This window comes from Bos taurus, chromosome 21, assembly GCF_002263795.3.
Source record: "Bos taurus isolate L1 Dominette 01449 registration number 42190680 breed Hereford chromosome 21, ARS-UCD2.0, whole genome shotgun sequence".
NCBI lineage: Eukaryota > Metazoa > Chordata > Mammalia > Artiodactyla > Bovidae > Bos > Bos taurus.
Window position 1 is genome coordinate 69,540,160 of NC_037348.1, and position 271,598 is coordinate 69,811,757.

At 61.2% G+C, this 271,598-nt stretch overlaps 9 protein-coding genes, 1 long non-coding RNA gene, 1 other non-coding gene and 1 pseudogene across 33 annotated transcripts; 9 read left to right on the forward strand and 3 right to left on the reverse strand.

Moving 5' to 3' along the window:
- Positions 1 to 15,495: 15,495 nt before the first annotated feature.
- On the reverse strand, positions 15,496 to 68,048 carry BRF1 (BRF1 RNA polymerase III transcription initiation factor subunit). Of its 9 annotated transcripts, XM_024982223.2 has the most exons (20): positions 66,353 to 66,624; positions 65,289 to 66,210; positions 64,783 to 64,927; positions 62,910 to 62,990; positions 49,850 to 50,023; positions 39,613 to 39,644; positions 36,970 to 37,042; positions 28,876 to 29,025; positions 27,825 to 27,918; positions 26,923 to 27,049; positions 26,489 to 26,528; positions 26,309 to 26,401; positions 22,694 to 22,963; positions 21,572 to 21,633; positions 20,924 to 21,005; positions 20,795 to 20,850; positions 20,175 to 20,488; positions 18,948 to 18,999; positions 18,588 to 18,759; positions 15,496 to 18,437 (listed from the first exon to the last, which is right to left on the reverse strand). In XM_024982223.2, exons 3-20 carry the CDS (start codon positions 64,850 to 64,852, stop codon positions 18,400 to 18,402), a joined length of 1,980 nt encoding a protein of 659 aa, XP_024837991.1. In that variant the 5' UTR covers positions 64,853 to 64,927; positions 65,289 to 66,210; positions 66,353 to 66,624; the 3' UTR covers positions 15,496 to 18,399. The 9 variants fall into 9 exon arrangements, with proteins under 9 accessions (XP_024837991.1, XP_024837995.1, XP_024837993.1 ...); XM_024982227.2 differs by lacking the exons at positions 64,783 to 64,927; positions 65,289 to 66,210; positions 66,353 to 66,624 and adding exons at positions 60,594 to 60,605; positions 67,186 to 67,421 and having other exon boundaries at positions 49,875 to 50,012; positions 62,859 to 62,990; XM_024982225.2 differs by lacking the exons at positions 64,783 to 64,927; positions 65,289 to 66,210; positions 66,353 to 66,624 and adding an exon at positions 67,973 to 68,048.
- BTBD6 (BTB domain containing 6) lies at positions 33,926 to 36,073 on the forward strand. The gene is made up of 4 exons (NM_001105050.1): positions 33,926 to 33,971; positions 34,047 to 34,137; positions 34,280 to 34,398; positions 34,571 to 36,073. Exons 2-4 carry the CDS (start codon positions 34,057 to 34,059, stop codon positions 35,601 to 35,603), a joined length of 1,233 nt encoding a protein of 410 aa, NP_001098520.1. The 5' UTR covers positions 33,926 to 33,971; positions 34,047 to 34,056; the 3' UTR covers positions 35,604 to 36,073.
- A 13,416-nt stretch (positions 68,049 to 81,464) lies between the features above and the next one.
- PACS2 (phosphofurin acidic cluster sorting protein 2) lies at positions 81,465 to 145,366 on the forward strand. Of its 8 annotated transcripts, none has more exons than XM_024982228.2 (25): positions 81,465 to 81,768; positions 117,430 to 117,517; positions 120,202 to 120,291; positions 121,576 to 121,701; positions 122,663 to 122,825; positions 123,317 to 123,390; positions 123,743 to 123,823; positions 124,884 to 124,943; positions 128,039 to 128,196; positions 129,665 to 129,755; positions 130,043 to 130,117; positions 131,089 to 131,231; positions 132,410 to 132,542; positions 132,741 to 132,845; positions 132,971 to 133,077; positions 133,170 to 133,324; positions 133,570 to 133,680; positions 134,350 to 134,458; positions 135,062 to 135,094; positions 138,618 to 138,660; positions 140,021 to 140,063; positions 140,362 to 140,497; positions 141,093 to 141,319; positions 141,514 to 141,627; positions 142,308 to 145,366. In XM_024982228.2, the coding sequence occupies exons 1-25, from the start codon at positions 81,650 to 81,652 to the stop codon at positions 142,424 to 142,426; spliced, it is 2,703 nt and encodes a 900-aa protein (XP_024837996.1). In that variant the 5' UTR covers positions 81,465 to 81,649; the 3' UTR covers positions 142,427 to 145,366. The 8 variants fall into 8 exon arrangements, with proteins under 8 accessions (XP_024837996.1, XP_024837997.1, XP_024837998.1 ...); XM_024982229.2 differs by having other exon boundaries at positions 124,887 to 124,943; XM_024982230.2 differs by having other exon boundaries at positions 123,743 to 123,799.
- Positions 145,367 to 145,460: 94 nt separating this feature from the next.
- On the forward strand, positions 145,461 to 160,629 carry TEX22 (testis expressed 22). 3 transcript variants are annotated; one of them, XM_005222340.5, is made up of 4 exons: positions 145,461 to 146,296; positions 146,542 to 146,782; positions 160,219 to 160,350; positions 160,431 to 160,629. In XM_005222340.5, the coding sequence occupies exons 2-4, from the start codon at positions 146,597 to 146,599 to the stop codon at positions 160,608 to 160,610; spliced, it is 498 nt and encodes a 165-aa protein (XP_005222397.1). In that variant the 5' UTR covers positions 145,461 to 146,296; positions 146,542 to 146,596; the 3' UTR covers positions 160,611 to 160,629. The 3 variants fall into 3 exon arrangements, with proteins under 3 accessions (XP_005222397.1, XP_015314879.1, XP_059735398.1); XM_015459393.3 differs by having other exon boundaries at positions 145,461 to 146,170; XM_059879415.1 differs by having other exon boundaries at positions 145,461 to 146,124.
- Positions 160,630 to 163,746: 3,117 nt separating this feature from the next.
- Positions 163,747 to 165,927, reverse strand: LOC104972824 (uncharacterized). The gene is made up of 3 exons (XR_009492240.1): positions 165,722 to 165,927; positions 165,260 to 165,408; positions 163,747 to 164,519 (listed from the first exon to the last, which is right to left on the reverse strand). It is a non-coding gene; the product is annotated as an uncharacterized lncRNA (long non-coding RNA).
- On the forward strand, positions 165,725 to 200,286 carry MTA1 (metastasis associated 1). 4 transcript variants are annotated; one of them, XM_059879407.1, is made up of 21 exons: positions 165,738 to 166,898; positions 179,125 to 179,192; positions 182,578 to 182,671; positions 185,088 to 185,138; positions 185,540 to 185,666; positions 185,839 to 185,902; positions 187,709 to 187,826; positions 191,235 to 191,337; positions 191,985 to 192,084; positions 192,451 to 192,639; positions 193,698 to 193,772; positions 193,854 to 193,912; positions 194,298 to 194,413; positions 194,645 to 194,796; positions 194,901 to 195,090; positions 195,164 to 195,253; positions 195,956 to 196,108; positions 196,231 to 196,266; positions 199,138 to 199,169; positions 199,434 to 199,585; positions 199,672 to 200,286. In XM_059879407.1, exons 1-21 carry the CDS (start codon positions 165,812 to 165,814, stop codon positions 199,820 to 199,822), a joined length of 3,207 nt encoding a protein of 1,068 aa, XP_059735390.1. In that variant the 5' UTR covers positions 165,738 to 165,811; the 3' UTR covers positions 199,823 to 200,286. The 4 variants fall into 4 exon arrangements, with proteins under 4 accessions (XP_059735393.1, XP_059735392.1, XP_059735391.1 ...); XM_059879409.1 differs by lacking the exon at positions 185,088 to 185,138 and having other exon boundaries at positions 165,732 to 166,898; XM_059879408.1 differs by lacking the exon at positions 196,231 to 196,266 and having other exon boundaries at positions 165,734 to 166,898.
- Positions 200,287 to 203,795: 3,509 nt separating this feature from the next.
- On the forward strand, positions 203,796 to 208,810 carry CRIP2 (cysteine rich protein 2). 2 transcript variants are annotated; one of them, NM_001079649.1, is given in 8 exon segments: positions 203,828 to 203,879; positions 206,744 to 206,838; positions 206,916 to 206,973; positions 207,238 to 207,378; positions 207,450 to 207,518; positions 207,594 to 207,688; positions 208,146 to 208,203; positions 208,277 to 208,810. In NM_001079649.1, coding segments are annotated over 8 exon segments (627 nt in total). In that variant the 5' UTR covers positions 203,828 to 203,836; the 3' UTR covers positions 208,345 to 208,810.
- Positions 208,811 to 215,509: 6,699 nt separating this feature from the next.
- CRIP1 (cysteine rich protein 1) lies at positions 215,510 to 217,024 on the forward strand. Its single transcript, NM_001025349.2, has 5 exons — positions 215,510 to 215,604; positions 216,433 to 216,527; positions 216,618 to 216,675; positions 216,755 to 216,801; positions 216,893 to 217,024. The coding sequence occupies exons 1-4, from the start codon at positions 215,565 to 215,567 to the stop codon at positions 216,793 to 216,795; spliced, it is 234 nt and encodes a 77-aa protein (NP_001020520.1). The 5' UTR covers positions 215,510 to 215,564; the 3' UTR covers positions 216,796 to 216,801; positions 216,893 to 217,024.
- A 2,996-nt stretch (positions 217,025 to 220,020) lies between these two features.
- TEDC1 (tubulin epsilon and delta complex 1) lies at positions 220,021 to 235,219 on the forward strand. 2 transcript variants are annotated; one of them, XM_024982234.2, is made up of 8 exons: positions 220,021 to 220,193; positions 220,291 to 220,369; positions 220,743 to 220,945; positions 221,215 to 221,370; positions 222,254 to 222,352; positions 224,517 to 224,603; positions 225,092 to 225,259; positions 225,761 to 235,219. In XM_024982234.2, the coding sequence occupies exons 1-8, from the start codon at positions 220,050 to 220,052 to the stop codon at positions 226,082 to 226,084; spliced, it is 1,260 nt and encodes a 419-aa protein (XP_024838002.1). In that variant the 5' UTR covers positions 220,021 to 220,049; the 3' UTR covers positions 226,085 to 235,219. The 2 variants fall into 2 exon arrangements, with proteins under 2 accessions (XP_024838002.1, XP_024838003.1); XM_024982235.2 differs by having other exon boundaries at positions 222,254 to 222,372; positions 225,761 to 225,993.
- On the forward strand, positions 229,996 to 235,219 carry LOC104972821 (farnesyl pyrophosphate synthase-like; annotated as a pseudogene).
- Positions 229,996 to 244,775, forward strand: TMEM121 (transmembrane protein 121). Its single transcript, XM_024982236.2, has 2 exons — positions 229,996 to 241,220; positions 243,312 to 244,775. Exon 2 carries the CDS (start codon positions 243,469 to 243,471, stop codon positions 244,423 to 244,425), a length of 957 nt encoding a protein of 318 aa, XP_024838004.1. The 5' UTR covers positions 229,996 to 241,220; positions 243,312 to 243,468; the 3' UTR covers positions 244,426 to 244,775.
- A 14,096-nt stretch (positions 244,776 to 258,871) lies between these two features.
- On the reverse strand, positions 258,872 to 258,978 carry LOC112443366 (U6 spliceosomal RNA). The gene has a single exon (XR_003031698.1). It is a non-coding gene; the product is annotated as a U6 spliceosomal RNA (small nuclear RNA).
- Between the last annotated feature and the right edge of the window lie 12,620 nt (positions 258,979 to 271,598).

Here is a 271,598-nt window from a genome sequence, read left to right on the forward strand (position 1 = left end):
GTGCAACTCTTACACCCATACCTGACTACTGGAAAACCCATAGCTTTGACTAGACAGATGTTTGTTGGCAAAGTAATGTCTCTGCTTTTTATTTTTTATTTTTGTTTGTTTGTTTTTTAATTTTATTTTATTTTTAAACTTTACAATATTGTATTAGTTTTGCCAAATATCGAAATGAATCCGCCACAGGTATACCTGTGTTCCCCATCCTGAACCCTCCTCCCTCCTCCCTCCCCATACCCTCCCTCTGGGTCCGTCCCAGTGCACCAGCCCCAAGCATCCAGTATCGTGCATCGAACCTGGACTGGCATCTCGTTTCATACATGATATTATACATGTTTCAATGCCATTCTCCCAAATCTCCCCACCCTCTCCCTCTCCCACAGAGTCCATAAGACTGTTCTATACATCGGTGTCTCTTTTGCTGTCTCGTACACAGGGTTATTGTTACCATCTTTCTAAATTCCATATATATGCATTAGTATACTGTATTGGTGTTTTTCTTTCTGGCTTACTTCACTCTGTATAATAGGTTCCAGTTTCATCCATCTCATTAGAACTGATTCAAATGTATTCTTTTTAATGGCTGAGTAATACTCCATTGTGCATATGTACCAGAGCTTTCTTATCCATTCATCTGCTGATGGGCATCTAGGTTGCTTCCATGTCCTGGCTATTATAAACAGTGCTGCGATGAACATTGGGGTACACATGTCTCTTTCCCTTCTGGTTTCCTCAGTGTGTATGCCCAGCAGTGGGATTGCTGGATCATACTGTCTAGGTTGGTCATAACTTTTTTTCCCAAAAAGCAACTATATTTTTATTTCATGGATGCAGTCACCAACTGCAGTGATTTTGGAGCCCCCGCCCCCAAAAAAATAAAGTCTCACTGTTTCCACTGTTTCCATGAAGTGATGGGACCAGATGCCATGATCTTAGTTTTCTGAATGTTGAGCTTTAAACCAACTTTTTCACTGTCCTTTTTAATCAAGAGGCTCTTTAGTTCTTCTTCACTTTCTGCCATAAGGGTGGTGTCATCTGCATATCTGAGGTTATTGATATTTCTCCCAGCAATCTTCATTTCAGTTTGTGCTTTATCCAGCCCAGCACTTCTCATCATGATGTACTCTGCATATAAGTTAAATTAGCAGGATGACAATATACAGCCTTGATGTACTCCTTTCCCAATTTGGAACCAGTCTGTTGTTCCATGTCCAGTTGTAACTATTGCTTCCTGACTTGCATATAGGTTTCTCAAGAAAGAAAGTGGTCTGGTATTCCCTTCTCTTGAAGAATTTTCCACAGTTTGTTGTGGTCCACACAGTCAAAGGCTTTGCATAGTCAATAAAGCAGAAGTAGATATTTTTCTGGAACTCTTGCTTTGTCGATGATCCAACGGATGTTGGCAATTTGATCTCTGGTTCCTCTGCCTTCTCTAAATCCAGCTTGAACATCTGGAAGTTTGTGGTTCACATACTGTTGAAGCCTGGCTTAGAGGATTTTGAGCATTACTTTGCTGGTGTGAGATGAGTGCAATTGTGAGGTAGTTTGAGCATTCTTTGGCATTGCCTTTCTTTTGGATTGGAATGAAAACTGACCTTTTCCAGTGCTGTGGCCACTGCTGAGTTTTCCAAATTTGCTGGAGTATTGAGTGCAGCACTTTCATAGAATCATTTTTTAGGATTTGAAATAGCTCAATTGGAATTCCATCACCTCCACTAGCTTTGTTCGTAGTGATGCTTCCTAAGGCCCACTTGACTTCACATTCCAGGATGTGTGGCTCTAGGTTGGTGATTATACCATTGTGATTATCTGGGTCGTGAAGATCTTTTTTGTACAGTTCTTCTGTGTATTCTTGTCACCTCTTCTTAATATCTTCTGCTTCTGTTAGGTCCATTTCTGTCCTTTATTGAGCCCATCTTTGCATGAAAAGTCCCCTTGGTATCTCTAATTTTCTTGACGAGATCTTTAGTCTTTTCCATTCTGTCGTTTTCCTCTATTTCTTTGCATTGATCACTGAGGAAGCCTTTCTTATCTCTCCTTGCTCTTCTTTGGAACTCTGCATTCAGATGGGTATATCTTTCCTTCTCCTTTGCTTTTCACTTCTCTTCTATTCACAGCTATTTGTAAGGGCTCCTCAGACAACCATTTTCCTCTTTTGCATTTCTTTTCCTTGGGGATGGTCTTGATCCCTGCCTCCTGTACAATGTCACGAACCTCTGTCCATAGTTCTTCAGGCATTCTGTCTATCATATCTAATTCCTTGAATCTATTTGTCATTTCTACTGTATAATTGTAAGGGATTTGATTTAGGTCATACCTGAATGGTCTAGTGGTTTTCCCTACTTGCTTCAATTTAAGTCTGAATTTGGCAATAAGGAGTTCATGATCTGAGCCACAGTCAGCTCCCAGTCTTGTTTTTGCTGACTGTGTAGAGCTTCTCCATCTTTGGCTGCAAAGAATATAATCAATCTGATTTCGGTGTTGACCATCTGGTGATGTCCATGTGTAGAGTCTTTTTTTGTGTTGTTGGAAGAGGGTGTTTGCTATGAGCAGTGTATTCTCTTGGCAGAACTCTATTAGCCTTTTCCCTGCCTCATTCTGTACTCCAAGGCCAAATTTGCCTGTTACTCCAGGTGTTTCTTGATGGACTATTACACAGACATAAAAAAGGACAAAATATTGTCAAGTGCAGCAATGTAGACCTAGCAATCATCATACTAAGTGAAGTAAGCCAGACTGAGAAAGACAAATACCACATGATATCACTTATATGTGGGTTCTGAAATACGGTACAAGTACTGCTAAGTCGCTTCAGTCGTGTCTGACTCTGTGCAACCCCATAGACGGCAGCCCACCAGGCCCTGCCGTCCCTGGGATTCTCCAGGCAAGAACACTGGAGTGGGTTGCCATTTCCTCCTCCAGTGCATGAAAGTGAAAAGTGAAAGTGAAGTCACTCAGTCGTGTCCGACTCTTAGCGACCCCATGGCCTGCAGCCTACCAGGCTCCTCCATCCATGGGATTTTCCAGGCAAGAGTACTGGAATGGGTTGCCATTGCCTTCTCAGACTCAATACTCTACCATGGCCTATTCGGGAAAAGAGTCTAAAACAGAGTGGATATACGTATACATAGAACTGAGTCACTTTTCTGTACACCTGAAATTAACACAACATTGTAAATCGGCTATACTCCAAAAAAAATTTAAAAAAAAAGGAATGAAATTCTGACATGTGCTATCACACGGAACAGCCTTGAAGACGTTCTGCTGAGTGAAAAGGCAGACAGAAGGTCCCTTGTGATATGAAACAAATGCACAGGGACAGAAAGTAGATTGGGGTTGCCGGGGCTGGGGGAGGGGAGAACAGGGACAGTGTCCTTTCAGGGTGACAGAATGTTCTGGAAATTGGGAGACAACATTGAGAATGTGCTAAATGCCAGTGAAGTGCAAAAGTGAGATGGTTAACGTGATGTGGTTTTCAGTTCCGTTTTCTTAAGGAAAAATACATCAGAGACTTCCCTGGTGGTCTGGTGGTTAAGGATCCACCTTCCAGTTCAGCAGATGCAGGTTCGATCCCTGGTCAGGGAACTAACCCTAAGCCCCCACGTGCACAACTAGAGAGCCTGCACGCCACACTGAAGAGCCAGCACAGCTAAATAATCTTTTTTTTTAAAAAAAGAAAACCACGTCAGTGAGACTGGTCAGGAGCATTCCACCTGGCTGAAGCACCCTGGGGCCCATGATGGTGGGTCGGGATCAGGTCTCCGCAGGCTACTGTGGCCCTGGAGGCAGGAGAGGGGTCTGGAGCGAGACTAGATGTGCTTCTGGGGAACTGCTGTGCGCAGGCAGCTGGGAACTGGAGCTCAGGGTGCGCTGGGACACGAACACCGAGGGCAGCAGGGGCTGGACTAGGGGCCCTGGTGACGAGGCACTGTCTTCAGGGACCTGGAGGAGCAGGAGGAGGGGCGTGCCGCGGCTCCCAGGGGAGCCCACTGGGCCGGGCTGGGCCCTTCAGCAGCACCAGGAGCCCGGGAGGGGTCCAGGCAGGGGTGTCGGGGGGTTGCCATAGCCGCCTTCTGGGGAGGGCAGGAGACCAGTACGAGGGGCCTTGGCCGCTGTCCAGAGCAGAGGCCATGCAGGCCAGTGGCCTTGGGCCCTGTGGGAGTGGGTGCGGGAGGAGGAGGGAGTGGAGGATGGGGGGTGAAGGCCAGGGGACGCGGGCCATGCCCCGGGAAGCCCGCCGGAAAGTCCCCTGCGGGCCTGGGAGCCTCAGAGACCAGGCCCAGCCTCGCTCAGAGTGGACGTGGAGACCCCACACACACACACACATGCGGTGAGCGTGGGCTGAGCGGATGTGGAGACCACCCCACACACACACACACACACACAGACACACATGCAGTGAGTGTGGGCTGAGCGGACGTGGAGACCCCCCCCCACACACACACACACACATGCAGTGAGTGTGGGCTGAGCGGACGTGGAGACCCCCCCCACACAGACACACATGCGGTGAGCGTGGGCTGAGCGGACGTGGAGACCCCCCCACACACACACACACACATGCAGTGAGCGTGATCCTTGGTGGCCTCCGACGGCAGGGACTGGTTATGACGGCAGGGACTGGTTATGCCGAGCCATGAAGGCAGGCCTCCCTGCACTGAGGCGAGGGCAGGGCAGGCTGCCTCCTGGGCTCCAGGGGAGAACGGACGCTGGCCTCTCGCGGCTCCTAGAGGCTGCCGCACTGTTGGCTCCTGGCTGGTGCCTCCTCCCTCTTCACGGCCAGCGGCACAGCAGCCCTGTTCCCATCTGGACTCTGACCCGCTGGCTTCCCCTTGAGATGACCACGGCCCCCATGTGACAACCCCGGCCCACTCATATGACCCTGGCCCCCTCGTGACGACCCCGTCTCCCACGAGATGACCCTGGGCCCCTCGTGACAACCCTGGCCCCCTCATACGACCCCGGCCCCCTCGTGACGACCCCGTCCCCCAAGAGACAACCCCGGGCCCCTCATGACGATCCCAGCCCCCTCATATGACCCCAGTCCCCCTCGTGATGACCCGTCCCCCAAGAGATGACCCCGGGCCCCTCGTGATGACCCCGGCCCCCTCATACGACCCCCGCCCCCTCATGACGACCCCGGCCCCCTCGTGATGACCCCGGCCCCCACACGTGATGACCTCGGGCCCCTCGAGACGACCCCAGGCCCCTCGTGATGACCCTGGCCCCCTCATGATGACCCTGTCCCCCAAGAGACAACCCCCACCCCTCGTGACGATCCCGGCGCCCCTCGAGACCACCCCGGCCCCTTCGTGATGACCCCGGCACTCTTAGAGACGACCCTGGGCCCCTCCTTTGACCCCGGTCCCCTCATGACGACCCCGGGCCCCTCAAGACGACCCCAGGCCCCTCGTGATGACCCTGGCCCCCTCGTGATGACCCCTGCCCCTCATGACGACCCCGGCCACCTCTGGAGCCCAGGACAACCCCCAGGGTCCTCCACTTAACCATGTCTTTGCCATGTGAGGTTCCACACTGGCAGGTTCTGGGAATACCATGTGGACATGGGAGCCAGGGCAGGACCCCAGGTGAGGTTCAGCCTGCTAGGGCCCTGGCAGGACTTCGGGGGGCTCCTGCTGGCCACTGCCTCGTCTTTCTCTCTAAGAGGCGGGGGCAGGGTGGTCTGCCACGACTCGGGCAGGAAGAGAGGGTGGCTGCACATGATCCCACGTGACTGGGGGCCTGGAGTCCCCGTGGCCTGGTGAGGGGCTTCCTGGTGGCCCCAGCTTGGGGGATGCCCCAGGTGGCGCCCAGCAGTCTGGGCAGGTGGACAGGTGGATGTCGGTTTTCTCCAGGGCTCAGCCTTTCCCCAGAGTGGGTGACGGACAGCCCAGGGGTCCAGAGGTCAGTCTGCTGGTTGGGGGGGTTCTTGATGAGGGGGGCTCCTCCCAGAGGGGGCAGTGGGGGCTGGCAGGCCGCGGGAAGCCCGGGAGTTGGGGTGCGGTTTCAAAGCAGGTGCGGAGCTCAGGCCTGGACACTGGCGGAGCCAGACAGGTCGTGGAGGGCCAAGGGTGGGGACGTGGGGCTCCAGGGATGCCCGCCTCTGTCTTGTTCTCCCCCTAGGGAGCACGCCCCCACCCACCAGTATCTCCCCACCCGAGGACCGGCGGCCTCCCCGGGGCCTCTGCACTCTCACCCTGACCCCGCTCCGCTTGGAACCCATTCCCTCCCTCTGGTCTTGTCCCTCCTGCCCTGCCTGGCCTGGGTGCCCAGGCTCCACCGTGGGCTCATGGAGCTGGGGAAGACGTGCTCAGGCCCCGGCAGGGCCTCGGCTTGCAGCCCAGCCTTCCTGCTCGCCTCCACCCGCCCTGAGCCCCCAGTCCATGCCGTCCAGCCCCGGCCCTGCCTGTCCCCCACTAGTCCAGGTCGAATCTGGGGCCTGTGTCTCTGCTGGAGCAGCCCCCACATGCACCTCCAGGTGCCCAGCCCCTCCTCCCGGAGCCTCCCAGGATGTGAGGAGGGGGTGCTTGCTGTCCCCCGCCGTTTCTGGGGTCGCTCAGAGCGCTGGTGGCAGCCGACGGGCAGCTCTCATCCTCGAGGACAGCTGAGCTGGGGGTGGGTGACACAGTGCCCTTGACCACTTGGGCTCCTGGCTCGCAGGGAGACGCCGTGGGCCTGGCCGGGCGGGGGTCCCTGAGGGTGGCCTGTCCCCTCCCCCCGGCACGGCCTAGCTGGCTTCCGGGCCCCCAAGCCCTGCGGGATCTCCCAGGACAGAGTGGCCTGTGAGGGTAGTCAGACGGAGAGGAGGCAGCAGGACAGCACCTGGCCCACAGGCCAGAGTCCCTGGGCGGGTCTGGAGGACCACAGGGGTGCGGGGAGGGGCTGGGGGGCGTGTGTGCAGGCCCCGGCTCTGGCCTCACTCTCACCCCCCTCAGCGGGGGCTCCTGACGCATGTGCACAGGCTTGGACATGCGGGAGTCACCCTGGGCCGGGGGTGGGACGAGGCCCCGTGTTCCCAACCCCCAGGCGCCCCGGGGTCTCGAAGGGAAACAGGGCAGCCAGGAGCCCCAGGAACGCGCGCGCACCCCGCTGCAGCCAGGCCCGCCCGGAAGGCACGAGCCCGGGAACAATGCCCTTCGTGTGACAGACTTTCCCTCCGTGGGAGAAAATAGAGCTTGATAGAATGGCAATTTCCTGCATTTGTGCTATGGCAGAGAGTGGTTCACACAGGGACCTCCCACAAAGGGGAGCTCCTCGCCAAGTCGGCGGGGGCCCCAGGGCCGGGCAAGGGTCCTCCCTGTCCTCCAGGCCCCTGCCCGCCCCCCAAGCCTCAGCTCCAACTCAAGCAGCTTGTGGACGTGCAGAGGGGCTGGGAGGGGGCAGGGGGGCTTCCTGGAGGAGGGGACCTTGGACAGATTGGGCCATGAAGACAGCTTCTCAGGGGACAGAGGGCCCAGGGCAGAGCAGATGGGGTGCCACGGTGAGGGCAGGCCGGGGGCACTGCCATGGGTGGAGGGCAGAGGTTCCAGGGAGGCATACCAGCAGCAGAGCCTGGGCCTCCGTCTACGTTCTGAGTGAGGAAGCGGGCAGCCTGGAGGTGCCCCTGGATATGGCGATGCTGAGTGCTTGTGGCCCATGACGGCTGCCATGGGCTGAAGGTCCCAGTGCCTCCGCCCGCGGGGCCTGGCTGGCCCGGGTGGTCAGACCCAGAGCCCAGGGGACCGCTGACCTGCTGCGGCGGGGGCAGGATCCTGAGGACACCCCTGGGGTCTTTCCCCTCCCAGAAGAGGTTTGTGGCCAGGGCCTGGGAAGAGGGGGTTTGAGGCGGAGCAGGGCGCCTGTGGCCGGGACGGAGTGCCTGGCCCAGGCTCACACTGCGGGGTTCTTGGGCCATGTACTGAGGATGCCGTCTCTACCCACCTCTTCTCTGAGGACGGGCCGCTGGCCGGCCCTCCTGCCGGCCCTCCTGCCCAGTAATTCCAGCGCTGATGCGCTCTCCAGGGCACACAGCCTGGCAGGCTGTCCCGACCTCTGTGTTTCAACCTTTCTCTGTCCCTGGGCACAGGGACTCAAATGAGCTACGAGCTGCCCACCACACCCCAGCCCTGGGGGCCACCCTGTGGCCACTGGCCTCTTGGTCTCTCCTGGGGGAAGCCCTGGCTGACCCTCCTGCCTTCTCCTAAGGCTTCAGCAGCTCCCACACCCAAAGCCCACCACGGCCACACCTCTCCTTGGAGCTCAGGCCTCACCCGTTCACACCTCACCCCCATTCAGGGCCCAGAGCACAGAGGTGGTGGGACCCCTGCCTTGCCCTGGGGACACAAGGCCGTTCTCTGTAGGTGCTTCAGACAGCAGTGCAGGGCAGGGCCTCACGGCTGAGATGAGGCTTCTCTAGGACACCCTGCCTTTTCATACTGTTCATGGTGTTCTCAAGGAGAGAGTACTTAAGTTTCAAAAAACTAAGACCATGGCATCCAGTCCCATCACTTCATGGCAAATAGATGGGGAAACAATGGAAACAGTGTCAGACTTGATTTTCTTGGGCTCCAAAATCACTGCAGATGGTGACTGCAGCCATGAAATTAAAGGATGCTTGCTCCTAGGAAGAAAGGCTATGACAAATGTAGACAGTGTATTAAAAGGCAGACATCACTTTGCCTACAAAGGTCCATATAGTCAAAGCTATGGTTCTTCCAGTAGTCATGTATGGGTGCGAGAGTTGGACCATAACGAAGTGCTGAAGAATTGATGCTTTTGAACTGTGCTGTTGAAGACTCTTGGACTTGCAAGGAGATCAAACCAGTCCATCCTAAAGGAAATCAACCCTGAATATTCACTGGAAAGACTGATGGTGAGGCTTCAGTACTTTTGTACCTGATGTGAAGAAGTGACTCATTGGAAAAGACCCTGATGCTGGGAAAGATTGAAGGCAGGAGGCAAAGGGAACGACAGAGGATGAGATGGTTGTATGGCGTCACTGACTCAACGGGCATGAGTTTGAGCAAACTCCGGGAGACGGTGAAGGACAGGGAAGCCCGGCTGAACAACAGGACCTGCAGCTTCAAGGCTGGTGGACAGCGGTCCCACTGCTCCCCCCACCCCAGCCCCGATGCACCGGGCCACCTGCCCATGGCTGCTGCCGGCCTCTGGGGGTGCAGTGGAGCACCGCAGAGGTGGGAGGCCCCTTCTGCCCACTGTCCTGCTGCCCCTGCCTTCCCTGGGGCAGGCACCCTGCATGGGGTCTGGCCCCCACTCCTCGCCGTCCCCCAGTTATTCACAGGCGTTCCCCCCAAATCTCGTCCACATGAGCGCCCCACTTGGTCTTTCAGATGGGATCAAGTTCAAGCTGCCCGCCCCTCTCCTGGACCTTGAGGCCTCCGGGGTGGCGCGGTTCCCCTCTTGCTCTGATGGTGCCCTGGCTGCTTGCACGAGCTCACTGCCCTTTGTGAAGCACTGCTGCCATCCTGGGGCTTCCGGGTGTTCTCCGCCTGACACCTCGTGTCTCTGCACAAACCCTGGCGTTACAGCAGAGCTCAGAGCAGGTCAAGGCTGCAGAGGCCCAGCCCTGCGGGGGTGCACCCATGGTGGGGTCTGGTTGACAACTCTCCCTTGGGCTCCTCTGGCCTCAGGCAGTGGCGTCCAGCGCTCCTAAGACCTCTGGGACCAACTCCTCATATTAAATCCTGCCATTGGAAATAACCACAGTGATAGCCATGATGCTTTATTCTGGTTGAGTTGGGACTGAGTCAGGGAGGGCTTTGCAGGGTGGAACACGGTGTGTGTGGGGTAAGGGGGATACTCAGAGAAAGGCACTGAAATTCCAGGGCTCTAGGGAGGGAAGGCAGGCCAGGGCTGGCCCAGAGAGGTCTGTCCTGTGTGGTGGGAAGGGGGCAGAGGTTGGGTAAGGACAGGGGAGCTGTATCTCCCATCACCTCCTGCAGACCCCACTCTCAGTTGTGGGTGAGCACGTGACTGAGGCCGGGGCCTGGTGAGTGGGCAGCCTTGGAGCAGGGACGAATGAGGAGGCCTGCCGTGGCCCCAAGTTGACCACCTGTCCAGGATGGGCAGGACTGCTTAGCGGAACCCAGTGAAGGAGCAACAGGAGGTCTGGCCCAGGTGGGGAAGCACTGGGAACCCCGTCTCCCTCTTCCTCTGCCAGGCCACAGTCCTGCCCAGCCTGGAGCCCCAGTGGGCTCCTCCTTTTGCTGAAGCAGTGGGAGCTGGGTTCCACCCTCTGGGACTTGAGTTCTGCCTACTGCTGTTCTTAACCTCCTTGAGTCTGTCACCCCTGACAAGGATCAGAGGAGGAACACAGGCCTGTGAGGGGCACCCCTCTGCCCAAGGGTGGTCCTCCTCCCCCTCCCCCGCCCCTCCCGCAGCTCTATGGGATCTGATCTCATGAGCACAGCCCCCATCAGCCTTCCCTGGGAGTGGCTATTCTGACTCGACCGTCCACCCTGCAGACGGGCACACGGAGACCCAGAGGAAAGGGCTGAGCTGAGGCCAGCCTCGCCCCTGGTCTGGCTTGGAGCCCCCGGCCCAGGGCCCAGGGTGGCCCCGGGCAGGTGGCCGTCACCTCTGACCCCGGGCCAGGGTGGCCTCGGCGTCTGGGCCTCAGCTCGGAGCGTTTCCTGCCTGCCTGCCCCAGCCCAGCCCCGCAGGAAGTGGCCGCCTCCTGAACAAAGGGGCCGGCGGACAATGGCCATTGAATTGGGCCGGGGCGCTCGCGCACGGACAGACCACCAGCTGCCCGCGCTGATAAGACCGCTCCGCGGACTCCACGGGCCCCTGGACCCCAGGCGGGGGCTCGCGGCCGGCGCGGCCCGCGGCCGGGCGGCCAACTGGGAGTCGACCCGAGGCGGCCCCGCCCCCATAGGCTCCTCCCCATATGGCCCCGCCCCCCGTGCGGGCGGCCAATGAGGAGCCAACCCGGGGCGGGTCAGTCCCCAGCAGGCTCCTCCCCCACCTGGCCCCGCCCCGGCGGGCACGCCGGTTGGACCCGTAGAGGGCCGCAGAAACCGCGCTTGGGAAGTGTCCCCTCGGAAAGCGGAGGAAGTTAGCGCCTCGTGCGTTTCCTGCGCCTACTGGAAAAGTCGGGGAGGGCGGCCCTGGCTCTCTGCGAGGGTCACGTGCGGCTCGCTGTGCTCCAAGGGTGGAGCGGGCAGCTTGGTCCTCACGCCTGCCTGGGGCAGTCCTCCCGAGGCGCCTGGACACGTGGTGAACACGGTCAGCTCTGTGTACAGAGGCTCAGCGTCGAGAGCCAGCTCCAAGAGAGAGCAGTGGGGCTGAGGTCACGAGTCAGCCCTGAGCTGGTTCTGCAGGGCCCAGCTGACCCAGGCCATCACCCGTGATCTGGGAGGCTCTGAAGGTGGCAGGGGGTGTCCGTGTCCTGGAAGGCATCACCTGGAGCCCGTGGGGACGGGACTGAGAGGGGCAAGACCTAGAGGTCTGGGAGAACCGAGACAGGCTCTTCCTTCCTGGTGGGATGACATAGCCCACTTCCGGGCCTGGCATGCGCCAGGCAAGGCAGGGGTCTGGGGAGCTCAGGCCTACAGCAGCCCCGTTCTGTTTGTCCAGCTGTGATGGTGGCAGTGGCTGTGGATAAGGTGACCGTTGGAGTGTTTGCATGCTGACTCTGCCAAGGTCTCAGGGGTGCGGTTGGGTGGAGTTGGGTGGGGAGAGACGGTGATGGGGGTGGTGGTGGGCCAGCAGCTTGCGGCCATGGGCAGAGCCGCATGGCGGAGTGCTGGGGCTGCGGTCACTGGGGGTGGTGCTATAAGGTAGCTCACATAGCTCCAGGTGCCTCAGTGAGGCTGCCCAGACTGCCACTCAGTGGCCTGGGGTCATGCCCTCGAAGGAGCCAGATGATCCCTGCCAACTCCTCTAGCCCCTCTTGCTCACGTGCTGTGAGCACCCCATCTCCTGAGGAACCGAGGTAACCGTGGTCACTGGGCGGGTAGACACACCTGATCTTCAGGTGGATGCAGCCAGACCCTCTCGTGGACTCATGCCCACCCTGGCCTACGTGCCTTGTTGTCCTCCACCCCATGCTGGCCCTGGCTGTGTCCTGACCCGACCACCTTCTCCACTCCACCCTTTGATCCGAAGCCTCTGAACGGTGGCCACTCTCCAGCCAGAGGCCACATGGGACCCCATGCCCACCTTGATGCCCCACCGCGGTCTCTGCAAGCACGGCCAGGTTCTCATCGGTCACATGGTGTTCCAGGAGCCATCCAGGCTGGGCCACAGACCCACAGCCTGCGTGAGCAGCCGCCCGCCCAGCCTCTGCCCGGCACCAAGCCCGCTGCTCTGAATGCAGGAAGTGGGAGGCCCGGCGGCTTCTGACTCCCGCCCTTTATCAGCCCACGACGTTTCCTGCGGCCCGCGCAGCCTAGACCCGCGGCGCCGGGACCCCAGGTCATCAGTGACTCATCGAGAGCCCGCCCTGGGGACACCCGGGCCCATGCCCCGACTCCTGCAAACGTGAACTCCTGCCCTCAGCCCAGCCCACACCTGGCTGGCAGGGCCACTCTGAGCCCCCGTCCCTGGGCCACCCACTGGCGTCTCCCCATCTTTTAATCCGTCCCTCCCTCCCCCATCCACAACCAGAAGGGCTGAGGTGCCCCCACCTCTTTGTGCCCCCCAGTTCCCAGTGCCTGTAGCCAGTAAGGTGGGCAGCCAGGGCTGCAGGGCCCACGGGGCTGACCACGAGCTCCTGCTCTGAGCACAAGACCCTCTGTGGCCACCCGCTTGCTCCCTCCCGCGGGCCCTGCTGTCCCCCAACCCCAAGGAGCACCAACACCACCACCTCTGGGGACCCCCAGTTCTCACCACCTCTCCCGGTGCAATCACCCAATCCCAGGTTGGCGGCCCACCTTCCTCTTCTGGTCTGTGTGGACCCCTCTTCCTCCAGGAAGTCTTCTGGACCAACCCCTACACCTCTCCTATCCTGGGGCCTCCCAGGGGATGCCTCCACTCCACAAAACTTGTCTCTGACCTTTACTGGGCCCCCAGACCCCCCCGCCACGGGAACCCAGACTCCGTCGCTCACGGGCAGACCCCTCCTCCCTCACCCCAGGGCACCCCTTGCCCAGTGCTCCTGGGGACACCGTGCGGGTCAGGATGGGAACTGAAGTGGGGGTGGGATGGGGCAGAGAGAGCACCGGGAGGTTCATCTTGGCCTGCACTCGCAGACCACCCGCTGGGCCCGATGTAAATGCTAAAGGAACCACCAGCTGTTGGGGTGGGCCCTTCCCAAACAAGTGCAGACCCCTCCCTGGAGCCAGGTCCTTGTGGCACTGACCCTCACACAGGCACAAGTGTGCACATGCAGGCTCACACCCTGCAGGAGGGTCCTCATGGCGCACACCAGCCATCCCACTCAGGCCCACCCTGCAGGGACGCCTGCAGGGTGACCAAGCAAAGACCCCTGCCACGTGCCACGCATTGCGGGGCTACAAGTGGGAGCTCTGCTCAGGGTGTGCCCACGTGTGCACGGCGCTCCTTTGCATGCTGTGGCCTGGCCCGTGACCACCATGCCACCTCCCCAAGATTCACATTCCCAGGCTGGGTCAGTGACCATCGTTGGGAAAGTCTGTCTCTGCCCAGGGCCAGGCTGGGGTCCACCAACCGGGGGGAGGGGTTGAGTGCCATCCACAGGCTGGTGAGCTCGGCGCCCAGCCCTCAAGCTGCCTCTCCATCACTGCAGGCCCTTCCGCCTGCTCCCCGGTGACAGCCACAGGGCCCTCCTGCTCAGCCCTGCCCGGTGCCCCGTCCCCCCGTGGCTCCCTCGCCTCTGCCCTGCACAGCAGCTCTGCTCATGCCCACCCCTGCTGCCGCACTTGCCCGCAGCATGGGGGCCGTTCCTCCCAGGGATTGTCCCCATCCCCATGGCCAACTGCAGACCCTCAGAGCTTCCGCGAGGTCTGCTGAGTAAGTAAACCCATGAACCGATGAACGGGGACTGTGTTTTCCAGAGCCCTGTGTGGCTGGAAGGGACACCCAGTAGGGGCTTGTGGGGAGAGAAAGCCAGAGGTGCAAGCCCCCCGGGAGGTCTGTCTGGGACCCCAGCCGCCTGCCTTCAGGTCCTGCCAGTGTGGCCCCCACTGACCCAAGCCCTCCCGCCCCGGGGCGTCCCCCCAGCCACTGGCTTAGCTCCGCAGCGGCTGAGGCTGGCAGCAGGGCCCACGGCAGCCAGGCCCCTGCTGAGTCCTGCACGGGCGTTTTCCCAGGCCCCACCAAGGCGGGCACCTGGCAGACGATGTCCTTATTCACTGCGGCCTCTGGGTGGGGGAGCAATTACTCAGTCTGCCTGGGGTGAAGGGCCCTGGTTGCCAAGGAAAGGACGGTCCCCACGCTGTCTAGCATGGCAGCACTGCCTCCAGCCATCCAGGCCTCCGGGGCTCAACTGAGTGCTTGGCCTCTGCAGTTGCCCCTGTGACGTGTGGCAGCCCACCTGCCTGCCACAAGCCTGCCCAGCACCTACCCCACCGCAGCCTTCCACTGGCCTCGCCAGGGCTGAGGCAGCAGTGACGGCTGGGTCCCACCATCCTGGCCCCCTGCCCTCCCAGGACCCAGGTGGACCATTGTGTGATGGCTTCCTGAGCCAGGCTCCTCTAGAGGCAGGAAGGTCAGACCGCCTCGCCTCTGCCTCCGCCCACAGCCCCTGGGAAGGGCCCTGGCGGTCAGGGCCTGAGGCCCGCAGCCTTGGAGCCCGACTCTCGGACCCCACCCCTTGCCAGCCTGGCTGGGGCCAAGGCCTCCCCAGGGACTAGCCGGCCCTCCAGGCACGTAGGCCAGGACGACGCGGGTAGGCGCCAACCAGCCGGGGCAGCTGCCGCCTGCCTGCGAGCGACCCTGACTCGGGAGCCCCTGCCCCCAGGAGATAATGCCGTCGGTGCCCCCAGCCAGCCGGTGTGCACGTGCAGGGAGCCGGCTGTCCTGTGGATGTGGCCACAGGGAGCTGGGAGAGTGTCGGGAGGACCCCTGGGCGGGGCCGGGGGCCGAAAACCCAAGGCCGTGAGGCAGACAGCCACCCCCGCCCCCCTCCCAGGGACGGACAGGCAGGAGCCGCCCCGGAGCCCTGCTGGCCCTGCTGGTCCTGGGGCGCCCCCTGCTGCCCGGGGCTGGCCCTGCACTGTGGCAGCGGCGGGGGCTCCCTGGAGGCACAGGTGGCTGGGCGGAGGGTCCGGATTCAGGGGGTTCACTGGGCCCCGAGGCTGAGACGAGCGGTGGCCGGAGCCTGGCAGCGGAGCCTGGGGTGACATGCAGGCCCACGGCCGGGCACGGGCCGCTTTCTGTCCACACTGATCCCCACGGTCTTGCGGGGCAAGGGGGTCTTCAGCCCAGGAGAACAGGGTGGGTGTGTGGAAGACGGCGAGCCTGGGGCACCCACGCCGGTGGGGGTGGCACCGAGACGGGGTGCCGGGGGCAGAGCCGTCCTGGCCCAGCAGCCACTGGACGGTGTCAGAGAACAAAGACACTGAACGGGGCTTGCGACTCCAAAGGCAGCCTTTATTGCGCAGGGAGCAGCGTCCCCAGGGTCTGTGCTGGGCCCCACCTGGGGCCTGGGAGGCGGAAGCAGGACACTGGCCTGGCAGCCTGAGGGTGCCCGGGCGGAGGTGGCCATGGGGCTGGGCCCCTTGAGGCAGGGTGGGTAAGTCCGCCCCCCGGTGACCTGGGGCCTTCAGGGCAGCCCCAGCCTGGGGACGGGGAACTTCCTTGCCCTCCCGGGGCCCCCTCAGCCCAGAAGGGACAGGAGTCCCTCTCCCGGTCCCAGACTCGTGGCCCTCACTTGGCCAGCGCTCCAGCCCGCCAAGGAACAGATGGAGGACCAGGGTGTGGAGACAGCAGAGGGGTTCAGGGAGGGCGAGCGCTGAACAGAAGGAGGGCATCGGCCTGGGGCGGGAAGACAGGGAGGGTTGGTCTGCACCTCGCCCAGTGCTGAGCCGTGGGAGCAGCATTTGTGGGGCTGCCAGTGGGCAGGGCACAGTGGGCGCTCAGGCTGGGCTCTACCAGAGAGGGTGTCAGGGACCCTGGTTCTCAGGGGCCCCCCAGAAGCCGCCCCTCCTTCAGAGAGACCCCCCAGCGCCAGCAGGGGCCATGGTGGCAGAAGGCAGCCACCAGCCCTACTGCCCGTCTGGAGGCCTGGCCCAGCTGGACATGACTGTGGGAGCCAGGAGAGCGTGGGGAGCCACTGGGAGAGGGGCAGGAATGCAGGCCGGGGCCCGGACAAGCTGGCTCAGGATGGGGCTCCTTGCCACCTGCAGGCACTGGGGGCGTCTCAGGCCTTTTCCCCCTTCTTGGGGGGCCTGAGGCAGCGAGTGGCATGACGCCATGGCCCATCCAGTCCCGCCAGGAAGGGCGCCCATGGTCCCGACTCCGTGGACCAGAGGGGCGGGAAGGGTACGAGGTCCCGGAGCACGGCGTGGGCTGGGTGCCACATCCTCTGTGGACACCCCGCGGCACCTCCAGGCCTCGGGCCCCTGAGCTCAGCCCCGCTGGGGGCAGACCTGGGTCTCGTCAGAGCCCGGGATCCGGTGCCCTGATGGTGCCCCAGGGACCCGGGTGGAGCAGCGTGAGCAGCAGTGGCGTGTCCGTGCACAGGTGTGCACTGTGGGTGTGCAGGCCCTGCAGGCCTCTCCCGGCAGGCCCTCCCACCCCCAGGCTGCTGGGGGACAAGCTGGGAAAGAGACTGACGGGGAGAGCAGGATCCCCGGAGGAGGGGCAGGCAGGGGGCCTGGAGACCCTGGCCTCACGCTGGAGGACGGGCAGGGCATGTGGCGGGGACAGGCCGCCCTGGCCCCAGTGGACATAGGCTGCCTCCCCTAGCTGCTCCCGGCACCGTGCAGAGCCTGGTGGCCAGTCGCGTGCCCTGCTCGGGCGAGCGCCCACAAACGACTCTGCTGACGTCAACCTGAGTGGGCGCAGCTGGGGACCCAGCCTCCACACCCCGTGCCTCGCCCGCAGCCGCCCTGCGCATTCTCCTCCCTGGATGTGCTCGGCCGCTCCCCTGCCCCTGGCTCAGCAGCCTCTCCTCTGCAGGCAGGCCTGTCCACCCATCCCCTGGCCCACAAGGCCATCAGCCCCTCCTCTGTGAAGGAAGCTCCAGCGAGGGTGGCCTGCAGGCTGGCCTCCTGCCCACCTCCCAGGGAAACGCCCAGCCAGACCTGTGTCTAGAGCACAGCATGCACGGCCTGGGCGCCCCCGACAGCCGCCAGCTCCCCCCTCCACCCGGAGTCTCCCGGGCTCCGGCCCAGCGCAGCACCTGCTCCCTGTGCAGTGCAGGGCCCCCTGTCCACGAGGCCCTCTAAGAGCCTCTGCAGGGGCCCAGGGCCTTCCTGTGAGGGTGGGTGTGTCACTGGTTCCCCAGCTGACAACCGGGTGCCTGTGGAGCCTGTAGACCCAGCACCCCGCCTAACCTCGCTCCTCCAGGGAGCCAGACAGAGCTGCAGACCACACACTCGGCGAGTTTCGGCTCAAGCAACGATCTTTGTGTTTCACCAGCCCACCTTCCACTCCCGCCAGCCAGGTGCCCTGGGGTCCTGGCCGAGGGGCACGGCGAGGGCCTCGAAATCCCCCAGTGAGCCGTGATGCCCTCTGGGGTGGACGCCATGAGGTCTGCCCACCCAGGGTGGGGCCTGAGCCCTGGGGGCAGGCTGCTGTGGCTCTGCCACTGTGAGGGCAGGTGGCCGAGGCCAGCCTGGAGAGGCGGAAGCCCCCGTGGACCCCTTGTGGACGCCCCCGCGCAGCCACGCCCGAGGCCAGGGCAAGGGCTCTGGGCCTTCCAGCAGCAAGGCTGGCCCAGGTTCCAAGTGCCGCCAACAGAGGGCCTCTGCCGGCCACGCCTCTGAGGACAGGGACCCAGGTGCAGCTCGGGTGGGAGGTGCCCAGACAGCTGCGCATGCGCCTGACAAGCGGGGCTGGGCAGACTGTGGGCTCTTCGGTGCACGTCTGTGGGGTCCCCAGTCCCGGGCACAACGGGGAGGGCCTGGCTGGGCATCAGCTGGACACAAAGTGCTTCTCTCAGACGCGGCAAAGAGATGAGGGGCGCAGGCTCCCAGCCCCCGGGGCAGAGCAGGGTCCAGACCCCGCTGGGCCTCCACGAGCCTGGACACGTGGCTGGGCCTCCCTGGGCCGCAGTTTCTCTCCACAGGATGCGGCAGAGCAAGGGTTCCTGGGCCACAAGACCCAGCTGTGCCGAGAAACACACACGCTCCTCACGTTGCTCAGATCAGGATCCCAACAGCGAGGGCCATGAGGTCGCCGGCGGCTGTGCGTGAAGGCCGCTGGGCAGCAGGGCGCCCGTCTCATCACCGAGTCTTGCTGCTCACCGGGGGCTCACCCTCAGGAGCCAGTGGCGGGGCCACCAGCGGACGTGCCGGACGTGAGATCACCTCAGTAGCCATCATCATCATCCCCGTCACAGCCGTAATCTGCAGAGTGCAAGGCAGTAACCACGGGGGATGAGGCCCGCCACCCCAGGAGTGAGCGGGACCCCCGAAGCGCCCCCCATGGCCCCACCGCCAGCCCTGCGGGCCCTGCCCCCAGCGATGTGGCCTCGCCGAGCGCCCGCCTGCACACACCGTTGCCGCCCATCATCTGCAGGGCGCTGACGCAGGGCTCTCCGTCCTCCTCCTCTGCGTCCTCCTCCTCCGCGTCCTCCTCCGCGTGGTAGGACACAGGCCCGCTCTCCACCACGACCACTGTGGGCCTGACACGCTCGGCCTCCAAGGAGTGGGCGCTCGGGAGTGAAGCCTGCAGGTGAGGCGAGGGGCTGGGCAGGTGCGGGCAGGCTCCGGGCCGCTGGGGCAGGGCCGCCCAGCTGCAGGGCCTCGGCTCCCAGGGCCCGGCCCCTCTGCCTGGGTGGGCGCACCCTCCAGACACCGTGTGGGCACCCTCTTCCCCAAGGACCCCAGCCCTGGCCCCACCCCCCGTCAACACACCTCTCCAAGTGCCACCTTCTTCGCCGGCTGCGTGGACACCAACGGCCGCAACCTGGAACAGCGCACAGCGAGGCAGCCTCAGCTCAGGGCGCGCCTCCACCCGGGAGGACACGGCCCAGAGAGGCCTGCCTCTGACTGCACCTGGCCGGGCGCAGAGGCCAGGGACGCTGGCCCTGTCCCCAGGGCCCTCAAGCGCTGGCCCCTCACCCCCGGAGCATCCCACAGCCGCCTCCTGCACCCAGGCCTGGCCACCCTCCACTCACCCCGACCCCGCGGGCTGAGCAGGTCGCCGGACAGGCGGGCCGCCCTCTTGGCCTGCTCGCGTCCACGCAGGGCACAGCGGGGAGCGGCTGAGACCCTCAGGCCGCAGCCACCGTCGTCCTGCCTGCACTGCGCTGGACACACCCACAACGGACCCCAGAAGAGCTTCCAGCGGTGGACACCCTTCAGTGGGGGTCTCTGGCTAGGCCGCGGGCAGCCTTCCCCGTCAGCAGCAGGGGCTCAGGGCTCTCACGGGGGCCCTGGCTCCCCGCGGTCCTGGCCAGCGGCCTGGAGGGGAGGGCGGCAGGCGAAGGTACGGCTGTGCCCAGGCTCCTTGGCAAGGGCTGCCCCATAGGCCGGGTGCATCAGCGGAGCAGGAGGAAGGCCAGAGGGGCAGGTCTACATCTCGGGCACCCCTCTCAACGCACCCTACAGCCATTCGCATGCCGCCCCGAGGGTGGCCAGGCCTCTAAGAGGGCCCGCAGGCACCAGGGATGCTGACGGAGGAGGGGGAGGGTGGGGTCAGCCCCACAGAGCCCAGCACCACCTGCCCCCTGGGAGTGGCCGGGTTGGGGCACGCCGACCAGTCTCGGGCCTGATGGGAGCCCAGGGGGCGGGCACGCGGAGCTGCCTGGACCTGTCCACGCAGGGCGGCCCACGGGCCCCAACGAGGAGGGCCCCATGGCCGCGCTGCTGTCTTCCCCCAGCCCCGCCGGCCTCGTCAGTGGTCTCCTCTCCCAGGGTGGGGTACTGCGGGGGCTTCCAGGAGCCCCTGGGTGGGGAACAGGCCCGGCGCCCCCCGTTTCTTCAGTCAGGACTGTCTCTGATGCTGTGGGCCCCGTCCAAAGCTGGACCCCCACTCAGCTCCCCACCAGGGTGGCAGGAGCTCCGGACACCAACACTGGTTTCTGGCACACGGGTGGTGAGCGACCTCAGCCTGCCCCCCAGGCCCATCCGGTACGGTACCTTTTGCCCGCGCTGGTCGAGGGGTCAGGCCGGCTTCTCCTGGAAGACGTCTTCCGCCGCGACAGCCTCCGGGCACTGGTCCACTCCGGGGGCCGGGCAGCCTCCCCCTGGGGGCCCGTGTCCTCCCCAGGCGGGGGGCCGTGCTCCCGGGGCGGGGGGCCGTCCTCCCCGGGCGGGCCGCCCCCCGCGTCCAGGCCTCGCAGCACGCTGTAGTTGATCTTGCTGGAGATCTTCTTCTGCTCCAGCATCTTCTCAATGGCCTCCCCGGCCGTGCTGGCCTGGATCGGCTCCCGGCGCTTGCAGGACTTCTTGGGCTTGAGGGAAACACAGAAGTTACGCTTCCTGTGGGCCTTGGTTCTATGAACCAGACAGGTGCCAGTCAGGACGTAGGGGGCATCAGCTGGACTCCTGGGAAGGAGACTCACGCCGTCAGGGCTGGCTGGGGCCTCTCACCCTCCCCAGAGAGACGGGCCCCTGGGTGGCCGGCACTGCCCTCTGCCCACCGAGCAGCCCCCAGCCGTCCTGCACCTCAAGCGGGACCGCTCAGCAAGAGGCTGACAGCACAGCCCAGAGGCGAGGCACGGCTGGGGCCCCTGTGTGCAGGGTGGGGGGGCGCTCACCTTGTGCTCCTTGTAGATACCCAGCTCTCTCTCCTTTGCAATTCTCGCTTCTTTCTCTGAAAGACCAAGGAGTGGGGTCAGCGACGCCCGCGTCCCAGGCACCTGGGCGGGCACTGGGCGGGCACTCACCCTTCTGCTCCCGCAGGTACTCGGCATTCTCCCGCATCCACAGCTCAGCCTTCACGCGGGCTTCTGCCTCGTTCAGGATGTACTGGGGCAGAGCACAGGGTCACTCAGAGGGCACGCCCAGAGCTCAGCCTCAAGCGTGCCCGCTTCGCGCATGCCAGTCAGGAAGCAGGCCTCCGATCCGAGAAGGAACGTGTGCAGAGTCCGGGCTGACGGCTCGCCATACCCTGCCCTCCCTAGGCCAGCCTGGGGGCTGCACCCTCCCCAGCAGCTCGCAGGCCCCAGGCACAGGAGCCAGGGCAGCCAGACTACAGGCTCGAGGGTCCCAGAGAAGGAGCTGCGCTGACGGCCACGACACCAGTTGAAGAACCGGCGGCGGCCGCAGGCCCGAGGCAACTGGTGACAAATCAGGGGAAGGCTTCCCGCTGCCCGTGGGTGAGCACCGCCGGGCAGCCTCCTCAGAGCCCACCTGGCTTCCCGCTGCCCGTGGGTGAGCACTGCCGGCCAGCCTCCTCAGAGCCCACCTGCACAGCGGGCCTTGGACTTGGGACGTGGAGGTGCAGCCCCAGCCCACGGGCCCCCATGGGTGCAGCCCCGGCCCCCGCCCCAGCCAGCCCGGCCCGGGAGGCCCCACGAGCAGGCAGCACCTACCCGGTCGATTTCGAGGTCGTCGATGCCGCTCAGGTCCAGCTCCCCGTCCCCGCAGGCGTCCTCTGGAGGGAAGCACAGGCTGGACTCAGGCTCGGCCTCCCGTGGAAAGGCGCACAGCTCACCCAGGGCGGCTTGGGGCCTGGGGCAAGGCCAGGGCGGCTCCAAGTCGCGCCCACCGTGCTGCTCCCAGGGCCTCATGGAGGAAGCAGCTCTGACCCGGAGCAGACCCTGTCCTCACGCTCCTTAAGGAGGAGCTTCTCAACAACGTTTCTGGGTGGGGGCCCCAGGGAGCCTCCATGACCATGCTGAGGACCCCCCACACCTGTGGGCCGCCGCCCGCCTGCCCCTGCAGGGCCAACGGTGCCCTCCGTGCGGCCCAGAAACAGGGGCGCCCCCCGTCAGTGCCCGCCCCTCGCTGCCCGCAGTGGGGCCCTGCTCTCAGCTCCAGCCAGGACGGCCTCGCTCTGCCCCCGGGCCCCCATGTGAGCCCGCTGCCCGGTGCCCTCGCACAGCAGCCCTGGGGGGTGCGGCCTGCTAGTGCCCAGCAGGCGGGCCAGGTCTGCGTCAGGCCCCCATCCACTCCCAGGGCAGGGGCACCCACAGGGCACAACGGGGGCATCGGGCAGCGTCCCGCTCGTGAGGTCTCCTCACACAGAGGCTGAGCCCTCGGTGCCCAGGGAGAGGAGGTCATGCCTGCATGAGACACAAGGGACCCAGGCCTGCCTTCCTCACGGGGAGGGCCCCGCGGGCACCAGAGCCCAGCAAGCAGTACCCATCTGTCCAGTGGAGAGGCTGCCCTCGACCGACACCTCCCCACCAGGCCGACGCAGGGGACAGGCAGGGGTGCCAGTCTGCCCCAGTGGGCCCCCTGTGACACATGGCTTTGGCTTCCTGCACTGAGGGGCAGGAAGGAGACTGGCCACAGCCCACCACGCTGCGGGCCCAGGCCGGTGCAGGAGGGCCGCGGAGACCCTGCAAGTGCTCCGGGCACCCAGCTGTCAGCACAGCCCCTCCCGAACCCGCCCTCACACAAGGCTGCCCCTCAGCAGCTCCCACGGCGGGGGGCGGGGCCATGACCCAGATGGGAACGCCCTTGCCCGCCCCCCAACCCCCAGCACTCACTGGGCTCGTGGCTCGGGGAGGAGATGCACTCTCGGATGGAGTCCGAGATGCCCAGGCTGGCCGCTGTGGGCAGAGGTCCGAGCAGGGACTCCAGCGCCGGGGGCCTCCTGCCCTCCTCGGGGACCCCTGCCGCCTCTGAGCTACCGGGGACACTGCCTCCGAGCAGCTCCTGGTAGAAGTCCTTGTTCAGGTGGCTGGCCGCGGCCTCCAGCTCCTCGTCCTCGGTGTCCTCCTCCCCGCACAAGCTAGACGTGGAGTCCTCAACGGAGCCTAGGACACAAGTGCACATGCCCCCCGTCAACCAGGCAGGAGGCCAGAGTGCCGCCCGGGGAAGACTGTTTCCACACAGCCGCACACATTCCCAACGGCGGGCCTGGCCCCAGGGCGCCCACACCACACACGCAACGCCAAAGCCAACTTACATCAGACACGAACCTAACAGCTGCGAGTATAAATGTTTCTGAGAAAAGATGGGAGATAGGAAGAAATGCTGACTCCAGCATCGATAAATCAGATTTCATCAAAGATGGGAACTCTACTTTGAAAGACACTGTTTAGGAAGACAAAAAGACAAGCTGCAGACTCATCTGCAAATCACATGTTTGACTTGCCTCTGGAATGTGTGAACACCTCTGAAAACACAGCCCCGTCACAGCTGGGCGAACGATGCAAGCAGAGACCAGCAGAGGCGTCGCGGGCGGTCACAGGCACGTCACCATCACGACAGGCGCCTGCGGCCACGGCCACAGCACAAGGGCCGACGCCACGCACCTGGGGCTGTGCGTCGGGAAGCAGCTTCTGAACCACCCGACCACGTCTCCCTGACCCAGCAACGCCACTCCCCCACATTTACCCTCGAGAAAAGCAAGCAAAGACTGACGTGAGTGTTCACAGCGGTTTACACGCAACTGTCCAAGACTGCAAATGACCCGGATCCTTTGTGTGGATCACAACAGACTGCGGAAAACTCTTAAAGAGACGGGGTACCAGACCACCTGACCTGCCTCCTGAGAAATCTGAATGCAGGTCAAGAAACAACAGTTAGAACTGGACATGGAACAACAGACTGCTTCCAAATAGGTGAAGGAGTACATCAAGGCTGTATATTGTCACCCTGCTTATTTAGCTCATGCGCACAGTACATCATGAGAAACGCTGGGCTGGATGAAGCGCAAACTGGAATCAAGACTGCCGGGAGAAATATCAATAACCTCAGATACGCAAATGACACCACCTTTATGGCAGAAAGCGAAGAGGAACTAAAGAGCCTCCTGATGAAAGTGAAAGAGGAGAATGAAAATGTTGGCTTAAAACTCAACATTCAGACAACTTAAGATCATGGCATCTGGTCCCATCACTTCATGGCAAACAGATGGGGAAACAATGGAAACAGAGGCTTCATTTTTGGGGGGCTCCAAAATCACTGCAGATAGTGACTGCAGCCATGAAATTAAAAGATGCTTGCTCCTTGGAAGAAAAGCTATGACCAACCTAGACAGCATATTAAAAAAGCAGAGACATTAGTTTGCCAACAGAGGTCTGCCTAGTCAAGGCTATGGTTTTTCCAGGAGTCATGTATGGATGTGAGAGCTGGACCATAAAGAAAGCTAAGAGCTGAACAATTGATGCTTTTGAACTGTGGTGTTGGAGAAGACTCTTGAGAGTCCCTTGGACTTGAAGGAGATCCAACCAGTCCATCCTAAAGGAAATCAGTCCTGAATATTCATTGGAAGGACTGATGCTGAAGATGAAACTCCAATTCTTTGGCCCCTTGTTGCAAAGAACCAACTCTTTTGAAAAGACCCTGATGCTGGGAAAGATTGAAGGCAGGAGAAGGAGACGACAGATGAGATGGCTGGATGGCATCCCCGACTCAATGCACGTGAGTTTGGGCAGGCTCTGGGAGTAGTTGGTGACGGACAGGGAGGCCTGGCGTGCTGCAATCCACAGCGTCACAAAGAGCTGGGCAGGATTGAGAGACTGAACTGACTTCCACTCAGGACCGGACGCTTGGGACCCCTGCCCCAGCAAGGACTGACAGGCGATGGACCTCTCAGAGTAACAGCACTGAGTGAAAAAGCCAGAGAAGAAACGATCCCGCTCACAGAAAATTCTAGACACGACTAACTTCCAGCCGCGGGAGGCAGCTGCACGCTGGCCTGGGCGCCCTTGCGGCCCCTTGCCTGGAAGCCCGACCTGCCACCGCCTGTATCGTCAGCAGCCCGTGGGGCGGCCGGCAGAGCTGGGACACTGGCCACCCACTCGGCCACCTCGGGGCCTTCAGAGCTCAGGGCCCGGCACACACGTAGTGTGGCCTCTGGAGGGATGGACTCGACGGTGTATGCGGCCCTTCCTCCCCCACCGGTCCCCCAGCACCCGGCCTCCTCTCCTCGCTGCGGAGCTGCGGTTCCCCCCAGGCCGGCCATCCTGCAACAGGGCGGAGCCGCTTGGAAGCCAGGGGTCAGAGGAACGAGTCCACACCCAGGAAGGCAGACCAGGAGCAAGGGTGGGGTGGGATGTGGAGACAGTCCCAGTAACCAGCGGCGGGCACGGAGGAGGACATGTCCCCGATGCTCTGGTCAGGAGCAGCCATGAGAAGCTGGACCTGGGGCAGACCGGCGGTCCCTCAACAGCACTTGGTAAGCGCAAGCAGGGAGAGCGAGCCCAGCCCTGTGGCTGCGTGGCTGCAAGCAGGTGCTGGCCCAGAATCAGAGGCCTCCAGAGACCACGTGAAGAAAACCCGCGGACAGAACACACGCTTCCCGAGGCCCAGGGAGCGCCTTGTGAAAGGCGCGTGAGCAGACACAGGGGAGCCGGGCCCTCGTGGGGAGAGAGGTCCAGGCTGGGCCGGAGAGCAGAGCCCCACTGTGTCCAGAGGGGGACACGGGCTGGGGGCGGGGAGGCAGGGTGCCAGGGCAGAGACCACCAGGCGTGCACGCAGGCCCATGGGGGCGCCCAGCACCGAAAACCAGCCAGCCTCGGCCGAGACCACCTCTGCCTGTGGGAGGGTCACACAGCTGACAGCGTGGACGGGGGGACACCCCATAGGACGCGGAGCCCAGCCCTGGTGGATGGAGCCCAGGGGGCCTGTTCCCCAAGCACCGCAGGCATCTCCAACCAACGGACCTGTGGCCACAACACGGTGGTGCCAAGGAGGGACAGAGCCAGCAAAGCACCCCGGCCCCAGGCGGCACGAGTGTGGGGCCCACCCCCACCGCTGGAGGAAAGCGGCAGGCTGGCAACCTCAGGGGGAGACGCTGCAGAGGTCAGAACCGAGGGCGGCAGTCGCCGGCACAGAGCAGAGAGGTTGCAGGGTGCACGAATCAGCGCAAGAGCTGCCTCAGTGGGAAATCGGTAACGAGCCCGGAAAACGAGGACAAGGCACAGCAGACACAAGCAGACAGCACAGGAAACCGCCAGAGAGACAGCACCATCGGAAGCGGCACGAGGCGCGCGGTGTTCACGCCGCGGACAGGGTGGCCCAGGCGTCCTGGGGGCACTGAGGCTGGCTGCAGGGCACCCAGGCCAGCGTGACCCCGGGCTGGGGGGAGGCTGGCAGTGGGAGGGGCCGGGCGCAGGCAGACTGAGGGCAGCTGCAGACGCGGCGGGACTCACCGTCTTTCGTCAGGCTGGCGAGCGCTCCCTTGGCCTTGGGCCGACTGTTCTCTAGCTCGATCTCAATGGCATCCTGGTAGGTGGTTATTTCACCTGAAGCAATAAGTTAAAAGCAAAAAGTGATCATGAACTCCGTCCTGTAAGGCCCTGCAGCCTCTGTTCAGGGAGACGGGCGGTTACCTTCCACGGCCTCCAGCTGTTTCGACAGGACTTGTTCAAGCTGGAAAGGAAGGGCACGAGTTTAGTGACGGGTTAGACCAGGCCGCAGGCACCGCAGGCCTCTCGGCCCCGGGCAGGGCCCCACCCCGACAGGAGGGATGCAGCTTCAGGCCAGACACACGCTGGGCCCTGCAGGAAGGAAGCTTCCTGAGAACCCGTGCTGGAGCACCTGGGTGGCCTGGGGAGACCCCACGCACAGATGAGCGGACCTGGGGCCCAGGAGGAGTTGTGCCCGGTGCAGCCCACCCCGCCACCACCCCTCGACTGGTTTCAGCGCCCCATCCGCCTCTCCCGGGGCTCTGCACAGACGCACGCCCTCGTCAGTCTTCGTAACGAAGCCACTGTCTCAAAGGAAGAGCGGAGCGGCGAGGACAGAGGCCGTGCGCAGGGCCCACCTGCTTCAGCCGCAGCTTCCTCTGCCCAGCTGTGTAGGACGGGGGGTCACACTCCTCCTCCAAGTCAATCTTCATAAACTCGTCCACGGTCAGCTGACTGGTGGGCGTGTCTTCAAACTCCGTGAGCCTGAAGCACAGGGAAGAAAGGGAATCTGGCACCCCCGAGCAGCGTATTAACCAGCACCCAGTTAATGAAACACCCCTCGGGGGTCATGGGCCCCCAGCCCGGCGCCTGCACACACGCAGCTGTGCAGACGGGGCCCAGCAGCCTCTCGGTCCTGCTGACTGTGAAGGCTGGCTTCCCTGGGAGCCAAGGGCAGGGCCCCCAGGGAGACCCCGGGAAGGAGGCCCCCAGTCCCAGGCCGTCACTGCACACAGGGCTCCTGCGTGGCAGTGAGTCCAACCATGATCAATTCTTGCCCGTTTCCCATGTCCAAGTGTTTAATAGGAGAATCTATAAAGAGAACTAGAGGTCAAATAAGCAAACCGAACTCCCTCTGCTTTGAAAGCGGCCGTAGGACACCGTCTCAGCTGAAGCACAGCCATTGGGGCTCCCAACTCGGGGCGAGCGGGCTGCAGTGATGAGCGTGCCAGCGACTCGCTCACCCCAGGCTGCGTGGCGCTCCGGCCGGAGCAGCCGCAATGACCCTGGGAACTCACTGCCCAAGAAGCAGCTCCCTGGCTGCTCCAGGAAGGGACAGCGGCCGCCTCTGCAGGTCACGCTGGCTGCGCTGGCCAGGAGACGGGCACGGCCGCTCTCAGCACCAATTCCTGACCTGTGAGTCGGCGACCTCACAAGCCACTGGCCCCCTCAACCCCAGGTGGAAGAAAGGGGCTGCCACGTGGACAGAGACGCTGCCAAGGGGGCTGCCAGGACCCCAGGTGGGCCCAGAACCACCCACCTCTTGCGCAGAGTGGACTCGCACACCTTGACCACGCTGATGACCTCCTTGACGGTTCTCCGGAAATCATGCATTCTGGCTGCAACCAGAAGCGCTGGGGAGAAACACAGAATTCAGAAAGGGGACAACCCAGTGACCCCAGGAGCGTCCCTGGGCAGACGGCCGTGACCCACCGCAGGGGCTCCACCGACACCAGGAGCGTCCCTGGGCAGTCCCCACTATGGGGGCTCCGGGAGCCGGGGTGGCACCAACTTGCTCTCCTCCTGCGGGAGGTGCTGCAGGCCCGTGCCTGTGAGAACGCCCAGGAGGGCTCGATGAGCTGCAGGCGACTACACAACAGTCTTAAAAACACAGAAGATGCTGCATCACAGTCTCCTTTCTTAAACGTAACAATTAAAATACACTTTGAGGATTTTGTGTAACCTCTCAAAGCAAACGTGTGCGCTGAGCTGACTTGCATGGGAACCTCGAGGAGAGACAGAGTGGGCGCCGGTGTGCTGCACATGGTGACCACAACCGGCTCCCCCGAGGAAAGACCTGGCTCTGGGCTGCAGGCTCGGAACCGGACATGCCCCTGAGCAACACTGACCCTGTGGGGCTGGGAGGGAGAGTGAGGGCCGGTGGGTGGCTCCAGGTCCCAGGGTGTCGGGAACAGCAGGAGGGTCGTCTGTGGGCACCTGCCAACCAGAGCGGAGCCCAGACCACAGTCCTGAGGGGAACAGGGAGCGCCCGGAAGGGAGCGGGGCGCTGCAGCAACGACTCAGCACGGCTGCGCCTCCAGTCAGGCCTCGGGTCAAGGCTGGGAAGCCTGGAGTCCCCTTGGCTTGAGGGTCCTGCCCGCTCCCCAAGGCCGAGGAGGCCAACAGGGAGCAGACAGAGCCCTTGAGGGCTGGGTTAGGACCAGGCAGTGGTAGCTGCGAGGCAGCTCTGGGGAGAATCCACCTGCAGCAGCCCGGCCCGCTGAAGGGTGAGCACAGACCACACTCGCACACAGCCGTGGGGCCCAGCCAGCCCAACCCCGCACGCCCATCCCCACCCCGCACGCCGATACCTGCCCCGCAGAGCCCCGAGGGGCGGCGGCCCGTGTGCATCCAGTCCCTCTTCATCCTCTGCAGCAGCCTCAGGGCCGTCATGGACACCTCATGGTTCTTTTCGCCGAACTCCAGCAGATGGGCAAAGCGTGGGATGTACAGGCAGGGGTCTGCGGAAGACACGCACCTCAGCGTGGCCCTGGGGAGACGCGCCCCTCTGCCCCCCAGATGGGGCCTCTCTCGCCCGTCTGCCGCACAAGCTCCCGGGGCCCCTTTTCCCTGACATGAGCCCCCGGGACAGGCAGCCTCAGGAGCAGCTGAGGACACTGCAGCTGGTGGGCAGGACGGGCGTACCCTGCCACGTGAGGTGGGGCCAGGCCTGCGTGCTCGCTGCTCAAGCCCCGGCAGAAGCGCACAGGCCCGTGGGCTGCTTTGTGGGCATTCTGCAGATTTCCAGGGAGGCTGAGCAAATTCTTACACATTCATTTTCTGCATTTGCTCTTGTGGAGCAGCAGCTTAGGCCTTCTGCCTTCTCGTCTGTAAGAGTGTGTGTGCACCTCTTCAGTGAATGTCTCCCTCTTGCTAAGGGAGGCCAGCCTGGCTGGGCGGGATGGGAGCCACCGTACGCGCGCCCTCTCTGTGCTTACCAGCACCTTCCCCGCGCCGCTCTGGGCTCCAAGCGTCACAGAGCGAACAGAACCAGCTGAGCAACAAACCTGGCTAGCTGTCAGGCCTGCCACAGATAATGAGGAAACCATCCGGGGTTCTGTGACCGAGTCCTGGGCTGAGACCTCCTTTGGACACAATCATCAAGCAAGGCTGTGCTTCTCGGGGCATGGTGGAGGCCTGAGGAGCAGGCTCCAGGAGGGAGGCCCAGCAGAGAAGGGGCTGATCGGCTCCCCTCACGTGTCCGACAGCAGCGCAAGCAGCGGCGGCAGAGACCCCGGCCCTGACCAGCACCCAGCACCGTCCTCCTGGGCTCGGCTGCGTCTGTGAGGGCCCTGGGGGCGGCTCTGGCCCCGGGTGGCCCCGAGATCCTACAGGCAGCTCTTCCACCCTGTCAGCCTTGGCTCGCGGAAAGGACCGGGGAAGGCTTCTGAGGACGCAGACTGGCCGCCTGGAAGCAGCCCGGGTCCCGTAAGGCCCACGGGATCCAGGCAGGCCCTCCCTGCTCTGACGCCAAGACTGGCAGGAGCGGCACCTCCAGCCGATCCCGACAGCCAACAGTGCAGCCAGCAGCGCAGCCGAGCGAGCAAACAAGCAGGGGAGCCGCAGGGGACAAGGCGGAGCCCCGCAGGGGCGCTCTTCCGCACATGCCTCCCCCATGCTTGCTGTACACCCGGGGCAGGGAGGCGCTGTCCCTGCGACGAGGAAGGGAGCCCGGCCAAGGGGAAGCAGCCGCCCCCCGGCCCTCGCCGTCCTCAACAGACCCTCAAAGCGCCCAACCTCCTCCTCCTGTCTGCCCAGTGAGGTTCCCCTCCACTGCCTGTAGGACCCACCCACGGCCAGCTGGCCACAGCTTGTCCTCTGCCACTCCCAAGTACACTTCCTTTGCTGATGAGAGAGCTGGCTGGTTTAGGCTGACAGCAGGCAGCTACGACCACTTAACCCCTTCAAAAGGCACTGTGCAAGCAGCATGGCAGAGTCACGGGGTCTAGGCAGTCTGGAGCTTCACCCACTTCCACTGTGGGTATGTTGGTTTGGAGTTTTGGGGGTGATTTGATTATGGGAAAAAAACATATATCTTAGAAGTATAACTACTAACATTTGTAAATATTTTTTAATAAAACAAAACATATCAGAACTGAGGATTAAATTACATGCATATTAAAAGATCTTATCTTGATTTGAGTATAACTTTGACACTGATTATTCCTAAAATAGAAAACCGTAAGCCTAAAAGTACTGGGAAAATTCAAGACAAATATGCCAGCAGCCTGGGGTAGGTGTGAAGTGGCTGGGGCATTTAATGTAGGGAAAAGAAGAAAAGCTGGGAGAAAATGAGAAGCCTCAAGTATAGATCACATGACAGAAGCTAAATTCCCTAGTGCTCAGACGCTCGGTCGTGTCCGGCTTTCTGTGGCTCCTCTGTCCATGGGATTTTCCAAGCAATAATACTGGAGTGGGTTGCCATTTCCTACTCCAGAAATTCCCTAGTGGGCTTGGACAAAAACGCTAAATCCAGGATGCAGTGTTCATAAGAGGCAGCTACAAGTAATGCAAAAGGTCAAGATCAAAAGGCCATTCTGGGCCCCTGAAGCAGGGTCACCAGGAGGAGAAGGGCAGCTGTGAAGGGCACAGCAACACAGGACCCAAGGCAAGGGAGGTGCGCGGGCCAGGGCGGGGGTGTTATGAGGGAAAGGACCCAACATCTTAAAGGACACAGGACAGTCACACACCTGTAAGACACACGGACTCAGAAAGTACTAAATAAAGCAAAAACTGCTAGAAACAGACATTTCCACGCTTGATGTAAGATTTTAACATAACCACAGTGATGTAGGATTTTTAACACAAGTCTCTCATTCGACAGCATGGCTAGTGGGGGAAACACCAAACGGGAGACCGGAGCCACCACAGGCTCAGCGCAACCGCTGACTCCTAAAGGCAACGCCGATAAAGAGCGACCATCCTTTCCCACAGTCTGCAAAAGCTAGTGGGGGAAACACCAAACGGGAAACCGGAGCCACCACAGGCTCAGCGCAACAGCTGACTCCTAAAGTCAACGCCGATAAAGAGCGATCATCCTTTCCCAAAGTCTGCAGAAAAGTTTTAAAAACTGACCGTGTAGTAAAGAAACTCCCTGCTGCTGCTGCTGCTAAGTCGCTTCAGTTGTGTCCGACTCTGTGCGACCCCATAGACGGCAGCCCAGCAGGCTCCGCCGTCCCTGGGATTCTCCAGGCAAGAACACTGGAGTGGGTTGCCATTTCCTTCTCCAGTGCGTGAAAGTGAAGTCGCTCAGTCGTGTCCGACTCCTAGCGACCCCATGTACTGCAGCCTAACAGGCTCCTCCGTCCGTGGGATTTGCCAGACAAGAGTACTGGAGTGGGTATATACATAGATAAAACTGACTCATGCAGCTGTATACCCGAGTCACACAATACTGTAAATTAATGACACTTTGTCCCTTAACAGTATTAAATTTAAAAGAAAGTTAATTTAACCCCCCAGACTTCCTTGGTGCTCCAGTTGTTAAGACTACGTACTTCCAACCCAGGGGGATGCAGGTTCAATCCCTGGTTGGGAAACTAAGCTCCCTTCTGCCACCTGGTGTGGAAAAACAGCAACAACAGACCATATAAATGCTGCAAAGAGGACTAAAAAATGGGAAATGGAAATACTTCTTCTAAATAAAAAATATAGGTAAAAAGCAGTAATAAAGTAATGAAAAAACAAATGTTACCTTCACCAGGAAAGAATTTCAGAAGATAAAACGGAAAACAGTATGGTGCTGGTACAAAGACAGATACACAGGAGCAGTGCCACAGAGCCTCTGATGAGGATGTCAAGACTGCACAATGGGGGCAGGGTCATGTCTTCAACGAATGGTGCTGGGAAAATCAGATACCCATAAACAACAGAAAAAAGGTGGACCTCCACCTCACACATCACATACAAGTATCAGCTCCAAACGGATTAAAGATCTAACCGTAGGACATGAAACCGTCAGTCTCCTGGAAGAAAAGAGAGGACGAGCATGATGTTGGAATGCAGACGACTTCCTGACCATGACAGCAAAAGGGAAAACAGACAGAAACAGGACTGGGACAAACCTAAGACCCTCCGTGAAGCAACGGAAACCCTTAAAAGAGTGAAAAATGCAACGTACAAAACGAGAGAACGTATCTGCAAATCACGGACTTCTCTTGTGGCTCCGAGGTCAAAGAGTCCGTCTGCAATGCAGGAGACGTGGGTTCGATCCCTGGGTCGGGAAGATCCCCTTGAGGAGGGTATGTCAACCCGCTCCAGGGCTCTTTCCTGGAGAATCCCATGACAGAAGAGCCTGGGGCGCTGCAGTCCGTGGGGTCGCAACGAGTAGGACACGACTGAGCAAGTAAAGAGCAACAACAAGCCCGCATATCTCCAGAACAGGCAGAGAACGGGCAAGTCTAAGGAATGACAAAACCACCCGATTCAGAAACGGACAAAGCAGCCGGAGAGACTTTTCTGCAGAGGCCCAGAGAGAACCCAGCGCAGCTGACGGGCTGCACCACATCACCGACCACCAGGGGCTGGAGGCCCCCCGGGAGGCAGCGCCTCACTGCACGGTCAGGACGGCGGCCCGTGGGGTCGTCGCGGGGCCCCTCTCGACCCTCCCGCACCTGCCCCTGCCCAGGACCGCCCGGCGGTCCAGCGGACGGCACAGGCGCCGAGGCTGTGCGCGCGGCGGGCCTGATAGGGGCACGGCCCCAACTCCTGGGTCTTGCGCAGAGACTGGCCGCGCTCAGACCAGCGGCGCCCCGGCCCGCGCCCTCATCCCCAACCCCGACCGCAAGGCCCGGTTCCAGCAAGTGCCCGCGCGGGGCGGGGCCAGAGGCACGTCGGCCGCGCGGGGCGGGGAGGGGCGGGGCCGCAGGCACGTCGGCCGCGCGGGGCGGGGCCGTGGCGCGACGTGACGCGCGGTGGCCGCGGCGGTGCGGGCTGAAGGCTCCGGCCGGCGGGCGGGGCGGCCCGAGGGAGCAGGTCCCGCCGCCCCGGGCAGGCCGGGACCCCGCGCGCGCGGCCGCCGCGGCCCCATGCTGCTGCCCCTGGCCTGCCTGCACGGCCGAGTGGCGCAGTGCCTCACCGCGCTCCTGGTGCTCGCAGAGCCGCCCCCGAGGCCCCGGCGCGGCGCGAGGGCTCACGGCGCGCCGCTCCCGCGTGCGGAGGCCGCCCTGCCCGCGAAGATGGCCGCGGAGCTCTACGCGCCCGCCAGCGCCGCGGCCGCGGCCGCCGCCACCGCCACAGACATCGCCAACAGCAATGCCGCCGCCGCCGCCGCCGCCGCGGGCAGGAAGGGCCGGCCCAGCGCCCCGCTGCCCGCGCCGCCGCCGCCCGCGCCCGCGCCGCCGCCGCCCGACAACAACAACCCGGAGAGCCCCAACTGGCAGTCCTTCCACCCGACCTTGCGCGAGAGGTGAGCCCGGGCCCACCCGCCCCGCCCCGCCCGCGCGGCCCGAGCCCGAGTGTCCTGTGCCTCTGCCCTTTGCAGGAACGCGCTGATGTTCAACAACGAGCTCATGGCCGACGTGCACTTCGTCGTGGGGCCCCCGGGCGCGGCCCGGAGGGTGCCTGCCCACAAGGTTGGTAGAGGTTCGGCCCTGTGCGCTCCCAAAGGCGACCGGCCGCCGCCGGAGGATGGACGGTCGTCTTCTGGGTGTGGCAGCCGCTGGGGGCAGGGAGGGCCCAGGGCTCAGGGCCGCGCTCTGCCTCTCTCGTCCACAGTATGTCTTGGCCGTGGGTAGCTCTGTCTTCTATGCCATGTTTTACGGCGACCTGGCAGAAGTCAAGTCAGAAATCCACATCCCCGACGTGGAACCTGCAGCTTTTCTCATCTTGTTGAAGTAAGTCTACCGCATGAGGGTGGGAGGATGGGGCGGTTCCTTGCTGTCTGGTTCTTCCAGCCAGCTGCCTGGAGCTTCCTGAAAGTCCACAAGGACAGATGGGCTCCTCTGCTGGGCCCTCGGTGCCCAGAGTGCCCGGTGCTGCCCATGACTCTGCCCCCATCCTGCCTAGGTACATGTACAGTGACGAGATTGACCTGGAAGCTGACACGGTGCTGGCTACCCTCTACGCTGCCAAGAAGTACATTGTCCCCGCCTTAGCAAAAGCTTGTGTCAACTTTCTGGAGACGAGTCTGGAAGCCAAAAATGCCTGTGTCCTGCTATCGCAGAGCCGACTGTTTGAGGAGCCCGAGCTGACCCAGCGCTGCTGGGAGGTCATCGACGCGCAGGCTGAGATGGCCCTGAGGTCCGAAGGCTTCTGTGAGATTGACTGGCAGACGCTGGAGATCATCGTCACACGGGAGGCCCTCAACACCAAGGAGGCCGTGGTTTTCGAAGCGGTCCTGAGCTGGGCGGAGGCCGAGTGCAAGAGGCAGGGCCTGCCCGCCACCCCTCGCAACAAGAGGCATGTGCTGGGGCCCGCCCTCTACCTGGTCCGTATTCCGACCATGACCCTGGAGGAGTTTGCTAATGGCGCCGCCCAGTCAGACATCCTGACACTGGAAGAGACCCACAACATCTTCCTGTGGTACACAGCAGCCAACAAGCCCCTCCTCGAGTTCCCCCTGACCAAGAGGAAGGGCCTCGCGCCCCAGAGGTGCCACCGCTTCCAGTCCTCTGCCTACCGCAGCAACCAGTGGCGCTACCGCGGGCGCTGCGACAGCATCCAGTTTGCCGTGGACAGGAGAGTCTTTGTCGCTGGGCTGGGCTTATACGGCTCTAGCTCTGGGAAAGCCGAGTACAGCGTGAAGATCGAACTCAAGCGGCTGGGGGTGGTCCTAGCGCAGAACCTGACCAAGTTTGTCTCTGACGGCTCCAGCAACACCTTCTCAGTCTGGTTTGAACACCCCGTGCAGGTGGAGCAGGACACGTTCTACACGGCCAGCGCTGTCCTGGATGGCAGCGAGCTCAGCTACTTTGGGCAGGAGGGCATGACGGAGGTACAGTGCGGCAAGGTGACCTTCCAGTTCCAGTGCTCCTCCGACAGCACCAATGGGACTGGGGTCCAGGGCGGGCAGATCCCCGAGCTCATCTTCTACGCCTGAGGCGCCCGGGGGCCAGCCACGCTGTGAGGGGTGAGCCCTGTCTCTGCAGCCAGCAAGGGACCGAGAGTGCAGGGAAGCAGGGGGCACTCTGCTCTGGCCGGGCCGCCCTTGCGGCCTGTCTCCTGTGTGTGGTTAGCCAGAGCCTGGGGTGTGACGCGGACGCCCCCCTCCCCAGCCAGAGCCTTGGTCCCTGAGCCGTGGCTGTCGGGCCGGCCTCACAGGCACCTCCTGTACAGTGGGGTGTGCATCTCAGGTGGAGGGCGGGTTTGGGGGTGCAAGGCAGGCCCCAGGTTCCCCTCAGTGTCGCCTCCCACCTGCTGTGAGGGCTCTGCCTTCTCTCTTGTCCTCTTGGATTCTATTCTAAGTGGTTCTGAGCTTAAGACCTTATCTTCAAATCCAAAACGGGAAAAGTCACTTCCAGTAGTTCACCTATTTAAGTGGATTTTCATAATAAAGTTTTAACAAAACAAGAACCACACACACGTGAATGACTGCAGGTCTCACGGGCCTGATGGCACAAACAGGTCAGCAAGCAGTCCCACGGACCCACCTGCCCGGGGTGTGCCCTCTGCTGGCAGCTGGGCCTCCACCCAGGAGGGTTTGCTTTCTGGACTGCAGCCAGACTACCCTGGAGAAAGGCATCAAGTCGTGTCTGCCTTCCAAACTGTCACTCGCCGCTCAAAGTCATCCCGTCTGGCTCTGATGTGGGGGCGGAAGCGGGGTTGGTTCTCTGCAGGGCTCGGGGCTCCAGCCCCCAAGAGCAGACCTGCCACCTCAGGGTCACGGGCAGCCTGTGGGCTCAGGCAGGCCCCTCGGGCCTCTTGCCTCTGTGCTCCTGCGCCACAAACTCCAGGCCATTTACTCTGTCCTTGGAAAACCTCAGCTTGATCCCAGAGGGATGCGCCGTGTCCCTCAGCACAAGCATAGAGCCCCGTCAGAGGAGGATGCCCGACCTAGTGGATCTCCGCCCCGGCCCCAGGGGACATCCTGGGCGGGAGGGGGGGTGGGGGGGGGAGGGAGGCAGAACTACAGCGTCTGCCCACCCCCCAGGGCTCTGCATGCTACATCCTTAGTACAAGAAAATGTGCTTCTAGACACCCGTGGGCAACGGAGCAGTCCCTCCAGCCGACGGTAAAAGCGGTCCCCGTGGTGAAGCTCCCGTATAGGCCCACCCTGACGGAAAGGCTGGCTCGGTCCGCGGGGGCCTTGCCGTCCACGAGGCCCTTGTTACAGGGGTCCCACTCGCACCTGCCGGGGACTGACCGCGGCATTCTGCTTTCATGGGAGGCGGGTTCCAGGCACCAGTGGCCCCCCTGCGGGTCCTCATCCCGCGTACCGCCCTCCCGCCCCACGGGCCCCACGGTACCTATGGCGGGCGCGTTGATGCAGAGCTCTCTCGCCAGGAGGAGGAATGTCTTGCCCAGCACGTAAACGTTCACCTGTCATAAAGAAATGCGGCTCAGGACAGCCCTCGGCAGCGGGAGCGCGTGTGCGCCTCCATCAGCAGCGAGCGGCCCTGCTGGCCCCACGGCAGCCTGGGGCGCCCCCACCCCTCGTCCAGGTAATTCTTTAAGACTCACGGTCTCAGTGGCAGCTGACTTTGCTGAGAAGGAAAGCTGCCTGCAGGACAGCTGACTCAGCAGAATTCTCCAGAGCCCAAGGCGCCGGGACAGTGGGGCCCAGGCCACCCCTCCACCCACTCCCCAGGGCATCCTTGTCGCGTCCCCACAGGGCGTGGCGGTGGGTCTGCAGACCTGAGTGCCCTGCCTGCTCACCCCTCAAGGGCCAAGCCCTGCCCAGGCCCATGCCGGGTGTCTCACCATCCCAGCTTGAGGGGACAGAGCCCCCCCGTCTCCCACCTGTCCACCCCAGTCCCCTACAAGACCTGGGCCTCGCGGAGCGCTGGCTCCGACCCTCCGCTCTGACTCCCTAGAGGGCCCCCTCCCCCGATCAAGTCTAGCCTGTGGGCCCCTTGGCCAGCCCCCAGGAGGATGCCAGGCACAGTGCTGAGGTGGCCGAATGAGGGCCTGGCGGGCCTCCCGTCACAGGGCCTGCGGACAGCACACACGGGCGCCTGGAGTGGGGCACTGAGCCCTCTTAGGAGAGGCGATCGGGGTCCCTGTGGGCACCAGTCGGGCCCAGACCACCCTGCTCACCCCACTGGCAGCTACTCTCTGCCCTCGTCTGACCCCACCCAAAGGGCTGTGGCTCCCAGAGGGGCCTCCTGAGGGCACCCTGCCCAGGCCGGACTCCAGCGTGTTGGTGCATCCCTCTGCCGGGTCCCTGCCTTGCTGACCGCCGCCTCCCCTCGGGCTGGGACGGGGCTGACCAGCCAGTGTCCGTCCCCACGCTCCCTGCAGCACGTCCCTGACACTGCCCGCCCGTCACAGCCCTGCACCCGGTCCCACGACCCAGGCAGATGAAGCCTGAGTGCTGTAGGAAAGGGTGCCCTGAACAGTGCACCCTTCAAGTGGAAGATCAAGTTTTTAAAAGGACATGCGTGTAAAACGTGTGGTTATTGTCAGAGATGCTCACTGCCATCAGTATTCTTTAGAAGTCAAGACACTGACACTTTGAGTGTAACTTCTGAGTCTGCAGCTGGCTGTGGGTGGCCCCAGGTCCGTCTCACTATGAGGGGGTGGGGAGGGACAAAGAGACCTCCTCTCAGGATCCTCAGGGCACAGCAGTTGCCCCCGGCTCCTGCCAGCGGCCGTCAGCTGTGAGCTCAGCCCGGGAGGTGCTCGCCTGGGCATGTATGAGAGTGTGGATGACCGAGTCCTGAGCCTTCCCGCACATCCACTGAGCGGTCAGCCCTGGGCAGTGGCAGCCCTCTGGGCAGGACCTCCCTCGACGTGTGCGCATGACGCCCACAGTTAAGTGCAGACACGTCCCGAGCATGCTGAGCCTGTCCCGGCCTCACACCCTGGAAGGGCCGGGCTCACGGCTGCCAGATCCCTCCTACCTTCCTGATGCTCAGTCTGGGTTCCGCTCAGGACAAAGGGCCCAAGGCCCACCCTCCCCCTGAGGTGTGCGAACTGTGTGGGTGCAGCCTGCACGCACGGGGTCCCGCTGGCCCTGACCCAGCCCAGGGGAGGGGAGCTCTGCTCCGTCACCTCCAACCCCAGCTCTGACTGTCCCGCTCCCCAAGGTGTGAAGCAGGAAGCACCGGGATACCTCCCTCTACCTTCCAAGTGGCGCCCAAGTGCTTCCGGAGTGCTGTCCTGAGGCATCGCCAGGAAGGAAACCTGGCCACGTGGACTTGCCCTGACCACAGTACGTGGAGAACTGGATTTTCATGGTTCCAGGGATTCTTTCCAGGGTGACCCCAGAACGTTTCAGCAGGGCTGCTGAGAAATGCCGTTTATACAGGTAGTCTCTGAGGTCAGTGCAGGTCTGCCTGCCTGCCCTGGGACTGCTGAAGGCCCAGCCCTGGACCAGCTTCCTTTGGGAGCGGGGGGATCCCTGGGCACTTTGCGTGCATCCTCACACCGGTCATATCTGCTTTCCCTGACATAGTAAGGAAAAGTTAGTTTCTTTCCAAGTCCTCAGTGGCGAGACCCACCGAGCCCAAGCTCACCCAGCGCCATAACCAGGGCACGTGCAGACCACAGTGGCCCCAACCTGGAGGTGGCCCCTCCCCATGAGCATCCCATCCACACGGGTATCCCCGTTGGTGGTCTTGCTGTTACCATCAGTCATTTGGAAATGAGGAACCCAGAAAGCAAGTTTCTCTAAATAGACTGCAAGTATTAACATAAGCTGTTACACTGTTTAAATGTACACGTATGAGTCCATTTTGTTCTTTGAAGAACGTCCCTCGCCTTGGACAGAGGTCACCTGGGCCTCTCCTGTGGTTCTACAACCAGCCCCTGGGACGCCACCACCCCCTACCCATTCCGTTTGCCAGTTTCCAAACTGAGACCCAGGCCCTCCGCGTCCTTCGCCTGTGGACCCTCCCAGCCGGGGCGGGCGGGGCCTGAGCAGGGCTGGGGCGGGGGGGTTCATCTACCTGGAGCAGGTCGCTGAGGTCGAGGAGCATGTCTGCGTGGGAGTCAAGGAGAAACCAGCAGGCCCACGGGCGCCGGCCGCCGCACGGTCCCCGGGAGGCAGACCCTGGCTGTAGATCCAGGCTCCACACGGGACGGCGATCCAGAGTGGGCAGCCACGCTGCGGGCAGCAGTGAGTCTCCACCAGGACGGGGGCGGGGCTGGGGCAGGCGGGGGGCACAACGTGGCCCCCGGAGCACAACCGCCTGTGCGGGCCAGCCTCCGCATCTGCACGGGCCCTGCCCTGCCTGCCCCACGAGCACGGCCACACTCGCGACTGTGCCCCGCGAGCACCCACCGAGCGCCTGCTGGGCACCAGGCAGGGGGGCAGACACACACACACTCGGGACCCCCGGGTGGCCGGCAGGCACTGCCACGGTCCTGGTCCCCAGGGGACAGCTGTGGGGACTCTGGCATAGGCCCAGTCCTCACTGTCAGTACATGAGCAAGGAGTAATCAGAATATGCCCTAAGTGAGTCAAAACCTAGCCAGCCACACACACAGAACTATATACAAGACATGAGCCCCTGAGAAAAGCAGCTCGTCGAATAAAGTGAATTTAGTGTTGTTCATGCTGAGGCTTTGAGAAGTAACTGAGAAAGGATCTGGTGACGCTGAACCAGAGCCCGGAGCGGGCGTCCAGAGGGAAAGAGGGACGGAAGCCCCGAAGCCACAGCCTCATTCCAACAGGCGGCAAGCTCTGAGCATGACCGCCAAGGTCCTTGAATAAAAGGCACCTTGTTCCTCAGTCTCTGAAGACAGGCCCTTCATCGGGGAGCACAGCGAGACAAGCAAGACTGCAGTGCAGACCAACGCTGGTGAGAACTTTGAGAACAAAACAAGTGAAATCACAAGAAACGAAAGGAAGGCCACAGAAGCACACGAGCAGGAATCAGCGGCCACAGAAGCAGCTGACTCAGCCGAGAGACCAGGCGCTGTCAGGCCCCAACAACATCACAGCGAAGGAAGGACAGCAGACGCCCGCGGCCGCCAAGGGCTGGGCGGTGGGCGGGTGGGGAGCGGGGTCCTCAGGGGAGGGGAGCGGCTACATGCCTCCACCGTGGGGGACACACGGCCTCTCTCACTGGTCACGCCCAGGAGTGTGGCCACCAAGAGTGAGCCCTCAGGGCGGCTGTGGACATCGGCCAACAGAAACGACCAACGTGTGTCCGCCAAACACAGAGCTCTCTGTGCGAGCGGGTAACAGGGAAGCTCTGCGTGGGGTGGGGAACGTGGCGCTCAGCACAACTTCATAGACCCAACGCTGCTCTTAAAATGAAGTCTGTTTTTGAAATGATACAGATAAAGTGAATGCCCCAAAAATGGGCAAAAAAAGTTTTGAACAGGTATGTCACGAAGAGAAGCAAAGAGCCCCCACAGGAGCTCAAAGTGGCCCCCACACCGACGGCAGGGACAGCGGCTCTGCGGGAGGGCCTTCCGGCTCTCAGGACAACGAGCAGTGGAGCCCACGCCCGACCACGCACATGCCCCAAGAAGGGTGAAGTCACAGGACTTCAAGCACGAGAGCAAAGACGGGAGCAGCAGGGACCACCTGTCACACACTCCAGAGATGGGCGCACACGTGCTTCCCGGGCAGGGCATTCCAGAACAAGCCAAATGAACCCATGGGGCTCCAGGAGCGTGGGTGCCTCGGGGTGGGCTGCCGGCAGCGCCCTGCTCCCTGGAGGAGGAGCTGGTCACACAGACCCGAGTGCTCATCAGAACGCATCCGAGGGCACGACCAAGGCTTGTGCGTTTCATTTCATGCCAGTTTTGCCTTAAAAGGAAAGAAGAACCATAAACAAACACTGGGATCTAGTCAGGTAATAACCCGCCTGCTGAAGGGCTTGGGGACAGCAGGCGGATGTCTGCACCTTACTTTGAAAAATGCCAAGAAGACAGGCCGAGACCAGCGGGCGGGAGCAGGGGAGCGCAGGCGGGGTGCGCGCGGCGTGTGTGCGAGGTGGGGTCGGGGCTTCCCACTGTATCATCAACCGTCTCAACTTCCCATGTGTTTGAGAGTTTTCATAATAAAATGATGGGGGGGGGAATGTGTGTATTTTAAAAAGGAAATTGGGATTCAACCTTTAATCAAGTTAAAACGAAACGGCATTTGCGGCCCTTGAGCAGCAACGCCATCAAAGGGTGACTGTCCGGTGCCCACCCGGCCCCCTCTGCCCGCCTCTGCCACCACGGGGCTCCCTGCTCGGTGAGCCCAACCTCAGGCGGCTGGCACCGGCGGGCAGTCACTCACAAGCCAGCGCTCAGCTCTGTTGACAGCAGCAGCTCACAGCCACGCCCTGCCAAGGACAGAGGCCGCCGGACACCGCACCCTGGCATCCTGCCGTACCAGTTCTACCTGGCGGTGACGCCCGGCTCTACTGGAAGTCCAGAAGTCATTCGGGAGAGTGCAGCAAGGGCCAACGGCGCCCAGACACCAGCTGGCAGTGGGGGAGTGGGAAGCAGCAGTCTGCTTTGGCAACTTCACTTCCAGCCACAATGAAACAGGAGAGTGGCCGTGCTGTGAAGAGCAGGCTTAAAAGCCAGATAAAGCGCAAGCAGCTCTTGGAAAGCACAGGGAAGCAACCAGGAGCCGCACCCAAGGGCACCCAAGGGCACGAGCCTAGAAACCTGGAAAGGCCAGGGCCTGCTGGCGGCTCCGGCTCCGGTCGCCCCGAGGGCAGGAGGCCAAGGCCCAGGCCACATCCTGGAGCTCACACAGTCTCACCAGGAATTCCAAGGCAGCCAGCCTTGAGGGGCCCAACTGTTAAGCAGTGGGCCCAACGCCACGCACACAGCTCCCCCAAGCCTGGTCAGCTCCTGCTCCGCATGGGCACGAGGGTGCACAGGCTCCATGCCACGGCCAGCAGCAGTCAGCTCCCAGGGGCAAAAGCGGGCAGAGACCCCTGCGATGGCCCCAGCGGGTCCTGCCCAGGTCCTGCACCAAGCACCCGGAGACACACAGTGAGGCCCAGACAGGCGGCCCTGGCTCTCTGCCTGCCAGAGCAAACGACAGCCCTTCTGGGCGAGAAATACCCATAGCTGCCACAAGTTTTCAAATACTATATCCAGCAACTCTATAAAAACTTTTTCCCTGGTGACTCAGACGGTACAGAATCCACCTGCAATGCAGGAGACCTGCATTTGATCCCTGGGTTGGGAAGATCCCCAGGAGAAGGGAATGGCTACCCACTCCAGTATTCTTGCCTGGAGGATTCCATGGACAGAGGAGCCTGGTGGGCTACAGTCCATGGGGTCACAAAGAGTCAGACAGTACTCAGCAAGTAACGCACACATAAGTGTGATAACAGACAGAAGCAGAGCTCCAAAACCAGAAGAAAACTCAGACAACAGAAGCAGATCCCTCAGTGATTCCCCTGTTGGAGTCACTATTAAAGACTTTCGTGTAACTCCAGAGATGGAAGACCTTACCAAAGAACTGGAATCTAATAAAAGAATCTAATGAGAAACAATCCCTGAAGTTAGGAAGTTAACAGACTGGTCTAACATCCAGTGACACACAGCGAAAGAAAGGATGGACGAACTCAAGGTACGCGCGGGACAACATTCAGGGAGAGGAAAGAGAGAGAAAGCACGGAAAACAAAGCGCAGCCCGAGGCGCGAGGAGAGGGTCTAACGGTGCATGGAACTGGAGTCCTTGCTCCTTGGAAGAGAAGCTACGACAAAACCTAGACAGCATACTAAAAAGCAGAGACGTTGGTTTGCCAACAAGGTCTGTACAGTCAAAGCTACAGTTTTTCCAGTAGTCATGTATGGATGTGAGAGTTGGACTACACAGAAAGCTGAGCGAAGAATTGCTGCTTTCAAACTGTGGGGCTGGAGAAGATTCTTGAGAGTCTCTTGGACTGCAAAGAGTTCACACCAGTCAGTCCTAGAGGAAATCAGTCCTGAATGTTCATTGGAAGGACTGATATTGATACCGAAGCTCCAATGCGTTTGCCACCTGATGCGAAGAGACGACTCACTGGAAAAGACCCTGATGCTGGGAAAGATTGAGGGCAGGAGGAGAAGGGGGCAACAGAGGATGAGATGGTTGGATGGCATCACCGACTCGATGGACATGAGTTTGAGCAAACTCTGGGAGACAGGGAAGGACAGGGAAGCCTGGCCTGCCATACTCCATGGGGTCACAAAGAGCGACTGAACCACAACCCCCGGAGTCCTGAAAGGGAACAGGGTAAGAAGGGGGAGAAACCGTGCTTAAAAAGATACCTCCCAAGATCCTCCCCAAACAGACAAAAGTCTCAAATTCCAGGAGCTAGTCAAGTACCAAAGAAACCACATCTAAGTACATCAGACTCAAACTGAAACAAAGACAGAAGCTCAGTGATACGGGACGATACCCATCACCACCGACAGGAGGCCGCGAAGCCCGCCCGCTGCCCTTCCTTCCCCTGGCTGTGGGGGGCTTTACCGCGCGCAGGCAGGGGGCCTGAGTCCACTTCAGTACAGGCAGTCACATGCTGCTTGTAACCGACAGGCCTTAGACACAGCGAGGACCGAATGTTAAAATATGGAAAAAGGCAGACTGTGTGCGTCCTCAGCACAGGAAAGGGGTCTTGCTGCACCAACGCCGACACAGGAGCGCCTAAGGGGAAGCGTGGAGACAGGGACCCACGCTTCACAGCAGCCGGCGTCACTCCCAGCAGGAAGACACAGGACCCTGAATCTGTACCCTCTAAAACACAGCATCAGAATACCACGCGGACCCAACGAGATAAAAGGAAAAGCGTGTCAGTCCTCATCGGCAGCAGGAGTTTCAAACTCTTCCTTCAGAACAAGGGGACAGAAGCACCAGCGAGGCTGATCTGAGCGCAGCTAACCAGCCTGACCGCACGGACGAGGCTGATCTGAGCGCAGCTAACCAGCCTGACCGCACGGACGTTCACACACCGCTCCGCCCGACAGCTGCAGACACCCGTCCGTTCCTTTGAAGTGCCCGTGGCACGGCCACCAAAACAGATGGCACGCTGAGCCGGAAGTCAGGTCCCAGGCCCGGGGAAAGGCGACGCGTCAGTGTCTGCCGTCTGGCCACACGGGAACCACACGAGACAGCGATGACACAGAGAGCTCCAGAACCCGCAACTGGCTCCAAAGCAGGCGGCACACTCGTAAATACGACTCAATGTCTCCTTAAAGAAATGAAGACGGGAATCAGAAAACACTGTGAACTGGCCACAAAACACATCAGAATAGTGCGATGCCACCTAACTGCCCAGAGAGAAGCTTATAGTCTCAAATGCTTACAGTAGGAAAAGCAGAAAAATGAAAATTAAGAACCTAAGGAAGCTGGAAAACAGCAAATTAAATCTAAAGAAATTAGAAGGAAAGAAGTAATAAGCAGAAATCAATGAAATAAAAAATAAACGTATCCTACAGATAAACAAAGCCAAAGTGTGGTTCTTTTGCGAAGACTGAGAGCGCACTGGTGAGGCTGGTGTGGGCGCAACACAGTCCAGCACCGGAAAGCAGGCTGGCAGTGCCTCTCGAGCTAAACGCAGAGCTCCAGGGCGGCTCACAGGGTCCCACTTGCGTGAAAGTCGACAGGCAAACGGAGAGCAACAGGAAGCAGGCTGCTGCTTGCCGAGGCCCGAGTGCTGTCGGAGGCACGGCGGCGGTCTAGCACTGATGTGGTGACGGCTGCATGCTGCGTGAGTGTGACCGAATACCACCGACTCACACAACTCACCGTGTGGACTGCATCTCAACAAAGCCGTTACCAAGAAAAAGACTAAGAAAACTGGCGAGCCCCTAGCAACATAGATCAAAGAAGAAAAACGGCAAAATCACAAACCGAGACGCGACAGAGGAGCCGCCACCACAAGGCCACAGACGGAGGGAAACGGGGCTTCAAGGGTGACCCGGCTCCGGTGCTCTGGTCTCGGAAGTAACAACCGGACAAAGGCCTTGCAAAGCACAACCAAGCAAAGCTGCGAGGGAGCTAAGATCCCGAACGCTGCGAAGCACGGCCGAAAAGTAAAAATCAGTGTACTTCACCTCAGTGCAGATTGAGGGGAAAGATTACGGCACGTGATGCGCACACCAATGAATACATAGACGAGCCAGCGCCCTTCACAATAAGAGCTCTCGGTGACCAGGAAAAAGGAGACGCCCAGCCTGGCATCTGATAAAGCCATCGACAGGAAGCCCAGCAGGCGTGTGCAGCAAAGCGCTGGAAACGGCTCCGGAGGCGGGGACGCCCCTCACGCCTTACACCACGGGGCACCGAGGCGGGCCTCAGACAGCTGAGTGACCGGCGGGGACCGCGGCAGCGGCAGACACAGCTGAGCACGCTCCCCAAGTTCAACGCCAAGATTCGTCACTGAATTCTGTATTTTCAACATACCGCTATACTTCTGTACACCGGGAGCAAAAGATAGTGTTTACCTTAGCTCAACACACAAATACCGAGAAATAACTCTAACGAACAAAGGTTAAGGCCTCCTCCTCAAGAATGACAGAGCAGAGAACGCCCGCAGGAGACGAGGGGCGTTCACTGGAAGAGTCGCTGTCGTCCGTGAATGTCAGCGCCACCCAAGTTGATTCACAAACCCCAATCGGAATCCCAGAAGTTGTTTTCTTTTCTTTTTTCCCCACAGAAATGTACGATTTGATTCAAAAACGTGTACAGAGAAACCACCGTGCACAGCCAGATGCCTCCAAGGCAGGACAGCAGCTGGGCTTCAAGGTCTCACACTGCAGGTTCTGAGACGGGTCATAAACCTGCCATGGAAAGTCTTGGCACCAACAGACCCACACAAGGGGTCCGAGAGGTCAGCGACAGACCCCACATGAGCTGGAAATGGTGCCAGCACTGTATGCGGGGAGGGCCGGCCTACAGCAGATGGCACTCTGACTGGACGCCCGGGGAAGCAGCAAACTCTGACCCTCTCCTCACAGCAAACATGGGACCAGAGGTCCTCAACTCCAGCAGGAAATGCAAAACCAAGAGCTTCCAGAAGGGAGTACTTCCAGGACTGGGACAAAGCTCTCTTCAATGGAACACAAACCATTCATCAAGGAGAGGATGGACAGATGGTACATCATTGGAATCAAGAGGTCTGTTTACAAAAGATGAAGCCCAGGGAGCTCCCTGCGAGCTCAGCGGTCAGGACTCCACGCGGTCACTGCCACGGCCCAGGGTCAGTCCCTGCTCGGGAACTGAAAAAGACGCTGCCAGGAGGCAGAAAGCAGCAGGATGGGAGGCTTTTTTCCAGCTGACACAGCCCAGGGCGTGCCTGCTGGACCCCAGGGAGCGGCCCCACTCGGCATCATTGGACGTGGGCAGGCAGGACACGCTGAGCGGCAGGTCTGAGTGCCAAGGCCCTGGGGCGGCGAGCACGGGGCTGTGCCCTCCTCTCAGCTCAACCTGCAGCTCCGCATGCCGAGCGCCTCCTGACAAATGCTCGCCAGCCACTGTGGCCTTGTCTTGACCGCCCTCTCTCTGTGTGACGCCAGGATGAGACACACAAGCCACTGTGTGTCTGCCGAATCCACAGGACATGAGCGCCGGCGGAGACCACGCAGCCTGCGGGGCAGTGAGGTGTCACGATGGGCTCAGCACTGGGGGCAAACGACCGACTCGGTGGGGGCCGTCCACACCGGGGAGGCGGTGCACGTGTGTGACAGGGGCTTGGCAAGTCTACACACTCTCCTCTCAGTCTTGCTGCTGCCCTAAAACTCAAGTTATTTAAAATCTTTTAAATTCTCTGGTTGTCCTTGGGGAGGCAAGTGGTTGAGGGGTGGGGGGCCGGCAGAGGGAAGCAGGCAGTGGTGGGCTGGGGAGAACCGGGTCTTCACGGGACTGTCCTCCGAGACAGAGGATCCCAGGGAGCCTGGGGAGGGCAGAGGCTCAGCGTGGAAGAACCCCACCCCAGGTCTGCAGATTGGAAGCCCCCTGAGCAAGACCCAGGGTCAGAAGCCTGGGGGAGAAGGTCTAAAGGCCAAGGTGGGGGGACAGGGTCAGCAGCCTCGGGACTGAGGGCACTGGGCTCACCTGCTCACACACAGGCCTGCTGGCCACTCAGCTGAAGCCCAGTAAACACCAAGGACTACACATCTCCTGTGGACGTGCGTCACAAAAGCCGCACTAGCGTCGGACATGCAGCTGCGGGAGACAGTGGCTGGGTCACCTGGGCCGGGGACGTGGTGTCCGCTCACAGCCTGGACGGGAGAGCGAGTGAAAGTCGCCCAGTCACGTCTGACTCTTTGCGACCCCACGGACGACACCGTAACACGGCATTCTCCAGGCCAGAACACTGGAGTGGGCAGCCTATCCCGTCTCCAGGGGATCGTCCTGACTCAGGAATCAAACTGGGGTCTCCTGCATTGCAGGCGGATTCTTTACCAGCTAAGCTACCAGCGAAGCCCCTTAGAGCCTGAAGTTTCTGCCAAACATGCCCACCCAAGGACAGATGGTCTAGAAAGCAGGTCAGAGAGAGGGAGTGAGGGGAGCGTGGAGGGCAGTCTGGGGCGAGGAGAGGAGAGGGAAGCCTTCGAATACGTTCTAGGGGCTTGGAATTCGCCTGCAAGACAAGGCGGCCGTGCCAGGCAGGGCAGAGCAGGCGGCTGCAGGGCGGGGGGCCGCAGGGGCAGGGAGCCGAGGCCTGTCCAGGGCGCCAGGACACCGGCCGGAGGATGGGGCCCGGAGTGCCAGCCACAGGGAAGCTCAGGGGGCTGGCCACACCTGTGCCCTCCGGCGGCCCCCAAAACGGCCCTCCCGAGGGGACCAAGGGCCGGCAGAGGGGCTGAAGCGTTGCCCCACACAGTGCAGTCCACCGTGCTAACAGCTTTTCAAGGCCAAGGGTAGGGCCAAAAATGCACATGTGCAAGGCTCTCAGTCTATTTACAGAGCTGCAAACCATCACCCCTCCCCAACCTCGGTCAGCATCCCCGGCCCTGGCGGCCGCGCTCAGCTCTCAGCCTCTGGTTGGCCCGTCTGCACGGCATGGGCTCAGCGCGGCCCCTCCGCCCGGCAGCGCTCCCAGGTGCAGGGGCCTCTGATCCATCCTCTGCGGGCCGCCAGGCTCCGCTCCTGGGCCAGGGTACTGGGCAGGAGGCGGGCGGCTGGGGTGCTCGCGCTCCCCGACCCCCACAACCCGGGGACCGGGACCGGGATTGCCGCTCCTCCAGCCGTGGCGCCTGCTCCGCCCCCACCGGGGCGGAGGGCGGGGCGCGCTCAGGAGGCGGGTCGGGCCGACTGTGCTGGTGACCTCGGCCAGAGCTCCACTGCGCCACCTCGTGGGCCTCTGGGCGCAGAGCTTCATCCTTTCATGCAACAAGGGTTCTTTGAAGCTGAAGTGACAAACCCCCAAGATTCAAAGACATTCTAAGGAGAGGCTCTGATCCTGAGGGTCGCCCCCCCATGCAGTGTCCAGGGCCCCGCGCGCATTCCCGGCTCAGGGCCGGGCCGCAGCCAGGCCACCTACCCGCAGGGAAGGCTCCTCTGCGAGGAGGGGCAGAGAGGCCACAGCTCCCACAGGCGACTCGGGGAGCCGCACCCCAGGAAGGGCCCCGGGACACACCGCTGCCCCAGCTCCCACCAGGAAAGCAGAGGCGGAGGCCCGGCTGGGAGATAAACTCTCCCAGAGAAAAAGGTAAGTAAGTGGACAACAGGAAAGAAGAGACCAGAAGACAGATCAGCGGGGCAGCAGGTGAGCAGAGAGGAGGCCAACGTGCCCCCCGGAATCCTGCCAGGCTGTCCCCAACACGCAGAAGAAAGACCGCAAGCGGTCAGATGCTCACGGCACCCGCTCTCAGGAGCCGTGGGAGGACACGGGGCCAGCAGTACGATCCACGCGGGAGAGGCGAGGGGCCCAGCGGGACAGGAAAGGAGACACGAGACACGGGAGCACACGGGCACCCAGCCCCCGAGGACGTCCTCACGGAGACGTGACGGGCAGGCCCGCGCCCACGACGAGCCTGCCATCCAGGCACAGGGAGGCCGCACAGCGTCCCCTCCGAGAAGCCACGAGCCGGCCCGTGCAGGGAGACGCTGCAGGGCCCTCGGGGCGGTGGGCCGAGGCACCCAGCGGCCCCACCCCTCAGCCTGTGCGCCTCACCTAACCCTCCAGCCGGTTCCTCCCGAGGCGTCCCAGCAAACACAGGCACTGAGCACGGGGGAGCCCACGAGCAGAGGGAGGCCCAGCAGGCGCCGGGAGGCTGGGCAGCGAAGGATACGCGGGGTGCCCTCTGTGCGGCACACCAGGTAGAGGCAGGCGGCCACCACGTGTGCCGTCCTCCGGCCCCGGGTCAGGTGCTTGCTCACGGCCATCTTGAAGAAGTTGAACGCGGTGTCCAGGCAGTGCTGGTTCAGCTGCAGCTGGTTCCCCAGGTGGTGGATCTGACGCCTCCCTAGGACACAACACGACACGTTACCGCGGATCCCAACAGGCGAGCCGGCGGCTCGTTAACACTGTCAGCGTCGGTGACTGCCTCGGCAACCTAAGGCAGAAGAGTCGAGGTCTACCCGTTTCCTTTCACGCTCTGCAAAACGTCCCGTTTTCACAGGGGTTCCAGTAAAATCACACGTGTGGGCGCGCAGTGCGAGTTCCCTGCAGCGCCACGTGCCCCGAGGCGCCCTCCTCCAGGGTGGAGTGGGTCAGGTCAGCCCGGGAGCAGAGCCCTTCCCAAGGCCCCTCGCTCAGTGAGTCTGGGAAGGGCTGCGGGTAAGCCGGCCGCCTGGCGCTGAACACTGACCGTGGGCCCCGAGTGCACGCGCTGCACCGCAAAGGCCCCTCCCGTGCCTGAGCGCCCAGGCCCCGCCCGCGCCCACCCAGCCTTCCCCCCGGGCTCCACACCAGCCTCCTCGCAGGCTGGTGTGCACAGGCCGGTCAAGGACCAAGTCTGCACGCACACCTCTGCCCGGAACACGGCCCTCCTGGGAGCCACAGGAGCACCGAGGGGGAGGCGGACATGGCCTGTGCAACCGGCGAGCCTCACAGGAGCCAGGGGCTGGGGCACATGCAGCCCGCCCAGCGTCCTCCCGCCCCCAGGCCCTCTCTCCTCTAGCAAAAACCACTCTACACTGCGCCAGTGGCCTGTGCTTCCCCCACAAAGAGCTAGGAGCCAATGCCGCTGCCCCTGTGCCAAGGACTGTGGGCTCAGATTGACCCCTGGCCAAAGGGAGGTACCCAGTGAGCTAGCGCCCAGGGGAACAGGCATGAGGGCTGGTACCCAGCAGTTGGCATGTCCCGTGAGTGCCCTGGCCCCTGTGGCCCTGCCCCCTCGACCTCCAACACAGCCTGCCCGGAGCCACGCAGCTCCGAGGCCTCTGGTCAGGCTGAACTGAGGCAGGATCATGGTCACGGTCCCAGAGCCGAGGCCAGGGCACAGCCAACATCCTGACCATCTGCAGAGAGAGGAGGGCGGGTCGCTGCTGCCCATCACAGCGCGTGCGCCAGGATGTCAGGTGTATAGGCACAGTCTGCCCCGCAGCCCAGCCAGCCTCGGGGCAGACAGAGTGGTTGATGAGAGACCTTCAGGCCGGAGGCTCGCGCCACCCAGCTCCTCGGTGTTCACAGGGGCTCCGCTAACACGGAGAGGAAGGTCCTTTCCAGAGGGTGCTCACAGAGCCCGGGACCCAGCTTAGCCCCACATACCACGGGCCAGGGTCCCCCAGAAGTTGGGTGGGGGGCTTGAAATTATAGCAGCAAGTCACCTTATCACGTCTTCCTTGCTCTATAGCTCACATACTGTAAACTTCACCCACTTAAGTTGTCCCACGGAGTGGTTAGTACATTCACAAAAGTTGTTCGACCATTACCGCTTTGGTACATTCCATCACCCAAAAAAGAAGCCCTGTAGCCATGAGAAGTTACTCCCAGCCCCCCAAGTTGAGTTTTTAATTCACGCACATCGGGCAAGCACAATCGGCATTCTGAACAAATCACACGACACAGGCGTGTGTGCAACCTTTAAAAGCACAAAGGTATCAGTAAATGCAAACACGCAAAACAGACTCCCAATTAACCAACCTCAGCTTACTCTCCTAAGAATAATACAGGAATGCAAAAAGTCAACTCACTAGTACATCGATGTCTTCAAACTTTTGACATTTTGTGAAACTAAGTCCTGCGTCTCCCTTCAAGACGGCACCCAAGCAGCATCCTCCCAGAAGCATGGAGACGGCAGAGAGCACAAACGTGGACACAGCGCGAGGACCGGCCAGCGCCCCGGGGGCACGCGGCGGGAGGGTCTGACCTGGCGGCTTAAGAAGCGGAGCCCTGATGCTACAGGGCTCGGCCCAGAAGCCTCCACTCACCCGGAGGACCTTCGCAGTGCCAGCCGGGCCTGTGCAGCACCCAAGTCAGGGTGCACAAGCACGTCACACCCATCCCATGTGGCAACACACGAGAAACCACGCCTGTGATCAGAACCAGGGGCACCAAGAAGCCAATGGGCGCCCTGGGTGGGCTACAGGCGTGAACAGGTCAGTTTAAGACCCACATTCATATAAACATGGGCCAGCAACGGACAGTCACCCACCCTGTGTAGAAAACGCCAATGTGGAGAGAGAGGAAGAAGCACCAGGCTCCACAGGCAGACTGCTCAGAGAGGAGAGCGTCCCAGGTCCATGATAATCTCAAAGTACTGGAAAGACGCCAGCACACAGGAGAGTAGGGACAGGCTGCGATCAAAGACAGTCCTTGAAAAGTTAAAAATGTGGTCACTGAACATTTTGTAAAAACTCAGAAATAACCAAACCACAGAGTGGGCACAGGTGAAGATTTAAAAAGAGAGCTAGGAGCTGGAGGAAGGGCCGCCCCCAGAGGAGAAGGGCGGCTTCCAGGGGGCAGGCCCCAGAGGGAGGCATGCAGCTGGCCAGACAGGCAGACGTCCAGGCACGAAGGATCACCCAGATGAAGAGGGCCTGTGATTAGGACAGACGACACCACAGAAAGAGCTAACAGTCCCACCAAGCGTGCAAATGAGCAGGGGAGCCGCGGGGGATGAGGCAGAGATCCGCAGGGGCGCTCTCCCGCACACGCCTCACACACACTCACTTTACACCCCGGGCAAGAAGGCACTGGCTGCACGAGGAAGGGAGCCCGGCCAAGGGGAAGCAGCCGCCACACAACCCTCGCTGTCCTCAAAGGCCCCCAAAGCGCCCAACCTCCTCCTCCTGTCTGCCCGGTGAGGCGCCTCTCTGCTGCCTGCAGGACCCGCCCACGGCCAGCCGGCCACAGCGCGTCCTCTGCCGCTCCCGAGTATACCTGCTTTGCTGATGAGAGAGCTGGCTGGTTTACTTGAAGATTGACAACAGTATGGACTTAATACCATAGATTCAGATCATACCAAATACAACCGGACGGAACCGGCAGGACAGGGACAGCGCTGCCTGGCAGGTTCCGGAGGCTGGAGCCACGCGGACACGCAAGTCGGGTTTAGAAAAGGCAGAGGAGCCAGAGGTCAAACCGCCAACATCTGCTGGATCACAGAAGAAGCAAGGGGCTTCCAGAAAAACATCTGCTTCTGCTTCACTGACTATGCTAGAGCCTTTGTGTGGATCACAACACACTGTGGAAAATTCTTCACGAGATGGGAACACCAGACCACCTGACCTGCCTCCTGAGAAGCCTGTATGCAAGTCAAGAAGCAACAGTTAGAGCCAGACACTGAACAAGGGACTAGTTCAAAAGTGAGAAAGGAGTGTGACAAGGCTGCATATTGTCACCCTGCTTATTTATCTTATATGCAGAGCACATCATGGGAAATGCCAGGCTGGATGACTCACAAACTGGAATCAAGATTGCCAGGAGAAATATTAACCTCAGATATGCAGATGATACCACTCTAAATGGCAAAAAGTGAAGCAGAACTAAAGAGCCTCTTTATGAAAGTGAAAGAAGAAAGTGAAAAAGCTGGCTTAAAACTCAGTATTCGAAAAACTAAGATCATGGCATCCAGTCCCATCACTTCACGGCAAACAGAAGCTGAGGATGTGGAACGGTGACAGGTTTATTTTCTTGGGCTCCAAAATCGCCGTGGACGGTGACTGTACCCGTGGAATTACGACACCTGCTCCTCGGAAGGAAAGCTATGGCAAACGTGGGCAACGTATTAAAAGGCAGAGGTACCATATCGCTTTGCTGACAGAGATCTGTATAGTTAAAGCTGTGGCTTTTCCAGTAGTCATGTGCAGAAGTAAGAGTTGGGCCATAAAGAAGACTAAGCACCAAAGAATTGACGCTTTCAAATTGTGGTTCTAGAGGAGATTCTTGACAGTCCCTTGGACTGCAAAGAGAGTAATTAAACCAGTCAATCCTAAAGGAAAGCAGTCCTGAATATTCATTGGAAGGACTGATGCTGAAGCTGAAGCTCCAGTACTGTGGGCACTTGATGCAAAGAGCTGACTCACTGGAAAAGACCCCAATGCTGGGAAAGACTGAGGGCAGGAGGAGAAGGGGGCGGCAAAGGGTAAGATGGGATGGTTAGACAGAATCACCGACTCAATGGACATGAGTTTGAGTAAACTCCCGGAGCTGGTGATGGACAGGGAGGCCTGGCATGCTGCAGTCCATGGGGTCGCAGAGTCACACATGACTGATTGACTGAACTGAACAGATGTAAAGGAGCAACTGAGGGGAACACAACAGTAGTCGACTTTAACACTCCACTGACACCAGTGGACGGACCCTCCAGAGAAGCAGTGAAGCCACAGAGACCCCGAGTGATACCACACAACAGTGAGCCTTGGTATGAATCAGTAAAGTAACAGAGACCCCGAGCGATACCACGCAACAGTGAGGCTTGATATGAATCAGTAAAGCCACAGAGACCCCGAGTGATACCACGCAACAGTGAGGCTTGGTATGAATCAGTGAAGCAACAGAGACCCCGAGTGATACCACGCAACAGTGAGGCTTGGTATGTTCCTGACGTTGCATCCGAAAGAAAACACCACAATACACATTCTTTTCAAGCACGCAAAGAACATTCTCCCGGACTAACCGCGTACTAGGGCACAAAGCCAACCTCTACAAACGTAGGGTGTGGAGACTGTTTCCAGCATCTTCTCTGAGCACAATGGCATGGAACTGGGACTCAATCACAAGAAAAGAAACGAGAGAACGAACCACACGGAGACTGAACGGCTGCAAACGCCGTGAGACGCACAGACCGCAAAATCTGCTCGTTGAGGAGTCGCGCCGGACTCTCTGTGACCTCACGGCCAGCAGCCTGCCGAGCTCCTATGTCCATGGGATTTCCCGGGTAAGAATACCGGAGTGGGTTGCCATTTTGTTCTCCAGGGGATCTTCCTGGTCCAGGGATCGAACACAAAACCTATGGGATGCAGCGAAAGCAACTCTAAGAGGCAAGTTCATAGGGATGGAGGCCTTCATTAAAAACAAGAAAAATCCCGAGTAAACAACCTATCTCACTACCTAGAACAGAAAAAGAACAATAAAACCTGAAGGAAGAAGAAAGGAAATAAATAAAATAGTCATTTTTAAAAAATAGAAAAAACAAAATCAATAAAACCAGGAGATGATTCTTGGTTTCAAAGAGTAAACAAAACTGGCAAACCATCGGCTGGGCTCACCAAGAGGAAAAGAGAAGCCGGACAGATGAAATAAGGAATGAAACAGGAGCACCCTCACCTGACACCGCAGAAGCCCAGGGAGCGGGAGCGCGCCACACGCAAGCGGACACCGGCAGAGCCGGCAGCCGAGGAGAGGAGCCCCTGTCCAGAAACACACAGCCCGCCAAAACTGAATCAAGAAACAGACGATGTGAACAGACTCCATCAAGGGAAGTGAAACAAAATCTGTAAAACAAACAAACAAACCCTCCCTACAAACACGAGTCCAGGACCAGATGGCTGCACAGGTGAATTCTACCAAACATACAAAAAAGAACTCACTATACTGACTTGTCTCAAACTCATCCAAAGACTGAAGAGTGGGGAACACTCCCAGGGACGTTCTGTGCAGCCGGCATCACCCTGACACCAAACAAGAAAACCACAGGCTGGCCTCTGTGAACACAGATGCAAAAATTCTCAACAAAGTATTAGCAAACCCAATTCAACCACACAGATAAGAGATCACACAGCACAATCGAGTAGGGTCCATCCCAGCTTCATGAGGATGGCTCAACGCCTGCAGACCCATTGATGCAATAAACCACATTAACAAAAGAAAAGTCAAAACCACATGATTATCTCAGTAGATGCAGAAAAAGCATTTGACAAAAGTCAATATTCATTCACGATAAAAAACTGTTACCAAAGGGGGAACAGCGGGAACATATCCCAACATAATAAAGGCCATTTATGAAAACCCACAGCCTATATAATACTCAGTGGTGAAAAGCTAAGAGCCTTCCTACTAAAATCTCGAACAAGACAAGGATGCCCACTCCCACCACGTCTATCATCATAGTATTTAAGTTTTAGCCACAGCAATCAGACAAGAAAAAGAAGTAAAAGTATTCAAATTGGAAGGTAAAAGGTAAAACTCACTATATGCAGATGACATGATACAAATATTCTAACAGAAAACCCTAAGGGCTCCACACAAAAGCTACTAGATCTAAATGAATTTAGTAAAGTAGCAGGATACAATATTAACATTCAAATATCAGTTGCATTTCTTTACACTAACAATGAAATATCAGAAAGGGAATGTAAAAAATACCAATATCTTTTAAAATAGCACCAAATACATATACCTGTGAATAAACCTGGCTAAGGGGGTGAAAGACTTACATGTTCGGAATTATAAACCATTAATAAAGCAAATTAAAGACGATTCAAAGAAATGGGAAGATATGCTTCTGGATTGGAAGAATATTGTTAAAATGGCAACATCTAAAGCAATCCGCAGATTCAATGCAATCTCTATGAAAATACCCATGACATTTTTCACAGAACTAGAACAAATAATACGAAATTTTATAAGGAATCATAAAAGACCCAATCCCGAGGCGTGGCGGGGGGGCAGTGCCGGAGGCGTGACTCTCTCACCAGACTTCAGACAATATGACGAAGCTACAGTAACTGAAACGGGGTGGTGCTGCCGCAAAAACGGACGCACAGATCAACAGGACAGAACGGAGGGCCCAGAAATAAACCCACACACTCATGGGCACTTAGTCTTCAAGTAAGGAGGCAAGAATATAAAATGCGAAAAAGACAGTCTCTTCTGCAAGTGGTGCTGGGAAAGCTGGACACTCACATGTCAATCAATGACGTCAGAACACATCCTCACGTCCTGCAAAAAACCACAATCTTACCAATGTTCTCTTAGGTCAGTCTCCCAAGGCAATAGAAATAAAAATACACAGATGGGACCTAATCAAAGTTAAAAGCTTTTGCACAGCAAAGGAAACCATAAAAAAAAAAGCAACCTACAGAACAGAATATGTTGAATCACATGCTATAGAGCAGAGATTGGCAAAACACTTAAATCGACTACACTCCAACAAAGAAATAATAAAAGGAAAAACGCAAACCTCAACCTCTGCTTCATACCACATATAAAAAATTGATTTGAGGCAGATCACAAACTTAAATGCAAAATGTACGACAATAAAGCTCCTAAGTGAAAACACAGAAGAGTATCTTCAGACCCTAGGATAGACAAGAATTAAGGTCTTTTTAAATTTTATCATTTTTTATTTGGCTGCATCCAATCTTAGTAGCAGCACGTGGGATCTTAGTTCTGTGACGAAGGATCAAACCCAGGTCCCCTGCACTGGGAGCCTGGAGACTTAGCCGTTGGGCCATCAGGGAAGTCCCAAGAATTAAGATCTTAGGTCACAAAAACCCCTAACTATAAAGATGGATGTATTGGGACTCTGTTAAAATTAAGAAATTTCTGTTCATCAGAAGACATTAAGAAAGTGAAAAGCCATCTACTGGGAGAAAGACTCAAAATACGTATATGCATCAGGAGACTTGAATTCCAAATTTATAATGAAGTTTACAAATCAGTAAGAAAACGATAACTCAGTCAAAAAAAAAAAAAAAAAACGTGTACAAAAGATGCAACAGGCAGCTCAGAGAGGACCAAGCAAAAGCAGCCAATCTCACTGCTCACCAGGGAGAGCACAGCAAGGTCCCTGAGTGCTGTGCGCCACCCAGGAAGACCAGTAAGTGCAGGGGCCGACACGTCCACTGCAGACCAACACGCACGCCATATGCTCCAGGACCCCACCTGCAGCGCCGTCCCGAGAGACGAGCCCACCGGAATATACACGGCAGCCGCAAGGACTGCCAAGTGTCCGTGGCAGGAAGAGGACGCGGCACATTCACAGATGAAACCCTGCGAGCAGACAGACCTCTGAGACACACACGAAGGACGCTGTGCGATGCCAACTGTCTGAGCAGAAAAACCAGGGAAACTGATCGACAGGAGGGAGCCTTCTGGGGCCCAAGAAACACGCTGGCCCATGCTGTGTGCTCAGACCTTAGGTCACCCGCGCTGACCCGGCGTCCTCCAGGTTGGTACAGTCATGCGTTTTACATACTTTATGCCAAGAAAAACAGACAAACAGAAAGAACACAGTAAAACTTCCCCTGAGAAATGTCTCCCACGTGAAAGGGTTCATCAGGTCAGTAACAAAAGCTCCAGCCTAGAGGCATCTGAGAATTCCAAGGAGAGAGAGAAAACCCAAAGGTCCAAGTTAAGAAACAAACAGTGAGATGGTGACTCAGACGGGACTGCATCCCCGTGCTGGCCGCGAGCACACCTTGGCCCACCCTCCGTGGGCACCCACCCCAGCCCTGCCAGGCTCCCGGAGGGAAGGCGGGGGTGCAGGGCTTCTCTCCCGCTGAGCCGCACCTTTCCAGCGAAGCCAGAGGCGAGCCCACGAGAGGGGCCTGGGGCACCGGCCTCCGGGGCGGAGGCGGGAGGCTGGGCCCCGAGGGAGCTGGACCACAACACAGACAGCCTGTTTATCCTCCACTTCTCTCTCGTTTTCTAAGAAAGGCACACGAAACTGAACATAAATAGTAACAACTGAAGGTAAATCCACAGATTCCAACTCAACCCACTAGGCTGGGGGCAGGTGGCAGGAAGCGAGTGCAGGACACCCCCATGGGAGGACAGAGCAGCTGCGGCGGAGAGAAGGGGGTAACCAGCCACGAGGGGACCGTGGGGTTAAGACCTGGGCCCGGAGGAGGTGCCCAACAGACCGAGAAAGAGACGCACGATTAAGTCAGCAAACAGCCGTAAACGCTGTTTAAACAGATGAACACACAGCATGAAATAAGAGTAAAGCTAACCGACAGCAGGGAGCTCCCTGCGGTGCACGTAGCGCGCTCCACCCGATCGGTGCACAGGCCTGCAGTCACACACGCGGCCCCGACTCATCACCCGATTGGTGCGCAGGCCTGCAGTCACACACGCGGCCCCGACTCATCACCCCGATCGGTGCGCAGGCCTGCAGTCACACACGTGGCCCCGACTCATCACCCCGATCGGTGCGCAGGCCTGCAGTCACACACGCGGCCCCGACTCATCACCCGATTGGTGCGCAGGCCTGCAGTCACACACGCGGCCCCGACTCATCACCCCGATCGGTGCGCAGGCCTGCAGTTACACACCACGCGGCCCCGACTCATCACCCGATCGGTGTGCAGGCCTGCAGTCACACACGCGGCCCCGACTCATCTATGTTTCTTAGAGAAGGTCCGGGAGACACACAGAATCTGCCTGTATCTCTCCTCCAAAAGCGACAGAAGATGACAGCAAGGACATACAATCAGCATGAACTCACCAGGACAAAGGAAAAAGCACCGGAAGTCTCTGGGGACAGGTAAGGCCAGCACATGGCGGGCGCGCTGAGGGGCCGCCGGGGAGAAGCCAGTCTGGACAAGAGCAGCAGAGTCGGGGCTGGAGCTCATGGCCACCCTCGGCCCCCACAGCCCCGTCCAGCAGGGACAGGATGCTGACGCCAGAGGGGGACGGGCCGGGCGGAGGCAGAGCCCGCCCCTCCCCGGGTGCTGGGCACTGACCTGGGCAGGAGCCCTGGGGAAGGGGCGAGGGCGACCACCAAGCAGGCTTGCGCAGCCTCAGACTGTGCTGACCCCGTTCCCAGCAGCCCGAAAGCTCCGCTTTGACTTCGTAAACGAAGCCGTGTTTAAAGTCGGATGGGGCATTTCTCTCTGTGTCGCTGGCTTACATCACACTTCCATGAATACGTCTGCACGAACGCTACTCTTTACAACTGATTTGGGTCCGAGGGACAACCTGTTTTGGGCTTTTGGAAATAGATCCATTCTCTACCGGGAATAAAGTTCTTCACATGCAGACGATCTTAAAGGTGGGCGCAGAGAAGAAGAAAGATTACAGGACAGTACCACCTAGAGGACAGCGGCGGGGCTGGGAGGAGGCCCGAGTGCTGCCCCGGCGCAGGCGCGGGCCACCCGCAGAAGAACTCTGCTCTGGAAGCACCAGGGAGCCCCCTAAAGACACAGGACTGCAGGCTCCCAACACCGTGCGTGCTAACTCAGTCCAACGCTGTGTCGCCCCACGGACTGCAGCCCGCCAGGCTCCTCTGTCCATGCCATCCCCCAGGCAAGGATACTGGAGTGGGTTGCCATGCCCTCCTCCAGGGGATCTTCCCGACCCAGAGCTCGGGCCCGTGTCTCGCGTCTCCTGAATCGGCAGGTGGGTTCTTCACTAGCACCGCCTGGGAAGTCCTCCGACACCAGGGCCGGGTTCAATCCCTGGTCAGAGGACTGAGACCCTTTAAGCCGCGCGATGTGGCCTACATAAATAAAAAACTGTGCGTGCCCTAAATTTGTATACACATAGTCTACGCAGGCAAAGTAAAAGACCAACAAAACCATGGGGAGAAAGGGGCAAACCCACAGCCGCCATGGAGACGTTAATACGCTCCTGCAGCGACAGGCAGACAGGCGAGCCAGGAGCAGTGAGCCCTGGGGGAAGCCTGGCCCCAGTGGTGTGCACACGCACCGCAGCCCCTGCAGAGACACGTTCTTTTCACGTGTCCAAACTGACTGTAACTGACCAGACAGATGTCGGGCCATGAAGTCAAAGCATTCAGAAGACCGAAATCCTGCAGAATATTGTCTCTAAACACAGAAGAATCAAGCTGGCTATAAGAAAAGACCCAACAACACTAACAATCCATGGGGTCAGAGGGAAAAGCTCACCGGAGAAACCTAACACATTCTGATGTGAGTCATAATTAGAAGCCCACCACCTGCCCTCTCAGTAGTCAACAGCACAGTTGTCAAGCCCTGCTGGACTGGGGAGCAGCTGGCTGAGGGTGTGCTGGCCGCCGCCATTCACAGCAGCAGTGGGCAGCCAGGCGGGTCCTTGAGAGCCACGGACAAGGAGACCAGGCTGCAAGGAAGGATGCTCCACCTCACCCAGCATGCAGGTGAGGGCTGCGAAGCCTGGCAACACGTCCCGTTGGGAGGCACTCGGGTGCCAGCACGTCCCTGAAAGGGTGCTCACAGAGGCCTGAGGCGCCCCAGCAGGGTGCCCTGCCTGAGAGACAACAGCCAACATCGTGCCCGGCTGTGAGAGCATGGTGCATCCTCTCAAATCAGCAACCAGACACCTGGACACGGTGTGGTGCTGGAGGTTCTAGACAGCACTGTCAGGGAAGAAATTTAACCGGTGCCTAGACTAGACAGTAAAGCAAGGCTACATCGATTTTCAGATGACATGATCTCATATATAGAAGATTCTCAGAAATCCATTAAAAAACTATTAAATGGGATTTTCAAGGGTTGCAGGATACAAGATCAATACACAAGTATCTATCATATTCTATACACTGGCAACAAACAATCAAAAAATGAAATAAAGAAAGCAATTTCATTTATAATAGCATCAAAAGGATGAAATATTTAAAATAAATTAGCAAAGATGAAAAATTTATACTTTGAAAACCACAAAAATTGTTTGAACAAGTTAAGGAAGACCTAAACCAATGCAAAGGCACTCTGCACCAGGGGTGAGGAGACTCCGCCTTGTTAAAAGAGCACCATCCCTGTCCCCAGACTCATCTTCAGACGCCACTGGTCCCCGTCCCCAGACTCACTGACAGAGGCCACTGGTCCCCGTCCCCAGACTCACTGACAGAGCCCACTGGTCCCCGTCCCCAGACTCATCAACAGAGGCCACTGCTCCCCGTCCCCAGACTCATCTTCAGACCCCACTGGTCCCCGTCCCCAGACTCATCTTCAGAGCCCACTGCTCCCCGTCCCCAGACTCATCAGCAGAGCCCACTGGTCTCTGTCCAGTTCTCAGTGGGCTCTTTGCAGAAACTGACAAATGCAACCTAAAACTTGTCTGTAAATTCAAGGGACTCAGAACAGGCAACAAAACAGTGTTAAAAATGAAGAACAAACGGGGAGGAGTCAAACTTCCTGACTTCAGAACGTGCTACTAAGATGCAACCAGCAAAACGCTGACATGAGCCTGCAGGGCGGAGGCGAGAGCCCAAACCCCTGCCGGTCGCCGCCTCCCGACAAGGGCGCCACGGAGGAGTAGCCTCCTCAGCAGTGGTGCTGGGAAAATGGGTACCCACGTGCAGAAGAGTACAGGTGGGCACTTACCTGAACACCAGACGCAAACACGAACTCAAGGTGCCCGAAACATCAGCCTGAGAACTAAGACCACAAAACTCGGACGGAAACACCACTTTATAAACCTCTGCTACTTGGACGGAATCAGGCAATCTTTCTTACTAACGACACAAACGCACAGGCGACAGAGGAGTGAACAGACCGCACGTCTTCAAAATTAAACCCTCTGTGCTTCACAGTTCGCCGTCAACCCACAGAATGGGTGAACGCTTTTTGCAAATCATAGAACTGATGAAAGACTTACGTATGGAGCACATAAAGAACTTTTACCACTTAATAAGAAGACAAATAACCCAATTAAAAACAGGCCAAGCTTAGAACAGACACTTCTCCCATCTGTTGTGGGCTGGCACTCTCACAAAACACAACGAAAGTGGTCACACTGCAGGTCAAACTGCTGTCCCCACGTCATTTCTGTGCTCACTGAGACGGACTGGCTTCAGAAGGCGCGGGCCCACTGGGTCCCGAGGGCGCATGGAGCAGCCCCACAATGACTGCAGCAAGCCCAGGGTGCCCAGCAGGGGCCCAACGGCTGGGGTGGGGCCGCCTCGAACAGTTCCTCCCGGCAGGCGTGCTGGTCGCTGCAGGCCGCCACGCTCGCCCTCCGCCCCGCACCCCATCCCGCCTGGGAGCCCACCCGCCCCTGCAGCCCCCGCAGGGAAATACCGTTCTGCAGGGTCTGTGCTCGCGACTCCTTTCCCAGGCTCACGTGGAAGCCGCCGCCCAGCGTTGGGGCTTTGCCAGCACCTAGAAACACAGATCAGACGGGTGAGCCAAAGCCCAGCAGAGATCCGTGGCAACAGTTTTTCGTTGCCTCTGGTGTTTCCAGAGCAAGAACTCAGAGGGGTCAGCACGCAGACCAGGAGTCTGCAGTGAGTGACCCCCACCCTACCGCCTCCTCTGCCCTGCCCTGGAGCCCAGAGGAGACCGTCACACAGCGCCCGCCTCCCCAGGCTGCAGCGCAGGTCCGGCCCCTCACTTGGCCCTGCAGCCCTGGGCCGGCTCCTCTCATGTTACCACAGCCATCTTGGGGGGAGGGGGCTGCGGGCTCCTGGAGGGGAGCCTTGTCCGTGGGGCTGGAGGTCTGCAAGAGGCACCTGTGCGTGCCCACCCGCCCACCTGCAGCAGTAATCTAAGGATCCTGCTCCCAGAGCGTAGCCGCGGCTGCACTCAAGAGCACTCCGCCTTGAATCTCCCACCAACTCCAAGCCACCCCAGGAAGTCTCAGATACTCTGCTCCACAGGGCTTCAGGGCTGGACTTCTGCCCTGATAGCCTCCTCTGGAGACAGCCAGGTGGACATCCGAAGGTTCACTAGACTTAACAAGCCCCAGCCCTGAAGCGTGATCATCAAATGAGCCCCACGCCAAAGGGAGGGCCTGGACGCCAGAGCACAGCAGTGGGGCGGGAGGAGCTGCCCGACCGGAGTCCAGCATTCCTGTCACAAAGCACAGGCCACAGCACTAGACGCTCAAGTCAGGGGGCAGGACCGCACACAGTCAGCCACGGGGCCTGCGGGAGGACCACGTGGAGGCTCACGTGTCAGGAAGCGGAAGAGCCAGATCTCTGAGATCTGAGAGGAGGCCCCCAGGAAAACGCATGGCCCAAGTCCTGGGGCCGTGAGGCTCGCCTGGGTCATCCCTGAGCGGCCACAAATGCAGACAGCAGGAGAACAAGCTGGCCTTCGGCTTATCTGTGGCTGTGGCATCTGTGATCTTTTGGACACAGGAGCCACCACAGCAGCCGCCTGCCCAGGAACACCACATTGAGACCTGCGTGCGGTGTCCCAGTGCTGCCCAACTTTTATTTCAGAAGAAGGGAAAAAATATCACCGTTTTATTTTAACTGAAATGAGTCTGTGTCTTAAATAAAACTGTTACAAGAATTCTGCATTAGAGGACAGACAGGGAAGCAGTCTAAACCCGCTGAAGCCCCGGGTTCCAGGAGCACGACTCTGGGGCCTCCCTCCCAGCCACCTCCCCCGGCCTGCCTGCCCGGACAGACTCGGCGACCAGCACGGACCACACAGAGATACCGCCGGATCAGTGTGGAAGTGGTTTGGGTGAGTGTTCAATGCCCGGCAAGGCCTGAAGGCCGCCCCGCCCTCCCCTCCCCTCCCATCCAGCTCTCCCCTGACCCTGTCTCCAGCAGGCTGTCCTCCCCAGCCCCGCCGTCTCTCCCATGCCCCCAGCACCTGTCCTGGGGCTGCCCAGCCGCATCTGCTCCGGAAGCTGGCTCCTGACTCACTCTCCCCAGGCGCACTCGCACATACTCACTCACACTCGCACACACTCACTCACACTCGCACACACACCACTGGTGCTCTCCAAGGTGCCTGTGTATAGCCTCCGTCCCCCACATGCAGAGGAGGCACAGGGCCTGAGTTCTGGCAAGGAAGGAGCCTCCCTGGGCCGGGCAGGCAGGGGAGGGGAGGGGTGGGGACAGACACCAGCCCCGGGACGTGGTCACAGCAGACACACATGGAGAGCAGTGGTGGAAGGTGTGAAAAGTGCTTGTTCAGCAAGTCTCAGACCACTCACCACCGGCTGGGCTCCGCTGAAGCCTGGAGGAAAGTTTGAGCTCCACCTCTGGCCAAAACCACCAGTGCATGCTGTGCTAGTCCTTCAGAGGCCCTTCACACTGTTCCCTCCACTAAAAACATCTGATATTTTCTATAACAAGATCCTGTAACAAACAAGATACAACCAGCTAAAGCTATCAAGTAGAAGGCGGTGCAGTTTCCACCACCCGAGGTGGGCCAAGAGCGCCCCCGTGTGGACAGCATGGGTGTGGCCAGTATCTGCACCCAGGGCACCGCCTCGGGCTGGGGTCTGCAAAGGCCAGAAGGTCCAAGACCCAACGCTTGCGACTCCGCAGGGGCGGAGGGGAGACTGGGGCCCTGCTCAGCCACTCTGAGCGTGGAGGACCAGCGGAAACAACAACACCCCGAGAGCAGACAGAGAAAAGAGCACGCTGCCCCTCCTCCAGTTCACTCCCAGGCCCGTCCAACACGGATCGGCCAAGCCCTTCCTAGGCCTGTACTCACTATTCAAAGTGCGGGGCCTCTGTTGCTGCTGTGAAAGTCCTTTTAAGGGAGGACGACCGCACGAGGTCCAGCTGGGCAATTCCAGGACAGAAGGGAAATCCAGTGGCCCCTCGGCCTGAGCTCAGACGTGGGGATAACGCTTCTAGAGCACCCGAAAGGTCCTGGGAAGTCCACACTGAGCCCACGCATGGGCTTGTGGATGGACACAGACCTCGGACGCTGGTGAAGAAACAGCTAACCCGGGCGGCTGCCTAAACGTCTTTCAACCGAAGAGCTTCTCATCACAGATGCAGGTCTGAGTGTGGAAACCACCCAGCACAGAGCACACGAGGTGACCCAGCAGCAGCAGACGTTTTAGGACCAAGGTCCTCTCACCCAGCTGCCTCCAGGACAGAACTCAGCCACTTCCTGGGAGCAGGTCCCTTCCGCCTGGACCTCAGGGGGGCCACAGGATAGAAACAGCCTTTCGAAAAACGGTGCTGATGGAGTTCCCTGGTGGCCTGGTGGTTAGGATTCTGGGCTTTCACTGCCAAGGCCCAGGTTCAGTGCCTGGCCAGGTGGCGCGTGGCCAAAAAGAAAAACAACACAGTGCTGGGGAACCGGACATCCACTGCAAAAAGCAAACCTCAGCCGCACACCACACCCGATATGAGGCTTAAACGCAAAATGGTCATGAGTCTAAACATAAAATATGAAAAAGTAAAACTTAGAAGAACAGTGTGTCTCGGGCTTAGGGAGTTTCTTAGAACGACAGAAAAAGTACAATTTGGAGGAGAACGGGACGACAGAGGGTGAGCTGGTTGGATGGCATCACCGACTCAATGGACATGAGTTTGAGCAAATTCCGGGAGATAGTGAAGGACAGGAAAGCCTGGAATGCTGGAGTCCATGGGGTCCCAGAGAGTAGGACACAGCTTAGCAACTAAACAACAATAAAAAAAAAAAAAATCAATAAAGGGGACCACACCTAATTTAAGCTTTTAATCACAATTTAAAACTTTTGCAAATAACCTGTCTAGCAAAGGACTTGTAACTACAATATTTAAAGAGCGCTCAAAACTCACCCTGTATAAAAACAGCAAGAAAACAACCTGCATAAAAACTATGCACAAAACTACCGGAGCAGACATTTCAGCAAGGGGGATTCACAGCTGTTCAGCATCACTGTGCCCTAGGGGAGAGCATCAGCATGAGAGGAGACACCACAACACACTAGGAACACACGGAAAACACGTGTAACCGTACAGGCAGCACCAAGTCCTGGGTAAGCAGCTTATGAGAATGCAAAATGGTGTTGCCACATTGGAAAGTCAGTTTGGCGGCTTGTTACCCCGTTAAACACACAGCTACCATCCGGTCCTGGGTGACCCGCGTCCGTGGCAGGAGCCACCCCCAAGTTCCCGCAGCTCTCTCCGGATCGCCTCGGACTCGCCTTGGAAGGGGCCCCGCTGCTTGCAGCGCCCCGGGCGAGTCGCCGGGGTCCCGGGCTGAGGGACGGAAGCGGGTCCCCAAGGGTGGCTCCGGGCCCTGGAGAACCAGCCGCGGGCGCCGGGGGTCGGGGAGCTCCGTCCTCAGGGCGCAGCGACTGAGTCCCGAGGCGCGAAGATCCCTACCCCGGAGCCGCGGGGCTGAGCCGACCACCGCGCGGGGTGCGGGAGGCTGACGTCCTCGACCCCCGACAACCGGCCCCGAGGGGCCAGGCAACTGCGGGCGGACCACAACTGGAGCCCGGGCCGCCCTCCGTTACCGAGCCGCTCCCGCCCGACCCGGCCCCCGGGGCCAGCCCCCGCCCCCGGCCCCCTGCACACCGCCCCCCGGCCCCCGGCCCCCGCCGCCCCCGGTCCCCGGTCCCAGGCCCCCGGCTCCCCGGGACCCCCCGCCGCCCACCGGGACGCACCGTCCAGGGACACGAACTGCCCCACGGCCGACGAGCCGCCGCCGCTGTTCTCCACGAACTGCACCTCGGACACGATGATGTTGTCCTCGAGCACCGAGCCGCAACCGGTGCACACGGCATCGCCGCGCGCCGCGTCCAGCTCGATGTCGGTGCCGCCGCACCCGCGGCACACGCGGCCCGTCATGCCGGCGGCTCCGGGGGCCCGGCCCGCGCTCCAGGCCGCCCGCCGCCGCCGCCGCCGCGCCGCTCAGACTCTCGCGAGGCCGCCGCCGCCGCCGCGCCGGCCGATTCGTAGCGGCAGATTCGCCGCGCGCGCACTGGGACGGCGACGCCCGCCGCGGCCGTGCCCGGCGGGACGGCCGCGGACTCCTGGGCCGAGGACTCGAAACTGCCGCCCCGCGCCGGGAACGCAGCCACCGGGCCCGGGACTCGGACCCACAGGCCGCAACGGCGGGCGCCGGGCTGGAGGGGGGCGGGGCGGGGCGGGGCGGGGCCACTGCTCATAGGCGGGGCCTGGGCCGGCGCCTGTCGCGGTGGGCGGGGCATGGTGGGCTGGCGGGCGAATCCCAGGCCGTGGGCGTGGCTAGAGGTGGGCGGGGCCTGGAAAGGGGCGCTCAAGACTGGTCGGCTCAGGTCAAGGGTGGAGACCCGGCGGCGGGCCCGGCTCGCTGCCTACAGGCCGGGCCTCCGCTTGTGGGTGCTCCGGACCCCCAGTGCCTGCAGGCCCGGCCTCCGCCTGCCGGTGCCCCCCCACCCCGCGCCCGCGCGCTCTGCCGGCAGGCCTTACCCCGTAACAGTCGCTCGTGCCGCCCTTGTTCACCCACGGCAGGCACGTTTCTGTTGTTACATCGTCTCCAGATGCCGTTGGGTCCCCGGAAATGGGCCTGAAAAGAAATGCGCAAGACCGTATTTTCTCCTCTCAGCCGCGTGACCTGATCTGAGTTTCCCAACCAGGGATTGAACCCGGCCTGCCACAGCGAAAGTCCAGAGCCTTAACCACTAAGCCAGCAGGGAACTTCCAAGACCGTTTCTTAAAAAACTTAAACCTTGACTATGGGAGCTCTAACTAAATCCGAAAATGTCCCGTTCCCACTTGAAAGCAGTGTTGTAAATACTTAAACTCTTCATGAGTCAGTGTGTAAATTCGATTTAATCCCAGCCATAATGTCAACAGGATTTTCACATAACTCAATAAGCCGATCCTAAAGTCATATGAATGACATACTCCACAAGAACAGTCAAGAAAATTCTAAAAAAAAAAAAAAAAAGAAAATTCTAAAAGAAAGCTTAAGAAGAGGGAAATTGCCCTTCTGTATATGAAAATATTATATCCGGTTATATCCATTAAGCCACATGGTATTTGTACAGGGACAAATGGACTAAAACCCAGAGTACAGACACAACCCCAGCTGTGTGTGGAAATTTAGGGGTCTCGAACCATTGTGGAAAAGACAGACCGTTCAATGGTGTTGGAATTCCCGTTGAGAGGAGGGGAGGGATGAATCGAAGCCCAGCCTCACACTGTTCTAAAACTAAATCCCAAGTGTCACGGAATGGTGAAAGTAGAAACAGGCTCCCACAGTCTGTACAGGAGGGCTGAGCAGCCTCCAGGAGATGGTGCAGGACAGGGGAGCCATGCAGCGGTACAGGAGCGCTGAGCAACCTCCAGGAGATGGTGCAGGACAGGGGAGCCATGCAGCAGTACAGGAGCGCTGAGCAACCTCCAGGAGACAGTGCAGGACCGGGAAGCCACACAGCAGTGCATGGGGTCGCCAAGAGCTGGACGCGACTGGCAGTGTACAGAGCAGGCGGGAACTGCAGTGGGTCTCAGTCTGGAGGAGGGTGGTCTGAGCGTGTCTCGCCCTCCAGGGCATCCTCGCCACAGGGCGTGGAGGCCTAGCCGGTTAAGCTTGATGACGGGCGGGACAGCTAGTCTTTCGTCGGGAAGAGCAGTTTCTGTCTCCCATCTCGTGCTGAGGAAACAGGTTGCTGCCGTGACAAGACATGTCTTCGTGCACGTGTACTTGTTCCTCAGGGAGGACCCCAGAGTATTTCTCCCTTCAACAGACTTCACACAGGCACCTTGATCCCCAGAATTGCCCTATGAAATTACCGCCTCATGGCCCGATATTTCACTGGCCAAATTTCAGTATGTTAGTCATCAATTGTTGCCTTACAAATAACCACAAAAGTTAGCAGTTTAAAATGACAAGCCTTTATCATCTCACAGATTCTGTGGGTCTGGGGTCTGGGAGGGGCTTCACAGGACAGTTCTGGCCTGGGGTCTTCAGAGGCTGTGATCACAGTTTTGGCCAGGGCTTGTCCTCTGAAGACTGGACTGGACTGGGGAGGGCGGTCTGCCTCCAAGCTCCCTCACATGATTCTTGGTGGGGCCTGAGCCTCTCCCAGGGGTCCCTGCAGTGTCCTCACCAGGGGGCGGTGGGCTTCCCCACTGCCAGGGGCCGGGAACCGCAGGACAGAAGCTGTGAGGTTTTGATGACTCACTGTCACTGCACCAGCTCCACCTGGGCGTCAAGCCCACACCCGAGGACAGAGGACCTGGGACATATTTGAAAGCACCCCAAGCTGCCCCCATGCCCCTCCCTGACACATGCATGGGGCCCAGAGGCCCGGGCTGGCCCCGAACTCCAAGCCTGCTGCGGGCTTCTGAGGGCACCAGCGTGGGAACCCCGAGGGAGCCGATGAGAGAGAGACCTGGGGTCTGGGGCGCTGAGAGCGCCTCCCGCCCCACGCAGCAGAGAAAAGGGTCCCAAGACAGAGAGCCAGGCCAGCCCCAGAGCAGCAGCTGCGCAGGACGCTGGACACTGGACGGCTGTCTCCCTCCTGCACCTGTCACTGGGTAGAGCGGAGGACGAGAGGCCGCCCGGGCACGGGGTGGAGCCCCCCGCCCAGCTGGGCCCTGGAGTCAGAGCAGAGGTCTCCCATCCCCCACCCAGAGCCAGGCTGGACCGGCCCCTCTCTCCTGCAGCCGAGACCATGGGTGCAGATGTACTCTGGGGGTTGGGGTAGAGGGGACGGGGTCTGAAGAGACACCTGCCTTCCTGCAGGGAGTCCCGGGGGGCAGGAGGCCTCTCTCCTCCCCATCCAGTGGGGAGAGGGGCAGGAGTCGTCCCTGGACCTCACGAGGGGGGATGGGGGGCCTGAGGAGGGAGCCCGCCCCTCCCCCTGGCTGGAGGCCTGCCCAGCTGCAGGACTCCACGTGTCTTGTGTGGACCCGGAGGTGGGGACCTGGGCGGGGCTTGATGAGTGTCTGAGAACATGGGGCGTTTGAGGGACCTTGTGGCTTGGCCACTGCCCTGCGTCAGGGACACAAATAGGAACAGCCAGGCGGCTGGAGAGGGGACAGGGCCTGCAGGAGGGGCTGCTCACGTCCAGGGCACAGCTTGAAGCCATCAGTCACTGCCCTGCAGCACTTTCAAGGCACGTCCCATGCATGGTCTTCTTTGCTTGCATCATTTCTGTTGAAAAATTCTGGGTTTTTGTATTTTGTTGCACTTCAAAGCAAGGTAGAGTTTTTTTCCTAAATGCTTTAAAAATTTTTAAATCTCTTTCTAGGAGTCCAATTACACCCATGTTGGATTTTTACTGTGTCCTCTATGCCTGTGTGTTTTTAGACTTGTTTTTCTCTCCTTGTTCCCATCTGGGTATTTTCTACTTACATAATTTCCATTTCACTAATCCTCTCTTCTGCTGTGTGTGATCTGCTTTTAAAACCATCTATTCAGTTGTTCACAGGTCTTATTCTATGTATTTTTACCTCTTTTTTCCCCCTTCCTGTTTCCAACTGAGTATTTTCTACTTACATAATTTCCATTTCACTAATCCTCTCTTCTGCTGTGTGTGATCTGCTTTTAAAACCATCTATTCTGTTATTCATTTCAGCTATTTTATATTTCAGTTCTACAATTTCCAAATGATTCTTTTACTTTAGATTTCAGTTCTGTGATGAAATTCTCCATTTGTTTCCATTGATTTTCTCAAACATATTAATCAGATTTTAAGGTTCATTCTAATCATTCCAATATTGGTGACCTATGGATTTACATCTGTGATTTTTCTTGGCTTGTGTGAAACTGTTTTCTGGTGCACCTGATAATTTTGGAATAAATGATGACCACTATGAAGAAAAACTGTGAGGTTCTGGGAGATGCTTTTGTTATTTAGAGAGATTTTCCTTATGTCAGTCACACAGGTGGGGGCCCATACTTGATAGAACTCCAAGCTTTACTCCAGGCTTTGTAGGGCTCTCTGTCTTCCTGCTTCTCGGGCACCTTCGGGCAAAGGCGGTTGCGTCAGCGCATCATCTCACCACACTGCACGCAAACAAATCTCGAGTATTTGACAGCAGGTGGCCCGGGGACACTTTGCTGCAGGGCTTGCACCTGGACAGACATCTCCTCCAGCAACAAAACACAAAGTAACTATAAGGGACTGAAAATAACTGCCTGCAGGCACAGTTAAGCCAAATTAGGGACAACAAGATACAAAAAGACCAAAAAGCCCAAGCCTTCTGAAGAGCCAGCAGTAAAAGCAGGGCGTCAGGAGCACGGGCTGGGAACTGCACACACCCCCTGCACGGGCGCGCGTGCTCAGCAGCTCACGGGGGCGCGTGCTCAGCGGCTCAGGGGTGTCCGCCTCCTTGCGACCCCAAGGACTACAGCCCGCCAGGCTCCTCTGTCCATGGGATTCTCCAGGCAAGAACACTGGAATGGGTTGCCATGCCGTCCTCCAGGGGATCTTCCTGACCCAGGGATCAAACCTGTGTCTCCTGTGGCTCCTGCATGGCAGGCAGATTCTTTACCGCTGAGTCACTGGGGAAGCCCCAAGCTCCCTAACCAGGGATCAAATCCAAACCCAGGCCCACCACAGTGAAAGCGCCAAGTCCTGGACTGGACCCTCAGGGACTTCCCCCCGCTTCTAAGTGAACACATGTGTTAGGGCTGACTGTAACCCTGTCCAGAGGCCTGGGAGGCGGGCGCTGCCTCTGTGCTCTCCCTCAGGCTCCCTCCAGGCAGCCCGCATCTCCCGCACTGGGGCTTGTGCACACGTTCCTGACCTGAATTTCTTGTCTGGCCTCTAGTACTTTCTATTGATTAAGGAGGCCAAGAGCCTGGGTGGGTCACACCCAGGTCACACTTGCCCACGTGCGGCAGTCAGCACAGGTAAGAGACCGGGCTGGGCCCCAGGCTTTCGTCCCCTGAACATCACCAGCGCTGTGCCGGCGGGCAGGGCCTCCTCTGAACATCACCAGCGCTGTGCCCGCGGGCAGGGCCTCCCCTGAACATCACCAGCGCTGTGCCCGCGGGCAGGGCCTCCCCTGAACATCACCAGCGCTGTGCCCGCGGGCAGGGCCTCCCCTGAACATCACCAGCTCGGTGCCCGCGGGTAGGGCCTCCAAGTCTTGGTCTCGTCCTCTGCATACCAGAGGCGATGGGGCCTCCATCCCAGCACCGCGCCAGGCAGGCAGTGATGACGGCAGACCCCTGCGCTGCCTGTCCCGCCCACCCCCATCAGGTCCACTGGGGGTGGGGCAGTCCGCCGTCCGCCGCAGAAGCCACGGGCCAGCACCCGCATGTCCCACCTCCTGGGTTCCACCCCACCCCACCACGGGCAGAAGGGGGTTCCTTATGTGGCAGGTCAGCTGATCAGCAGTCACCTGCCCACCCTGGATCTCTCTGGTCCCTCCCGGGGATGGGGTGGACAGCAGCCTGACCTCTTTCTACAGCTCCTTCCAGGCCTGAGCTCTGCAGCATGCCAGTCAGCTCCAGAGCCGCAGGCACCTGGGATGGCCTCAGATATGGCGAGCATCAGCAGGAGCAGGAGCGAGGCCGTGGCTGCTGTCTTTGGGGATAGAAACTTTCCAGGTACCGTCTGCTCCACTGTCAGCAGAATCTTCACGAGGGGCGTGCTGAGGGGCCAGGGAGAGGAACGGCCAGTAGCTCAGCAACCTAGGAGTCACCTGGCCTCACCAGGGAAAGCAGTCAACACGACACGGTTCCTCTGCCGGCCTGGAGGGGCTGGACTTGGCACAGGGAGTCTAAGAGCACCGGGGCTGCTGCACGCTTTGGCCTCGAGACTGCCTTCAGCCAAGGCGTTGCCTCCGCTGAGCACCCCGAGACGCCCCTGAAGGCCTGGTCAAGTGTCACACTCAGGGTCCAGAGCGTCCGAGAGAGGAGCACAGGCTGCCCCGTGTGGCCCCCTGGATGTCCTCACGTCTTGAAGCCTCGGTTGTTCCCCACGACCCCAATATGTGTCTCAAGAAGGAAAGGGCCTGGGGCAGGGACCGTCGTCCCGGGTAAGAGCAATCAACATGCAATGTGATTAGAATAGCTGGACCTTTTTTTTTTTTTTAGATGAACCTGTTTTCCAAACCCCTAGTCCACTGCAAACCTTAGTATTATGTATAAACACATAATCTTCCCCAAAGGGGAAGATGCCAACTAGTTACGATCACAGAAAAGCCCAGCACGGCCAAAAAATCAAATAAATAAATAGAATTTTTAAAAATGAAACAATAAAGCGACTCCCTCCATGGCCTGTCGGGGGCTCTCACTGGCCTGCAGCGCCTGGAGTTTTGTTGGCGTCCAGACGCTCTCCCGCTTTTCCTCTGTGTTTGTTTTGCTTTCTGTCCTGCGTCTCCCCCTCAGGAGTTTTGTCCTTTCTCCCGGGAGACCGTCGGTTTCCACGCCTGAGCTGGTGTTCCCTCCTCTCTTCCCATCCACCCCAAACCCGAGGGGTCACCAGGTCACTCTGGGCATCCTCCTGCGGCTGGCCGCCCCCCCGCCCCGGGGCAGCAGCAGCACACTCCTGGTGCCCTAGACGTCCCTCCGCCACTGACACCAACCTCAGAAAAAGCGGTGTCCCTCAGGTGTCTTCTTGCTCAAAACTGCACAAAGCCTGGCATTTGGGGCCTGCCTCCACCGCCTGGACTTTATTTCTTCTGCTTGAAAAATAATATTGCTTTTCAGTACCAAAATCATGTTTACTAACTGTGAAACATTATAAAAACAAAAATAAATAAAATGCTAAGGAAACCCAGAAGTCATTCCCAGGTTAGTCCGGACAGCTCTGAGGTGGAAGCGCACTCGCGGGCACGGCCACTGCTGCGTCCCACGCTCCGCGAATTATCCGGGAACGCCCACTGTTGGCTTCTCCGTTAGGGCCTTGCTATTTACTTTCCTTTTCCAACGTTTAACTCTTTTTTTTCCTTTTAATTTTTGGTTGTGCTGGGTCTTCACTGCTGGGCACAGGTTTTCTCCACTTGAGGAGAGCAGGGACTTCTCTCTGTCACACTGCGCTGACTTCTCACTGCGGCGGCGGCCCTTGTTACAGAGCACCGGTCCAGGACACACAGGCTTCAGCAGCCGTGGCACACAGACTTAACTGCCCCATAGCACGTGAAGTATTCCCAGACCAGGAATCAAATCTGTGTCCCCTGCACTGACAGGCGGATTCTCAACCACTGGACCGCCGGCGAAGTCCGGCCAACATGGAAGTCTTGTACTGGCTGATTGTGACACAGTTTCCATTGTGGGAACACAGGGAAGTATCAAAATTTAACTGCAGAGGTGCCCCTTATTCTCGGGGCCCAGAACAACCCCTGGTAAGCAGGGGAGGGCTCCTAGGCGTTATCCTGACCCCAGGTGAGCTGTCCATTCAGCTGCACGGCCTGGGTTTCGAGCGTCATACGTGTACGCTTTCCCCATGCTGATATGGGTGCGCAGTCACCGGTTTCACTGGGGCCTTTATGTTCCACGGGCTGCAAATACCATGTGAACCACAGACGCTGCCATTATTTTCCTTTATTTTCCTTGCACAATTAATACACATTCACCATAAAGAAAATATGAGATAAAGAGAAGCAAAAAAGCAAAGCTCAATCAACTGAACTCTCTCCAAAGAGATAATTTCTTAACACTTCGGATTCACTTCTAACCTTCTGTGTTTCCCTCGTACATTGAGAGGTCCTTTACATGTATAATCACTTATGTGTAAATATATATTTTACATGTACATGCATTTGCACACATGTTTTGTTAACCAAATAGGATTGTATTATGCATTCTCTTTTAAGCCATGTTTTAACTGACCGTTTCGCACAGCTGTATGTTCCAAGGGGTAGCTGCGCGGCGGCTGACCTGACCTCGCCTGGCTCTGCCACCCTGGACTCGACTCCAGGCTTCACTCTTAGAAGTCTCGCTGGCTGGGCGCCCAGCATTCAGACTCCACAGGTCAGAGGTGACCCATGAACCGCTCACCTAGGTGGCCGCAGGGCAGTGCCACTCGCAGCGTCCTGGGCTCCTGCTCCCTCCCCCGAGGTCCCCCCAGAGCTGGCCTGATGCAGCCCCTCTGGGGCAGGGCACCCACTTCCTGCCCGCACCAACACAGGGTCCCGAGGTCCGCTCCTTTAACTCTCAGCACAGAGTAGGCGTCTCTGTACGGGAACTTCAATTCCAGGGATGCCAGCCAACCTGCCCCCATCTTCTGGAACACCTTCTCTGTCTGCATGGCGATTTGTAGCTGTAGGTGGCGATTATGCACCCAGGGTCCCACCCTGGGCCTACCCTATACACGACAGACGTTCTTCTCCCATTTGCCTTTTGACTGTGCTGACAGCGGAATTTTGGCGTTGGAGACAGTGCGCATCTCCAGGTCCACAAACAAGCACTGCCCAGCTGCCAGCGAGCGACCTCCTCGAGTCTGTGCTCAGAGAGTCCCCTCGAGTTTAGAGGCTGCTGTGCCGTATTCGAGGCTCTTTACTTTGTCGTCCACCTGGGTTTCACGTTGACGCTGTATGTATATACGTTTATTTGTTTGTTTGGCTGCACCAGATCTTATTGCAGCTTCACTGTGGCATAGGAGCTCTTAGTTGCTGTGTGTGAGATCTCGTTCCCTGACCAGGGATCGAACCCCCACAGTGGGGCGCGGTGCCTTAGCCACTGGCCCACCAGGGAAGTCCCCACTTTGGTGCTTTGCGCAGGGGAGGCTCACACCTGATGCTCTAGCAAACAGCCTGGAGAAGAGCCATCCTCCCGCCTGCTCTGGGCTACCGGCTGCCTCTTGGACCCTTGCCGTGACAGGCGTGCTCTGACCACGGCCACCACACGAGACCCTGAAATACTGGCTAGGACAGCACCCACCCCCTCAAAAGCCTGGTGTTCGTGGTGCCCGCAGCCTTGCCCTCCTCTCCTGGGCCTTCTGGGCAGCAGCCCCCAGGTTTACATTTGCCCCTGCAGCTGACCCGCGACAGGGTGGAGCAGCCACCGTAGTCACCCCGACTCCCGCGTGAGAAGGCCCAGGACTGTGTCTCAGGCACAGGCTCGTGTTTGTTCTTCCAGCTGAAGTTCAGTGTCGGTGTTTTAACCTCTGTAGCAGTCAGAGGTCTCCAGAGGCACGGACGAGGGGCATGTGTGCCCCCAGGGAGGTTTATTATGAGGACTTGGCTCCTGTGATGACGGAGGCTGAGAAGTCCCATGAGCTGCTGTTTGCAGGCTGGGGACCAGTAAGCAGGTGGTGTCACCCCAAGTCCGGAGGCCTGAGGACCCGGGGACTGGAGATGGGATGACACCAACTTAACGCTGAGGCAGGTGCAGAAGGGCAAATCCCACCTTCCTCCACCTTCTGTTCTATCCAGACCCTCAGCGGATGGATGAGCCCCATCCGCCCTGGGGAGGCACCTGCCATGGGGAAGCCCACCCACCCTGGGGGGCTGGAGCCCCACCCACCCTGGGGAGGCCCTCCTGCACTGGGGGTGCACCTGTGTTACTGAGACCACCCGTTCCACTGCTGAGCTCACCAAAACCCCCTCACACACACCCAGAAACTGCTTCACCTGGGCACCTGTGGCCAGTCGGGTGGACACAAAATTACCCGTAGGTCCCTGCAGTGACCGTCTGGGGCCTGTCCATTTGTGGGGACCACTTGATGAGCCCCTCCCAAAGAAGACTTCCCCCCAGCATCGTGGTCCACACACGTAGATACGCCTTTACATATGGGAAGCAATTTTTCCATAGACCAGGAGGAGCAGGGATGGTTTCGGGACGACTCAAACACATCATGCACTTATCACGCTCTTTGTTTCTAATCTAATGTCGCCGCTGATCTGACAGGAGGCACTGGCCCGCGTCCTGGAGGTCCACAATCAAGCGCACGCTCCGAGCTTCTGCTGGAAGGCAGGGAAATGGGGTCTCTCCTCTCGGGGCCCTGTGTTCAGTCACAGACTGAGAGCTCTGTCCCTCTGGAAGAGGAAAGGAGAGATTCACGTTGTTTTATTGTCTGCTGTTTCTGGGGATGAACAACAAACACCTCTACATCCTATAGCCTGTAACAGTCTCAGTTCTGCTGAGTTATAGCACTTTTCCCGGCTCTTCTCTCACATTTTCTCAGGATATAACCAAATTCTATTAATACTGATGGCATAACTTCTTCCTCCCTTCCTCTAAAACATGAGCTCTTATGAACGTCTTAAGGACTAATCTGACCACTTTAATGGGTTGCCACATACATGCTTTCCCACATACATGATGTTGGCCTAAACCCCCACCCTAAATGGACACCTATGTAAACAGGTTGTACTATATCCAAATCACAGAATGCTATGCATGCTCAGTTGCCCAGTCGTGTCCGACTCTTTGTGACCCCACGGATGTAGCCCAGCAGGGTCCTCCGTCCATTGGATTTTCCAGGCAAGAATACTGGAGTGGATTGCCATTCCCTTCTCCAGGGGATCTTCCCAACCCAGGGATCAAACTCAGGTCTCCTGCATTGCATCTATAACCATCTGTCCCAACAGTTAGATAGCATCACAGACTCAATGAACATGAGTTATGAGCAAACTCTGGGAGATGGTGAAGGATAGGGAAGCCTGGCAGGCTGCAGTTCACGGGGTCGCAAAGAGTCAGACACGACTGAGTGACTGAAAAACAACAACTCAGGAGATGGATGCTGGGCGCCACCCTGGCCACGAAGCTCAGCCAGGGTGTACATCTTGTGTCTGAATCTCTACCCCTATGTTGAATACCAATGGCTGGAGGGCCAGGGCTGCCCTCGAGCTGAGTCCATCGTCCCTGTGGCTCTTGGGCCAGGTAAGGGCCGTCCCACCTGCCTGGAGCGCCTCAGACAGGCTTCCCCTTCAGGGTTCCCAGCACCACAGCCCTGAGGGGTGAGGGCGCATCTCCCTGGCCATCCTGTCCTCTGCCCAGCCCGCTGTCATTTCCTGTCTTATCCCAGTGATGGTGCCTCTGCCCCACCACAACCTCCACCCACAGGCCTGGATGGGACACAGGTCACGTCAAGGGGGCTCTGCGGGGAGCTTGGGCCGGCCAGGGTCTTGTTCCCCCTCCGTGAGCGGCTTCCCAGCACCGCCCAGGGGAGAGGAGATGCCGCCAAGCTGCGGATTGGAGCGGGAGGGAGCCGTCCAGCTGAGCAGGTGCCTGGGTCCTGCAGGAGGCGCTGGCTGCTCACCTGACCGGCTGGAGCCGCTCCAAAGACCACTAGGCCGAGGAGCACGCCCGCCTCCTCCGAGTCTGCGCTCCCGGGTTTGCGGCGCTCTGGGCGCAAGAAGACGCGCCGCGGGGTCCGCACCCAGAGGGGAGCTTCTTGCCGGCAGGGGCCGCGAGGCCTCCCACGCCTGGGGCGATTCATTTTAAGTCAGAGTGAACTGACGGATGAGTTTCCAAGAGCCAGCGGCCCAGAGGGCCCCATAGAAAAGCGAAAGCCGGGGCTGGCCGGCGCAGGGCCCCCCAGCGGGTGGGATCGCACCAAGGCGGTTGCCAGCTGCTACGTGGTCCTGTCTTCCTGCATCGGGGCTTCCAGCCTGTGGGCGTCCTAGCACGCCCTTTGGAAAGCCGAGGCCTTAAGGCATTTGAGAACCTTGGCAGGCAGGTGGCGCACTGTCAGAGTCTCAGCACAGGGGTTCAGGGTGCCCTCCTGGGACCTCAGTGCTCTGGACAACCGCGTCCTCCAGCTGCCTCCTGAGCAATGCCACCCCAGTCGTCCAGAGAGGTTCCTCTTTAGCCAAGTTCCTGTTTTACAGAAACAGCCATCCGAAAGGAGAGTGGCGCTCCCAACATTAGTGTGTGTGTCAGGGGCGGGGAGTATGAGGCTGCGCCACCCCGAGGGGCGTCCTCCCAGCCTTTGGGGCACTCACCCTACGGCACACAGTCTAGTCATTTTCGGATACAGGGAATGATGATGCATGGGACGGGTTCTGATGAGGAAGTGACTCTGACCCCAAAGTGAGATGTCCACTTCTCTGCAACACCACCACCACCATTTTGGTGTCCATATGGTCCCACCATTTATAAACAGAAAATGTAAACAGAGCCACAGATAGAGGGCACACAGCACCCTTCTAGTCTCCCTCCCCACCTCGCAGGAGGAGTTAAGCGTTTCCCTGTCATGGTTATCAGGGCAGCTCCGGACCAGACTGTGTGAGCCCACACCCTGGCTCCTCCCACCAGGGACTGCATAACTGCCTGTGCCTCAGTGTCCCCATCTGTAAAATGGGGATGGGACAGAGCTGTTTGGTCCACGAAGAGCTCACAGTGGTGCTCGGTGCAGACGCAGGGCACGGCTGGTATTGAGCCCCCTCATCTATGGTTTAGTCACCCCAAATTTCCTCACTCGACCCCCAGGTACAGTCCTCTCCTGGGTGAGATGTCAGTGCACACAGACACGACGTGTCAGGTGGCCCCTTCATCTCAGGCCACTGCACCTCTCACTGCCTGGCACCACCACAGGCTGAACACTGAGGTCAGCGGGCCGTGTCCTCACAGGGGGCTGCGGCGCGGTCTCTGGACGTCCCCTCCCCCACCTCGGAGGTATGAGACCCGCGGGCACTCTCTGCCTGGCAGGAGCCACAATGTAAGACAATACCCAGTCAGCTGGCCGGGGACAGCCAGCCCCGCGTGGCTCTCAGCTGCACCCCACCAAAGGCGCAGGAACATGTGGGGAACACAGGTTCTCTTGTTCTCTCTGAAGTGCCACCCCGGCTTTAAGCAGCCACAGCTGTTTGCAGCTCCAGAGAGGGAGTCAGAGCTGGAGGCGAGCTCTTACAAAGTGGGGGAGCCAGCGTGGGGCCCGCTGCAGGAGAAAAGAGCTGACAGGGGCGCTGGAGGGTAAACCCCAAGGGCGAGTCGGTTTGCTGGGGCTGGGCTTGTTTCAGCAGACAACGAGACACAGACAGGAGCAGGGAGGAAAGCAGCTGTGCATACTGTGACTACAAAGAAGCAGAACAGATGCCAGAACAGCTTTTCCTAAATCTCAGCAGCAGGATCTGGTGACTGACCAGAACCGCAGCCAAGAGGAGGGGGGAGGGGACCCCTCCTTGGGCCCCCAAAACGAGATGCTCTTTTCGAGGACCTTTCCTGACCTCCGCTGCCCCGTTGGCCCAGTGGGCAGCTCTGGTCACTGCCTCCTTGTCTGGGTCCCTGAGTTCACTGGGAGCCCCACACCAAGGGCCGCCTCTGCTCCGACATTTGTTCTCCAGTGTCATCTGTAAAAACCGCAGAAAGGGCACTGCTGGATAATAAGGAGGGTGAGGCAGAAAGAGGACACTCCAGAGGGGATTTGTGGAGGAGCACATCGAGCCCCTGGGCGCCCCAGTGCTCCCGCGGGCAGCAGCTCGGGGTGGAGGAGGGAGATGCGGCTGGCCCCCGCAACCCCGGTGTTCCGGGTCCACGTCCCGCCCAGGCGATCCGCGGGGGCAGTCAGGGCGGGGGTGGGCGCGAGGGGACGCCGGGGGCACAAGGCGGGTTCGCGGGGTGGGCGAGCCTCCGGAGGACTCCAGGGGGGCCTGGCGGGTGGTCCACGCAGTCGGGGCCGAGGACACGGGGCACGGCAGGGAAAGGGGGGTCGTCAGGGGACGCGGGGAGAGCGTGGGAGCGGGCAGACTCAGGGATGCGTAGCTCTGGGGGTCGGGGACTCGCGGAGGCCGGGCCGGGGGCTGTGGGGCTCAGGGTCGCGGGCGGATCCTGGGGTCTCTCCAGACCCTCCCTGCCGCTCCCGGGGGGCGGGGCGCGGCGCTCTGGGCGGGGCCTGTGCGCAGGCGCGGGGGCGCGCTCCCGCGGGCCGCGGGCAGGGGGTGGGCGCCTTCTGGGTCGCCGGCGGGAGGGGGCGCGCGAACCTCACTTCCGGTGAGCCCTCCGCGCGCCGTGATTGGGCACGAGTCGGCGAGAGCGCGCGCGCCCAGCCAATGGGCGGCGGCGGCGCGGGCGGGGGCGGGCGCGCGCGGCGGGCGCGCGCGCGGGCGGGGCGGGGCGGGGCGGCCGCAGCCTGGTCGCCGCCCGCGGGCCTGTCCGACGCCCGCCCGGCCGGCCCCACCGCCCGGCAGCCATGTGACCGCGCCGCCGCCCTCCGCGCGCCCGGCCCGCCCGCCCGCCCGCCGCGCGTCCGCGGCCCGGCCGCAGCCCAGGCCGCCGAGGGAGCGGCGGGGGCCGGCGCCATGGCCGAGCGGGGCCGCCTTGGCCTGGCCGGCGCGCCCGCCGCGCTCAACACGCCGGTGCCCATGAACCTGTTCGCCACCTGGGAGGTGGACGGCTCCAGCCCCAGCTGCGTGCCCAGGTACGCCGCCCGCCCGCCGCTTTGTTCCCGCGCGCACCTGCCGGCCCCTGGGACCGGCCCCCGGGGACCTCGCGCCCGGGCCCCCGCCCGGGCCTGCACCCTCGCCCGGCCTCCCGGGACCTGCACACCGGGCCCGCCCAGCGGGCCGTGCACCGGGACCGTACACCCTGGGGTCCCCGCTTGGGACCGACCACCCTGGGACTCCCACCGGCGGCCTGCCCCGGGGGCCGTCCGCTCCGGGATCCCCACCCCGGGCCGTGGCCTTGGCGCCCCACGTCGGGCGCGCGCTTTCTTTGCGCGCGAACCCGGACGCGTGGATGGTCCCTGAGGTCTCGGTCCAGTGCAGCCGAGGAAGCGGCGCCGGCTTTCTCAGGCCCCGCGCGGTCCCCCGGGCTCTCGCGGGCGCTCACCTGGCTCGCGCACGTCCGGCATCCTTGCACCTGCCTACCCGTGCGGTGCCGGTGGAGTTGACTTAGGGTGTGGTGTCCCCTCTCTCCACCGGGTACCATAGATTTCCTTTTGCGTCCGGCCACACTGTCACGCCTGAGTGGCCTGGGAGTCACTCTCGGGTGCGCAGTGTCCAGAGGACACGCATATCTCGAACCACAGCTGTACTGCTTCGTCCTTCGTCCTTCTGAGGGTCTGGCCCTACCCCTCTATCCTGCTGGCCGGAGTGTCCGCCCTTTCTCTGTTTGCTCTGTGCTTTGTAATTTGGGGACTTTCCTGGACATAAACACTGCTCCTTGCATCATGCCATCGCCAGAGACGCTGCCCTCTTTACTTGGTGGGGAAGCGTCCTGTCCCCAGCAGTACAGCTGGAGGAGGCTCACCCACGGGGCAGCGCTGTGGCCAGCCCCTGCTTCTCCTGCCAGCTGGAAGCTCTGTGGGTTTTTTCCCAATCAGTGGTCCTTCCTGAGGAAGCTCCCAGGCTGACGGGGAGAGAGACAAGAGTCATGCCAGGGCCTGGTTCTGCAGTGGACACCAGGCCACGAGGGCTGCGGGCGGGCAGCCAGGAAGAGCTCTCCCTGGGGAGACCTTCCAGCAGGACTGGAGGACGTGGCCGTGTGTGTGGAGGGGTGCGCTCTGCCGCGGTGCCTTCAACAGGTGTGCAGGGCAGGTGCTGGGCACGCAGAGGTGCCGGGGTGCCCTCCAAGCGCGGGGCCCGCAGCTCAGGGTGTGGCTGTGCCCAGTGGAAGACTGGGTGCTTCCCGGCCTCTGTGGGCCTCTGGGAGGGTGGGGTGTTCACAGGACGTCTGCCTGCTTGCCTCCTCTCTGGGAGGTCTCACCTGCCCAGGCCTGGTCTCCACCCTCCTCTCTCCCATCTTGGCTTTGGGCCCAGTGTCGGGTCATGCTGGACCCCTCCCCCCCACAGTGCTGCTTCTCTCTGCTGTCACCGTCAGCACCCCCCCCACCAGACCTCTTGCTCTCCCTGGGGGCACAGATGCCCCCCTCCTGGCATGTACATACACCCTTCCTCCCCCCAGAGCTAGGAGTGCAGCCTGCCTTTCCTGCACCTTTCAGCAGCCTCCTGGGGCTCTGAAAAGACCACTGAGGTTTTAACCAGAGTGAGGAGGGGGAGGCGGCGGGGGTCTGGGGCATGGAGCTGGTCTAGGACGCCCACCCTGCTGTGTGTGGGGGGGGAGGGGCGGGATAGGGGGTGGGGCTAGGCAGCGCCAGGGGTCGGGGTTCCACAGCTCTGCGGGGGCTGGGGGGGGCAGGGCAGGCAGGGTTGTTCTGTGGGCGTGGGGCCCAGCGGCCGTAGGGTGGGCAGGCACAGAGCACCCCTGCCCGTCCCAGCGCAGCCCTCCCCACGGGTGCTGCTGGCCCCACTGCCCTCCGGAGCCGGCAGGCTGTCCACCCTGCCTGTTTGGAGACTGGGCGCAGAGGTGCTGCTCTGACCGTGTGCTCGGCGCACGCCCGGTTCTGACCGCTGGAGCTGCCGGCTGTGGGTGCTTGCTGGTCCCCGTGAGACAGCGGTGCGTCTTCGCTCTGTCTGGGCACTGTGGCTGGCCCCCCGTTTGGACTAGTGATGCTCCCACCCTGGGCCTTCTCGCACTGGCAGTAGCGTTTGGGGGGGGGGGCGTGTGCTTGGTGTTACTACCAGGAGGCTTCCCGGAGCGGCTGTGCCAGCTCACCCCCACTGGCGTCCCCGCTGCTCTGCATTCTTGCCAGCACTGCCTGACTTTTAATCACTGCCAATCTGGTGGGTGTGAAATGGTATTGTGGTTTTAATTTGAATTTCTCTGATTACTGATGTAGGCCACTTGTACTTCCCCGTCAGCGAAATTCTTGTTCATTTCTCTTGCCAGTTTTTTCCTCCTGCTTTATCCCCCGACTTGAGCCTCAGTGGGTTTTTAAGGGCTAGTAATTCCTTTTCAGCGCTGTGTTGAAAGCACCCTCTTCTCTGCAAGGCCATGCTGCCACCCAACAAGGTGCGCCTGGTGTTGGCCTTGGTCTAGTCCTGTGGTCTGTCCTCCCCAGGGCTGTTGGGAGAGCTCTCTGCTCTCCCTGGGAGCTGGTGCTTGGTTTCCTGGATTTCCTTGGGGGCACAGACCACACCCCCTGCAGTGACCTTCAGCCCTGGTGTCCCGCTGCCCCTGCCCCTGCGGGGATTCCCTGAGCAGCCTCCTGCCGCACCCCCCACCCACCCCTCCACCCGCTTCAGTGGGGTCTCGGGCATTTTGAACCCTTGTACTCATCCCCTAATTTTCTGTCCCGTTGAGGTTTGTGAGTTGACGTCACAGGGTCAGATCTCTGCAAGCTTACTGAGTGCTCACGTTCCTGTGCACCCTCCTGTCGGCCTCCTCTGCCTGGCTCACCCTCCGGAAGGGGCTGCAGCTGGAGTCTAAGCTTTGGCGTCTGCGTGCTGGGTCCGCTGCAGCCCACGGCAGGGCGAGTGCCGATTGCCCGGGCCGTGGCCGCCCTGTGGGCCACGTGCCCCAGGCGTCGCCCGCCTGCCATTCTGTGCGGGTCCTGTGTTAGCCCGTCTTTTCACCTTCAGCCACTTTGGAGGCTGCACTGGGTTTCTCCGTGGGGGCGCGCCGGGCGCTTGTAGTGTGCGGGCGCTGGGTGTGATCAAACACGCAGAGCCGGATGTCATCCTGCTCCTTTCCCTGCTGATGTGGCTCTTCCAGCATTAAACCTGCCTCTCCCTCTTGGAAACATAGCGGTGTGCCAGCGTGCTGGTGCCCTGGTCCCCTTCCTGCAGGCAGGCAGATGGCATCAGACTTTGCTCAGGACTTCGCATCTCTGCCTGGGGTGTGTAATCTGCTCATCCGCTGCCCTTATCCGATTTTGATGCCAAGACACCTGCAAAGTGAGCTGCCCCACGCGTGTCTGTGCGAAGCAGGAGTTGTTTGTTCCCTGAACGTCCAGGCGATGGTGAGATTGCCGGTCAGGGGACCTGACTCCAGGTTCCTTTGGGCCAGGGGTAACTCCTGACTTGACCGCTTTAATGGTTGTAGGACCCCCATCCCTGCCTTTCAGTTAGCTTTAGAAATACATTTTTCTGTGAATTTGTCCATTTTTTCCTGATTTTCAACTTGATTGGCAAAAAGTTGTCCCTAATGTTCTTTTTCTAAAAAAGTGCCTGCAGGACTTGTAGAGCTGTCCCCTGTGATCCCTCCCATTGACCGAGTGGGTGGGCGTCCACGCGCTGATCCATCTCACCAAGGGTCCATCAGGTTCCTTTTTAATGAACATTCACATCTTCCTTCCTGTTTACGCTCTTTGTTTTCGTTTCGTGTCCGTGTTCTCATCTCTTAGGATGGATATGCAGCTCCTCCTTTTCCCTCCTTTCCTTCTGTGCTCAGTTTTCTAATCACTCGTGTTTTCATTTGCCTTTGGCCTCGCTGGGCCCTCGTTGCCGTGGGGGCTTCCCTGGTTGGGGTGTGCGGGGCTCCTCTGCACCACGGCGCGCGGGCCCCTCTCTGCAGTGGCCTCTTCTGGCGCCCAGTGCGGGCTTAGTCGCTGAGGTGCTCAGGCTTAGTTGGCCCGCAGCAGGTGACATCCTCCCAGACCAGAGATCAAACCTGTGTCCCCTGCATTGGTAGGTGGATTCTTAACCACATAACCAGGGAAGTCCCTTTTGTAAGATTTTAAAGCTGCAAAATAAGTAATGTTTTGACTGCATTTCACAAGCTTTTATGTGTAGAGTTGTTGAGTTTAAAATCTTCAAAAGATGTTCCATTTTTCCTTCTTTAACGTGGTGGGATGGATATCTGAGTTTCTTCACATCCAGACTTCTTCTCTTATTTTTCCATTGGTGAGTTCATTTCTTCTCCTTTGATTGTTTCTAACTTACTTGTGTTGTGGTCACAGAGGGTGGTCGGTGTGACACCAGGTCCTCAGAATGTTAGGACTTCCTCTGGGGCTCCGTTTGAAGCCAGCGTCCATGCATGCTCTGCTCGTCCTGAAAAGGGCCTTGTGTTTGGCACTTGGTGGTGCCACGTCTGATGCCTGTCCCTGTGGGTCACGCTTGGCTTATAGTGTCTTCAGGTGTTTTACCTTTCTTGTCTACTTGGAAAGCACAGAAGAGTCTCCGAGCCTGGAGGGTTGTCTGTTTCCCCCGGAGCTCTGTCTTTAGATCACACGGCTGCGGAATCACAGGCCCTGAGTGGTCAGGGCTGCCCGGCACCCAGCGGGGCTTTTCCTCCAGACAGACTTGGTGACAGTGTAGCGCTCCGCTGTCTGTTGGAAACACCTGCCTGCTATATCTTTCCCCACCTTGTTGCTTTAAACTTTCCTGTGTCCTCACAGGTTGGCTGTGTGTTTTTTATTTGGCACCATCTAGATTTCGCTTTCATTTAATCTGACAGTCTTTATTTTTTAACCAGGACGTTCAGTCCATTGTTATTTGTCTAAGTTACTGATAGTTGGGTTCGTGTCTGCCACTTTATTTTTGTCCTCATCATCCTTTTATTTTCTAAGTTTCGCTTTTTCATTGTGCCTTACTGTGCATGGGTTTTCCCTTCTTCCATTTCTTATTAGTTTGAAACTCGTCACTATTCCTAGTCCTTACGTGGTTACCGTGTAAATTGCACGCTTGCTGTTGTGGTTTGGACTTAACCGTACATTCTTTTCCTGAACAACAGGGACCTTAGACCACGTGAGTCCGACCTGTCCCTCCACGTCTGCGTGCTTTCGTGTGGAGCATTTTAACGTCTTTTTAAGCCCGTATGAGATTATTGTTATTACTTTCTATTGTTAATAGTTGATTAATGTCAAAACTCACCACTTTTTTATTCTTTTTGCATCTCAGAAGTGTGAAGTGAAAGTCGCTCAGTTGTGTGTGACTCTTTGCAACCTCATGGACTACAGTCCATGGAATTCTCCAGGCCAGAATACTGGAGTGGGTAGCCTTTCCCTTCTCCAGGGGATCTTCCCAACCCAGGGATTGAACCCAGGTCTCCCGCATTGCAGGCAGATTCTTTACCAGCTTGCCACAAGGGAAGCCCAAAAACACTGAGGTGGGTAGCCTATCCTTTCTCCAGTGGGTCTCCTGCATTGTAGGCCAATTCTTTACCAGTTGAGCTACTAGAGAAGCCCCATCTTCCCTCCTCCTTCTGTCTGAAAGTACATCTTTAGGCTTCTCTTCAGTGAGGGTCTGCAGATAACTCACATTCTTTCAGGGTGTCTGAGATGCTTTCCACTGTCCCAGAGGGTGTCCTGCCGGTTGTGGGGTCCCAGGTGGCGTCTCCCCAGCGTGGCTCTCAGTTTGGCTCTTGTGAGGTCAGCATCAGTCGGGTGTGACTGGCTTGAAGGTCTGTCCTTTCTCCCCGGTGGCTCTGTGGTCATCTCTTTGGTGTCCAGGGGAGGTTTCTCTTGTGTGCCTGAGTTGGGGTCACTGGGCTCTGGGGTGGGTGGTTCTCCTGAGTTGGGGTCACTGGGCTCTGGGCGAGTGGTTCTCCTGAGTTGGGGTCACTGGGCTTTGGGCTCTGGGGTGGGTGGTTCTCCTGAGTTGGTCTCGCTGGGCTCTGGGGTGGGTGGTTCTCCTGAGTTGGGCTCACTGGGCTCTGGGCTCTGGGCTCTGGGGTGGGTAGTTTTCCTGAGTTGGGGTCACTGGGCTCTGGGGTGGGAGGTTCTCCTGAGTTGGGGTCACTGGGCTCTGGGGTGGGTGGTTCTCCTGAGTTGGGGTCACTGGGCTCTGGGTGGTGGTTCTCCTGAGTTGGTCTCGCTGGGCTCTGGGCTCTGGGCGGTGGTTTTCCTGAGTTGGGCTCACTGGGCTCTGGGCTCTGGGAGGGAGGTTCTCATGACTCCTGGGAAGTCCTCAGGCACTCTCCTCTTCCCAGCTCTCCCCTTGCCTCTGGACTCGGTGGGCGTGCGGTTGCCCTCTCCTCTGGCATCACAGACTGGCCGCCGGGCAGGCTCTGCTCCTCCCTGTTTCAGCGGCCAGTCCTCAGTCCTCCTCCCTGCGGAAACGTGCCCGTGCGGCTTGGCACCCCAGCCTGCAGGAGGGCCTGCAAGCGGGTGAGATGGGCCATCCCCTCCGCTGGCAGAGCCGTGATGGAGCGGTGCTGGGCAGGTGCCTGTGGCTGAGCATGAGGCCGAGTTTGGAGTTCCTGGGAGGCCGTGGATCTGTTTGGTGGGCATGGATTTAGCTGGAGGCTGAGGTGGGTTGGATGTGGGTGGGGTCGGGAGGGCAGGTCGGGGTTGAGAGTGGGCTGGGCTTTTGGGGCTCTTAAGAGGCGAGAGCTGCGCTGAGGGAGAGACCGGGGCTTGTGACCTCAGCCGTCTGAGCCTGTGGACTGTGGTCTCAGGGGGAGGCCTGGCCCCTTGCTGCGGTCACCACCTTTCCTGCCCCCACGATGGCAGTGTCAGGCCCCGTGCACACCTGGGCGGTGGGCTGCTCCCCCAGCAGGTGGCAAGGTGGGCTCAGCGCCGAGAAGTGCTGCCTTTGAGGGTGAGTGTGGACGGAGGCAGCTGCTTGGGGCAGGTGGTGCCTCCCCTGACGCTTTGTTCCGGGCAGTCAGCTGCATGGGCCCCGCTCACGGGCACACTGCCCTTCCTGTCTTCCCAGTATCCAGGCACCAGCCCTGGCTCCCCCTCCCCACAGCGAGGTGGGTGAGGGGGGCCTCGGTGCGGGTGGACGGGGCCAGGGTCTGCCCCAGAGAGCAGTCTGGAGAGTTGGGGGCTCTGCACGTGGAGACTCCAGTTCGGGTCTTGGGGATCCCTTGGGAGCCTGAGCGTCACTTGCTGTGGCCAGAGTGACCCATGGCCACCAAGGTAGGGGTGCTCGGGCAGGTGGGTGGCAGGATGGGACCCTCTGAGGCCGTGTCCTGGCACCGCTGCCCAGCCAGACCCCACCGGCCCGGCGTGGCCCCTGCGGGCACGGCCTGGGCCCGTCGGACATTGCAGTCCGGCCCCTGGGCTTCCGGCCTCAGTGGGAATTGGCTCACAGCTGTTCCTGCCGGTGCTGGGTATTTTGGGCTCCAGGATACGGAGGGCGGTGAGTGCGTGAGCTGCTGGCTCCTCCCAGCACCTGTGCCTGGTGCCCGACAGTGACCGAGAGTGGACCCAGAATAGCGTGGGCATCTGTGGAAGCTGAGTCCCGTTCTGCCCCCACGCGGCCTCGGCTGGGGGGCTTTGCGGAGGCCCAGGACGCGTCGCGAGGACCTCCCTGCCTGTGAAACGGGGTTTCTAGTGAAGCTCTGTGTACTCCACGTGGCCCCCGCCCGCTGCTGTGCCCCCGGGGTGAGAGGTTCGTGTCCTCTGGGAGCCCCTCAGTGCGGTGGGCACGCAGCAGCCACTCTGCTGGGCTGGTCTTTCTCCCCCTTGGAGGTCAAGCCGAGGTCTAGGGTCTCCTGCGTGGTCAGGCCAGCCTGGGTCCTGACAGCACCTGGAGCTGCGCGGTGACGGGGACGCTGTGCACGGGTCTGCCCTTCTTCCCGTTGGGCCCGCGGCAGCTGGCCGGTCCCCACTGCCCCACTGGCCTTCCGTCCTCTCCCCAGCCAGGCCACGGCGCCTCCCTGCTGCGGGGCCGCCCCCAGCTCCGTTCTCAGGAGGCTGCTCCTGGTGGCCTGCACCTTTGTCCCACTGGTGGGGCGTGGGGAGGCAGCGGAGGGGCTGGGACAGGTGAGGTCTGCAGGAGGGGCTCCTGTCTCCAGCAGCGAGGGCCCCCAGTGCAGAGTGGGGCGCCCTGGCCTGGCCTTTTCTGCTCAGGCAGACATGCCGGTCTCTCAGCCTAGTGGCCGCACGTGTCCAGTCTCCCATCCCGGCTCTGTTTTCAGCATTCATGGGGTGATTCCTGCCCAGCACGGGCAGCCCTGTACGCGCTCGAGGCCTGAGCAGAATCGTGTGGGCTTGGGCGTTGCTGCCCTCGAAGGCAGAGCACTGTAGGCGGGGGTGCCCCTCGGAGGCACTGCCCTTTGCCCAGACGTGGCTGTGACCTTTGGTGGCCTGGGTTCCGGCTGCCTCTGCCCCAGGCCACTTGAACAGGCCGCGTGCCACCTCCTGTTGGCACTGGGCTCCTTTGTCCCCGCCTGCTTTGTCTGTGGGGCACGCGTCCCCATCCGAACAGTGGTGACGCCCCCACAGGGAGGCCCTTAGTGAGGAGCCGTGGACCCACAGCAGCTGGGACCTCGGGCCCGTCTCTTCCCAGAGCCTCGCTGCCCAGCCCTGCAGCCACCCTCGAGGCGATGGTGCCATATCTTCTGTTGGGTGGTGGCCAGTCCAGACCTTTCTGCCTTTGCATGCAAAGGGATGGGATGGGATGGGCTCTTCCGTCACAGTTTGCATTCCGGGGCCTTAGCTTGGGTTCCAGATGTTCTGCTCCATCTGGTCGCGACGTGGTTTAAGTGCTGTCACGCTCTGGCAGGTGAGTGGACCACAGTCACCACCTTGAACCGTGTGCCCTCCTGCCAGCCCAGCTCTGGTGGGAGACGAGCTGTTTGTGGAGCGTGTTCACAAATACCGTTGCTGTCCATGCGGTGCTGGGGTGCACACCAGCCGGCCCCCCCAGAGGAGTGTGGGTGGGACGGGGCCCATCTGGCAGCTGGTGAGGGGGCTCCACTTGGCATGAGCCCCCAGGAGGCTTTCCGGGGTGGGGCTCGGGAAAGGCTGAGTGTCCGGCGCTGATGCCTGAGACGGTGGAGGTCGTCTGGGCCCGTTACTGCCAGCCGAGGCCTGCCCAGGGTGGGGCTGTCATGGAAGGCTTCAGGGGTCTGTTAGTGAGTGACTGAGTTGGGGGGGGCTGCTGCACCCTCGGGGCCATGCTGGGGTCACCACAGCCACAGTGTCATGCTGGCTTTGGGGTGATGGTGGAGGTTGTTCAGGGGAGCGCTGGCACAGAGAGGGGACCCCCCCTCCCCCGCCTCTGTGGGCAGAGGAGCAAGTCTGTAGGGAACCCACGGTGAGCCCGGCTTTCCTGACCTTGGTCCCCTTTCACAGCCTCCTCCTGGGCACCAGCTCCCCGGAGAGAAAGCTGGCCGCCCTCCCCAGGGCCTTGGGCTTGGCTCAGCCAACGGCCAGCGCTCCATCTGCAGAGGCCACACCAGCCGCTGCTTGGGACGGTCATCGGGGGCTGGGGCGCCCTGTCCTGCACGTGCTCTGGGCCCGATGGGAGCCCAGAGCTGCCGTCCACACGTGGAGGAGGCTCTGGGGCCGCCCACGGGCAGGGGGCCAGCTGCGTAGGCCCCACTGGGCCCTCCTGCTGGAGACGGCTCCTTGGGGGGCCCAGTGGGGTTTCCCGTTAGGTTATTTGCAACAGGAGTAAAGAGGAGACGGGAATAAAGAGGAGACGTGTTGGTCAGACCTTTGAGGAGAGCACTTTCGAGTTCCCTTTTGGAGAAGAGCAAACGCAGTCTTCCTCAGGGCCCGCGACACAGCCCCGGTGACTCGGATCAGTGAGGCTCGGTACAGCGGGCTCCTCTGGGGCTTGACTGGGGGTCTGCAGGCTGACCTTGCCCCCACCCCCGTCAGGTGGCCTGGCGCTGGGCCTGTGCGTGCTGCAGAGCAGCGGCGTGCCGGCCAGGCCTCTGGGAGGCGCTGTGGGTCGTGGGGGGCCCAGCGCGGCTGCGGGCTGCACCCCCCCCCCCGCCCCCCGCCCAGCCGGCCCCTGGCTCTGACGCGCCCCTCCCCCCACCTCCACACCCCTGTGGCTGGCGCGCAACTCCATTGACGTTGGGGGATTGCCTGCGGTGTCTGCACGTCCTGGGACTGGGTTGGCTGGTGGCCCAGGAGGGACACTGGGCGTCCAGGGGTGTCCAGGGTGTGCGGACCCCCCGCTCACCTGACCCTGGGGCTCTGGGGCCTGGGCACCTCCTCGGGACTGCTGCAGGGCAGACGAGCAGAGACAGAGCCTGCGCTCGCTCCGGGGGCTTCTCTGTGGCTGCGTGAGGTCTAGGTGGGCCAGGGGACACCTGCAGCGCCTTCCCACAGATGCGGACCAGCTGAGCAGCAAGGCCTGGCGTGCCTCGCTGAGAACGAGCCTGCGGGTCCATGGTGCGTTCTCTGGGTTCATTCCCCAGGAGCAGGCGCACCTGGCACCCCGTCTCAGGGGGAGACGCAGGCTCACGGAGCAGGGCAGGGGCCCTGCGGTGGGAAAAGGGAACTTGTCGTGAAGCACCCCAGGGTCCCGGGGCCCCTCTGTGGAGGACAGGCCGTGAGGTGGGGCCCGTGAGCAGATAACAGTGGTGGCTTCACGCCAGGCGAGCGGGGGCCCCGGGCTGACCCTGGGTCTGTGGTGAGAAGCGGCCGAGCCCGGGGCCCCCGCTCAGTGACCCTGCTCTCCCCTGGCTTCAGCCCCGACAGGCCGTCCCCCTCCCAGATGGAAGGCAGTGGTGTGGCTGAGAAGGGGGATGGACCCGGGGTGCCAGGACACAGAGCAGCGGGCAGTCATGCCGCACGGCAGGGCCGAGTGGTTCCAGGAGGGCCGGTGCGGCGGACTGCAGAGGGGACGGGGCCGGGGGGAGTGCCCTTGGCGGGGGCGCGGTGGGGGACCTGGTGCCGTGATGGAGGGGCTGGGGGGCAGTGGGGGGGTGCCATGATGGGGGCCCTGAGGGGGAATTTGGGGGGTGTGCGTGATGGGGGCCCTGGGAGGGCAGTGGGGGGCCAGGGTGCTGTGATGGGGGGCCAGGAGAGAGCAATGGGGGGTGCCGTGATGGGGGCCCTGGGAGGGCAGGAGGGAGCAATGGGGGGTGCTGTGATAGGAGCCCTGGGAGGGCAGTCGGGGGATGGGGTGCATGATGAGGGGCCAGGAGGGAGCAATGGGGGGGTGCCGTGATGGGGGCCGTGGGGGGAGTAAAGGGGGGTGCCGTGATGGGGGCCCTGGGGGGAGCAATGGGGGTGTGCCGTGATGGGGGCCCTGGGAGGGCAGTGGGGGGACGGGGTGCTGTGATGGGGGACAAGAGGGAGCAATGGGGGGTGCCGTGATGGGAACCCTGGCGGGGCAGTTGGGGGGGATGTGCCGTGATGGGGGTGCTGGGAACCTCTTGTGAGAAGCTGCTCTTCTCGGGTGGCCCTGCTTCCCAGCAGTGATGGAGTGAGTGAGGCTGGGGCTGTGAGCTATCGGTCCAGGGAGGAGGGGGTCCCCGGGAAACCGGGGGGCTGGACGTCTGTGTCTCAGACCTGCATGGCCATTTGGTGCCAGGGGTTCTCTGGGGCCGTGCCCCGTGTCTCTGGTGCAGAGTCTGGGTGAGTGGGAGCCCCAGGAGGGGCCTGAGGAGGGCACACGGGCTGACGATGGGTCCAGTGTGGGGGTCTGAGCGGAGGTGGAGGCACGGCACCTCCTGGGGCTGGGCGGTGCAGGGCGCTCGTGGGCATCTGTGGGACCCTGGGCGCACTGCGTGGGCGTCACTCCAGCTCAGGTCACGGCGGGGACAGGCTGCCCCCCCCCCCGCCTCTGACTCCCCGTTGGGTGCTGGGCTCAGGTCACGGCGGGGACGGGCTGCCCCCCTGCCTCCGACTCCCCGTTGGGTGCTGGGTGGGACGGGCTGCCCCCCTGCCTCCGACTCCCCGTTGGGTGCTGGGGGGAAGGGCTGCCCCCCCGCCTCCGACTCCCCGTTGGGTGCTGGGTGGGGGCCCGCAGCACCCCTGCTCTCCCACTGGCCCCTCCTGAGCATGTGGGGACCTTACAGTGTGGGGCCCTGTCCCCCTGGCCTGGTCCCAGACCCCTCCTCACAAGGGATCAGCCTCCACACGCCCGCCCCCCCAGCTGACGTGCTCTGGCCCTGCACCCGGGGACGGGGGACCCTGGGGGCGGCTCTGACCTGCTTGTGATAAGCCGCCCGCCAGTGGCTCCCCGCGGGGCGTGTGTGCTCTAGCTGCTGGGAAGCACGTCCGGAGTCTGGCTGCCTGGGGTCTGCTGCCACCTGGTTGCTTCCTCCTCCCTGGGACCCCGTGTCTGCCCGGCTCTTGGAGGAACTCTCGTCTGAGGGCCACTTGGACGCCCTGCTTCCTCCCGTCTCTAGTTCCCTTCCTGGACAGGGCCGCGCCCTGCAGTGTCCAGTGCCGGCCCCGAGTGCAAGGGCCAGGCGGGCACTCCCAGGGCCCAGGGGCACCCCTGAGCGGAAGCCCTGCCTTTGCTGAGCCCCCTGGGCGGCTGTGGGGGGCCCAGTGGACGCCGCACCCAGCCCTTGGTGGGGGCCTACTGGGCTCCCTGGGGGAGGCTTCTCAGCAGGAGCCTCAGGGCACAGGCGGGAGGAGGTGTGGGTAGAGGAGCCCTGGGTATGGGTTCCGGGCTCAGCGTCCTGCTGGACCACAGCCCGGTGACACCCCCTGCCCCCGCCCCCACCAAGCTGGGGCCATGATTCCTGAGTGAGTTCAGTCCTGGGCACACCTGCCTGCTTGGGGCAGAGGGGAAGTCCTCCTAGGAGACTCGCACCCCATGTCCACCATAAGCTCAGCGAAGCACCCCGATGTGCGGCTTGGACCCCAGGCCCCTAGTTCTCAGGACGCTGGGGTTTGGACCCCAGGCCCCTAGTTCTCAGGCTCTGGGGCTTGGACCCCAGGCCCCTAGTTCTCAGGCTCTGGGGCTTGGACCCCAGGCCCCTAGTTCTCAGGCTCTGGGGCTTGGACCCCAGGCCCCTAGTTCTCAGGCTCTGGGGCTTGGACCCCAGGCCCCTAGTTCTCAGGCTCTGGGGCTTGGACCCCAGGCCCCTAGTTCTCAGGTTTTGGGGCTTGGACCCCAGGCCCCTAGTTCTCAGGCTTGGACTTCAGGCCCCTAGTTCTCAGGCTTTCGAGGCTGGAGGCCCAAGGCCACGGCGCCCGCAGGTTGGTTCAGTGTGTCTCTCTGTTGTGTCCTCACAGAGGAGTCTCGAAGGAGCCCCCTGCAGTCCCTCCACAAGGGCGATGACCCCCTTCACCAGGGCCCCACCCTCCGCCCTCATCATCCCCAGAAGTCCCTTCTGACAGCATCATGTAGTCTCACGTGGATTTAGGGGGAACCAGAGTTGGAGAAGGCAATGGCACCCCACTCCAGTACTCTTGCCTGGAAAATCCCATGGACGGAGGAGCCTGGTAGGCTCCAGTCCGTGGGGTCGCTAAGAGTCAGGTGCGACTGAGTGACTTCACTTTCACTTTTCACTTTCATGCATTGGAGAAGGAAATGGCAACCCACTCCAGTATTCTTGCCTGGAGAATCCCAGGCACAGAGGAGCCTGGTGGGCTTCCGTCTATGGGGTCGCACAGAGTCGGACACGACTGAAGCGACTTAGCAGCAGCAGCAGAGTCTGCAGCCCCTCTGTGCCCCAGAGTCCTTGCGGCGCTGGAGCCTCCGGGCAGGGGGCCGCAGCGGTGTGTGCTGGGAGAGGCTGGGTGTGCCCCCAGCCTGGACCCGCGCCTGTCGGGTGTGAGGACCAGCTGCTGTGAGACGTCAGAGAGGCCTGGGCCCCCGCCCTGCCCTCTGGCTCCCGGACCCCTTCTCATCTGACCTGGAGCCCCCTGACCACCCCAGACAGCCATGTCCCACAGCTGGCAGGGCAGGGTCTCTCCTCCCGGGAGCCGGCCTGAGGCGGGGGCGGGGCCTGAGGTGGGAGCTGAAAGTGGGGCGGGGCCTGAGGGCGGGGCGGGGCGGGGCCTGGGCGGGGCCCACAGCTGCCGTTCTGGGGGAGCCTGTCACCGAGGACCGTGCTGCCTGGCCTCGGGGTCCCCAGAGCCGGCTGTGGGTCCTCGCTGGGGAGGCCTGGGTCGTGCCTGGACTGTGGGGAAGCCCAGGGTCGTCGCTCTGAGCCCTGGGGAAGCCGGATGCTAAAGGGGCTGGGACGCGGACCCCTCCTCACCGCCCCCATGGGAGGTCCCGCCGGGGTACGGTACAGGCCGGTTCTGAGTACGTGGCTGGAGGCGGCCGTGGGCTTCAGCCGGTGCAGGCAGCGCTCCCGGCCCGCTGGGCTCGCGGTCCCCACGTGAGTCTTGCTACCTGGAGGTGGCCTCCTGCGCCACTGATCTGGCCCTGAGGTGCCTGAGGTGCCCAGCTCGCCTCCACGCCCCACGTCCCTTGCTGACCCTGCCGTCCCCCCAAGTAATGCTGCTTGCCTATAGGGACGTGCTGGGCTCGGGCTCTTCCTGACAGAGCCCCTTTGCCCTCACGCCCGGGGTCTCTGGTCGTCACGGCCCACGGATGGGTCCCGATGGCCTTGTTGCTCGCTGGGCACAGGCCCCATGCTGAGATGGCGCTCCGGTGTCTGCCCAGCCCCTTGGGGGCCTCCCGGCTTCGGACATGGGTGCTCTCTCTGGATGGCTGGGCCTATGCGGCTTCTGCGCGGCCCCCATGCCTGTCCGGGCCATCCTGCCACAGCCGGCTCCTCCTGTGCGTGGCTCCTCTGACTTTACACCCACCGCCTGGTGCCCCGGCCCCCATGGGGGCAGCCTGTGCTGCGGCAGGAAATGGGGCTCATGGTGGCCCCTGCCAGGGCCCCGGCCTTGGTGCTGAGGTGCCTGCCTGCCCCTCGCTTCCTGCAAGGCCATCCCAGCCCCACGACAGCAGGCAGGGAAGCGGAGAAGGCACCTCTGACCTTCTCTCCTGATTAGCAGGAAGCAGCCGCGTCCTGAGGCCTGGGCACCGGAGACAGCCGACCTGGGCCAGCTAGAACTGGCAGTTGCCTCCGGCTGGAGCAGGCGACCAGCACTCGGGTGCAGAGGGAGCTGGACACTGCCTGAGGCTCCTGGCCCCGGCCCCGCCCTGGACTGTCCTGAAAGTAAGCGCCTCGGGGCACCCACGCTGCCCGTGTGCACCTGCAGCCTGAGCCCCCAGGGCGCTGCCTGTGGGCCTGTCCTGCCCCCGGGCTGGCCAGTCCCCGGGGTTCAGGCCGGGCCTGGGGTTGCCGGCCACTGCAGGGCCCCAGCCCCCACTGGGGCAGACAGTGACCGTGCAAAGAGGCTCAGCCCCTGGGGACAAAAGGCCCCCTCGTTTTCCCTCCCACTTACGCACAGTCAGTCCATTTGGGGCCACAGAGGTAGCCCCCCAGGTGGCCGCGGCTTGACTGCTGTGGTCTGAGTGCCGGAGGCGAGTCCTCCTGGGAGGCCAGCCCGGCACTGGTGTTTCTTGGAAGCCTAGGGAGCACTGTCCTTGTCCTTCGTGGGCTGCACGCTGTGGGGGCTGGACTCACCAGCCCTGGGGACCCACATGGTCTGCCCTGTGCCAAAGCCTAGCGCTGCTGGTAGGACACGGTGGGGCAGCCTTTCAGAAGCCCGGTGCAGGGTCCAGTGGTTAAGAATCCACCTTCCAGGGCACGAGTCACAGCTTTGATCCCTGTTCAGAGAACTAAGGTCCTACAGGCCCTGGGGCATGAGAAGACTCCTGAGAGTCCCGTGGACTTGCAAGGAGATCAAACCAGTCCATTCTAAAGGAAACCAACCCTGAATATTCACCGGAAGGACTGATGCTTAAGCTCTAATATTTTGGCCACCTGATGCAAAGGGCTGACTCACTGGAAAAAACCCTGGTGGTGAGAAAGATTGAAGGTAGGAGGAGAAGGGGGCGACAGAGGATGAGATGGTTGGACGGCATCACAGACTCAGTGGACATGGGTTTGAGGAAACTCTGGGAGATGATGAAGGACAGGGAAGCCTGGTGTGCTGCAATCCGTGGGATCACAACAGTCAGACCCCAGTGAGCGACTGAATAGCCAGATGCCACAGGACAAATAAGCCTGCCTTCTGTGACTACTGAACCCACATACCGCAGTGAGGACCCAGCTCAGCCAAAAACTGTAAAGTAAAAAGGCCTGATGCAGCGTCCCCACGTGGGCAGCAGACCCCTGTTTGAGAGGAGGAACTGGGCTGGAGCCACACTTGCACACATGTGTTCATGGCGGCTGCCCAGACTGCCAAGTGTGTCCTGACTCCTGCCAGGTGGGTGAACGCAGGGCACGCTGCCCGGCAGAGGAGCTGGCCCCCAAGGCCATGTGTGTGATCCCAGTATAGATCGTCAGACCACGCCCACCAGGAGAGCCCTGCTGCCACTGCGCGGTCAGGGTGGTGGGGAAGGGCAGGGACCCCGGGCTGGTGAAGCGGTCCTGGACTTAGAGGCGATGGTCGCTCAGCACCGGGAGCGTGCTGAGTGCCAGTGGCTTGTGCCCTTGGGCGTGGTTAGGCTGGCTGATTGCACGTTGTATGTGTCTGAGTGCAGCAGGGAGTATAACGAGGGTACCGGGACGGTTCTGGACCCAAGGAGACCACGCAGGCAGGCGGGCAGGGTGCCGGGCTCAGGTGTGGAGCGGCGCCTTGGGAGACAGCCCCTCGCCAGCAGGCAGCGCCCCCTTACTTGGTCTCCTGACGCCCCGGGTTGCCCCCAGATGCCACTGGGAGGGTCCCTGGTGGCTGATGGGGGGTGTCTGCTGAGGTCGCGTTGCTTTCTGTGGGGCTGCAGCTTTTCCACTTGAACACCGGGGCGACGGGTAGGGTGGTCAGCGTGAGCCCTGCTGGCCCTGGAGGCGGGGTGCCACGGCGGGGGCCCTGCCCCCCTGGAGCCGCCTGGGTGCCGTCGCCTGCCTCTGTGGGCCGATTGTCTCCCGGCGGCTCCTCTGAGGGCGCCTTTGTGCCGGGACATCAGTCCTTTGTCTGCCGTCGGCACCGCGACGCATCTCACAGCCGTGTCTGTCTCTGCTCACAGTAATGTCCGTGTTTCCGATTTCAGGAAGGGTTAGAGTCCTGAGGAGCAGGGCAGCCCCTGGGTTGGGTGCCTGGCCCCGTCCTCCAGGGACCTGGGCGCGCCCGGAGCTTTCCTCGGCCCGGGCCCAGTGCGTCTCCTGTGGAAATCAGCAGGCAGAATGGCCCCCAGCCCCACTGTCCCACGTTGGGTGAAGGTTCTGAGGGATTGAAAACAGCGTGTTCTCCAGTGTTCCCTCCCTGGGCTCCTTGAGGCACAGGTCACAGGAGCTGAGAGTGGACAGCCACCCAGGCTGTGTTGCTGTGTGAAGGGAAGGGCAAAGACACCAAGACCACACGGGGACGCCGACCCGGCCACGCGCTCGGTCCACACGGGGACGCCGACCCGGCCACGCGCTCGGTCCACAGGCGAACACTGACCCGGCCACGCGCTCGGTCCACACGGGGAACACTGACCCGGCCACGCGCTCGGTCCACACGGGGAACACTGATCCGGCCACATGCTCGGGCCACACGGGGACGCTGACCCGGCCACGCGCTCGGTCCACAGGGGAACACTGACCCAGCCACGCGCTCGGGCCACACGGGGAGAGTGACCCAGCCACGTGCTCGGACCACACGGGGACGCTGACCCGGCCACGCGCTCGGTCCACAGGCGAACACTGACCCGGCCACGTGCTCGGGCCACACGGGGACGCCGACCCGGCCACGCGCTCGGTCCACAGGCGAACACTGACCCGGCCACGCGCTCGGTCCACACGGGGAACACTGATCCTGCCACGCGCTCGGTCCACACGGGGAGAGTGACCCGGCCACACGCTCGGGCCACACGGGGACACCGACCCGGCTACGTGCTCAGTCCACACAGGGACAATGACCTGGCCACGCGCTCAGTCCACACAGGGAGAGTGACCTGGACACGTGCTCAGTCCACACGGGGACGCCGATCCAGCCACATGTTCGGTCCACACGGGGAGAGTGACCCGGCCACACGCTCGGGCCACACGGGGACACCGACCCGGCTACGTGCTCAGTCCACACAGGGACAATGACCTGGCCACGCGCTCAGTCCACACAGGGAGAGTGACCTGGACACGTGCTCAGTCCACACGGGGACGCCGATCCAGCCACGTGTTCGGTCCACACGGGGAGAGTGACCCGGCCACGTGCTCGGTCCACACGGGGAGAGTGACCCGGCCACGCGCTTGGTCACATGGGGACGCTGACCCAGCCACGTGCTCGGTCCACACAGGGACAATGACCCGGCCACGCGCTCGGTCCACACGGGGAGAGTGGCCCGGCCATGTGCTTGGGCCACATGGGGATGCCGACCCGGCCTTGAAAAGGAAGGCAGAGCTGATAGAGCCCACAGCGCGGGTGGACGTGCTGAGTGATGTGGCTAGTCGTGGAGGCCGGTTGTGTGCGATCCTCTTTCAAGGTCCTTGGCACGGTTGGATTAGTAGACCAGAAGCAGAATGGGGGGTCAGGGAGCTGGGCGACAGGGTTCCAGTTTCACAAAGGGAAAGAGGCACAGGTGGTGATGGGGCGTCACAGTGCCAGTGTGCCTGAAGCCACGGGGCCGGCTGCTTGAAGATTGTAAACTTCACGTTACATGTATTTTACCACAGTAGAGAGAGAGGTGGACGTTGGCAGACTTCTTCCCCACAGCTGCAGCAGTTACAGCCTCCAGGGGTGAGGAAGCGTTGAAAGCAGATGCCTGGGGTCTCACCAGCGTGGATCCTTACCGCTGCCCGGCTGGACTCCCAGTGGGGACCCTGGGCGGGGCTTGGGCAGGTCTGCCTGGGGTCCTGCTCAGGGTAGAAGCAGCCTCCAGACCCCCAGGCCTGCCGAGCCCCTTGGAGAAGTTTCCTTGTTCCGTCCCTCACCCCCCTGGGCCCGTGGACCCTGCGGAGCTCCGTCCAGACCCTGCCCCACCTAGTCTCACTCAGCCGAATGCAGCCCAGGCTCAGGGAACTTGGTCTAAAGGAGGTGCCCACCCTGCTCTGTGGGCACGCTCGTGCCCCTGGGCGGCTGGGCCATAGGCTCCTGTGTCTGCTTGGTGCCCACACGCAGAATGAGGGGCAGTTGGTCTTCTATGGAGAACTGGCTTTGTGCCCTCTGCGGCGCCCACTGCCCCAGCATCAGAGCGCTGGCTGTGAAGCAGCTGGGACTCTGCGCTGGGAGTGGGCGCAGGTGCTGGCCAGGTTTGGGGGGCCTCGGGGGGACCCTCAGCCTCCTCCCTGCGGCGGGTGACTTGGGGAGGGCTGGACAGACTGCCTTACCCTCGCCCCTGGCGGGGGTTCTCCGCTCCCATTCTCATCCGTGGAAGCGTCCCATGGGCCTGTGTATAACAACGTCTGCGAAGCCAGGTCCCCTGAATTCTCTGAGACATCACTGGTTTTGTAACTCACAGAAACTGAGGGCGTCCGGACACGGGGCCCTCTCCTCACCCCTCCCCGACATTCCTTCCCTGACCTCGGGGACCTGCATAGCCTGAACCCCTGGGCAGAGCCCTGTCCCTGGCGGTCGTGCTCTGCTCTGCGTGGGCCTTGTCGGGTGATCCAAGGTCCCTCTGTCCTGCTTTCCCATCCCAGGGCACTCTGATCACCTTCTGCCGCTGGCCTGCCTGCTTTCTGTTCCAGGGCCTGGTGTCCATCCACCCTGGCCCTGACCCCGACCCCGAGCTCAGTGACACCCCCCGCCCCGGCCAGGCCCGGCACCCTGTGTGCCAGGCCCCATGTGAGTCCTCCTCGAGTCAGCTCCAGAGAGGACGCGCCTGACCCTCCCCCAGGGTGCTCCCTCCCCTTTCTCTCCTCTCCCTCCACTCCCCCTCCACTGGCACCTCTCTCTTCCTCCGGACTCTGTCCAGAGCCCAGACAGGCCCTTGTCCTGGGCACGGGCGGCTCCATCTGGAAAGGGGCCACATGAGGGCCAACCCCAGGAGGCCTGCCTGCCCTCCAGCTGGGTGGGCACCGAGCAGCAGCCTGGGAGCCCCATTCTGTGAGAATGCACTCTGCGGGGCCCACTGACCTGAGGGCACACGGAAACCTGAGCCCCAAGCGTTGCCTTGAGAGACAGAGGCCCCCAGAGTCAGGGGCTTGGCACTGCCTCCTGGGACCCATCTGGTGGCGAGAGGTGCTCTGAGGGGATCACACTGCCTTTGGCCCAGTTGGAGCCCAGCCTGTCCAGGTGTCCTGGGCTGTGGGCAGTGCTGCAGCTCTGCTGACTCTCACAGCTGACTCCTGCATGCACTCCTTGGTTTCTGCTTTGCCAGTGCCCAGAGACATGTGTCGTCCCCTGGGTGTCTCCATGCTGGCAGTGGTCACGCAGGCTCAGCTCTGCCTGCACAGCTGGAAATAAAGACCCTGGGATTGGAGTGTGTGTCTGGGGCCGTTTCATGCTCATCATGGGCATCCCCTTCTCGTGGGCAGAGATGTCTTCCACACCTGTGTTGAAGGTGGTCCCTGCTGGTGAAGAATCTGCCTGCAATGCCAGATACCTGGGTTTGTTCCTTGGGTTGGGACGATCCCCTGGAGGAGGGCATGACAACCCACTCTAGTGTTCTTGCCTGGAGAATCCCATGGACAGAGGAGCTTGGCGGGCTACAGTCCATGGGGTCAGAATGAGTCAGACACGACTGTGTGACGAAGCACCCCAGACATAGCGGCTCCCCCAACACCGAGCAAAGCCTGTCGGCTGGACAGCCTAATGAGATGCTGCAGGAAGGGGTGAGTGTGCTGTCCATCAACCAGCTGTGAGTCCACCAAATGCAGAAAGACGGAGCGGAAACAGTTGTTCTTCTGTGCGTCCACACTCGGACAGAAGAAGGGGCAGTCCTTCTTGGGACCCTCTGGATGAGGAGGGGCCTGGGCCAGACGGGCCAGGGAGAGACCGGGGGTGGGTAGGCTCAGAGCACGTCTGTGGTGGGGGCTTGTGAAATCAGAGTGCTGGGTGGGTGTTGGGGACCGCCCTTCCTGGGGTTAGGGAACCCTGGCATGGCAGTGCGGCTGCCCTGTGTGGAGGATGGTGGGTGGCCCTGTGCTGTCGAAACCTGAGTTGGTGTCGTGTGGGTTTGACGCTGAACACTGAGATGCCTCATTTTAAATGCAGATGTTAGAGAGTGAGAGACTAAGCCTTCTGCCGTGGGAGCGCCCAGCTCAAGCTGTATAGAGATCAGGGAGAAGCTTAGGATAAAAACAGAGGAATGGAGATCGCAAGGACCAAAATTTAATGAAATAAAAACAGTATTAAATATTAACAAAAGCCTGAAGTCGACTGCTTGGGGAGACCAATAATATACCAAACTGGCAAAAGTAACGACAGGCAGAAGCACACGTGCTGGGAGGAGCGCGCGGAGGCAGGGCCGAAGCCACCGAGAGTGCTGTCAGTAAACACAGAAAGTAAGGAGGAGGTTTTTCTAGAAATAATATGAATTACTTAGTAACTGGCTTAGTAAAGTAGAAAATGTGGAGAGACCAGTTATATTAAAATCCCTTTTCTTCTCCAGAGAACACCAGATGGTTTTATTTGTAAATTTTACCAGGTCTTCCAAGAATTAAGTTCTGTCTCATATGAAATATTCCAGAGATTGAAAAGATTTTTTAAAAGTGACACTCTCCGTTTTATGAGGACAATAGAATCATGGAAACACCCAGGGGAAGCGCAACAGTGGGGACCTCATGGACATAGATGTGAAAACCCTGAAGAAAATGACAGGAAAAAAATATCCCTACAAGATAATAAAAGGCAAAAGTATCTCATGACAGAAATTATCTCAGGAGTATGTGAATGATTTATTTAACCTTAGAGTACTAATTATTTTTATCACATTCAGAGTGAAGAGAAAACTCATATGCTGTATCCAGAAAAAGCATTTGATGGAATTTAAGAGACAGTACTGGGGATATGGGCTGCCCAGGTGGTGCTAGTGGTAAAGAATCCACCTGCCGATGCAGGAGACGCAAGGGACGCGGGTTTGATCCCTGGATCGGGAAGATCTTCTGGAAGAGGAAAGAGCAACCCACTCCAGTATTTTCGCCTGGAGAATCCCGTGGATAGAGGAGCCTGGCAGGCTCACATACAGTCCATGGGGTTGCAAAGAGTCAGTCACGAAAGAGCGTGTGTGCACACACACACACACACACACACACACACACACACACACATATGTTAGGAATATAGAAATAGATAGGAAGTTTAACTTGTCCATAGGCTTCCCTGGTAGCTCAGATGGTAAAGAATCTGCCTGCAAGGTGGGAGACCCAGGTTCGATCCCTGAGTTGGGAAGATCCCCTGGAGAAGGGAATGGCAACCCACAGTATTCTTGCCTAGAGAATTCCATGGACTAAGGGGCCTGGAGGGCTACAGTCCATGGGGTCACAGAGAGTCAGACACGACTGAGTGGCTAACACTTGTAGGTTACCTACTAAAAATCTGCAGACCTGCACGAATTTTAATATATTCACTTACATTTGGCTGTTGATTAATCCATGCACCCACATTAAGGTGTATAATTCAATTCTGTACTTGGCCAGCGTATTTCAAGTGGTAATTACTGACTACCGCATTAAACAGTGCAGTCATAGAACATTTCCATCATTGCAGAAAGATAATGACTTCACTGCTGTACACTTACCATCCTTAAACACTAGAAATATTATCTCTAAAACCAAGAAGAAAGGTGACTGTTATCCTTGAGGAGCTGGACAATGCAACAGGACGTGAAAAGCAGATCAGATGGACAATGCAACAGGACGTGAAAAGCAGATCAGATGGACAATGCAACAGGACGTGAAAAGCAGATCAGATGGACAGTGCAACAGGACGTGAAAAGTAGATCAGATTGGGTCGAAAGAAACAACATTGCCATTTGCGATGGCATCGTCGTTCTAATGGACAATGTAAGAGCCTGTAGAAGATGTCTGAACCAGTGACAGTTCCGGAAGGCCGGCTGACAGAAGATGCCACGCAGGACCAGCAGTGCTGAGACATGCACTTCGCTTCCCCTGGGGGCTTCCATGGTTCTCTTCCCCTTGTAAAATGGGCAGTGTCACGGTTTAGAAAACATCTTTTCAGTCTCTGGAACACTTTATATGAGGTCTGACTTAATTCTTGCAAGACCTGGTAAAATTTACAAACATTTGAAACGAAGAAAAACAGCATAAAAGCAGCTGGTAGCTTATCCATGGATAAGTTGGACAAAGGGCATGACTTTCACCAGAGAAAGGGCTGCCCACTTACTCAAGGACACAAAGCACCTGAGTAAGGAGGCACCAAGGCTCTGTGATGACCTGATGTTACCAGTTCCCCCTAAATGTAATTCAGTTTTATAAAATTCCACAATGGAATTGAACTTGGCAAGTTATGAAGTTTATATGAAGCAGACAAACAATTTTAAAGACAAAGGAGATGTGTTTGTGTTTAGGAAGTGTTTTGCTTAGCAGATGTTTAAGTAAGCTGTGCTCATTAAAACAATAGGCAGTTGGCAGAAATATAGACAGATTGACCCCTGGGACACAGGAAGACACAGAAACACACGCATCTTCAGAGACAGCCTTTAATCTGTAAGGAAGGAGTTTGCTCTTGCAGAACTGGTTGGGGGATAGGTGGGCATCCATAGAGAAAATAATAAAGTCAGGTCCCTACCTCACACCATACACAGAACAGCTCCATGTAGATTAATGACCTCAGTGAAAAGAGTAAAAAAAAAACAAAACTTTGGGAGGAACGGTGTGAAATTGAAGAATATGATATCCAAGAACCATAAATCATAAGACATGTAAATAAACACTTCCTAGAAACCCCGCGTCCGAGGTCAGGGGCGGCGGCCAGGAGGAGATACCCCACGCCCCAAGCCCGAGGCCAGGGGTGGTGGCTGGGAGGACAAACCCCACATCCAAGGAGCCGTGGCTGTGTGGGCACAGGAGGGCCTAGAGAAGCTATCCCACGTTGAAGGCAGGAAGGGTGGCGGTGAGGAGATACCCCTCGTCCAAGGTAAGGAGCAATGGCTGCGCTTTGCTGGAGCAGCCATGAAGAGATACCCCATGCCCAAGGTAAGAGAAACCCAAGTAAGACGGTAGGTGTTGCAAGAGGGCATCAGAGGGCAAACACACTGAAACCATACTCACAGAAAACTAGTCAATCTAATCACACTAGGACCACAGCCTTGTCTAACTCAATGAAACTAAGCCATGCCCCTGGGGCAACCCAAGACGGGCGGGTCATGGTGGGGAGATCTGACAGAATGTGGTCCACTGGAGAAGGGAATGGCAAACCACTCCAGTATTCTCGCCTTGAGAACCCCATGAACAGTAAGAAAAGGCAAAATGATAGGATACTGAAAGAGGAACTCCTCAGGTCAGTAGGTGTCCAATATGCTACTGGAGATCAGTGGAGAAATAACTCCAGAAAGAATGAAGGGATGGAGCCAAAGCAAAAAGAATACCCAGCTGTGGATGTGACTGGTGATAGAAGCAAGGTCCGATGCTGTAAAGAGCAATATTGCATAGGAACCTGGAAGGTCAGGTCCATGAATCAAGGCAAATTGGAAGTGGTCAAACGAGAGATGGCAAGAGTGAATGTTGACATTCTAGGAATCAGCAAACTGAAATGGACTGGAATGGGTGAATTTAACTCAGACGACCTTTATATCTACTACTGCAGGCAGGAATCCCTCAGAAGAAATGGAGTGGCCATCATGGTCAACAAAAGAGTCCGAAATGCAGTACTTGGATGCAATCTCAAAAATGACAGAATGATCTCTGTTCGTTTCCAAGGCAAACTGTTCAATATCACAGTAATCCAAGTCTATGCCCCAACCAGTAACGCTGAAGAAGCTGAAGTTGAACGGTTCTATGAAGACCTACAAGACCTTTTAGAACTAACACCCAAAAAAGATGTCCTTTTCATTATAGGGGACTGGAATGCAAAAGTAGGAAGTCAAGAAACACCTGGAGTAACAGGCAAATTTGGCCTTGGAATACAGAATGAAGCAGGGCAAAGACTAATAGAATTTTGCCAAGAAAATGCACTGGTCATAACAAACATCCTCTTCCAACAACACAAGAGAAGACTCTACACATGGACATCACCAGATGGTCAACACCAAAATCAGACTGATTATATTCTTTGCAGCCAAAGATGGAGAAGCTCTATACTGTCAGCAAAAACAAGACCAGGAGCTGACTGTGGCTCAGACCATGAACTCCTTATTGCCAAATTCAGACTTAAATTGAAGAAAGTGGGGAAAACCACTAGACCATTCAGGTATGACCTAAATCAAATCCCTTATGATTATACAGTGGAAGTAAGAAATAGATTTAAGGGCCTAGATCTGATAGATAGAGTGCCTGATGAATGATGGAATGAGGTTCTTGACATTGTACAGGAGACAGGGATCAAGACCATCCCCATGGAAAAGAAATGCAAAAAAGCAAAATGGCTGTTTGGGGAGGCCTTACAAATAGCTGTGAAAAGAAGAGACGTGAAAATCAAAGGAGAAACAGAAAGATATAAATAACTGAATGCAGAGTTCCAAAGAATAGCAAGAAGAGATAAGAAAGCCTTCTTCAGCAATCAATGCAAAGAAATAGAGGGAAACAACAGAATGGGAAAGACTAGGGATCTCTTCAAGAAAATCAGATACCAAAGGAACATTTCATGCAAAGATGAGCTTGATAAAGGACAGAAATGGTATGGACCTAACAGAAGCAGAAGATATTAAGAAGAGATGGCAAGAATACACAGAAGAACTGTACAAAAAAGAGCTTCACGACCCAGATAATCACGATGGTGTGATCACTGACCTAGACCACACATCCTGGAATGTGAAGTCAAGTGGGCCTTAGAAAGCATCACTACGAACAAAGCTAGTGGAGGTGATAGAATTCCAGTTGAGCTATTTCAAATCCTGAAAGCTGATGCTGTGAAAGTGCTGCACTCAATATGCCAGCAAATTTGGAAAACTCAGCAGTGGCCACAGGACTGGAAAAGGTCAGTTTTCATTCCAATCCCAAAGAAAGGCAATGCCAAAGAATGCTCAAACTACCGCACAATTGCACTCATCTCACACGCTAGTAAAGTAATGCTCAAAATTCTCCAAGCCAGGCTTCAGCAATATGTGAACCGTGAACTTTCTGATGTTCAAGCTGGTTTTAGAAAAGGCAGAGGAACCAGAGATCAAATTGCCAACATCTGCTGGATCATGGAAAAAGCAAGAGAGTTCCAGAAAAACATCTATTTCAGCTTTATTGACTATGCCAAAGCCTTTGACTGTGTGGATCACAATAAACTGTGGAAAATTCTGAAAGAGATGGGAATACCAGAACACGTGATCTGCTTCTTGAGAAATCTGTATGCAGGTCAGGAAGCATCAGTTAGAACTGGACATGGAACAACAGACTGGTTCCAAATAGGAAAAGGAGTTCGTCAAGGCTGTATATTGTCACCCTGCTTATTTAACTTCTATGCAGAGTACATCATGAGAAACGCTGGACTGGAAGAAGCACAACCTGAATCAAGATTGCCGGGAGAAATATCAGTAACCTCAGATATGCAGATGACACCACCCTTATGGCAGAAAGTGAAGAGGAACTAAAAGCCTCTTGATGAAAGTGAAAGCGGAGACTGAAAAAGTTGGCTTAAAGCTCAACATTCAGAAAACGAAGATCATGGCATCTGGTCCCACCGCTTCATGGGAAATAGATGGGGAACAGTGGAAACAGTGTCAGACTTTATTTTTCTGGGCTCCAAAATCACTACAGATGGTGACTGCAGCCATGAAATTAAAAGACGCTTACTCCTTGGAAGGAAAGTTATGACCAACCTAGATAGCATATTCAAAAGCAGAGACGTTACTTTGCCAACAAAGGTCCGGCTAGTCAAGGCTATGGTTTTTCCTGTGGTCATGTATGAATGTGAGAGTTGGACTGTGAAGAAGGCTGAGTGCCGAAGAATTGATGCTTTTGAAGTGTGGTGTTGGAGAAGACTCTTGAGAGTCTCTTGGACTGCAAGGAGATCAGCCCTGGGATTTCTTTGGAAGGAATGATGCTAAAGCTGAAACTCCAGTCCTTTGGCCACCTCATGCAAAGAGTTGACTCATTAGAAAAGACTCTGATGCTGGGAGGGATTGGGGGCAGGAGGAGAAGGGGACGACAGAGGATGAGATGGCTGGATGGCATCGCTGACTCGACGGACGTGAGTCTCAGTGAACTCCGGGAGTTGGTGATGGACAGGGAGGCCTGGCGTGCTGCAATTCATGGGGTGGCAAAGAGTCGGACATGACTGAGCGACTGATCGGATCTGATCTGAGAAACCCACTCGAATGATGGCCTCCTCCTGGGAGATGACAGGCGTGATGCACGCAGGCCCATGATTGCGCCTGGAATAAATGAGGCGCAGTAAGAAGCTGGCAGCAGCCCCCCAGGTTCCGAGTGCCCGGAGTGGACCCGGCAGCCCTTTGCAGGCTGAAGGTGCCGTGTGGCAGGTGAAGGCATGGCCAGGGCGGGTAGTGTCTGCTCACTGCAGCAGCCCGAACGGCCATCACGGGCTTGGGGGGTCAAGACACCGTGTGCCCCTACAGTGAGCAAGTCCACAGCAGGCGTGGGAGGTGCACACGAGTCATGTGAGCACGGCTCTTGAGAGTTGAGGAGGGAGGTCAAGATGCAAGGGCACACTCAGGGCAGTCAGTGTGACTTGAGAAATGTGAATGGGGGTCGCCTCGTCTGTGCAGATGGCGTGAGACTGGGACCTGCCAGTCAGGGCACAGCTGACATCTCTGACGGAGAGACGTCCCCATCTATTTCCCAGGCTGACGGCTGGTCCAGGGCTGGCTGCCCCTCTGCGTCCTTGGCGTGTGGTTGCCTGGGTCCTGCACCTAGTGGGAGACAGCGAGCAAGGGGCCTGCCACCCGGAAAGAGATCCCTGCGGCTCCAGGGCCTGGCCCACCCGCCCGGGGCAGGACAAGGTCGCTGGCCAGGAGGTCCGCACCCAGCTGGCATGGGGGCGGGGTCTGTTATCAAGGGGCAGCTGGCAGCCTCCTGGAAGGAGAGCCTTCCTCCAGGCGGTGGGTGGGCAGGGAGAGCACACTGGATTTCCGTGGTGACGGGCGCCTCGTCAGTGCTCCTCTAAGGACGTCTGCAGCTACCGTGGAGAGCGCTGCTTCGTCTTTGTCGGTGTGGGTTTTGTGGCTTCACTCTAGCTTTTCTCTGATTTAGAAGACAGACCAGACCCTTGCTTCCCTGGGTCAGGTGTGGAGCTTGGCTGTGCACACACAGGCAGAGCAGAGGGAACTCTGGCTGTGAGCAAGGCCCCCCTCACGTGGAAGGAGCAGGTTTTCACGTTTTGCAGCAGGAGTCCCAGCCTCCGGGATCTCATGCCTGGTGATGCGCAATGGAGTTGATGTTATAATAGAGAGTGCGTGATAAATACAAAGCTCTTGAATCAGGCTGAAACCACCCCCAACTCTAGTCCGTGAAAAAAAATGGTCTTCCAGGAAACCGGTGCCTCGTGCCAAAAAGCCTGGGGACTGCTGTCTACAGGGAGGGCGAGACCCGCTGGGCTGCCTTTAGGGTCCTTGTGAACCTGCCGTTTACAATGCAGAGTGCTTTACGGAATAGCGGTCCTAGGTCGTGGTGAGTCACTGTTTGTGGGGATTTCGCAGTGTGTGTGTTCATGATTTCCTTGAGGGCCAAGCCTTATGCAATAAATCTCGTCCTGGGCTGCCTGTAATCCAGCCCTCAGGCCCGTCTCTCAAAGCCAACCTCGGATGAAACACAAGCAGCGTTTGTTCTGTTGGTCTGGCTCTGTCTCCGTGCAGGTCACCCTTTGATCCTTTTAATGCTGTTTGCACGGATCCCATCAGCTTGGAGGTGCCTTGGAACACACATGTGCACACACACAATCCCAAGTGGCTGCAGGTGTCACAGGCACCTGGGAGCCTCACAGGAAGTGAGTCCATCCTGGGTTGAGACGGGCTCCCTGCAGGCCACCGTGCTTGAGCCCCGTGAGCCCTTTCTGTGAGGGGCAGACGGCCTTGTGGGTGCCCGGCTCTGCTTTCTGGAGGGTGACCTCCACTCTGCGGTCTCTGAACACGGGATTCACCCCTCCCCAGCCACACATGGCATGAGGGATGTCGGCTTCTAGAAAGCCCTGAAACGAGATTGAGACCCTGAGGCCCCCACCCCCAGATAAGGGCTAGGAAGTGTTTTGTTTTATTTTTTATTTTTTTAGTTTTCTGAATGTTGAGTTTTTTTTTATTATTTTATTTTTAAACTTTACATAATTGTATTAGTTTTGCCAAATATCAAAATGAATCCACCACAGGTATACATGTGTTCCCCATCCTGAACCCTCCTCCCTCCTTTTTAATGATTAATTTATTGAAAGCAGGATCCGAATAAGGTGCTTGGTTTGCAACTGCACGCTACATGCTTTAGGTCTGGGTTTTTCTAACTCTTGAAAAGGTACTTTAAGGAGCATACCTGCAGGATAATTCAACCCCTGCCTCCTCTTCTGTCCAAACTCTGACTCCCGTCACCGTCTCAGGCAGGTCAGGACAGCCCAGCTGAGCCTCGCGACGCCCCTGCTGCTCTTTGCCCTGCACCCTCCGCCTGCCCCCCGTGAAGGCACACACGTGGGCAGATGCAGGGCGGGCCCTCTGCGCGCTGCCGCCTCTGGCTTCCCTCCCACACCGTGCGTGTGTGTGTTTCCCTGAACTCGAGTGCCCTTGGCGGTGCCTGGGCTCCGGTTCCCCAGGGGCACTCCCCGGTGTGGATGGCCCAGTGGCTTTGAGGGATGTCTCGGTTTCCAGTCTGGGGTGATGGTGAACTCAGCTGCTGTGGATGTTCATGTCTGAGTCCGTGGGTGGATTCCCAGCAGTGGGGTTGGGGGTCGATGGCCCCAGGCCCTCCACCTGCAGGGTCACGGCCCCGCCTCTCCACCCACTCCCCAGCAGCGGGCCTTTGGATCTTGTTTCCCTGCTGTAACGGGTGTGTGGCGTCTCACTCTGGCTTTAATTTGCATCTCCCTGATAACTAATAGGGACTTCCCGGGTGGCCAGGGGTAAAGAATCCACTTGCCACGCAGGAGACGTGAGTTCAACTCCTGGGTTGGGAAGATCCCCTGGAGAAGGAAATGGCAACCCACTCCATTCTTTACAAGCCAAGTACTCTTGCGTGGAGAATTCCACAGCAGAGGAGGCTGGAGGGCTCTAGTCCATGGGGTTGCAGAAGAGTCAGACACAACTTAGCGAGTAAACAGCAACAGCTAATAAGGTAGAGCATGTTCTAATGTGCTTGTTTATTAGCCACATGGCTTTTTTGGTGAAGAGTCTGTTAAAATGTTTTGCCCATTTTCACTGGACTATTTTCACATTACTGAGATTTGAGCATTCTTCACACATTCCAGATAAAACCCTTTGTCGAAAATGTGATTTGCAGGTATTTTCTCCGACTCTTATCTTGTCTTCTTGTGCCCTTGAGAGGGCTTTTCGCAGAGCAGAGGTCTGCGTGCTGACGCCGTCCGTTCACTGGGCTTGCTCTGCCGCTCCACGCGCCCGCCCTTGGCCACCAGCATGCTGTGTTAAGCTGTCGGTTTAGAGCAAGTCTCCGTGTCGGGGTGAGACGTGCCCGACTACGCTGTTTTTCTTTTTCAAAGTCACTGTGTTTTCTACTGAAGTGCAGTTGACTTACATTATCATATTAGTTTCAGCATAGCGATTCAATAGTGTCACAGATTAAACTCCGTTTAAAGTTGCTGTAAGGTGCTGGCTCTGCCCCGCCCTGTACAGCGCATCCTTCTCACTTGTCTCCTTTATGCCTGCCGGTTTGTGCCTCCGAGTGCCCTCCTGTCTCAGCCCTCCCCCTGCCGCTGCCCCACTGGTAACCACTGGTGTGTTCTAGCTGAATGTGTTTCTGTTCTGCTCTGTACATTCATTTATGTTATTTTTTAGATTTCACATATACGTGATACCTGGAGTATTTTGTTTTTCTCTGTCCGACTTATTTCTAGGTCCCCCAGAGTTGTAAGTGGCAGAATTTCATTCCTTTTTATGGCCTGGTAATGTTGCGCTTTACGCGCGCGCGCGCGCACACACGAACACACACACACACACACACACACACACACGCGCGCGCGCGCGCGCCAGGCCCTCTTTATCCACGCGTCTGCTGATGGCCTCCTTCATTGCTTTCATGCCTTGGCAGTTGTCAAGAATGCTGCTGTGAAAACTGGGATACATGTATCGTTTCAAGTTAGTAGTTTTGTCTCCAGCCAGTACGTGCCCGGGAGTGGGTTCCATGCTCACACGATAGCTCTGTTTTTGGTTTTTGAGGAACCTCCGTTCCATTTTCCTTGCTAACTTCAGCGGCTTTCCTTCCCGCCTCCAGTGCAGGCAGGCTCCCTTTCTCCACGTGCTCTTCAGCGTGTCTGATGTAGACGTTCTGACGGTGGCCTTTCAGACGGTGGGAGGCGGCGCCTCCTCCAGGCTTAGACTCGCGTTTCCCTGACGGTCGGGGCCGCTGAGTCTCCTCACGGCTGTCGTCCGTCTGGATGTCTTTGGAGAAATGTCTGTTGAGGTCTTCTGCTCATTTTTAATCGGATTGGTGGTTTGCTCAGTGCTGAGGTGTCTGAGCTGTTTGTGTATTTTGGAAGTTAAGCCCTCTTGGTTGCATCGTTTGTAAGTATTTTCTGCCACTCCACAGGTTGTCGCTTGTTTCGTCGGTGGTTTCCTCTGCAAAAGCTTTTAAGTTTAATCAGGCCCCATTTGTTTGTTTCTGCTTTCCTTTTTCAAAATTATTTCGATCGTTTTAGTTCCTTCACCTTTCCATATACATTGAAAAGTTACTTAACTAGTAATTATAAAAAAGCCTCACGGGGACTTCACTGGAACTGCACCTGGGGCCACATCTGCGGTCTCGTTTGGGGAGAACGAATGTCCTGAGCCCGGCAGGGGCCCTGACAGCAGTCGTGTCCGTGAGCCCGGCAGGAGCCCTGACAGCTGTTGGGAGTGCCTAACATGCAGACCCAGCGTTTACTGTATTAGATTTAGGTATTTCTTTTTTTGTAAATGCAAGGTTTTTTACACACTGACTCCGTTGCTCGTTGCTCGTTGCTCGTATATGGAACTGCGCTGCTTTCCATGTTGGTAACCTCAGTAGTTCCTGGACCTTGTTGCCACATTGTCCCACATTCCTTGGGACATTCTACACAACGACCCTACCCTCCGCCTCGCCTCCCTCGCCCTGGGCAGGCCTTCGGTGCTGTGTGGAGTGGCAGTGCTGCGAGGACGCGCTTGGCCTCGCTCCCAGCCTTAGGGGAGAATATGCCGTCTGCTCCCAGCCTTAGGGGAGAATATGCCGTCTCTCACCGTCCAGCATGATGTTTGCTGGAGGCCTTTGGACATGCTCTTTATCACGTGGAAGGGGTTCTCATCTATTCCTGCTTCACAGATTCAGCTCAGTCATGTCCGACTCTTTGCGACGCCATGGACTGCAGCACGCCAGGCCTCCCTGTCCATCACCAACTCCCAGAGCTTGCTCAAACTCATGTCCATCGAGTCGGTGATGCCATCCAACCATCTCATCCTCTGTCGTCCCCTTCTCCTCCTGCCTTCAATCTTTCCCAGCATCAGGGTTTTTTCCAATGAGTCAGTTCTTCACATGAGGTGGCCAAAGTATTGGAGTTTTCAGCTTTAGCATCAGTCCTTCCAAAGAACACCCAGGACTGATCTCCTTTAGAATGGACTGGTTGGACTTTCTTGCAGTCCAAGGGACTCTCAAGAGTCTTCTCCAACACCACAGTTCAAAAGCATCAATTCTTCGGTGCTCAGCTTTCTTTATAGTCTAACTCTAACATCCATAAACGACTATTGGAAAAACCATAGTTTTGACTGGACGGACCTTTGTTGGCAAAATAATGTCTCTGCTTTTTAATATGCTGTCTAGATTGGTCATAGCTTTTCTTCCAAGGAGACAGCATCTTTTAATTTCATAGCTGCAGTTACCATCTGCAGTGATTTTGGAGCCCAAAAATAAAGTCTGTGACTGTTTCCACTATTTCCCTGTCTATTTGCCATGAAATGATGGGACCAGATGCTATGATCTTAGTTTTCTGAATGTTGAGATTTAAGCCACTTTTTCACTCTCCTCTTTCACTTTCATCAAGAGGCTCATTAGTTCTTCGCTTTCTGCCATTAGGGTGGTGTCATCTGCATATCTGAGGTTATTGAAATTTCTCCCCGCAGTCTTGATTCCAGCTTGTGATTCATCTAGCCGAGCGTTTCTTATGATGTACTCTGCATATAAGTTAAATAAGCAGGGTGACAATATACAGCCTTGATGTACTCCTTTCCCGATTTGGAACCAGTCTAGTGTTTCATGTCCACGTCTAACTGTTGCTTCTTGACCTGCATACAGATTTCTCAGGAGGCAGGTCAGGTTGTCTCGTATTCCCATCTCTTGAAGAATTTTCCAGAGTTTGTTGTGATCCACACAGTCAAAGGCTTTGGTGTTAGTCAATAAAGCAGAAGTAGATGTTTTTATGGAACTCTCTTGCTTTTCTATGATCCAGCAGATGTTGGCAGTTTGATCTCTGGTTCCTCTGTCTTTTCTAAATCCAGCTTAAACATCTGGAAGTTCACGGTTCATGTACTGTTGAAGCCTGGCGTGGAGGATTTTTGAGCATTACTTTGCTAGTGTGTGAGATGAGTGCAATTGTGCGGTAGTTTGAGCATTCTTTAGTATTGCTTTTCTTTGGGATTGGAATGAAAACTGACCTTTTCCAGTGCTGTGGCCACTGCTGAGTTTTTAAAATTTTCTGGCATATTGAGTGCAGCACTTTCACAACATCATCTTTTAGGGTTTGAAATAGGTAAACTGGAATCCCATCACCTCCAGTAGCTTTGTTTGTGGTGATACTTCCTAAGGCCCACTTGACTTCGCATTCCAGGATATCTGGCTCTAGGTGAGTGATCACACCATTGTGGTTATCTGGGTCATGAAGCTCTTTTTTGTACAGTTCTTCTGTGTATTCTTGCCATCTCTTCTTGATATCTTCTGCTTCTATTAGGTCCGTACCATTTCTGTCCTTTATCAAGCCCATCTTTGCATGAAATAGTCCCCTGGTATCTCTAATTTTCTTGGAGACCTCTAGTCTTTGCCATTCTGTTGTTTTCCTCTGTTTCTTTGCATTGATCACGGAGGAAGGTTTTCTTATCTCTCCTTGCCTGCAATGCAGGAGACCCGGGTTCGATCCCTGGGTCGGGAAGATCCCCTGGAGAAGGAAATGGCAGCCCACTCCAGTGTTCTTGCCTGGAGAATTCCATGGACTGAGGAGCCTGGTGGGCTGCCGTCCAAGGGGCCACAAAGAGTCGGACACAACTGAGCGACTTCACTTTTATTTCTTTTGTGTTCCTAGAGTTTTTAATCAAGTCTATTGCTCTTTCCAAAGACCCAGATGTGGGTTTATCTTTTTCTAATTGTGTCTTTGTTTTCAGTTTCGTTGTTCTGCTTTTATTCTCCTCATTTCCTGCCTTCTCACTTTGGGCTAATTTGCTCTTTTCCTAGTGTTGTAAGGTGAAGCTTGGATCGTGCCCTGGAGAGTGTCTTTCTTTCCTCCTGTAAGCACTGAACGCTGTGAGCTCTCCTCTCGGCACCGCGTTAGCCGCGTCCCACAGTCCCTGACACTGTGTTTGTGCCTTTCATCCACACAAAATGTGTCCAATGTCCTTCCAGCCTCCTTTGTGTCCTGCTGGTGATTTAGCAGTGTGTGGTCGTTTCCCAAGTAGCTGATGGGTTCCAGTCGTCTTCCCATAGCTGATTTCTAGCTAACTCCATTCTTGTCAGAGAACATAGAGTATGTGATTCTGGTTCTTTAACGTGTGTGTGGAGCGTTGCTTCATTGCCCAGGATGTGGTCTGTTGTGGTGAACATTAACTCCTTTCGTGAGTCTCCTTCTCTAGCTTTTTCCCTGGCCCTGCCCAGTCAGAGCAGCCCCCGTGGGTGGAGGGGCTGGGCTGGGGGCTGCGAGGGGGGCCCTGCCACGTGCGGGGTCCTGCTGGGGTCCCCACCTCACTGCGGAGCGGCAGGGACTGTGGGGCGCGCTGTGTCTCCATGCTGGGGCGCGCAGTTGGAGAATTTGCTGCCGGGGGAGGCCTCGTGTCTGCCCCTTGGCGCCTGTGCACCGGGTGGAGGGCGGATGCATCTCCGTGCAGACAGCTGGGGCGGGCGGGACCCTACAGAGGAGAGGGCGGGGCCCAGGTGAACCCTGAGAGCAGGGTCCCCGGAATCCTGCAGCTGGGAGTGCATCCCTGGGGGCTCCCCGGTCTGTGTCTTTGCCGGCTCTCTGCCCTGCCCGTCTGTGGACCCTCTGCAGGGGGGGGCTTGGTCCAACAGCCTCCGCGGCCTGGCGGGGCCTGGGCAGAGCCCCGGGAGGCGCGAGGCCCGTCTCCATGAATGACCAGGGTGTGGGGGCCCGCGGGGTGGGCGCAGGGGCGTCCGCATGCACGGCCGCCGCTCTCCTCGAGTGACCGGGGTGCTGGGGGCCCGCGGGGTGGGACCAGAGTGTGGGGGCCCGCGGGGCGTCCGCGCGCGGCCGCCGCTGAGCCTGCCTGTGCTCTGGCAGGTTGTGCAGCCTGACCTTGAAGAAGCTGGTGGTCTTCAAGGAGCTGGAGAAGGAGCTCATCTCCGTGGTGATTGCCGTCAAGATGCAGGTGAGGGTTCCCTCTGGCGCCGCCCCGGGGCACTGCGGGTGTGCTTGCTGCCTGGGGACCAGACGGGGCCCTCCCCTGTGCAGACCCCCACCTGGCCGCCCTGGAGGAGGGGTCCTGTTAGCCCCGTGGGGCCCCTGGCCCTCTGAGGGGGCCGGGTCCCGCGTCCACTCTCAGGGCGGCTCTCGGCCCTTTGCAGACCCTGCGGCGGGGGCTGTGCTGGGCCCACCACCACGGCCCCTCCTGCCCCAGCGTGGCTCATGGGTGCCCACGGGCAGCTCCTTGAAAGGGGCACATACCCGGTGTGGCCTGTCCTCTGAGGACCTCGGAGGGTTAGCCCCTCAGGGTGGAGTCCGGCCTCACCCCCCGACCCCGGGCTGCTGGTGCCCGTGTTTGCAGCCGACCTGAGCACTCTGACCTTGAGGGTCTGCAGGGCCTCCCGACGGGACCACCGGGAGCACCTCGGGGGCTCGGGGCCAGGCCGCCCTCCAGACTGGAGGTCAGTGTGGAGCCCAGGGCCTGGGGAGGAGAGCCTGGCATCCAAGGAAAGGCTCCTGGCCTGAGGGGCAGTGGCACTCCCAGCTCAGGGGGCAATGCCCACGCAGGAACCGGCCCCGCCAGCCCACGGGTGGCCCGGTCTGCTCGGGGCCCCCTGGCCCGGGAACCTCTCTGGGTCAGAGCAAGGGGATGGACCCTTCCTGGCCCCCGATACCCGCGCCATTGACCTCTGACACAGCCAACCCCCCCCCCCCCGCTGGGGCCCCGTCCCTCCAGCTGCCCTCCCCGTGGTCCCGCCTGGACCCTGTCCCTACGGAACACTTGGCCCCTGGCAGGCCCAGGCCCCCTCGCAGCCGCCTCGCCCGTCCTGCCAGCTCACCTCGGCGCCCGCATTGCCGGCCTGACCCCACGCGGCGTCCTCCCTGGCTTATCCTCGGGCCTCCCATCCCGCTGGGTCGCCTGCCTTTCAGTCTGCTCCCGGCTCGTCTGCCACCCCCAGGCCCTCAGGGCACATGAGCTGCCCCACCGGCTGACCACTGTGGTCACTGCTGCCCCTGCCCGCGTCCTTGCTGGGACTCCTCTTCACCTGGCACAGGCCTGTCAGTTGAGGGCCTGACCCAGACGGGCTCAGGAGTACAGGGAGCTTGGGGGCATGGCTGTGATGGGCACAGGGGCGAGGCCAGGGGTGGGGAGTGCCAGGCCACGGGGGTGTCCTCCCTGTGAGCCTGGCACGGTGCCCTCCCGCTGCGGCTCTGTCAGCATCTTCTCCGGGGCCAGCACCTGCTCCCGCCCTCACCCGTCTCTGCACCCCTTGTCCCGGTTGCACGCTGGGGAGCCGATGTCAGCCACGGGGTGACCTCTGCTCGCCCGCCCAGCCCTGTGAGCCTGTGTCCTCGCGGTGCTCCCCGGACGCGGGGCTGAGCTAGTCCCGCTGTGTCTGCTTCCTGCACTCAGTGGAGCAAGCTCCCGAGGCTGTCTGCATTGGGACAGCTGTTTTTAAGATGATCCTATGGTGAACATCTTTAATCCATTTGGAACTTCATCTGGGCCAAGGTTTGAGGTCGGGACTGGGTGTTCTCTGCGGACCATCTGTCCACGTTATTATGGCCATTTAGTGAATAGCTTTTCCTGTCAGGGGCCTCCCTGATGGCTCAGCCAGTAAAGAAATCCGCCTACAATGCAGGAGACCTGGGTTCGATCCCTCGGTCGGGAAGATCCCCTGAAGAAGGGAAAGGCTACCCACACCAGTGTTCTGGCCTGGAGAATTCCATGGACTGTAGGGTCTGTGGGCTCGCAAGGAGTAGGACATGACTGAGTGACTTTCACTCTCACCTTCCCGGCCAGCCTGCAGGCTCCCTAGTGTGCTACCCACCGGGTCTGTCTCTGCCTCCATCCCTGGGTCCCCGGGTCTGGTTCCGGGGGGTGCTGCCCTCCCCGTCCTGCGGATGTGCTGCTGGGCTTCAGTCATTGACCACCTCACCCATTCTGCTGTGGGAGTCGGGGGAGGACACCCATCATGGTTCTGCCTTCCTGGGGACACGTGGCCTCTCGCACATCTGCTCATCCACCTTCATGTTCATCCCGCGAGTGCAGGGAGCTTGGCCGTGACCCATCTCAGTCTCGTCTCCTCAGGCTCTGGGACAAACCTGTAGAGGAGGTTGTCCAGTTGCTCAGTCGTGTCCAACTCTTTGTGACCCGATGGGCTGCAGCACGCCAGGCTTCCCTGTCCCTCACTCTCTCCCAGAGCTTGCTCAAACTCAAATCCATCAAGTCAGTGATGCCATCCAACCATCTCATCCTCTGGCGTCCGCTTCTCGTCCTGCCTTCAGTCTTTCCCAGCACCAGGGTCTTTTCTAATGAGTCAGTTCTTTGCATCAGGTGGCCAAAGTATTGGAGCTTCAGCATCAGTCCTTCAATGAATATTCAGGGTTGATTTCCTTTAAGATTGACTGGTTTGATCTCCTTGATGTCCAAGGGACTCTCCAGAGTCTTCTCCAGGACAGGATGCGGGCTGTTTTAAGGCTGGGGATAAACCCCCGGTGGTGCCTTTGGGAGTCACATGCTCAGGCCTCCCGCCCCCTCCCCGTCGGCAGCTCTTCCGCTGACACTTTGAAATGAACTGACTCTGGCCTTTGCCGTTTCGCTGCAACGTGCCCTCTTCTGAGTCCGGCTTCCTTGTTCTGTGCCAGGGCTCCAAGCGGATCCTGCGGTCCCACGAGATCGTGCTGCCCCCTAGCGGACAAGTGGAGACCGACCTGGCGCTGACCTTCTCTCTGCAGGTGGGCCGCGCCCTCGCCCTGTGCCGGCACTGACCGCCCCTCTCCCACGAGGCGGGCTCTCCAGGGTTAGAAACGTGCTTGGGGTGTTAGGTCGAGTCTTTCCTCACATTCCCAAGATGAAGAGAGGGTGGTGAGGCCAAAATTCAGGTGCTCAGGTTCGGTCATCTCATCCGTGTTTAGAAGAGATGCGGGTTGGGGAGGGGCAGAAAGCAACTCGACATCTCAGACAAAAGGAGGCGGAGAGGGGGTGGGGCCGTGGACAGCCCGCGCTGTAAGTTCAAACCCCTCGGGTGTTCCGGGCTGCGCTGCTGGTGGGCTTTAGACCGGGACCCCCCAACCCTGTGTGAAACAGGGGTCTCCCAGGGGGGCGGGTGCTGGGCAGGCCAGCATTCCCCAGGCTCCTCCTCCCCCCACTTCTCTTTGCATAATTAAGACCCGAGTTGTTTCCATTCAGCCGGTGCAGTTCTGGCTGAGCACACCTGCTGCATTAGCATCAGTGGCTCCAAATCCCAGAAACCCCTGTCGCTGTGAGCCGTAAGATGGGGCTGTGCTGCAGCCAGTCTGCGAGAGCCCTGCCAGCCCGGCTACTGCCCGAGCCCCATGGCGCCTTCTGGGTTTTGTGTTGACTTTTCTTCGTGGGGGTGGTGGTGAGGAGAGTCAGGTTCTATTCTTATTTTATTTATTTATTTGGCCATGTCAAGTGGCTTCTGGGATCTCAGCTCCCCAACCAGGGACTGACACAGGCCCTCGGCAGTGAGAGCCAGAGTCCCGACCGCCAGGGAATGCCGCAGGAATCAGGCCTGTCGAGTGTAACTTCCAAAGCGTGCAGTCCGCTGTCTTCGGGCCTGTGGCTCCCCGGGCGTGGACGCGGCTGTGTCCCCTCCACCTCTGCCCCGGCGGAGCGCAGCCCGTGGCCCCCCGGCTTTTACAGTAGGCTGTTAGTTGGGACCCTTGAGGAAACGTGCACGTCTGCCCTGTGCACACGCACGCACCAGTGTGCACAAGCGCCCCGGTCCTGGGAGCGGGCGTGGCCGCCTGGGCCCGGAGTGCTGGGTGGGCACGGCGCCCTGGACCGCCAGGCAGGTGTCCCGCTGAGCAGTTACCCCAGATGCATGGGCCCCTCCTGAGAGCCTGACCATGTGGCACATGTCTGCCACCAGTGGCCGTTCTTGTGACCACGGCCTGCGATGACCAGCGGGCCGGGAGCCCCCGGGCTCAGGTGCGTGATCTGTGGGTGTCGAGGGGCGTGGCCGTCTGTGTCACCGTAGCCCCCCTCCCCCGCAGTACCCCCACTTCCTGAAAAGAGAAGGCAACAAGCTTCAGATCATGCTGCAGCGAAGAAAGAGGTACAAGAACCGAACCATCCTGGGCTACAAGACGCTGGCGGCTGGCTCCATCAACATGGCTGAGGTGAGGGCGGTGGCCAGATGGCCTCCTGTGCCTCCTGGTGGGCAGGGCAGGTGGGGGCGCGTCCCTGCAGGCACCCCGCCCTCACTGCCCCCCTGAGCCTCCTGCCCAGCGGGAAGGAGGCTGCCCGGGTGGGTGGTGGGCCAGGGGCGTTGACAGCCCCCTTTGTTAACATGGCTTCTTTGGTGACGGTGATAGGAGGCGCTGCTTTTCTCAAAAGCCTCATTTTCTTCCTTGACGAAAGAGCTGGCCGCCCCAGCTGAGTCCCCCAAATTAAAAAATAATCTGGTCCCTAAAACTCCAGCATTAGGCTGGATTTGATCAAATGACCGCAAAAACAGCTTCTAAAATGTGGAGGCATTCATTCGCTGGCTTGTCCTGACAAGGCCCGTCCAGTGAACTGCTTGGGCACCTGGGGTCCTGGTGGGGGGCATAGGCCGGTGCCAGGCGGGGGTGGGGGGCTCTGCTGCCCAGAGAGAGGTCTGCTTGATTCTCTCGTGATCAGAGCGGCCCCAGGGCTTCCCCGTCCTGTTGGGCCAAACCCAGGGGGTATCTGCTCTGTGGCACCAGAGCTCCGGCTCACACAGGGGCCTGTCCTCCTTGGCCCCCCGGGGCCTGGTCCCTGGCATTGAGTCCTGAGGCTCGGGCCCCATCTGGGCTGGCCCTGGGGCTTCACACGCTGCCTGCTGCCACGCCGCTTCTCCTCGACGGCCTTCGGCGCTGGGGGGCCTTCGGCGCTCGGGGACTGGGCCTGGCACCGACTGCCCCACTTGATGTGACAGCTCCCTCGTGGCCCGGCCACTGGCTCCGTGCCCTCTCGTCCTCCTGCCCTGTGCGCCCCCTGCCCCCATGCTTGCCTGGCTGACCACGGCCCCTCTGGTCGCTGCCGAGAGGAAGGCCTGGCGGAGCCCCGCGTGTGCCCCCGGCGTGGGCCAGCAGGGTCTCCAGAGCCGCGCCCCCGCAGGTGCTGCAACAGCCGGCGGAGGGCGGGCAGGTGCTGAGCCTCTGCAGCAACATCAAGGAGGCCGCGGTCAAGGTGGCTGAGATCTGGATCTTCTCGCTGTCCAGCCAGCCCATCGACCACGAGGACAGCGCCATGCAGGCCGGCCCCAAGGCCAAGTCCACCGGTGAGTGCCACCTTGGGCCGCCTCTCTGCCATGGACGCCACCTCCCGGCTATGAGCCTGCAGGCGTGGGGAGCTGGGGAGGTGATGCGAGGGTCTGCAGGCGGCCCTTGGGCGGTGGGCGTCCCAGCCCCGCCCCCACACTGGGACCTAGCCACTGAGCGAGTCTCGGGAAGCTGTGGTTCCTTCTCGGGTCTGGCACCATACTGGGCCGTCTTCTATCACAGCTGGGGTCACTGTCTCCCCTGAGGCGGGGGTGGACAGGCAGGGACCGGTGCAGCGGAAGATCCAGGACCCTGTGGTGGTCAGGAAGGGCCAGACCATGGCGGGGGGGCACGTGGGGGTGAACCCTGTGAGGGGCAGGAAGACCACCGAGGGGGCACGTGGGGGCTGTCCACCTGCCGTGCCGGCTGTGGGGGCCGTGTCCTCGCGGCTCCCTGCCCTCTGGGGGTCGGAATGTCAGGGTGCCCTCCCTTCTGTGTGCTCATTCCGCAGAGAACTACTCGGAGGAGGAGTATGAGAGCTTCTCCTCTGAGCAGGAGGCCAGTGACGACGCCGTGCAGGGGCAGGTAGGGGGCCGCGGGGGTAACGGGGTGGGGGCAGGGGCAGGTAGGGGGCCGCGGGGGTAATGGGGGAGTCCCAGGGGGCAGGTAGGGGGCTGAGAGGGTAACGGGGGGGACAGGGGCGGATGGGGCCGAGTGGTAATGGGGGGGCAGGTAGGGGGCTGAGGAGGTACCGGGGGCAGTAGGGGGCCGGGGTCACTGGAGCCACGTGGGGCCCCTGAGGGGATGCCAGGACCCCCAGAGCCGCCAGCACGGTGTCCTGAGGCTTGGGTGCTGCCAGCAGGCGCTCTGACACCCGAAGTCCACGTGGGGGGTCCCTGGGCCCCGTGTAGGGCTCAGGAGCGGCCTGTCTTTGCAGGATTTGGATGAGGATGACTTTGATGTGGGGAAGCCCAAGAAGCAGCGGCGATCGATAGTAAGAACGCCGTCCATGACCAGGGTCGGTGGAGACTGGTTTTACTAACCTGGGGAAGTGGGGGGCGGGGGCCTGGGGTGGGGGCCGAGGGGGCGGGCAGGGTGTGGGGCGGCCGGTCCGATCGCATGCTGCCCCGGAAGCCCGGCTCTGTGGCTTCTCCTGAGGTCCAGCCTCTTCCCCGCAAACAGCGTGAAGGTGGGCGCGGCTCCACGCCATGGCCTCGCCTTGGGAGGAGGGCATCAGCGTGCCAACCCCAGGCTGCGGGCCACAGGCCCAGAGGCAGTGGGCGAGGCCAGTCCCTGAGCAGAGGCCAGTCCCCTAGCAAGCCTGCTGCTTGGCCCGGACACGCCCAGTGTGAGGCCGGCCCCTGTCTTGGCTCTAGGCAGGCGGTCGGGGGCTCGGAAGGGCTGGAGGCCCTTCCTCCAGCAGGGAGGTTCTGGCGGAGCGGAGGCCCGTCCCAGAGTGTCCACCCCTGGTGCCCGCGCTCTCAGGCCAGGCTGTGGCCCCAGGCCAGGCCAGCATGGAGGGCGGCCCAGGAAGCCCCAGTGCTGACCCCTGCCCCAGAGCCTGCCACCTGGCCAGGCTGGGCGGCCACGGGCTGGTTCCCGAACACTGAGTGAACCAGCTGTCTGGACCACAGTGCGTCTGGAACTGCTGGGACAGCATCTGTGTGAGCCTCGGGCCCAGGGCCCGACACCCGGCTTTTGTCGATGGAGCTGGGGCTCCTCCTATAGGGTCGGTGCCCAGAGCTGAGCCCTGTGGCCACGGCTGTACTGGGAGTAGATGGGCCCTCGCACCCTGGCCACCACCGCGGTCCACGGAGGCAGGGTGGGGCCTCACGCATGGAGGCTTCTGAAAGAGCCGTAGATCCCTCTCCATCCCCGTGTTTGGTCCAGACCACCAGCCTGTCGGTGGGCCCGTTTCCAGGTCTGAGCACAAGTGTGGTTTCATGCTTTGAAAACGCCTGCCGCTGCTGAAGTGCGGGCGGCTGGAGGTCACGGGTCTCTGCTGTCTGAGCCGCCCCTGCCCGCCGTCGCTGGGGAGCAGCCCCGCGTGCTCTGACCGCGCCCCGCTTCTCTTGCAGCAGCAAAACTTCAAGCAGAAAGTGGTGGCCCTGCTGCGGAGGTTTAAAGTCTCCGACGAGGTGAGGGGGCGGCCCCCCGCAGCCAGGGCCCTGGTGGGAAGAGGGCCCAGAGGCCAGCTCTGGGCGGGTCTCCAGACGGTGATGTCTTCATCCGGGAGTGTGCACGGTGGGGCCACCCCCAGGGCCGCTCGGGGGTGGGCAGAGGCCCGGGCAGTGCCCATGGTGCTTCCTGAACGATCGCTGGACAGACTTGGAGGAAAGCGGGGTGTTGTATTTGGGGGGGATGACCACAGGCTTTATTTTTTAGGGTAGTTTTAGGTTCACAGAAAAACAGTACAGTTTCCATGTGCCCCGTCACCCCACACGGCCTCCCTGGCTATCAACCGTGTGCTTTAAAATTTCTTCTTTTCGCTTTTTTCTAATCTCCAAATGATGAGTTTGTAGAACTTTGATAACCAGAAGAAAAATGCCTGGTTTTTCTTTAAATGTGATCAGAGGACAGTTCGTCCCCAGGCTCTGGACCCACCCAGGGCATGTGGCATGTAAGTGTCTGAGCCCCAAGGCCTTGTCACCACGTGGGTCCCAGCAGTGAGAGGTTGCTGCTGAGCCGTGAACGATGCTGGGATTCTTGGCCTCCTGAGGACAGGAATTCAATGCGGGGCCAGTGACGAGGCTTGATCGTTCACAGCTTTTGTGTGATAAAGATTTATTAAAGTATAAAAGAGAGAGAGACAGCTTCTGACATAGACATCAGAAGAGGGTAGAAAGAGGGCCCCCCTACTAATCTTTAGGAATAAGTTACATGCCAATCAGGAGGCTGTTAATTAGAGAAAGGAAATGTCTCAATACTCAGAGACTGGCACCAGGTCTCTCACCCACAACATGCATTTTCAGATAACATTGACACAAAGTGAGTTATCCCGGGCCGTAAAATGATTGACGTGAATCTTGAAGAAAGGCAGGTTTCCAAGCAGATACATGGTCTGGATAACACAGCTTAAGAGAACACCTGCGTGGGTAAAACATACTGGCTTGTCAAGTCTGTTCTGAATCTTTGGTGGAACCGACTTGAAGACAGAACCTAGAGTAAATACATCGTTCATTAACACAGCTTAAGAAAAACGTTTCCATAAGAAGAATGCATTGGTTAGCTCAAGGCATGAGAAAAGTTCAGGTGGAAGCAGGTGTCGTCATGGCGACACAGAATTTTAAAAGAAGCTTTTAAATTTGTACAGAGAAGGGAAAAAAGTCTGACGCTTGTAATCTGCTGCCTCCTGCCGCTTAAGAGAGAGCAAAAACGTCTGACCCTCGCAGCCTGTTTGCCCGTGTGGAGGCCCCTGGCCTTCCTGCCTGTCGCCCTCCCGACGGCATGCGTGATGCCCGGAAGCGGCAGCCGTGTGTCTGCACGCAGGGTGGCGCCGTCCCCTTGCGGCAGCTCCTCACGTGAGCCGAGGTCCTCCCCACACTGGCCTCCAGGTTCACGCGATTCCTGGCAGACCTCCAGCTACCCTTCTGCAGAAACCAACCACCGAGTGCTGGAACTTAGACGTAAATGCAAGGGACCCAGAATCAAGAAGACAGTCGTTGAGGAGGAGCAGACGTGGAGGACTCACGCTGTCTGTCTTCAGAACTTAGCAAAAGCTACCATCCTCAGCAGATCAGTGAAGTGAGGTTAAGTCGTTCTATTAATGATCAGTTGATTTCCAGGCAGACCGTTCAGTGGGGGAAAATAGCCTTTTCAGCAGGTAGTGCTGGAGCAGTGGGATGCCTGGGCACAGAAGAGGCGCCTCCTCACAGTGCACACAAACACCAACCCCAGGCGACTCAGAGCCCTAAGTGTGTGGGCCCAAACTGTAGACCTCTTAGAAGAAAACAGGAGTATTTGTGAGCTCAGATCAGGCAGTGGCTTTTCAGATATGACACCAAAAGCACGCGCAAACAAAAAACAAGAAGGTGGACTCCATCAAAATGTAGGGTCTGTGCTCCAAACAGTACCAGCAAGAAAAGGAAGCAGCAGCTCACAGGGTAAAATACTGTGCAAATCACGTATCTGATAAGAGACCTGTAATCCAGAGCATAGAAAGAACACTTACAACTCAGAACAGCACAGTGAAAAAACCGCCCGCTTTAAAAACTGGGCACAGGATCTGAGGAGATACTCCTCCAAAGAAGAGATACAAAGAAGCCAGCAGGCGCACGAGGAGATGCTTGACGTCGCTAGTCATCAGGGAGTGCAGATCACAACCGCAGACCCCTCTCGATTGCCACTGGGCTGGCCGTCCCCAGGGACACGGAAGATACGTGTTGATGGGGATATGTGACCGTTGGAAGCCTCGCATGCTGGAGGGAACATCCATAGTGCCACCACTGCGGAAAAGAGGCTGAACGGGTTAGACACCCTTGCTAGGCACGCAGCAGTGCCCCGTGATTCCCCGTGAGGAGGAGACTCGTCCACACAGGCCGATGGTGTTACAGGAGCTTCCCTGTAGCCACAGAACCTGGGAGCATCGCCCCGTCCCCACCGGCCGACGGCAGACACGCTGTGACCCATTGTGAAGACACACTGGCAGGGAGGAGCTGGCTGTGGGCGTACACACAGAGGCTCACACTCTGATACACACACCGCTGGGCTAAGGAGGGGACACTGCATGTCAAGTGGTTGCAGCGCGTGCGCCCTCCTGGGAAAGGGCCAGTGTGCGGGCCTGGGGGGCTGGCGGGGGCAGGGGCGCCAGGGAGGGCAGCCTCTTGCATCCGGGCCCTGGGGGGCTGGCGGGGGCAGGGGCGCCCAGGGAGGGCAGCCTCTCGCATCTGGATCCTGGGGGGCTGGCGGGGGCAGGGGCGCCCAGGGAGGGCAGCCTCTCGCATCCGGGTCCTGGGGGGCTGGTGGGGGCAGGGGCGCCCAGGGAGGGCAGCCTCTCGCATCCGGGTCCTGGGGGTGCCGTGGCACAGCTTCTGTTGTGGGTGCGCTGTCGAGTGCTCTGAAGGCCGTGCTTGTGGCGCAGGCTTCCCAGGCTGGGGAGAGAGCCGAGCCAAGCGCCCGGGTGACCGGAGGCCTCTGTGCGATGCCCGCAGGGACCGGCTGGAGGAAGGGTGCCGGGTGGCCGAGCAGTCTCCTCCCGTCTGTCCCGCAGCCTCACACCTCTGGCCTCACGTAGGTCCTGGACTCGGAGCAGGACCCCGCAGAGCATGTCCCTGAGGTCGAGGAAGACCTGGACCTCCTGTACGACACGCTGGACATGGAGAACCCCAGCGACAGCGGCCCCGACATGGAGGATGACGACAGCGTCCTCAGCACCCCCAAGCCGAAGCTCAGGTGGGTCCAGCTGCGCCAGCATCCCGGACGCGGGCACAGCCACCTGCCTTCAGAGCCAGCGGCCGGTAGGGGCGAGCCGCGAGGCGGCCCATCAGGTGGTCCTCGGGGCCGGAAGGGAAGGCGATGTGTGGGGCAGCAGGCCCTCTGGGGTGTGGGCTCTGGGGAGGGGGTGGACAGGAGGCACAGATCCCGAGGGGGCCCTGGGTCTGCGGGGCTTCCAGAGGTGGGGTGTGGCGAAGGGAGAGTCCAGTCTGGAGCCAGCCGGGGTCAGCCCCGCAGGAGGCCGTGTCCGGGAAGGAGGGGCGGGTGGGACGTGGACCTGGGAGGGACCAGTGGTGCCCTGGGGCTGTCCATCCTGTGGGGAGCCGGGGGGGGGGCACTGGGGGCCCCCCAGGGGCAGGGGTGTGGGACAGCGCTGATGGCAGGGGGCCGGGGGCAGGTGGGGGGCTGCAGCCTGGCCTGGAGCCGGGGGAGCCTAAGTCAGAGGCAGGAAGGTCTGTGGCCTGGCTGATCATTAGACGTTAAACAAGCACAAGTCAGAGCCCGGGGAGCACCCAGGAGGGGGCTGGCATGCTGTCAACTGCCCCTCGTAGCCTCACAGACCTCTCATGGCAGGATCCCCCCGACGGCAGACCCCTCACAGTGGGACCCCCCTATGGCAGAATCCCCCTCATGGTGGGATCCCTCCACGGCAGCCCCCCCACGGTGTAACCCCCCCACAGCAGGACTCCCCCCACAGTGGGACCCTCCACCGTGTAACCCCCACCACGGCAGCCCCCGCCACCATGGCGGGACCGTGCCCCCACAGCGGGCCCGAGTCCTGACCAGCCAGTGACTGCTGACTTGGTCCCCAGCCTCCTTTTCCTGGAGGAGCTACTGCAGGCTCAGGTTAGGGGTCCCTCTTCCTTTCTGCCCATGCCGCCTCCACTTTCAAGGCCAGCACAGTGGACCCCCGACCCCTCTCTGCCTTCAGGGGGGCAGGTCTCTGCTTCTGTCAGCCACCGAGGTTACCTCCATGGCCCAGCTGACCCGCGCTGTCCCCACTGGAATCTGCTGCAGGGCGAGCCCCCAGCCAGCCCCCGTCCCAGTCCCGGGACACAGGTGTGGCATCTCGGGCCTCACACACTGGGATCCGGCCTCACGTTTCACGCCCGTGTGGCTTCATCAGCAGACGCTGCAGGGGTCCTGGCCCTCCTTACCTTGACCTTCAGCTCCTGCAGTCTGGCCTGGGGGGCCCAGGCCCCCCCACCCACCAGGCCTCCAAGTGTCAGATGCAGCTGTCGCGGGTGCCCCGGGCGCCCCCCGGGGTTGGGGGGCTTCGGGGCACAGGTGTGCTGGGCGGTTCTCAGGCCCGCGGTGTCCCCGCCTGTGCTGTGGTCCTTGAGGGTGGGGCCTGCTCTGTGCTTAACCCTGCTGGGCCCTGGGGGGTTGTGTGGAGGACAACACACTCTCTGTCCCCATTTCCCAGGCCATACTTCGAAGGCCTGTCCCACTCCAGCTCACAGACGGAGATCGGGAGTGTCCACAGCGCCCGCAGCCAGAGGGAGCCTCCCAGCCCGGTGAGCAGCCCCCGCTGGGGTCCTCGGGCGGGCAGGGGCCACCCTGATCCTCCCATCTGAGTCACTGGAGGCTCCGACAAGCCCAAGGCTCAGTGCCTCCCGGTTTGCGGTCTGATCTGAGTATCCTGCCCAGTGACTGTTGTGGGGTGGCCCTGAGCCCACAGTCCAGGAAACGCTGGCCAGTCTCCCCAGGCTGCCTCCAAGGCCAGAGTCCCCTGCCCAGAGGTGAGCCAGCCTAGGTACCATTGCCGGACACCTCCTGATTCCCTCCCGACTCATCCACACAGGCCGACGTGCCCGAGAAGACGCGGGTCCTCGGAGGCAAGCAGCCCAGTGACAGCGTGTCCGATTCGGTGGCCCACGTAAGCAGGCGTGGGGCCACCTTCACAGAGCCCACTTACATGTTGCCTTATCGGGGTCTGACCTGTGCCCTGGAGGTCCTCTTCCTCCCGACATCCAGAACCTGCACAGAGATATGATGAGGTTCCCCTGGACTCTCCCCACCCCGAGGGATGGTCAGGGTCCCCGCTGGATTCACCTCACCCCTGGGGGATGGTGAGGGCCCCTGGATTTACCCCACCCCTGGGGGATGGTCAGGGCCCCTGGATTCACCCCACCCCCGGGGGATGGTCAGGGCCCCCCTGGACTCACCCCAACCCCGGAGGACGGTCAGGGTACTCCTGGACTCTCCCCACCCCCAGGGGATGGTCAGGGCCCCTGGATTCACCCTAATCCCAAGGGGCAGTCAGGGTCCCCTGGACTCACCCCGCCCCTGGTGGATGGTCAGGGTCCCCCTGGACTCACCCCACCCCCAGGGGACAGTCAGGGTCCTTCAGGACTCACCACACCCCCAGGGGATGGTCAGGGTCCTTCAGGACTCACCACACCCCCAGGGGATGGTCAGGGCCCCTGGAGTCACCCTATCCCCAAGGGGCAGTCAGGGTCCCCTTGGATTCACCCCACCCCCAGGGGATGGTCAGGTCCCCCTGGATTCCCCTTACCCCAGGGGATGGTCAGGGCCCCCCTGCTTTCCTGTCAGGCACAGACCACCACGGCTGCTTCCTGCTGCTCTCGTGCAGGTTCTCAAAGAAGGGGAGGGCAGGGGTGGTGCGGGTCTCCCCACGGCAGGCAGGACTGGGAGCTCTGTGGTTGGAGGTAGAGGTCAGCTGGCTTCGCAGGGCAGCATGTGACCATGTCCACATGCATGGAGTCACCAGCCCAGGAGAGGCCTGAGCACCCTCACCCAAACCAAGGCAGCTTGGGCATGGGAGCACAGCGCCGGGAGGGGGCCCCGGGGGTGTGCGTTCCCGACCACTCCATCCTCTGCCTACAGAGCACGCCCGCTCCCGGGGAGCCGCCAGCACCGCCTGAGGAAAGCCCCGAGGTGGAGACCTCTGCCCTGGACCTGTTCGCCGAGAAGCTGCCGCCCAGCGGGCGGATCACCAAGACGGAATCCCTGGTTATCCCCTCCACCAGGTGACCGGCCGCCCCAGGGAGGCCATGGCCCAGGCAGTGCCCCTGTGGGCCAGTGTGGAGTATGTGTGGGCGCCCCGTGTTGGGGGGCCTGTCTGGCTGCATGATGAGCATCACTCGGGGGGCCCACCTGGGACCCTCACTCACCCCCATCTGGAGCTGGCTGCCGGCTCCAAGGGCAGGGAAGGCCCGCCATCCCCTGTCCCCTGTCCTGGACCCTGTGGTGCCGTCTGGGCTGGGGCAGGCTTGTGCTCGGTGCCCATGATTCCATGGCGCCTGGTGTCAGCGTGGGCGGGGTGTGCCCGCTGGGCGCGGGCCATGCAGACACGCAGAGCGACTCTCACACAGTGCGCAGTCCAGTGCAGGGCCTCTGCGTGGCCGGGGGCAGCAGGCCGGGGTCCCGTGGACGCGGGAGCAGCCTCAAATGGCAGAGCCAGGTGCCCTCCTGGCAGAGGACAAGCCCTCTGTGTCCTCCACACACCCTCCCCCCCGCCCCCTCCACGCACCCTCTCCCCTGCCCCCTCCACGGTCAGACTCCCGGCTGTGCCGCAGCTCCCTAAGCACTGACCGGCCCAGTGCTCTCAGCCTTCTGCATGGTCCCTCCGCGAGGTCGGCCCCGGGCCCCCCACTGCTGCAGGGCCTCAGAGCCCACCCCTCGGCTCACTGTGCCCCGAGGGCCCCCTCCACCCTCTCCCAGCCTCCGGCCCCGTATGGCGGACACTGAATGCGCTGCTCCCCGATTTTCATCCTGCGGTCAGCCCGCACTGCCTCCCTGTACACGCCTCCTCCCAGAAACGGGAAGGGAGGCGACATGCACACGGCCTTTGGAACCGAACCTCCCGACCCAGGCCGCGCCTGGCGGGAGCCAGCAGACAGGCATGTCAGCCGCTGGCCTCCGTGAGGCCTTGGCTTTGTTTGTTTCTGGGACAGGAGTCTTCCAGGAGCAGGGCTCTGGTGCTGGCACTACCTGGGGGGGCACAGGGGCCTGTGTCAGGACTGGGAGGGGCACCCTGAGCTCCAGGACGTGGGCATGGTCTGCGCCAGGCGCACCTGGCAGGGGAGGGGCTGGGGTCTCCGTCCTCGTGGCCTGTGGCCCAGCTGCCCGACCACCCCCAGCGCAGCCGTCTCACCGCAGAGAGGTTGGGCCCCCAGGGCAGTGAGTGCCCGCGGCTGCCCCACAGGTCCGAGGGGAAGCAGGCGGGCCGCCGGGGCCGGAGTACGTCCCTGAAGGAACGGCAGCCGGCACGCCCGCAGAACGAGCGGGCCAACAGCCTGGACAACGAGCGCTGCCCCGACACGCGGAGCCAGCTGCAGGTGCCTGCGGGCGGGGGGCTGAGGGGAGGGCCCGGCAGGAGCCCATGCTCCTGCCGCCCGGCCCCGTGGCCTCTGTCCACACGGGGGCTGTATGTCTGCGTGCACCAGGGGTTGGGCTCTCCCGCCTGTCAGCTGGGCAGGCGAGGGGCTGGGCACAGCTTGCCTCAGGGCAGCTGCAGATGAGCCCCGTCTCTCCAGATCCCCAGGAAGACTGTGTACGACCAGTTAAACCACATCCTCATCTCTGACGACCAGCTCCCGGAAAACATCATTCTTGTGAACACCTCGGACTGGCAGGGGCAGGTGGGGAGGGGCCGGGCAGGGCAGGGTGGGGAGGGGGCAGTGTTTCCTCGGTGGGGCCCTGGCCAGCCCTGCCCACCGTGGACGCGAGCGGGGCGCGCGGCTGAGGGTCACCCCCGCCCCCCCAGTTCCTCTCAGAGGTGCTGCAGCGGCACACGCTCCCGGTGGTCTGCACCTGCTCTGCGGCCGACGTCCAGGCGGCCTTCAGCACCATCGTGTCTCGGATTCAGAGATAGTGAGTCCCGGGCGTGAGGGTCTCTGCTCCGCAGCGTCGCGGGATGGGGTGAGGGCCGCTCTCCTGAAGCTCTGCCCCTCGCCCGCCCGCAGCTGCAACTGCAATTCGCAGCCGCCGACGCCCGTGAAGATCGCGGTGGCGGGCGCGCAGCACTACCTCAGCGCCGTGCTGCGGCTCTTCGTGGAGCAGCTGTCGCACAAGACCCCCGACTGGCTGGGCTATATGCGCTTCCTCGTCATCCCGCTGGGTGAGGGGGTCCCCCGCCCTGGGGCCGCGCGGCTGCCCAGGGACGCCGAGGGCGCTGGCGGGGGCTTGCTTGTTTATTAACCTTTCAAAGTTCTCAAGACCAAAACCCCCGTGTTTTGGCTTGGCTGAATGTCTGCGCTGGAAGGGGCGGAGTCCTCAGGGAGACCCCCGCCCCGGGGCGAGGCGGGGGGCGGAGAAGCGGGGGCCACGGGCGGGGCCGCGCCTGATGCCCCTCTCGGCCCCCAGGCTCCCACCCCGTGGCCCGGTACCTGGGCTCCGTGGACTACAGGTATAACAACTTCTTCCAGGACCTGGCTTGGAGGGACCTGTTCAACAAGCTGGAGGCGCAGAGCGCCGGTGAGGCCCCGGGCGCACGCGCGCCCACCTCTCCCGTCCCCCGCCCCTCCGGTTCCCGCCTAGGCCGCGGCGCCCCCCCCCCCCCGCCCCCACGACCCCCAGCCCCCCACTCCGCCCCCGCGACCCCGCCCCTTGCGCCCTTCCTCTCCTCCCCTCTTGTCCGCCCGCCCCGCCCCGCCCCCACCCCCACCAGCCCTCCCGCCCTCGCGCCCACACCCCCCCTGCAACCTGCAGCCGCCCCTGCCCGCTCTGTGCCCCCTTCTCCGCAGGCCCGGTCTGCCCTCCCGCCCACTCCCGCCCCGCGCCCCTCACCCTCGCGCCCCTGCCCTGCTGCCCAGCCCATCACACCTCGTTTTGAAAGTCAGTGGTTTGCTTTGCTCTGAGACACACTTTATGTATCGGGCCTGAGCGCCGGGCAGGTAGCTGGGGTCAGCAGGCATGGTTAGTGGGGGATGGGCCAGGATGTTTCTCTTTGCCTGTGAGCCGCAAAGCTCTTTGGTGACCGGCAGGGGAGGGCTTTTCAGGATTTGGAGAGGCCTCACTGCCTTCCCCAGGATCCCATGAGGGCAGCAGCCAGAGGAGCCTCTCAGCCGTGCCCAGCCTGGCTGCCTGGACCCTGGGTGCTGGGGTGCGCCATGCCCACGGATCCCTTCTGGTCTTCTTCTGCAGTGCAGGACACGCCGGACATCGTGTCAAGAATCACCCAGTACATTTCGGGGGCCAACTGCGCCCACCAGCTGCCCATCGCGGAGGCCATGCTGACCTACAAGCAGAAGAGGTACCTCCTGGGGCCCGGGCAGGCGTGGGGTGGAGACCGCCATACTTCTGCAGTCTTGGCCAGGCGGCCTGCGTCCTCACTGTCCCAGCTCCTCGGGTCACTGACGGGCCAACGGGATGGAAAGAGACCTGGGATGAGGGAAGCCCCCAGCTCTCCTGACCACTGCACCTTTTCCCGACACAAATCAGAGTTAGGATTAGCTGGTCGATCTTTCTTTATCTTTGTACGCGCTGGGATTTTCTGTAACTGGAGTCACAAGAGCAGCAGCCCCGGTGCTGGCCCAGCAGGGACCTGCCTCCTCCAGCAGCCAGTCTCCAGCGGGAGGCCTGGTCCTCACCCTGCCCCGTGCAGGACGATGGCCAGGGGCTGGGCTGATGCCCGTTGGCATGGGGTGGGGCCTTGTGCAGTCTGAGGGGGTTGAGCGGTCCCCTCGCCCGTCTGTGAACAGAGGTGCGGTCAGGGGGTGGCAGGAAGAGGCAGACCGCAGCGGTCTGAGAAGCTCAGCTGCCTTGCCCCCGGCTCTGTGAGGGACCCCCAGTGGGTGCCTCACCGCCCGAGCGCCTAACAGCGTCCTGTCTCTCTCTTTGGCGGCTCTCTGAAAAGGAGAAAGAACTTTCACTTTGACTTTACCCTCAGGTACCGCTGCCCTTGGGTCTGGCCCCCCCCGCCCGCTGGCTGGTCTTTAGGGCTGTTTGGCAGCCTTGGGTCTGGCCCCTGCTGCCCGCTGGCTGGTCTTTAGGGCTGTTTGGCAGTGTCGGCAGGTGGGGTGGCTCTCAGGTCTCCGTATGGGGGTCAGGAGGCACAGCCTCCATCAGGCAGGCTCCTGGCGCTGCCCGGTCCCTCTCGGGCGCCCACCCAGCCTCAGGGACAAAGTCTGCTGCCTGGCAGCGTGTCAGAGTGCGGGTTGGGAAGTGGCCGGCGGAACTCCTCTCTGAGTTGCTGCGTCTCTGAAGCCTGGCATTGCCACCGCTGTTAGCCACAGGGACTGGTTCCACCCCGTGAGCCACCAAGCAAGCACTGGCACCGCTCGGCATGGGCTTTGCTCCCAGTGCCCGCTGCCAGCAGCCAGGGAGAGTGGCTTGGGGCAGCTTCGCAGCTCAGTTTTGGGGTTTACCTGGATGGTGGCCAGACCACTGGGACCTCTGCATACAGCGAGGCTCTTTTTTTTGCCCCCAAGGCGGCGTCTCCTCCGTTTGACCGTTTGTCGGAGCCTAGACCCATGGCCCTGCCTGATAGGTGTCTGGCACTGGGCCCCACGGGGCGTTGCTCTGCCTGAGCCTCAGGGCATTTGCTCTGGAAAAGCCCCAGGGCGAGTCCTTGGGTCCCAGGCCGCCTCTGTGCTGGGCCCCGGGATGGATCAGGAGGAGGGGTGTGAGCCTGTTCAGTTGTCCTGCTAAACAAGCCTCAGGGTCTAGAGAAAGACCAGCCGTGGTGTGCCTCGCTGACCCCGAGCTGTCCTGGGGGCCTGCGCTCGCTCCCCACCCTGCCCACCCCCGTTAGCTGCGCCCCGCTGACCCCGAGCTGTCCTGTGGGCCTGCGCTCGCTCCCCACCCTGCCCACCCCTGTTAGCTGCGCCCTGCTGACCCCGAGCTGTCCTGGGGGCCTGCGCTCGCTCCCCACCCTGCCCACCCCCGTTAGCTGCGCCCCGCTGACCCCGAGCTGTCCTGTGGGCCTGCGCTCGCTCCCCACCCTGCCCACCCCCGTTATCTGCGCCGGGAGCGCAGCCTGCTTTGCTGCCTGGGCCGCAGCGTCTGTCTGTGCCAGGGTGGGCTCCCTTGAGCCACGCCTGTGGCCGGGGCTTGGGAGACCCCGAGCCGCCTCCGTGCTCAGCCCCCAGCCCCGCGTTGCAGTGGTAACACCGGCCCCGGGGTGGGGCTGGTCCCAATGTCCCTGCGCCCCGGCTGGAGCACCGTGAAAGCCAGTGTGCCATCCAGGCTCAGAGCCCAGGGCCGGAAGGGCAGCGGGCTAGCCTTTGTCTGCAGTGACACAGAACAGGCTGCTGTCCACCCGGAGGGGTCAGGAGACCCAGGAGAGGGTGGGCAGCGGGCACAGCCGTCCCAGGCCTCCTCCAGCTCCAGCCCCACGAGGGCGTCAGCAGGGAGGCTCCCATCTGCTCAGCACCAGCTCCTGGCCTGAGGTCAGACCCACTGGTGGTCCTCCCAGGCAACTGTGCGGGCTGCCCAGCACCCCCACCCTGGCCTCTTGGCTAGTGTGGGCTCCCCTCAGCTTCTGTGCCGCCGATGCCACATGGAGGCACCTCCCCCACACACAGGTCTCATGAGCCATGCCCAGGGGCCTTGGCACGGAGCCGTGGGCTCAGGCCTTAGGAGTCCTGATCTCTGTCCCTGCCAGGAGCACGCATGCCCTCCGCATGCAGGGTCCAGGGTGAGGGGTCTCGATGGAAGCCGGTGTTACCCCGTCTTGTGGGCATGTGCGTGTGGGTGTTGTCTGCATGTCCCAGGAGCACAGCTTGGCTTTGATGCTTGTGTTGTGGAGTCTCCAAGTCCCCTCTCCTTGGGGTTCTCCCCTGTCTGCCTCCCTGCGTGCCGATCATGGAGGGGTGGGCGTGCTAGCGGGCAGTGGCTCGCTGAGGTGGGGGCCCTGTGGGTCGAAGGCCCCCGTGCACTGAGCCAGGGGCGCCGCACACGTCCTGCCTCCGCACGCAGGAGGCCCCTGTGCCCTGAGCCAGGGGCCCCCACATGTCCTGCCTCCGCACACGCAGGAGGAGGTCCAGGCACAAGGTCTGGGTTGTACCGTTAACGAGAACTGGAATGAAGGGAAGTTTTCTTTCTCAACCGTTTGCTTCTTACGATGGGAAGAAAGCCTGGGAATTTGGTAGGCTCCGTTGGAGGGACTGAACCTGGAGGTTCTTTCATCCAGTCGTTTGCCAGGTCTTTTGCAGAGATGGGGGTGGTGCTGGGTGGGTGGGTGGTTCATGGGTGCCCACGTCCACGGGTGCCCAGGGGAGGGTGTCTCCTGCCAACTGCTGTTCCCTCACATGGGTGGCGTGCTGGGCACGGGGCAGCACCTCCTGCCAAGACTGGGACCTGCATTCTGTACTGACCCCTGGGCCAGGGGCGCTTGTCCAGCTGGTGATCACACTTCACGGGAGCACCCCCAGCCCCAGGCCTCCATCTGCCACAGGGACAGGGAGGGGAGAGCCTCCTGCCAAGCTCTGGTACCCTGGGGCTCCTGGTCCTGAGAGCTGGTGCCCAGCGAGCTGGCTGAGCTGGGCCTGGGTCCCCACCGGCAGACCTGCCTGGTGCAGAGGCTTCTCCCTGGGTGGCACCCCCAGGCCGCTGCCCTGCTGGGTGTGCGTGTGTGGACTGCTCTGCAGAAGAGTCGCTCTGTGACTTCAAGCTCAGGTTTGGGAGGATGGCTTGGAGAGGGTGCCTGCCCAGGAAGCAGGGCAGGGGGCACCTGTCTGCCCTGTGGCTGGGGGAGGGACCACACAAGGCCCAGGACCAGTTCTGCCCGTGGGATCCAGGTGGAGGTGAGAAGGGGGTGCTCTCCCAGCCGCCAGTGGAGCACAGACCAGGGTGGATACCAGGGGGCAGAGCGGCACCAGCTGAGCTGCAGGACCAGCCCTGGCCCGGGAGGAGTGGGTAGCTCTCCCCTACCCAGGCCCGGGGACTCTGGCTGCCTTCTCCACCAGCGGTCAGGACAGGTGATCCTGGAGAGGCTGGGCTCTGCCAGAAGCTGTGCAGGGCCTGTGGGCGCAGTACAGCAGCATGCACACAGAGCCTCCCCCCGCCCCCGCAGTGGGCACCAACTTCAGACTGTTGAAGGGAAGTCTCAGCCTGATGGGACGGTCACCCCCACCCCCTGGCGGTGGCCCGGGCTGCTCCTGGGGCATCCTGGGGGCACAGGCAGCCCACCCTCTCCTGGGGCCCCGGGGGGCCAGCAGAGTGGCTCCAGGATGGGCCAGCTGCCTGCGCGCCAGGCAGCCCAGAGGGAGGAGCGGATGGCCTCAGGCCGCCCCTCGGGGCTCTGGACCTCATGCGGAGACGCATTCAGGCTTCCTGCAGGTCGGCGGGCCCTGCGGTCAGAGGTCCAGGCCGGCACCCGCAGGAGGGCGGGCACGAGTCCGGGTGGGCCGGGCGCTGCAGAGGGCAGCCCCGCCCCTCAGGGAGGCTGACTGTGTGTTTCCCTGTCTCAGCCCCGATGAGGAGTCTTCCCAGAAGTTCATTCCCTTCGTCGGGGTGAGTACCGCCCAGGCAGCCGTCGCCTTGCCCGCCGTCCTGCTGCCCAGCTGCTGTGCTGCAGGGCGGCCGCGATCCGCCAACGTGATCAGCGTGTCGTCGTCTTCATGCGACACGGTCCAGAACCTTCTTCAGTTGGAGCAGACGACTTGCCTTCGCATCCCTCCCGCCCTAAAGTCTCTCCTGCTTCGAGTGGGGAGTGAGCCCAGGCGCTGCTAGGACTGGACTTGTGGAAGCAGGCGGCCTGCCTGAGGGCGCGGGGCCGGTCCTCAGCTCTGTCCTGGGCAGCGGGGATCAGTGTCAGGCTCGGCTCTTCAGGGGCCACCCAGGGCCGGCCGTCCTCAGGACAGGCCTCTCCTGGGGTCTGGGGCAGAGGACTGCCTCTGTCCTCTGGGAGCCTCAGGGCAGGCTTGCTTGGCTGGAGCGTGGCCTGTAAGTTGGAAGGTTTTACTTTGTCCCTTGGCCAAAGAGCCAGGGCTGCCGCCTGACGGCCGGCTGTGTGTCCACGGCCTGTGGCCCCACTGGGGTCTCCAGCCAGGGCATCTGCTGGGAGAGGCACGCGGCAGCCAGGCAGGTGGCAGGGCCTCTAGGCCGCTCGCTGTGCTCAGGCTAGGGGTGGCTGCTGGCTGTGCTGGGAGGGAGCGCGTCCGGGGCTGTCCTGCGGAAGCTACTGTGGTGACCGCCGGGCCTGTCCTGCTGGCTGCACGTGAGCCGCCGCCGTGTGACCAAGGCCGTGGTCGTCGTCGCGATCTCTTTCACTTGACACAGCTCCCACCCGGTCGGCGTGGGCCGGGACCCCTGGCAGCCCATGGGGAAATGGAGCAGGCCCTGCAGCCACCTTGGTGCCCTGCTGGGCTAGGTGCCCTCGCTCCAGCACCTGACTCGCCACTGCCTGTGCCTGGCCAGTCACACGCACATGTATTTTGCTGAGGCCAGGGTGTGAGACCTGAGAGGTTCACTCAAGGGGAGAGGGTTCCTCTCCTGCCGGAGGCCATATGCATCCTGAACGCTGGTCACAGGTCAGGGCCAGGCCAGTGGCCAGCTGGCCGGCAGCCTAGGGCCTCTGGGGCCTGTGCCTTCATCCCGGGACTGCAGGATGGCCAAAGCAGGCTGCATCTCGAGGGCGTCTCCCAAACACACCATCTGCAGAGGGCGGGTCCTTCACCAGGGCCTGTGGCACAGCTGACCACATGGACGGTGGCTCCCGTGAGCCCAGCTCTGCCCCTCGCACTGAGGAGCTCGGCCCCGGCTCGGCCCCAGAAGTTCCGCGGGGCAGGGGGATGTGGCAAGTGGGCAGCGGCGGGGAGCAGGTCCCTACCAGGGTCTGGAGCCCCGCTCAGAAGCTCCTGTTGCCTCCTAGGTGGTGAAAGTGGGGATAGTGGAGCCGTCTTCGGCCGCGTCAGGTGACTGCGTTCTCCAGGCCCCGGGCTGGGGTGGGGTGGCGGCGGTGGGGGTGTGGCGGGTGGCAGCCCCGGTGCCTGTCTCCTGCAGGGCTTGTGTTCACCAGGAGTGGCCTCCCTTGTCCCTGAGGCCTGACAGCTCCTGCTCAGCTTTGGGGGAGGGGGTCCTCCGGCTTCCCACACGTGCTCCCCCAGCCCATAGCTGCCTGGCCTCCCTGCCATGTTTGGGTGCAGAGGGCCGTGAGCTGCCCAAGCAGAGCCGTGGGGGAAGCTCAGCACCGCCCCCAACTCCTCCCCTAAGGTGACTCAGATGACGCGGCCCCCTCGGGCTCCAGCGTGCTCTCATCCACCCCGCCGTCCACGTCTCCTGCGGCCAAGGAGGCCTCGCCCACCCCGCCCTCCTCCCCGTCGGTGAGCGGAGGCCTGTCCTCCCCCAGGTAAACGCAGCCACGCAGAAGTGCTGCCCCGAGCACAGTAGGGATGGGGCTGAGAACCAGATGGTTCCTTGGGGTCCCTGACCGCACCCCAGGCTGCCTGGAAGCAGAGGGTCAGGGTAGCCTTGCAGGGGACACAGTGGTGTCGACAAGGGCTCACTCAGACAAGTGAACAGGGGTGCCCTACTGTTCAGTCCTGGCCTGATGTCTCCCCACCTGGCCCCCTGCATTCCTGGGGCCGGAACTACAGAGTCTATAAATATAGGGTGCTCTGGACACAGGGAGTTTTGGAAACTCGGATGTGAGTAGCAGACCTGGGATACAGTGGGTGTGGTTATTGGCAGCCCCTCTCGGGTGTCCTCAGGGCTCTCCTGAGCAGAACCCACCCAGACAGGACTGCCACAGGGTCGGGGAGGCCCACCATAGGACCCCCTGGGGCCTGCACCTATGAGGGGCAGCTGGCCTGGGCCCTCCAAACAGAGATGGTCCCCGACGTCGGGCAGCACAGGCACCAGAGGGCACCCGTTTGCCATGCCAGCCCGGGGTGCTGCCGTCCCCTCCTGAGGACGGAGGGGTGAGCCTCCCTCGTCTTTCACAGCCAGGGCGTCGGCGCTGAGCTCATGGGGCTGCAGGTGGATTACTGGACGGCAGCTCAGCCTGCAGACAGGAAGAGAGACGCGGAGAAGAAGGACTCGCCCACCACCAAAAACACACTCAAGTGCACCTTCCGGTCTCTCCAGGTCAGCAGGCTGCCCAGCAGCGGCGAGGCCGTGGCCACGCCCACCATGTCCATGACCGTGGTCACCAAGGAGAAGAACAAGAAGGGTGAGGAGGGGAGGCGGGCTGACCGTCGGGCCTGGGGGCCGCTTCGTTCCCACACCCCTGGGCAAGGGCCCGCTGGCGGGCGGGTGGTGGCGGTCAGGGTTAGCGTGGAAGGAGGGCCAGAGGAGCGTACAGCCTGCGCTGCCCCCAGCCCTGAAGGAGCAGCAGGAGCACAGCACGGCCCCCTTTCCTCCTAGTGATGTTTTTGCCCAAGAAAACCAAGGACAAGGACGTGGAGTCCAAAAGCCAGTGCATCGAGGGCATCAGCCGCCTGATCTGCACGGCCAAGCACCAGCAGAACATGCTGCGGGGTGAGCCGAGGCGCCCCCGCGGGCGGGGGCGGGGCCTGTGATCAGTGGGCGCGGCTTGGGGCGGGGCCTGTGTCCAACAGGAAACGGAAGTAAACCGGGGCGGGGCGGGGCCGCTTGTGGAAGTTCCCCTCCGGAAATGCTTATTTGGCTGTGATGTCATGTTACGTAGTCTGCGCTCAGAGCACACTGGGGCCAGCCCACCTGTGTGTGTGGAGTGGCTTTTCAAATTCTGAGAAATAATTTCTCAGTCCTTTCTGCTTTATGTCAGAATTTTTATAGAAGATATTCTGCGACTGAGTGGTTGAGAACACGGAGCTCTCGAGTTCTCTCTTTTCCGTGGGCTTGGGTTTGACTACAGTGGCCCAGAGCCAGCCTTTCTCTTGATTTTCTGGCTTAAGTGGAGGGTGTTTCAAACCCTCCGAGGCAGACAGGCTGTGGACACCAGCTCCCCTGAGGTGGCTGGGGAGAGGCTCTCGGGCCATGGGGATGGGGTGGGAGCAGGCGGCAGGAAGGCCAGGAGGGGAGCTGGGGGTCCGCGACCTCCTCCCGCAGGGCCGGTGAGAACCAGCGAGTGTCTCCCGGGAGCCTGGGGGTTCCCACGGGTGTCAGCACCCCCCACCTTGTTCTCGGCCGCGGCCTGCAGCTAGGGGCAGGCGGGTCAGGCGGTCTTGTCCCCACAGTCCTCATCGACGGCGTGGAGTGGAACGACGTCAAGTTCTTCCAGCTGGCGGCCCAGTGGTCCTCCCACGTCAAGCACTTCCCCATCTGCATCTTCGGACACTCCAAGTCCACCTTCTAGCCCCGCCTGCCGGGGGGCCGTGCCAGTTTCTGCTCTGCAGCCCCACGATGGCCGCGGCCGGGAGGGCCCAGCTGCTTTTCTGTTCACACTTCAGTTTACCACAGAGACAGACCCTTAAAACCCCAGAGAGAAACAGTCTTAAGTATGAACGCGCTCACAACCTGGAGACTAACGGGGCGGCCCCCACCGGGAGCCCATAACTGCTCTGCTTATTAACCAGAATGTCCTGGCGGGGGTGGGAGGGCAGGCGGGATCACGGAAGGTGTGTTTTGGCCTCAGGACTACCCCCCCACCCCCACCCAGTCCCCCCAGCAAGAAGGGTTCTTGCCTTCGTGTCCTGTCCTTTCTGAAAGCCAGGACTACTCTGCTTCTTCAGGGAGCGGGGGTCCTGCGGGTGGCCCCGTGGACCCCAGGCTGCCTGTGCGCAGGCAGCGAGCTGGGGGGCCAGCCTTCTGTCAGGGACGTCCTGAGCGGAACACAGAGGCCAGTCAGCCCCGCCCTGGGCCCCCCGCCCACCAGCCGAGAGGGCCCCAGCGCCGCCGCCCACTCTGGATCCCAATGAACTCCAGCCGCCAGGGGCAGTGGAGGTTTTATAGTAGCGGATATTTTTAATGCTTTTAAATACATGTTATAATGTAGCTGCCAAACAGACGTTGCTCTTCTGAAATCCCAGCAGCCCCTGAGGACTGAGGCAGAGCCAGCCGTGCCGCCCCGGTCCCACCCCCGCTCCCCGCGCCCTTCGCTGCCCCCGAGGCACCGCTTTGCTTCTGCGAGGTCATCCTGCCCCGAACAAAGTTGCCGCCTCAGCTCCACCGCCTGCCCCAACACCGGCCCCGCCTGCTGACTGGGGGTGTCTGGGCCAGGCAGTCAGGTGTCTGTCACCTGCACCACTAATGTGGCCGGTGAGGCTCAGGCAAGTGGCCAAACCGTAGGGGCTCAAGCCCCGTTGGAGCCATGGGTGCAGCCGGGGCCCCGCCTGTCTAGGCTAGGCTCCTCAGAGCAAGGGATTTGGGGTTTGGGTCCCCAGGGCGCAGGGAGTGGGGGGTGAGTGGAGCACCCTGCCATCCCCCTCCCTGTGCAGTTAGGCAGTGGCTGTCCTGACCCGAGGCCCGGGTCCCTTCCAGTCCTCCTGCTCAGCCCCAGCCCTGCCCCCAGGACTCCCCAGGAAGAGCCCACCCTCTCCACCTGGCCACTGTGGCTGCAGGCCCGGGGTGCCCACCCAGGGGCTCTGAGCCCAGTTTTCTAGGGCTGAGAAACACACGGGCTGCGCTCAGAAAAACAGTGCCAAACGCAGCCAGGCTGCAGGTCTTCCCCGCTCTGTTGGAGGACAGGACTTCCAACAGCCCGTGGCAAGGAAGGGTCCCCCTTGGGGGTGGAAGACAGTCCATTTTTCTTACCTGTGACCTACCTGCTTACCTCCTCCCCCAGGTGGCTGTTCAGGGTGTGAGTGTCCATGGCCAAGAGCCCTGGGTCTAGCAGGTGGACAGATCTGAGCATGCCCTTGGACCAGGGTCCTTGGATGGGAAGGACCTGGGGGAGAGTGTAGGCCACTGAGCGGAGGAACCCTTGGACAGCTTGTGCAGTGTCCACCTGTGTCTACACCCAGCAGCTGCCTGGGACCCGTGAGTTTCCCCGCCCTCGTTGCCACCACTGGCTTCAGGGCCCTGAGTACTGCTCCTTGAGTTTCCTTTTCAGAGGTCACACTCAAAAGGAGGCGTGGCTGACATGCCCTTGACGTGGCTTTCCCCTGCAGAGCTAGTTTTAGAGGAAGGGGCCGAGAGGGGCTGTCCCGTCCCATCCAGCTGTGAGCTGTCTTCATACCAAGCAGGAGACACCCAGCACCTCCACCCTGGGCAGGCCACACTGTTCCTGGGCCCCGGAGGTCATACAGACAGCCCCAGCCACCATGACTCACTTAGAGACCTGGGCTCCGGTGCCTTGGTTTCCCCATCATCTAATCGGGGATGTAAACACTTCCTCTGCCTACCTCATGGAGCTGTTTTGAGGACACAGATAAAAGCACTTTGTCCCTCAAAGGAAGATGACTCAGAAGCCAAAGCTGCCTGTGACTGAGGCGCAGCCCTGAGTGCACGGAGGGCAGTGTTGGGGCAGCTTGTGAGGAGTGCAGGGCCCAGACCGTGACCCCCAGGACAGGAGCAGCCCCTGCAGAGCAGGAGTTCTCCGCCCACTGGGTGACCAGAGGTCACTGGGACTCAAATGCTAAGCCACTCGTCTCGTTCAGGCAAGGCCAGGCTCCTCACGGGCCTGTGGCACAGTATGGGCAGGCTCCACCCTCACTCAGGCCAGATGGGAGGTCAGCTCCAGCCCTGTATCCAGGCCACTGCTTTCTCCCTCTTTGTGTCAAGTCCCTAGGGTCACCGTCTCCTCAGGGCACGCAGGCCAGTGTCCCGAGTGTCATGGCCGCAGCTCAGGGAGGAGAGGGGCGGCAGGATTAGAGCGGCCAGGGCCAGCTAGGCTGCGCTGTCCTCGCTGGCAGATACCAAGACCTGCCTGGCCTTCGTCCCAGGACGCGTTCCTCATGACAGGACTGCGCCGCTTGCTCCCAGAGGCCAGTTGCCTGACCCCTACATGTGTGCTTTGATCCCCTTCTAGAGACCCCTCCTATCCTGTGGCGGAGAGGAAGCTGAGTTCCTGGGGGAGGCCTCAGGGGCCGGGCTTAGGGGCCCCTTCCCTGGGTCTGGCGCTGCAGGCCAAGGGGCACCGCTGCGTTCCTGCAGACCCCGTCCAGTTTTTGTGCGTTGTTTGGTTTCTAGGATGTACGTGTTGCTAGCTTTTTTTTTTTTTTTTTAATGGAAAACAGGATTAATGTAAATAGCGTTTTTGGGAAACAGATTATAATCTGTCACGTATGTGACCACGTGGACTATTTTAAGGTGCTGATGCGACACTAATAAACCCGGGGAGCACTCCCAGGCCCTCCCTCGCCTGCTGTGTGATTCCTCTCGAGCAGCCTCGCCCCTCCATCCGTCCAGGCGCGGGCGCCGCCCGGTGTCCAGGCACCGCAGGCCGACCTTCCGAGGCCCCCACACGCCGCGTGGACCCAAGGGGACCGGGGGGTCGGGGCGCGGACAGCTGGGGGCATCCCCGAGGAGTGCCTCTCCAGGCAACGCGGGGCCGGGACTCCTCGCGGCCCCGAGATGAAGCTCCGGGTCATGGACGCCGGGGCGGGACAGCGTCCGCGTGGACAGCGGAAGCCCGGCCGGCCCCTGAGGAGTGAGGCCAGAGCGCAGGCGCGCCCCGAGCCGGAAGCGGAAGCGGCCGGGCGGAAGCTGTCGAGCGGAAGTTTCCTTAGGCTCGGCTCCGCCTTCTCGGGCCTTCTGGAACCGCTGTGGGCCCCACCCTCTGACCCGCCCGCCACAATGGGCCCGCCCCGCTCCGCCCCCAGTGTGCCCGCCCCCTCCTCTCATCCCCTCCCCCGGGTACCCCTACAGAAGCCCCCGGACCCACCCATCCCCCGCCCCTCCCTACAGCGTGTGTACCCCGCCATGTGTGTACCCCACTTCTCCCTGTCTTCGTGCCCCCGATGTGTCCCGCGCCTCCCCGACGGTCGCTGCACCCCATGACTCCCTCCCCTTGACCCTCTCTCCTGTTCCCTGACCCCTGCCCTGCCATCCCTCCGCGGAGTGGAGACGGGCGGGCTGCCGTCCGCTGCGGCCCCTTCACGCGTAGTCGTGCAGGTGAAGGGCACGGATCCTGGGCCCTGGGGTGTGGCCTGGCGTCGAGGTGAGGTCACAGGGGTCCGAAAGAACAAGGCGGGGAGAGCTGCGGGGGGCCCCTCCTTTCTCCCCTGGTCGTTCTGCCCGCAGGCAGAGTCCCCAGAAGCTGCCCATCCGAGGAGCTGGAGCCACGGTAGGAGAGGGGACGTTCCTGGGGGAGCCTGAGCGGGGGCAGGAGCAGGACGATGGCTGCAGCTGCCCTGGCCTGGGGTGACCATGTGGAGAAAAATGGATGCAGGAGCAGGGGGACCGAGGACACCCTAGGGGATGGACCCTTTGGGGGCTCACTGGCTGAGGTCACCCAGCACTGTCTGGCCAATGGCTGGAAGCTGAGCTCAGCAGACCCTAATGTGACCTTCCTCTGCCTGAGGAGCCCAGGTAGCTGTGGGGACTTCGCCCCAGAGGTGCAGGCCAGCCACCCAGGGGGCTGCAGATGGACAGCAGGGAGTGTTCGCTTAAGGTTCTCTTGAGGAAGAAGGCAGAGTTGCAGCCTTCCCAGGAGAAGGAGCAGCCTTCCCAGGAGAAGGGGCAGCCCTCGGGGCCACCAAGCCCAGCGATGGCCTGGGGCCCACCAGGTGCCCAGAGCAGCAGTCAGCAGGAGCCGCAGACTGAGGACTGGGTAAGCTAGAGGGGGCTCCTCTCTGTAAACCTGGGTCCTGGCGGGCGAGTGTGGGTGGAGAGAGGGCCTCTGGAGCCCGGGGAGGGCCAGAGGGCATCTGATAACAAGCAGGTGCTGGACTGGGGGCCACGCAGAGTGTCAGCATTCTCTCCCCCAGAACCCTGGGTGGGCACCAAGGTGGGCGCGCCCCTTCCAGCCTCCCACAGCTGTGGGCGGTCCACCTCTGCGGGCCACCCCAACCCCGGCTGCCGCCACGTGGAGGGCGCCTGGTCGGGGGAGGCTCTGTGCACAGCCGGGACAGTGTCCTACTGACCAGGTAGGCGGGCAGTCAGCAGGAGACCTGTCAACCAAAGTCATGACTGAAACGTTCCTGGAGGCCCTGCTTGGTGCTGGCCCCAATGTGGAGGAACCCGTCTCACCCCAGCCGGCCAGGTGGGCCGCTGTCCGGTCACCGTGCAGCCCCGCGTGCACAGGCCGCTGCTCCCCTGGCCCCGGGCAGCTTCCCAAGCAAAGGAAGCCAGGCCCCAGAAGTTCCGCACAGCTCCCTGTGCTCCAGGGTCAGAGCCAGGCCTGATGGGTCCAGGCTGAGGCAGGCCAGGCCCAGTGGAGCTCGTGCAGCCGTGTGTTTGGACCCGTCTGTGGGGGTGTCTGCAAGGTCCCGGGTTTCTGTGGAAAGGCCGTAGAGGAGGGAAGCGGGCTCTAGGTGCCGTACCAGCTGCGCCCCCGCCCGAAGCCAGCCACTGCTTGGTTTCTATGTTGGCTTCTATGAGGCCAGCTTCTTAGGACAGGCCATCTAAGACATAAACACACAAGCGTGTTGCCTGTCAGGGGCGAGGACTTCTTGGGAGGGGCCCTGCGGACGGAGGGGCTGGACGACGCCTGGACAGGGGTGACCTCCTGCGTTTGCAGTTCCAAGAGGTGGAGGTGGCTGTGGGGGAGGGGTGCATGGGGACGAGGCCGGGAGGCAGCACAGCGGAGGGGGTTCTGGGGGAGGCAGAGAAGCGGTGCAGACCCCTCTCCACAGACTGCCAGGTTTCTGACTTGGGGGCAGGGAGTCCCACAGGGTCCCCCAGCCTTGGCCGCCCTGTTGTGCTCTCCTGCCTCATCTCTCTACTGCTCCCCGGCCGCGGGCAGCGTCAGCCGTTGGCTGTGGCCTCGAGGGTGCGCTTGCTCACTCTGACTGTCCTGCTGCGTCCGTCCTCTCTGTCCCTCCCTGCTGTGCCGTCAGCAGGGAAGCTCCTCCTCCAGTCTCCCCACATCGGGACGTCATCGTCTTTCAGGGACGAGCCTGGCTGACAGAGGTCAGCCTCCCAGTCCCTTCTTCTCCAGCCTTCCCGGCCCAAGCCCATGCTGGGGGACACATGCTCACAGGGCGGTCTCCTCAGGCTGAGGCCCGGGTCTGAGGAGACAGTCCCCCCCAGCGAGGGTCCCCAGACAGAGGGCCTCGCACAGAGGGCCAGGCACGCCTGTGCCCGTTCGCCTCCCAGCAGGCCCACCAACATGGCTGCAGAGGACCCTGAGAAAGGCAAGAACCCGCGGCACCCGATTGGGTTGGATGACCGGCCCAGAGGAGATGGTGACCCCTGTCCAGTGTGGCCATGGGGCGGGCAGAACAGAGGGGTCAGCTCCCAGCTGCGCGGTAGGGGGCGGCTGAAACAGGAAGCTGCCCTTGCGGCCAGGCCCCAGCCCGCCAATGTTGCTATCAACTTAGTCCCTGGGGTAAACGTGAGGAACAGCTGAGGGCACCAGACATTCTGAGAAGATCTCTATCGTGAAAGAGAGCAAGACACCTGGAACAAAAAAAAAGAGAAGAGCCACAGTGCCAGGCGGGTCAGAGCAAAGCTGGAGGTGGGTCACCGTCCCCAGCGTGGCCTGCACCTTCTCAGAAGTGTTGGCCCAGCAGCCGAGCAGTGGGGACGGAGCCGGCACCGTGGGAGACGCGCCTGCGCCCCGTTGGTGCGGGGGGTGCACTGGAGCCCGTCCACAGCAGACGGTCCAGGAAGGGGGTGCAAGCGACCGCTTGGAAATAAGCAGCCCTCGCAGACAGATGCTGGGAGACAAACGAGTGAAAAAGGCACGTTTGACAACCGGAATAGACTTAACAGGAGATAACGCAGACCTGTTTGAAACTTTAAAACACCACAGAGCGTTACCAAGAGACTTGGTAATGGGAAGACACCATGTTCTTGGAGAGCACAACTCATTGGCACAGAGGGTTCTCCCCGGCATTTCACAGCCCACTCTCAGTAACGGTACAAACTGGTAAACCTACATCGTCCCTTTCTTCTTGGGCAAACTGGTCACGTGGAAGAATAAGCGTAGGTGTAGCTCTAACAGGTGTGAATTCATATCATAAAACTTCAGTTATCAAACTATAGTGTCCTGTCGTGTCATGAGTAACAACAGAGCTGAATAGGAGATCTAGAAACTTACTCCAGTGGGTGCAGACACTTAGTGTAAACTGAAGATGGCATCTCAAACCCATGGAGGGGGGCGTGGGGGTGCAGGATCTTAGTCCCCTGACCTGGGGTGGGACTGGTGCCCCTGCAGTGGAACCATGGTGTGTTAACTACTGGACCACTGGGGAAGGCCCATAGATGTTTTGGTGAATGCTGAGACGGTGTGTAGCTGTCTAGAAGAAGAACTTGTAGGCATACCTCTCACTGAGTACCAGGATGGAGGTGTCAAAGTTTTAAATGTACAAAAAATAAAACCATAAAAATGCTAGAGACTTCCCTGCTGGTCCAGGGGCTAAGACTGTGCTCCCAATGCACGGGGCCCAGGTTTGATCCCTGGTCAGGGAACTAGATCCCACATGATGCAACTAAGACCCAATGCAGCCAAATAAATAAAAAAAATAATAATTTTTTTTAAAGTGGTAGAAGAAACCCTGGACACATCCCTCTGGCCGTGGAGTGTTAGTCGCCTAGCCATGTCTGGCTCTTTGCGACCCCATGGACTGTAGCCCTCCGGACTCATCTGTCCATGCAATTCTCCTAGCAAGAATACTGGAGTGGGTAGCCATTCTCTTCCCCAGGGTATCAGACCTCATCCAGAGATCGAACTTGATTATCCTACATTGCAGGCAGATTCTTTACCATCTGAGCCACCAGGGAGACCTATGACCATGGAAGTAGAGGTGACCTTTCCAGTCAAGCCTTTGCGACCCCATGGACTGCAGCACACCAGGCTCCTCTGTCCTCTATTAGCTCTCCCGGAGTTTGCTCAGGTTCACGTCCACTGAGTCGATGATGCCATCCAACCATCTCATCCTCTGTTGCCCTCTTCTCCTCGTGCCTTCAGTCTTTCCCAGCATCAGGGGACTTGCAGTCTTCTCCAGCGCCATAGTTGGAAAGCGTCAGTTCTTCGACGTTCAGCTTTCTTTATGGACCAGCTCTTAAATCCATGCATGACTACTGGAAAAACCATAGCTTTGACTATGTGGATCTTTGTTAGCATAGTGATGTCTCTGCTTTGTAATACACTGTCTAAGTTTGTCATAGATTTCCTTCCAAGGAGCAGGCAGCTTTGAATTTCCTGCCTGGGGTCAGCATCCACACTGATTTTGGAGCCTAAGAAAATAAAATCTGTCCCTGCTTCCACTTTTTCCCCTTCTCTTTGTCATGAAGTGATGGGATCAGATGCCATGATCTTAGTTTTTTGAATGTTGAGTTTCAGGCCAGCTTTTTAACTCCTCTTTCACGCTCATCAAGAGACTTTTTAGTTTCTCTTCACTTTCTGCCATTAGAGTGGTATCATCTGCATATCTGAGGTTAATACTTTTCCTGGCAATCTTGACTCCAGCTTGTGATTCACCTAGCCTGGCATTTTGCATGATGTACTCTGCATATAAGTTAAAGAACCCTTAAAACCCAACTACAACAAAAAACCAAGAATTTGACTCAAAAATGGCCAAAGGGCTTGAATAGACACTTCTCCAAGGATGCACAAATGGTCAGCGAACACACGAAAAAAAGGCTCAGCGGCCTTAGTCCCAGGCCCAGGGCCAGGGCAGTGCAAATCAGAACGCAGTGGACACCACCTGAGTCTTGTTAGGATGGCTGTAACGATTTTTAAAAAGGACAAGTGCTGGCAAGAGTGTGGAGAAACTGGAACCTCGTGCTCTGGAGGGAGTGTGAAATGATGCAGCCGACGGAGTTTCCTCAGAAAGTGGAGCACAGAAGTATGGTGTGATCCAGCAATTCCAATTCCGGGTAAATAGCTGAAAAAAATCCAAGGCAGAGAAACAAACAGATACTTGTATATCCACGTTCCCGGGGGGATGCAGTGGAGAGTAACCAAAACCTAGAAGCAACCCAAGTGTCCTTGGACAGATGAAGGCGGTGAAAACAGAGCAGAGCATAACTCAGCCCTCAGAAGGAAGCACACTGTGACACACGGCACAACGTGGGTGGGCCTTGAGGACACAATGCTGAGCGAGATTTCGCAGAACACAGGAGGACAGACACGGGCCCACGCACAGGGTCCCTCGGGTCAGCTTCAGAGAGAGAAAGTAGAGGAGTGGGGTAGGGGCTGGGGGAGGAGTGGGAGCGAGTGTTTCGTGGGGACAGAGTCTCGGTTTGGGGAAATGGCAAGTCCTGGACATCTTGTTGGTGACGGTTGCACAACAGTTTGGATGTGCTTATGCCAGTGAGCTGTACACTTAAAGATGGTCAAAGTGGTCGATTTTACGTTACGCGCATTTTATCACAGTAAAAAAAACCAAAAACAAAACATAAAGGGAGGGAAAGAAAAGGAACAAGAGGTCATCTGATGGTGCATCATGTAGTCTAGCTGTCTGCAGGGAGCAGGGGGAAGCCAAAGAAGCTCCCCCAGGCCCAGAGGTGGAGCTTCCTGGAGTCTGTCCCCGCCCAGGAGGAAGGGCTGGTAAATGGGGTGGCCCCGGGGAGTTAACTGAGGACACAGCCCAGCGGCTCGGATGAATGGTGGGCGGGGAATTAGGGCTGGAGGCCGAGGTGAACTTGAGCGCGAGTTCCAGGACAGGAGAGAGGCTGAGTGAGGCCGAGCTGGCCCTGCAGGGCTCGGGGCCAGTCTGGGCTGGATGGATGCCCTGGGCAGCCGGGGCCAGCAGGTTGCAGAGGAAACAGCATGACCGCGAGGAAGCCCGAAGTCCATCCCTGCCCCAGCACCACCCCCAGACAAAGGACCCGCGTGAGGCTCAGAGGGGCACCTGACACAGCGGACAGCAAGCGGACCGTGGGCACACACGCGCACACATCACGCATGCGCACACCACACGCGCACCCATCACGCATGCGCACACCACACGCGCACACATGCCTGCAAGAGAGGCAGATGGTCCCCAGGATGCACAGGCTTTTCACAGAAAGGGAGCCAGAAAGAAAACGAAAAGATATTTGATATCAGGGAAATAAATTGATGAAGATGCGAGAGGCCAGAGTGTTGGACAAGACGCGCGGGGAGCCGGCGCCCCTCGGACGAGAGAGCCCTGGGGCGGCCCAGGCCGGGCCTGAAGAAGGCCAGACTCCAGCCGCCCCGCAGGAGCGCGCACGCGGCCCAGACCCGCCTGTGTCCCTCCCCAGAGCGGGGGTGGTTCGGGTGAGGGCTCCCGCGGCTCCTGTGCTGCAAGCACAGCAGTGCCACTCGCGGGACGAGCCCCGGGAGCCCACGTGGAGATGTCTCGAAAGCAGGTTGCGGGAGCATCGCGGGGGAGCACTCTGTGCCCTGAGGCTCTGGTCACACAGCCCGGCCCTGCGTGGTGTGTGGGCTCGTCGAGGAGCCTGCCCGGGACCAGATCAACGCGGTTTCTTGGGGGAAAGACTGGGAGCAAGTATGGCACTGCTCATTTTGGATCATAGATTCCCAGGTTTTAAAATACACTTTCCTGTGCATGTTCTCACGTGGTTACTGTCCCAGTTTTGAACCAAACGCGTGCCTGAAGCCAGGCTGGGGCAGGACAGCCCTTCCACTGGCAGGGCCTGGCGAGCGAGGTCTCCCTGCAGTGGGCACAGGCCCCCCCCTCACCTGCGGCGACTCGGCTGCCCCAAGCACAGCCAAGGCCATCGGGCCCCGAAGCCCCTGGCCGGCAGCACGCACAGGGCGGGGACGTCACCGTGCAGGCTCGCCTGGTGGGGAGATAGCAGAGACCCTGAACCCTGCTGATCTGAATCCATGTTACAGAGGGCTTTTCAGGACCCTGAAGAGACTAAGAGCAAAGGAAACTCTAAAGTGAGCCTGGATCTTCCCTAATGAGGGTTCGTGGGTAGGTGTCCCCACGCCCAAGAAGCGAGTCCTCTGCGTTGACGCGGTCCTCACAGCCCAGAGCATCACCCTGGCACCCGTGCCGGCTGACGAGGCGGGGAAAGGAGTGGAGCGATGCCCTCTGACTGAAGCACAAGTTGGAAAGTCCAGAAGTAAATCCAACCACACGGCAAACTCCACGACCACAGAGGGTAGCCTGGTGCAGGACCGCAGGGGCCCCGCCCTCAGCCCTGCCCCTGGCATCCAGGAGGGCACACGGCACATAGCAGGTGCTCAACGAGCATGCCCTGAGTAAGCGGACTTGCATGAATGCAGGAAAACTGTGGCCCATGGATGAAGTGATTGGAAATCTCCTAATTATGTTCACTGAACTTCCCTGGTGGCCCGGTGGTTAAGACTCTGCACTTCCACTGCAAGAGGCGAGGGTTTGATCCCTGGGTGGGGAGCCACATGCCCACAGTGTGGCCAAAAATATTTTTTTTTAAGCAAAAACATTTTCTTCATTAGCAAAAGAAGGAAGATCACATGATTATTTCAATGGATGTAGAAAAATAATGTTGATATATTCCAGTCTCCTTCCTTAGGAGAAAAAAATAAAAACTATCCATTCTTAATAGGTAGGAAGAAATGGACATTTCTGTAACCTGGTGAAGGGGAGCCGAGAGCCCACCGTGGTCGTGTTTCCCAAAGCCGCAGCTCGGCCGTCACTGTGATGCCGCTGAGACAGCGCATGCGGCCTGCGCCAAAGTCGGGGGAGTGGAACGGGCCGTGGAAAGACCCAAAGAGCAAAGATGAGCAGTCATTTGCTGTTTGTTCTTCAGTTGCTCAGTTGTCTCTGACTCTTTGCGACCCCATGAACTGCAGCATGCCAGGCTTTCCTGTACTTCACCAGCTCCTGGAACTTGCTCAAACTCGTGTCCATCAAGTTGGTGATGCCATGCAACCGTCTCATCCTCTGTCATCCCCTTCTCCTGCTGCCTTCAATCTTACCCAGCATCAGGGTCTTTTCCAGTGAGTCGGCTCTTTGCATCAGGGGGCCAAAGTATTGAAGCAGTCACTATCTGTAGCCAATATACTATCTACCTAGAAAGTCCATGCAGGCCAATTCAAATAAAAGATCACTAATCAAGAAGGCTGGATATATGATCACTGTTCAAAGCGTACTAGTTTTCTAGTACACTAAAAATAACCAACCAGGAAATGTAGTAGAAAGGAGGATCCATTCACTTTAGCAACAGGAACCAGGGTTTGTAAATTCTAGGAATAAGTCTTCTTGTTCTTGTTCGATGCCCACACAAAGGACACTGTAAAATGTGGCTCAACGGCAGAGAACTCCTAAGGAAAGTTTGTACCATGTCACTGCGTGGGAAGATTTAGTGTTTTCAACCTGCCAGACTGCCCCAAAATGAATAATTCAGGACAATCCCAACTTTAAAAAACAGTTTTCATGAATCTTGAAAATTGTATCTCAAAGGTATGCTTGTTTCTGGCAGTGTATTAGTTATCTGTTGCTGCGTAAGGAAAATCTCCAGGACCCAGCAGCTTCAGCTGGTTGAGTTCAGTTGTGTCCAACTCTGCGACCCCATGGACTGCAGCACGCCAGGCCTCCCTGTCCATCACCAACACCTGGAGCTTGCTCAAACTCATGTCCATCGAGTCAGTGATGCCATCCAACCATCTCGTCCTCTGTCGTCCCCTTCTCCTCCTGCCCTCAACCTTCCCAGCATCAGTAGCTTAGAACAGTAATAAATATTCTCATCCCAGTTTCTATAGATCAGGAAACTGGGAGTTGCTTAGTTGGGTGGCTTTGGCTCAGGGCCTCTTGAGGTTATTCCAAGACACCAGTGAGAGCTGCAGTCACAAGGAAACTCAAGAAAAGCTGGAGAAGGTGCCTACCCGGTCTGGCTGGCAGGTCAGTCCTTGATCCCTGGTGCTGACTGAGCAGCCCTTGGAGACCTGGGTGAGCGGGCACCACAAGTTTCAGTGGCATCACAAGACTGGGAAGTGAGCGCCTCTGAACAAGTGGAGGGGACATGGGCTAGAAACAACACCCGATTGAGCCAGAGGAAGGGGGCAGAGAAAGGCCCTGACACGGGCAAGGCCAGCAAAGCCGGAGACACAGCGGCAGGAGGGGCGGCAGACTCAGTCGAGTCAGAGGCAGCCGTCGTGAGAGTGGACTGAAAACGGCAACCGGCCCCGCCCCCCGCCCCGCCCACACGCAGCCGGTGCGGGGGGCCTGGGGCGCTCTCCCGGGCGGGAGGGGCAGGCGGCACACGGTCTGCCTTAGTTCAGAGGCCTGTCGCTGCCAGGCTCGGCCAGTGACCATGGGCTCCAGGGTCAGGGCGGGTGGGAGAGGAGCAAACAGTGGGGTGCCCGCATGAGGGGCTTCCTCTATTCAGGGCTCAGAAATGTGCAGAAGGAAACAGCATCGTTGCAGAGTAACACCACCATTTGAAAAATAAAGATTTAAAGTTTTTTTACTTGGAAGAGAAACCAGGCAAGAGTTTCAAAACAGGAGCAGGGCCTGGCTCGCCTGCTCTGAGCAGAGTCGTGTGGCGCTGGGACGGACGCTGGCCAGGAGGCCCGTAGCCCGCACAGACTACCCAGACGCGGACCCCAGGCTGAATCTGGGAATTTAATCCCCAGTGGGGACACACTTTTCAGTGAATAGCATTGGGGTGGGTGACCGGCCATCCATCTAGAAGATCCCCCAACCCGTCAGACACACACAGACACACGAGCTGCAAGTTAAACCAATCCAGAAATGCCCGGAGAAAGGGGGCCGTGGTGAGAGTCCAAGGGGGAGATGCCCAGGCTAGGCCAGACCGTAGAGTAAAACCCCGACAAACCTGACTGCTGAGTGTGAGGCTGGCACAAAGACAAAGGGCGGCGTGGGACGGGCTGGGGAATGCCTGTAACACTTGGAACATACGAATGTCTCCCATCCAAACGTGTGAAGAGAGGCTTCAGAGCAAAGAGAAAACAGTTTTTAAAACTGAGGAGAAAAGTGTACTGAGTCTGTGGACATACACAGTTCACTAAGAAGCAGCAGGGACCGCCCTGGTGGTCCGGTGGCTGAGACTGTGTGTTCCCGTGCGGGGGGCCAGCTTCGACCCCTGGCCAGGGCTCTATTAATAGACGCCACAGGCCACAGCCGAAACTGGGCGCAGCCAGTGTAAACGAATATTTAATGGAGAAGAAGATGGGCACTAAACACGGAAAGATCGGCAAAATGACGAAGGTGGAGTTGACGACGTGAGGAAGAGTCGTTCTGCTTTAATGGTTTTTCAAAAAACCAGTTTTCGATCACGTCATTGTACTTTTTTTTCATTCTGATTTACTCACCAGTCTTTCCTAATTCTGTTTTGAAACTTTGAGAGTACCTCTTTCGTTTTTGTTTTCCTAGCTTCTTGAATTATTTGCTCGGTCTCTTGTTCCATGGCTTTTTCCCTAATTTTCCAGCATTTAAAGCTGCCTTGTGTCCTCAGAGGCAGCGCTGGCCTCCCTCGTGGCTGGCGGGAGTCCTTCTTGTCCCCTCCTGAGAATCGGGTCCCCTTCCGCTCCGGCTTCCGTGCCTGTGGGAGTTCCTGGTGCGGGTTCCCAGGCGGGCCCACGAGGGGTCTCCTGCCCACGGCCTGAGGCTTGGCCGCTGTTGGTAACAGTGATCCCGTCGGTGAGCACGTGGGCCCCCGTGCGTGCCGTCAGGTCGCTCCAGTCCGTAATGCCCGTCTCTCCTCGTAAAGCTGTGCGCCACTCTCGATATCCCACGTGAGCACAGAGCTGAGAAGAGCTGCCCACCGGCCCGGAGGGCTCAGTGGAGCCTCCCACCCTGGGGACACGCATTTGCTGTCTTCCCCGCCCACAGACACCTGCCTCTCCGCAGGTCCTGCTGCCGCGCGCCTGCTCCCCAGCGACCCTGGCCCGGAGCCGAACATGGGCAGCTTCCCTCCGCTGTGAGCGTCACCTCTCAGACAGCTCCTGTGTCTCCTGGAGGTGATGATGGTGCCCTCCTGTCCCTTCTGCATCTTCTGATCCCTCCCAGACTTCCAGCACAGCTGTGGCCTTGTCTCACAAATGCGTGGCACCCCAGGCCCCGGGTCTCGCTCCCGCCGGGTGGGCTGGGCCCCTCCCCGCCTCTGGGAGCTCCTCAGAAGGCCCCGCAGGTGCTCAGTTCCAACTGGATGTCGCTGAAGACACTTTGTTCTGCCTGCACAGCTGAGTGATGCTTGGGTGGGGACACTTCTAGCAGGAAGCCACCTTCCCGCAGGACTTTGGGGCCGTGGGCTCTCCCGGCCCTGGGGACTCCTCACCCCCCACATGTGCCCGTTTCTCTCTGCCTGGTTCTCAGATGTCCCCCACTGTCTCCTCTCTCGGTCCTGTAGGAACCCTTCCAGCCTGGAGCCTTGCCCCTTTGTGGGGTGTGTGCGTGTCCGTGTCCGTGTGTGTGTGTGCGCATGTGTGTGTATGTGTGTGCGCGTGCCCGTGTGTGTGCGTGCCTGTGTGTGCGCGTGTGTCCGTGTCCGTGTGCATGCGTGTGTGTCCGTGTGCGCATGTGCCCATGTGTGTGCGCGTGCCAGTGTGTGTGTGTGCGTGCCTGTGTGTGTGTGTCCGTGTCCGTGTGCATGCATGCGTGTCCGTGTGCGCATGTGCGTGTATGTGTGTGAGCGTCCGTGTCCGTGTGTGTGTGTGCGTGCGCGCGTGCCCGTGTGTGTGTGCGTGTCCGTGTCTGTGTCCGTGTGCATGCATGCGTGTCCGTGTGCGCGTGTGCCCATGGTGTGCATATCCGTGTGTGCGTGCCCGTGTGCATGTGCGCGTGTCTGTGTGTGCGTGTGTCTGCGCGGCCCCTCTGTTCTCTCTGAAAGCTGTTGTTGGCTGTTGGGCCTGCATGTCTGATTCTCCCGTTTCCTCGCGTTCCCTCCCCTTGGCTTTTGGGGTTTGCTGTGGGTCCTGTTGGCCTTTGCTGTGATGATGCTCTGTGACAAACGACTCGACAGCAGACTTGTCTGTCTGCTCACAGGCCAAGGTTGGCGGGTTGGTGCGTCCCCTGCATCTCACCACCGGAGGGCTCCCCGGGAAGGCTGTGCTCGGGTGGACACACGGTCACAGAAGGCCCCCCTCAGGCCACATGGGCCACCCCCGTGCGCCGCCAGCATCCTCGGACCCGCCCCACATCACAGGGAACCCCTGTGACAACGCCTAAAGGCGCTGTGGGCGTCAGTCACGGGGCAGGGGGCGATGCGGGCCGGCAGGCCACCCCCACCCCCCAGTCTTCTACGGAAGCTTTGGTTCCGATGCCACATTCTAACATTGAAGAGCTCGTCACTGCCCTCGCAGCAGCCCCTCTTTGCTCTGTCCTCTTTCTGTCTCATGAGTCCGTGTCGTCCAGGAGGCGGCGGGAGCGGGGAGGTGGCGCGCTTCCTCCCACTCCCGTCGGAGCCTCTCGGGCCCCGGCCGGTGGCTCTCCCCTGTGTTTCTCAGACCATGGGGGCTGCCCTGGCTGCACCCAGGGGTGGGCCCGTGGGCTGGCTGGAGGCTCCGTGTGCTGAGGGCAGCCCCACCAGCAGTTGCGAACTTCGTGGGGTGATCGGGCAGGTTTCTGGCTGCTCTGCGTTGGACGCCCCGGCTCTGTAGGGCTCTTCTCTGGGGCTGGTCTTTTTCCCCAGAAAGGACCCCTCCCCTCTCATAGGTGGAGGGGGTGCTTAGCCAGGCTGCCAGGGTTCTTGGTGCAGAGTGGGAAGAGGGGCTGGGGACTTCACTTTATTCTTTTCCTTTTTTTTTTTGCTTAAATAACAGAAATATATTGTTTTGCAGTCTGGAGGCAAGAAGTCCAAAATCTAAGGGCTGGCTCCTCCTGCTGACTGTGCCTCCTGGGCCTGTCCACGCTCCCTTCCCTTGTGTTGCTCACACTATCTTCCTTCTGTGTGTGTTTCTGGCTCCAAGCGTCCACTCCCCCCACCATATCCTGACCATTTTGAAGTGTAAGGTTCAGTAGTGTTAAGCACTGGGCTGGCCAAGAAGTTCGTTTGGGTTTTTCTGTCCCATGGAGACTGGACGTCTGGGCCAGTCTGCTTGTACTCGCCTCACTGTGAAGCCTGCAGCGGCTTCCATCCTGCCGCTCTGAAACTCTGTCCCGGTTAAACCACACCCGCCCCTCCCCCAGCCCGGGCAGCCTTGGTGCTGTGTTCTGACTCTGCGAATCTGGTGACTCCAGGTAGCTCACACGAGTGGACTACACAAGACCTGTGTTCTCTTTGCCCATGTCTCTGAGGTTCATCCATGTTGCAGCTTATGCAAAGTGTCTTTCCTTTTTAAGGCTGGATGACACTCCGTCGTATGGACGGGCCACACGAGGCTGATTCATTCATCCGCTGATGGGCATTGTGGTTGCAGCCACTTGTTGGCTACTGTGAACAGTGTGGCTCCAAACACGAGTGCAGAAATATCTCTTTGACTTGCTTTCCATTCCTTTGGATGTATAACCAGAAGTTGGATTGTTGGGTCATATGGTAGTTCTATTTTTAGTTTTTTGAGGAATGGGGACTGAGTTTGTCTTAATCCTCCTTTTATTTTTAGCTTGGCACCTACCCCAGCCGCCATGGCACTCCAGAGGGTGACCTCCTGGACCCCGCAGGGAGGCAGCCAGTTGGCCCCTGACTGGGCAGAGCGGGAGGGGCTCCGGAGCCCTTCAGGGACAGCCCACCTGGGCAGGAGTGGGGTGCGGGTCCTGCAGGATGCCTCCCGGCCTGTCCCATGAGCCTGTGGAGCCCTGAGCATCATCTCCCCCAATGCCTCTCTGTGGGCATTTCAGAGGGGCCTGGGAGGAGGCTGACCTTTGGGCCCATCTTTCTCAAGGCACCCACAGTCTGGCTGCCTGTTCTGGGGGCCTCCCCAGAGGGTGGGCAGACTGTGCCCAGCCAGGAACAGGCACTAGCCGAGGGCCACGACCTGTGCTGTAACAGCCCCCAGCATCCAGAGGGACAACCCACGCGCAGGAAAGCAGGGCAGGTGCTGGCCTGGGTGTCCAGGTGCTGAGCCACTGAGCAAAGCCATGCACTGCCCGAGCCACGAGCTGAAGCTCTGCCCGCCCGCCGGCACTGGGGTGGCTGAGCTCACCGCCCTTTGTCGGGTGCAGAGGGTTGGCGGGTGCGGGACCCCGGGTGGGGCCGGCGCAGACCCCTGCCTTATCCCCCCAGGTGTGCGAGCCGCAGGACAGCTGGCGCCGGAGCCGCCGCCGCTGGAGCGTCAGCATAGATGAGCGCCGGAGGCTGGCCGTGCTGGGCCGCGGCGAGAAGCTGGGCCTCGCGGGGGCGCCCCCCTCCGGCAGGGTGCGGGGAAGCGCGGGAGCGCCGGGTCCCGCCCCTCCCGCCCTGGTCCGGCCCCGCCCCTGACCCCGCCCTCCCCGCAGGACCTCGCGCGGATAGTGGCCCAGCTGGTGTCCGAGGACGTGGACAAGGACGTGCTCTTTCCCCACCCGCCGAGGTCCTCCGAGTCCACCAACGCCTTCCAAGCCTTCCTGGTGCGGAGCAAGCCTTTCTGGCACAACGTGGCTCTGGAGGCCCCGGCCTCGAGGTCGCCGCCCTTCTAAGAGCCGACTCAGCCCAGTGTTTTGTCTTCCGGAGTCTTTCCTGCGGGTGCTGGGGAGGCGGGCCCTGCGCCCTCCCTGTAGCCCTCCAGATAGCCGCCACCGGCCCGGGGATACGAAAACAGGCCTGGGAGGACGTCTGGCTGCCCCCTCCTCAGGACACTCACCCTTGGAGGTCACCTCTGGTTGGGGTGACTTGGCCCAGCCCAGCCTCCAAGAGGCCACCTGGAGGGTCTGGGGGACAGGGTAGAGTGGCCCTCCAGGATGGCCCCCTGGGCTGCCAGCAGAGGGTGCCCATCCCCAGCAGGGCCATCCTTCTGGGACCAGCAGCAGTGGGTGGCCTGGGAGGGCATGAGGCTCTAGCAGCTCCTCTTCTGGGCCTGCTTCACAGACAGCTGTCAGCAGCCCAGGTGGAAGGGGTCGGGGCTGGGGAGCCTGGCCCCTGAGGTGACTGGGTACCTGCCAGCTGGCGGGCTACAGTCCATAGGATTGCAAGAGTTGGATACGACTGAGGCGACTGAGCACGCATGCACGTGGGCAGTGCGTGGAGCAGTGAGGTGGGGCCACGCTCCCAGCAGGGTGGAGGTTTGGATGTTTGAACTGCTCGGTGCTGGCGCCGCCCAGCCCAGGAGCACCGGGTACTGGGCAGGCCCATGGGGAGGCGACGTGATGTGGAGAAGGCCAGAGGCCGTGGGTGTCAGGGCGGCTCCCACACAGAGGGAGGCTTCCTGGAGGAGGTGGCGCTGTCCCTTCTCTGCACAGGGAGCTCGTAGGTGGACCAGGGCCCAGGAGGCAGGGTGGGCAGGGGGCCTGGGGTAGCTGTGAGGAGCTGGCCCTGGCCTGCCGTGGTGTCTGCCTTTGCCTCAAGTTCAGGGGTGGACAGGAGGCTTCTGAGCTGCAGGTGACAGTGACGTGGGGCTGCATCTGGGGAGACCAGGCTGGCAGCAACGGGAGGTGGAGAAGGGGAACAGGGAGGGGGTCACAGGAGCCCAGCCCTGGGGCAGCGGGAGGCTGGCATTGGGCGGGTCATCTCCTGCACTTGGTGACTAACTGACAGCTAGGGGCTGATGGGAGCAGTGGGTGGGAGGGGGGCTTTGGGCAGAACGAGGTGGTCCACTCCACCTCCAGGCCCAGGATGTGGGCAGTGCCCAAGTTCTGGCCTCGCTCGCTCAGAGAGTCGGCTGCTGAGATGACCCTAGCTGCCCGTCCTGGCCTCCTGCTCTGCTTTACCTTAAAGCTCAGCACAGGTTCCTCCTCCGGGAAGCCATCCAAGATCACACAGGTAGCCCCCCAGGCTGCACTCTCTGAGGTCCCGAGTGTACTGTTGTTCCAGGCCTGTGGATTTCCCAGAATCCCCAGGGTGCATGGAGAGGCCCAGGGATTGTGGGGGTGGTGAGTGGGACTAGGGTGGGGTGTCCTAAGAGGTGGGAGAGGAGTGGTGTGAGGTCTAGACAGGGCCTGGGGGGCCTCATGACTTTCCCCTCCTCCTCAAGGACCCCTGATAAAGTGGGGGACAGGTGTCAGGGGCCAGAACCTGCTCTGGGCCAGTCTCTATGCCGGCTGGGAGGACTCCCTCCAGCCCAAGCTGAAGTGTCAGCAGTTAAACCAGGTGACAAGTGCTGTGAGTTCTTTGCCCCAGAGGCCTTAGAGGACCCCATGTCTTCACTGAAGACCTGGGCCTTGCTGGGCTCGCCCGGCCGTGTCTCCTGGTCTCGCCTGGGGGCTCTCCGTAGGCCGCGGTTGGTGGCGTGGGTCCAGCCTTGGGCTGGCCGGCCCGCTACCCTGCAGGCGGTTTCAGGGCCTCTTCTCTGCACCGGTCTCCCCTTGACCACCCGGCTCTCCCCAGCACAGCACAGCAGCCATGGGGGGCCTCGTGGGGACCGGCAGGCAGCCTGTGGCCCTCTCAGTAGGGCGTGGAGCCTGGGGGAGCTGACAGTGCCTGGAGATGGCTTTGTTGTCGCCCTGGGTGTGTGGGTTTCCTATTGCTGCCCTAACAAGATTCCACAAACTTGGTGTCTTCACACAAACTCATGGACGGTAGATTCTATAGAAATCCGGAATGGGCCTCACTCGGCTACGAGCGGGGTGTGGGCAGGGCTGCCTTCCTCCTGGGGCTCCAGCCATTCCAGCGTCTTAGAAGCTGCCCACTTCCCTTGGCTTGTGGCTCCTTCCTCCGTCCTCAGAGCTGCAGAGGAGCCCCCCTCCTCCGCCTCTTCCTCCACGTTCAAGGACCTGTGAAAATGGGACCTGTAAAGATGTCGGGCCACCTGGATGACCCAGGATAGCGTTTCAAGGTCACCTGGTCAGCCACCCTAACTCCTCCCTTGCTGTGTAGCCCAGGATGGTCACAGGTTTGGGGAAAATGTGGCCGTCTTTAAGGGAGGGGCACTCTGCCTTCCACAGGGGTTCCTGGCACTGAGTGGGTGGGGGCTGGGGATTGCTAAACATCTCAGGTGCACTGGACAGCCCCTCACTGCTGAGAACCATCAGGCCCCAGATAGCACCAGGGGCCTGTCTGGGAGCCCCTGGAAGAGAGGAGAGTCTAAGGGAGCCTGGCAGCCTGGATGAGAGGAGGCGGCCGGCCTGGGAGCAGACAGGTCAGGCAGCACCCACTGATTGGGACACCACCCGTCACCGCCGACAGTGGGCACTGCAGGGCACCTTTACTCCACTTCCCTCCCTGAAGGCACCTCCCCAGACTCACGGGGACACCCCCAGGCAGAGAGGATGGCCCCCCCACTGCGTGCCCCCCTTGCACCCTGGCACCCGTCTGTGCTCGAGGGTCGGGGGACTCAGAGCAGGAGCAGAGGCTGCTCTGGACACCCCAAACAGAAAGGGGTGCCCTGCAGCCTAGTTTGCAGGGCGCAGGCCCCCAAGCCCAGCAGGGTACCTGAGCCGTGTGGCCTCCCAAGGGCTGCAGACACTCAGTGCCCAGCGTTGCCCATTGAGAAAGATGACTTCATTGGCTTTGCAAGAATATTTGCTCACTATTCAGCAATAAAATTTAAAAAAAAATCTCGCCTACAGTTTCATCACCGAGAGGAATGCTGTCAACATGAGGTGAGGGTGGTTCCGATACGTCTAAGGGCCCAGGCAGAGGTGTGAGGGTACATGGAACTACAGGACAACTGTAGAATTCTTTCAAATTTTTAAAAATTTAAGGGAAAACACGATGCTGAAATTAGATGAATGTTTCTTCATCCGAAGTTCACAAGATTCTCTTACGATTATTTTTAGAAATTACAGCAAACACAGAGCCGGGTGTTGACTGGGTCTGTGTGACGCCCGTCCGCCTGCTGCTGGGTTTTGGACGGTGAGGGGCGCTGGCAGCTCTGTGCCCGCCCGGCCCCCTGTGCCCTGCCGTCCGCCGGAGCCCTGTGCCTGGGCAGCGAGCTCCCCAGCCAGTACTGCCCTGCCTTTGTCTCCATTACAGTCTTATTGGCTGCCTCGAAGGTCAGCTTTTACATTTTTAAAGAACCTTATTTCTCAGGTTCTAGGTTTAAAAATGTTTGCCCAAGGCCTTTAGACTCTCATGGTGGGACCTCTTCACCCACCATTAGGCTCCCAAGGGTGCCTGCTTCGCCAGTGCCCCCACTGTGATCGCCCTGTGCCCTGACTCTCATCACGCTTGTCTTCAAGGCCTCAGCCACCCTGTGTATCATTTGCTCCCTGCTCCCCGCTGGACGGCACCCTCCGCAGGCCGGGGCAGCATTCTTTGGTAAAGTGTTCTCGGCCTCCTGACTTGGTCTTCAGGTCTCAAACGTTGCTGCGGGGAACAGGGCTAGCTTTTGTCCTTGCTGCATGTGACACGGGTTTTCTGAAGAGCATCTCTCTCGTCTCAGGCTGAGTGAGCAGGCGAGGTGGGCTCCGTGTGACTCAGCCTGCTGTGGTCCTGGGGGCTCCCAGGTGATGCTGGGGAGAGTGGCCTGTGGTGGGTCTTTGAGCCTTTTTCAAACTGCAGCCTCCTGCGCCCTGTGCCTCCCACTGGGTCACTGGCCTCCACACACTGCTTCGGGCCCCATCCCTCAGCAAGTGGCCGCCAGGGCCAAAGGTCAGCTCAGGTCACCCGGAGCCCTGCAGGCCCTGCACAGGGACGCTGCCCTGTCCAGTGGCCTCTGGACCCTTTCACCCACCATTAGGCTCCCATGGGTCCCTCCTCACCAGTATCCCCGCCTCTCTAAACAAACAGTGCCCCCACGTGAGCGCTTGTCCCCTGACCCCTCTCATCACTTTGTCCTCAAGGCCTGGACTGCTGTATTTATCACTGCTTCCCCGCTTCCTGCCGGACAGTGACTGCCCCTCCCCCCGGCCCCCAGCATCTGAAGTGTGTGGCTTGAAGTGGGTGCTTAGCAAATGAATGACGAAGCGATCGTGCTAACTGCTTGGTCTCGCCCCAGCCCACCTCCAGGCTTCCCCGTGCTAGTCACTGCCACCCTGGGCCCCTCGGTTTCCTGTCCTAGCTATGGCGTGACCCTGACCTGTTTCCTCGGCTCTTACATCTCGCTCTCGCTCTGCTGTCTTCTCATCTAACGTCTGACCTCAGATCACGGGGCTCCTGTAGAGGCGACTCCCATCGTCCCTCGCCCCCGCTCCCCACTCTTTATGCTGCCCTTGTGGTCTTGGACATGGCTGCCCCGTCCCACGTGGCATACCCTCGGGGCTCTTTCCTGAATGTCTTCTTGCTCTGCCACTAAATGCGAGAATTCCGAAGTCTTTTCTGCAAGGTGCCTGGGGTCTGTTGCCGTGCCTCTGGGCTGGTGTGAGGTCTGGGCCCTGCAGGCAATCCCCCTTTCTTGTTAGCCTGCAGAGGGGAAAGCAGTGTGACGCCAGAAGAGCAGCGCGCTTTAGTAGACATCGCTCTGCTTTGGGAGGGGGAGACCTGGAATTCCAGCAGCTTCCCTGAGACTTCCGGGGAAAGGCAGCCCTGCCTGCCACTCTCCCCCATCCCCCACCCCGGCCTAAGGAAGGCAGCCTCCGCCCTTCGTGGCTTCGCCCCGCGGCGGGCGGGGGGTGCTGCAGGTGGATGCCCCTCTTGGGGAGACAGGAGCAGGCACTTTACAGGCGGGAAGTGTGGGGCTCTCTGTGCTGCCTGGGCATTTATCTGTGGTTCTTACTGTTTGGTCAGCTTGTTGGGTGCTGGTGGACGGAGGCTTCATGGTACAGCTTTGCTGTCCAGAGAAGGAGACGCAGGTTACTGAGTTAGGATGGGCCGTGGGGAGGGGGACGTTCCTGCCCCCCTCCCCTTCGGGGGGGCCTGCCTGAATGGCCTCAGCGCTAAGCTCCTGCCTTCTAGCCACCCTCAGTCTCCACGACGTGCGGGGCCTGGGGCCTGTCCTGGGCTCTGTCCCCTCGTGTCCCACAGGGATGTCCCCAAGCAGACGGAGCAGTCACCCTGGGCCCCTCACCTCCGTCCCCTGGTCCCCGAGCAGCGGGCTGGTCTAGAATCCCCACTGGGCCCGCTCGCGGCCAGCCGGGCCGCCCCCTCCACCCTCCGCTTTCCCCTGCGGGCAGCACCCGGGCCACCGCCATCGTCAGACTTAAGCCCACACAGCGTGGCAGGTCCTGCCGGGCCTGCGGAGGGCAGGCCGGTGCCTCATCCACGGCCCTTCCACCTCGCTGTCCTCGCACGGACCGCCAGCCCGCCCCCCCATAGCCCCCGCCAGCCCCCCAACACCGCCCCCGCCCCCACCATCCGCGTCGGGTTCCCCCTCCTGCCCCGCTCCCGGGCGGGGCCTCCCAGAGGGTACTCTGGGCACGGCCACCCGGTCCCTTGGCCGGTTCCTCGGGCCGCAGTCCAGGGAGGAGGTGCCCGCGCGGAGGTGGGATGGGGGCCCGCCACCGCCCAGGCGAGGCCGAGGGGCAGGACCGGGGGCAGGGACAAAGACCCCGGGGCCGGGCGCTGGGAGCCGGGGCTCGCGGGCGGCGGAGGCCAGGCGCGGGGAGCGGGGACGCGGGGCGCGCGGGCGGCGGAGCCGGGGGCGCGCGGCGCGGGGCGGGGCGCCCGGGAAACGGCCCCGCGGGGGGCGCGGCGGCGCCCAGGCCCCTCCCTCGCGCGGCCCCTCCTCTTCCTCTCCCGCCCGCCCGCGGCCTCGGTCCCTGCGCGGCCTCGGCGGCCTCGGCGGCGGCGGCGGCGGCGGCGGAGCAGCGCGGCCCCTTTAAACCGCCCGCCCCCGCGCCCGCGCCGCGCCGCGTCCTCCCGGCCGCCCGCGCCGAGCCCCGCGCCCGCCCGGCCCAGCCCGCGGCCCCCGCCGCCGCCGCCGGACATGGCCGCCAACATGTACAGGGTCGGAGGTAAGGCCGCCGCCTGTCCGCCGCCGCCGCCGCCGCCGCCTTTATGCGCCGCGGCCGGGCCCCCGCCGGGCCCCCACCCGGAACCCCGCCCCGGGCCCCGGACCCCCGCCCCGGGCCCCCCGGACTCCCGGACCCCGGCCCGGCCCCGCCGTCTCTGCCCCCGGCCGGCCTCGGTCCCAAACCGCCGCCCCGGGCCTCGCCATCCCCCGGGCCGCTCTGCACCCCGCGCCGCGGCCCCCGCCCGCCCCCTCCGCGTGTCCCTCCCCCGCCCCTCCCCCCGCCCCCACTCCGGCCCCCTCCCCCGCCCCCGCCCCTCCCCCACTGCAGGCCGGCCTGCCGGGCCGTCCCTCCTCCCCCGGCCGCCCGCACCCCTCGTCTGCACCGCACCCCGTCTCCTCCCCACCCCATCGTTTCTGAGCAGCCTGCCCTCCACCCCCACCCCGGCCCGGCCACGCTCACTGCGGCCCGAAAGGGCCCCTGGGGCCGCCCCGCGGGAGCCGGCGGGGACTGGGGCCGAGCTGGGGGGGAAGGGGCTGTGCCCACCTGTTGGGGGCGGCCTGTGGTCTGTGAGGAGCTGTGGGGGATGCCACCACCCTTCTGTGAGGGGGTCTGGCCGGAGCCCCGCGCCCCCAGCGGAGCGGAGCACATGGTGCAGGAGGCCCCGGCTGCCCTCCCGGGGTGGGGGCTCTGGGGCGCTGGAGAGAGGAGGGCCCACGGTGTGCGGGGCGGGCTCAGGTCTGGGGTGAGGGCCATGTCCCCTCTGGAGCCCACTCCGCTGAGGGCTTGGGCCTGGAGTATGCTTAGGGGCTGTGTTCTGGGGGATTCCCTCTCCAGAGCCTTAGTAGCCTGTGGTCACCCCGAGCGTGCTTTCAACACACCCCAAACTTTTTGCTGCCTCCTGTTTCCCCAGGGCGGCAGGGAGGTGCTTTGCAGGGGTGTGGATGAGCCAGGTGGTCCCTGCTCCGGATGCTGAGCTGGCCAAGGCCCTGGGGCTCCCCTCCTGGGCTATTCCTCCCCACCTCGGGCCCCAGGAAGCCCCTGGCGTTGGATCTTGCCCCACTTTGTGGTGAGGGGGCTCCAGGAGACTGCACTGCTGGTTTCCCGTGGGGTTCCCAGCTGGTCCATGAATTCACAGGGAGGCGAGGTGCCCTCTGTCTCTGAGATCCTGAGAGGCCCACGTGCCCAGCTTTGGCGGAGCGCGTCGGGCCTGAGAGCAGCCCTGGCCTTGCTGTCCGAGCCACTTCTGTGCACGATCTGCCCTGTTGCTGGCCAGCTGACCCCGAGGGCCAGGCCAGCCTCGTGACCTTGGGTGCACACCCCCACCGGGGCAGTGGGTAGGCAGGACACCTGCCGGCCTGTCAGGCCCTCCCCTGCCCTCTCCGGCTCACAGGTGGTCGCAGGAAGGGGGGCCCGTGCCCCCTGTAGCACAGACCCTTGGTGGACATGTGGGGATCGGGCTGGGGTGCAGCGGCCCTTCAGGGAGGGGCCTGTTCGTTTCCCTCCTTGCGGCAGGAGGTCCCCCGGACCGACTCGCCCCCTCTGTACTGGCAGCCCCAGCCTCCGCCCCCTGCCCAGGTCCCCCGGCCGCCCCAGCAGCTCTCCTCCTGCACAGTGTCCTCTCGGACCACTTTTCCGCATGCAGGTCTCCTCTTTCCCGGCGTGAGACTCCTCCGGTTGGCCCACCCTTCCGGCTTGCCCCGTGCCCCTGAGGTTTACCTGGCCAGAAGCCCCCTGCACGTGTGGTCTCCTCTGCCCTCCCAGGCTTCTGCCCTGGGGCCGCGTTGGGGTGTTGAATAAATGAATGAAAAGAGGCTCCCAGCTCCCGGGTGGAGCCTGGAGGGGGAGGCAGTGGGGTGCTGGGGGCCCTCCGCTGGCCGCCCGCTGCACCTTGGCTCCCTGCCACTCAGGGTGGGACCCCCACTGCGTGCTGTCTCTGCCCTCCCAGGCCATGGGCACCGCAGCCTGCACTCACGTCCCCACTGTGATGTGTGGGCTCCAGGCCTCCTGGCCGTGCAGTCAACTGGGGCCTGGCCGCACTCAGGCCTTCCTGTGCCTCAGACCCCGGTGTGCCCCGCAGGTCCCGGAGGCCCGCTTCCCCTTGGACTCCAGGTTGGTCACTGCTGCTCCGTCCCCCACCTCTGGACGGGATCCCAAGGCGCTGTCCCCTGGGTCCGCAGGGCCGGTGGGCAGGGTGTCGGCAGGTCGGCGTCCTGTCCCGGGGAGCTGCTGGCTTGGGGTTGGGGGGGCGCCGTCAGGGCCTCTAAGGACCCAGACGGGCAGATGCGCACCTCTCCCTGGGGCTGGGCCCCACTGGGCGGGCTGCCCGCCCTTGGCGCACCGCAGGGATAGAACCCGGGGAAGCCATCTCCACGTGGGACGGCCCACCAGAGCCGCTGGATTCAGCACAAAAAAGTACAGGATGCCTGTTCGGTTTGCAGTTCAGATACAGCGCGTCTTAGCATCTATGTGTCCCCAGTGCCGCAGGGGAGGGACACAAGAAGGTGGTCCGCGGCACCCAGCCTCTCCTGGGCATCCTGTGTCCTGCCTGGCAGGCTGTCCCGAGGCCCTGCCAGGGCGTCTGGGCGGGGCGAAGGCACGGCTGCAGCTTCGTGCCAACTGACCAGCTGGGCGGAGTGGGTCAGCCTGGGAGGGACCGGGCCTGGTTCTTCCCCAGGAAGTGGCCCGGCCTGGACAGAAGGCCTCTTGGGTGGCGCGTGGCGGGCAAGGGATGCCGGTGGTGGGGTCAGGGTCCGTGCCCTGCTGCGGGGTCGGTGCTCTGCAGGAGGGCGGCGGGTTCCCGTCCGGGGTGGCCCTGGGCTGTGGGCACCAAGGACACCTCTTTCTGCCTCTCCGTGAAGGCAGAGCTGACCCGTCAAGCTCTGGGACAGACGGAAGACCGGCGGCCCGGAGCCGCAGGCGCCTCGGTCACCGGGCAGTGGGCGGCTGTGGCTGGTCCCGTCTCCTCTCCTTTTGCTCTCGTTGTGCGGTGTTAACAGCTGTTCTCCTGGACAGCCCGACTTTCAAAAGGTGACAGGGGTCCCCCGCCCTCTGGGCCGCTTGACGGTGCTCCTGCCGCCTCTGCTGCTCTTGCCAGGCTGCGTTCTGCCCTCCGGTTGGAAACGCTTTTGTGCTTGCTTACCTTTCTACGAGGTAAGACGTCGCCAGTCGGGAAAGCTGCACACGCTTCAGGGGCAGTGGGGACACGCTGGGGATCGTGGTGAGGGGAGCGGCAGCCTTGGGCTCTGGGCTGAAGTGGGTGGAGCACTGTCACGCGCACACTCACCCGGCAGCCCACCCCCCGTTGGGGGTCTTCTGGGGCCTTCACGTTCCTCTGAGAGGAAACTGCGGCCGTTGCAGCCTGGGGTTACCTGGCGAGGAGCTGTGGCTCGGGTGTCTGGGGCAGGTCCTGGGTTGGGGCCAGGCAGGGCGGTGGGCGCCCTCCTGTTGGTGGTGGCCTTGCTGGGCACCTGGACGGGTGGGCGTCCGTGCCGGACTCGCCAGGGCTGAGGGGGGCTTGGTTGAGGTTGGCGCAGGACCGCCTTCTGGGGCTGAAGTTGGGGTGCCATGTGGATTTGGGGGGCTGCCTGCGACTCCGCAGCCGGCCTTCTCTCGAGTCTGGCGTTCTGCACCGTCCTCCGCCTCGCACCTCTGTGCCCCCCAGCACCCCTGCCCATCTGTCCTCGGGGAGCAGGTGGGCTGGAGACTGATGGCAGCAGGCCCGCTTCCCTGGGTCTCCAGGGGCCCCGCGTGGACAGAGGAGGCCGCTGGCGCTGTCCCGTCCGGGGCTTGGGGTGGTGTTGTGTCTGGGGGGGCCTGGCGGCCGTGTTCCTGCCCTCCCGGGCCTTGCAGCCCCCTGGCTGCGATCACGGCAGCCTGAGGAGACGACCTTCCGAACAGCAGGTCTGCCCCATCTCCTCCGCTTCAAACTGCAGGGTCGACTCCCAGCGCCTTGAGGGCCCATCATCTGGCCCTGCCCCCAGCTGGCCCCTTGCAGGCCCGGGTCCCTCTGGCTGACCCATGCGACAGTGACTGCTGGATGTGGGGGTGAGGGCTGCGGGTGCAGAGAGCCCGGGGGGGTCCATGCCCGGCACCTGGGGGACAGGCCTACTGCCTCCCGCCCTCTGCAGGGTGGGCATCCAGGCAGGCCCCTGGGCCCCTGGAGCTCTGTTTGTGGACATCGGGCAGAGGGGGCTACCCTTGGGGAGGGGGAGGTCACCCCTGAGAGGCGGCCACATCCCGTGTGAGGGGACCAGGGTCAGCACAGGGCCACCGGGGTGGGGGGGCATGCTCCAGTGGGCACCGTGTGAGCTCAGGCCTGCAGGTCTGTGTGTGGGTCAGCGTGGGGTCCACAGGGCCTTTTCTGGGGTCCAGGTGGGTACAGTTCTGCCCCTTTGTCCAGAGAGAGCGCAGGGCATCTGAGCTCAGGCCTGGCGCCGGGCCCAATCCCCTGTCACCTCCATCCTCTGACCCCCTGGATGGACGCCGGCCCCTTGGTCATCGGCCACTTCAGCTCCGGGCAGGGCCTGGCCTCCGTCCAGCGGGTGTGTGCACGGGAGGTCTGGCTGGAGAGATGGCGCGGTCAGCACGGGGCCCGAGGGGGTGTTTGTGCCAGGCCCCGGGCCCATGAGGCTCGGCAGGTGAATGTGGACGCCGGCCGGGGCTCGGGGTCGGGCTCCCACAGGCTCCCAGCCCCCGGGCTGAGCCTCTGTGCCCCGCGGCCCTCTGCGGGGTCTGCGGCCGGGGCTGGTGGGAGTCCGTCCCCGAGGTGCTGGCGACCTGGCCCTTCGGGGGTTGCGCTTCCTTCCTGGGGACCTCCCTTCGTCCCGCCCTGCCTCGTCTCTCCTGCCTGCTCGCCTTTGCGAGTCTGCGGGTCCCTCAGGGTAACGCTGCCGGCGGAGCCGCGAGCGAGCAGTCCCCTGGCCTTAGGACTGTGCCGTTGGAGGTTCCGTGCTTTTAGTCAGAGGTTCCCGTGCTTCAGTGGGCCCAGCCACGCCTTGAGGTGCGTCCAGGGTCCCTCAGGGCCGGCAGGCTGCAGCCGTGAACCAGTGGTGTGACGCGAGGCAGGATGCGGCTGTCAGTCTCTGAGCTGAGCTCCGAGAGCAGGTGCTGGGCTGTTGATCCCGGAAGAAAGCCTGGCCGGAGGCTGCAGGAGCCTGACCCTGGCCCTGGCCCTGACCCTGACCTCGCCCTGGGCCAGTGGGTCAGCTCAGGAGAATTCAGCGTTAGTGATGACCTCAGAAATGCGATCACCGTCGCTAAGGGAGTGAGAGCCAGTTCTGCTGAAGTGCACGCTTACACACCCTTTGCGGCTCAGCTCTTTGATTTGGACACGTGTGCACAGCGTCTGTCACACACGCTTCTAGGTGTGTGGTCTCAGCAGGCCGGGGCGGGGGGACCCCGGCGGTCAGACGGCTGGCACGACCCGCTGGCTTCCCTCTTGCCTTTTGGTCAGCCCCCCACACCGAGCTTGGCTCCGCAGCCCCGAGGGGACCCTGTCGCTCCCGATGCCGCCTACAGGGTGTCACGCAGCGCGTCCAGGGCTCGCCCAGGTGTGGGGAGCGCCTTCCTCTGCCTTCCGATTCGGTTCTGTCGAACGGACATGTCGCGGTGGACTCGGCAGCTGGGGGATGTCGGGTCTGGAGGCCCCAGCCTGAGGGCTGGTCAGCAGCAGAGGCGGCTGCTTGCAATTCTGGAGGCTGCAGGACCCTGGACGCGGTCCAGGCTGCCCCCTGCAGACCTGATATCTTGGGAGAGCCCACTTCCTGGCAGGGAGCTCCAGGGGTCTCCTGTAAGAGTGCGAACCCCCGCTTCCGGGGCTCACCCTCAGGCCTTCCCAGAGGTCCTGCCTCCAGATAGCTGTCTTCAGGGTTGGGATTTCAGCGTGACACTTGAAGGGCACGTTCGCATCACCGCAGAGTCATCTCCAGCTTCTGGTGGCTGTGTCAGTTGTCGTGAGAGTCCCGGGCCGGGGGGGGCCTGGCGGGGCGGGGGCACCCCCTGTGCCCCGGGCCCTCCGCACCCTGGCTGGCTGGGTCTCGTCGGGCCAGTGTCTCTGTCGAGGGTCTGACAGGCGGGCAGGGCGCCTCCAGTCTCCCTGGGTCGAGGCGTGGGGCATCTTTCCACCTGTCGATGGCCTCCTAGCGTCTGGCCAGGTGTCTGCACGAGCCCTCTGCCTGGTTTCTGAGATTGGGAAGAAGCTCGCCACCGAGTTGTGACGCTTTGTTTTATGTTGTGTATTTTAGTGCTTTATCAGATATGTGTTTTGCAATTTTTTCCTTTATAATTTCCATATTTTGTGTATAAAATCTGCCAACCCCAAGGTCACAAAGATCTTGTCCTGTGTTCTCGTAGAGTGTTTATAGTTCCGGGTTTTACTTGTAAGTGTGTGACACATTTTGAGCTTGAGGCGAAGGTCCTCGGCTTCTTTCTTGGGCCTGTGAGTGTCCTGTGGCCCGTCGCCACCTCTCGGCCTTGCGACCCCCAACCCGGGGGTGTGAGTGTCCTGTGGCCCGTCTCCACCTCTCGGCCTTCCGACCCCCGACCCGGGGGTGTGAGTGTCCGGTGGCCCGTCTCCACCTCTCGGCCTTCCGACCCCCGACCCGGGGGTGTCCGGTCACCGCTGTTTGCCTGCCCGCACCGTGTGGGCCACTGTGACCCCACAGCAAGCCTGGGTCGGGGGGGGCGTCTCCGAGTCGTCCTTTTCTTTCAGCTGCACTTGAGGCTCGCGAGGTCTTAGTTCCCCGACAGGGGTCACACCCGGGGCAGTGACAGTGCTGAGTGCTAACCAGTGGGCGGCCAGGAAGTCCCTGACTTCGTGCTGTTTCCAGATGGTTTCATCTGTTCTGCCGTCTTAGCTGTCCTGTGTAAAGTGCAGGATTGTCTTAACTGACTTTTCTACAGAAAACACTGCGGAGTTTTGATTGGGATTATGGTGAAACTGTGGCTGATATCAGTTTGGGGCAAGGTTGGCATCTTTTCCAGGACTAGTCCCTCCTGCAGGGCCTGGCAGGCTGTGGCCCGCTGACTGTTCTCCTGTGACTCACGAGCTAAGAATGGTTCCTACGTTTTTAAATGGTTGAGGGGGAGAAAATGAAAAGAATACTTTAGGGCAAGTGAAAATTCTGTGAAATACAAGCCTCAGTGTCTCTAAATAAAGTCGTGTCGGGACACGCCATGTGGGTGTGTTTGCCCGTGTCCCTGGGCTGCTGTGGGGTCTTGGCGAAGTCGAGCGGTGGGCGGTGAGGCGGCTGCCCGTGTGCCCACCTGTCCGCCCATCCGGGGGGCCGTCACTGAGTCACACACCCACGTCATAATGTCAGTGTCCCAGAGAGTGGAGCACTGGGCTCAGGAGGGTCCTCGCGGGGCGTGTGTGTGGGGACAGCATGTGCCGGGACAGCGTGTGTGTGGGGACAGCGTGTGTGCGGGGACAGCACGTGTGTGCGGGGACAGCGTGCGTGTGGGGACAGCACGTGTGTGTATTGGGACAGCGTGCGTGTGCGGGGACAGCGTGTGTGTGCGGGGACAGCGTGCATGTGGGGACAGCGTGCGTGTGGGGACAGCGTGTGTGTGTGTTGGGACAGTGTGTGTGTGCGGGGATAGCGTGTGTGCATTGGGACAGCGTGTGCACGCGGAGACAGCGTGTGTGTCGGGACAGCGTGTGCTGGAATAGCGTGTGTGTGTGTGTGGGACAGCGTGTGTGTGGGGACAGCGTGTGTGTGTTGGGACAGCGTGTGTGTGCAGGGATAGCGTGTGTGTGTGTGTGCGGACAGTGTGTGTGTGAGACAGCATGTGTGTATTGGGACAGCGTGTAGTATTGGGACAGCATGTGCGCGCGGGGACAGCGTGTGTGTGTGTGCAGACAGCGTGTGTGTGTGGGGACAGCGTATGTGCGGGGACAGCGTGTGCTGGAATAGCGTGTGTGTGTGTACGGGACTGTGTGTGTGTGCGGGGACATTGTGTGTGCGGGGACAGCATGTGTGTGCGGGGACAGCGTGTGTGTGCGGGGACAGCGTGTGCTGGAATAGCGTGTGTGTGGGGACAGCGTGTGTGCGGGCACAGTGTGTGTGTGCAGGGACAGCGTGTGCTGGAATAGCGTGTGTGTGTGTGTGGGGACAGCGTGTGTGTGGGGACAGCGTGTGTGTGCGGGGACAGCGTGTGTGGGAACAGCTGTGGACCTTCCAGCTCAGAGAGGGCCCGTCACAGCTGACCGTCCTCAGCAAGTCCATGAAGAAGACGTGATGGGGTCTCCACGGAACTTTGGTTGGAAAAGCCGGTCCCTGGCCATGACGTCCCTGTGTTGTGCTGGCGGTCGGCTTCCCAGCCTGCGGGCCTGGAGCCCCGGGGTCAGGAGCCTGGCTATGTGAAGAGTCTGCTTGCAGGCACAGCCAAGATGCTCAGGGAAGTTGGGAAACACCAGCCTGGTGCAGTGGAAGCGGGCTCTGCTGGGACGTTGTGTCCAGGGCGGGCTCAGGGCGGCCGGGGTTGTTGTCCTGGGGTTTCCGCCAGGGTGCTTTGGGACAGGTCAGCGCTGGATCTGAGCCCTCCCCACCCGGCTGCGGCACTGCGGGGAGCGGCCGGCTCCTGCTCTTACCCGTGTGTCCGGCCCCTCCTGCCCTCGGGCGGTTCAGGGGCTCCCGGATCTCAGGCTGTCAGACTTGGGCTGACCCTCACCACCAGCCGTCCTGGCCCCTGGCTCACGGACGGCACGTTGTCTGACCTCTTGGCCTCCGTATCCATGCGAGCTGGCCGGTGGGACAAACTGCTGCATGTGAGTGTGCACACACGCGTGTGTCATGCACACATACGTGCCTCTTCCTGCCGTTGGCTCTGCTTCCCTGGAGAACCCTGGCGGTGGCAGACCTGTCACAGGTGACGGGTCGACAGTGGGGCGTGGCCGGACACTGGGCAGAGTGCGTGAGCACGCCGGGCAGCTGCTCAGCAGGCGTGTGTGCAGAACACGGGGTCTCCTGCCTCACTCCACCTGTGTGTCCACCACGAGCCGCGTCCGCCTGTGGACTCTGCCGTCGTCAGCTCTGTGGGTCGTATCAGAAGTGGAGGCTGCATATCTTGACTCGCCCTGCTCAGGACGAGGGGAACGGCTCTCAACCGTTTCTCAACCGTTTCGAACGCAGACTGCCTTTGGACGTTAAGTTTTGCTGTGGCTTTGATGATGGTTCTCTATGAATTCGTCTGAAAAGGACATAAAATGGCACTTACTGCAAATTTACACGTCCATTTTGGTGACAACTGACGTCCGAATCACCGACGGCTCTGTGCAGGTTCCTCCTGTCGGAAGGTGAGGCGGGACCTCTGCTCGGACCCACGTGTGCAATGGGTGTGTTTTCTGAGCTCAGGCTGCGGTGCGGGGCGGTGGAGGTGTCCGGGTTTCAGAAGCCGCTCCGCCGCCCACCTCTGAGGTGCTTTGGGTCTGGTCCTTCGCCGACAGGACTCTGAGAACTCGGCGGAGCTGCACTCGAGCTTCAGGTTAGGATCCTTACAGCAGAAGGATGCACACCACAAGCAGCAGAGGAAGAAGGTCACGCTTCCCGCCCGTCTCTCCGGGGCTACAGACAGTGTGACCACTCACACCTTGGTGTCCAGGGTGCTCCTCCCAGCTGGTTGCACAGCCAGGGCTGGCCTGGGGCCTGCTGGGCTGACCCTTCGCTGCACAGATGCTGAAAGGAAGGGTCAGAGAGGAAGCTCAGCAAGTTCGACACAAATGTTCTCAACTCGGCTTTCGCACCGGCAGACAGACACTGGTGCTTCCTGTGTGGAGAGACGCTGAGACCGCGGCACGGGTCGGTGTCAGCAGGGACAGGGCCCTGGGCTTTCGTGATGAAGCACGTGAACTTTGAGCCCTGCTTAAATGAATTGTACCCCCCCAAACAATTTCTTAGTAGACTAGTATTTTATCAGAAAAAGTGTATTCAATTACTTAATTTTAGATTTCATTGGCAAAACGTTTGTGGAAGTGTATCCTGCGAATAAATAACCTAAAGGGGTATCTTTGGTTTCGCTTCCTGTCCTGTGAGGCCTGCAGTCTTCACTGTTGGGCCCTTTACCGGAAAAGGCTCATGGTCTGTGTTCTAATGATACCTCGTACGTTACTACTCATTTAGACGTTGTTGGTTTTTCTCACTAGCGTTTTGTAGTTTTCAGCACACAGATCTTTGCACAGGAGTTTTGACCTTTAAAGATTCGTAGATCGTTAAATTGATACCTCGGTACTGAAGTATTAAGTGGTACCTAAGTTTTTTTATTTATCAGTGTGCTGGGTCTTGGCTGTGCGGGACCGTGGCTGCCGCCGGCAGGACCTCTCTGGCCGTGGCAAGCGGGGCTCCTCCACGTGCTGCACGGTCTCACGGCGCGCCTTCTCCTGCGGCACGTGGGCTTAGCCGCCCCGTGACACATGCCGGCCTCCCAGACCGAGGGTGGACCCTGCGTCCCCTGTGTTGGCTGGCAGATTCTTAACCACTGGACCGCCAGGGGAGTCCTGTAGATGGCGCTTCTGATAGACTTTTGTATCCTGTGAGCGTGTTAAATCCTCCCTCCTGAGCTGCTTTCTTCTAACAAGAGAAAGCAGGTTTATAGAGCAGGCCACCCTGGCCGCGGGCAGCTGAGGTCCTTCCAGCAGGCTGGGGCGGCCCTAGCCTCTCAGTGCTGGCAGCTGTTTGGTCGACCGGGAATTTCTCTGTGGACAGCCACGTCGTCTGCACGGAGAGCGTCTCTTCTTTCCAACCTGCACGCCTCTCGTGTATTTACTCTTTCTGCTCGTGGGGCCAGCTGGGTCCTGTGGGTGAGCGGCGGCGGGCGGCGGGTGCCCGGTGCCGGGTCCTTCGGTAAAGGTGGCGTACCGTAGGTCTTGGAGAAGCCTGCCAGCAGGCACGGACGTTCCCTGGACGCCTGGTCGGGTGGTGTTGACTGAGGTGGCTAGGTGGCTTTCCGTCTTTATTCCACCACTGTGACCTCTGGGCTGGGGGTGTGGCCCCATCCAGGCTGCCAGCCTGGCTGTGCAGAGGTTGCGCCCTGGGGTGGGGGACTCCACACTGTGGTCCCCGGGGTGCTGGCGGGGGCGTCGGGGCCTCCTGAGCCCCAGGCCCCTCCTCCAGTGCTGCGGGGGGAGTGTGAGTGGACCTGTGGTCGGCCTTCCCTCCGTGTTTGGCGGGCAGTTGGGGGGTTCTTTTTTCTTTCTGTCTCTGCGAGGCTGTTGCTTCTCAGTTCAGGTCCTTGGTGGGTGTCCCTGCAGCCCCCTGCCGCCCCGTGGCTGCTCAGGGTCAGGCTGCTGGGCCCACCCCGTCCTGCCCCGTGTTTGTGCTCACCTTGAAGCCCGCCCTCGGGAGGGCGGGGCCCTGGGGGTGCAGCCCCCACCCCTGTCCGGGGAGCTGGGCGCTGCCCCGGACACACGGCACCCGGGGTGTGTGGGCCGTTTCCGGTTCCTGACACATAGGAGCCATTCTTTCAGGTTTAATTTGCTTGTTACCTGGTTTCTTAGAGTGAAAGCTTCGATGGTTGATCTGAGGCCTTTTTGTAAAAACGGCTTTACTGAGCAAATCAACATGTGATAATGCCCGCCCACTGCATGGCTAGCCCGCCCTGGGGCCTCCGCCCCGTCAGCGTGGACGGGCACACCCCTGCTGTGACCCCTCTGGGGTACTGTCCATCCGGGGTCAACTGGGCCTCGTGCAAGCCTCAGCAGAGTCCAGCGGGGCAGCCGTCCCCTGCGGGCGCACGAGGGCCCACGGCTGGGCTGGCAGCCGGTGGCCTGCTGGCTGTCCTGGGCTTCCCCGGGCAGGCCCCCCACTCCCACTGCAGGCCTCCCTGCGCCTACCTCGGGGCTTTGGGGAAACGAACTTCTGTGAAGGGAGTTTGCATGACCTGAGGTCTGGGACCCCACTCCCCTGGGTGCCCGGCCTCCTCCCGCCCCCGCGGGAGTCCAGGACCCCATCCAGCATGTCCGTCTTTGCAGGGAAGGTGGTGGGTTGCCAGGGCCGGGACTGGTGTGCATGGGGTGGGGTGGGGTCCGGCAGCCCTTCCCTGTGTTGACGTCCTGGGGCCCCACCCATCCGACCCAGGTGCCCCCCCACACTGCAAAGATGTCCTGGGGGCGGGCTGTGGACTCCCGCCCGGAGCGGCAACCCTGCCTCAGCTTACCCGCCCCCACAGTGAGGACCCCAGGGTGGGTGGGGGGCTCTGCACAGCTGACATGCTCTCCCCCAACCCTTTGCAGACTACGTCTACTTCGAGAACTCCTCCAGCAACCCGTACCTGATCCGGAGGATCGAGGAGCTCAACAAGGTAGCGTGTGCCCATCCCTGCCGGGGGTCCTCCTGGAGCCCCTTCCTCGGGGTCCCTGCTGGCTTCCCTGAGGGGGGGATGCAGTGGGCAGGAAGACTCTGGGTAGGATGCCCCTGACCGAGGAGTGACAGCGGAGGACGCCCCTGCCCATCTCCCTGCCCGCTCCACACTGGGGCGGGTGCTCCTGAGCCCTTCCAGCCCCGGGGCTGCGGAGGGAGCGGGCTCCCGGTCGGAGGAGGGGGCCCTGTCCCTGCAGAACGCCCCAGCCCCGGGAGCCGCCCCGCCTCTCCTGCCGGCCACCTTGTTGGCCGCACGGGCGGGGCTGCTGGGGGGCCGCCGAGCGTGCCTCCTCCTCAGCCACCGTGGAGCCCGGTCAGCGGCCCTGGGGCTTGCTGCTCCTCCCTCCCAGGTTCCCGCAGGGGTGGCTGCGGCCCCTTCCCCGAGCAGCCCTCCAAGAAGCTCCATGTCGCCTGTGGAGGCGAGGGGCTGCCTTGCGGGGCCTCTACGCCGGGCCAGTCAGGGCACTTACCCACCAAGGATCAGACTTGGCTGCGGCTGCACCCCAGCCCCACGACCACGCTCGCCACGACCAGGCGTGGGTGGGAGGTCGGGGCCCTCGGAGCCCCAGGCTGGGCTGGCTGCAGTGAGCTGGTGCTCCAGGACGGTCTCAGGCTGGGGCTGGGGCCTGGCCAGGACGTGCTGTGGGGCGGCCTCGCTGTTGGAGCCTGGGCCCTGGGCCACCTCCCCTGCCTCCTGTTCATCGCCTGCTGCGGCCACAGGGCAAGAGGGCTCCCCTGTGCCCGCTGCTGTGACAGGAGCAGGTGGTCACCCCCATGTGGTGGGCACTGGTGCCGGTTGGGGGTGCAGCTCAGGGCCAGGCCTCTGCCCCCAGTGTCTCCTTGGCTGGTGGGGCCGTGGCGGCCTGGGTCTCAGGGCGGCTATGGTGCCCTCGCTCTGGCTGTGGCCCTCCCCCTCGATCTCCACCCATGACAGCCACGAGGCACGCGGACCCCGGGGGCTCTGCAGGTGGGGCGGGAGGAAGGTGGCTCCCAGGAGCCAGGGTGCAAGGCTGTCTGGCTGGTCCTCAGCCCTGTGCCCTGCCCGCCTCCCCGCTGTGGGGCACTGGTCTCGGTCCCGGCTGGAGGCAGTCGCAGCCCCGGCAAGCGCAGCTCAGGCAGAGGCTGCAGACCGGTCAGCCGGAGGGCTCTCACCTGACTGGCTGGGACCCTGGCAGCCTCAAGCACGTGGGGAGGTGGAGAAGGGTGATCTCCGGGGCCAGACCTGAGCCGCTCTCCCCGCGAAACGCCTGCCCTTGGCCAGTGGCCTGGTGGGCAGGAAGACGGAAGGGCAGCTTCCTCGTGAGGCCTGTCACGACGGCTGGGGACAGGGCTGACATGGGCGCAGCTGACGAGGGAGACAGGCCAGGTGCGCTGGGCACCCTCAGGGACATGGCCACTGCTGCGGTTGGTGGGGCTGGGAGACTCAGTGAGAAGTAACCCCTGGAAAGTGCTCGCGGAAATGTCAGCCAAGTGGAGGCTCCTCCGGGGGCCCAGCGGCCCGCCAGCAGGGCTCAGAGGGACAGGGACCTCGCAGGCGGAGAAGTAACCGAGGAAATGCTCCCCTACCCCACCTGCCCCCACGGCCTTCCTCCCAGAGCCGCAGGCCCTCCCAGCCCCAGGACAGCGGATGCCCCCACGGAAGGGCGCCCTGCAGGCGGCTGACCTGTCTCCATGCTGTCCCCCCGGAGCGGCCTGAGGTGGTGTGGGGGTCCCAGCAGGTGGAGCAGACCCTGGAATGAACTGTGACTGATGGGAGGGGAGTGGGTCACGTGGCAGGCAGGGCCACCCCCACGCTTTCCCGTAAAGGAGAGCAAGTGGACAGTGAGCTTTCTTTAAGAAAAGCGCAGTTGCTGTCATCCCATGGGTTGGGGTTTGCATCTCTGCTGGTTCACTCCTTCCCCTCCGCCTCCCACAAAGCCCTGACCCTGCAAACCCTCCTCAAGCTGCGCCTGCCATCTCCTCCCCTGGCCCTCCTGGGACTTGGGGCTTTCATGAGCTTGCGAAGGGATTGTTGAGTTTTCTCCTTAGAAGTTTGATTGGGTTTGTATCGGATCTGCCTTGCCTCCATGGAAAATGAAGTCTTTCACCACTGGAGCAGATTACTGTTTTGAAAGGACAGGGAGAGGCCTGCTCTGGGGGTAGGGAGGGGCAGACCCTCGAGGCGGGGGTGAGGGGGGCCCAGCGGGCTCCCCCCAGGAATTAGAAGGCAGATTTCAGAGTGAGGTCAGAGCCTGGGCGCGGGAATCTCCGCAAAGTCCAGCAAGGGGCACAAGCAGGCACCGCCAAGCCCGACAGACGTCCCCCGCGCACCGCGCTGTCTCCTGGTGGAGGGCCCTGAGGGGCGGCTGCTCCCGGGCGGGCCCCCTGGGGGCGCGCTCTGCGATGGAGCGCTGAAGACTTGAGCCCGGGTGCTCTGTGGTCAGCCTCCCCGCTCCGTCCAGTCTCTTCTGCCGTCCTGTTGAGGTGCCGGATGTCTGCCTCTGTCAAAGGCCCCTCGTCCTTCCCAGCTCAGCAGACGGCCTCCAGACCGTTTCTAGGGGTGGCTTTTTGGCCTGGGAATCAGCGCGCAAAACTCGGGATACCCGTGTCCTGCGGACCGCGTCCCGATGGGCCGTGCTCCCACGCTCAGGACAGGCGCACCACCCGCGAGCATTCTGGACCGTAGTTTTCCCTGGAGACATCTTGGTTCTCATCACGTCCCTCGTGGGCTGGGGGAGGCTGTGTGCCCTCCGAAGTCTCTGTGGCGACCTCGTAAAGCAGCAGAGGGGTAACACTTACTTTAGTCAGGAACGCGCAAAGCCTGGAAGACTTTCTTGAAAGGTTTCTGGTCTAATGGAGTTGAATAACCAGAAGTTAAATGCTTTGTATAAAGAGAGTTTAGCCTAATATGAAAAACGCTGCAATGTTTTAAATTCTATAAAGATTAGGATTGTGATACAGCCCTTGTATTATTGTTAAAAATGTCGTAAACGCCTGTCAGTTTAAAAACAGTCTTCTCCGTGTGAGGTCAGCACCTCTGGTTTTGCTGCGTCCTGGCTGCTGCTCGGTCGGCGCCTCGTGGGCCTTGACAGCCTGATTGTCCCTGGCCGCAGCGGCTGCTCCTGTCCAGGTGCCCGCGTCCCTGGAGGCTCGGGCTCCACTCACGGGGCGGCAGGGACCAGCACCCTGTCCTCGGCCATGCCCATCTGGTGCCCGCACGCAGGGGCGCAGGTGGCTTTAGGTCCGCTGTGCGTCCCCCCGCCCCCCGGCCCTGGCCCCGCCCCCCGCCCGGGGCCCTGCGTGGGGCCGCCCCGCGAGGGCGCTCAGAGCCCGCCTTGCTGTTGCAGACGGCCAGTGGGAACGTGGAGGCCAAGGTGGTGTGCTTCTACCGGCGCCGCGACATCTCCAGCAGCCTCATCGCCCTGGCTGACAAGCATGCCAGTGAGTCCCCCTGCCTGCGCCGCCCCGGCCCTCGGAGGGCCCGCGCTCCCGTTCCCTGGGGCCTTCAGCCGGGGGCGAGGTGGGGGCTGTCCGTGTCCTCGATGGGACCGTCCCTTGCACAGTGCAGGGGTCCAGGCCTGGGCTGAGGCCTGGGGGTGGGCCACGCAGGGTGGGTGCCTCCGGTGGGGGCGGGCTCCACCTGTGGGTTCCGGCCGGCGTGCATGCGTGCATACCTCCCATCCACAGCGACCTTGTGGCAGGAGCCTCCGTCCAGTGCAGGACCTGGTGCTGTGCCCAGAGGGGCAGGGGCGGGGTTCAGGGTCACTGGGCCCTCCCAGAGCCTGTGCCTACCAGCTTGGCACTGCCTGCAGCCTCCCGGTGCTGAGCAGAGGAGCCGGATCCTGGGGGTGTGGTGTTAGCGGGCCGGCCCCATTTGCGCCATCCCGTCGGTCAGGGCCCTGAGGCCGGCCGCGGGTCTGTGTGGCCCAGGCGTAGCCAATGGTGGGCAATCTCCCGTGTCCATGCCCAGCCCTGAGTAACTGCAGCCCTGGCCCTCCGCACACGGTGGTGGCCGTGTCCACGGGCCCAGCTCTTCTGCCTTCGGGCCCCAGGGGAGCTTGTCCAAGCGTTAGGTCACGAGACTTGCAGGGAGTGGGTCCCCCCAAAGGCGGGGGCTGGCAGGGCTGGGGAGGCCCCCAGGCCCAGCTCAGGGCAGGGCCTCCGTCTCCCCCGGACTGTCCATCTCATGGGGCTGGGCTCTCTGAGCCCGCTGCGGCCAGGCTGGGGGGATGCCGGTCCACCCTGCTGCCTGGGACCCGGCCAGCGCCAGGGGAGTGGGAAGGATACTCGGGGGCTCTTCTGGCAGGAGGGATAGAGGCTGGGTGGACGCCCACTGTGTGGTTGGATCTGCTGCTAGAGCTGCTTCTCGGCCCAGAGCCTGAGGCATGAGCTTGCGCCCCTCCCTGTTAGCACAGATGCCCTGGGCCCGTGGGCCTCCCCAGAGCAGGAACGCCCTCACCGGGTCTGCAGGCCTCGGGCTGCCCGCCTGGCCCTGCTCACAGGTGCGTGGGCCTCCCGCAGAGCTATCCTGAGAGCCGGACCTTGCCTGAGGAGTAGTGGGCATGGGACAGGTCCTTCCAGGAACCCCAGAGCAAGTGCGGGGCTCAGGGGAACCGGTGGGGTGTGTGGGTGAGGCCCCAGCTCTGAGCCCAAGGCCAGGACTCACTGGATCCCAGAGAGAGGGGCTTTGGCCCCAGGGGCTGCGTGCCCCTGGGTTCCTCGACGCTGGGCACCACAGCCCACTCATGTCTGCGGGTCCTCGGAGAGTGAGTTCCAGAGCCGTGCAGAGACTCCTGGTCTCCTGGGGGCAGGAGGCCAGCCTGGCCGAAGCCCTGGCTGCCCCTGAGACCACAGTGTGGCCCCTAGCCTCTCCTCGTGATGCTGATGGTTGGGAACCCTGGTGGGCCTGTGTCACCGTGAGGAGGGCGAGGTCTGCGGCCGTGACACGGGCCCCCAGGGCCTGTCTCTGGCCCCGGCTCCTTGCTGCTCTGCCGGGCCTGCCAGGCTGCCCCTGGGTGGTATGAACGCGATCAGTGTGGGTTGGGGGCCCTGTCTGAGTGTGGGTGATGCTCTCACGTGGGGCTGCCCTGGGGTCCCCGGGGGGCAGGGCGTGACATGGCTGCAGTGTGGGTACCCAGGTCCCTGTGGCTCCCACCCAGATAGCCTGGCCCGGCCTCCTCCCCAGCTGCCCGCCCCCTGGCCCTGCCGGCTTCTGTGAGCTGTGGACGCGTTGGGGGCGGCACGGGTCCCTGTACGGCCGCCACAGGGGGGCAGCAGAGGGCTGCAGGCCGCACGGGGCCCGAGCGTGCTCCTCGCAGCTTCCTGGGGGCCTCGGGGTGGAGGGTCATCTGGCTGCAGGCTTGGCTTTCACTGCCCCCTGCGTAGCCCCAGACCACCGCTGCCAAGGGCACCCCCACCCCAGGCCTGCCTGTGCTGAGTCCATACCCTGGAGGCCCCCCACTGCCCCCACATGCCAGACTTCCAGGTTCTTCTTGTGGGCACCAGTGTCCCAGCCATGGGGGGTGGCCGAGGACCCCGGGCAGGAAGCTGTGCTGCTGATCTGGCTTGGGGACCCGTCCCGCCCCCACCTGGCGCCCCGGGCCCGCTTCTCCGGAAGGTCTGGCTTCCTACGACTTTGCCGGGACAGGCTGGCCCAGGCTGGTCTGGGGTCTGCTTGGAGGCGTGGGTGGCGTGGACGTGGGGGTGGGCAGGGCCGAGGTCAGCTAGGTGGGACGTCCTCTGGCTTCGGCCGGGTGGTCTGCGGCCCCCTGTCCACCTTGCCTCCCAGCCTCACCCCCTCAGCCAGGCCGGGCCCTGAGGCTGACCTGCTGTCTGGGCACTGTCTGTCGTTGTATAGCCCTGTCAGTCTGCTATAAAACCGGATCGGGGGCCGACACCGGTGAGGAAGGTAAGAGCCGCCCTTGCGGGAGGGTCCTGGCGCCTGTGCGCCGGGCTGCATGCCCGCCCCTGCTTGCCCAAGGCGAGGTGGGCCCGCGGAGGCCCCTGCAGCTTGGCCCTGAGGGGGTTCCGGTGCAGGGAGGGCACGGGACATGGCCCTGGGGTCTCTGCCTCCCGGCCCTGGACATGCAGCAGCGGCCGCCTCGTCTCCCCCGTCTCCCCTGTCTCCCCCCGCGGGCTTAGGACACGTCCTCCTTCCTGATGAGACACCCTGGCTGCGGGCTTCTGGGGCGGCTGGGCTAGAACTGGCGCTGCCCGAGCGCCTGCTGGGGCCCCCTGGGGGTGGGGGCCGGGGGAGCCAGCGGGTGGGTCTGTTCGGTGGCCTGAGCCCGTGTCCTCTCTGTCCTTCAGGAGAAATAGAGGAGGAGATGGAGAACCCGGAGATGGTGGACCTGCCCGAGAAGCTCAAGCACCAGCTGCGGCATCGGGAGTTGTTCCTGTCTAGACAGCTGGAATCTCTCCCCGCCACGCACATCAGGTACCGTGGGCCTGGGCAGGGAGCACAGGTCAGGTACCGCAGGCCTGGGCGGGGACCACACGGGGCGGGGACCACACGGGGCGGGGACCACAGGTCAGGTACCGCAGGCCTGGATGGGCACGGGGGGCACCCGCCTCCCCTGATGGACGCCCTCCTGTGTCCTGCCTTGCAGGGGGAAGTGCAGCGTCACTTTGCTGAATGAGACCGAGTCCCTCAAGTCCTACCTGGAACGGGAGGTGAGGCTCCCCTGCCCCCCGAGGGGCACGACTTGTCCTGCTGGGGGTGGGGAGGCCCATGGCAGCTGCCCTGGTTGCTGTCTGGGCTTCCCCAGCAGGCGGGTGCCCACCCAGCCATCCTGGCCGCTGTGTCCCGGCCACACTGTGCCGACCCAGCATTGCCAGCAGGGCAACCGGAAGTGTCTTGAGTTTGTGAAACAGGAATCATCAGTGCTGCCGGGGCCAGGGGACCAACCTCGTCCCACGGGTAGACGGGCCTCACGGTGACGCCCGAGCCCCTCACCCTGCGGCCGCTGTCCTTCCCGCCGTGACCTTCAGGGCGGGTGGTTCTGATGGGCTCGCCTTTCCATTGCCCCCTCTCCCAAGAAACATGACTATCAGAGCCGTCTCCAGAGGACACATGCGTGTCCCCGGAGCAGCAAGATGCATCTTCAGGGAAGCCAGTGGGCCAGCAGGGGTCACTGCAGCAGGGCTCTGGCGTCATCCTGCGAGGGCAGGTCAGGGTGTGGCCAAGGGTCAGGGTCCCCTCCACGCATGTCCTAGCGGACACGCGCCTCTGGCTCCCAGGGGACCTGCCCACGGATCCTTGCAGCTCTTGCAGGAGTGTCATCGCCTGCGGGCGGCACCCTCCCTAGGCAAGGCCAGGCTCTCCAGGGGCCCAGAGGAGTGAGCGGAGGGGGCGGCGTGGACTGGGAGCACAGGTGGCCGCCGGTGCCAGCGGTCCAGCGATCCAGCGAGGACAGCCTGGTGCGTGGCCTCCCTGACGCCTGACTCAGGAATTGGAGAACCGCCAGGCGACGGCCTGGAGTTGGCGCAGAGGAGCCGCTGGGGCAGCCCGGGCCCCCAGGAGCCCCTGCCTGTGGGAGGCCTGGTGCGGCCTGGGAAGGTGGCGGGCAGAGCAGGGCCGTGGCCCCAGGCAGCTTCCACTGGGGAGCAGACGCGTGGTCTACAGTTTGGAAAGGTCCCCCGGTGGCAGCCGCCCGAGCAGTGACGTGGACAGCTGACCCTGAGCAAAGGCGGCTGTGAACCAGCCTCGGGAGGCGTGTTGGCCCTGCTCTGGCACCTGCGTGCGTCTCTAGGGTGCACAGCGGGCGTTTCCTGCTGTTCTCCTTCACCCATCTGGGGAGTGGGTGCCTCTGAGGAGCGGGGGATGGCCCAGGCGAGGGGCTGGCAGCACAGGCGCGCAGCTGCAGCCCACGGGACCTACACCCAGGAGCCCTTGGCCCTGACGCGGGGGCAGCCCCTGCCCGCTGCCGCCTGGGGGGTGAGGGCTGTGGAGGAACAGCCACAAGGGAGTCAAGAAAGGCACAGTGGGGGCACGGGGCCAGGTAGACCCTGCGGGATACGGTGAGGCCCCAGGGGAAGCCCCGGGTCGGCAGGCTTGCTTTCGAGAAGCGGCCCAGGCCAGCTCAGCGTGGCTTCCTGGGGGCCGAGGAGGGTGCGTCGTGCCCGCCGACCCCAGGTGGGCCCGGAGCCGGCAGGAGGGTGCCCACGGGCTGGAGCCGCCGGCTCTGGGCGCCGGGCCCGGGACGTCCTGTTACGTGGTCGCTTTCTGTGCGTCTCCTGTGACAACCGCACGGGAGCCCTGCCGTCTCCTTGGAGGCCGCGCCCAGAATCTGTCAGATTTGTTCCCAGATGTCTTCGGAGTTTTGTTGCTGTTAAATGCTTCTATAAACTAAATTTTTAGACTCGCTGCTGACGGGCTTGAGGCAGTCTGGGGAGCTGCCTGCAGCTGCCTGGCCTGTGCCCCGAGCCCGCCTGGCCGTGGTGCCGTGTGCTGACAGCCCTGCCTGTGCTGCTTTCCAGGACTTCTTCTTCTACTCTCTGGTCTACGACCCCCAGCAGAAGACCCTCCTGGCAGACAAAGGGGAGATCCGGGTGGGGAACCGGTACCAGGCGGACATCACCGACTTGCTGAAAGAAGGTGGGTGGGGTGCGGCGGGCCCAGCACCCCCAGCGCCTGTCGCTGGGCCCTCCACGCTACCCTGAGACTGTTTCTTTTTAGCAGTTATTTTCATAACTTTTTAAAAACTCTTTCTCTGTTCAAAGAGCTTGTTTGAGTGATTGCCAGTATCACTGACTTCTGGTGGATGGTGCTGTCCGCCAGGCCACCGTGCTCGGGGGGCAAAATGCCCGGCTCCCCTGCCCACTCAGGCCACCAGCGGCCCAGGGGTCATGGGCGGGCCTGACCCCTTCCTGCAGCTCAGTCTGTCCCCACGCATGCAGCACAGGGAACTCGGGCCCCGGTGACCCCCCCCAGGCCTTGCTTCCTGCAGGGGCCCCGTGGTTGGCAGCAGGCCTGACGTGAGCGGCCCTCATCCCTTGGGTGGTGGCCACGGCCAGGCAAGTGGGGCTGACGCAGGGGGCCGCGGGGTCCACGCTCGTGGGCATCCTGTCCTCTCCTGTCCTGGTCATGCGGCTCGGTGAGGCAGGCCTGGCGGCTGGACCGCGCACGCCCTTGGCCTCAGGGCATTCGGGCGCCTGGCTCTCTTTGGAGTCTGTGCCCCTGCAGAGCTGGCCCTGTGTGAGGTGCCCAGGCCGCCCGGGGTCCCTGGGTCCCTTGTGGAGCACGTGGCCGCTGCTCTCTCGTCCTCAGGTGGCCCTGGCGAGCGTCTCCTGCGTCTGTGGGGCGTGGGCCAGGCCTGGCTCCCCTTCTGCTCTGCACCCCGGGTTCCTCTGTGCAGGAATCCCCAGAAGCTTCCTCTCTGTGGCCACCGCGCCTCCCGATCCCCCAGCTGCTCCATTCGTCCTGGGCTCTGCCCTTGGCCCGTGTGCACGTTTCCTGTTGCACACGTGTGCACACACCTGTGGCACACCTCACTCGGACCTCACCCACACACTCACACCCACCTCCCTGTTGGGGCCTCAGTCTCCGTCTTGGGGTGCCTGCTTGTCTGGTCAGGTGTCAGGGAGGCGCTGAGCCAAGCCCATGGGAAGCGGGTGGCGGGGCGGCTCCCCCGTCTGCCCTGTGTGTCCAGCTCCATCACGGGCGGGCCTGGCCGCTCCTCCGTCCGGCCCTGTGAGCACTCGCATCATCCTGGGCCCCCGCACTGCGTCGGCCTGGCCGCTCCTCCCTCCGGCCCTGTGAGCACTCGCATCGTCCTGGGGCCCCGCACTGCGTCTCCCGCTCCTCCCTCCGGCCCTGTGAGCACTCGCATCATCCGGGGGCCCCGCACTGCGTCTCCCGCTCCTCCCTCCGGCCCTGTGAGCACTCGCATCATCCTGGGGCCCCGCACTGCGTCTCCCGCTCCTCCCTCCGGCCCTGTGAGCACTCGCATCATCCGGGGGCCCCGCACTGCGTCTCCCGCTCCTCCCTCTGGCCCTGTGAGCACTCGCATCATCCTGGGCCCCCGCACTGCGTCGGCCTGGCCGCTCCTCCCTCCGGCCCTGTGAGCACTCGCATCATCCTGGGCCCCGCACTGCGTCTCCCGCTCCTCCCTCCGGCCCTGTGAGCACTCGCATCATCCTGGGGCCCCGCACTGCGTCTCCCGCTCCTCCCTCCGGCCCTGTGAGCACTCGCATCATCCGGGGGCCCCGCACTGCGTCTCCCGCTGAACCTCCGGCCCTGTGAGCACTCGCATCATCCTGGGCCCCCGCACTGCGTCGGCCTGGCCGCTCCTCCCTCCGGCCCTGTGAGCACTCGCATCGTCCTGGGGCCCCGCACTGCGTCTCCCGCTGAAACAGAGCCGGCCGCGCTGGCTGTGGACTCCCCTCCGGGGTCAGGCATCCTTGGGGGTCCTGGTGAGGCCTCAGGGATGCTGGTGGCTCACGTGTCCAGAGTGCTCACGTTGCTGCTGCCTGGGTGAGCTCACATTGCCCCCTGCCTGGGTACCCGGCGGGGCCGAGCCTCTGTCCTCAGGTGCCCTGGGCTGGCCCTGCCCACAACCCAGGCCTTTCCCACTCCTGACTTGGGGGCCCTGGCGAAGGCCTCAACTTGCTGTCTCCCCGCACCTCCTGGGGTGTGGGCCCTGCCACTGTGAAGCTGTGCCCCAGCCGTGCGTGTATGTGGCGGCCACAGAGCGTGCCGTGATGCTGCCTGCCAGCTGGCGTGGCGCTGGGACAGGCATGCCACTGCACCCGGGGCTCTGGGCTTGGCTGCCTGGCCATATCGCTTGGGCCTGGATCCAAGAGGAGGGTCCCCGCCTTACCCGGGGAGGGTCTCAGTGCCAAGGCGCCGCCCGGAGGGAGCGCAGCATGCCCATCCTCCAGACGCCCCATCGCGTCCCACAGCCCCACACCCCAGGCTCTTGGATCTCCGCGCCCCATCCCTGGATCAGCCCTGCATGTCTGCGGTGCCGGGCTCCCTCCCGTGGGCCCCTGGCCCAGCGCGCCCCTGTAGCCCGCCAGGGTGACCTCCCCAGGGCGAGGGGGCACGTGTCTCTCCAGTGACTTTAAGCTGTGGCGGCTCTGCTGACCCGCACCCATCCCAGGCTCCATGGGCTTCCCGAATGCGCGGGGGTCCTGGCCCTGGAAGCAGCTTCCTGCCGAGAGTGACCGTGGCTGAAAGCGTCTGCAGACGTTCAGCTCGGGTGCCCGAGTTGAATGTGGGTGTGACGTGTCCTCCATGCCAGCCCAGCCACGCCGGGTGGGCGTTCTGCAGGCCCTCCTCGTGGTCCCATCCCCACTGCTGACCAGAGCACACCGGCCCTTGGCACAGGTGCTGCCCAGGACAGAAGCGTCCACGGCCGGGCCCTGGGCTCCCCTGTGCCACCCACAGGCTGAGGGAGAAGACGCCCTGAGACGAGGCCTCCGGCCTCAGGGCCCCGGGTGGCAGGCGAGCGTCTGTGCTGAGCCAGCATCAGTGCGCTGGTGGTGAGGGGCTGGCACGGGGGGCCAGGCGCAGTGGCACCTGACCCTGTGGCGGCTCGGGGTAAAGAGCTCGACCGACCATACCCGAACCGCCCGCCCTCCCCCAGCGGCTGTGCTGCTGCCCCTCCTGGTGGCTCCTCCAAGGGCCTGGGGGCCAGACCCGGACCCCATTCCAGAGGCGAAGGCGCGCCCTGTGCCATGCTCGCCCTGGAGCGCTGACCAGACCGCGTCCATGTGTGTGTGCCCGCATTCCTGTGTGTGCGTGCTTGTGTCTCTGTGCACGTGCGTGTACACGTGTGTCTGTGTATGCGTTTCCGTGTGCTTCTTTGTGTGTGCACACACGCGTGCTGTGTCCCCGCCCCGGATTCACTTACCCTCTCCCTCCCTGCAGAAGGGGGTGCTCCACCCCTCACCCCAGTAGGCCAGGCCCTAAGGGGACCCCTGGGCCCTGAGCTCTCACTAGAGCCTCGGGGCTCCTCCCGCGGCCCCGGCGGCCTCACCCCGCGGCACCCCTTCTCCGCAGGCGAGGAGGACGGCCGAGACCAGTCCAAGCTGGAGACCAAGGTGTGGGAGGCCCGCAACCCACTCGTGGACAAGCAGATTGACCAGTTCCTTGTGGTGGCCCGGTAAGTGCCGGGCAGGCAGGGCACAAGCTGGCACGGCCTTAACTGCTTGCCCACCGTGTGGTGGGTTCTGGGACATCTGTCCCTCGGGGTGTTGCCCAGTGAAGGGCACATGAGGCCGGTGGGGCGGGGCCTGCTCTGTCGCGACCCCTGTGTGGTCCCTGGGGAGGTCTGGCCCTTCCTGCACGCGGAGCTGGCTGAGGGCTGCTCAGAGCCACCCCCCAACAGGCCGGGGCTCTTTCCGAAGACTGCGGGGTGGGACAGGGTGCCCGTCCAGCTTTGGGACTGGGCGAAGGCCGCTGGGGCGGATGTGGCTGAGGTCTGGGCCTCCTGGACACGAACGGATGTGCTCTGCGGAGCTGTCTCTGCTGAGGCCGCCGCCCTGGCCCCCGCGGGGCAGGTCTGATGAGCACTCAGGGCTGCATGCTCCCCCACCACCCCGCCCTGGGCCAGGCGCCATCCAGCGCTGGAACCCAAAGGCTGTCTCATGAGAAGAGCTCTGCAGAGACAGGCAGAGTCCCCAAGCTCCAGAGCAGAGCACTCCTCCCCGAGACAGCCGAATCTGGGCCCCTGTGCGTGTCCAGCTCGGCCTGCCTGGCCTCCTGCTCGTCTGCTCCAGCGGTCAGTGTCTCTTCCTGCCCCCCCCCCAGCTCTGTGGGCACCTTTGCCCGGGCCCTGGACTGCAGCAGCTCCGTCCGGCAGCCCAGCCTGCACATGAGCGCCGCGGCCGCCTCCCGGGACATCACCCTGGTAAGCAGGTGCCAGCCGAGCAAGGCCCAGCACGTTTGCTTAGGTCAAGCCCCTGGGCACGGCCCCACCCAGGGCAGGGCTCTCGGTGCCCTGGCGTGACAGCCCCGTCTTCGCACAGGTTCAGGCTGACCTGCCCGTCCTGGGGCCGCCCTGCTCCTTCCTCCCACCCCATCTCGGGCAGCAAGTCTCCCAGAAGGAGGCTCAGGTGCCCCAGGCTGGCCCTGCCTGCCCACGGCTCTCTCCCCACATCCTCCCCAGAGGCCCAAGCCTGTGGCCTTCCACACGTGACCCGGGTGTGTCCGCCACCCGGGCTGGGGGTGGGTCCCAGCGCAGGGCCCAGGTGACCCTGCCTCCCGCCCCACACAGTTCCACGCCATGGACACGCTGCACAGGAGCGTGTATGACGTTGCCAAGGCCATCTCAGCCCTGGTGCCGCAGGGTGGGCCCGTGCTCTGCAGGGACGAGATGGAGGAGTGGTCAGCCTCAGAGGCCAGCCTTTTTGAGGAGGCCCTGGAAAAGTACGGGAAAGACTTCACAGACATTCAGCAAGACTTTGTGAGTACCGCGGGGCGGGCTCAGGGCTGCTCTGCTCCCCAGGTCTCTGTGTTCCGTCCCCTCATCTGTTAGAGGTGACGAGGAGGTCCAGCTCCTCGCTGACCCTCGGGCCCTGGGCATGTCCAGGTCCTCGCTGGCCCTCAGGCCCCGGCCGTGTTTGAGTCCGGTGGTTTTTAACCAGCCGAGCTTCCGCATAGGTCCTTGGAAGTGTCCCCAGTGAGCACGTGGGAATCAAGTCTGCAGGGACCCCTCCTGCTCTCACAGTCCCTAAAACACACTTGAGCTCATCTGAAAGGAGGCGAAATGCTGGTCACTCAGAGGAGCACGTCCGTGCAGAGAGGGCAGCAGGGTGGCCAGGCCGGCCTGACCACAAGCCCCAGGGAGAGGCCGGGATGCAGCGGCCTTGCCTGCGTCTGATGCCCAGCAGCATCTCCACTGGAACAGATGAAGCTGGTGCCAGGCTCACCGCAGGAGGTGGAGAAGAGGTGTGGCCTGGAGGCCCTCAGGGCCCTGCAGAGCCCTGGTGCCACCGGTGCAGGCCGAGCCCCGAGCCGGCCCCTTGACCGACTTGGTAGAGTGTGCTGAAACCTCAGCAGGGCGGCAAGGCCTCCTCACCAGAAATAAGCGGAGTGCGCCCCCTACAGGTCCCAGGCCCCTCGTGCTCCCGTGTGACGGGCCAGGTGCAGGAGATATGTGCCTGCGGTCAACTCACCCCAGCGGGTGTCGTGGGTGAATGTGCTCAGGGAGGCAGGCCCGCAGGTGGCCTGCGAGCCCGGGGTGACACCAGAACAGCGGGAGCAGACGGCACTCGGTGTGCAGCCCACAGCCTGGAGGGGACGGGGACCTGGGTGCCTCCTCCACCCGCCTCATCCCCGGGCACTGCACCAGGGCTGGAAGCACCCACCCAGCCAGCCAGCCAGCAAGCCGGGCGCAGTCGCTGTGGCAGGAAGGGAACCTGGGGAGGAGCTTCTCTGCCGTGTGGTCTGCCCAGGAGAGGGCGAGCCTGGGCCCTGACAGTGGCCTGGGCGGGGCCCCACTGACATGCCTCCCTTCCACAGCTTCCCTGGAAGTCACTCACCAGCATCATCGAGTATTACTACATGTGGAAGACCACCGACAGATACGTGCAGCAGGTGAGGGCCAGCCGGTGCGGGCGGGGTCTCCCCTCTACAGACCCAGCTGCTGGCCTCTGACCCTATGTTCTGTGTTTTAAGAAACGCTTGAAAGCGGCTGAAGCGGAGAGCAAGTTAAAGCAAGTTTATATCCCCAACTAGTAAGTGCACCCCCAGAACGCCGCCCCCGTGTCTCCATGTCCCTGGGTGGGCCAGGCCCGCCGCTGGCTTCACGTGGCCAGGTGGTGCCTCCCTGGCTCAGGGTCTGGGCGAGTCAGGGGCCTGTCCTTGAAGCCCAGGATGGCGGGGGCGGCAGAAGGGCAGGACCCAGCCCTGGCTCTCCCTCGGCCAGTCAGGCAGCACTGGGCATGGAGGCTGGAAGCCGTCCCGCCTGGGGTCAGACTCTGACCCGAGTCCGCGGGGAGAGAGCTGGGGTTGGCGGCTGCCGTGTGGCCAGGCGGATGTGGACGGGGCTGCTGGGGTCCCAGAGCCGAGCTCCCGGGGCTCCATGATCCCGTGACGCCCTCCCTCTCTCCCTTACCCAAGTAACAAGCCAAACCCGAACCAGATCAGCGTCAACAACGTCAAGGCAGGTGTGGTGAACGGCGCAGGGCCGCCAGGCCAGAGCCCTGGGGCCGGCCGGGCCTGCGAGAGCTGTTACAGTAAGTAGCCCCCAGGTGCACCCTAGTCTGCGGCCCTGGGCACCCCTGCACCGTCCCGGGGACCGGCCTGGGGGCGGGGATCGCACTCTGCTTGGAGGAGCCCTGATGGGGAGTGAGGGGAGCGCGGTGCCCAGGCCCAGGGTGGTGTGGGCGGGCGACAGCTGTGGAATGCTCTTTGCCGTCACTGGTTCTGCTTAAGAATCCGTCTATTTTCAACTTTGTTGTCCGTAGCCACCCAGTCTTACCAGTGGTATTCTTGGGGTCCCCCTAACATGCAGTGTCGCCTCTGCGCGTCTTGTTGGACATATTGGAAGAAATATGGTGGCTTGAAAATGCCAACCCGGTTAGATGGAGAGAGGCCGGGACCCAACCGCAGTAACATGGTAAGCCCCGCCCTGCGCCCCGCCCCGCCCGCCCGCGCGCCCCGCCCCTGCGGCCCGGCCCGCGGTCATGGCGCTGTGTCGGGGCGGCGCGCCCCCTTCCGCAGAGCCCCCACGGCATCCCAGCGCGGAGCAGCGGGAGCCCAAAGTTCGCAATGAAGACGAGACAGGCCTTCTACCTGCACACCACCAAGCTCACGCGCATCGCCCGGCGCCTGTGCCGCGAGATCCTGCGCCCCTGGCACGCCGCCCGCCACCCCTACATGCCCATCAACAGCGCGGCTATCAAGGCCGAGTGTGAGTGTCCCTTGGGGCGGGCGGGGTGGGGGTGCTGCCGGCGGGCGAGCGCACTGACCCTGGCCCCCCTCAGGCACGGCTCGGCTGCCGGAAGCCTCCCAGAGCCCGCTGGTGCTGAAGCAGGCCACGCGGAAGCCCTTGGAGGCCGTGCTGCGGTTCCTCGGTGAGCCCGCCCGCCCCGCCCTCCGCAGGGTCCGCCCCGCCCGCCCCCACCCCGCCGCCGCAGGCTCCTGTGAGGATTCGGAGTGGTCTTCCCCATGCTGTTCCCGTTGGGGTGGGCTCCGGGCTGGGTGGGAGGCATGCCCTCCAGGAGGGACGCAGAGAGGGGCGGCCTGGGGCCTTGAGCACCCCATTCGTCCGCGGCCCTTCGTTCTGCTGGTCTGGGCTGGGCTGGGATTCGGTCCCTCCCCCTGTGCCCGCATTCCCTTGTGAAAGACTCTGGGAGCTGGCGGGCGCCCAGGAGACGCAGGCGGCTGTGGCCCCTCCTGCTGTCTGGGCTCTGGCCCCGGAGAGCCGCTGAGGGCTGGGGCGCTTGGCAGGTGTAGGCCTGCGCCTCCTGGAGCCGGTCAGCTGACAGAGCCCCTAGTTCATCATCTGGCCAGTGGCCAGCCTGGGCTGCCAGCTTGGTGGCCACTAAGGGGACCTGCTCATTTGTGGGCACCTGGAGCCTGTAGACTGGTGGTGGTCGCTGGTGGGCCCGTCGGCTGGACCGAGGGGTCTAGCCCCAGCCTCTGTCGCTGCCCTCAGGGTGCCCAGGGCGCCACACTGGTGTGCCTACCGGGGCCTGGGCTGCTCATGCTCTCCCGGGTGGTGGGGCTGCTGCTGAGGAGCGGCCATGTGCCCACTTGCTGTGTTGGCCCTGCAGAGACCCACCCCCGCCCCCCCAAGCCCGACCCAGTGAAGAGCGTGTCTGGTGTGCTCAGCGGCCTGACCCCTGCCAAGTCGGCCCCTGTCATCAACAACGGCTCCCCTACCATCCTGGGCAAGAGGAGCTACGAGCAGCACAACGGGGTCGACGGTGAGTCCGGGGGGCCTCGGGCTCGGCCGGTGTGGCTGTGGGCCTGGGGTGCCTGGTGCCCGCTGCGCCCGCGCCCGCTGACCGTGTGTTCTCTCCTCTCTCCTGCCGCCGGGCGCTGCCAGGCAACGTGAAGAAGCGCCTCTTGATGCCCAGTAGGGGTAAGGCCCGGCCCTCCGCGCGGGCCTGTGTGCTGTGCTTCCGTGTGTGCGGCGGATGGCTCAGGGCACGTCCAGGGCAGTCCACGCGGGCTGGGCTGCGCCCCGCCGCCCCTAACCCAGCGCCCACCTGTCACTCGGCAGAGGCCCTGGGGCCGCCCCCCACCCCCACCTGGGCGCCCCGGCTCACAAAAAGCCTTTCCGTCTGGGCCCAGCGCCGGTCAGTGGACTGTCCTCCGTCAGGCGGCCCTGGTGCCCCCGCCGCCTGCCCGCACTGGCTGCACTGCCGCGTTGTGCCCGCCCGCATGCCGTCAGCCTCAGCTCGTGTGCCGCCCACCCTGTGCTTGTGACCTTGCCCGTGCCCTGCCTGGTGGGGGGCTGTGGGACCCTGGCCCCTCAGGTGCCGACGGGACAGAGCTGTGGTGTGGCTGGCATGGCTGGGTGGGGGTCTGCAAGGCCCAGGGAACGCCCAGGCCAGGGCCCCCCGGGGAGATGCACCCCGGGCTGAGACCGCGGGGCCCTGTCCCAAGTCGGGGTGCACACGCTGGGCAGGCCACCGTGGGGCCCCCTGCTGTCGGGTGTGGCTGGCGTTGGCCTCTGGAGTGTGACTCCCTCGCCTGCCCAGGGCTGGCTTTGGCTTTCTCAGTGGGGGAGGGGCGTTGGTGGTCCCAGGCTGCTCTAGTAGGGGTCACCACGGTGCCAGTGAGGGGCATTTCAGCCTTGTGGGGGCCAGTGCCCCCAACGGTCAGCCTGTTGCAGGACGGGTGAGGGGGAGGTGAATGGAACCAGCAGAAGGGGAACTTACGGGAACTCACTCAGAGCTCCTCCCGCCAGCCCCTCCTAGCAGCAAGGTCAGGTCCAGCGTGGGTACCCCCACGCTGCATCCCGGGCAGCCAGCATGGACGTGGCCAGAGCCCTCCCCTGGTCTCAGGACTGGAGACCTGCTGGCCCAGGAAGGCTGGCCTGGGCTTGGTTCTTGGATCTCTGGAAGGTGGTGGGAGGCAGTGGCCATCTGGCCCAGCCCGGTCCCCTGGACACGCCCGTCTCAGTGTGTCCGAGAGCCTGGCAGGCACGTGCTGGGGGTCAGCTGGTGGCACTGAGGTCCAGTCCTCTCACTCCATTTGGACCCAGGCTCTTTCTGCCCCAGGCCCCCTGCTGCCTTGCCTGCAACCCCTTGGTGGGGCGCCAGCTCACTCTAGCCTCGCCTCCTCGCTGACCTCCCCCTTCCCCTGGAGCCATCCTTAAGGGGTTCCCACAGTCCCTGGTCTCAGCAGAGCAGCCGGCCCACTCGTCTGCCCACATCCCATGGGAGGGGAAGCGGGTCTTATCAACAGGGCTTGGGGCTTAGGGCTTGACTTGTAAAGAGCTCTTGATAGCAGTGGGATAAACTCCATTGACTTAGGTCAGTTTTTCCAAAATCCACGTGTTCCCGTCGCTACTTCAACCCTAGCCCTGGGTCCCGGGTGGGTGTTGGAGGCCACATTCAGGCCCGCTGGGGTGCCGTGTGGTGGGCGGAGCAGCAGCGGATGGCAGGAGCCGGCTCTAGGCCAGGGCCCTGCTGCCAGGGGTCCTTCACTCCCTAACCTGGCCCTCCGTGGCCTGTGGCTGCCTGCACCCCAGGGCCCCACATGTGCACCCCCCACGCTAACCGTGTGCTTTCTTCTCTCTGCCACTCGTCCCTCTGGTAGGCACCTACCTGGGTAAGTAGCACAGAGCCTTGAGCGCTGTGTACGGCTGTGTACACCCGTGGACAGCTCGTGAGCGCTGCAGGCTGGGTGCCAGGGCCCCTGCCCCTGCCTGCTGGGGTTGTGGGTACCCCAAGTTAGAAGGTGCTGCAAAGGGGGGCTGGACAGCTATTCCAGGCTCATCTAGAGACAGACCTTGGTCAGGAAGCACTTTTGGGAGGAGTTAGATGTGTGCAGCAGGATGCAGGCGATGGAGACTAGCTCATGTGACCACATAGATGCACACTGACAGGCTCACAGCCACATGCACTCACGTGACCCACACTCGCGGGCCCATGTACGCACAGCGACACGAGCTCGCGGGCCCGTCTACTCACCAGCACATGCTCACGGGCCGTGTACTCAGATCAACATGCTCACAGGCCCGTGTACTCACACCAGCGTGAGCTCACTGGCCCGTGTACTCACACCAACATGTGCTCACAGGCGCGTGTACTCAGACCAACATGTGCTCACAGGCCTGTGTACTCACCAGCACGCCCACAGGCCCGTGTACCGATGCTCTCACGGCCACGCACGTGCACTCACTGCGTGTGTGTTTGGGAGTTGCGGATCGTTTTGATTCCCGTTGAGGGTACAGCCTGTGACCCGGGACGATCCTTTTCTGAGCCGCTGGTGGCAGCTCTCACCTCCAGCCCCCCAGCCACAGAGTGGAGCCGCTAGCTGGAGCCTGGCCTACTGACCTCTCCTGGGCACTCCCATCAGCTTCCCGCAGGGCACCTGGCCCCAGGTCCACGCTGGGGACTGGGAGCCCCTTGGGAGGAAGTCTGGTGAAGTCTGAACCTGGGGAGGGCCTGCCCTGCGGGGGGGGCTCCCTGTTGCTGTTGTACGTGTAGCTGTGCCAGCTGTCACTTGGCTGCTCTGTAAACCAGGCCACAGTGGTCCTGGCTCCTCGAGAAGTGAGCTCAGATCTGAGGCTCCTACACTGCCCCCTCCCCCCCACCGGGGCCCCTGAGAGCCACCTGGGCAAGGCCAGGACTCGGGAGCTAAGGCCCACCTGGGTGTGGGCTGCAGTTCTGGGGAGATGGAGCTCCGGGCTTCCTGCGTCTCCGCTGTGGGCCCTTGGCACGCGTGTGGGCGCAGCACATGCCTGCGTGGCCTCACGGCCTGTCCTCCTTCCTCCTGTCAGGTTTGGCGAACCACGGACAGACCAGGCACATGGTGAGCGCGAGGGCCCTGTTCTCCACACGCTTGCACACACACGCTCCGTGGGCCTTAGTAGGGAGGCCCCCAGCCCTGCCAGGCGCTGTGGGAGCATCTGGAAGGCCCCTGGGGACTCGAGGAGGGGCAGGTGTCCAGGTCTTCATGGGGTCTTCGTGGCCCTCCGGGCACCCCTGCCCCCACTGCCCCTGGGACGGCCACCATGGGGCTTCTGGGTGCTGCGTGGAGGCCCCGAGCTCCCCTCTCAGGCCTGCCCCACTGCAGGGACCAAGCCGGAACCTCCTGCTCAACGGGAAGGCGTACCCCACCAAGGTGCGCCTCATCCGGGGGGGCTCGCTGCCCCCCGTCAAGCGGCGGCGGATGAACTGGATCGACGCCCCCGACGACGTGTTCTACATGGCCACTGAGGAGACCAGGTGGGGCGGCTGGGCGGGCGGGGCCCGCGGGGGCGGGGGCTCCGTGCCGCCTTGCGTGCCCGCCTCACTGCCCGGCTGCACCGCAGGAAGATCCGCAAGCTGCTCTCGTCCTCCGAGACCAAGCGCGCGGCCCGTAGGCCCTACAAGCCCATCGCCCTGCGCCCGAGCCAGGCCCTGCCGCTGCGGCCGCCGCCGCCCGCGCCCGTCAACGACGAGCCCATCATCATCGAGGACTAGGCCGCCCGCGCGGCGCGCTGACCGCAGCCCACGCCCAGCCCACGCCCGCCCGCCGCCCGCCGCCCGGTTTCGGTAGTGCCCCTTCCGCCCTCACCCGCAGAGAAGCTGCCCCTCGGCCGCGCGGGGAGGAGCCCGACCCACTCCAGACCCGCCGGGAGCCGTTGTTTTTAGCTTTGTGTTTACTTTTTGGCCAGAGCGGAGCTGAGGAGCCGCCCGAGTGCCCGCCCCGCACGCGGGCTCCAGGGCCGGCCGGGGGTTTTGTTGTTTCTGTTGAAGGTGCCATTTTAAATTTTATTTTTATTACTTTTTTGTAGATGAACTTAAGCTCTGTAACTTACACCTGGAATGTTAGGATCGGCGTGGCCAGCGGCCGGCCGAGCTGCCTGGTGGGGTTGGCCCCTTGTCTTTTCAAGTAATTTTCATATTAAAAAAAACAAAGAAAAAAAAACTTACAAAAACAAAAATCCGACTAGCCCTTCCTGCGTCTGTGTCCTCAGTTCCTCTCTCTGTCTTGGGCCCACCGCACCCCCGTCGCCCTAGAGGAGCCCAGTGCCCCACCCCCCACCCCCTCCGTGGGTCTGGAAGCCACCCCCTGCCCGGGTCTGTCCGGCGTTGGGATGTCCAGGGAGAAGCCTGGGCAGCAGCATGTGGCCCCTGCAGGCTGGCCTGGGGGCACCCCTGCTGCCTCACTTTGGCCCCGTGCCCGTCACCTGCCCCATGGGGGCAGAGAAAGGTCCATCAGGGCTTGGGGCTCCCATGCGGGGAGCCGACAACACCATGTCTGTCCAAGGCAGGGGTGGTCCGGGCCTGGCCTGGGACCCAGACTGGCAGGTGCCAGGCTCCCCTGCTGGGGCGGCCAGGGTGGCAGGGTCAGCCGGGCTGCTGGCCGGCCTGGCAGAGCCTGCTGCAGCTGTCCATGGATGGCTGCCAGGAGCCACGGGGCCGCCTGAAGCAGGTGTGCCGTTTCCTCTGGGAGAGTTTGCTCAGATTTCAGCAAGTCCGTTCTCAGAAACCCTACCTCGGTCCGGCCCCCTGCACACCCGCTCCAGGCCCACTGGACGGGTGCACCCAGGCCAGATGCCAGAGGGAGGGGTCCGCAAGGCCCTTGGAGGGGCCCCTTCCTGAGCTCTGTCTGCTGTGCCTCCAGCCCCACTGTGATGTGTGGACATCTCGGCTGGAGAATTAAAATAGAAGCCACTCTGCTGCCTTACCGGGGACAGATAAGCGGTGTCCTGGCGTCCAAGGGCCTGCTGTGGGCCCCACTGGGTGGTGGGCCAGGGTGTCAGGAGGGGCTGGCCCACACCCGCCCATCCCCCAGCTCCAGCGGTGGGGCTGGGAGGCCGGGCTGGCGACCTTGACAAAGGTACTACCTTCCATCATACGGTGGGCAGGGGAGGGGCCTCCCCCCAGCCAGCCCTCCCCCTGCCCAGAGACAGGCAGGGCCTGGACTGCATGTCTGAGAGGTCTGTGCCAGGCCTAGAAGTGGGGTGGGAGGTGGCTGCTGGCAAGGAGGAGTGAAGTTTTAAGAACCCGGCTCCTGTGGGCCCAGCAGGGGCCTGCAGCATCCAGCCCCCAGGGCCAAGGGCATCGCAGGTGGGCCCGTCCCCGTGAGGGACTCAGCATGCAAGCCTGCCCCGCCTGGGACCTCCCACTGCCCACCACTGGGCACAGCCCTGGGGGCCCTGCGGGGATGTGAGCCTGGGCTCCTGTGTGCCATTTGCTGCCACCGGGACACTGCTCCACTGCAGCCTCACGGGAGGGACCTGCCCCCACGCCTGGCCAGCGGGGCCCCGCCTGCTTCCCTCCAGCCCTGCCATCCTCACTCAGCCCCATGGCCCGTGCCTGTCCCAACCTCTAGCTCTGACATGGGGCTCTGTGTCCACTGATCAGTGCCCCTTCCCAGCTGGCCCCGCACAGCCCAGCGCATCAGCCCAAGCCTTGCAGCTGGGAGGCAGGGTGCCCGCGCCACCCACCCCTGCCCAGGGCCTCTGCCAGGGCGGAATGCCATTCCTTGGCTCCACCCCCTCTCTCCAAGCAGGGCTGGGGCCCACAGGTAGCTTCCTTGAGAGGGCTCCTGTGCCCAGCCAGCCTGCCCTCGACAGCAGTCCTGCAAATTTCAGGGTGGGGTGGAGTCACACAGGCTGATATCCTGGGGTCCGGGGGGCTCCCAGGCTCAGAGCACTTGGCAAGGAGTGCCAAGTGGGGGCCCATGAATTATTCAGAGACACCGGACACCCAGCCTGAGCCAGGAGCGGCTGGGGGGCTGACCTGCGGGCCACCTAGCCCAACAGGGGGCCCGCGGAGGCCTCCTCTCCAGTCTCCACCCTGGCTGGCTCAGGGCCAGAGCTGAATGCAGGGAGAGGGCGCCTCCCCACCGGTCAGCAGCTTGAGGGCTCTTGTCCTCACTCATGGAAATGGCAGTGGCTGAAGGGTGTGGGGGGTGGGGGCACCTCAGGGGGGGGTTACCTCAGGGAGGAGGGGGGCACCTCAGGGAGGTGAGGGGCACCTCAGAGAGGAGAGGGGGCGCCTCAGGGAGGTGGGGGCGCCTCAGGGAGGAGGGGAAGCACCTCGGGGTGCCTCAGATGGGGGGCTGCTGTGAAACTGCCCTGCGAGACCAGCTCCCTCACCCACTCTGAACACACTGGCACCAGGGGCCAGAAGCAGGCCCTGGACGCCGCCAGGGAGAGGAACTGGGTGTGGGGGGACCTGGTGTCCAGCAAAGAGCCTCAGAGACACAGGGCAGGGGGTGAGGGAGCTGGAGCCCGCTGCCCAGACTGGACCCAGTCATCTGGGCTTAGGCGTCTGTCCATCTGCCAGACCTGAGGCTCAGCCGGAATGGAGGCCCAGGAAAGAGCCCTTGGGAGATGGCCGCCTTGACCTCCGGGTCCCCAGACCCTGGGGCTCGGGCAGGTTCTGCATGGCACCAGGCAGAGGCAGGGAGGGGTGGGAGAGGCCAGGCAGTCCTGCTGGGAGGGGCTGGAGGCCCCCTGGGGAGAGGCCCTGACCGCTGGCAGATCTCTAGTTCCCCAGCCCTCCAGGAGGCTCTGGGGCCAACAGGCCGAGGTCAGAGGCCCTGGGCCCGATGCTACTGGGTCTGGAGGAGAGATGGGGCGGGCATCCAGGGCGGAATGGCATGGAACGCAGGTGGCAGCGTCTGCCCACGTGGCCGCTGCGCCCGCAGAGGGGGCACCCTAGGGGCACCACGCCTTCTGTCTCCCGGCTCCCCCGCCATCGCCCTCGGGTGGGAGAGCTTGGGGAGGGCACCTTCAGAGCCTGCAGTACACACGGCGGGCCCCCTCGCTGCCAGGCACCCTCTCCCTCATCCCCTTCCAGCAGTTTCTCTCGCGCTGTTTTTGGGAGTGGCGGAGGCCCTGCCCTCCTCCAGCACCACTGACAGTGCTAGGCGGGGCCGGGACCCGGCCTGGCCCGGGTGGCGCTCCCGCCCGAATCCCGCTCCTGTCCCAGAGCGAGGCCGTTGCTATAGAAACCGAGCAACAAAGGGAAGAGGGCGGCGGCACGCAGCAGGGTGGGGTGGGGTCCTCTGGGGACCCGGACGCCAGCACCGGGCAGGGCGGGCTGCTGCGCCGTCGGGGCGTCAGTCTGCGTGTCCCGACGCCGCCCTTCCGGGCCGAGGCCCCGCTGGCCAGGACGCCCGCCGTCAGGGGGCCGCGGAGTCCCAGCCCCACCCGCGGCCCAGCCGGTTGCCCCGAAGTTGCCATGGAAACAGGCGAGGACCGAGCGGGCCCGGTAGAGGCCACCCTGCGACGGAGGCCAGGGGGCGCCAGGCGGGTCCCGTAGCCCCCAGTCCGCCCCGGCAGGTGCGCCCCTGCCCCCGCGGCGTCCCGGGCGGCCAGACCCCGGGGGCGGGCTCCCGACGCCCCGCCCCGGCCGCAGGCCAATGGGCGAGCGGACAGCCGGGCGGGCGGGGCGGGCGCGGCGGGCGCGGCGGAGGCAGCGGCTGCGGCGGGGAGACGGGCGCGCGCGGAGAACGCGGGGCGACTGGGCGTACGGACCATGGCCTCCAAGTGCCCCAAGTGCGACAAGACCGTGTACTTCGGTGAGTGCCCGGGCCCGGCCGCCCTTGGGGTCAGCTCCCCGCTGCAGAGCCGCGAGCCCCCCGCGCTCGTCGGCCAGCGCCCGGCCGCCACCCCAGGATGCCCGGCCCGGATCCGGCTCGTCCGCTGCCCACGCGGGTGCGGCCGGAGGGTGGAGCGGCGACGAGCTGGGGGCGGCCACGCCCGAACCCCCGAAGTAGCCGATGGGGGCGAGGCGGGGGCCCGAGGCCTGGCGGGCGGGGGCGCGTGGACCCTCCAGAAAGCGGCCGGGCTTGGGGGAGCGCTCTGCGCTCGCGGGCCGATCGCGGTCCTGCCTGGCTGTGCCCAGCGGGGCGGGGTCGGGCGCAGCAGCAAGCTCTGCACGCTTCCAGCGCGCTCCCGCCTTTCTCTGCCCTTTCACTCGGACCCCAGTCGCGCCACCCACGGACATGTGGCCGGGCCGGCTGGCTTCATGACCCTCAACCCCAGCCCCGACCTCTGCCCACGCTGGGCCAGGTCTAGGCTCTGTCTGGATTCAGCCCATGCGGGGGCGACCTTGGCCTCCACCTCTTACGCGTTCCGACACGCTCCTTTTCTTGGCGCAAGTTCCCCCTGGACTCTCCTGCGGTTGGGGTGAGGAACGAACCCTCACAAGCAGGAGAGGGCGCTGGAACCCAGGTGGCCAGGCCCCCTACCTCCTCAAGGTCAGAACAGTGGCATCCGGGAGGAGAGAGTGGGGAGGAGAGCCTGTCTCTGCCTGGAAGCCCCCTGGGTTGGCAGAGACTGCCTCCCATGGGCGCACCACTCGCTGGCACTCCTAACCTGGTGTCTGGCTCACTCCCCCACTCTCCCTCACCCTGGCTGGTCCTCTCCCCAACTTTGCCAGGGTCCCTGCCCACTAAGCCTCCCACCAACTCCCGCACAGACAGACAGTGGCACAAGTCAGAAGAGCAGGAGAGACAGGGACAGAGAGAAGACCCTTCTCTCGTCATCCTTGGGGCAGTGGCCTGGGTCTGAGGTGGGGACTGGCCGAGGTGAAGATGGCCCCTTGGTTTCCCTGCGGACGGGTGGGAGGAGGAGGCGCAGGCCGTTGTTTGCTGTTCCCAGAGGGGAGGGACCGGATTTGGCCTGGAGTGCTTCTGGCCTGGCTGGAGGCCGCGGAGCTTCCGGCTGCCTGCTGGGGATCCCGCCCAGCCCTCGGTCCCCATTCGGACAGGACTCATCCCTGTAAGGCTCAGGGTAGGGGCCAGCCCCAGGGTTGTCCTGCCAGCCCCGCTGCCCACATCTTTACTCCGGGCCAGGCCAGCTCAGGGACGGGCCGACAGTCCCGTGGACAACCCGGAAAAGCGCTTCTGCCTGCTTGGGCGGCTGCTGGCTCCCAGCAGAAAACAAAGGCTGGCTTCTCTCTTGGTCTGGAGGCCCTGGTGGAGGAAGGGGCGGAGCCAGGAGGCTGCCACCCCGAGTCCGGCTGCACCCCAGTGGGTGCACAGAGGAGCCGGGCCAGGGCACCCCGCAGTGACCTCAGGATGCCAAGTCTTTGCGTCCCCGACAATGGCAGCTGGGTGGGAGCTGGTTCCTTTCCAAGCCATTAGACTCAGTCGATTCTGCCTTCCCAACGTGGGCTGGTAACGTGTGGCCATTGACCTGCCCGGTGGGTCCGAGGGTCATTCCCCTGCCCCCCAGTGGCCACAGCCTAACAGCTAGCCAGAGCAGCATGGTTCTGGCTGCCCTGAACCGCAGCTGCCTCGGCAACCGCTGGCCAGCGGGAGAGCTGGGAGAGGATGCCAGTCTGGCATGGGATCTGAGCCTGCCTTGGGCTCAGCCAGCTCCTGTCTGCCCTGGCATGGACCTGCGGGAGGCCTGGCCAGTCTGAGCCCTAGCCTCCTAGGGTGGAGTGGCCAGAAAGATCTATAAGCCTGTGGTGCCCCTGGGAAGGGGATGGTGGGTGGGGGTCCCAGAGGCTGCCCCTGGCCAGGCCAGCAGGTGCCACCAGGGTCACTGGAGCCAGAACTCCAAGCCCCGAACCTGAGCCACCAGGAGCACAAGCTGCCCTCCAGGAGCCTCCCAGGCCGCCTGGGCCTGGGGGTGTGCTGGCCCGGCTCCTGCTCCCCGCCCTGCTGGTGCCCTGGGGGAGGCCTGGCCCAAGCAGGGGCCACTCTGGGAAGGAGTCCCCGCTCCCTGGCCAGTCCTGCCCGAGCGGAGGGGCCCCAGCCCACCCACCCCTCTCCTCCCCTTTCCTCTGGCCAGGCCCCTTCCAGTCGGGAGGATTCCAGCTCAGCTCCAGCGGCTTCCTGCCCCGTCCTCCGCCCCTTTCCTGCTGTGCTTCCCTGGGGAAGCCCCAGCTTCCGTCCATCGGGAGACGGCCCAGCAGCCCTGGAGTAGGGGGAGGCAGGGGGCAGGGAGGGCCCCCGACATGACCCTTAGCAGCTGGTCTCAGACCTTGGGCGCCAAAGCCGGAGGCAGGAGGGGCGGTGCTCTCGCAGCTTAGGGTGAGGAGGCCAAATATGGACAGCCAGCGCCCTGCCCTGTCCCCTGGGGGGCCACAGGGACTGGCCTCTCCACCGGGGATCTGGAGGCTTGACGCTACTGCCATCAGCCAGGCTGAGGCTCTGCCAGCTCCTGTAGGGCCCTCCTGGAGGCTCTGGGGCCGTGTGAAGGGCAGGTGTGTGCGGCATGTGTCAGGGAGGGGCAAGTTTGAGCTGGAAGCCCGTCCAGGTTGCCTGGTCCAAGCAGTGACCCAGGGTGATGAGGAGCAGATAGTGGGGGCGGCCACATGGCTCCTGGGGGGTGAAGGGGACCCAGATGCCAAGGCTGCCTGGGACCTGGGGGCAGCGGGGGCTGAGCATGGGGGCTGGGGGCGCGGTGCTGACACTGCCCTCCTGCCCAGCTGAGAAGGTGAGCTCCCTGGGCAAAGACTGGCACAGATTCTGCCTCAGGTGCGAGCACTGCAGCAAGACGCTGACCCCTGGGGGCCATGCCGAGGTAAGCGCCTCCCCCAGGCAGGGAGGGGGCGGGGAGCCGGGCCAGACCCCCGCCCTCAACCCCTGCCCTCTGCCTAGCATGATGGAAAGCCCTTCTGCCACAAGCCCTGCTATGCCACGCTGTTTGGACCCAAAGGTGAGACTGGGTCCCCCATGGGCCAGGCCGGTGGGGACACCCCGCCCAGCTCAGACGGCCCAGGTCCCCTTCTCCCCTTGCCTGTGCGGTCCCCTCCCTCCTGGAAGGACAAGCACTCTCCCTGCCTTCCCCACTGCGGCCCTCTGGGGATGCGGTCCTGGCCCCCCATGGCTGAAGGAGCCTTCCTGGGAAGTTGGGGGTGGCTGAGAGGTGCGGGGGTGGGGAGGGCCCGGGCTCCCGTGTCCAGTGCCTAACCCCACCCAGGGGTGAACATCGGAGGGGCCGGCTCCTACATCTACGAGAAGCCCTCTGCCGAGAAACCCCAGGTCACCGGCCCCATCGAGGTCCCGGTGGCCCGAACTGAGGAGCGGAAAGCCAGCGGCCCCCCGAAGGGGCCCAGCAAAGGTGGGCGGGGTGAGTGTGTGGCTCGGGGTGGGGTCGGGCGCCGGCAGACCCTGACCCCGCCCCTCCCCCAGCCTCCAGCGTCACCACGTTCACCGGGGAGCCCAACATGTGTCCTCGCTGCAACAAGAGGGTCTACTTCGGTGAGTGGCTGCGCCCGGCCCCTGCCTGGGAGGGCTCCCCGGGCGCCCCGGCGTCATCCTCTGTCCCCTCCGCAGCCGAGAAGGTGACGTCTCTGGGCAAGGACTGGCACCGGCCGTGCCTGCGCTGCGAGCGCTGTGGGAAGACGCTGACCCCGGGCGGGCACGCGGAGGTGAGAGGCGAGCGGCCCCGGACGGCGAGGGGGGCCGGCGCGGGGGGCGAGCGGTGGGCCCGAGGAGGGCTAGGAGGGTCCGGGGACGCGAGGGCCCGAGGAGGGTGGGCGGGGGTTCCGGGGTGGAGCGGGCGGGCCCCGAGGGGAGCTTCAGGCCGGGAGGGGCGGGCGGGGGCTGCGGTCTGGGGTGGGCAGGCGGGCCCCGAGGGGAGCTGCGGGCCGGGAGGGGCGGCGCGCGCTGCCCCCTGGAGGCCCGCCTGGCGCGGTGCGCGCACCGCGCACGGACGCTGGTGCGGCGGCGGCGCTGCCGCTGGTGAGGCGGCGGCGCTGCGTCCTCCAAGTCCACCTGGGGAACCGAGGGCTCAGGGTGCCGGGCGCCTGGACGTGGAGGAGGCCACCGGGGGCGGTGGGCGTGGAGTCTGTGGTCCCCTTCTCACCACCCGCACCCTGTCCTTAGCACGATGGCCAGCCCTACTGCCACAAGCCCTGCTACGGAATACTCTTCGGACCCAAGGGTGAGTGTCGGCTGGAGTGTGGGCCGCGGGCCCCCTCCCGCCCTCTCCTCCACCAAGCGGTCTCTCTCTGCAGGAGTGAACACGGGAGCCGTGGGCAGCTACATCTATGACAAGGACCCTGAAGGCAAAGCTCAGCCCTAGGCCCCCGGGCCGCTCTGTGCGGGTCCCTGACCCCAGGCCCACTGCTTGGCTGCGCGGGGAGAGTGCCCGCTGCCCAGGCCGCCTCTGCACCTGCAAGTCCAGGGCCAGAGAGCTGGGGGAGGGCCCTAACCCCAGGACCCTGCCCCGTCCCTGTCTCCGGGTGTATCTGCCTGTGTGTCCCCGACGGCCCGCTGCCCCCTTTCGTCCTGGCCCCACGTGTCCCCACGTCGGGGTCTCGTGGCCCCACATGCCCCTGGTGTCTCTGTGGCCTGGGTGACCTTTCTGAGGTGGAGCCGCCCCCATCCCGCCCACAGTGTTATTTATGCCCCACTTGCCAGTGACAGCCACAGCCACGCCCCTCACCGTGTTCCTCCCGCCTGCCGCGCCAGCGCCCGCCCACCGCCCTCACGTGGCTCACACTCTGAGTGCTGGGACTTTTGCTACCAATAAAAGGTCTGAAGGTCAAGGGCGCACGTGTCTGCAACTCTGGGGCGGACTCGCAGCCGAGGGCCCATCGCTCAGTGCAAGTGCCCCCAGCATGTCTGGGCCCGGTTTCAGGTGGGGGCGGGGCCCTGTGCCCAAGGGTGATGCCCATGGGTGGCAGGCAGGGAGGATGTTGTTTGGGCTGGTTTAGGCGAGTGGGGGGCTGGGCCCTTGGGAAGGACTAGAGGGAGGTGGGGAGTGCGGGAGGCTGGGGTCCTGGTGCCCAGAAAGGGGCACTAAAACCAGGCGGTGCCTTGGTCCAGCAGAGAGCTGGAGGGAGGGGAGCTGAGGGCACCCGGTGGAGGGAGGGAGGGACAGACGACCCCTCCTGCAGGGGAGGAGCGGCGAGGGGTGGGCAGGACACCTGAGGCAGAATCTGTGCCAGTCTTTGCCCAGGGAGCTCACCTCAGCTGGGCAGGTGGGAGCCCAGGGACAGAATGCAGGCTGTCTGGAGGGCCTAGTGCTCCTGCCTGAACAGAGTTTCTGCATCTGGTTTGCGGTGTTGATGGAGTCACCTCTGGCCTCTTCAGGCTGACCTTAGCAACCGGGAACCCCTAGCAGCTGGAGGAGCCCCCTAGACTCCCGCCCACGCTCCTGCCTTCCCTTTATCCGCGGCTCCCTAGCAGCCCGCCAGAGGGCGCCTCTTCTCTTCCGCTCCGGGGCAGAGCCCTGGTAGACCCGCCTTCCACGGCTCAGCGCGTGCGCCGGCCTGCTCCCAGTACCGCATCCCCAGAGGCCTGGCCCTCCCGGAGCCAGGAGCTTCGGGACCTGGTCATCTCTGGGCCTGTAGGCACCGTAGGCAGCCGACTCCATATGTGCCTTGCCCCCACCCCCTCACCCCCGGGGCCAGCTCTCAGCACCCCAGCCCCTGGCACAGGCCCCTCCCTGGCTCATTCTCCAGGAAGCAGGTTGAGACAGCTGAGCCAGGCCGGGCTCATTGTCCTTCGAGCAGCCATCCGTGTCCCTCGGGTGGAGCGGCCGGCTCGGTGTCCGCAATCCCAAGCCGCCCTCCCTCCTCCAGGCCCGTCCGGGCGTCCAGCGTGGGCAGCAGTGTCTCCTTGGATTTGGCCGGCGCCGGGAACGCAGCCAGGATGTGCAAGGCGGGTTGGCCTGCCCCGGGGGGTGGGAGGCCCTGGTGCAGGTACCCCAGGGGCGCCCCACTTTCACCCCGGGCAGAGGTAAGGGGTGCACTCAAGAGGAGCGGCTGGGACGACTCTTCCCATTCCCGCCTCCCTCCTGCTAAGCCGAAGCTCCCTGGTTGGGGGGGTCGTTGGGGGCACCCCCAGGCCCGCCCTTGCCGAGGGCTCCTCTTGCCGGATGGAAACTTCCTGCCGTCCAGCCAGTGGGGGCTGCTGAGAGCACAGCTGGGCCCCTCTTCCTCTGTGAAGCTCCAGTGGAAACTACGCGAGGGAAACGCGATCTTCTGGGAGCCCGTCCCCCAGACCCGGGAGGAGGGGCGCCTATTGTGTGACTGCCGCCTTGCGGGCAGGGTGAGGGGCACCGGGTCCCCCAGAGGGCGGATCGGCCGCAACCTGCTTGGCGCTAGTGCCTCCCACTCGCGGGGTCTGGCCGGGGAGGCCGCGTTCCGTTTCCTGCTCGCGGGAGAGTGCTGAGCCTCCTTGTTTGTTTCCCTGGGGTTGTCATGGAAACCGGGGCGGGGCAGCTCCCGCCGGGCTCCTCGCGGTCGCCGGGTGCCGCCAGTGGGGGCCGCGGGGGCCCCGCGCTGCCGGGGCTCCCTAGGGGACCCCAGCTCCAGGGAGCCAGGTGTTTCCTCGGGCACCCCGCCGGCCAGCGAGGCGGCCCTGAAATGCCATCTAAGCTCCTCTCTCTGCTCCAGAACCCCAGGGCTGGGCAGGGCACCCCGGCCTCCTCTGACACCCTGCTCCCCAGCCTCACCCCCTCCCACCAGTCCAGTCTTCCCCACTTCCTCCACAGGGCCCTCTGAGCCCCCATGCATCCCATCAGGCCCTGGCTGGTGTTCTTTCCCCTGCCCCCCACGCCAGGCATCTCTTCAGCTTCCTCTGTCCCCACTTCCTGAGTCCCGGAATCCCCTGACCCCTGCCCTAGATTCCCCAGCCCCTCTCCCTCCCAGCCCCACCAGCTTCCCCTGGGCCAGTGACCCCCCAGTGCCAGCCCTGGGCTGCCCCTCTGCTGTGAAGGCTCCCTGGGGATCCCGCCCTGCTCAGCTAGCCTCCCTGAGCCCCTCCAGGCCTGGAGGGGGCATGACCTTTCTCCAGCACCAACGCACTGGTAGTGGTTCCAGGAGCTGAGGGTCAAGAAGTCACCGAGTGCCTGTGAGCCTGGCCCTGGGCCGCTGGGGGCGGGGCCAGGGAGGACAGCCGGGAGAGGCGGCCAGGTGCGGGCTGCACACTTTCTCAGGGCCCAGTGGCTGCAGGGGTGGGTCTGGGGTGGTGAACATGCCCAGCTGCCGGACTGGCGAGGCTGGAATCTGAGGCCGTTCTGCATGGCCTTTGGCTCTAGGATACAGAGATTCCTGGCACCAGGCTCATCCTGGGGGGCGGGGGTGGGTAGGGAGGGCAGGGGCACTTCAACAAGCCGAGCTGCAGGCCCTGGCAGGGCTGGCTGAGGGGGCTCACGGGCTCAGGTGCCCCAGCCCCTCTGCATCCCGGGCCTGCTTCCAAGAGAGGAGGGGAGGGACTCTCTCCTGCCTGGGCTGGTCTCAGGCCCGGAGGACAGGGTCGGAGCCCTCCTGGGAAAGCACAGATTCCATCCCCCCCGCCCCCACCTCACGGCCACCTGGGGCAGGACCTTGGGGCAGACAGGGGGTCCTGGGAGACAAGCTGCTAAAAATAGGCCTTGGGAATGTCTGAGTGCCTGTGACTCAGCCTGGCCTGGAGGAAGGGCAGGGAGGGGTGGACTCTGGGGGTAGGCAGCCGGCTCTGGCCCGGGCTCAGCAGTGGTCCCCGAGCACACATTGGAGCCGCAGGGCACTGGGTGCAGGAATGCCAGAGCAGCCCTGCCGGCCTCCAGCCCTCGCAGGGGACAGCCTTACTCTTGTCCATGCTGAGGAGGGCCCAGAGCCTGGGGCGCAGGGTGGAGGCTTCAGGACTGGCTGGCGAAGGCCAGGGGCAAGGGCCACTGTGTATGGCCTGGGGTGGGCGTCTTTGTAGCTCCGAGGGCAGAACTCCCCTGGAAGGCTCCTCAGCGGCCGCTGGGGCCGAGCCTTGCTCCACAAGTTCTCCCAGTGCCTGGAGCCCAGGTGAGCCCGCCTTGGGGCCCCCGCCTGCCCTCTCTGTCCAGAATCCTGCTGTGGGGCAGAGTCCCACCTAGTTCCCGTCTGGGTGGAACACGAGCGGGTGAGGGTGTGGCCGTGTGCACAGAGAGGGTGAGCACGCGCTGGTGGCCTTGGCCAGCAGCCAGAACCCCGCAGCAGCCTCCCCCAGGTCTCAGGGCCCTGGGTGACCTCACGCTGGCAGAGTGTAGGGGGTGTATTCTGGGCACAGAGCAGCCTGGGGCAAGAGGCGGTGCTGGTCGCTCTGTCCCTCACACTCCAGATGCCCACAGCCCTGGGGCCAGTGCTGGGAGGGAGAGCGCGGGGCTGGGTGCTGCCCGCGCGGGGTGCCGTGTCTTGGGATGCGCCTGGTGCTTCACTGTGCCTTCCGTGTGTTCGTGCAGCAGACGCCACTAATGACCCCAAAGGGCCAGGCAGGGCAGGGCTGGGTCTTGAACTGGCCCAGTGGTCCTGAGTTTGGTTGACCTTGGGCCGGGTCAGCGCCCCGCCCCTCCCAAGAGCTTCCTGGGGCAGGTGACCTGATGGAAGCCGGAAGCCTGCTCCTGGAGGGGCTGTTAGGGCCTGGCCGGCACCTCACAGGGAAGCCTCAAATGGGGCCGTGCCTGGCCAGAGAGTCTAGAGGCTGTGGGAGCTGTCCACCCTGCACACTCCCCAGTGCTGGAGGACTGCAGCTTTGGGGGGTCCCTAATTTCACAGACGGGCAGGCAGATAGGGAGCTGGGGGAGCTGAAGCTTTGGGAGGGTTCCAGGGAGAGAGAGAGTGTGTGTGTGTGGTGTGTGCGTGTCTGGAAAAACTGTGCTAAGTACCAACCCAAGGGCTACGCCCATGGGCCTTGGCCCCTCTTGGCCTCCTCCCCACACCAGCCTGCGCTGTGGCTATGGCAACGGCAATAACAGCTGGGCAGGCCAGGAAGAGACTCATCACCCTGGTTTGTAAGAGGGGGGGCTCTTGCTCCCCCACTCCCAGAGTCTGGGGGGCTTGGAGTCCAGTAGGGGGAGGGGTCATCCCCAGGGCCAAGTGTGCAGAAGGAAGCCGAGCCCAGCTCAGGGTGGCCTCCTGCCCCGGAGCCCCCGAGACACTCAGATGGGTGTGCCCACACAGACGTGCCCACAGGCCCTGGACACACGTGCGCATCCTGGGTGCCAGCCGTTCACTGCTCCCTCGGGTTCATCACGCAGGGGGAGCTGACCTCCGCCTGGCACACCTACTCGGGCGGTGCACGCACCATTTGTGGCCTGACCCCAGGGTCTGCCGTGACAGACACCCACCTCCCCAGACGGTCCTGCCCGGTGCCCCCACCCACCCGGCCCTCTCTGTCACCGGGGGGTCTCGACCCTTCCTCCCCTCTCTGCTTCTGCCTGTCTGTCTGTCTGCCCGTCCCACTCTGGCTGTCTCTCATTTCCACTTCTCTCTTGATCATGAAGCCAGGAGTGGAGGGAACCTGGGCCAACCCTCCTGTTCCTGGCCTGGCCTGGTAGACCAGGCACAAGCCAGGGAGACACCAAGGGCTGGGTGGGGGCAGGTGGGCAGCCACAGCTCCAGAAACCGGGGAGGCACTCCTGTGCCCGGGGGGAGAGGGTGGTGAGGCTCGGGGCAGGGCAGGCTGGTGTGGTTCCTGCAGTGGAGGGTGGGCACCGCTCCTGAGGGCAGCAGGCAGCCAGCCACCTGGGGCTCCAGGGCAGGGCTCGAGCTTTGTGGACCCCAGGGCTTGCGGAGCCCCAGTGGGGGGCAGAGCTGTGGCCTACTCTCAGAGGGGGGTCCCAGGGAGGAGGGAGGACCAGAGTGGTGGGGGAGCATGGGGTCCCGAGCGCTGACCTCCCCGAGGCTGGGGCGTGCTCCACCACCGCGGGGCCTGGCGGGGGGCAGAGGGCAGGTCGGGTCGGGAGGGGGGGAGGCCGTAGCTCCCCTCCTCCCAGCGACAGGCCCAGGGGGTGGGGGGGCGGGGCGGGGCGGGGGGGGGGGGGGGAGGCTGGGGGGGAGGGGGAGGGGTTCCCTCCGCTCAGGGCTGAGGGCCTCTCAGAGGATGGTCTCCAGCGCCCTCCGTGGGGACAGGGCCTGGTCAGGCCCAGAGATGACGATTTGTTTTGAGGGACGGGTGTGTCGAGGGGAGCCAAGGACACTGGTGAAGGTTCGGGGTGGGGGCCGGCATGGGGAGAGGACTGAGCGCTGAGGCTCTGCTGAAGCCAGGAGCTGGGTGTGGCTTGAGGGGTCACGGTGGAGCAGAGAGGTGGAGGGTCCACAGGGAGGGTAGCCCCTCCTGCAGCAGAGGGCGAGAGGGGGTGCCCTGGGCGACACTGACCGACAGGAGGGTGGGGCAGGGCAGTGTCCTCCGGGGCGGGGAGCAGGGGGACCCCACCCAGGCCTCCCTGCCTCCGCCTGGGCTGAGGGGCAACGGAGACCCGTCCATCGGCCTCCCCACCAACCCCCGACGCCCGCCATGAGGCCGCAGGCCTCTGCTGGTTAGCGGAGGATGGCCTAGGGCCCTGCAGCCCGCCAGCGCCCGCACCCTTGGCCTTCCCCCATTCCTGGAGCGGGTGGGGCCTGCAGTCTCCGCCTGGCACCGGAGAGGCTCCGGCCGCCCCCCCCCCCCCCCCCCCGTCCTTGGACGTCGGACTTGGACCTCTCCGCCCTCTGCCCTCGGCGCTTCCTGCGGAGATAAGGACCCCTCCCCCGCCGCCGCGCAGCTCCACGGAGGCCTGGGCGTTGCCGCACAGACTCCCCCCACCCCCGACATCCCGCAGAATCTCCAGCCCTGCCGTTGATGGGTGTCCCCGCCTTGGGAGGGGATGTCCCGTCTCGGAATCTCAGGGGAGTTCCGCTGCGGTCCGACGGACATCCAGGGGCGGGCCGAAGCGGGGCTCGGTGGAGACTGGGATGTCCCTTGGGGGTAGGAGACGGGCGGGGCAACCTTCTGGCCCCACGCGTGATGAAGGCGGAGGGCAGTTCGTGGGGGAGGGCTACCAGGCTGAGAATGCCCTGGTAGGTGCCCCCCGCCCTGTATCTAGGGAAAGGCCTGGAAAGGTACGACACGCTCATTTGCATCTCTCTGCATTATAGCGGTTACCTTCGGGGCTCCAGCACTCTGAGGCGGGGGTGGGGCGGGGCGCGTGGGGTGCTCTCTCCCGCTCTGGGGAGCCTCCGCCCAGAGTCCGGGGCGAGGGCGGGGCTCCTCCGGGGTTCCAGCCCAGTCCAGTCGGCGAGAGTGCCCGCCGACCTCCTGGACCCCCTCGGACCGCACTCTGCCGTCGGCCAGGCCCGGGTCTTGCCCCAAGGCGAGAGTGGACCAGATGACCTTTCTTGGCCTGTTGGCTGGAATCCGAGGCCTCCGGGTCCAAGTCCAGGACTCAGGGGGGCGGGGCGCTGGGGGCGTGTCCCAAAGGGGCGGAGCCCAGGGGTCCTTGAAAGACGCGGACCGGGCGCGACCCACCCAGTCCAGCGCTCCGGTCTGCTCCCGCCTGGCCATCTGCCCCGATCCGGCGCCACCATGCCCAAGTGCCCCAAGTGCAGCAAAGAGGTGTACTTTGGTGAGCGCACCCCACCCTCGCCCTCCCCGGCTCGAGCTGAGGCTTCCCCCTCAGCCCCATGCGGAAGCGCGGCCCAGGGTCCATCCCGCGGGGCTGCCCGGGTGGGCCGATGGCGCAGGGGGACCTTGGGCAGCGCCTCGGGGCGACACCTAGCCTTGCTGGTGGCCGCCTGGTGTGCCGGTCGGGCCTCCGGCGTCTGGTCGCCGTCCATCTCTGCCCCGCTCTCTCTCCGGGTCTCACTGAGTCTCCGGTCTCTGAATCTCCCTGACTCTGGGGTCTCCCTGTCTCCGGGTCCCGCTATCTCGCCCATTCCCTGGCGCGCCCTGGGCGGGGACCCCGGCGGGTCGGCAGGAACGCGGGGCTCGGGCCGCTTCTCCCATCGTTAAGTAGAAACAGACGCGGAAACCCGCGCCCCGGGCGGCGCAACCCCGGGCGCCGCCTCCCGCCCCGCGCCCCCGAGCCCAGGGGAGGTGGAGGGGCAGGAGGAAGTGGGAGGTCCCTCCCGCCCCAGCACTGCGGTCGCCGGTGCAGCGGCGGGGGAGGGCTCAGTCTGGGAGCCCGGCCCGGTCCTGCCCGAGACCCCCACCTCCTCCTCCTCCAGCCCCACCCAAGCCCTCGGGGTGCCCCGAGGACCAGCGCCCACTCCCGCTCGTTAGGCGCGACGGTCTGGGGACTGGAGGTGCCCCACCCGCGGGGGCACAGGTGCCGCTGAGCCCCTGGGTGGGCCACGGGGCGCTGTGGGCGGGCCTTGGCAGAGGGGTCTGGAGAGCGTGGGTGTGAGCGTGTGCGTGTGCCCCGTTTCACGGAGTCTCATCTGTGCCTCTGCAGCTGAGCGGGTGACTTCCCTGGGGAAGGACTGGCATCGGCCTTGTCTCAAGTGTGAGAAATGTGGGAAGACGCTGACCTCCGGGGGTCATGCCGAGGTCGGTGGTGGGGCCTGGCGGGGCCAGCGGGGAGGCTGAGGGATAGGGGCAGGGCCGGTCGGCAGACTCTCATGGCCGCTCTCCCTGCAGCATGAAGGCAAGCCCTACTGCAACCACCCCTGCTACGCGGCCATGTTTGGACCCAAAGGTATGCTCCCCACGACCTTGCCTGACCCAGCCCTCCACAGCCCCTGGCCACCCCTAACCTGCCCTCTACCTCTCTGCAGGCTTTGGGCGCGGCGGAGCCGAGAGCCACACTTTCAAGTAAACCCAGGTACTTCCCAAGACGCCTCACCCCGCCCCGCCCAGTGGCCCTGAGAGCACCCTGGACCTGCACTCACCTCTGTCCTTGTGTCTCTGCACAGGTTTTGGAGACCCATCTCCAGCTGCCCGCTGGGCTGCTGTCCTCCAGGCCGATGGCAGGCCTTTCTCCACAGGCACCTGGGGCTCCCCTTATAGACCCCCCCTGCCCTCAATAAATGCGGACACTTGGAAGACCTGCTTGTGTGTTTGCATCCCTGGAGCAACAGTGCAGGGGTGTGGCCAGGGTCCCGACGCCAGGCCACGCTGGCACTCCCTCTTCCTGCTGCTGCCAGCCTTGCTGCCTGCTGCCCTGGTCGGGCAGGGGTGCTCTGCGGGGAGCCCTGCTGGACAGCCCCTTGTCCAGCTCTGCAGATGTGCAGCCCTCCTCCCTGGTTCTGGAACAGGTCAGCAGGAACAGAGGGCCACAGGGTGAATCGCTGAGCTGGTTCCGCTTTTGAGAAGCTTTGGGGCGCTGTGGTGGGGAGCCCTTGCCTGCCCTCCCCACTTCCTGTGGCTCCACCCTTGTCTCCATTCCTTACCCCACCCCACCAGATGGAGCCAGCCCCCTCCGTGCATCCACCCAGACACCACCTGCCTCATCTGCCCCCACCCTCCACCCAGGGGCTAGCATGTGGCCTCTGCCTGATGGGGGACTGTGAGGACTAGCTGGGGAGCGACGGCTGGGGGCTGTCTGGAAACTCTCATGTCAGCCTGAGCCTCCCTCAGAGCCCTCCCCGTTCCCCCTACTTGGTCACTGCTGCTTTGGCTCTGGCAGACTGCCCCGTCCCAGAACTTGATCTAAAGAGCCCAGAGGGGTCATCTCAGCCTTGTGTGTGGCCTCCGCCCTGCCCCATGGCTTGGCTATGGGTCTGGCAGGCTGGCTCTGGACAGGCGTCGGGGGCCCCAGGGAGGTGTGTGGGGTCACGTGTGTGTGTGTGTGTGAGAGAGAGAGATTTGGGTGGTTCAGAGAACTCCGAGGGGTGGGAGCTGGAGAGCCTCTGGGGATGGATGGGACCGAGGAGGAGGGGGCAGAGGAGGCTGAGTGAGCCTGGGTGTCTCAGTGCTGAGGGAGTGGAGGTGTCTTTGGGGCCCAGGGACTGAGGGCTTGTGGGCAGAGCAAGCGCAGAGTGGGGACTGTGTGCACAGGAAAGTCTGCCTTGAGCTGCTGGGAGGCAGCCCTGAAGAGGCAGCTGACTCCTGGCCTCACGGTGTGGTTTGCTGTCTGGGGGTGAGGGGCGGATGAGTGCTTAGAGAGTTGAGGCCTGCAGAAGAGTGGGTCAGCCAGGCCTCCGGCTGGGAAGGAGGATACTCCACGCAGAAGGCCCAGCAGGTGCGAAGACCAGAGAGGGAAAAGGGCTCAGGAACCACTTCGGGCAAAGTCTGCCGGCACTACGGCTGGCGGGCCTAACCAGGATAGTCTCCGAGCTCAGAGACCGAAGACAGCCAGACTGGAAGCCTGTGCTGGTCCCAGTCCTAATTGAAGGAGGACCCTGGAAGGGACTGAAGTTGGGGGTGAGGGGGCAGACAGCAATGCCCCCATGACCGTGGTGGGAGGAGGACTCTTGGGAGGTAAGCTGCTTGTGGGTGGCCAGTGAAACAGCCTCCTGGGGTTCAGGTGCCTGGGTCAGAGGCCAAGTTCTAGAGAAAGGGGTCACTTCTGCGGGGGACACAAGGGATGAGCAGCTGGCTGTGCCTGAGATGGGGGCAGGCAAAGGTAAGGACTGGGAGGAAGATGGGGGAGTCAGGTGTGACCACACTTCCTGTCGGCTTGGCCAAGGCTGGGGTTGTTTGGGGAGCACTTTCTCTGCCTTCTCTCCCTCCCCTACTCTTGTCCTCTTTACAGCTTTATTGAAGCATAATTTCATGCCATAAAACTCACCTATGCACATTCCGTGCTTTTTAACCAGTTCACAGAGTTCTGCAACCATCAGCACAATCCAACTATAGACCAGTCTCCTTGCCCACAAAAATTCCCTCATGCCCACCTGCTGCCACACCCTGGTCCCAGCCTCTGTCCAGGTCACCTGCTTCCTGTCTCTGTACACTTGCTTTCTGGACTCTTCCTATAGATGAAAAGTAATATTCGTTGGAAGGACTGAGCTGAAGCTCTACTATTATGGCCACCTGATGCAAAGAGCCAACTCGTTGGAAAAGACCCTGACGCTGGGAAAGATTGAAGGCAGGAGGAGGGGGCCACAGAGGATGAGATGGTTGGATGGCATCACCCCCTCAATGGACATGAGTTTGAGCGAATTCTGGGAGATAGTGAAGGACAGGGAAGCCTGGCATGCTGCAGTCCATGGGGTCGCAAAGAGTTGGATACGACTTAAGCAACTGAACAATAACACATCATATAGTGTTTTGTATCTGCCCTCCTCCATGTCTAGGCGAGTCCTCGTAGATTCCCGGCACTTCTATTGTGGGGTCGTCTGGTAAACTTAAGGCTAGCTCTGAAATTACCCAAACTGCTTTCCAAAGTGGCCGTGCGGATCCCGCTCTTCAGTGGTAGGAAGAAGGCTGAAGGGGCAGGACAGAGGCAGGTAGGGGTGGGGTGGGGACGAGGTAAGGGGTAAAGGGGGCTGGCTAGGCAGAGGCTGGACTGGACAGGAAGGGGCCGGGCGGGGGTCTGCAGGCGTAGGTTTGAAGGGGAGAGTCGCCGGCCGGTCAGGAGGAGCACCCTCCTGCGTGGCGCGGGGCTGATCGGTCGAGGGACGTCCCCCGGTGCCCGGGTGCCGGCCCCCGCGTCTGCGGCCTGGTGCGCGCGGCCGGGCCCGGGAGCCCGCAGCGGCCTGGCCCGAGAGGGCTCGAGGAGGCCGAGGATCGCTCCCGGGGTTGTTCGCGCCCAGCAGCGCTGCCCTCCTAGCCGCCGGCGGTTGCCCTGCCGCCGTTTGGAGCAACCGGAGGTGCGGAGCTGATTGGTGGGATCAGGACAAGACGTGTCGGGGCTGCCGAGATTGAGTCGCCCCGCGGAGCTCCCAACGCCGATTGGTGCTCGACGCACCGGAAGTGCCTCCGCAAGGGGCGGCACAGACAGCACCCAATGCCGGAGGCGCCGCTCATTGGGGGAGCTGGAGGCGTGTCCCAGCTTGCGCGGTGACTGGGCGCAGGCCCAGCGGGGGCGGGACATGCGCAGCGATTGGGCGCAGGGACCCCGCGCTCGCGGGGATTGGACGCGCGGAGGCTGTGGCGCGCAGTCCCGGAGAGGCCAGTGGGAGCTCCATGGGGAGGCGGCGGCTGCGCCGGCCCGACCCGGCGGACGCGGCCCGGGCTCTGCCCGAGGCCATCGCTGCGTTGAGCCGGACGCTGCCCGCCGCGCCCAGCCCCGAGACCTTCCGCCGCGCCAAGTTCGACCATCCGGAGGCGGTGAGGCCAGCAGGGCAGGCAGCCGGGCGCGGTGGGCCCGTGGGTGGACGAAGGGAGGTGGCCAGCTCCACTGGCAGTCGTTCTTTGATCCCCGCAGGCCCCCGCGCTCTGGCGGCTGCTCTTTCGTGTGCTCTCGCCGCTGCCCGCCGACGGCGCCTCGGCTTCGCTCGCCCTGGGTAAGCCTTCCCGCCAGGCCCGCCCTGGCCGGCCCCGGCCCCGCCCACCAACCACTCACGGGACAGCCCTCTGCAGAGTCCCGCCCATCTCCCCGCTTCCCCGCCAGACCGGTCCTGGTGGCCCCGCCCCGCCCCTCCCACCATCCACTCAGGGGACAGCTCTCTGCAGAGCCCCGCTCACCTCCCCGCCTCCTCATCGGACCCTCCGTGGTGGCCCCGCCCCTCCCCGCCTCCTGGCTAGGTCCCCGTGTTCCTACGGGACCCTTCCGAGCGTGCTCTCTGCTCTGGGGTCGCGCGTGGGGCCCTTCCATAGAGTCTGAGGGAGTGTCGCCTCCAGTGGGTGGCCCTCCTGAGCTGGCGTCTCCTATCGCAGAGGCTCAAGCCCGCTGGGTGAAGTCGGCGCTGCGCTCCCAGGGCTACCCTAGGCGGGCGCTGGTGCAGCTCCCGGACGACGGCTCACAGGGTGGCCGCGAGTTGCTGCTGGCCCTGGCCTGGCTCCTGGCCCGCGGGCCCCTGCCCGAGCGGCTGCTGACCCAGAGCCATGTGAGGCTGGGCGACGAGATACCCGTGTGTGAGGTGAGTGCAGGAATCCCAGCCCGGGCCGGAATCTGGGGTGCGGGAGCTGGATCGGCAAGGTCGGCCCTGTGGGGGTCAGCGTTGCCCTCCTGAATGCTCGGGGGAGCACACGGAGGCAGGGCAGGGCCCGGTGTGTCCACAGGGTCTGTCCCCAACTCTTCCTGGCACCCCTCAGACCTGGCGGTGGTCACTCGCCTGGGCCTCCTTTCCCTTTTGGGGTACCCTGTGTGGGGTGCAGGGGCAGCGTGTGACCATTGCCCCCTCCGCAGTGTGAGGCCCTGGCCAGCCCTGGCCTGCCTGCTCCGAGTGTGGAAGCAGAAGGCTGTGTGGACATCCGCCACCTGCAGTGGCTGATGGGGAAGCTGCGGCTCCAGTGGCGAAACCTGATGGCCAGTCAGCAGGAGCAGTGCGCCCTCCTGGGCAAGGTAGTGCCGCTCGCGCAGCGCCTCTCTGCTGCACAGGCCTGTCCAGCTTCCCAGCTCAGGATGGGGCTGGTCTTTGGCTGGATGTGGGTCTTCCCAGGCCTGGCTGGGGACTGACTGGTTGGGGGTGGCCCGACGGTGGGACGCTACGGCTCCGGATTGTCCAGGAGGGGCCTTGAGCAGGTGCTGCTGGGCGTCTGTGGGGCAGGGAATCAGGGAAGCCAGCGGGGGGAAGGTACCTTGTCCTCCCACTATCTCCTGGGTGTAGGCTCACAGGCAGTGGGCAGCTCTATCGGGGATCCTAAAGGCTGGTAGGGCTCAGCTGTGGGGGCACAGGGGTCCCCCTACTGGCCTAGGACCTGTTCTGGGCTGAGAAGTAACTGGGTAGGTGGCCTGGGCTCCCTCTAGCACAGGACTCTGTGGTGCTAGAACCCCTGGCAGAGGGTCTTTTGCTCAGCTCGCGTTTCCTGGGACGCCTTCACCCCTTCTTGTCTGGGCTCCCTCTGCTCCTGCTGTGTGGGACGGGCCCCCCTGCTGACCTCCCTGCTGCCCTCAGGCCTCCCCTCGCTGGTGCACCTCCCTGCCCCCCAGACCCAGGTGGTCTGTGTCCCTGCCATTGGCCTCACTGGGCCACCGAGCCTGTCTGGGGCTGTTTCTGCCACCGCCCAGGCCTGCCACTTGATGGTCTGCGGAGGGCACAGGGGTGCAGGAGCTGGGCGGGGGTGCTCCTCCCTCTGCGGGGCCTCCTGGTGGCCCCGAGCCAGCCTCAGCAGTGCTGACTGCTGTCCCTTGCTGGGCCCTCTCTGAACCCCCTTTCCTGGTCTGTACCTTGCCTAGTGCTGGGGGGCACCCACATGCTCAGCATGGGGTCTGCGCTGCGTTTCAGATCCACTCATACACCCGTGGCTGCCACAGTGACCGCAGCCTTGGCCACCTGTCTGTCACCGAAACGGAGCTGCTCAGAGACCCCGAGGGCGGCCGGCAGGTGAGGCTGGTGGGACCAAGGTGGGTGTGGCCCAAGGTGAGAAGGGGTCTGGGAGGGTGGCACACCCAGGCTGTGGGTGGTCGTCAAGCTCACCGTCTGGCTTGCGTGGGGGATGGGCACAACCTCTGTCCCTCTCCTTGCCCGGGCCTGCCAGTGCCGCCATCAGTGTGTGTGTGGCCGGGTACTGTCTGGGCCGTGGGGACAGCACAGGCATCGGGCGGCTGGCAGCCAGCTGTGGCGGTGGCGGGGGGGATGCTGGAATTAAGGAAGACGCCCAGGGTCTGGGCTGACGGGTGTGGGTGCCTTGAGCCTGTGGAGGTGTCGCCTGGTGATGGGCTGGGAGTGGCCCACTCTCTGCTGACCTTCTTTTCAGGAGCCCCCTCCATTACTGTGTCCTGCCTGGAGGCTCACGTGGCCAGGGGCTCCTGGGACAGACCGGTGGCCACGACTTGAGTACTGGGCTCTGGCCGTCCAGAGTGAGGCTGGCACTGCCTGGCCTGGGGGCACTTGGCCGGGAAGAATGACTGAGGCTCAGGATGGACCCAGCAGGTCTTGGCTGTAGTGCTGCGTGCTCCTGGGGGTCTGCTCCCTGATGTGGGGTCAGGGTGGCCCATGGGGCCCACCTGGCCAGTGTTCCTGGCGGCTGTCTGGCTGGCTCTGTGGGCAGGACTGTGCTTGGCCCTTGAGGTGCTGAGGCCGCATCTGGGTGTACTGAGATGCCCTTGGCCTGGTCCCCATTTGGGGTGACTCAGCGGGGCCCAGGCCTCCTGCCCCTGGTCCCCTGGTCGGGGGAGCATGGGGGCTGTGGCAGCCCCAGCCTGGTGCTGTCTGGGACCCCAGCCTCCGTGGGCGCTGTGGTGGGGGGAGCTCCCCCTCCGCCTGGGGGCTGGTGCGAGTTGGTGCCACAGTACTGAAAGCGTCGTCGTGGCCAGGCGGAGGGTTACGTTGACTTCCTCCCAAGGTTTGCGGATGGTCTGCGGGTGGCAGCTGGGAGCAGCCTACTTGAAGGGCCTGTGCTCTTGGGATGGGTCCCAGAAGCTTCTGGGATGGCCTCTGGTGCCGTCAGCGGCCAGGCGCGCTGTGGGCACTGGGCATTGTCCTTGTCCCCAGTCTGCTTCTGTACGGCCTGCCTGTTGGGGGTGTGGGCACCCCCGGGACTGTTCTTGGGAACCAATGAAGCTGCTTTTCTCACTCGCCACTGGGTGTGTGCGTGTGTGTGGTGTGGGCACGTGGCTCCACCCTGCCTGGTCCACAGGCCTCCCCCAGGTCACAGGGCAGTTCTCACCGCAGGTAAGTCTGCCTCTACCCTGCTCCACTGGCTTTGGGCTGGGCCCTTGGCCTGGTGTTCAAGGCACCCCCTCCGTCTGGCCAGGGGTGTCCAGCCCCCGGTGGCATGACGATGGTCGTGGCCTGGGTCTCCGTGCAGCCTCTGAGAGAGAAGGCCATCAGGGCAGCCTCAGTGCTGGCTCCGGCTGCTTGTTGGGTCCCGGAGCACATTCTGGGCTCTCTTCTAGGAGTGGCCTGGGCCTTCCCAGGGGACCAGAGGCCTGGGAGGCTGTGGAGGCCGATGTGTCTGTCGCTTGCCGTGGGCCCTCTGGGTGGCCCACACCTGGCCTCACCCCCTTCGGCTTCCTGAGGCCGTGGCGGCCCGGGCAGGTGGGCGGGGGCTCAGCACAGGGGCCGCCTGGACCCACGCGCGCCGGTGCGGGGTCTGTGGGTGCGGGTGTAGGGGCAGGGCGGGGCGCAGGGGGCCGTGCAACTGTGTTCTCCACGCTGGGCCCATGGCCTGTCCTCCGTCACCCTGAGCCAGGCACCGCGCAGCCCCTGCCCTGCCTTCAGGTTTAGGGGGTTACAGGGGAGGGGCTTCCCAGAGCCCAGAAGTCTCTGCTGTCCAGGACCCCCAGCTGCCCAAAGCCTCCAGGGTGCAACCCTCCGTCAGTGGGGATGTGGCGTGGAGTCCCGAGTGAGGGGCACCGGCACTCGGCCCCCACCCGCAGGACCCACGGTTGGGGCGGACACGGAGGCTCCCGGGGTGGTCGAAGGCCTGAGGGTGCTGGAGGTGAGGCCGCCCGCTCCTCCCGTCGGCCTGCTGTGAGGCAGGAATGCGGTGAGCATGATGGCGGGGCCCTGCGCTTGGCTCTGACCCGCGGGGCTTGCCTTGCAGCTGTTGCGGCGGCTGGAGATGGAGAATGCGCAGCTGGAGGCGGCCCTGGAGTGGCGGCACCGGGAGCTCATCTTCTGGCAGTGGATGGTCAGGAGGCACCCCCCACCCCCTGCCTGTCCTTCCCCTCCACACCCCTCCCCTCCCGTCCCAACCCTCCCCTCCCCTGCCCTGCCCTGCCCTGGCCACAGCAGCCCTGGGCCTTGGTGGGTCTTCCCATTTTCCAGGCGAGAAGAGAGGTCTCAGGGACGCCCCCTCACCCATCCCTGAAGCTGGTTTTTCACCTGGGCCTTGGGTTTCGAGTGTGGGGCTCTTTCAGACATCCGTCTGTCCCATCTCCACCCTTCCCAGCTCCTGAGGAGACCCAGGAGGTCCTCAGGGGGTCTCAGCCTTCTGGAAGTTTGCCCTCTGTGCGTCCCTGGTGTCCAGGCCCCTGGGGGTGAGGGTCGGTCCAGCCCCCTCTGTGACCTAGGGGTGGGAGCTGAGCCCTGCTCGCTGTCCCCGCTGGCTGGGGAACCTGGCCCATGGTCGAGGCCCAGGCCTGCCACCCTCCTTCTCACTGAGGTCTCTCCCTGCAGGACACAGTCCTGGACGCCTGCTCCCCGGAGGCCTCACCGCTCACGTTTCTGCCCAGGATCCCCGAGCCAGGGCCTGGAGCGGCGCGGCTGCTGGCGCGGGAGCTGCAGACCTTGCAGGAGGAACTGCGGGAGGCGGCAGAGGCCCGGCGGGCCGCCTGGCAGGCTGTGGTGAGCTGGCTGTGGGCCTGGGCCACTTGACCATGGACTTCCATGCTGGGGTTGCTCCCTTCGCTCTGTTTGGAAGACGTGGGCTCACCTGCCAGACTCCCCGGTGCCTCACCCCAGCAACCCTGTTGGATGGCTGGAGTGCCGGGTGGGGCTGATGGTGGGCTCCCCGGGTCTGTGCCCTGGGCCCTGAGCAGGCCCCTGGGACTCGGCCTGCAGGGAGCAGCCAGGCCCAGTTCCCCGCCACGCCTCAGGGAGGAGCTGGGCCTGAGGCAGGGTGGTGGGCCACGTCCCAGGCGCCTAGTGCCCCCGGCTTGGGGCTGAGGTGCTCGATGAGGGTGAGACAGCCTGGAGGGACCAGGCCTCGGAGCAGTGACGTCTAGGCAACGGGAGGGGCTGCTGCGGGGCTGGGGCGGGGGTCAGGCTCAGTGAGAGCCAGGGAGCCCGGGGAGTGTCCTGGTAGACGGCTCGTCCTTGGCTCACTTGCTGCCGTCTCCTGTGCAGGTTGGTGGCCACGGGCCCGAGTGGAGAGCCGCGAGGCGGGCCCTGCAGACGGCTGTGGCGCAGGACCTGGCAGCCCTGCAGCGGGCCTGGGAGCAGGACGAGGGCCGGGCCCGGCCCCACGGGCCCCGCCGGCTGGTGAGGACCGAGGCCAAGGTGCCTGGTGGCCCGGGCCTGTGGGCCGCCGAGGCGACAGAGGCGCTCAGGGCCCGGGAGGCCTGCCTGGAGGCGGTGCTGCGCCAGCTGCAGGGCCAGTGTCGGCAAGAGCTGGCCAGGCTGGCAGGAGCGCGGCCTGGCCTCATCTGGGTCCCGCCGCCCGCACGCTGAGCGCTGCAGGCGCCCCCGCGTCCGCACGGCCTTGGACGGGCAGGGTCCATCCCCCAGCGGTGCAGGCTCTGGGACCCGGGGCCCCACCTTGGGCAGAGCGCGCCTGCGCCCTGCGGGCCTGGAGCAGGCCCCGGCTCTGCCCCCAGGAGGTCGTGGCAGCCCACCGTGGTGCCGTGGGCGTCAGGCCTTGCTGAGCACTCTGAGGAACACTGTGGAGGCCTGCTGGCAGAGCCGAGGCTCCAGCTGGCCTCTCTGGGGAGATGGGCGCCCCTCAGGCCCAGGGAGGGCCCCTGGGCAGGGTGGTGAGGCGGGCCCAGCCCAGGGCTGCCCGGGTGCTGGACAGACGGGCACGGCCTGCAGCACGGGGCGGGTGTTGGGCAGTGTGCCCTGGGTGCCTCTGCACACCCCACTTGGGCCAGCCTGTGCCTGGGACGTGTGTGGTTATGCGTGAGTGTCAGATCAGAATGCCCGACGGGAGCCCTGGGTGGGGGCTCTGCTCTGCCCTTGGGGGCGGTGCCCAGGGGCCCAGGGGGGAGGCCGCTGCAGACAGAGTGGCTTTGTTTCCAAGGCCATGCAGGAGCGGGGCCCGCCTGACAAAGAGCCGTCTGTCCGGGGATGTCCCGCCAGAGCCAGCCTGTCCCCGTCCTGGGAGCTTGGCTTCTCGTGCTCACGCCCCGCCCCCTGTGGGCACAGATGGGGCCTGGCCTCCTGGACCAGGCTGCCCTGTTCCCCAGGTCCCTGGGCCCCCAGGGTACGTTCTCATTGGTACTTTGCCGTCCGCCTGGGGAGCGCTGGCCCATGCCTGGGGGCACCAGCTGGTGCAGGCCTTTGTCCCGGTTGGGGGCATGCCCATGGTGCCTCTGCACTGGCCTCTGGAGCATCGGCCAGAGCCGGCAGCGGTGAGTGGATGCCCCTCTGAGGACTGCCTGTCTGACCCTACCCCGCGGCCGGCCTCTGGGTTCCCTGCACCCGCTCCCTGGCCGGAGCCCTCCTGCCAAGGCTGTGGCTCCCTGCTGCCTGCAGTTGGGGTCCAGGCACCTGACCCAGGCCCTCCACCTCAGGTGTTGAGGCCGCTTCTCATTTCCCTGCCACCACCCTCCTGCCTGCCGGACGGTAACAAGTCCACAGAAGGATGCCCTGACTCCTGTGGATCCTCTGGGGCCGTGATGGCCACGGCCTTCGGGGCCCGAGCTTTAGAAACACAAGTGGGAGCTCAGTGCCTCAGGGCTGTCGCTGCTCCGCTGACCCGCAGGCCCAGGACACTTCAGCCAGAATCCCCGTGTGTCCGTGTGTCTGTGGGACTTGGGGTGCTGAACCTGAAACACGAGGTGGCCCAGCCTGAGAGGCCAGGCTGGTGGGCGGTGGGGGCCCCTGTGGTGACCCTGAGACAGGAGCTTGCCCAGGTTGCGGGGTGCAGGCTGGGCCCCTGGGGTCGGGCTCCTCCTGCTGTCGTAATAAATGAGCCTGGTCACAATCCGGCCACTTCGGGGGGCTGAGGTCCAGTGGGCAGGCCAGAGGCCCCAGAGAATCTGCCCTGGGCCTCAGACCTCACCGGCTCCTTCTCTGACCCTCCGCTGCCTCTCCACCTCTGCACTCCCCCTGGCCTGCTGGCCACCAGAGTCCCCTTCTGCTTGTGATGTGACAGGTTTACAGGCTGGACCCCTGGGCTCAGATCCTGCCCCCAACCCCTGGCCTCGTGTGGGGCAGCCAGACCCACGTGTGTCCTGGAGCCAGCCTGGCCTCCCACCCGCAGACACAGCCCTGCAGGAGGTGGGCACACCGCGCCCCCCTTGGTGGGGACTCGCTGCATTGAGGCGGAGGCCCGGTCACTGAAAGGAGCTGGAGCGGCAGCTCGTTGCGACACCTGCTGTGTGTCAAGGCTGGAGTGCAGCGGATGGAGCTGTCTGTCCAGGGGCCCCAGAGGAGAGAAAATGGGCAATCAGATGAACCTTCGCTGTAACCAGGGGCGACGGGCAGGGCCGCCTGTGGGTGAGGTGTGGGGCGGGGGCGGGGTGCCTGGATTCGAACCGCGCTGCCCCCAAGGAGAGAGGCAAGGAGTGAGGGTCACGGCACGCGGGCCCCCTGCCGAGGCCTCCTGGGGTCCAGGGGCCGAAGCTCCAAGTCTTCTAGAACACAAGCCCGTCGCAGAAGACGTGCAGGAGACCTGCAAGCAGAACAGCCGTGATTCAGGCAGGGAGGGCTCGCCCCCGCCGGGCCTCCCTGGCGGTCCCGCCGTGAGACTCCATGCTTCTGCTGCAGGGTGCGCCGGTTCCACCCCCCGGTCGAGGACCTAAGATCCTCTCGTGATGTGGCCAAAAAAAGGCGCTGATCACGCGCGTGTGACCTTGGGGACATGCGGCTCTAGGGTCCCACTCGCCCCCATGCCCCTGTCCTGGGTCACCTGTGGCCTTAGAAGGCAGGGCGAGGGCCCAGGTGCCCCCCGCAGCCGGGCGGCTCTGCCGCCCACGCCCAGACTCTTATCCCCGCCGCTCCATCTCCATGGTCCTCCGGGCGCTGGACCTCCCTGCCCGCTGGCTGGCCCCCATCTCCCTCGCCTTATCTGCACTGGTCGACCTTGGCCTGGGGGCGTGGCTGACTAGTCAGGACCACAGTCCCCCCAGACGCCCCTCCAGGTGGCCTGAGGGTGTTCCCCGATCCCGCTGAAGTCCAGGTGCGGGTGAGCAGGATCATCTCTGAGTGGCATGTAGGAGACAGTCCCTGTTGGCAGGGCCCAGCTGGCCACCCGTGCCCTCCCTGTGGGTGTGGCTGCTGCCCACGAGGTGCCCGTGAGCTCTGGGGCCTCAGCTGGGTCCTGGCTGCCAAGTGCGGCCAAGCAGCGGGCTCTCTGCTTGGTGGGGTGGGGGCTGATTCTCCACTCGTCCGACAGCCAGGACCACCGCGGTGCCCGTGCCTGCCCTGGGGCTGGGGGCGGGTGGGGGCCACCCCCACCCACCCACCCCCGGTGTCTGGGGGAGAGTGGACACCCAGACGAACCTGCATAAGGGGTAGGGGTGCGCCCTGTGGGGTGGGGAGGCCTGAGGTGACAGCAGTGGTCAGAGCAGCCCTGCCAAGGGTGGGGAATGGGCGGGGAGGACTTAGAGCAGCCCTGCCGGGGGTCAGGTGTGGGGAGTGGGCAGGGAGGACTGGGTGCTGAGTGTCCTGTCCAGGAGCGGGGTCAGGAAAGGGGGTGCTTCTGGGGAGACTGCGTAGGAGTGGCACGGGCTGCAGGCTCTCCTGTCTCTGGTGGGGGAGGTGGTACCCTGTCCAGGGCCAGGTCCCGTCTTGGTTCTGAACGGCCCCTCTGGCCCAGGTGGGGAGCGTCTGGGGCTCAGTGAAGGGTGGGTGAGGGTCGGGCTGGCGCCTGGGGTCTGTCGCTCTCTTGGCTGTCGGGCGTGTCCGCTGGTGGCTTGTCTTTAAAGCTGTTTTTCTTCTTCTAGCCTCTGTCTCTTGTTTTAGCAGCCCTGTGTCTTCACTGTGGCCTGTCCAGCTGGGGCTCCGGGGCTGGGTTGTGGTGTGTGGGACCTGAGATCCCCAGCGAGGGGTTGAATAGGTCCTCCTGCACTGGGAGTGTGGAGTCTCATCCACTGGGCCAACAGGGAATTCCGTCTTCTGGTCTTTATTTACAAGTCCCATCTCCCCTTCCCATTTAAGGACATTATTAAATTGTGGTAAAAAACACAACATTAAATTTGCCATCTTAATCTGCCTGCCAATGTAGCAGACACTGGAGGCACAGGTTCAACCCCTGGGTGGGGAAGATCCCGGGAAGAGGGCATGGCAACCCACTCCAGTGTTCTTGCCTGGAGAATCCCATGGACAGAGGAGCCTGGTGGGCTACAGTCCATGGGGTCACAAAGAGTTGGACACGACTGAACGTGAACACAAAATCATTTTTTAAAAATTGAAATATAGATCTGCAACCCGCATCCAGGAACAGAGCATTTTACTCCTCCCTCAGAATGAATGGAGACCAGAAATTGGATGCTTATGCCCAAGAAAGGCAGGATTTCATCCAGCACTTCTCCCAGACTGTGAAGGTGCTGACTGAGGAGGACATTGGGCACCCAGAGATAGGAGATGCCATTACCCGACTCAAGGAGGTCCTGGAGTACAATGCCATCGGAGGCAAGTACAATCGGGGTTTGACAGTGGTGGTGACGTTCCGAGAGCTTGTGGAGCCCGGGAAAGAAGATCCTGACAGTCTACAGCGGGCCCTGACTGTGGGCTGGTGTGTGGAACTGCTCCAAGCCTTTTTCCTGGTGTCAGATGACATTATGGACTCATCCCTCACCCGATGGGGGCAGACCTGCTGGTATCAGAAGCCAGGCATAGGTTCGGATGCCATCAATGATGCTTTCCTTCTGGAATCATCCATCCACCGCCTGTTGAAGCTGTACTGTCGGGAGCAGCCCTATTACCTGGACCTGATCGAGATCAAACTGAGATCGGACAGACCTTGGACCTCATCACAGCCCCCCAGGGCAACGTGGATCTTGGCAGATTCACAGAAAAGAGGTATAAGTCTATTGTCAAGTACAAGACAGCTTTCTACTCCTTTTACCTTCCTGTAGCTGCTGCCATGTATATGGCGGGCATTGATGGGGAGAAGGAGCATGCCCATGCCAAGAAGATCGTGCTGGAGATGGGAGAGTTCTTTCAGATTCAGGATGATTACCTCGATCTCTTTGGGGACCCCAGTGTGACGGGTAAGATCGGCACAGACATCAGGACAAGTGCAGCTGGCTGGTGGTTCAGTGTCTGCAGCGGGCCTCTCCAGAACAGCGCCAAATCCTGCAGGAGAACTACGGGCAGAAGGAGGCTGAGAAGGTGGCCCGAGTGAAGGCGCTCTACGAGGAGATGAATCTGTCGGCTGTGTACATGCAATACGAGGAAGACAGTTACAACCACATTATGGGTCTCATCGAGCAGTAGGCTGCGCCCCTGCCCCCAGCCATCTTCCTGGGGTTAGCACAAAAGATCTACAAGCGGAAAAAGTGACCTAGAGTCTGTGAAGGTGGGGAAGGGAGGCTTCTCAATAAATTATTGTCTAACCTGTGAAAAAAAAAATTGAAATATAGTAGATTTATAATACTGTGTTAGTTTTGGGTATATAGCAAAATGATTCAATTATATATATATTTCAGATTCTTCTCCATTACAGGCGATGACAAGATATTGAATGTATTTCCCTGTGTTATACCGTAGATCTTGGTTGCCTATCTGTTTCACATTTAGTAGACTGTATCTTTAATACCATGGAAGTCAAAGTGTCCGTCGCTCAGTTGTGTCTGACTCTGTGACCCCAGGCTCCTCTGTCCTTGGACTTCTCCAGGCAAGAACCCTGGAGAGGGTTGCCATTCCCTCCTCCAGGGGATCTCAATCCCGTATTCCTGACTGATTCTTCCCTACCCCTTTTCCCTTCTGTGACCATAAGGTTTTTTTCCTCCTATGCCTGTGAGTCTGTTTCTTCTTTTTTTAAAATTAATTGGTTGATGACTTTTGGCTGCACTGGGCCTTCGCTGCTGTGTTCAGCCGTCCTCTAGCTGTGGCCTGGGCTGGTCTTTTCTGTGGTGCTCCGGCTTCTCACTGCAGCGGCTTTTCTCCTGCAGCACAGGCTCTAGGCTCACGGGCTTCAGGAGTTGTGGCTTACAGGCTTAGCTGCTCGGCACATGTGGAATCCTCGCAGACCAGGGATCGAAGCCCTGTCCCTTGCACTGGCAGTCAGACTCCCAACCACTCGACCACCAGGGAAGTCCTGAGTCTGTTTCGGTTCTGTAAATAAATTCATCTGTATCATTTTTTAGTTCCCACTCGTGAATGATATACAATATTAATATTTCTCTTTGTGACTTACTTCCCCTAGTAGTATGATGTCTGGATCCACCTATGTTGCGAAAAGTGGCATTATTTCATTCTTTTTTATGCCATCCTAACCATTTATTTATTTTTAAATTTTATTTCAAATATTAATCAGATTGAACGCCGCCACCTGAATTAACCGATCCACATGGATTTTTGCCTGATGTTTGCTGACTTTCAAAAATTGCTTTGCAGGAGTTCTTTGAAAATTCAAGATATGAACACATCATTGGTTTCACACATTATAGATATCTTCTCCATTCTGTCCCCCTCGTAGCTCAGTTGATAAAGAATCTGCCTACAATGCAGCAGGTTCCAGTTCGACCCCTGGGTTGGGAAGATCCCCCGGAGAAGGGAAAGGCTACCCACTCCAGTATTCTGGCCTGGAGAATTCCATGGACTGTTTGGACAGGGTCGCAAAGAGTCGGACATGACTGAGTGACTTTCACTTTCACTTTCCATTCTGTCGTTGGCTAAAGATTTGCTCATGGTTTCCCTTTGTTGAATAGAAAATTTAAATTTTGTTTTAATTGAATTATGGTTTTGCCTCTTGCTTTTTACAGTTAGCATTTGAAGATGTGTTTCTGTCTTGTGTCATGTTCTCCGCATTTCCTTCTTCAGTTTTTGCTTCATTCCATCCAGAGTCTGCCTCTGTGTGGAATCAGGCAGGAATCCAGATCTCTTCCATGCAGTGAGCCAGTTTCCAACACTGTCTACACACAAGCATGCCCTGGCCTCCTGGCTCTGTGCTGTCAGCTTCTCCACGCTCAGTCCCCTTCTCTCCCACCGGGCAGTTCACGCACCAGCAGCACCCTGCTCTCAGCCCCTGCATTTCGTCAGGGTTCGCCCTTAGGAGCAGAGCCAGTAGAGGTTCTAAATGAAGAGACGTGCTGTCTGCGGTTGCTGGTGTAGAAAGAGCCTGTGGTGGCGGTAGCTTCGTTTTGGCCGTCTTGCTGACGCTTACCAGTCAGCATGGTGGTGCTGTTCTTAGTCTTCAAGGGCACACGCCTCAGGTTTCCCCGTGAAGTACAGCACCATCTGTGCTCTACGTAACTTTGTACAACTTTTAGAAAGTTTCCTTCCACTCTTATTTTCCTAAGAGCCTTTTTAGAATCATAACTACCAAATAGTTTATCTTCATTAATTAAGACAGTCATATGATTTTCTCCTTTACTTTATCATAATGAATTGCATTAACACATCAGCACCCCTTCCGAAGTCAAGCCACCCTTGCATTCCTGTGAGAAGTCCTGTTTGATCACAATGCTGTAACATTTAAATATTCAGTTGGTTTTGATTAGGTATAATTTTATTTAGAACATTTATATTGATACTCGAGGGGAAATAGGCCTATGACTTTCTTCTCCGTTTTTCTTTGTATTTCCCTTTTTCTGTTATGACTTTCTTTCTTCTCCGTTTTTCTTTGTATTTCCCTTTTTCTGTTATGACTTTCTTTCTTCTCCGTTTTTCTTTGTATTTCCCTTTTTCTGTTATGGAATCAAGGTTACATTGGCCTCATCATAGCCTCTGCCATCTATTTTTTGGAATAACTTATTAAGATAGGAATTAATTAGGCCTTGAAACTTTTTTCTTGGTCACACTGGGTAGTACTCAGGCTGTTTGTTCCTTGGCCAGGGATTGAACCTGTGCCCCTGCACTGGGAGTGTGGAGCCTTGTTTTTTTAAGCTTTATTTATCTGGCTGCACTGGATCTTCATCGCTGTGCGTGAGCGTTCTCTAGCTGTGGCACGCAGGAGTGACTGGCGGTGTGCGGGCGTCTCATCGCGTGCTGGGCTTCTCTGTTGTGGAGCGTGGGCTCTGGGCACATGGGCTTGGTCGTTGTGGCGATCGGGCTGAGTTGCCCTGTGGCATGTGGGACCTTCCCAGACCAGGGATCAAACCCTAACCCCTGCATTGGCGGCTGGATCCTTAACCACTAGGCCACCAGGGAAGGCATGGGAATGTGGAGTGTTAACTCCTGGACCAGGGAAGTCCTGAACTTGACTTTTGCAGAGTAAAGGCTTTTGATTTTGATGAGGTCCCGTTTATCACTTTATCTCTTGTGGGCTGTGCCTTTGGTGTCACGGCTTTTTTTTTTTTTTTGACCAGTCCCAGGTCATGAAGATTTCCTTTTATGTTTCCTTCTGCAAATTTATAGTTTTTACATTTAGACATACTAACCACTTGGTGTTAATTTTTGTGTTAGATATTAGGTTAGCTTAAGGATTTTTTTTTTTTTTTTGGCATATGAATGTCCAGTTAGTGAAAATTCTATCCCTTCTCTGTTGAATCACCTTCACACCTTAGTTAGAGATTATTGGTTGCACTCAACAAAGCAGGAGTGGGAAGCAGCTTCCTCAGGCTGATGGAAGGAACCTGCCGCTTTCAAGAGACTTGTATCCAAAACATAAAAAGAATTCCTTCTTGCAACTCAACAGTAAGAGGACCATAGCACAATGGGAAAATGGGTAGTGGGTTTGAACAGATGTTCTCCACAGAAGATACACACTTGAGCAGTCAGCAGATGAGGGGATGCCCAGCGTCATGAGCCCCAGTGGGAAAGGCAACTCCAGCTGCGAGGAAGTAGATGCCCCTTCACCCCCGGGGGGCTGTGGTCAGAAATACTGACACGTAACAGTCACTGGGGAGAATGTGAAGAAATCGGGGCCCTGATATGCTGCTGGTGAGAACGTACAACAGTCTGAAAACCAGCAGTTCCTCAGATTGTTAAACGTGGAGTTACCTCATGACCCAGCAATTCCACTCCTGGGCATACACTCAAGAGAAATGAAGACACATGTCCACAGAAAGTCTTGTTCAGAAAAAAAATCTTGTACAAAGTGTCCATCGAAGCATTATTTATAGCCAAAAAGTGGGAACAACATAAATGTCCAACTGATAAATAAATCTGGAGTAAATGATGGAAGGTTACTTGGCAATAAAGAAGAATAAAGTAATGACAGATGCATTTGCTTCCTGAAATAAGTCACAGAAGACCGCATTGTATGAAAAAAAAAAGACCGCATTGTTTGATTCTATTAGCAGGAAGTGTCCAGAATAGGCAAAGAACAGATTAGTGGTTGCCTAGAGTTCGGGAAATTGGGGAAGAATTGGGGAGTGATTGCTAATAAGTCTGAGGCTTCTTTTTGGGGGTGATGAAAATGTTCTATGATCGTGACATGTGTCGATATACTAAAAGACTTTGAATTGTAAACTTCAAATGTGTAAATTGCACAGTATGTGAATTATAATAAGTCTGATTAAAAAGTCGATCATACTGGTGTGGGTTTATTTCTGGACTCCAGTTCATATAGATCTACGTGCTTATCCTTTGACAATACCAACTGTTTTGATTACTTCAGATTTACAATGTCTTTTTTTCAAATTATTTATCTGGCTCCCCTAGGTCTTAGGTGCAGCGTGTGCAATTTAGTTCCCTGACCAAGGATTGAACCTGGGCCTCTTGCGTTGGGAGTAGAGTCTTAGCCACTGGGCCACCAGAGAAGTCCCCTACAATAACTCTTAAAATTGGTTAGTGAGAGTCCTCCAACTTCTCCCCTTCTTTCCAGAATTGTCTTGCTTACTCTCATTCCTTTGCATTTCTATATAAATTTTAGAGTGACCTTGTCTATATCTACAAAATTTCCTCCACGGGTTTTGATTGGAGTTGCATTATATCAGTAGGTCATTTTGGAGGAGACTGGCATCTTGACTACATTGCATCTTCTATCTCATGATCACAGTTTTCTATTTATTTAATCCTTGATTTCTTTCATCAGCATTTTGCAAGTTTCATCACACAGATCCTATACATGTTTTGTTAGATTTATATCAAAGTATTTAATTTTGAGGGGAGCTAAAGTGTTATTCCTCTAAAATTTTTGGTTTTCACTTGTCTGCTTCCAGTAGAAGCAGAATTGAAGTTGTTTTGACCTTGTATCCTACACCCTTATTAAGCTCACTTATTTGTACTTAGATATTTTTAAGTAGAATATTTGGGATTTTCTATATAGACTTTATTGTCATCTATGAATAGAGAGGGGGTTTCCCAGGTAGCTCAGTGGTCAAGAACCTGCCTGCCAATGCAGGAGACAAAAAAGATGTGGGTTTGATCCCTGGGTTGGCAAGATCCCATGCAGAAGGTCATGACAGCCCATTCTAGTATTCCTGCCTGAAGAATCCCATGGACAGAGGAGCCTGATGGGCTACAGGCCATGGGGTCACAAGGAATCAGACACAACTGAAGTGACTTAGCACACACTCACACATGCACGCATGAATAGAGAGTCTTCTCACTTTCTATTATGCATGTCATTTATTTTTCTTATTTTATTGCATTGGCCAGGACTGCTAGTCCAATAGTGAATAGTAGTGATTACACCACCTCATGCGAAGAGCTGACTCACTGGAAAAGACTCTGATGCTGGGAGGGATTGGGGGCAGGAGGAAAAGGGGACGACAGAGGATGAGATGGCTGGATGGCATCACCGACTCGACAGATGTGAGTTTGAGTGAACTCTGGGAGTTGGTGATGGACAGGGAGGCCTGGCGTGCTGCGATTCACGGGGTCACAAAGAGTCGGACACGACTGAGCGACTGAACTGAACTGAACTGAACTGAGTGGATACAGAGGACATCTTTGCCTTCTTTCTGATCTTAAAGTAAAACACCCAGTCCTTCAGAATTAACTATCACATTAGCTGTAGATTTGTTTTCTCTCTCTCTCTTTGAGATGTCCTTTATTTAGTAAAGATTTTCCTGTTTCTAGTTTTCTGAGAGTATTTATCATGGGTGGATACTGAATTCTGTCAAATGCTCTCTTTACGTGAATTGATACGCTCATACGGTTTCTTCTTTAGACTGCTAATATAGTGGATCATACTGATTGATTTTCCCATGTGGAACCAGCCTTGTTTTTCTGAGATAATCTTCATGTGGTCGTGGTTTTTATTTTTTATGTTGCTCGATTCTATTTGCTAATATTTTGATGAGGATTTTTATGACATGATGACATTGGATTTTCTTTTCCCTTGTGGGTTGGTTGGATTTTTCCTGGTTCTTCATATGCAGAGTAATGTTGGATTGTATCCTGCACATTTAAACGTTATGTTATAAATATCTGGTTTTGTTTAAATCCCATTGAGAATGGTGACATTTTTCTTTTCGCACACAATCAGCCCAGTTGGGTTCAAGCTGAAAATTCCAAATAGCCTTGTATGGACAGCGGTTTCAGCGTCAGTTCTCCTTTCAAAGCCTTTGCAGTGTCATTTGAATTCTGTCCCATGTGGGCACTGCCAAGTGACCAGTGTGGGACCTGGGCAATGCTGTGTCCTGCGGTTCACTTCTTGGACTTGGTGTGACGCACACAGCTTGGGGTTGAGCCCAGAAGTCATAAACCACCTCATGGTTGCTCTCTGGAGCCCCTTCTCTGGCTTGTCTCTGTCACTTTCTGGCTGCCTGGGGCTCCACTTTCCAGTCCTCTGGCAGAAGTCTGGGGCTTTACTCAGCCCACCCTCCTGTACACTCCCCCGACTGGGCCTGCATCTTGAGACAGAAAAGGCCTGGCTCTCCCCCTCCCCTCAAAGCAGGTGGGTCCCACTCTGGACCATGTCTCTTCTTACTGGAGAGGAGGGTCTTAGCCCTAAAAAGGTGCTTGTGAGCCCCGCTGCCTTGACTGCAACCCGGCTAGAGGTGGGACTGCCCGGGGGCCCCAAACCAGCAAACAGAGCCACCCCTCCCCATCCCTCTTCTTTCCCTCGCTGAGCCAGAACTAGAGGGTTTCTGGAGCTCCCTGTCCTGTCACAGCCCCTGGATGACTGCTGGTGCAGGCAGGTCCAGCCCAGTGACATGGGGGAGACCCTGAAACTCGCCACCAGGTTGGTGCTTCCAGGCGGAGTCCAGCCCAGCGACACAGGGGAGGGCCCTGAAACTGCCACCAGGTTGGCGCTTCCAGTTCTGGCCCCCGCCCCGCCATCTGCCTGCCTCTGCTGTCTTCAGAGGCCTCAGTGCCTCCTGCGCCACCTTCTCTCTGCAGGCGCGCTCACTGGGAGAGACCGGGCCCGTCTCACCCAAAGCGGGAGCCCAGGAGACGGGAAAGAAAAAGACCACAAACAAACGTAACTCCTTCGTCTTGCCTGGGCAGCTCTTCCTGTCTTGCCACCTTTGGCTTTTCTTTACTGAAGTGAGTGTGTGTGTGTGTGTGTGTGTGTGTACACGCACAGCGTATTCTGGACCACTGGAGGGTGAACTGCATGCATCCTGACAGTCCACCTGGACACGTCATCACGCCTCGTCCAGAAATGGTCTCCTGGGGAGCATCCTACCCCGGAGACCCCCGTGGCGATGCCACACGCCACCCTCCTTCAGTGCATATTTGCACGGCCAGTCCTTCCCCATCCACAATCCCATGATTTATATGTGTTTCTTGTAAACAGTATCCATTTTGATTAAAAAAAAAAACAAACAGAACAGACTGCTCATCTTAGTCTTTCCATGGGAATGCTTAGTCCATTTGCATCTAAGGTAATTACTGATAAGTCAGTTTGTGAACCTGCCGTCTTTAGTTTTCCCATTTCTGCAGCTGCTCTGTTTCCCCCGTCTTTTCTTGTTCACGGGGCTCATTATGGAGAAAAGTTCGTGGTTTCTTCCCACATGTGTGAGCGCTACGGTCTGCTCATGTTCCTTCGGCTCTGCAGCAAGAAGCTGCCGAGCGCCGTCTTAACTCACTACAGTCAGCTGGCCCTGTGCCTGTCACCTACTTCATGGGCCATTGTGGTTTGTATTTGTCTTCATGTTTTCTAAAACAGGGTCATTCCTAAGCACCTAAAATTTTTAAATGTGCCTCAGTTCACTTTTTTATTTTAAAGAGCCTTTGTTGAATTTGTTACAATATTGCTTCTGTTTTGAGGTTTTGTTTTTTCGGACACGTGGCTTGTGGGATTTCAGCTCCTTGAGCAGGGATCAAACGTGCACCCCCTGCACTGGAAGGTGAGGCCTCAACCACTGGACTTCCAGGGAAACCCCAGTTTACTTATGTTTTAAAAAACATTTATTTGGCTGCGGCAGGTCTTCGTGGCAGCATGTGGGATCTTCGGTCTTCCCTGCAGCACGCAGAACCCGGGCCCATGCATTGGGAGCACGGAGTCTCAGCCGCTGGACCTCCAGGGAAGCCCTGCTAAGCATTTTCATCACTACCGTGAGAGTCTGCGTTAAGACTGCCCCGTGGGTCTGCTGCGTCTTGCGCTCAGCTTTCCCTCCTGTCTCCCTGATCTCATATCTGGGATTCGTTTCTTTGCCCCGAGTGCCTCCTGTAGCAAGCCTGCAACAGCAAACTCTGTCTGAGTAAAGTCAGATTTTAGCTCGGCAGTTGTATTAGTAACCCACTGCTGCTGCGACAAGTCGCCACAGGCGAGCGCAGCACAGATTTAGTCTTACAGTTCTGCAGTCTCACTGGGCTCAAATCCAGGTGCTCTAGAGGAGAGTGGTTGCCCTGCCTTTCCAGCTTCTAGAGGCGCCTGTATTTCTTGGCTCCTGGCCAATCCCCGCACCTTCCAAGCCGGCTGTAGCCTCTTCAGATCTCTCTGACCCTCGCACTCCACCTCCCTCCCACAAGGAGGCTGGTGATGACAAGGCCTGCCCTGGCAATCTGGGATGATCCCAGATCTCAAGGCCTGTGATTTAATCACATCATCCAGAGGGAGCTGGCCTGCGTCCCAAGTGTTCTGGGCCTGGCTGGGGGCGCAGTGCGGGGGGCGCAGGGGGTGGACACACAGATGGGGGATTGGGAGGCAAGAGCTGGGTGCTGGGGCGGTGAGGGGCGCATGGCGTGCAGAGCACTAACGCAGACATGCGGGACTGGGGTAAAGACTGGACTTTCCCAGCAGCCCCTGGGTGAGTGGGGAGGGCAGAGCAAGACAGGAGGTGGGCAGGGAGGCCTGGCGGGCAGCCCTTCCTCTAGGGCAGATGGTGGCTGGAGGTGTGGGCTCAGGGGACCCTGGGGGTGCCCTGGTCTCCTCTGCCTCCCCGTCCAGCCAGGATGGATCTGCCACAGGGTTGCTGGTGGTGCCTGCTGACCAGTCGGAACCTGCACCTCCATGCTGCAGGAAGTGGTCTTGGTACCTGGGCCCCTGGGCTCTGGAGACCTCCCTGGGGAAGGTAAACCATCCTTGTGGATCTGGGGCCCCTCCCTGGGCACAGAGGCAGCTTTGGAGCCCTGACTGCACTTCCTCCAGTGAGAGCCAGTGTATGAGTGGCTGCGGGTGCTGGTATCCGGCAGTCAACCATCCTGAGAGCTCAGCTCCAGAGCATCTCAACGTCTCCCTCATGCCTCTCAGGAACGGGCCAGGATGGCCTGCTGGCTCCAAGGCACCCCTGGAGGGCCTGATGCCGGGGAAGGGCAGTGGAGCCCATCATCTGCACAGACTCAGCCACCTGTGTGGGACCAGGCACTGCCGGGGCCTGGGTGTGAGCAGACAGGTGCAGTGGGTGCCCAGCGGGTCCCTTCACCTTCTGACCTGCTCTTCTCCGTCAGAGGCAGCAGGTAGGCAGCGGGTGCGCGCCCCTCCTCCGTCCCGGGGTGGACGTGGCTGCGATGTTGGGGGCGGTGCTCAGTGAGGGCAGGGTGGGGACTCCGATGGGTGGAAAGCGGCCTGAGCCTCCAAACCCTAGCATGCTCCCCGGATGGCTGCTCACTGCCCCTATTCTTTGGTCTCAGATGAGGACAGGGGAAGGCGGAGGAACCCAGGACCCAGGGTCTCTGGGAGGCGGCACCGCGTCCCCAAACGAGGTCCCGTGGGGCCACCTGCAGATGGGCGGCAGCCACCCGGGCCCGCCTCGGGGCCAGCTCCGCGGTAAGGCCGCCTGTTGCCGGCGATCAGAGTCGCCCTGGTCGGCGGCCTGGGTGTGGGCTGCCGCGGAATTTCAGGGCGCCCGCAGGCCAGTTTTCCTCGGGTTGCGGAGTGACGCGGGTGGAGAGGTTTCCCGGGCCGCGCATGGAGCCCGGGGGCGTCTGGCTTCCTAGTGCCGAGGCCCCGGGCGCCGCTGCCGTGCAGTGCTGTCGCCCTGGCAACCGGCGCCGCTGAGGGGGTGGGGGCGCGGAGACCCCAGTCCCGGTCCGGCGGGCGCGGGCGGCCGGGAGCGTGGGGCGGGGCCTCGGGCCGGGGGCGGGGCGCGCGCGGGCGGGGGGCCGCCGCGGAGCGGAGGAGAGCGCGGCCTGGGCGGGCGCGCAGACAAGCTCCGTGGGGCCGGGCCCCGCGCGCGCAGAATCTGGCCGGCGGCGGGTAGGTGCGGGCAGGGCACGCGGGCAGGGCGCCCCGGTGAGCCCCGAGTGCCCGGCCGCAGGGGTGGCAGGGTGCAGCGGCGGCGCTGCAGGGGTGAGGCCTGGCGGCTGGACTGCCTGGACCAGGCCCTGTCGGGGGAAGCGGGCGGAGCGGATCGAGGAGCCTAGACGCAGGCTGCTGGGAGCAGCCCAACCCCTTCAACGGCCTCACCTCTGTCCGATCGGGCTGCGGGAGGGCCGCCTTTTCCTCTCGCCCTACCACCCCTTGTGGGCACTGAGGGATGCGTGCGAGGCGCCAGGGAAGGGGCGGGCAGCGAAGTGCCCGGAGGCCCCGGAGTCCGTGAGGTCCGGGCAGCCAAGCAGGAGGCCCCGGGCCGGGCTCAGGACGGCTGGGGCAGCAGGGCCTGGGGCTGGTCCCCAGGGAGAGGCCCGGTGGCTGCGGGGGAAGGGCGGCCAGGCCCTGGCTCCGGCCTTCTGGGGCAGGGGCTGGGGTTCCCTGCGTGAGCGCCGGTCGGGACAGGGTCTGTTTGGCCCCGGCGGCCCTGGCCCAGGTCTGATGAACGCGTCAGGGAGTGGAAACGCCCGTGGAGTGGATGGGAGGCGGGGTGCGCGGTGCAGCGGTTCTTTGGCTCGTTGGCCGGGCCAAGGGCTGGGATGAAGGAGATGCCCAGGCCTCTGCTGCAGCCACAGGAGGGGGGGCTTCGTGGGTCAAGTGTGTCCACACAGTGAGGGTGAAGAAGGGGTGTGTGTGTGATGGGGGGCAGGAGCTCATGGAATTGTGGGCGCAGGGGCTAGGCCGATGACCCTCCCAAGGCATCTTCTACTCCAGGCGTCCACACTCAGCATGCTGGGGTCCTGCATGTGGCGGCAGAGACCCTGGGAGGTGGGTGCCAGGTGGGGCAGCAGCCAGGATGAGACCAGGGCTGGAGGTGCCCACTTGGAAGGGGGCCTTCCTCCCCAGGCAGTGGGGGCTGTGGTGTCACCAGGGGAGGCCGAGCACGGGCTCCACAGTCGCGGGTGACATTAAATTTTATGTCTTTGTCTAGACAGGGCAGTAAACAGAGCCCTGGGGCCAGGGGTGCTGTGGGGGAGAGCGGAGGGGTGGGGAGCCTGGCTAGGAGTGAGCCTCAAGTGACTTTTGGGTGGATGAGGCCGGGGCCCTCTGTCTTTCCCGAGGGTGTCAGCGGGCACAGGGGTGCTGACCCACAGCCTGGTGTCGGGCTGTGACCAGCTCCGCCGTGACAGCCAGTGCCAGGGGTGTGAGAGGGGCGCAGGGGCTTGTGGCCCCGTGAGGAGCAAAGGAGGCTTCCTAAGATTGCCCCCAAGGCTCGGGGGCAGGGAGCGACTGGGGGCCCACCCCTTCATGGTGAGCAGGGCGAGCTGGCGTCAGGGCTGGGGGAGTTCAGAGGGCAGGAGACGCTGCCAGCGCAGTAGGGCAGCAGGGAGCCACGGTGCGCGCAGGGCGGAAGAGAACGGGCCACACGCCCTGTGGACGGTGGACCAGAGGCGAGACCGAGTTTGCAGAAGCAGGGAGGAAAGATGCCGGGGCTGCGAGGCAGGGGCGGGGTGGGGGGGCGCGGAGGGGCTTTGGGGATGGAGCCCCGGGGACCTGGATGACTCTCAGTCCCGGATCGGAGAACCTGCCCAGAGCCCCGGCTCCTCGCGCCTTCGCTTCTCGCCGAGCCGAGGGCGCAGGCCCGCCTCCCTCCCGGTGCGGCGCCGCGAGCAAGGCCGCCCAAGCGGGAACAGCCGCGGGACGGGACTCCGGGCGAGCGGCGCGGGCCGCTGGAGCCGGAGGGACAAACCCTCGGGGCCCCGGGGCCGCGCGCGGCGGGGAGTAGCCGCTTCCGTCCCCGTCCCCCCTCGGCTTCAGCGGGAACGCGGCCCCGGCCTCAGGTGCGCCGGCGGCGCCCCCTGGAGGCCCGGGCTCGGCGCGCGGCCCCTCGTGCGCGCGCGTGCGGCAGAGCCCGGCCTGGGGCCCGGACAGGGTCCCTCGGTGGAAGCGCGCCAGGGGCTGGGGGTCGGCGGGGGGGGCGGGGGAGGAGCGGCCGCGCGCTCTGCGTGCTGACCCCGTCTGCTCTGATCTCCCCAGATTCCGAGCTCGCCGGCCCGGAGCAGCGGCGCCCTCGGGGCGGCTGGACAGGCCCCGCGCCATGCCCGAGGGCTGAGTGCCGCCGCCGCCGCCGCAGGGCCTCGTCCCGCCTCGCGTGGGACCGCGCGCGCCCAGGTCGGGGCCCAGGCGGCCGACCATGGTGCTGCCTCCCCCGGACCGGCGCCACGTGTGCCTGACCACGCTGGTGATCATGGGCAGCATGGCGGTCATGGACGCTTACCTGGTGGAGCAGAACCAGGGCCCGCGGAAGATCGGCGTGTGCATCATCGTGCTGGTGGGCGACGTGTGCTTCCTGCTGGTGCTGCGCTATGTGGCCGTGTGGGTGGGCGCCGAGGTGCGCACGGCCAAGCGCGGCTACGCCATGATCCTCTGGTTCCTCTACATCTTCGTGCTGGAGATCAAGCTCTACTTCATCTTCCAAAACTACAAGGCGGCGCGGCGCGGCGCGGCCGACCCGGTGGCGCGCAAGGCGCTGACGCTGCTGCTGTCGGTGTGCGTGCCGGGCCTCTTCCTGCTGCTGGTGGCGCTCGACCGCATGGAGTACGTGCGCACCTTCCGGAAGCGCGAGGACCTGCGCGGCCGCCTCTTCTGGGTGGCGCTGGACCTGCTGGACCTGCTGGACATGCAGGCCAGCCTGTGGGAGCCGCCGCGCAGCGGGCTGCCCCTGTGGGCCGAGGGCCTCACCTTCTTCTACTGCTACATGCTGCTGCTGGTGCTGCCGTGCGTGGCGCTCAGCGAGGTGAGCATGCAGGGCGAACACATCGCACCGCAGAAGATGATGCTCTACCCGGTGCTCAGCCTCGCCACCGTCAACGTGGTGGCCGTGCTGGCGCGCGCCGCCAACATGGCTCTGTTCCGCGACAGCCGCGTCTCCGCCATCTTCGTCGGCAAGAACGTGGTGGCGCTGGCCACCAAGGCCTGCACCTTCCTGGAGTACCGGCGCCAGGTGCGCGACTTCCCGCCACCCGCGCTGGCGCTGGAGCTGCAGCCGCCCGCCCCGCAGCGCAACTCGGTGCCGCCGCCCCAGCCGCTGCACGGCCCCCCGGGCCGCCCTCGCGGCCCCTCGCCCACGCGCGATGCCCTGGACACGTGACCGGGACCCCCGGATTCTGAGACGCCTGGCGGCAGGCGCGCGCGGTTTGCATGGGATGGGGTGGGGTCGGGTGCGGAGAGCGCCCCTACCCGCGGGGCCCGCGGCCGCGCCTTCATCTCAGGGATCCCTCGGACCACGGACCTCTGCCCCGGCCCGTGAGCCAGTGTGTGCGGCCGGGGCGGAGCGGGGAGGGTCCCGCCTCCACCCGCGGCGTTCTGGGTGGCAAGGGAGCACAGAGTGGGCCGAGGTCTGGTCCCTTGGGGTCCCTCGGTGGGGGCCTCTGGCTCAGCGTTTGGGACCGAGGAGGCCTCTGTCATTTTAAAGACTCGTGTTTACAGTTTTGTATGTAACGTGGCTGTGCTTTGCCTGTTTGATGCGTCCAGTCTCTGACAGCTGGGGAGGGGCGTGGGCGGGTCGGGGTGTGCTCCAGTGATGGCGGGGTGGGGCCTGTGTCCTTCCCAGGCCTCCTCCCAGGGGCCTCTCCCCAGCCCCTGCGCAGGCACAATTGCTCGGGCATTCTGAGACAAACCCTCCAGCCTCCCCGTTCCTGTCGCCACCCCCACCCCTGATCCCCGAGATGCTGGCCCTGTCCCTGCCCCGCCCCCACCCCGTCCCCCCCCCCCCCCCCCGTCCCCCCCCCGCGCCCCCAGCCCAGAAGTGTCCAGCGCCCAGGTTTCCCTGGCACCCTGGGGGCTCTCCCTGGCCAGGACAGCCAGATGCCAGATGGGACCCGGCCCCAGCTTGGCTCCCTGTGGCCCGGGTCAGGGGAGTGGAGCCCAGATGCCTGGGGAGCCGGCGGCACCGGGGGCCCAGGGCTTGGTGCCCAGAGGTGCAGAGCGGCCACCTTGCCAGCTGGTCTGTCTGGAGAGCCCACGGGGCGAAGCCCATCTGCAGGGCTCTCTGTGGCTCTGCCCCGGCCCTTGCACCTGAGACGTGACTCTGGGTACCCAGAAGGCCTGGGAGGGTCTTGTAGCCTCTGGGGAGGGGCCCTCTGCCTTGGGCCTGGTGAGGCTGTGGACCAGGCTGTTTGAGGAGGCCTTGAAGACCTTTCCTGGCTTCCTGAGGTGGCCTCCGGAGGCCAAAAGTGACCCAGCGCCGGCCAGCTGACTGTCCGCCTGTTCTTCCCTCACTCATCAGCTCACAGGTCCTCACTGAGTGTCCACGCCCTGCTGGCCCCGAGCAGGCCCTGATGCTGAGCCAGGCAGACTGTCCCTGTGGACGCGGCCAGGCCACGGGGCCTGTCGGGAGGGGTCTGCGCTGGGAGGCCTTCCTCAGAGCAGGTGTGGAGCCCCCGCCGAGGCCCGGGTGGGACAGGCCTGGGAGGAGCTTGACGGGCTCTGAGGCGGCGGGGCCTGGCGGGGCCTGGCGGGCTCTGGCTCCAGGAGCGGCAGCCCCACCAGACCTGCTCTAAGTTGGGGTGAGGGCTGGGGTCACTGCGTGGGGCCCCTCGGTGGCCCTGGGGGGTTGGGGGCACGGCCAGAAGTGGGGGCACGTACACTAAGGCCGGCGGTGGCAGGTGGGCGGTCACGCAGGAGTTTTGGGGGAAACCAGGAATTTCGTGTGAGGCCCTGTGGAGAGGGTCCTGGGCCTGTCTCAGAAGCAGACGTGGGACTGGACAAGGCCTGGGCCGGGGCCCCCTGGACTCGCAGTGGGGGCGGGACCGCCAGGGTGGAGAGGTGGGCCGAGACACGGCAGGGCAGCTGGGAGGCCACAGGCAACTCTGCAGGCCCAGCCTGGCCTCCTCCAGGGGGCTTGATGTCAGCGTGCATCTGGGGACAGAGAGCCCGCGGCCCAAGGACACATCGTCCCACCGTATTCCCCGGCCCGGGGCACTGCCGATGTCTCGATGTCTCCTGGGCTGTCCAAGGACCGCAGCAGCAGTGAGCCCCACGTTATCTCAGAAGCAGCGTCTGAGCTGCGGAAGGTGGCGGGGGGCTCCCCTTGTGAGCCTCCCCATGTCGCTGGGGGCGTCCTGCAGGGGCCCAGGTCCAGAACTGGGTCCCGGACAGCTGTGCCCTGAGGCTGGCCCCAGGAGCGCGGTCCCTGCCTCATCAGGCCTGGGTGCTGGCAGAAGGTGAGGCTCCTGGCTTCAAGCCGAGGGCCTCGTCTCCTCTCCCAACATTGCGGGCCCCCGCGGGCCCCTTCCTCCTGCAGGGGCAGAGGGTTAACCAGGCCTCACCTGCCGCGGGGCCCAGGCGGGTTGGTCGCCCCACAGACGCAGCTCCTCCCTCAGGACGAAGATCCGTGGTCTTGTTCCACAGCACGCTCGGTCTTCTGTAGGAAAACAAATTCATGTACTCGTAGTAAAAGCCCACCTTGGCAACACTGAAGCCCCTCACATTGAGTAACACCTGCCCCTCACAGTATCAGAGTCCCACGTGTAGTGATGCCCTGGAGACCCCGTGGCTGGTGGGCCGGGGAGAGGCTCTCCCAGCACCCCTGGCTCGGTCAGGACGCCCGCTGTCCGAGGCCTCTGGCTGATGGTGCAGCCGGACGCTCCGGAGTCACCGGCCTCTCCAGACTGAAGGGAGGGCAGCTTAACTGGTGGCAAAAGCCTGGTGACTGCTGTGTCATCAGAGAAAGACGGAAGGGAGGACCCCCAGTTAGGCTGGAAGCTGCCAGGGGCAGGGTTCAGCAGGGCACACGGGTGCCCCGGGGACAGGGAGGAGGGGCGAGTTAGGGATCTGCAGGGGGGAGGGGCGAGTTAGTCAGGGGTCTGCAGGGAGCAGGGGCCTGTGAGTCAGGGGTCTGTGGGGAGACAGCTGGTGGGGGTACACCGAGCCTCTGAGCCCTTCATGCGGCTGGAGGCCGAGCGGCCCCGTGACCTGCGGCCTGGGGGACAGAGGGCAGTGGCGCCGTTCAGTCTGAGTCCCGAGGTCCAGGAGTCTGAGGAAAAGGAGGCAGGTGACAGAGAAGCGCGCGTCACAGGTGGGCAGGGAGGAGGTGGGCAGGCCACTGGGGAGCAGGAGGCTGGGCGGGCAGGTCAGGTCCGCTGAGGAAGACGCCTGCTGGGTGTGCGGGCGGCCACCCTTCACGGTGACCCCGGGCTGGCCTGTGCCTCTCCTCAGCCCTGTGGTCAGCGTGGACTCCGCTCCATCCTTCCCGGCGACGGGTCACGGAGGAAGGCCTGCTGACCTCACCGTGGACTCATCCGCATTCCCCCAGAGAGATGGGGAGCCGGAGGGGACAGCGGTTAGACAACGTGGACACTGGTGACGCTCCCACGCGAGTCTGGAGGGTTGTCCAGGCGGCTGGTCCACCCGCCCACGGGGACACGGACACCCCCTCCGGTCCTGTGGCTCCTCCCTGAGTCCCGCTGCAGAGGCGCGGGTTGGGGCTGAAGACCTCAAAGGAATGTGACCCAGCCCGCCTCCCCCACCCCACCCCGCCCGGGTTCTTGGCCTTGTTCACCGATAGAAATTGAAGAGAGGCCAGACAGGAGATTCAGGGGAGGCTTTACTGGGGCCCCTGCTTCCGAGGGAGAGAAGACAAGTAGCAGGGCTCCCCGCGGTGGCGAGCTTGCTCTTTATAGGAGTGAGGGCAGGGCGTGGTCCGGGGCTGGGGCCGCGGGGCCCACCGGTGCCCTTGATGGTGCGGTGTTCGGGGGCGAGTGCAGTGCGCTGCTTTTGCCTGGGCTCTGCAAGGAGCAGTTGGGCTTTCTGCATCTTGTCGTCCACGACTCGCCCCAGCTGCTCGGGCCCGCCGCTCTTTTCAGCTCCCTACAGTTCCTTTGTGTTCTGTTGCTGGAGGAGACGTCTGTCCAGGTGCGAGCCCTGCAGCACCGCGTAGGGGCCGCGGGTAGCATCTCTTTCCGTGGTGCTCGGAAGCTGGCCCCAAACCGTGCCCGGCTTAACCCCGCTGTCCTGACCTGGCCACAGGGAGACGATGCCCAGGTGCCCGGGTGAAATTCTGCTCTGGAGGAAGGGGGTCCACACTGGGCCCACTTACGTCTCCCAGAGAGCAGCTCCTTTCAGCTTTCCAGATTCTTCAGTTTTTACCTTGACGTTCTCACCAGCAGAGTATGAGCCTTGTGGTGTCTCCACCCCTGATGCGGGGTGCGTCTCACCCACGTGGTGGGGCTGGAGAGTGAGCCGCAGTCACGTTTCCTGCATTAATCGCAAGGTTGAGCATCTTCTCATGTCTCCGTGGAATATTCATGGTCTTCTGTGAATGGCTTGTATTTCCTTTTTCTATATGACTGTGTTTTCCTTACTGGTTTGGAGCCACCCTGTGTAAATTCTGGTCACAGTCTCCTTGTCTTAAATGGACACCAGGTGCAGAGAATCAGGGATCATTACCCTTGCTCCATGATATGCTCCCTTCCTGGGTCCACGCTGGGTGTGCGTTATGCACACAGTTAGTCCTTTAATTTGTTATTTAAATCATAGAGGGACCTGCAAACCCACCACCCAAAACCAAAGCTGAAATCTCGACAGTGACTGCATTTCTCTGAGGCCCACCAACCCATCCCTGCCATGTTCAGAGGCAGCTTCACCCTCAGTCCTGGGAGTGCCTTTCTTTTCTTTCCATTTGGTGCAGATTTACTGAACCCTGGTCGGGAAGATCCCCTGGAAGAGGGCCTGGCAACCCACTCCAGTATTGCTGCCTGGAGAATCCCACGGACAGAGGAGCCTGGAGAGCTGTGGTCAACAGGGTTGCAAAGAGTCGGACATGACTGACGTGACTTAGCATGCACTTAGCATGTCACCCTATTTATACATTCTCTGACTGACGTTTCACTCCACATTTTACTGAGATTCGTCCTTTTTGTTGTGTGTCTGTTAATGCATTCTGTTGCCAATGAAAGCCTGTGTGAATACTCCACACTCCCATCCCGCCCCATCCACGGGTATTTGGATTTGAGAGATTTTTGCCGACATGAGCCACCCTGCTGTGACTGCTCCTGCATCGCTCACCCGGGGTTGATGTACTCAGGAGCAAAACTGTGGGGTCGCAGGTTGGGGCTGTCAACCCTCCCCAGGTGATACCACTCGGCTTTCCAGAGGCCGTGTTGAGTATCGCCCTCAGCCCCCCCAAGCTTGGTGCTTCCGCATCTAGGGTGGCTGTTGACGGTTTAACATCAGGTCCCTGATTCTCGGTCTGTGACCTTCACTTTCTCCCTGTGCGTTTGGAGAGTTGGTCTTGGACAGTCTTGAATCCCTGCCGTGTGTGCGAGCATGGAGCTGTGCTTCTCACCCTCGCCTCGCTAAGTCCTGGGAATCGAGCGAGGCGTCAGGTGTGGGAAATCCATCGCCACCGATTCTGCTGGTTTTGGGCGTGAGTGGCTTGCTTGTCGCCTTGCCGTGCACACCGTCACGCTAGGTTGAGGTTCCTGTAAGTTGGAAACAGGTTCGGTCTTCCCAGTTCCTTTGTTGCTCTGGCTCTCTCTTTGTGATTGCTTATTTTCAAAGCCTGTGGCTGTGCTGGGTCTTCGCTGCTGGGTGGGCTTGCTCTGGCTGCGGTGAGTGGGGGCTCCTCTCTAGCTGGGGGGGTGCTGGCTTCTCCCGTTTGCACAGCGCGGGCTCCAGGGCACTGGGCTTCAGTAGCCGTGGTGCCTAGGCTTGGTGGCTCCTCAGCCTGTGGGATCGTCCCAGGCCAGGGACTGAATCCCGTCCCCTGCGTTGGCAGGTGAGTTCTCAACCGCTGGACCAGCCGGGACGCCCTGTGAGTGTCTCGCTTTGTCTCTCCTCATCCTTTGCGCCTCACACTCCGTTCTGCCCTTAGAGAGTTGTGCTGCACACCCTCGTTTGTGTTTTTGTGCTGTGTGTTCCCTTCATCCTCAAACCCCCTGCTGTGGACCGTGTGCCCACCACCCCCACGCGCTGAAGCCCCACCCCAGCGGGTAGTGTTTGGAGGTGGGGCTGTTGGGAGGTGCTGAGGGTCAGATGAGGTCATGCTGGCAACTTAGTCCAGGACGTCCAGCCTCCAGGGCTCTGAGACCCAGGTGCCTGCCGTGTAAGTCCCTTCTGTGCTGCTTTGTCGTGGCCCTGGGCTGAGGGGGCCGCTCTTCACGGTTCTGTCTCAAAGGTGGACTCTGTTGTTTACATGTTACCTGGAAGTTTCTGCTTGGGAAGACCGGCTTCATCAGTGCTCGTTGGCTGTGAAGGCTGTTCTGTTTGAGCCTCTTTGCCCTGTCTCATCTTACGTGTTTGTCCTCATTTCCCTTAAACTCTCCCCTTTCCACCCCAGTCTGTTAGATCAGCCATGTTTCCTATCATGCTTTTTTTTTTTTTTTTTAATGGAAGCAGCCTCTTTTTATTTATTTTTGGTCGTGCTGGGTCTTCATTGCCGCGGGAGCCTTTCTCTGGTTGCGTGCGCGGGCTTCTCTCTGCAACGGCTTCTCTTGCTGTGGGGCTCAGTAGTTTGCATGGGCTTCGTTGACCCATGGCACGTGGGATCTCCCCATATCAGGGATGAAACCCGTGTCCCCTGCATTTGTAGGCGGATCCTTCACCAGGGAGCCGCCGGGGAGGTCCTCCATCACACTTTTAAAAGCTAGTTTTATTTATCTGTTTTTGGCCGTGCTGGGTCTCTGTTGCTGTAGGGCGTTTCTTGAGCTGCAGAGCAGGGGCTGCTCGGGTCGCTCCTTGCAGCGGCGTCTCTTGTTGCAGAGCGCAGGCTCTCGGGCGCACGGGCTCAGTAGGTGCAGCTCCTGGGCTCCAGAGCGCAGGCTCAGTAGTTGTGACGCACGGGCTTCTTTGCTCCCTGGCACGTGGGATCCTCCCGGACCAGGGATCAAACCTGCGTCTCCTGCAGAATAATTAACTTTATCCTCCAGGTCCACCTGGCTTCCTAGACGCCAACAGAATAAAGTCCATAGCTCCTGCGAGGGCTGCCAGCCATCCTGGGGCCCCACCTCCTTCCTCACACGTCCTCCTGCCAGAAGGTGTGCGTGGTGGTGGGTCTGAGAACCTGTGCCCGCCTGCCCACCCCGCAGAGTCTCTGACGTGGTTCATGGAGGGTGTTCTGGACTCCGCTCATGTGAGCCATGCCACTGCTTTCCCTTGCAGTTACACAGCTGTGTTTTGTCCTAATGCACCCAGAAGGGGTTTGGGGGCGTCAGTTCTCTTAACCCTCGTATGTCTGGGCATGTCTCTTCTTTCTCTAAGTGATGCTTGCTGGCAGTTAAGTCTGCCGGACCCGTGACCCTGGCCTTCCTGTGCTAACAGGCTGGAGATGGGCGTCTCCAAGCCCTGCCCTGCTTAGTTGGTGCCAGTTCTGGCCAAGAGGATGAAGGTGGACGTCGCTTCCCTGGTTCAAAAGTGACTCGGGAAGTCTGGTGGTTTCCTGACCTCGCGTGTCTGTCCCCTGGTCCTCTGCCCTGAGCACCCCCAGCCTGCCGCCCCAGGGCTGTAGTCTGTGTGGCACTGCCATGCAAGGTGGGAGTGTGCTGTTTCCCCTGCTGCTGACTCAGATCTCAGCTTTTGACTCCATCACGCTCTCTTCCTGTAGATTCCAGAATTTCTTCTGCTTCCATCTCCTGTGCCACCCCTGGGGCCCCAGCAGCTTAGCTTGTGAGTCGCGCATCTTTGGCCCTGGCTTCAGATCTCAGCTCTGGAACTCCCAGCAGAGCAACCTGGGTGTGTGGCCTCCTCCTGTCTCCTGGCCTGTACGCTGGAGTCCGTGAGGATCAAACCTGGTGACCCTGCAGCCCACCCAGGATGGGGACTGGTGCCTGGGAGGGCCCCAGGAGGCGTTTTCTGTATTCTGTTTTTTTTAAAAAAGTCTTCGGAGTGTAGCTGATTTAGTTTTAGGTGTTCAGCAAAGTAAGGCTGCCCCGGTGGCTCAGCGGAAAAAGCACCCCACCTGCAGGTCAGGAGATGAACCTCGGTGCGGGTGTGACGCCTGGGTTGGTAAGAGCCCCTGGAGGAGGGCATGGCAACCCACTCCAGCGTTCTTGCCTGGAGAATCCCATGGACAGAGGAGCCTGGCGGGCTACAGCCCGTGGAGTCACAGACTCGGACGAGATTGAGCGACCCATACATTCACACACGGACAGCAAAGTGAAGCAGTTACAGGCATACATATATCCGGAGAAGGCAATGGCACCCCACTCCAGTACTCTTGCCTGGAAAATCCCATGGATGGAGGAGCCTGGAAGGCTGCAGTCCATGGGGTCACTGAGTGTCGGACTCAACTGAGCGACTTCACTTTCACTTTTATGCATTGGAGAAGGAAATGGCAACCCACTCCAGTGTTCTTGCCTGGAGAATCCCAGGGTCGGGGAAGCCTGGTGGGCTGCCGTCCATGGGGTCACACAGAGTCGGACACGACTGAAGTGACTTAGCAATAGCAATACATATATCCACTCTTTTAAAGCTGCTTTTCCCAACTAGGCCATTACACAGTATTGGGTGGAGTTACCTGTGCTGTACAGCAGGCTCTCTTATTAGTTACTTTATATGTTGTAGTGTGTATATGGGGTTTTGGGAGAGTATGTTTGTAAGTGCCCAGGCTCAATCCTTTATATTTCACTGGCAGTCTCAAAAAAGACTTTCAATCTTTCATTGAATTGAAAAGAAATATTGCAGCTGCAGTAATAAATATGTTGAATGGACAGAGCAAACAGCCATACGTGGCAACACTCCTTCACCGAATCCAGGCAGGGAGACCCGAGCTCAGCAGGAAGCTTGGCTCCGCAGAGTTTAACCAGGGAACGCTGTTTGTGATGGTCACCGTGGACGGGGAAGACACCCAGGGACGGAAGACATGATGGAGACGTTTGGCCTGATGAACCGTGACCCGTGCATCACGTCTACACTGCAGAGTTCACGTGGACGTGAATCTTTATCCATTTTTTAACGAAATGAGGCAGAAACCGGAGGACATCAGGAATGGTGTGACGCAGCGGAGGGCGAATCCAGGACTTGCCGCCCCCTCGGGGACCCTCGCTCTTTCTGGGGGCGGCTCGGTGTTGGCGCTCACAAGGTGGTGAACAGCCAGGGATGACTGGCAGGCCGACTGCAGGCTGTTGTAGGAAAATGCCGGGACCTCGCCCGAGGGGTCGCACGCTTCTCCAGCGACGTGACGCTGGGATTCTGCCACGAGCAGGGATGGCGCGGAGGAGAGGAGCGCCCGCCCGGCCGGGCGGCCAGGACGTGCAGCGGCGCAGTGGCCACCAGGGGGCGCCGGGGGCCCAGGGCTGCCCGCCGGCGCCGCGCCTCGCCAGGCTTAGTCCAGGCGGAGGGACCCCTCGCTCCGCAGGAGCGCAGCACGGCGTCACCTCGCACTGAGGCGCGTCCTGGGGACTCTAGCGCGAGAGCCCAGCGTGGAGGAGCTCTTGAGGAGCACGTTTCGACCTCAGAGTTGTTGGCTATCGCGGGGTCGGGTCCCTGCGGTTTGCGGCGTGAAACAAGCTGCTACTTGAACCCAGGTTCTGACAAATAGGTCTGAAAAGGGACCCGCTTTGGGATTGATCCGGACGATCACAGTTTTAAGTTTAATGAGTCAGGGCAGCTGACACACCTGCCGCGCACACACCTGCCAACGCAGGTGCCCGGGCACAGCCCCCGAGTGTGTCTGGCTCCCCGTGTGCCCCTTCCCTCGAGGCTGTTCCGAGGACCCCAGAGCTCACCCGCACTGCAAGGACGTGGGGTGGGCACGGGGTCCAGGGTGCACACCCTGACTGGGCTCCAGGGTGAACCTCGATTCCCACCTCCAGGTGGTGCTGGCCACGCCCGCTGCCCCGCCTCTGCTCCGGCCCCCAGGGGCCAGGGTCTGGGCAGAGACTCCTGCGGTCCAGTGCGTGCGATGGTGCTGGTGGCCACACGGGGGCAGCAGAGACCAACGTATTGTTATCCAGTTGCTCAGTCGTGTCCGACTCTGCGATCCCACGGACTGCAGCGTTTCAGGCCTCCCTGTCCATCACCAACTCCCGGAACTTGCTCAAACTCATGTCCATTGAATCGGTGATGCCATCCAACCATCTCATCCTCTGTTGTCCCCTTCTCCTCCTGCGTTCAATCTTTCCTAGCAACAGGGTCTTTTCCAGAGTTAGCTCTTTGCATCAGGTGGCCAGAGTATTGGCGCTTCAGCTTCAGCATCAGTCCTTCCAATGAATATTCAGGGTTGATTTCCTTTAGGATGGACTGGTTGGATCTCCTTGCAGTCCAAGGGACTTTTCAAGTCTTCTCCAACACCATAGTTCAAAAATATCAGTTCTTTGGTGCTCAGCCATTGAAATAAAAAGACGCTTGCTCCTAGAAAGAAAAGCTATGACAAATCTAGACAGCATATTAAAAAGCAGAGACATAACTTTGCTGACAAAGGTCTGTATAGTCAAAGCTATGGTTTTTCCCAGTAGTCATGTAATGGATGTGAGAGTTGGACCATGAAGCAGGCTAAGCACCAAAGAATTAATGCTTTGAACTGTGGTATTGGAGAAGACTCTTGAGAGTCCCTTGAACTGCACGGAGATCCAACTAGTCAATCCTAAAGGAAGTCAACCCTGAATATTCACTGGAAGGACTGACGCTGAAGCTGAAACTCCAATCCTTTGTCCACCTGATGCAAAGAGCTGACTCATTGGAAAAAACCCTGATGTTGGGAAAGATTGAAGGCAGGAGGAGAAGGGGACGACAGAGGATGAGGTGGTTGGATGGCATCACTGACTCGATGGACATGAGTTTGAGCAAGCTCCGGGAGACGGTGAAGGACAGGGAGGCCTGTGTGCTTCAGTCCATGGCGTTGCAATGAGTTGGACACAACTGAGCTACTGAACGACAACAACAGCCTTCTTTATGGTCCAACTCTCACACCCATACATGACTACTGTAAAAGCCATAGGTTTGACTAGACGGACCTTTTCAACAAAGTGATGTCTCTGTTTTTTGATACACTGTTTTTTGATACATAGCTTTTCTTCTAAGGAGCAAGTGTCTTTTAATTTCATGGCTGCAGTCACTGTCCGCAGGAGCCCAAGAAAATAGTCTGTCACTGTTTCAACTTTTCCCCCATCTATTTGCCATGAAGTGATGTGACTGGATGCCATGATCTCCAGGTGGTGCAGGCCACGCCCTCTGCCCCTTGTTCTCTGCCCCTGCCTGCCCAGGGGCCTTGGGTCTGGGCAGAGCCTCCTGCTGGCCCAGTGCATGCATTGCTACTGGTGGCCACACGGTGGCAGCAGAGCCCAACATATTTAGGGGCCCAATCCCTTAAGATTATAAAGTGGAAGTGAGAAATAGATTCAAGGCACTAGATCTGATAGACAGAGTGCCTGATGAACTATGGACAGAGGTCTGTGACATTGTACAGGAGACAGGGATGGAGACCATCCCCAAGAAAGAGAAACGGAAAAAAGCAAAACGGCTGCCTGAGGAAGCCTTACAAATAGCTCTGAAAAGAAGAGATGTGAAAAGCAAAGGAGAAAAGCAAAGATATACCCATTTGAATGCAGAGTTCCAAAGAATAGCAAGGAGAGATAAGACAGCTAGTGGAGGGGATGGAATTCCAGTTGAGCTATTTCAAATCCTGAAAGATGATGCTGTGAAAGTGCTGCACTCAGTATGCCAGCAAATGTGGAAAACTCAGCAGTGGCCACAGGACTGGAAAAAGTCAGTTTTCATTTCAATCCCAAAGAAAGGCAATGCCAAAGAATGCTCAAACTATAGCACAATTGCACTCATCTCACACGCTAGTAAAATAATTCTCAAAATTCTCCAAGCCAGGCTTTAGCAATACATGAACCGTGAACTTCCAGATGTTCAAGCTGGTTTTAGAAAAGACAGAGGAACCAGAGATCAAATTGCCAACATCTGCTAGATCATCGAAAAAGCAAGAGAGTTCCAGAAAAACATCTATTTCTGCATTATTGACTATGCCAAAGTCTTTTGACTGTGTGGATGACAATAAACTGTGGAAAATTCTGAAAGAGATGGGAATACCAGACCACCTGACCTGCCTTTTGAGAAATCTGTATGCAGGTCAGGAAGCAACAGTTAGAACTGGACATGGAACAACAGACTGGTTCCAAATAGGAAAAGGAGTACGTCAAGGCTGTATATTGTCACCCTGCTTATGTAACTTCTATGCAGAGTACATCATGAGAAACGCTGGGCTGGATGAAGCACAAGCTGGAATCAAGATTGCTGAGAGAAATATCAATAACCTCAGCTATGCAGATGACCACCCTTATGGCAGAAAGTGAAGAAGAACTAAGGAGCCTCTTGATGAAAGTGAAAGAGGAGAGTGAAAAAGTTGGCTTAAAGCTTAACATTCAGAAAACTAAAATCATGGCATCCAGTCCCATCACTTCATGGGAAATAGATGGGGAAACTGTGGAAACAGTGTCAGACTTTATTTTTTTGGCCTCCAAAATCATTGCAGATGGTGATTGCAGCCATGAAATTAAAAGATGTTTACTCCTTGGAAGGAAAGTTATGACCAACCTAGACAGCATATTAAAAAGCAGAGACATTACTTTGTCAACAAAGATCCATCTAGTCAAGGCTATGTTTCTTCAAGTAGTCATGTAAAGATGTGAGAGTTGGATTATAAAGAAGGCTGAGCGCCAAAGAATTGATGCTTTTGAACTGTGGGGTTGGAGAAGACTCTTGAGAGTCCCTTGGACTGCAAGGAGCTCCAACCAGTCCATTCTGAAGGAGATCAGCCCTGGGATTTCTTTGGAAGGAATGATGCTAAAGCTGAAACACCAGTACTTTAGCCACCTCATGTGAAAAGCTGACTCATTAGAAAAGACCCTGATGCTGGGAAATATTGAAGGCAGGAGGAGAAGGGGACGACAGAGGATGAGATGGTTGGATGGCATCACCGACTGAATGGACATGAGTTTGAGTGAACTCCGTGAATTGGTGATGGACAGGGAGGCCTGGCGTGCTGCAGTCCATGGGGTCGCAAAGAGTCGGACGCGACTGAGCGACTGAACAGTCACAACAGCCTTCTTTATGGTCCAACTCTTACATCCATACATGATTACTGTAAAACCCATAGGTTTGACTGGACGGACCTTTGTTGGCAAAGTGACGTCTCTGTTTTTTAATATGCTGTCTAGATTTATCATAGCTTTTCTTCCAAGGAGCAAGTGTCTTTTAATTTCATGGCTGCATTCACAGTCCTCAGGAGCTCAAGAAAATAAAGTGTGTCACTGTTTCTACTTTTTCTGCGTGTATTTGCCATGAAGTGATGGGACCGGATGCCACGATCTCCAGGCGGTGCAAGCCATACTCTGCCCCTGCCTGCTCAGGGCCCCGGGTCTCGGGCGGGCCCAGTGCATGCAGTGCTGCTTGTTGCCACACGGTGGCAGCAGAGCTCAATACATTCAGGGGCCCAACGCCCTCCTTATGGGGCTTCTCCGGCACCAACGCTGGGAGTGGCCAGAGGGGACGCTGCACCGACCAGCCCCAGGTTCCCGAGCCCTAGGTCCCCCGGACCCCACCCCTAGGTTCAGCCTGGACCCCGACCCTTGCCGGGCTGAGCTCACGGCCGCGGGTCACTGGGGGCTGCGGTGGCTGCACCCGTATTGAGTGCCCACTGAGGGCAGCGTTTGGAGAATTCAAGGACACTGGGCCCCCACAGTGAGACTGGTGCTTGGGGAACAGGAAGAGGATCCCCCTCCCTGTCACCTCTCCCGCATCTTCGGGGTGGGCGTCCCTGTGTGGCAGGAGCGGGCGCCTGGTCCCTGCCTGGCAAGGGAGCCTGAGCCTGTGGGGGTGATGCGGGCCTCCGGGGGGGTCTGGTGGCGCCAGTTTGTGGGGGAAGCTGCCGCGTGAAGGACTCAGATTGGAGCAGAGGGGCTGGGGGCCCCAGAGCCTTCTCCGGCTCTCGCACCTGCGCACACGCGTGGCGGGTCTGTCCCGAGAGAGCCAACAACCTGAGGGGAAACCTTGGCCCTGGTCTTACAGTGCCGGCGGCGAGTGGTGCCTGCAGCGCTGAGAAGGCTGCTCGACGTGACGCGCAGCTGGCTTTGCACCCGTGGAGAGGAGGGTCCTTCCCGTCCCCATGGAGAGTTTCGCTGAGGCCTGGGACGCGTGCTGGCTCTTGGGCTGCATCACAAACAGCCCAGCCCGTGTCCGACTGACTGTCCCTCCAGGCGTGTGGTCAGGGGTTAGGCTCAGCTGACATCCTTGGCTCCTCAGGGCACTGAAGGGTCACTTGAACATGACTGCTGCCAGCTGGTTGTTCCCAAACCTCGGCCGTATATTGGGGTTCCCTCACCTCAGTGACTCAGACTGTAAATAATCTGTCTGCAATGCAGGAGACCTGGGTTCGATTCATGGGTGGGGAAGATCCCCTGGAGGAGGGAGTAGCAACCCACTCCAGTGTTCTTGCCTGGAAAACTCCATAGACAGAGAAGCCTGGCGGGCTACAGCCCAGGGGGTTGCAAAGTGTGGGACAGGACCTAGTGACTAACACTTTCACTTTCAACTCCAATGGTCCCTCCAGCTGGAGGTTGGAAGCCTCACAACGGGGCTCACACCTCCCACTGTCCCTCTTTCTTTCTTTATTTTTATTTTTGCGTGTCATCCTTGCGCAGGGGCCATGCTAATCTTCTCTGTATCGTTCCAATTTTAGTACATGTGCTGCCGAAGCGAGCACCCTCTTTATTATGTCTCTTTAAAGATTTACTTTCTCTAGGTAGCATTAGTTTATTTTCGTGCCTTGTTTTACATCCCTGGATATGTTCCAGCGTCTCCTGGTTTAAGTATATGGGGACTTGGATAGAATTTGTATCCTGCTGTTGTGTGAAAATTCTATACATCTTAATTATGTTAAATTGGTTCACAGTGCTTTTCAGGTCTACTATATCCTTCTACTTTTCTGTCTATTCATTCTATTAAGTTTTGAGAGTTTGGTATTGAAACTCCAACTAAAAATCTTTATTTACTTAAAGAATAATTGTAATATACAGTGGGACCATAGGCAACTTTGTTCTGTATTTTCCAAGTCTTCTGTAAATGTGTTATCAAACTTTCATAATTTAAAAAATAGAAAAGAAAAAATATTGTTTCATATGTTCAATGTATTTCTACTTCTGTATGCCTTACAGCATGCATGCGTGCTAAGTCACTCCAGTCGTGTCTGACTCTTTGCGACCCCATGGACTGTAGCCCGCCAGGCTCCTCTGTCCACAGGATTCTCCAGGCAAGAATACTGGGGTGGGTTGCTATGACAGGGGCTCCAGGGGCTCTTCCCGACTCAGCCATCGAACCCAGGTCTCCTACGGCCACGGCATCGCAGCCTGATTCTTTACTGCGGAGCCACCGGGGAAGACGCCCCCCTATGGCGTGCTCACCACCAGAAACTCAGTTTCCATCCGTCACGGTAGAGTTGGCCCCCTTTACTCGTCTTGCCTTTCCCACGCCCTCATCCCCTCCCCGTAACCTCTGCTCTGGTCATTGACCCAGTGGGCCTTCATAGCGTGCGGTTCGATCTCCGCACATTGGTTATTTTTGAGCTCTCTTCTTGTAGTTGATTTCTAATTTCATGCTATTGCGATTGGAAAAGACGCTTGATAAGATCTCGACCTTCTTAAATGTACTGAGACTTGTTCTGTGTCCCAAGACACGATCTGGCCTTGAGGAAGTAGCACGTGTGCTTGAGAAGAACGTGTGCTCTGCTGCGTTTGCATGGAGGGTTCTGTACAGGCCTGTCAAGTCCATCTGGCCCGGCGTTTCAGTAAAGCCATGGTCTCCTTGTTGACTTTCTGGTCTGTCCACTGACGTGAGCGGCTGTGAGAGTCCCCGACGATCACTGCACTGCTGTCACTTCCTCCCTTTTGGCCTACTAATGATTGCTTTATATATCCTGATGCTTCTCTATCAGGCCTTCCTGGCGGTGTGTGGGCTCCAGAGCCCGGGGGCGCAGTACTCACAGTGCACAGCCTTAGTTGCTGCGTGGTGTGCAGGATCTGCCCAGACCAGGGACTGAAACTGCCTCCCCTGCCTTGCAGGGGAGATTCTTAACCAGATTCTTAACCGTGGACCACGGGAAGTCCCACCTGTCATGTCTTCTTGATGAGCTGTCCCCTTTATCATTATACGCAGTCCATCTTTGTCCCTTGTCACCGTTTTGCCTTGAAGTCTCTTGTCTGATATGAGCGTAGCTACTCACAGTTTGTTTTGGCTGTGCTCGCGGTTTCATGTTCCTTCCCTTCCTGCTGAGCCTGTTTGTCTGCAGAGCTGAGCTGAACTGAGTCTCCGGAGGCGCATATAGTTGGGTTTTGTTTTTTAACCCATCTGGGCACTCTGTGTCATTTCATTAGTGAATTCAATCCATTCATATTTAAGGTGATCATTGGTAAGTGAGGGCTGAGGACTGCTATTTTTGTCTTATGGTTGTGCAGTCTCTCCACTGGGGCTTCCTGGTGGCTCAGTGGTAAAGAACCTGCCTGCCCATGCAGAAGCCATAAGAGACGTGGGTTCGATCCCTGGGTCAGGAAGATCTCCTGGAACCCGCTCCAGTATTCTTGCCTGGAGAATCCCACGGACAGGCAGGCTGCAGTCCAGAGGGTTGCAGATCAGAAAGCAACTTAGAACAATCTCTCCGCTGCTTTTTCCCTTGTGTTCTCTTTACCATTTAGGGTTGGTGTTTTCTAGGATTTTTTTTTCTTTTTTTAATGTTTCCTGCCTCTGCTTTCAGTGTATGTCTTGTGGTCACCACGAGATTTGTGTAAAACGCCTCACGGATGAAACAGCCCTCGTTCTGCAGACACCATCTATTTTCATTTGTCAAACAGGGTCCATCCTCTTCCCCACATATTTTCGGTGTCTCAAAGTACTGCTTTTTATATTACGAGTTTGTTACCATGTTGAAGTGGCTGCAGTTATTTTTCTGCTTTCCCCCTTATCCTTCATGCTATGGTAAAATGCCTAAAAGCCTATACTGTTAAAGAGCCGCAGATTCCTGATTCTGTCTATTCACCACTTCACTCAGCTTCGTGCACTCTTGTCTTTTTGTTCCTGGTCGGAGATCTCCTTCCAACAGCTCCTGTGAGGCAGGTCTAGTGGTGACGGACTGTCTCAGCTTTTGTCTGTCTGCGGAAGCCTTTATTTCTCCCCCGTATCTGAATGATACCTTTGCTGGATAGAGGAACCTTTCGGTCTCTTGAGAACGCCATTCTGCTCTCTCCTGGCCAAGAGGGTTTCTGCTGATGAATCTGCTAGTAGCCTAAGGGGGTTCCTTTGTAGGTGACCATCTTTTTTTCTGGCTGTCTTTAAAATTCTTTGTCATTGGCTTTTGACAATTTGATATAAGGTGCTTGGAAGGTCTTTTGTGTTGAGGTAACTGGGTGTTCTCTCAGCTTCATGGACTTCTGGACCCGCTTTCTTCCCAGGTTTGGGAGGCTCTCAGCTGTTCTCTTTCTTTCTCGGCTGCACTAAGTGCCTTGCGGGATCTTAGTTCCCGGACCAGGTATCAAACCTGGGCTTGAGGTAGTAAAAGTGCCAAGAGTTAGCCACTGGTCTGCCAGGGAACGCCCAGCTATGGTTTCCTTAAATAAACACCCTGCTCGTTCCCTCTTGCTTTTTCCTGTGGGATTCCCTCACCCTCACTTTGCTCTTCTTAAAAGTCAACTGGAGCTCACAGAGCTTCTCCATTTTCGGTGTCACGATTCTTTTTCCTCTTCTGCCTGTGTCTCTGCCTTTAAGCTCACTAATTCTCCTTTCCGCGCAGGCTGCTGCGTTTCAAGTGCTTTCTAACGCGTCTTTCATCTCATTGACTGAATTCCTCGGCTCCAGCCCTGCTCTTTCGTTAGTTTCTCACTAAGGTTTTAATCTTCCTGGTAGATTATTTTTTGTGTTCATTAAATTTATTTCTGAGCTCACTGAAGTGACCCTCTGAGTTTCCTGTGGCTCGTCGAATCTCCGTGACAGCTATGTGACTTGCCCGTCAGTTAACTCTCCATACTCCGTGACTTTAAGCTTGGTTTCTGGAGAATCGTCTTCTCTTTGTGCGACAATGTCCCGGCTTCTTCCCGGTACTGGGAGGGGGAATGGGGGTTCCTGATTGGCACCTTCCAAGTGGTGTGAAAGTCGCTCAGTCGTGTCTGACTCTTTGCGACCCCATGGACTGTAGTCCACGGAATTCTCCAGGCCAGAAGACGAGTGCGTAGCCGTGCCCTTCTCAGGGGATCGAACCCAGGCCTTCAGCTCTGCGGGCTGACTCTGCTCGCTGAGTCCCAGGGAAGCCCCGGCGGTGGTTTGGATCACAGCCCGCCCTCCCTTCCATCCGGCAGGCGGCTCAGCGCAGGTCTCTGGCCTCGGCGCCCGCGGGCTCGGTTCCGCTAGGGAGGCGCCGCCGCCGCCTCTGTCGGGGGTCGCTGGAGCCCCGTCTTTGCCCCTTGTGCCTTCGGGGTCGTGGGTGCCCCGCTGCTGCCAGTGTCTCTGGCGTCAGCACTTGGAGCCCGGGGAGGGTGGGCTTTGCTCCGCTGCTCCCCGCCGCCCCCCCGCCTCTCCACACCGCCGCCGCTGCCGCGGGGAGACAGACACGGGGGTCCTGGCTCTGCAGCGGAGAAGGCCGAGGGGCGGGGAGGGTCCCGGGCTGCGGGGCCGCCCGCCGCTCCGGCTCCGCCTCCCCGCTGCCCGGGCTCGCCGTGTCCCGCCCGCCTAGACGCTTAGCTAGAAGCGCAGCGGGCCGCCTCTCCGGTGCCCCCGTGCGTCGGGCAGCTGGGGCGCTTTTGCTGGTTGCGGACTGAAGGGACCCAGGCTGCTCTCGCTGCCCCTTGCTGCTGACCGCCCCCGCCCCGGACGGCCAGGCCGGCCCAGCGGCCTTTGGCTGTGCTCCGTGGCGGACAGCAGGCATGGCCAGCCCTGTCCCTGCGAAGGGCAGGGTGACTCCCCACGCCCGCCCCCGGGCCGCCTGGACCCCTTCTCAAAGGGGTCCGTCCATAGGCCCAAAGTCCCAGCTGCAAGGCCGGACCCCAGGACGACGCGGCTCGTCCGTCCATAGTGAGAGCCCGCCGATCCTACAGAAACCGCAGGGGCATCAGGCGGAACCGTGGACTGCTCCCGGCCCCCCGATATGGACTTATCGCTGTTCCTGGGACTGCTCGGTGGGTGGAGCTAGGGCTATACATGTGTGAACACAGGCACTCTCACACACACACCACACGTGCTCACGTCCAGGTCTGTGCCTCTTGCCGGAGACCCCCTCCCTAGAGCCGAGGGCTGGCTGGGCGTGGCCACCCGGGGCGCTGTCTGCGTGAAATCACGTGGTGCGGGAACACACAGGGCTGTGTGCAGTTCTGCACACGAGATTCTTCGGGGTGTGCGAGTGAAGAGAGCACGCTCCTAGCCCCAGGCCAGCTCGAGAGAGAGCACGGGGGGCTCCAGTCCCTCCATGAAGCAGCGACCGGAGAGTGGCTGCTCCCTACCCGCAGTCTGCGCTCAGGGTCTGTAAAACAGGCGGGCGCAGGAGGAAGCCCCCTGCGCGGGGTGTGGGGGGTGTTGCCCTCCGCTTGGGAGAGGGGAGCATCTCCGTAGTTGTGGGGTTCTTCTGCAGGGAGAGCTGTCTCTTCTCCCCCGTTTAAATTTTTTCATTCAATGCCTTACTCTGAATCCATCATGTGGTTATGTCAGTGTGGACTCAGGGCATTTATGTACACTGTGAGGTCTAGAGGAATACCCAGACGGTGGTCCGTGTGCCAGTAGGGGCTGCCCTGGGACCCCTCGGTCTATTGCATTAGGCCTCACAGTTCAGTCCAGTCGCTCAGTCGTGTCCGACTCTTTGCAACCCCGTGGAGTGCAGCAGGCCAGCCCTCCCTGTCCATCACCAACTCCTGGAGCCTGCTCAAACTCATGTCCATTGAGTCGGTGATGCCATCCAACCATCCCATCCTCTGTCGTCCCCCTTCTCCTCCCACCTTCAATCTTTCCCAGCATCAGGGTCTTTTCAAATGAGTCAGTTCTTCGCATCAGGTGGCCAGAGAATTGGAGTTTCAGCTTCAGCACCAGTCCTTCCAATGAATATTCAGGACTGATTTCCTTTAGGATGGACTGGTTGGATCTCCTTGCTGTCCAAGGGACTTTCAAGAGTCTTCTCCAAAGAGACACAGATGTATAGAACAGTCTCGTGGACTCTGTGGGAGAGGATGAAGGTGGGATGATTTGGGAGAATGGCATTGAAACATGTATATTGACATATGTGAAACGAATCGCCAGTTCAGGTTTGATTCGTGATACAGGATGCTTGGGGCTGGTGCACTGGGATGACCCAGAGGGATGGTATGGGGAGGGAGATGGGAGGGGGGTTCAGGATGGGGAACACATGTACACCCGTGGGGGATTCATGTCAGTGTATGGCAAAACCAATACAATATTATAAAGTAAAAAAAAAAAAAAAAAGGAAACTACAGAAAAAAAAAGTCTTGTCCAATACCACAGACCAAAAGCATCAATTCTTCGGTACTCAGTTTCCTTTATGATCGAACTCTCACATCCATACATGACTACCAGAAAAACCATAGCTTTGCCTAGACATACCTTTTCTGGCAAAGTAATGTTTCTGCTTTTTAATATGCTGCCCAGGTTGGCCATAGCTTTCCTTCCAAGGAGCAAACAATTAGACCTCACAGTGTAAACACCATTGTGTCCACGTGTGCATGTGATGACGCAGGTCGGCCACCAGGGGGCCCCCGAGTCTCGCCCTGGGGTCCCTGCAGGGACAGGACCGGGCGTAGGAGCCACGTCCAGACAGGCGGACCTGCCAGTGTGACCTGAGCCCTGGAGCCCTGCCCAGCAGACACGCTCAGCCTGCCCTGCCTGGCGTGCCTGGCCACCTGCTTCTAAAGTCTTCCGTTTTCTTTTTTTAAGCAATGTATTTATTTAAATTTGAGGATAATTGCTTTACAATATGGTGATGGTGTTTGCTCTCCATGGACACGAATCGGCCACAGGTGAACCTGCACCCCTTCCTCCCGAGCTCCTCCCCTCCCCAGATTGTCACAGGGCACCCAGTTTGTTCTCCTCAGTGTGTCAGGAATTGCATTTTGTTTTTATTTGATGTTATGGAGGGAACTGTGTCTGCCCAAACTCGGATGTTGCAGCCCTAACCTCCAGGAGCTCAGATTGTGCTGAACTTGGAGATGGGCCTTTATGGAGGTAATCGAGTTGAGATGCAGTCCCTGGGGTGGCCCCAACCCAGTCTGGCTGGTGTTCTCCTAAGAGGAGGACGTAGGACACAGACAGGCCCGGGGGGTGCCCAGGAGAGGACGTGTCTACACGCCACAGCCTTGGGAGGAGCCCAGTGAGGACGTGTCTACACGCCACGGCCTTGGGAGGAGCCCCAGTCCTCTGGCCTCCAGGACTGGGAGGTGCAGTCCACTTTCTGCTGCCTGGAGTCTGGTGCTGATCACAACAGCCCACGCGGGCCGGAACCCTGTCCTGATGGGGTCTGCCGGGTCCTCGAGTGTGCCGAGCCCCGTCTCTCTTCTCTTTTGGACGGCTCTGGGCCCTGGCCTCTTGCACGCCCGCTTCTTTGGGAGATGAGTCCCGTGGTGTGGCCTGTTTGCTGCAGGGTCCAGGGCACCTGGTGTTTCTGGCCCACATCCTCTTGCCTGGGGTCTCTGCGCTGCCTTGGAAGCTCAGTTGCTTCAGTCGTGTCTGACTCTTTGTGACCCCATAGAGTGTAGCCTGCCAGGCTCCCCTGTCTGTGGGATTCTCCAGGCAAGAACACTGGAGTGGGTTGCCATGCCCTCCTCCAGGGGATCTTGCTGATCCAGGGGTCGAACCTGCATCTCCTGTGACGCCTGCATGTGACCCCCCTGCTGTGACTTCGCCAACACGAATCCTCGCTCTGGCTGGGTCCTGTGTGCTACCTGTCTGTTTTGACTTCCTTGTCAAACCTTTTTCAGTTCTAGGAGATCTTTTCAAATCTCTTGGTTTATCTCAAACTTTTATCTTATTTTGTCATGTGCTTATCTTTAGAAAGTGCATTATCTTTAGAAAACGACCCTAGACTTCCCCTGAGTGTTCTGTGTCTGATGGTTCTGATAACCGGCTTTTCCTCTCCCTGGGGCCTGACTCTGTGGTTCCTCATTTCACAGGAAACGACAGTTGGTTTCTTGTTTTTCTTCCTTGTGATTTTCGTAGTGGGCTTCCGTCCTCAGATCTCTGTCGAGAGCATTCTTTGAGGCTGAAGGCTGAGTGCCCCGGGTACTCAGGGAGCGATGCTTGTGTCTGCCAGGGCAGTGCTCCCCTCAGCCACCGGCCTCTCACTGGCCATCACAGTGTCCATTCAGAACCACCCCCCCCGCTGGCCCTGATACCGACGGGCCACCCAGGCCCCAGACCCAGACTCAGGCTTGGTCCTGCCCTGTCGCAGATGGGCTCGGGGCCTGGAGTGCTGCTGGGTGGGCGCTGCCCGTGGTCCCTGCAGGAGAGCTGGTGAGTCTGCATGTCTGTGATGGACCTGCTCACTCAGAACCGAGTCCTGGCCGGGCCCCAAGAGCAGCTCTGAGCCCCGGCCCCAGTGCAGCTCCAGGGGCACCCCTGTCCCCCTGACTCAGTCCCAGACTTCCCACATGGTGCCCACAGAGCCCCTGCCCAGAGCCCCAGGGCTGTGCGGAGGGCTCTGATGCCCCAGGTTTGGCAGAGCGGCAAAGGTGCAGAATGGCCCCCAGGGGGCACCAAGCCTCGCCTCGGGACACCCGGTGTGACCACCTGCCGGGGGCCTGCTGCGCCGTGGGATGGGCTGCAGGGTAGGGCCTGGATGTCACCTCACGGGCACACAGGGGGCATCCTCGCAAACTGCAGTGACAGATACAGCAGCCTTGGCGGACCAGGGTGCAGAGCGCGACCCTCGGGCCGTGCCCTCGGCCCTGGGCTGGGCCTGTAGCCCTCAGGGCAGCTGACACACCTGCCGCGCACACACCTGTCAACGCAGGTGCCCGGGCACAGCCCCCGGGTGTGTCTGGCTCCCCGTGTGCCCCTTCCCTCGAAGCTGTTCTGAGGACCCCAGAGCTCACCCGTACTGCAAGGACGTGGGGTGGGCACGGGGTCCAGGGTGCACACCCTGACTGGGCTCCAGGGTGAACCTCGATTCCCACCTCCAGGTGGTGCTGGCCACGCCCGCTGCCCCGCCTCTGCTCCTGCCCCCAGGGCCCGGGTCTGGGCAGAGCCTCCTGCTGTCCAGTGCATGCAATGCTGCTAGTGGCCACACGGGGGCAGCAGAGTCCAGCATGTTCAGGGGCTGGCGGTCCAGCTCCCGGGGCTGCTTTCGTCACCAAGAGTGGCCAGAGGGCACGCGGGCACTGAGGCCAACCCCAGGCCCTAGGTCCCACGGACCCCAGCCCCAGGCTTAGCCTGGACCCCGACCCCTGCTAGGCTGGGCTCACTGGCAGTACTGGTCACCCCACGGCCCTGGGTCATCGGGGGCTGCTCTGGCTGCACCCGTACTGAGTGACCACTGAGGGCAGAGTTTGGAGAATTCAGGGACACTGGGCCCCCACGGTGAGACTGGTGCTTGGGGAACAGGAGAGGGGACACCTGTCCTGGTCAGCAGTCTTGACACCTCCGGGTGGGAGTCCCCGTGTGGCAGGAGTTAGGTCCCTGCCTGGGGAGGGAGGCTGGGCCTGTGGGGGGTGCTTGGGCCTTCGAGGGGGTCTGGTGGTGCCGGGTTTCGGGGAGCGTGGCTGCTGCCCTGAAGGACCCATGTTGTAGGTGGAGGGGCTGGGGGACCCCAGAACCGTTTCTCAAGCTTTCACACGTGTGCACATGTGGGCCATGGCCTTGGTCTGCGTGTGCCATCCACCCTAGCCCTGCCCTGCACGAGGCACCCCAGTCCTATGCACCTCAGAGCGGAGCCCCCAGCCTTCCTATCCGGGTCACAGCCTGATGGGAGAGACACCATTTGGGTTTTGCCTGCTGGCTTCCCGTCCTCCCTGGACTGGCCGCTGCTGAGGGACGGGCCCTGTCACCCGGGAGGTGAAACGGCAAAGGGCAGAGCCAAGGTGGGGTCGCTTCCACCAGCAGAGCAGACCCACCCGCTGTGCGCCTGAGTGGGTGGGGAGGAGCGCTAAAATGCCGGACTCGAGAAACTAACGTTCCCGCTTTTCTAAAGCAAGACGAGCTGGCCAGAAGGAGAGGGCAGGGCAGGCCAGTTCACCCCGAGAGCAACGGGGCTGTGGTCGGCTGTGGGTTCTAGAACAATCCCCGGGGCACAGATGCCACGAGGATCAACACGGGGCCTCTGAAAGGTGCCCGGCCCAGCAGCCGGGGGACTCAGGCTCAGGGCTGAGGGGACAGGCCCAGGTCAGCTGGACCATGACCCTGGGTGCTCAGCCTCACGGGGCTGGTGGCCAGCTTCCCATGTGTGTGGCTGTGAAGAGTGTGAGTGAACGAGTCCAGGCCCAGACTCATACGTGTGCGCACCGTCCCCTGGCTGTGGCACGGGCCGGGGTCTGTGGGGCTCTGGGTGGGTGGGAGGCCCAAATGCGTGTCTGGACCCAGGTCCAGGCTCAGTCCTGACAAAGTGTGACCCAGTCTGAGCGGGTGTCACTGTGCAGAGCTCTGAGGCTCCAGTGCCGGGGGCGATGCCTGGGGCAGGCCTGGCTTCTCCGAGCTGAGCAGGGTTCTCACTTGGGCGCCTCAGGAGCCCACACTGGACTCCCTCACCTGTGGGTCTCAGTGAGTGGCATGTCTACTAAGTCTGTGAGCCTGTGTGAGCTTTTGTGCCCCTGTGAGTCTGTGCACCTGTGTGAGTCTGTGTATCTGTGTGAGCCTTTGTACCTAGGTGAGACTGTGTGATCCTGCGTGAGTCAGTGTAACTGAGTGAGCCTCTGTGTCTGTGTGAGTCTGTGTGTCTCTGTGAGAATGTGTGCCCATGTGAGTCTGTGTGATCCTGTGTGAGCCTTTGTACCTAGGTGAGACTGTGTGATCCTGTGTGGGTCTGTGTATCTGTGTGAGCCTTTGTGCCTGTGTGAGCCGAGGTGCCAGTGTCAGTCTGTGTGTCTGTGTGAGTCTGTGAGCCTTTATGAGCCTGGCTGCCTGTCTGTACCTATGTGATCCTGTGTGAGCCTGTGTACCCGTGTGAACCTGTGTGCCTGTGTGAGCCTGTGGGTCTGTGTGAGCCTGTGTGCCTGTGTGAGCCTGTGGGTCTGTGTGAGCCTGTGTGCCTGTGTGAGCCTGTGGGTCTGTGTGAGCCTGTGTGCCTGTGTGACCCTGTGTGCCTGTGTGAGCCTGTGGGTCTGTGTGAGCCTGTGGGTCTGTGTGAGCCTGTGTGCCTGTGTGAGCCTGTGGGTCTGTGTGAGCCTGTGGGTCTGTGTGAGCCTGTGGGTCTGTGTGAGCCTGTGTGGTCCTGGTTGCCTGTCTGTGCCTGTGTGATCCTGTGAGAGCCTGGGTCTCTCTGTGAGCCTGTGTGAGTCTGTGGTCTCTGTGGGTCTGGGTGCCTCTGTAAGTGGTGCTGTATGGGTTTGTTTGCCTGTACGTCTGTGCTTCTGTGAGACTGTATGGGTCAGTGTTTGTCCAAGTGTGTTTGTATGAGTCTGTGTCAGTCTGTATGTCTCTGTGATCCCGTGTGGCTGTGTGAGTCTGTGTGCTCTTGTATGAGCCTGTGTTCCTATGTGAGTCTGTGTGATCCTGTGTGAGCATGAGAGCCTGTGAGCCCCTGTGAGCCTAGTTGCCTATCTGTGCCTTTGGGCTCCTGTGTAAGTCTGTCCTGTGAATCTGTGGGTCCTGTGGGCGCCTCTGTAAATAGTGCCTCTATGAGTCTGTTCTTCTGTGAGTCTGTGCCTCTGAGGCGATACGAGTCAGCCTGTGTCCATGTGAGTCTGTGTGACTGTTTGTGTGCCTGTTTGAGTCTGTGTGCCTGTGTGAGCCTCTGAGCCTGTGTGAGCCTGTGACCCTGTGTGAGCCTGTGAGCCTGTGTGAACCTGTGAGTCCGTGTGAGCCTGTGAACCTTTGTGAGCCTGTGTGAACCTGTGTGAGCCTGTGTGCCTGTGTGAGTCTATGGGACCCTGTGTAGGCCTGTGTGCCTGTGTGAGCCTGTGTGCCTTGTAAGTCTGTGTGCCTATGAGAATGTGTGTATCTATTTGAGCTTGTGTGCCTGTGAGAATGTGTATCTGTGTGAGTCTGTGTGATCCTGTGGGAGCTTTTTTGCCTCTGTGAGTCTGCGAGCCTGGTGTGTGAGTCTCTGTGCCTTTGTGATCCTATAAGCCTGTGTGAGCCTGTGAGCCCATGTGAGCCTATGAGCCTGTGAACCTGTGTGCATCTGTTCCCTGTGTGAGTCTATGAGCCTGTGAGAGCCTGTATGCCTGTGTGAACATGTGACCCTGTGTGCCTGTGAGCCTGTGAGAATGTGTTAATTGGTGTGAGCCTGTGAGCCCAGGTGAGTTTGTGTGCCTGTGACAATGTGTGTATTTGTGTGAGCCTGTGTGCTATGTGCCTGTGTGAGCCTGTCAATGTGTGTGAGCCTGTGTGCATATGTGAACCTGTGTAGGCCTGTGTGAGCCAGTGTGGCTGTCTGAGCCTGTCTGAGCCTGAGGCTGTGTTAGCCTGTGTGCCTTTGTGAGTCTGTGTGCCTGTGTGAGTCTGTGGGATCCTGTGTGAGCCTGTATACCTGTGTGAGTCTGTGTGCTTGTGTGAGCCTGTGTGTCTCTGTGAGTCTGTCTACCTGTGTGAGTTTATGTGCTGGTGTGAGCCTAGGTGCCAGTGTCAGTCTGTGTGTCTCTGTGAGTCTGTGTGCCTGTGTTACTCTGTGTGTGATCCTATGTGAGCCTTGTGCCTGTGTGAGCCTGTGTGAGCCTGTGTCTGTGTGAGCATGTGTGTCTGTTTTAGCCTGTGTGTCTGTATGAGCATGTGTATCTGTGTGAGCCTGTGTGTCTGTGTGAGCCTGGTGTCTCTGTGAGCCTGTGTGTATGTGTGAGCCTGTGTGCCTGTTCTGTGAGCCTGTGTGCCTGTGTGAGCCTGTGTGCCTGTGTGAGCCTGTGTGTCTGTGTGAGCCTGTGTGCCTGTGTGTGCCTGTGTGTCTGTGTGAGCCTGTGTGTCTCTGTGAGCCTGGGTGTCTCTGTGAGTCTGTGTGAGCCTGTGTGCCTGTGTGTGCCTGTGTACCTGTGTGAGCCTGTGTGTCTCTGTGAGCCTGGGTGTCTCTGTGAGTCTGTGTGAGCCTGTGTGCCTGTGTGAGCCTGTGTGTCTCTGTGAGCCTGTGTGTCTCTGTGAGCCTGTGGGTCTCTGTGAGTCTGTGTGAGCCTGTGTGCCTGTGTGAGCCTGGGTGTCTGTGTGAGC

Excerpts from the sequence above, each read along its gene's own strand:
- BTBD6 (NM_001105050.1), top strand. The coding sequence starts at position 34,057 with ATGTTCAACAACGAGCTCATGGCCGACGTGCACTTCGTCGTGGGGCCC. Across the intron at positions 34,138-34,279 it reads GGAGGGTGCCTGCCCACAAG|TATGTCTTGGCCGTGGGTAG; the intron begins GTTGGTAGAGGT and ends TCTCGTCCACAG. Across the intron at positions 34,399-34,570 it reads GCTTTTCTCATCTTGTTGAA|GTACATGTACAGTGACGAGA; the intron begins GTAAGTCTACCG and ends CATCCTGCCTAG.
- BRF1 (XM_024982227.2), bottom strand. The coding sequence starts at position 67,369 with ATGACGGGCCGCGTGTGCCGCGGGTGCGGCGGCACCGACATCGAGCTG. Across the intron at positions 39,645-49,874 it reads TGGCCGCCTGCCTCTACCTG|ACATGCTCCTCGACCTCAGC; the intron begins GTGTGCCGCACA and ends ACTCCCACGCAG. Across the intron at positions 26,529-26,922 it reads GGAAGCTGCGGCTGAAGCAG|CTTGAACAAGTCCTGTCGAA; the intron begins GTGGGCCCTGCG and ends CTTCCTTTCCAG.
- PACS2 (XM_024982228.2), top strand. The coding sequence starts at position 81,650 with ATGGCCGAGCGGGGCCGCCTTGGCCTGGCCGGCGCGCCCGCCGCGCTC. Across the intron at positions 129,756-130,042 it reads AGAGGGAGCCTCCCAGCCCG|GCCGACGTGCCCGAGAAGAC; the intron begins GTGAGCAGCCCC and ends TCATCCACACAG. Across the intron at positions 133,078-133,169 it reads GTGTCTCGGATTCAGAGATA|CTGCAACTGCAATTCGCAGC; the intron begins GTGAGTCCCGGG and ends GCCCGCCCGCAG.
- TEX22 (XM_005222340.5), top strand. The coding sequence starts at position 146,597 with ATGGACAGCAGGGAGTGTTCGCTTAAGGTTCTCTTGAGGAAGAAGGCA. Across the intron at positions 146,783-160,218 it reads AGCCGCAGACTGAGGACTGG|GTGTGCGAGCCGCAGGACAG; the intron begins GTAAGCTAGAGG and ends TTATCCCCCCAG. Across the intron at positions 160,351-160,430 it reads GGGCGCCCCCCTCCGGCAGG|GACCTCGCGCGGATAGTGGC; the intron begins GTGCGGGGAAGC and ends CCCTCCCCGCAG.
- MTA1 (XM_059879407.1), top strand. The coding sequence starts at position 165,812 with ATGGGCCGTGGGGAGGGGGACGTTCCTGCCCCCCTCCCCTTCGGGGGG. Across the intron at positions 193,913-194,297 it reads CAAGTTTATATCCCCAACTA|TAACAAGCCAAACCCGAACC; the intron begins GTAAGTGCACCC and ends CCCTTACCCAAG. Across the intron at positions 199,586-199,671 it reads ATGGCCACTGAGGAGACCAG|GAAGATCCGCAAGCTGCTCT; the intron begins GTGGGGCGGCTG and ends GCTGCACCGCAG.
- CRIP1 (NM_001025349.2), top strand. The coding sequence starts at position 215,565 with ATGCCCAAGTGCCCCAAGTGCAGCAAAGAGGTGTACTTTG. Across the intron at positions 216,528-216,617 it reads CCTCCGGGGGTCATGCCGAG|CATGAAGGCAAGCCCTACTG; the intron begins GTCGGTGGTGGG and ends CTCTCCCTGCAG. Across the intron at positions 216,676-216,754 it reads GGCCATGTTTGGACCCAAAG|GCTTTGGGCGCGGCGGAGCC; the intron begins GTATGCTCCCCA and ends ACCTCTCTGCAG.
- TEDC1 (XM_024982234.2), top strand. The coding sequence starts at position 220,050 with ATGGGGAGGCGGCGGCTGCGCCGGCCCGACCCGGCGGACGCGGCCCGG. Across the intron at positions 222,353-224,516 it reads ACCCCGAGGGCGGCCGGCAG|CTGTTGCGGCGGCTGGAGAT; the intron begins GTGAGGCTGGTG and ends CTTGCCTTGCAG. Across the intron at positions 225,260-225,760 it reads GGGCCGCCTGGCAGGCTGTG|GTTGGTGGCCACGGGCCCGA; the intron begins GTGAGCTGGCTG and ends TCTCCTGTGCAG.
- TMEM121 (XM_024982236.2), top strand. The coding sequence starts at position 243,469 with ATGGTGCTGCCTCCCCCGGACCGGCGCCACGTGTGCCTGACCACGCTG.